Here is a 288,358-nt window from a genome sequence, read left to right as displayed (position 1 = left end):
TTATTTTCAGTTTATATAAACACAAACTTTAAAAAAGTTTATGTAAATAAAAGCTTTCAGTTTATATTGTATTCTTGGCTCTGCTTACTTCTCTCTGTATCAGTTCATGTAGATATTTTCCTACTTCTCTTTATTCATCACATTCATTATTTCTTATATCACAATAATTTTCCATTACATTGATGTGTCACAGTTTATTTAGATATTCCTCTGTCAGTAGCCATTTACTTTGTTTTTGATTATTCGTGATCACAGAAAGTGCTCCTATAAATATTTTGGATTATTTAAACTCTCCATTTGGTCTTCCAGTTTGGATATTTTTTGGAAGGTATTGGTTCATTTCTTTTGTTTTTTTTTTTCAGTTTTAAGTAGAATATGGACCTTATTTTATTGTGATTCAACCTGAAGATTTTGGTTTTTTGCTTTTGCTATTCTTTTTAAATGCCTAGTCTCTTCTTTTTAATCAGGTTAGCAAAAGGCTTTGTTAATTTATAGACTTTCAAGAAACAACTATTAATTTAATTAATCATTTCTGTAGTTTTTCTGTTTCCAATTTGTCTATTTTTCCTTAATATTTCCTCATATGTACCTATTTTAGGCTTGGTTATTTGCTAAATTTCTAATTGTTAAAGTACACATTCAATTCACTAATTCGTTCCTTTCATATTTTATTAATGTAAAAACTTTAGGGAAAACATTTTCTCCCTGAGGACTTTTTAAGCTGAGTCCCCCAAATTTTATTATGCTATTCTGAGGAAAATGGAGACCAATTATAGATTTTTTCACTTACTATTATTATTTATCTGATTTGTTGTATTGGCCAATTTATTACTTGAAGATTTTGGTGCTGTCTTCATTTAGGTCTGTGTTTTTTGTTTGTGCTCTCTTAATTGATTATTTTTATCACATGAGGAACTTAAAGGGCAAATTTGCTTTTTAATGCCCTTTTACATTTCTTTGTAATATCTCTGTGCCTTAACAATATGATAACATTTTATAAAAGTTCCATGTATTTTTGAAAAAATATGCATAGTTTTTAAGCAGTTCCTGTTTAGATGATTCCATGAGTCTTCTGGGGGTGGTATAGTGGATAAAAAGCAGGGATTGAAGTGAGGACAACTCTATCTTTGTGAATTCAGATTTGGTCTTAGTCACTAGCTATATGACCCTGCCCAATTCACTTTACCCTAAGTATCTAATTTTCTCATCTGTAAAATGAAATGGAGACAGAAATGAGAAATAACTCCAGTATCTTTTCCAATAAAACCATAATGGGATCACAAAGAGGCACGCATGATTCAATAACAGTAGCTATAGTTTCTCCAGCAAAGTTCCATTCTATATTTTAACCTTTGTTTAACTTATTCTTAGTCACCCCCTTTCCATAGTTCTTGGAGTTTTGCTTTTACTATTAATGTTTTCTTCCTTTTCCTAGTTTTCAAATACTTTTCTTTTTCCTCACTATTAAGTAGTCAAGGAAAATCTTTTTTCTCCCCTTTAATTTGTTTTGTTTGATCATTTATTTTATTTCAATCATTTTTGTCTAAAAACAAATATTTCTTAACCTCCCCTTTCATTATTTATATTGCTTTATGTTTATTCTAGCCTTATACTGTGATTTATGGTACTTTCCCTTATTTATTACTATTTTCTTTTTGGAACTAAACCTTTTAAGGGACCTATTTTTATCAGTTTCTTCATTATTTTCTTATAGATCTTAATCCCTGTACCCTTCTCTATTGTTTTTCACTCTTTCTTTTTTTCTTTTTTCGTAAGTGAGGCAATTGGGGTTAAGTGACTTGCCCAGGGTCACACAGCTAGTAAGTGTTAAGTGTCTGAGGCCGGATTTGAACTCAGGTACTCCTGACTCCAGGGCCGGTGCTCTATCCACTGTGCCACCTAGCTGCCCCATTTTTCACTCTTAAAGATTACAATTTCTACATGTAATACAGAAACATTGTCCATAGTATGAATTTTCTTATGTTTCTAACTGTGCAGTTCTTCATGATAATTTTTCCCATTTGTCATGAAATATCCTTTCTGAGTCCATGCCCTACCACTCTTCTGGATGCTGGTAACTGGCAGGAGTTCTGATTCCCTTTTTCCCAACTCAGAATGATTCTCAGCCCCAGATCTCTGAAGAATATTTATATTTTAATCTCCCTCTCTCCCATTATACAATACCTCTTCCCTCAAGGGAGCATTCTTCAGTGGAAACACTTCCCACCACAGACAAACCATCTCCCCTTGCTTACTTTTAGAAAGCAATCAGCAGGAAAGGTGTGTCTTACTGGGGATGGGCAGGTCTCAGAAGTGTAGTGAAGGCCTTCAGCTCTGGTATTTGCATTAGGAATGCTTGAAAGTCCTCTATTTCATTAAATATCCATCCATTCCTACCCCCCTCAATAAATCCTTTTCAGTTTTGCTGGGTTGTTTATTCTAGGTTGTAATTCCAGCTCCCTTACCCTATGGGGTATCATATTCTAAGCGCTCTGATCCATTACTGTGAAAGTTGCTAAATCTAGTGTTATCTTTCATGTGGCTCCATGATAGATATTTGAATTGTTTCTTTCTGGCTTCTTGCAATATTTTCTCTTTGACCTAGGAACTCTGGAATTTGGCTACAATATAACTGGGAGATTTTATTTTGGAAAGCCTTTTAGGAGGTGATCAGTTGATTCTTTCAATTTCTATTTTACCTTATGGTTCTAGGATATTGGGACAGTTCTCCTTGATAATGTCTAGAAATACGATATCTAAGTTCCTTTTTTATCATGACTTTCAGGTAGTCTTACAATTCTTAAATTATCTCTCCTGGATGTATTTTACAGATCACTTGTTTTTCCCATGAGATCTTTCACACTTTTTCCTACCTCATTTTATTCTTTTTTGATATCTCACAGAGTCATTATCTTCCACTTGTCAAATTCTAATTTATAAGGAAATATTTTCTTTAGTGAGCTTTCATTCCACTTTTCCATTTAGCTAATTTTATTTTTTAAGGAATTCTTTTCTTCAGTGGCTTTTTGTACTTTCTATTCCATTTGGCCAATTCTACTTTTTAATGAATTGTTTTCTTCAGTGATGTTTTTATATATTCCCTCTTTTCGTGCTTCCTTCGGCAAACTGTTGACTCTTATGATTAATTTACATTATTCTCATTTCTTTTCCCACTTTTCCTCTACCTCTCATATGTGTTTTAAAATATTTTTGAGGTCTCCCAGGAATTATCTTTGATACTGAAATCAATTTACATTTCTCTTCAAGGCTTTGGATATAGCTGTTTTGACTTTGTTTTCTCTGAGTGTGTTTTGTTCTTTCCTGTCACCTTAGTAACTTTATATGGTCAGAATTATTTTGCTTACTTATTTTTTCTGGCCTTTATCTTGACTTTGCTCTTTATGTTAAAGTTGGGCTCTACTCCTGGAATAGAGCTATCACTGTCCCAAGATTTAGTTTTTTTCACGATGCTTCATGTAGTTCTGGGGGCCTATAAGAATCCTACAGACCCAACTAAAATGTTTTAAAAAGCAACTTTAGGAAAGGTCCAGGATATAAGATAACCCACATAAATTCATCAGCATTTTATATATATTACAAACAAAATCCAGCAGGAGGAGATAGAAAATTCTATTTAAAATAACTGTAGATAATATAAAATACTTAAAAGTTTACCTGGCAAGATAAAACCAGGAACTATATGAACACAATTACAAAATATTTCATGCAAATAAATTCAGATCTAAACAACTGGAGATCTTCACGTGCAAAAATGTTTATAGTAGCTCTTTTTGTGATGGCAAAGAATTGGAAACTGAAGGGATGCCCATCAATTGGGGAATGACTGAACAAGTTGTGGCATATGATTGTAATGGAATACTATTTTTATAAGAAACATTAAGCAAAATGTTTTAGAAAAATCTGGGAAGACTTACATGAATTCATACAAAGTGAAATGAGAATTAGACTAATATACATAGTAACAACAATATTGCATGCTAATGTACTATCTCTCCCAGTCTATTGGCCACTTCCTTACTGCCTAAAAATATGAATGTCCCCCCATTTCCAAAAAACAAAACAAAACAAAACAAAAAACCCTTCCTTGATCTTTCCATACCTACTAATTGTTGCTTTTCTACTCTTTATGGCTAAGTTCCTTGAGAAGGCTATCTACTTCATCTTACTTTCTTTTTAACTCTCTACATTCTAGCTTATAATTCAAACAAAACCACTCTCTCCAAAGTTATAAATCATCTTTAATTGACTAATCCAAAAGCCTATTCTCAATCCTCATCCTTGGCCTTATTTCAGTCTTTTGTTAAGGGCTAAAATTCTAGCTAAACTGTCTAAAATATCTAATGAGTGGTCGCCAATAAATTATAAGCTTTAGCAAGAGTTAGACTTTTAAGCATTTATTAAGGAGAATAAGAATTTGGTAAAGAGAGAGAGAAAGGCCTAGATTTCTATCTATTAAAGGGAGAGCACATTTCTAGCTCCCTTCTCCACCAGAGTCCAGAGGAAAGAGAGCGAGACTGAGCGCCAGTCTCTTCCTTCCTCCTCCCACTAGCCCGCGTCACTTCCTGACTCCTGGTCTTGCCCTCAAAGACCTTCCCTTCATGGGCAGAACTCCTCTACAGTAAGTATCCAGCAGGTGGCGTTCTCCAATCGTTACAGTCCCCCCTGTTGTTCCTCAAGAAACAAAATGTTTCCTTGATGGAACAGTAAAAACAATATAACTATTGCTAACTAATAATATGTGAACAACAATATAGAAAAGGAAGAGAGGAAAGTTTTGTCCAGAGGGGCGATTTTTTTTTGTCCTCATGAACCGACGCTTTGACATTAGTCTTGCAAAGGGAGGGCCTCTGCAGAGAATACATGTTACAGATGGTGTATATTATAACAGAAAGAGAAAAAAAACCAACAAAAAGAACAAATCAAAACTGTTCATTTAAAGTCTCTGAAAGTCTTTTCTCAGATGTCCTCTAGGTGTAGTCGTGGAATGGAAGTCTTTTCAGGGGTTGATGTGTGGATGCTGGTAATCAGCCAGGAAAATTTCCTACAAAATTGAGCTTAACACAACTTTAAAATAGCTTTGTCAATAATCAAATCAAACAATGAAAGTTCTCAAAAACATGTCTAAGGGAATTCAGACTCTTAGTTGTTACACATGAAACATAATAAAACAAAAATTGAACCATTCTTTAAAATTATAATATTACTATAGTCCCCCCCTTATGGAGGGTAATTGAGAAGACATTGCTGCGATATTAATTATTAAAAATAATTTTTATCTTTGTTTTATCACTTTTTGCATCATCTGCCTAATTATCCTCATGCCATTATGAGAAATTAAAAAAATCTAATATAATTGGTAATAGGTGTCAAGGCCAAATTCAACACTGTATTTATCATGACACCTGAGATAATTATGGGGGTTACCATAAAAGAACAGAGAAATGATGGGATATGAGCATTCCCACACTTGAGCAATATGTACTGTCCATGCAGTATGCCAGGCTTAAAATAGGTGGATGGAATATATGTCCATGCCACCGAACATATTGGAAGAAAACTGAGTCAGACTTAATCAGATGCATGGGATTGAGATGTCCATGGCATCAGGCATATAGGAGGGAGCATAGAAGCTAGGTGTAGAAGTGAGATGGGTGGGATCAATACTTCCAGCCATCTGTACAATATTGTGGGGAAAAATAAAATAAAATATTAAACCAAGAGAATCCAACCTCAAACATTTGTCAAAAGCCGTTCTCCTCGGCCATACCTTGACTTCAATGCATGTCTCCCCTCATGTGACAGTTCAGTGTCTGCTCTTGCATGTATTCCTCTTGTGATTGGATGGCATCTTGGCCAACTGGCATCTGATAACTCAGAATAAAGGCAATTAATGTCTTAAATGATAAGTTCCCATAATCCAAGTCTCATATGGATTTAAAAATTGAGGATAATAAATGATTGCAAAAAATGTGAATACATCTTGACTCAGAACACAATATATAATTATGCAACAATTTCAAATAATACCCCCTTTTTACTTAGTATACAATTACTTTTGTGAAAAATCAGAACATACTTAAATACAAGTTAAAGCACAACAGAATCTCAAAGAAAACTTTTTTTTAAAAAAGAAAACTTTTACAAATGTTCCCCTCTTTTTTTTTTTTTTTTGGAATATACTTATCAAAAATAATACTTCTAGAATCAATTTACACTTGCCATGGCAAACAATTTGCCAGGGAAATGCTTTAAAGAGTTTGATCAAATAATCAGTTGAGAAAAAAAAATAACAAAAACAAACAACTCAGAATATGGGAGCACAATACTCCTAGAATTAACATTGTATAATAAAATCAAACCCATCTTGCAATGTTTCAAAATTAGATAGACAAATGAATAGAAGAAAATACACATGGAACAATAAAATACAGTGAAATTCAAACTAAGGAAATCTAAATGAATATGAACTTAATATTAATAAGAGTATTACAAAATATAAACTTGATCACATGACTATAAAAAGCTTTTACAAATATTCTCCTTGTTTTAGAAACTAAGTATAAGACACAATCTCAAAAGCATTAAAATCTCTATGAAAATAAACCTATACCATTAATTTCAAAATGCATATGTAATAGCATAGAAATCCTATGCAACCTCTGAACTGATACTATTACTCTGAGTGAATTCAGAACACTTTTGATTCCGATATCTAAAATCCCCAATACTCATATCAATACCTTGCTGCTTACTTCTACATTTCTGTAAAATATGTACCCTTCCATGGCAAAAGAAGCGGAGTCTTGAACTATGGTGATGATTGTCATTCTTATTCAGCTTAAGTTTTTCTTCTTTAACCCCTCTATATTGTCTGTCAGCCTTTTCACCATACAAATGCTTTATAAGATTACTAATTAAAGACAAAAGCAGGTTAGCAAAATTAAGAACAAAACGAGCATATCTGGAATTTAAAGGGTTTTCTAAAGTTGTCTCAGAAGCACAGCCAGGCTGGGGAAGGGCTGAGCCTGAAGCTGCAAATGTAGTTAGAGAAAGTTGCGCATGAGCATTAGATCTCTGGACTTCCCAGGCCGGGGAAGCAATGGGCTTGGCCATGGGAGGAGTAGAGGGTGGAGTCTGGAGAGGGGGGGGAGGGACCAGCGCAATTTGAATCAGACTTGATTTTGAACTCAGGCCTGGATTCCTCTTCCCCCACTTTGCCTCCAGGTGCTAGGGGATTAAAAGCTTCTAGAGGGTGGGTCATTGCCTCCAGGCATGCAAAATTAGAGCAACAATTACTGTTAGAACTGGGAAAAGCTGCGGGAATCTCTTCAGGTTTCTCTGAAAAAGCATGGTTGGGAGAGGGAGAGATATTTCCTTGTGTGAGTAAGTTGCTGGCTCTTTTAACAAAAATAAAAAGAAAAATAGAAAATCCACAAAAACAAAGCATTAACATGATCTTATCTCCCATTTGTCTGGTTAAACAGACTAAAATCAAAAATAGGGTAATTAGGGGAGTTTAAAAGGTCCATTCGAAAAAATTTAAAGGGAAAACACAGCCAGTGCGACAGTACTTAGCAGTTAAAGGGAGAGGGAGGGGAAATTTCTTACCCAACCAGAAGATCAGAAGACTGAGGGTTAGCTTTCCTCTTCGTGGTCAGCCATCTGTTAAGGGCTAAAATTCTAGCTAAACTGTCTAAAATATCTAATGAGTGGTCGCCAATAAATTATAAGCTTTAGCAAGAGTTAGACTTTTAAGCATTTATTAAGGAGAATAAGAATTTGGTAAAGAGAGAGAGAAAGGCCTAGATTTCTATCTATTAAAGGGAGAGCACATTTCTAGCTCCCTTCTCCACCAGAGTCCAGAGGAAAGAGAGCGAGACTGAGCACCAGTCTCTTCCTTCCTCCTCCCACTAGCCCGCGTCACTTCCTGACTCCTGGTCTTGCCCTCAAAGACCTTCCCTTCATGGGCAGAACTCCTCTACAGTAAGTATCCAGCAGGTGGCGTTCTCCAATCGTTACACTTTGACACTATATAGTATAGACCCCTGTTCTCCTTGATATTCTCTTCTCTCTATGTTTTAAGGACACTACCCTATCCTGATTTTTTTCTCATCTGACTATTCCTTCAAAATCTCCATCACTGGATGTTCATCCTTGTCAGCGCCATTCACTTTTGCTGGACATTGGTTTTGTTTTGTTGCTAGTGGGATGGGTCCTGTGTCAGACATTGGTTTGGCTCCTTTTCTTACTTTGTCCCTCCCATGTCCTTTTTCTCTTAAGATCACTAAACCCATTACCTGGCCCTGTGCCTATCTTGCTTAACTTTCTCTATAACCATTGAAAATTAATCTTATGGGGGAACACAGTTTCTTCTCTCCCTGGTGATTCCTGCATTTCCATTTCAAAATTTCTACTCAGTTCTGACATTCTCAACAGGAATGGTAGGAAGTCTGTTTCATTTAAGATTCTTCCCACCTCCTCTCCAAATCTCCCTGAAGATTATATTAAGTTTTGCTAGGCATTTTATTCTTTGTTTTAGAATTTCATGTTCCAAGCTTCCCTCATCTTTAAAGTTATAGCTGCAAAGTTTTATATTCCCCTGATTGATTTGTTAGTCCTTGAACTCTCTTTTTGGTTGCTTACAATATATTTTTTCTCCTTTGAGGAGTAAGCTCTAGGTTTTGGCTATCACATCCCTAAAATTTTCATGTGGAGTTTCTTCTAGGATGTGACCAGTACACAGTTTTGGTTTTTTGTTGTTGTTGTTGATTCTTTGTTTGATTTTTGTTTGTTTTGCAATGCAATGAGGGTTAAGTGACTTGCCCAGGGTTACCCAGCTAATAAGTGTCAAGTGTCCGAGGCTGCATTTGAACTCAGGTCCTCCTGAATCCAAGGTGGATGCTTTATCAACTGTGCCACCCAGCTGCCCCCAGTAGACAGTTTTAATTTTCATTTTGCCCTACCGTTTTAACTTGTCTTTGAAATTTTCATTCACTACATTTTAGAATATGGTAGCTATGCTTTTTGATTATGATTTTTAAGCAGTTCAATAATTCTCATATTATCTTTGCTTGACGTGTTTAATGGTTTAGTTGTTTTTAATAGAATATACCTTATGTTTTCTTATGTTTTTTCCATTTTAAAAATTTTAATATTTCTCATATCATGGGATCATTGCTTTCTCTTTGACCCATTAGTGATTTGGATTCAGTATTCAACAAAAACTTCTAGAAAAACTTGAAAGAAGTCTAGCAGAAGTTAGCCTTATAGCAACATTTCAAACTTTATACCAAGATAAACTCTAAATGGATACATGACTTAAATATAAAAGAAAACATTTTTTTAAACAAATTAGAGAGGCTAGAAAGAAAACATTTTAGTGACTATGGATAAATGAAGAGATTATAAGCATCTAGGAGAATCATGGAAGATAAAATAGATATATTTTAAATTGTTTGCATATATTTTTAAAGTTTCTATGTAAACAAAGCAAATACAGTTAAAATTTGAAGGAAAGCAGTTTACTGAGTGGGGGTTAGGGGGACTTTTAACAAGTAATTTTTGAATGACTTAAGAAATCTGTTCAATAAAATAACCAATCATGATAAGAGATGATCATTAAAGTTTGCTATCCATCTCTTGATAGAGAATTTATGGTCTTAAGATTCAGAAGAAAGGCATACATTTTTGGGGATGATATTTGGGAGAATTTATTTTGCTTAACTGCATACTTATTACCCCAGTTTTATTTCTCATCTTTTCAGTAGGAGAAAGGTGATGGGAAAAAAACAAATAGGGGTAGGTTTGCCAAAATGAAAGAAAAGAATTATAAAATAAAGAGATCGAGTTTTAAAATGCTCAGGGTGGTGGGAATGATAGCTAGAAGGAATCACTGATAAGTGGGGCAGTTTTGAAAGCCACACAGAATATGTTTTATATTAGTATAATATATATAAACATATATTATAAATTTTATATATGTACATATATATGTTTGAAAGCTAGGTGTCACAGAGATTTGGAGATTCAACTAAAATCCTCTTTTTCTGTTTCTCATTTTTATCTCATGTTTGTTAAATCTGATTTTTTAAAATCAAGTATAAAAAACAATTGACATTGGAGTATGGAAATGTGGAGAGGAATTATAAAAGGTACTGGGAAAAACAACCACTTTCCCTGATTTTCTTCACATACCATTTTTTTTCTGGTCTTTACTTTTTCAAACAAGCATATTTTATTATTTTCCAGTTATATGTAGAGATAGTTTTCAACATTTGTTTATATAAGATTTCCAATTTCAAATTTTTCTCCCTCCCTCCCTCCCCTAGACAGCAGGTAATCTGATATGGGATATATATATATATATATATATATATACATATACACACACACACACATATATACATATATATACATATATGTGTATGTATATATATGTATATAATACTAAACATATTTCTGCATTAGTCATGTTATAAGAGAAGAATCAGAGTAAAAAGGAACAACCTCAAAAAAGAAAAGCAACAGCACCAAAGCCAAAAGAAATAATATGGTCCAATCAGCATATATCTTCCACAGTTCTTTTTTTTTCTGCATTTGGAGAGCCTTTTCCATCATGAGTCCTTTGTAACTTTCTCGTACCATTGGATTGGTGAGAAGAATCTAGTCTATCACAGTTGATCAACACATAATGTTGATGATACTGTGTATAATGTTCTTCTGGTTCTGCTCATCTCACTCATCATCAGTTTATGCAAGTCCTTCCAAGTTTCTCTGAACTCCTCCTGCTCATCATTTCTTACAGCATAATAGAATTCCATTACATTCATATACCACAACTTGTTCAGCCATTCCCCAACTGATGGGCATCCCCTCAATTTCCAATTCCTTTCCACCACAAAAAAGAGCAGTTATAAATAGTTTTGTACATGTGGGTCCTTTTCCCTTTTTATGATCTCTTTGGGAAAAAGACCCAATAGTGTTATTGCTGGGTCAAAGGGTATGCAAAACTTTATAGCCCTTTGGGCATAATTCCAAATTGTTCTCCAGAATAGTTGGATCAGTTCACAGCTCCACCAATAATGCATTAGTGTTCTTCTCCAACATTTATTATTTTCCTTTTTGTCATATTAGCCCATTGGATAGGTGCCAGGTGGTACCTCAGAGTTGTTTTAATTTGCATTTCTCTAATCAATAGTGATTTAGAGCATTTTTTCATATGGCAATAGATAGCTTTGATTTTTTTATCAGGAAACTTTTCATATCCTTTGACCATTTCTCAATTGGGGAGTGACTTGGATTCTTATAAATTTGATTTAGTTCTCCATATATTTTAGAAATGAGACCTTTATCAGAAGTACTGGCCATAAAATTGTTTCCCAGCTTTCTGCATCCTTTCTAATTTTGGATGCATTGCTTCTGTTTGTACAAAAACTTTTTAATTTAATGTAATCAAAATCATTCATTTTGCATTTCATAATATTGTCTATCTTTTGTTTGGTCATAAACTGTTCATCTTTCCAAAGATCTGAAAGGTAGACTATTCTTTCTTCTCCTAATTTACCTAGAGTATCAACTCCTATGTCTAAATCATGTACCCATTTTGACCTTATTTTAGTATAAGGCTCACACACTTTTTTTAATTCCCCAAAATGATTCTAATCTTTCTGATATTGGTGGAGGACATTTTGGTTTCTGTTTGAAAAATAATAGTGTTCTGTAATCTGGTAAAAAAAATAACCCTAATGTGGTTTAATTTTTATATGTCCAGAAAATCAAAAGATCTGCGTAATCTATATCTACCCCTCCTCAATGCTGATTAACTATCATCCCACCACAGTCTTATGGTGAAAATTCGGGAACAGATTTTTAGTACAGGAGTAAAAATTATAAGGAAACACTTTTCTACAATCTTCTGGCTGTCACCCCTGTAGTTTTCCTCCTGAGCTTGATTTATAATTACAAATTTAAAGCTGGAAGGGTCTTTTGAAGTCAACTTGTTCAGCCCTCTACTTTTATAGATTAGGATACTGAAATCAAGAAATGTTAAGTGATTTTCCTAAAGCCACACAAGTAGTAATTGGAAGGTCCTCTGACTCCAAATTCAGCATTCTTCTTTTTTGCCACATTTCCACTGAGATTTGGAAAAGGTCCATTCAAAAAATTATAATTGTATCTATTTGAGGACAGACTTCATACAGTACAGACTTAGTAGAGAAGCTCTTGACCTTTTACTATCATCATCATCATCATCATCTTATTCTCATATTGTTCAGGTGAATTCATTTAGGGGTGTTCTTGAGACAAATAACTAGCTTCCTTTTCTTTTCTTTTATTTTTTTGTGGGGCAATGGGGGTTAAGTGACTTGCCCAGGGTCACACAGTGTCTGAGGTCAGATTTGAGCTCAGGTACTCCTGAATCCAGGGCTGGTACCTAGCTGGGGGTACCTAGCTTCCCCCAAATAACTATCTTTCTATACAGACTATTGAAAGTAGGATAAAATTACTTTTTGTAATTGGATAAAAGGATTGAGATGTAAAAAGAACAAACTAGCTACCTCTAAGAATTCCTCCCTATAAAATGCTCCTGATAGAGACTATTTATTATATCTCCATTTCTTAGTTTATAGTACTCCATTAATGTAGTCTTAACAATAAGTCATATTCATATATCATCATATATCTATAAAACATTTTACATATATTTTCTCATTTATAATTCATGACAACCATGGGAGTTAGGTAGGGCAAATATTATCTCAATTTTACCAATGTGGGAACTATAATTCAGCTACATTATCCCAAATCCCACAGGTAGTGGTAGAACCGAGATTCAAACTCAGGTCTTCTGACCCCATGTCCAGAGTTCTTTCCACTGCACCACACTGCCTCATTTGAAGGTTTGCTCTGTTAAATAACCTCTAGCTTCTTTACCTGTGTATAATTTGTCTCTCCAACTAGACTAGGAACTTATCAAGGGACCTCATCATATTTTTTTATTCTATGTCCATGGTTTATGCAATACCTTACTCCAGTAAGCATACAATCTCTGGTATTGATGGGATGACTTTGAAGGGAGGAAGATTTAGGGATTCATCAGGGTGGATTATGAGATTAGGCAGAGCAGTGATAATACGTATACAGTAAGAGGTAAATAGAAGAGTCTGGAGGTGTAACTAAAACAAGGTCAGTATGTACTATGTCCAGTAGAGACAAACCTTTTGTTACTTTACAAAAACATAAATGGGAAAAAGGTGGCATTCTTTCTGTTTCACCCTTTCTACACATGTTCTTATTGAATCAGCATTCTCCAGGAAGTCATGTCTGGAGGCTGTGTGTACCCAACAAATCAGAATGTCTTCTTTCTTCACTAAAAATATCAAATAGATCTCAAAACCAGATGGATTTCCATGCTAAGCTACAACAGGCATGTAAGGCTAATAGTGCAGCAGTAAGTAGGCCAGAAAGCCAAACATCTATTTTATAGTTCTTTAAGGTTTTAAACTCAAGCCAGTGCAAAAAAATGAATGTAAAAATGCATACCTGCCCATGCTTATTTACAGACATATACATTTCATCTTTTCTTTTTAGAGCTGTGATTCTCAAACTATAATTGCCAAATTCTATCCTCTGCACATGTATGCAGCCCTCACTATGACCAAAAGTAATTATCTTGGTGTATGTGGTCCTAGAATTGGGATCAGAAGTGTCTAAAACCACTATGGAAAAGCTGAAACCACCAGACAGGAAGGAATGAGGGCAACAACCCCAAAAACAACACAGTGGGTTGCTGAGTATAAACATCAACAGATCACAAATAGAAACATATCATGAATCAGAAACTTCTACCAAAGTCTACCCCAGCTCTGCTAGAACTGATAAAAACATGTGACATCTTCAGTAACAATGAAAGAACCATCAGCTTAGAAATTCTATTATTTGTTGCAGTGTGTGAGTGCTAAGGAATAAGAGGGCGTTGGAGCTGGATTTTTATATTAGAAATAAAGTCTTATTTTGTATAGACATCAATATGAAATGTTAACAATGAAAAAATCTACAATCCTTTTCTTGTAAGCTGCCTAACATGAACATATTGTCCAATGATACCTTAAAGAACTTTTTAACTTTATACACACAGAGCATATATGCATATATATGCTTATACATGTATATGTGTATGTCTATATTTTTACTTATAGAATATAGGTTCCTTGAGGGGCAGTGATGATCTCAGTTCTATCTTTGTATCTTCAGCACCAGCACCGAGCATTCCCATTATGTTCCCAGAACATAATAGGTGCTAAATAAATGCGCTTGTTGATTGAACTTTATAGTGTCCCCTAAGGTAAATAGAACTGGTGGCATCAGCCTTTTAGAAATATGAATGAAATAAGGAAACCAAAGTTAAATGACTTGAGCAAAGGCAGTCAATCACTAAGCACTTAATATGTACTTACTGTGTGCCAGGCAGTGTCTTAGGTGCTGGGGCTACAAAGATAAAAACGGAAATAATCTGTACTTTTAAGGAGCTGAAGTCAAGAAATAGAATATATCCCTCCTGATTCCTAGTCTAGTACTTTTCTACTAGGCTTCCTTATTTCTGAATGAATTAGTGCTTAAAGATAAGTAGATAAAATAGAAAAGATGAAAATCCATGCTTGCCCAAACTGTTGTCACAGGATCCTATGAAGGACATGTCCTATTGTTGACACATTTGTTTCTTGTTTATGAGAAATAAATCTGGGCCCTACTGGGGAGTAATTGGCAGATTGTAGAAGCACTGGTACTTGGGCTGAAAACATATCATGTTTTCATGAAATAATATCAAAGTCAATGTTTCTCCTTTGAAAGGAGAAAAATGGTGCCCCTTTGTACTTTGTAAGACTCCTTTGATGGACCTGTGGATACAGATATCCACATAAGCTACTGTAGCATACAATATGGACATAAGCTACTGTAAGATCACATCCCAAGAAGTAAATGGAGACACAAACATTGCCCATTTGTAATATTTTTTATCAGTCTGTGATCATATCTCCACTTGATTTTGTTATGTGTTAACTAGGAAACTTAGCAGGGGCATTAACATCAGTCTTTAACCAACTTTCACTCAGAATGGCTTTTTTCCTCTTCTAAAATGTAGATTCTAGATGTTACACACTTCCTCTTTATTAGTACAGATCTGTCAAAACATGCCCTCGTATAGAAATTGTACTTGCCACTGTATCTTTTCCCCAAATACAGACATCTTAAAAGATCAAAGCTGCAAATGATTTGTAGTCTTTTGTGTGACAGATAAACTTGAACTAAAATAGGTGAGATTGCAATACTGTGATTTTATGGAGTATTGAGGTATTTAGTCATTTGGGGGATAACATATTAAGGCTGGAAGATAACTGATTGAAAGCTATAAGGAATCATTATTAATCTATCCCAAAATTACAAAGAACTTAATTTTCTGATGATGGATCTTGGTAGAACTAGAGTAAAAATATGTTTGTATAGGAGCATCCTCAATGAATATACAATTGGGCACACACACACACACACACATATATATATATACACACACACACACATTATATACATTATATGTATATTATATGTACATATATATTGTGTATATATATATTGTGTGTGTGTATACACACACACACACACATACACACACAGAAAGAAAGAGAGAGAATGCTTGAAGTTTGCAGAATAAATGTTTTATATTCAAACCAAAATAGTATTGTGATTGTAAGCTCTAGTTTCAGTTGAAGGGAGAAAAGTTTGCTAAAATTCAAAACTGCCCCCAAACTTAGCAAAGAAACATGATGTGGCAGATAGCACATTTTACTTGGAATCAGAAAAACCTGTTTTAATTCTCCCACAAATACTGGTAGCTGTTCCTTCAGGCAATTATTTAACATCTATGACCATTTCTCTTTAACTTTAAAATAGTGTACCAACCTCATAAGGTTTTTGTAAGAATTAACTAAGATCATGTATGTTAAAGCATATAATAGCTGTTAAAACATTATATAAATGTGAGCTATTACTACCAATTTTATACTCTCAACTTAGCCCAATTCAAGCTTTAGCTCTTCCATGAAACCTTTCTTGGTTATCTGAGTTATCTTTTCCTCTTATGAGCTCTGGTTGTGGCTTATTCATCCCATCCTTATATACTTAATTCCTGAATTATAATAAAATGCAAATAATTTTTTTCTATTTTATTTCTTACTAGATTATAAGAAAAACTAATTATCTACCATATAATATAAAAATATAATAATTAACATATTAACTTACATAATGTAAATATATTGAAAAACAAATGCTATATTATATATGCATATATAAGTATACATGCATATATAAGTATACATACATACATAATCACATATAATCTTTATTACAGATTCTGAGATTTGGAAGGGGCCTCAGAAATCATTTAGTCCAACTCATAGTTGCCCAAGATTCACTTCTGAAATATCACTAGTAAATAGTCATCCTGCATATGGTTGAAGACCCCTAATGTAGGGAAATATACTATATCCTGAAGAAGCACATTTCACATTAAGACAGTCCTAATTATTAGTATGTCTTTTCTTACATTAAACCTAAATCTTCATGCTCCAAAGAGGCACAGTGGATAAAGGACCAGCCCTGGATTCAGGAGGACTTGAGTTCAAATTTGACCTCAGACACTTGACACTCACTAGCTGTGAGACCCTGGGCAAGTCACTTAACCCTCATTGTCCCACAAATAAAACAAACAAAAACAAAAGCAAAAGCAAAACACAAAACAAAAAAAGTCAGCTTGAAAAGCCTAAATCTTCCAAGTTATAATTTCTACCCATTTCTTTCTCCAATTCCTCCAGTCTGTAATAAAGGCTATTCACCTTGCAAGGCCAAGTTTTTTACACGTGTAATTGATCTCACCCCTTCCTGCCCTTTCTGTCACAGTGCATCTTCATTCTCATGAATTTTTAGCATCTTTCTTTTAACTAGTCTTTTCTCTATTTCCTTCAGAATGTGCAAGTCTTCTCATCTGTAGAAAAATCTTACCATTGCCTCAAGCTACCCAACATCTTCTCTCCTTTCTTCTGCCATTTTCTCTTATCTCACATATAAGTCCTTATGTAATCTAGCTTCTGACCTCATTACTCAACTAAATCTACTGTTTACAAAATTAGTAGTGATCTCCTAGTGGTCAAATCTAATGGTATTTTTTCAGTCCTTGTTCTAGTCAACCTATATGTTTCATTTGATACTGTTTGATACTGACCACCATCTCTTCACCTCTCCTGGTTTTCATGAAACTATTCTCTCTTGGTTTACCTTTGGACTTATTGGCCACTCCACTCTCCTTAGGTGAATTATCATTACTCTCATGCCTTCTATCTGTGGCTGTTCTCTAAGGGTCTGCTTTAGTCCCCATTTTCTTCCTCTACTACATTAATTTGTAATGAGTAAATTTCCCAGTTAAGAAGTAATAATTCAAGGGGGAAACCAACTAATGGTTGAGAACAAATCCTGCTAGATACTGTTTTTGTATCACTGGGAGCTAAGAATTATTTTTATATTTTTAAACACAATAAAACATTGTTTTAAATTATAAAAATATTTCTTACCTTACTGGCAAAAATAGGGTTGAGGTAAGGCTCTGACCCTTCTAATAAACTGTTATTTTAAGGTACTATGCCAAGTTAAGCAAAATTTTAATCTGTTTCTCACAGCAATTTTAATGTTTCACAAAAAATAATATTAAAAATGAATTTCGGGGGCATCTAGGTGGCACAGTGAATAAACCACTGGCCCTGGATTCAGGAGGACCTGAGTTCAAATCCAGTCTCAGACACTTGACACTTACTCACTATGTGACCCTGGGCAAGTCACTTAACCCTCATTGCCCCACCCAAAAAAAATTAATATCTGTGATATGTACTATGCTTAAATTATATGGGTATTCGAAATGCGTTAATAGTATTTGATACTAAACAACTCAGTAAAATTGTATAGTACTCATTTATTAATACTAATTAGCTCCACAATTTAATATTCAGAAAGTTGACAGAGTCCTAAGGTATCCAACTAGTACCTGAATAAGAATTCTATCTGTACCCTAGCAGAAAAGTGAACATTGGATCATTTTTGCTTTAAGAACTCCCTTGAAGATCCCAACATCATACTAATACTAAAACTTCAAGAGGTAGTCCATTTCCCTTATTGAATTGCTCTAATTACTAGGAAGGGATACCTTACATAAACTCTAAACTACTTTCTTTGCTATTTCTATCCTTTTTTCGACCATAGACCATATTAGAGTAGAATCATTTCTCATACATTCTTGGGTTTGAAGTTACTATTTTATTTCTAGCATGCTAAAGGTTCCCTTAAAAAATTTATTATTTTGAATAATATTTTATTTTCCCCAATTTTATGTTAAAATTAATATATTTTTTAAAATTTTGAGTTCCAAATTTCTCCTCTTCTCACCTCCCTGAAAAAGTAATTTGATATATATTATACATGTACAATTACGCAAAACATTTGCATATTAGTCATATGAAAGAAAAGAAACCAAAAAATGAAAAAAAAAACCCTGAAAAATAGTATACTTCAATGTGCATTCAGAGTTTATCAGTCCTTTCTCTGGAGGCAGACAGCATTTTTCATTATGAATCCTTTAGAATAGTTGGATCCTTGTTTTGTTGAGAATAGCTTAGTCATTTGCAGTTAATCCTTATACAATATTGCTCTTACTGTGTACAATGATCTCCTGGTTCTGCTTACTTCACTTTGCATCAGTTCATGGAAGTCATTCCAGGAAATCATCCCGTTCATCATTTCTTATAGCACAAATATATTCTATTGCAATAATGTAACTACTTATTCAGCTATTCCCCAAATGATGTCCATCCCTTCAATTTCTTATCCTTTGCTAGCATAAAAATAGCTACAATAAATATTTTTGCACATGTAAGTTCTTTTCTCTTTTAAAAAAAAATCTCTTTGGGATACAGACTTAGTAGTGGTATTGATAACGCAAAGGGTATGCACAGTTTTAGAGCCCTTTGGTCATAGTTCCAAATTACTCTCCAGAATGGTTGAATCAGTTCACAATTCCATCAACAATGCATTAGTGCCCCAGTTTTCCAACATTTCCTCCAACATTTATCATTTTCCTTTTCTGTTATATTAGCCAATATAATAGATGTGAGGTGGTAACTCAGAATTTATTTAATTTGCATTTTTCTAATGAATAGTGATTTGGAACATTTTTTCATATGATGATAGTTTTAATTTCTTCATCTGGAAACCGTTCATATACTTTGAACATTTATCAATTGAATAACAACATATTCTTATAAATTTGTCTCAGTTCTCTATATATTTCAGAAATGCCTTTATTAGAGACACTTGCTGTAAAAATTCCCCAGCAACATTTTGCTTTCCTTTTAATCTTAATTGCATTGGTTTCATTTGTGCAAAAACTTTTAACTTTAATATAATCAAAATTATTGATTTTATATCCCATGATATTTTCTATCTCTTCTTTGCTCATAGATTCTTCCATAATTTAGAGATCTGATTGGTAAACTATTCCATACTATTCTAATGTATTTAGGGTATCACACTTTGTCTAAATCATGTACCCATTTTAACTTAATCTTGACATATGGTATAAGCTGTTGAGCTATAACTAGTTTCTGCCATAATGTTTTGCAATTTTCTCAGCATTTTTTGTCAGTTCTCTCAAAAATTTGGGTCTTTGGGTTTATCAAACACTAGAATATTATGATCATCTACTACTTTGTATTGTGTACTTAATCTCTTCCACTGAACCACCACTCTATGTCTTAATCAATACCAGACTGTGCTGATGATTGCTGTTTTATGATACAATTCAGATCTGATATAGCTAGGCCACCTTCCTTCACATTTATTTTTCATTAATTCCTTTGACATTCTTGACCTTTTCTTTTTCCAGATGAATTTTGATATTTTTTCTAGCTTTATAGATTATCAACAGCTACTCAAAAAAGAATTTCTATTTTTCTGTCTCTTAGTACTTTGGGGGTTTTTGGGGGGGTCGTATATAGAAATGTTGATTATTTATGTGGGTTTCTTTTATATGATGCAACTTTTCTAGGGTTGTTAATTACTTAAATAATTTTAATTGATTCTGTAGGATCTGTAAGTATACCATAACATCATCTGCAAAGTGTGATAGTTTCATTTCCTCACTACATATTTTAATTCATTCAATTTCTTTTCTTATTGCTATAGCTAACATTTCTAGTACAATATTGAAGAACAAGGGTGACAATGGGCATTGTTGCTTTATCCCTGATCTTATTGGAAAGGCTTTTAGCTTATCCCCATTATAGATAATATTTTATGATGATTTTTGATAGATGCTGCTTATCATTTTAAGGTAAGCTCCAATAAGTCTACTCTCTAGTATTTATTTTATTTTTAAATAGGAATGAGTATTGTATTTCGTCAAAAGCATTTTCTGCATCTGAGATAATCATAGTTTCTGATGGTTTTGTTATTGATGTGGATAGCTTTCTTAATATTGAATGAGCCCTGAATTATTGGTATAACTACCACCTAGTCATAGTGCATGATTCTTATGATATATTGCTGAAATCTCCTTGCTAGTATTTTTAAATTTTTCATCAATATTCATTAGCAAAATTGGTCTATAGTTTTCTTTTTCTTTTTTTACTATTCCCAGTTTCACTATCAGTGTCATAAAAGGCATAAAGGAATTTTGGTAGGGCTCCTTCTTTGCCTGTTTTTCCAAATAGTGTGCGTGTGCGTGTGTGTGTGTGTGTGTGTGTGTATGCATATATATATGTATATATATATGTATATATATGTATATATATGTATATATATGTATATATATGTATATATATGTATATATATGTATATATATGTATATATATGTATATATATGTATATATATATGTATATATATGTATATATATGTATATATATATATATATAGTATTGGAATTAATTATTTTTAAATAGTTGCTAAAATTCACTTATGAATTTATCTGTCCCTGTGGACTTTTTCTTAGGGAGATAATTGATGGCTTGTTCAATTTCTTTTTCTAAGGTAAGTTTTTTTAAGTGTTTTATTTCCCTTTCTGTTAATCTGGTCAATTTATATCTTGGTAAATATTCATCCACTCCATTAAGATATTCAGATTTGTTGGCATATAATTGACCTAAATAGTGCCTTATATATTTTTCTAATTTCTTCTTCATTGGCAGTGAGTTTACCCCCTTTCATTTGTGAAACTGCTAGAGGGGTTTTCTATTTAAAAAAACAACAACAAAAAACTACATTAGCCAATGGTGAAACCAGCTCCTTGCTATATTTATTATTTCAATCATTTTCTCACTTTTCCTTTTATCATTATATCATCTGATTTTCAGGCTTTCCAGTTTGGTGTTTAGTTGAGGATTTTAATTTGTTCTTTTTCTAGTTTCTTTTTTGTTGTTGTTGTTTTTTGCATGGCTGATATATTAATCTGTTCTTTATTTTACTGAAGTAAATACTTTGAGATATATTTTCCCCTAAGTGTTTTTTTGGCCAAATCCCACAGATTTTTGTATCTTATCTCTTAATTGTCATTCTCTTTAATGAAATTATTGATTGTTTCTATGATTTGTTAATTTGACCCAGTCAGTTTTTAGGATTAGGTTATTTAGTTTCTAAATAATTTTAATCTATCTTTCCTTGGCCTTTTTTAATGTAATTTTTATTGCATTATGATATTAAAACTATTACATTAATATTTCTACTACTCTGCATTTGCAGGTGAAACATTTATGCCATAATAGTTAACTTTTGTTTAGGTTCCATGTACCGCTAAGAACAAAAAGTTATATTTCTTTCTATTCCCATTCAATTTTCTCCAGAGGTCTATCATATCTAATTTTTCTAAAATTCTATTTACCTCGCTATCTTTACTGTTTACTTCATGGTTAGATTTATCTAGTTCTGAGAGGAAAAAGTTGAGGTCCCCAACTAGTAAAGCTTTACTACCTATTTTGTCCTGTATCTTTAAATTCTTTTGAAATTTGGACACTATACCATCATTTAGCCCATATACGTTTAGTATTAGAATTACTTCATTATATATGGTACTTTTAGCAAGGTGTAGTTTCCTTCCTTATCTCTCTTTTAAATTTTTTTAATTTTTAAGTAATAAACATTTTTATTTATAATTTTGAGTTCCAATTTTTATCCCTCCTGCTTTCCCTCCACTTACCTCTCCCTGAGGTGGTAAGCAATCAGATATGGGTTATACATGTAAGATTATATAAATTATTACTATATTAGTAATTTTTATATGAAATTTTAAATAAAACAAAAAAATTAAAGAAAGTAAAAAATAGCATGCTTAAGTTTGTGTTCCATCAATATCAACTCTTTCTTTGGAGGTGGATAGTATGTTTCATTAATAGTCCTTTAGGATTGTCTTGGATCATTTTATTGTTGAGAATAGTGGAATCATTCTCAGTTCTTCATCAAACTATATTGTTGTCTCAGTGCACAAGGTTCTTTTGGTTCTTCTCACTTCATTATAAATTAGTTCATAAAAATCTACCCAGACCTTTCTGAAATCATCCTGCTTGTCATTTCTTATAGCACAATAATATTCCATCACATGCCACAGCTTGTTTAGCCATTTCCCAATTGATGGACATTACTTTGATTTCCAATTCTCAGCCACCACAAAAAAAGAGCTGCTATCAATATTTTTGTACAAATAGGTCTTTTTCTCTTTTGGGGGGATATCTTTGGGATATAAGCCTAGCAGTGGTATTGCTGGATCAAAGTGTATGCACAGTTCTATAGCCCTTTGAGCATACTTCCAAATTGCTCTCCAGAATGGTTTGCTCTTTTCACAACTCCACCAACAGTGGATTAGTGTTCCCGCTTTCCCACATCCAATATTTTCCATTTTTATTATATTTGCCACTCTGATATATGTGAGGTTATACCTCACAGTTGTTTGAACTTGTATTTCTCTGATCAATAATGATCTAGAGCATTTTTCATATGATCATAGATAACTTTGATTTTTTTGAAACTGTTAATATCTTTGACCATTTTTCAATTGGGGAATGACTAGCATTTGTATAAATTTGACTCAGTTCTCTACATAATTGAGAAATGAGGTCTTTATCAGAAATATTGTTTCAAAATTTCTTTCCAAGTTTTCTGCTTTCCTTGTAATCTTGGTTATATTAATTTTGTTTATGCAAAAGCTTTTTAATTTTATATAATCAAAATAGTCTATTTAAATTTTTTTTTATTCTCTCTATTTTCTTTGGTCCTAAAATCTTCCTCTGCCCGTAAACCTGAGAGATAAACAATTCCATGCATTCTTAATTTGCTTATGGTATCATCCTTTATGTGTAAATTATGTACCCATTTTGACCTTATTTTATTTTATTTACTTACTTTTGGGGGGTAGGGTAATGAGGGTTAAGTGACTTGTCCAGGGTCACACAGCTAGTAAGTGTCAAGTGTCTGAGGCCAGATTTGAACTCAGGTCCTCCTGAATCCAGGGCCGGTGGTTTATTCACTGTGCCACCTAGCTGCCCCTGACCATATTTTTAGTATATGATATGGGAAGTTGGTCTATACATACTTTCTACCATAGTTTTTTTCTAGTTTTCCTAGCAGTTTTTGTCAAATCATGAGTTTTTGTTCCAAAAGCTTGGATCTTTGGGTTTAACATATACTAGATTACTTTAGTCATTTACTATAGCATAATTTGTACCTATTCTATTCCACTAATCCACATCTCTATTTCTTAGCTAATACCAGTTTTGATGATTACTGTTCATAATAAAGTTTGAGATATGGTACTGCTAGACCACCTTCTTTTGTTTTTTTTTTTTTTCCATTAATTCCCATAATATCCTTGAGCTTGTGTTTTCCAGAGTAATTTTATTGTTTTTCCTGGATCTATAATATATTTTTGATAGTTTGATTGGTATAGAACTAAATAAATGAACTTAGGTAGGGTTGTCATTTTTATTATATTGGCTTGGACTACCCATGAGCAATTAATATTTTTTCCAATTATTTAGATCTGACTTTATTTGTCTGAAAAGTGTTTTGTAGTTTTGGTCATATAGTTCCTGTGTTTGAGTTGGCAGGTAGTCTGAAGAATTTTCTATTGACAACAGTTATTTAAAATGGAATTTCTCTATCTGTTCTTGCTGGGTATTGTTGATCATATATCAGGCTGGTAGGCTGCTTCCCTGCTCCTGGAATGTGATTCAGAGGCAGTTTTATGTCAATTTGGAGGGGAAGTTTGGGAGAGCTCCAGAGGTTTGCTTCCTCACTCAACCTTCTTGGCCAGTCCCCAACCCAGTGTCTGCAGATCTCTATTTCTGTCTTCCTAAGCTGCCTTAGGCTAGGAAAAAGCACTCATTGTGACTCTTTCTTGACTTTTCCATTTAGAATTCTGCTTGATTTTTTCTGTGATCATTTCATTGGAGGCCATTTAAAGGAGTTGCAACCTTTTACTTCACAAACTTGAAAACACTTTTCATCATTTTCTTTGATATAATTAATTGTTTCTCTGATTTTTAGGATTTCCTTGTCACCATTTTTATGGTTCTTCTATCAGTAACTATTCTTGTTTTGTTATGATTTACAAAGTATATTATTTACTGTTTCTACTTTTTTACATTTGTTTCTGGAATGCTAATTCATAGTCAAATTTTATGCCCCAGACTCACCTCTCCACAATTGTATACACCTGACTTTTGTCTTCATTCCTGTCTCATCTAAATTTAGAAAGAAGTCTCCCACTGATTTCTCTGTTGTCTCTCTGTTGTTGTTGCTATCCTTGGCCGCTGCATTAATTTACCTCTCCTTCATTTCCATTGTCTGAGCTATTAAAGAAGGAAATAATCTCATTGGTTCTGATTTCCTTTCTAGGAATGTTTTGACAACCTTTTTATTTTTGAAAGTCTATCTTTTTTCATTTATGGTTAAGTTCAAATTTGCAGGATAAGTCACCATGGGCTGCATCCTAAGCTCCTCTACTCTTCAAAACATTTTCCATTGTCTGACATTTGCTGTTAGGTAGAGAATAGTGTTATTATTCAAATTTCCCTTTCTTGGCATTTTAAAGTATTTTTACTGCTCATTTGTAGAATTTTTTGTTTCTGATTGAAATGTTAAATTTAACCACTATATGTCCTGGAGTTAGCAGCCTTTAAAAAAAAACTGATCTATGCCTTTTTCAATCACACATTTTCTTGTTTATTCTTGCATTACTATGTTCAGATTTTTTGATTTCTGGTCTCATTATTTTAATTTACTCAGGAACAATGTGCTGTGTCTCCATAGTTTCTTCAAATTCCACAGGTTTCACTGTTTCATCATATTAAGTATTCCTTTGTTTTGCAGCATTTATTCATAAAGGCTGAAAGTAATTCACCATAACCATGTATGATATATACCAATGTTGAAAGAATGATTCACCATTGGGAAAGCCATCAAAATAATGAATCATTAAAAAAATCACACCATCCAAAACTATATAATGTCAATCAAAGCAGAAAAAACATTTGACAAAGTACAACACTAATATATGCTAAAAACTGAACAAAATACAGGCAAGGAGGGACTTTTAAAATATTATATAAATTATCTAAAACCAAAAGCAAACATTATACTGAATTTGGATATTAGAACTTTTACAAATGAAAAGTATGCAAGCTAGAATACTCATTTCTCCTACTTTTATTGACTATAATTTTAAAAATTATAATTATCAAAACAAGAAAAGAGAAAGAGATTAGACAAATGTAGGCAAAGAGCAGGAGAAAAAACTTGTTTGATGAGAACATGATGATTTATTTAGTAAATTATAGGCAATCAGCAAAGAAACTAATCAAAACAATTTAGAGTGTCACAAATTAATCCACAAAAATAAACCACATTTCTAGCTAATAACAAACTTTAAAAGGCTTAAATGGAAAGGCAAAGTATCAAAATGCTTTGGAAATAAATATCAACTCAAATAGCTGTAGGAATATATAGTGCTCATGGCTAGACTATTCCAGTATAAGAAAAAGGACAGGGCAGCTAGGTGGTGTAGTGGATAGAGCACCTATTCTGGATTCAAGAGTACTTGAGTTCAAATCCCACCTCAGACACTTGACACGTATTAGCTGTGTGACCCTGGGCAAGTCACTTAACCCTCATTGCCTAACCAAAAAAAAAAGAAAGAAAAAAGAAAAGAAAAATGACAAACTTCCAAAATTAATTAATAGTTTTAATGCTGTATTGATCAAACTATCAATTGGATACTTTACAGAATTAGATTAAAAATGTCATTTCGAGAAACAAAAGATCTACAGTAAATCTATTTGACATTGGTTAAAAGATAAAGAAGTAGTTTAATGGAATAGTGAGAATTAAAAATAATTGAAGTTAATTACCCCATGATCAATAAACTCTAAAACATAAAATACTTAGGAAAAAATCAGCCCATTTGATAAAAACTACAGGCAAAATTAATATTTACATATATATTCTTGTTGAAATTAATAACAAAATTAGTATATAATCTTAATGTTAAAGAAATTAAATATTAGACCAATATTAATATTAAAAATTATAGCCAAAATAGAAGTAGATCATGTGTCTTTCACAGCACAGGGTAGAATATGTATTCTTCACTAAACAAAGGATAGGAACATCTACAAAACATAAAATAGATAATTCTCACTACCTGAAATTGAAACATTTTTGCACACATACATCCCAAATATAGAGCAGCATGGAAAAACTTACCTGAACTGATACAAAGTAAAAGAGGCAGAGCCAAGAAAACTATACACAATGGTTATAGCACTGAAAATGGAAAGAACCACTATAAATTAATGGGAAAATGTCCATTGACATGTTACAAGGAACAAGCATGGTTCTAAAGAAGAAATATGAGATATCATTTTCCCCTATTCTATCGTAAAGGTGGTTGGTCCACAGGCATGAAACATTGCTTATATGTTCAGATTTGGGGAGGGCGTATTAATCAGTTATGCTGTTGTTTCTCTTTTTTCTTCTTTTTTTTTTAGCATAAAATCCTTTGTTACATAGGATGACCATCTGGGAGTGAGGGGGTGAAGGGATGCTGGGGTTGGGGAGGGATAAGGTAATGTAAAAACAAATATTATCAATAAAATTAATTTTAAATAAGACATGATTAGATTATCAAATGGATTATCTTTAAAGGTAATTACTAAATGGATAATTCTTTTTTTTTCATTTTTTATTTTTTAAAAATTATTTATTTATTTATTTTGGTGAGGCAATTGGGGTTAAGTGACTTGCCCAGGGTCACACAGCTAGTAAGTGTTAAGTCTCTGAGGCTGGATTTGAACTCAGGTACTCCTGACTCCAGGGCTGGTGCTCTAGCCACTGTGCCACCTAGCTGCCCCTAAATGGAAAATTCTAATATAAAATTAAAAGGCTTTCAAAGAAATTAAATTAATGAAGCACCAAAATTTAGTGGAGAAAATGGGATAGACTTAGGGACAGAAAACCTGGGTTCAAATCCTGCCTTTAGAACTTATATAACTGTGCGACCCTGAACAAGTAATTTAAACTCCCTTTACCTCAGTTTCAAATTTTATAAAATTGTTTGGTCTTGATGGTTTCTAAAGGTATCTTTTCAATTCTACATTTGCGATTTTGTGCATACTGTACTAACAGGAAGACCTAGCTTTAAAATCCAATGGGATACTTACTAGCTATGTGACTGTGCATAAGCATTTAGTTTCCTTGATTATAACTTTCCTTACCTGTAGAATGAGGATAATGATATTAAACTGTTTAGCATCTACTTAGTAGTATGAATGTAAAGCTTAAATTTGATAATATAAGTAAAGTATTTTACAAAGCTCCAAATGTGATATAAATGCCATGTATTATTATTGTCCATATAACTAGAAATTTAAGAAAAGATTCAGGCTAGAAAATATTTACATTAAATATCTTAATAGAATTCTGACAAAATTTTACACAGTATCACCAATAATATATAATAGGGGCTGGTAAACTGTATCCTATAGGTCACATATAGCCTGTGTTTTTATGTGGCCTATGAGCTGAGTAGTTTTTACATTTTTAAATGAAGATTTATTGCAACATTTTATATAACATATAAGATTTAGGGCCTGATCTATATGTAAACTCTATAAGATTAAGGGTAATTTCCCAGCTGACAAGTGGTCAAATAATACACAATAGAGAAAATTAAAACTGTCAACAACCAGCTGAAAATTTGTTAAAAATCTCTAATAAGAGAAATACAAATTAAAATAAATCTGAAGCATAAAGTATACTCATTAAATTAGCATGGATGCTAAAAGATGGGAAAACTCATTGTTGGAAGTGTTGTAGAATAGACATACTGATTCATTGCTGCTAGAACTGAGAAGTGGTTAACCATTCTCGGTAATAGTTTGCCATTGTTGAAGAGAAGTTACTAACTTGTTCATTTCCTTTGACACTAGGATCTGTGGGGACCAATTTTTAATTGGGGAGTATTAGCTAAGTGGCTTGCTGCAATATTGGGGCAAGGAAGGAGACCAGCAGTCTCCCTCAAAACAGAACAAGATTTATTTTTTAAATGTATTTCCAGTGGCATCTAGGTGGCGCAGTGGACAGATCACCAGCCCTGGAACCAGGAGCACCCAAGCCCAAATCCAGCCTCAGACACCCAACACCCACCAGCCACCCAACCCCGGGTGAGCCACCCAACCCCAATTGCCTCACCAAAAAAAAAAAAAAGAAAAGAGAACAAACAAAAAGAAAAAACACAAACAGGATCAGTAGGATCAAGGGAAATGAAATAAAATGGGGAAAGGGAAATTATACAACCTGAAAAATACCACCGCCTAGGAATCAGCTGAGAATACACAGCAGAGCTGCTGTCACCTTCCAGCTTCCAGCCAGAATGCAGGAAAAAAACCCCAAAAAACCAAAACTTCCTATCTCCCAGCACACTCCACACAGCCCCCCAGCCAATTGGATGGCCTTCCTGACAGTCACATGACTGTCCTCACTAGGCTTCCAATCATTATAATTTTGCCAGGCCCAAGTAGGTGTCATTGAGTGGTGATGATGTGAGGTACCAGCACCATGGCAATGGTTACAGCCAGTGGGTGGAGCACCATGCAGTTTGTGGAGCCCCAGGCCAGTGCGCCCTGAGGTATAAAAACCTCAAATAACAATTAATTCTTTACAGATCCCAGTTCTTAGTTTATATTCCTAGTGGGGATATTGACAGCAAGAAAAGACTCTCAAAGACATTATTTTTTGTAACCAAAAAATCTGGAAAAAATATTCATCCCAAGATTGAATAGAATATGAATAAACTGTGATATATGAATGCAAATGGAATAATACACTGGATTATGAATATAAAGAATTCAGAGAAACAAGGGAAGATTTGTATGATGTATTACAGAATGAACACAGCCAAAAAAAATTCACAATGAATAACTATTTAGATAAAGACAACACTAAAATACAAATAAACAAATAAAATACAATAGAAAACATTGGTACCATAATATCTGCCAACAATTGTTAAATTATAAAAGGGAAAAGGGGTGTGTGTGTGTATGTATATGTTTATATACAGACATATATGTATATATGTATCACATGTGATTAGGTAGTTTTGTGTAACCATTTTGGAAGTAATGTACCTCATATCAGGAATTTGGGGGATTTTTGTAAGTAAGTATCTGTTGTGTTGAAGCAAGACATATCAATAAAAAAGACCTTTCATTAATTTTGGTGGGAATCATTTCATCATGTTTTATTCTTTGAGAGTTTACCTTTTCAAAGAAATGTTGGTAATGCTCAGATGAGAGATAGAATCAGCAAGGGAGGATGGAATGTCAGTCTTGAAAAACTCAAGAATGGAAAAATTAAATTGAATAAATACAAAGGCAGGTGGTAATCCTTGGACCTCACATGATTTTGATCAATTGCATCTGGCTTCCATTTTCAAATATTAATATTTCTTGACAGATATACTGTGCTATGTCTCCAGAAATATTTCAATCTTGGCTTGTGCCAACCCACCACTCACTGCAACCTCCTACTGTTAATGCCCTGGCAGTCAGTCTTTCACATTAACAGGATTTCTTTCCATCACAGTTCTGTTTCTCTACTGAAGTAGATATTCCACAGTCCAGTGGGAAGACCTCCAACATAAGTGATGTTTAAAACTTACAAGCTCAAAACCTACCTGCTACATAAACTGGAATTACATCTGTCTGGTTCACTTTAAAAAAATGTGTCTCAACTGAAACTGCTTTCCATTCAACTAATAATTGAAAATAATATGTTAAACAAAAATATAAACAAAGAATAATAATTATATTGGATGAAATTAGGATGGAATATTTAAATCATAACTGAAAATATAGTATTTGATGGCCCTAAAGACATAGTTTAAAAATAACTAAAGTAATTAGTTCTCTGTTCTTTAATATGGCATTTTTTGAGATATGTTTAAGAAACTGGGGTAACATAATTAAGTGCCACTTGCCAATATTTTCCAGCTCTGTGTAAACTTAACTGCACATATAAAACATATTTTCTCCTGCTGTTGACTTTTTATTGTCCTATGCCTGTAGTAAACTCAGGGCTGCTATGCTGGAGGGTGTAATTTTGTGCAGGAAACCACAATAAGGTCTGGGAATAATTGCAACAAAGACCAAGATTAAAAGATAGAAGTTTGCAAAATCTTTTGACATTCCTATCAAAATACATTCTCCAGGAACAGTTCCAATTACCCTCATGATTATGAAATCGATGTTAGAGGAAGTCACATAGGTTTCATTTTGTCACATAGCAAAGTTACATAGCCTCAGTTAAAGTGTGGAGTCTCTACTTTCTTTCTGTTCCAAGTTTAGGTAAAAAAAAAAAAACCACCAAAAAGCAAAAACCATTTGTTATTGAGTTTTTAAATGTTTCTGGGCCAAACTTCTTAGTTTTATGAGGATGTAGCCATATCTATATAAGGCAGTGATTCTCAAAGATTTTATTTGGTCCCACATGGCCCTCCTAGCTACAAAAGGAACTCCCACTCTGTCTTTCTTTCCTACAGAGTGGGAAATTAGTCAATAAACATTTATTAAGCGCCTACTATGTACCAGGTACTGCACTGAGCACTGGGAAAGTGAAACTGAGCTGTAAATCTTTGGAGACACAAAATGCAAGACAATCATGGGATGATTCTGGGAGATCTTCAGGGTGTGCCATATTTACCCATGTCAAAAGTATAATACTGTGAGAAGACACCTTTATGTATTTGAAGTTATTAATATATTATGTGTTTCTCAACCCTGACACTATTAGCCCCAACTCAGCCACTAATAGGGCTAAACAGAAAGCTCACAAAATAGTGAGTCCTACCCCTGAGGAGGCATATAGACTATTTAGACCTTTGGTTGTCAGTTTTACAGAAAATATCTGGGAGAAAAATCTTCTTTGAGTATGATGGAACATACTAGTTTGACAGAAAAGTATTTCATGTCATTCAGGGAGAAAGAGGATCTTATTTTATGTTAAAGGCACTAACACTCATCCCCCTTCCAATTTTATTGTTTCCTAAAATATTTGTGACATACAGGATAACAGGGTTAGATTTAAATAGTATTTATGCTTCTGTATAGTATTGTTGAAATAGGGCACATGTAGAACAAAGGGAAGAGGATGACTTTAAGCCTTTTGGTTGAGATGAGTTTTCACCTGAACACTAATATACCATGGTGTTGATGGGCAAAGGATATGGAATGAGTGATGTCTTTTTCCCTGTAGCTCCTATTTCCACATATGAGTCTATGATGATCTGTCTACCCCAGCCACACATGGACTTGATTCACATCTGATAATCCAATTTTCCCATTGTTCTTTTGTGCAGGGTAATACTGAGATGAAGCAGAGGAACAATACAAAGTAACCCCATTCAGTTGGGTGAAATCCAAGGCTGTTTTTTTCCACAGACACATAAAACTAAGTAGTGAGTAGCCAAGCCTCCAGCACACTGCAGCCTGGGTGTGCTGCTGTCTGCTTCTGTTATAACATCTCATCTGCAAACCAGGTGCATTGAGCATTGTAGAGTTGCCAGTAATTAATGGACTTACACTGAGGAATGAGAGTCAGGGGAGTAGTGCCCCATATTATAGACCTGTAAGCTAGTGTTAGAAAAAATGTTACTCAAACTAAAAAGAACTCTTAAAAATACGAGCTTGTTCTCCCCAGTGAGCCTGGACTTGGTCAATGCTATCAGTCCCTGACGCTCATTACAATTCACTCACTGTCCTTTTCTTCTTACCCCCATAAAAGAAAGGAGAAAGAAAAGAGAACTTCAGAGGATGGAGGCAAATGAGCTCTATAAAACATGTGGAATGAAGGCAGGGCTAGCTGTTAAGCCTCATGTGCCTTATGGCTGATGGATTGCAATCATAATCCACAAAATTGCCTTGCTGTTCCTAATAGAGAAAATTAAAGAAGTGTCACATCTCCACTGTCAAAATTTATGCTTCTTTTGGACAGGCTTGGCCTACAATTTGTGCTGTAATCTGGCTTTTATGTTTTTTTCATACTTGAAAGTCTTTTTCTGGATACAAACTCACAGAAGACAAAAAAGTTGGGAAATCCAAATAAATGAGGTTAGACAATTTACCACCAATAAGCCTGAGTTCTTAGAGTTTAGTATCATTTCCCCCAAACCTGCACCTTTTGCTGACTTCCCTGCTTCTACACTTCGCAACCATCCTGTCTCCCATTTTTGTGGCCTCAGGATATATAGCTTTTCCTCTTTTATGAAACCTCATATCCAACCACTTGGCAAGTCTTGTTTCTTCAATCTCCCCAATACCTTGCAGCTGTCCCCTCTTCTTCATTCCCATTGTCCCCATTCTAGCCTAGAACCTGTACCTTTGCCATCATCTCCTATAAGATCTTTCTGCCTCTGATGTCTTGCTCCTCTCAAATGTATCCTTCCTTTGGCATAGATCTGGTACTGTTTCTCCTTTGTTTAAACCCTTTTAATGACTCCCTGGTGTCTGGCACAAAATAAAATTGTGAAGATCCACTAGCATGTATTTAAAAGTGTATTTTGGACACCATTATAGGAAAAATCAAATTAAAAGAAGTAGACACTGAACTGGAAGCAAAAAAAAACCCCAAAAACCTAGGTTGCAGTCTTAGCTCTGTTATTGACTCATTGCATAACCTTGACTAAATCATTCTATGTTTCTAGGTCTGAGTTTCTTCAACTGTAAATTGAGGGAATTGGACCAGATGATAACCAAGGCTCCTTCTTACTCTAACATTCCATGTATATTCTATAAGATGCATAGTAATTCACCTTTATGTAATTATTTTCAGCTGTAGAAAGTTCTTTTATTAATTAACCAACCTCTAAGAATTGCACCTCTCCCATCATTTTCCACACAAGTCCATTGGATTTTGTTGTACCATTTTGCATAGCCTGGTGATGTGTGGTAAAAATTATTTGTGGTAAAGATTAATATAGAAAATTTTAGCTGAATCATTTGGGAGGGGCCACACTTGGCCTACCCTGTCACTGCGCATGCTACTAAGCAGCTTTTGAAGGAACGCCAGACCTCCCCTTTTGTGGGAGGAAAACTCCACTGGAAGGCAAGGCAACTTCTGGTGGGCAGGGCATTCAAAAGGTCACTCTCCTTCTGCCTAGAGCAGCAGTCTCTGGTGGCTCCTGGTGGCAGTTCGGAAGCACATGCTTCGTACTCAGTCTTGGGTGTGCTGGTTCTCGACCTGGCAGGCAGTTTGGGATTTGGTGAGTTTGATAAAGGAAAATCCTAAATTCCTTTGAACTAGCTTAATCTCTTGGATCATATAGACTAAGTTTAGAGCTAAGACTATTCATCTATTTCTACTTCCTTATTTCCCTAATTGGTTTCACCTTTGTGGTATAATTAATTCCCAAGCAATAAAACCAGATCCTTTATGAACTAAAGCTCAGAGGCTCCTTTTCTTATTGGCCTGGGAGGTATATATAAAAGGGAAAGTTAAAGGGGGAGATTAATGCTCCGTATATCCAATTTTGGCCCTCACAGATGGAATGCATTTATAGCAGAACTGATTGTCATCAATAATGTTTGACAAATGATCCATTGATCCTATTGTGGATGGGAAGAATCCACAATGTCCTACCATGCCTTTCCCTTGCCTTCCCCTAACTCAAGGTCACCTAGGCAATATTGCATTGCAGGATAAGAAGATTGAAATGGCTGTTCAAAACATAGCAATGACTAGAGTTACCAATTTACAAGCTTTCCAATGTCACCAGGATTTTACATTTGCCGTGCCATTTTACCTTCCAGATCCCTGACCACTTCATCTTACCTCCTGTGGGACTCTATGGATCAATGAGTATTTTCATTCCTTCCTACCACCCTGACATACTAAAAACCCTTAGGACCTCAAAGATGTTCAATCTGCCCTGCAACTAAATTCTTTCATAAATGTTCTCTTCCTCAATTAAAATGTAAGCTTTTTGAGAGCACTAACACCTTTTTGTTGTTGGTCATTCTAGTGCTTAGCATACTATAAGCACTTAATAGGCACTTTTTCATTCATTCCAAAATCCATGGATCATTAGAAACTATCAGATGAATAATGATAAAAATACATTTCGGGGAATAATAGCCACCTAAACGGGGTTCTTTATGGATTTCAACTTTGGACTATAAAGTAGGCAAAATACATAACCTCAAAGGATTTCAAAGTTTAATGAGTTAATACTAAATGGAACAGCTGGTAAAAAGATAGCAATGGAAACAGTACCTGGACCTCCAATTTTCTTGCTATAGGCAACGGACGTTTGGAATGTCTAACAACAGCTCTCTAAAAAACAAAACAGGGCACACTTTAAAATTTAATCTTTAGGGGCAGCTAGGTGGTACAATGGATAAAGCACTGGCCCTGGATTCAGGAGGACCTGAGTTCAAATTCAGTCTCAGACACTTGACACTTACTAGCTGTGTGACCCTAGGCAAGTCACTTAACCCTCATTGCCCTGCAAAAATAATAATAATAATAATTTTTTTTTTAGTGAGGCAGTCTAGATAGACAGACAGACTGACTGATAGATAGGCATGTGTATACACATATACACACATACATATACACATAAAGAAATTTAAGCTCTTGTTGCATGTAGAATATTGCTTGAATACTATAAAGCAAGACTTGTCACATTGATACGGGTGGTCAGAGGGAAGGAATGCTACAAAGTTCCTGAAAGGAAATTGTGTCATTGATGCGGACCTTTCCAGAAACACAGGAGAGAAAACCAAGATGTAATCTCCTGGGAAGCTAGGTGGCACAGTAGATAGAGCACTGGCCCTGGAGTCAGGAGTACTGGAGTTGAAATCCGGCCTCAGACACTTAACACTTAACTAGCTGTGAGATCCTGGGCAAGACACTTAATCCCAATTGCCTCACTTAAAAAAAAAAAAAAAAAAGATGTAATCTCCTGATGCCATAGATCAGTTTGGTGTGTCTGCCTTAAAACTAACCACATTAATGGAATAAACTGACTTGCTTCCTAAGAAGGCAAATGATATCTCCATCAAAGAAAATGGAATTTATAGGTATTTTGCATTTGTCTGAAACCCGAGGTTAACTGAAAACCTTCAACCATGTTCTGTGCCTATAACATACACACAAACAGAATTAAAACTAATTGTAAACCTTCAAGTATTGTATATGTTTATTTTATATAGCTAGAGAAAACTATATATATATTTGTTTTACAAATAGCAGCTATAATATTTAAACTTTAGTTACGCATATATTTCCAACATACACTGGATTACCAAAACAACTATTACATTTATGGCTACATTTTCCTCACCTTCATTTTAAGAATATCATGAGAAATGTTTTCTTTACATGATCTTGTCAGTAAATGAATGATTTGAAAACTTATCTAAAGGACCAGATGGCTGTAGACCAAGGTACATATACACCCTTGACAACTTGAGATATGTTACCATAATTTTTGCTGCAACTTTCTTGCTGCCCTCCCAAGAACAGCCCCATAGGGAGCAGAGACCATGCCTCCTCCTTTGAGGAAGGTAATCCATTCAGCCTGGAGTTGGGCTTGATTGAGCCATTAGTGAATGAAAACTTACCTGAAGAACTACAGCAATCTGGCCCCAAACTATTTACACTGGGCAGCTTGGAATATCTTGTTATCTGCTCTGCTACCAGTCTCCATACCTGGTCTGATTTCCACCTCTTGCTCTGGAAACAGTTTTCAAGTAAGTACTGACTTTGCTTCTGCTATATGGTCTTACTCACCACTACTGTTTCTCTTAACACCAAAACTCTCTTCCCTGACCACCACTCTTATATATATATATATTTTTTTCTTGTTCTCCTTATAGTGGGAATGGAAAGTCCTTGAAGGCAGGCCCTTTTCAGCTTTTTTTGTACTTCCAGTTTCTTCACACAACTTAATAAGACTTGCTTAATCAATTAATTAATTGGTTCCATTCCATTGGAGTTCGAGTAGCTTTTAAAAACAGACATTCAATCATCTTTATTGTTGTGGAGTAGTGATATAATTGAGTACTTGTGTGGAAGGAGACCTAAAATATAATTTTATTTGCTGCTAATTGCTATGTCAGTATGCATGAGCCATTTTGCCTTAATAGAAGAGAATAAAAATGTTAAAGACTAATGACAGCCATGGGCCATATAATCACATTGAGACATTTTGGAGTATAAATTATGAGAAAGCAGGGGCAAGACCATACAAGTGAATGTGATGAACCACTCTTGGATTGAGGTAGTGGGAGTTTCTCTTCTCTTCTCCCAAACCAAATAATTGAGCAGAAAAGTCTATTTTACTATTCTAGTGACATGAAAGCTGAAAATAGGATTGATGAGTAAAGTTGGTTTGCGGAAATTCAAAAATCAACTAGTGAGTAATGAAAACTACTATTTGATCCATAATGTTCTGGGCAATATAAGTATATAACAACAACAACAACAACAATAAAAAGCAGCATGCCAGATTAAATAAAAAGACAGCCTTAGAATCAGAATGGGAGTTCAAGTTTTATCTCTGACAAATCCTATGTGACCTTGAGGAAATCATATAACTTTTTGTGCTTCTGGGAAACTTTCTAACACTCTAAGCTGCTTTACATGATTATCTCAGTTTGTAGAGGGAGTTTATTCAACAGATAGCTCTCTATAACAATGTAATCACAGGCTTGGACCGAAACAAACAAACAAAAATCAAGCAAGTGATTATGCTCTCACAGAGCTCCTAATCTAGTTAACAAGAGAAGAAACACATGAAGCCATAATAAATAAGATAATATCTATCACTGTTCAGTTGTATAGCATAGATTAAAGCAGCACCTTAATCATTCACCAGAAAGGGAGATCCACAAGAACTGGAATAACCAGGGAGGAGGCAGAAGAGATAGAAATTTAACAAGGCCTTCAATTATTTTAAGTGTTTGACCTGTGGGATCATATTCAAGACACATTCTAGATGCTATTTGGGGATACAAAAATATATATAATTCACCATTCCTATCATGGCACTTTAAAACCCTCTGAGGACATAGGACATAGACATATCCATAAAAGGACAAACAACAAAAAATGACAATGATGCAAAATATGTCCCTAACTAGTAGCCAGATAAGAAATAGAGACAACCCATGCTCTCAGTTCAAAGAACAGAGAGATCCCTATAGATAAGTGAAATATAAAGGAAGGGGAAAATTTGGAACCATGTTCTAGATGTGGAAAATATGAGTTAAGGGGTTGAAGAATCTTCCAGAAGTGCATAGACTTCATACTTAGAAGCAATGAAATAACAATAGCTCGCACATATATCATATTTCTCATAAAGTAGATGTTAGTCTCTTTCCTTCTCAAATGTGAGTCAACTGAGGCTCAAAGAATGGAAGCAATTTGCACATGGCCACACAGAAAATGGCAAAACCATGTTTCAAACTCAGGTTCCCAGATGCTAACATCTAGTACTCTTTCCACTGTATATGGATTCATAAATTCAAGTTTGCTTTCAAGGTTTGGCTATATTTCCAAAGGACAATAATTAACTATTAAAATTGCTATATGATTATTTTTAATATATATTTTTAAATTTTGAGTTCCAAATTTTCTCCCTACATCTTACTCTTCCCTCATCCCTCTGAGAAGGCTAGAAATCTGATATCAATTAATTATACATGTGACATCATGCAAAATTTATTTTCATATGTGCCATATAAAAATTAAGTGAAAATATTGAACTTCAATTTCACTCAGAGTTCATAAGTTCTCTCTGGAGGTGGATAGCATTTTTTTTTTCATTATGAGTCCTTTGGAATTGGCTTGGATCATTGAATTGATCAGAATATTCAGGTCTTTCACTGTTGATCATCAGCACATCATTGTTGTTACTATGCACAATAACCCCCCAGTTCTTCTCACTTCATTTTATGCCATTTAGTACATATGGGAAAGGCCATTTTCACTTATCATTTCTTTTTCTTTCTTTTTTGGGGGGGATGGGAGGGTGGGGTAATAAGGGTTAACTGACTTGCCCAGGGTCACATAGCTAGTAAGTGTCAAGTGTCTGAGGCTGGATTTGAACTGAGATCCTCCTGAATCCAGGGCCAGTGCTTTATCCATTGAGCCACCTAGCTGCCCCCCTCATCATTTTTTTTGTTTGTTTTGTTTTCTTTTGTTTTGTTTTTAATTAAGTATTTTATTTTTTCCCATTACATGTAAAGATAGTTCTCAACTTTTGTTTATACAAGCTTTCCAATTTCAGATTTTTCTCCCTCTCTCCCCTCTCTCCCCTCTCTCCCCCCTCCCCTAGACAGCAGGTAATCTATCTATCTATCTATCTATCTATCTATCTATCTATCTATCTATCTATCTATCTATCTATCTATCCACATACACACACATATATACACATATATAAACACATATATATATACACATAATAACATTAAACATATTTCTGCATTAGTCATGTTATAAGAGAAAAATTTGAGCAATGATGAAAAACCTCAAAATAAAAAAAACAACAGCACCAAAACCAAAAGAAATGGTTCATTCAGCATCTATACTCCGCAGTTCTTTTTTTTCCCTGGATTTGGAGATCCTCTGCCATCATGAGTTCCCTGGAACTCTTCTGTACCATTGCATTGGTGAGATGAATATAGTCCATCACAGTAGATCAACACTCAATGTTGATGATACTGTGTACAATGTTCTTCTGGTTCTGCTCATCTCACTCATCATCAGCCCACCCAAGACCCTCCAGGTTTCTCTGAACTCTTCCTGCTCATCGTTTCTTACAGCACAATAGTATTCCATTGTATTCATATACCACAACTTGTCCAGCCATTCCCCAATTGATGGACATCCCCTCAACTTCCAATTCCTTGCCACCATATAAAGAGCAGCTATAACTATTTTTGTACTTGTGGGTCCCTTTCCCCTTTCCATGATCTCTTTGGAAAAAAGACCCCAAAGTGGTATTGCTGGGTCAAAGGGCATGCACAGCTTTATAGCCCTTTGAGCATAATTCCAAATTGCTCTCCAGAATGGTTGGGTCAGTTCACAGCTCCACCAACAACGTATTAGTGTTCCAATTTTTCCGCAGCTTCTCCAACAATTATTATTTTCCTTTTTTGTAGTTTTAGCCAATCTGATAGGTGTCAGGTGGTACCTCAGAGTTGCTTTAATTTGCATCTCTCTGATCATTAGAGATTTAGAGCATTTTTTTCATACGGGAATAGATAGCTTTGGTTTCTTCATCAGAAAACTGCCTGTTTATTTCCTTTGATCATTTCTCAACTGGGGAATGACTTGGATTCTTATAAATTTGATTTAGTTCTCTATATATTTCGGGAATTAGGCCTTTATCAGAAGTACTGGCCATAAAAATTGTTTCCCAGCTTTCTGCCTCCCTTCTCATTTTGGATGCATTGCTTCTGTTTGTACAAAAATTTTCTAATTTCATGTAATCAAAATCATCCATTTTGCATTTTATCATATTCTCTATCTCTTGTTTGGTCATAAACTGTTCTCCTTTCTAAAGTTCTGAGAGGTAAACGATTCCTTCCTCTCCTAATTTACCTATAGTTTCACCTTTTTTGTCTAAATCGTGTACCCATTTTGACCTTATTTTAGTATAAAGTGTAAGATGTTCGTCTATGCCTAGTTTCTCCCATACTATCTTCCAGTTTTCCCAGCAATTTTTCTCAAATACTGAGTTCCAATCCCAGAAGCTGGAGTCTTTGGATTTAAAATTACTAAATCATTACTAAAGTTATTTGCTACTGTGTCTCCTGTGCCTAACCTATTCCATTGATCCACCACTCTATTTCTTAGCCAGTACCAAATAGTCTTGATGACTGCCACTTTATAGTAAAGCTCCAGGTTTGGTACTGCTAAACCACCTTCCTGTGCATTTTTTTTTCATTATTTTCCTGGATATTCTTGATTTTTTGTTTTTCCAGATGAATTTTGTCATTATTTTTTCTAGCTCTATAAAATAATTTTTAGGTAGTCTGATTGGTATGGCACTGAATAAGTAAATTAATTTAGGAAGTATTGTCATTTTTCTATATTAGCTCTGCCTATCCATGAGCAATTGATATCTTTCCAATTATTTAGATCTGATTTGATTTCTGTGAAGAGTGTTTGGTAATTGTGTTCATAGAGTTCCTGGATTTGTCTTGGCAAATAGACTCCGAAGTATTTTATATTATCTACCATTACTTTATTTATTCATTTATTTATTTATTCATCCATCCATCCATTTATTTATTTGTTTATTTATTTATTTAAATTAGGCAATTGGGGTCAAGTGACTTGCCCAGGGTCACACAGCTAGTAAATGTTAAGTGTCTGAGGCCAGATTCAAATTCAGGTACTCCTGACTCCAGGGCTGGTGCTCTATCCACTGCGCCACCTAGCTGCCCCCTCTACCATTACTTTAAATGGAATTTCTCTTTCTATCTCTTGCTGCTGGACTTTGTTGGTCATGTATAGAAATGCTGATGATTTATGTGGATTTACTTTATATTCTGCTACATTGCTAAAGTTGTTAATTGCTTCAAGTAATTTTTGAGTTGATTCTCTAGGATTCTTTAAGTATACCATCATATCATCCACAAAGAGTGATAGTTTTGTTTCCTCCTTGCCTATTCTAATTCCTTTAATTCCTTTTTCTTCTCTGATTGCTAACACTAAAATTTCTAGTACAATATTAAATAATAGAGGTGATAATGGACATCCCTGTTTCACCCCTGATCTTATTGGGAAGGCCTCTAATTTATCTCCATTGCATATAATACTTGCTGATGCATTTAGGTAGATACTGCTTATTACTTTAAGGAAAGCTCCACCTTTTCCTAAGCTCTCTAGTATTTTTATTAGGAATGGGTGCTGTATTTTGTCAAAAGCTTTCTCTGCATCTATTGAGATAATCAAATGATTTTTGTTAGTTTTCTTCTTGATGTGGTTGATTATGTTAATAGTTTTCCTAATGTTGAACCAGCCCTGCATTCCTGGTATAATTCCCACCTGGGCATAGTGTATTATCCTGGTGCTCACTTGCTGTAATCTCCTTGCTAATATCTTATTTAAAATTTTAGCATCAATATTCATTAGGGAAATTGCTCTATAACATTCTTTCTCTGTTTTTGCTATGCTAGTTTTGGTATCACCACCAAATTTGTGTCATAAAACAAATATGGTAGAACTCTTTCTTCACCTATTTTTCCAAATAATTTGTATAATATTGGAATTGATTGTTCTTTAAATGTTTGGTAAAATTCACCTGTAAACCCATCTGGCCCTGGGAAATTTTTCTCAGGGACTTCATTAATGGCATGTTCAATTTCTTTTTCTAATATGGGTTTATTTAAGGATTTTATTTCTTCTTCAGTTAACCTGGGCAGTTTGTATTTTTGTAAATATTCATCCATTTCATTTAGATTGTCAAATTTATTGGCATACAGTTGGGCAAAATAATTCCTAATTATTGATTTAATTTCTACTTCATTGATGGTGACATCAACCTTTTCATTTTTGATACAGGTAATTTGGTTTTCTTTCTTTATTTTTTAATCAAATTAACCAATATTTTATCTATTTTATTGGTTTTTTCATAAAACCAGCTCTTAGTTTTATTGATTAATTCTATAGTTTTCTTGCTTTCAATCTTATTAATTTCTCCTTTCATTTTCAGGACCTCTAGTTTCATATCTAATTGGGGATTTCTAATTTGTTCCTTTTTCTAGCTTTTTAAGCTGCACACCCAATTCAATAATCTCCTCTTTCTCTTTAGTATTCATGTAAGCATTTAGAGCTATAAATTTTCCCCTAACCAATGCTTTGGTTGCATCCCATAGATTTTAGTAGGTTGTCTCATTATTGTCATTCTCTTGGATATAGTTATTGATTGTTTCTATGATTTGTTGTTTGTCCCATTCATTCTTTAGAATGAAATTATTTAGTTTCCAATTGATTTTCATTCTACTTTTCCATGGCTCTTTCTTACATGTAATTTTTATTGCATCATGATCTGAGAAGGATGCTTTTACTATTTCTGCCTTTCTACATTTGACTATTATGCTTTTGTGCCCTAATACATGGTCAATTTTTGAAAATGTGCCATGTCCTGCTGAGAAAAAGGTATATTCCTTTCTATCCCCATTCAATTTTCTCCAGACATGTATCATGCCAAAATTTTCTAGGAATCTAGTCACCTCTTTCACTTCTTTCTTATTTATTTTTTCACTAGATTTATCTAATTCTGAGAGGGGGAGATTCATTTCCCCCACTAGTATAGTATTACTGTCTAATTCCTCTTGTAACTCATTTAACTTGTCCTCTAATAATTTGGATGCTATACCACTTGTCGCATACATATTTAATATTGATTTTACTTCATTATCGATAGTACCTTTTAGCAAGATGTAATTTCCTTCCTTATCTCTTTTAATGAGATCTATTTTTGCCTGTGCTTTGTCTGAGATAAGGATTGCTACCCCTGCTTTTTTGAGTGTAGCTGAAACATAATATATTTTGCTCCAGCCTTTTACCTTTACTCTGTGGGTATCTCTCTGTTTCAAAGCTGTTTCTTATAAACAGCATATTGCAGGATTCTGGTTTTTAATCCACTCTGCAATTCGCTTCCGTTTTACAGCAGATTTCATCCCATTCACATTCACAGTTATTATTACTGTCTATTCCCCTCCATTCTATTTATCCCCTTTCTACTTTTCCCCCCTTCTTTCACCTTATTCCTCTTCACCGATGTTTTGCTTCTTACCCCTGCCTCCCCCAATCTGCCCTCCCTTTTCTTTACCCTTTTCTCCCTTGCTTTTGTCCTCCCTTCTATCAGTCTCCCCTTTCCCTTCTCCTTTTGCTTCCCTAAAGATTGAGCTAAGTTTCTTTATTGCAATAAACGTATATGTTATTCCCTCTTTGAATCAAATCTAAGAAGAGTAGGGTTGAAACATTGCTCACCCCTCTTTTCTTTCCCTCTGTTGTAATAGGTTTTTTTTTTCACCTCTTCACATGATGTAATTCACCCCATTCCACCTCCCCTTTCCTCTCCTCCCCATAGACTCCCTTTTTAACCCCTTACTTTTCTTTGTATCATCATGTCAAAGACAATTTATATTTTATACCCTTTGTGTAAAGTCCTTCTCTCTGCCCAAATACATTTACAGTTCTTAAGAGTTATGAGTATTATCTTCCCGTGTAGGGATGTAAAGAGTTTAACCTAACTGAGTAACTTTTTCCCCTCTATTTACCTTTTTAAACTTCTCTTGTGTCTTCTATGTTAAGATCGAATTTTCTATTCAGTTCTGGTCTTTTCATCAGGAAAACATTGAAAGTTCCCAGTGTCATTGGATGGCCATATTTTCCCCTGAAAGAGAACACTCAGTTTTGCTGGGTAATAGATTGTTGACTGCAATCCAAGCTCCTTTGCCTTCCAGAATATCATATACCAAGCCTTGCGGTCTGTTAATGTTGAAGCTGCCAGGTCCTGAGCAATCCTTTCTGTGGTTCCATGATATTTAAATTGCTTTTTTCTGGCTGCTTGGAGTATTCTCTCCTTCACCTGATAATTCTGGAATTTGGCTACAATATTCCTTGGAGTTTTCCTTTTTGGGGTCTCTTTCAGGAGGTGATCGGTGGATTCTTTCAATCATGATCTTATCCTCTGATTCTATAATATAAGGGCAGTTCTCCTTAATAATTTCCTGGAATATGGTGTCTAGATTCTTTTTTTGGTCATGGCTTTCAGGCAGTCCAATGATTCTCAAATTGTCTCTCCTGGATCTCTTTCCAGATCATTTGTCTTTCCAATGAGGTATTTCACATTTTCTTCTATTTTTGCATTCTTTTGATTCTGCCTGAATGATTCCTGGTGTCTCATGGATTCCTTATCTTCCAACTGTCCAATTTTAATTTTTAAGGCATTGTTTTCTGCAGTCAATCTTTGTGTTTCCTTTTCCAAGCTGCTGATTGTTTTTTCATAATTTTCTTGCTTTGTTTTCATTTCTCTCCCCATTTTATCCTCTACCTCTCTCAATTGATTTTTAAAATCCTTTTTGAGCTCTTCCAGGAAGACTTTTTGTTCTTGAGACCAATTCACCTTGCCTCGTGAGGCTTCACATGTAGGCAATTTGAGGGTATTGTCCTCATCTGAATTTGTGTTTGCTTCTTCCCTGTTGATACAGAAACTCTCAATGGAGAGGGCTCTTTTTTGCTTCTTACTCATTATTGCAGCTTATTTATTTATTTTTTAAGTTGAGGTCTACTCTGGGGGCACCAGGGTCCCTGTTTTGGGCTTCTTGTGCAGGGGTATAGGTGCTGTGTCACAGGCTTTTTACACTGAGGACTTTAATTGTGTGCAGTTCCCCCTCTGCACTTCCTCTCTGAGCACGCTAAGGATCAGTGGGCCTAGTTGCACCTATCCTGTTTGTGGCCCTCCAGCTGGCAACTTGCCCCCTCGGCTGATGCAGGTAGGTTTTTCCACTGTCCTGCTGGGCCACCAGATTTTTGAGCCAGGATCCAGGGGCCTCAGTTGTTCAGCTGTGGCCCGCAGCTTCCTGTTGACTTGTCCTGTCCCCCTCAGTGCTGGGGTGCTGCCCTGTGCTGCACCTCCCTTTTGCCCAAGTCAGCCCAAACTTTTCCTGAAGTCTTTTAAATTATCTCAGGTTGGAAGACTGTGTCTCTCTGTCTCTTTGCAGGTTCTGTAGTTTCAGAATCCGTCCAGAGGCTTGATTTAATGTTCTTTTCAAGGGAACAGAAGGAGAGCTCAGCCATCTTGGCTCCGCCCATCATTTCTTATAGAACAATACTACTTCATCACAATCAAATACGCAAGTTCTTCAATCATTCCCCAACTGAAAAGTAGCTCCTCAATATCTAAATTTTGCTACCATAAAAATAATTTCTATAAATATTTTATCACAAATAAATCCTTTACCTTTTATCTTTGTGGTATAAACCTAGTTGTGGTATTTCTGGACTAAAGGATAGCACTGTTTTATAGCCCTTTGGGCTTAGTTCAAAATTGTTTTCCAGAATGATTAGATCAAGTCACAACTCTGCCAACAGTTTGTTAGTGTATACATTTTTCCTCATCCTCCCCAGCATTTTTCATTTCAGATAAGTGTGCGGTGATAGCTCTGATTTACTTTAATTTGCTTTTCTCTAATAAATAGTAATTTTGAGTATTTTTCATATGAATATAGGTAGTTTTGATTTCTTCTTCTGAAAAAAACAAACCACTACCTGTTTGTATCATGTAGCTATTTGTCAATTGGGGAATGAGTCTTATTTTTAAAAATTTGATTCAGTTCCCAATATATTTAAGAAATGAGGCCTTTGTCAGGGAAACTTGCCATGAAATCTTTTGATATTTTCTTCATTGTCTGTGGTGGCTTTTAGCAAGATGCGGTTTCCTTTCTCATCCCTTTTATTAGGTCTACTTTTGCTTTTATTTTGTCTGACACGATTGCAGTCCCTGCCTTTTTTTTTAACTTTGGCTCAAGCATAATAGATTCTTCTCTAGCCCTTTATTGTAACTCTTGATATGTCTTTTTCCCCAAGTATTTCATGTAAATACCATATTATTGGATTCTGGTTTCTAATCCATTTTGTTAACTGCTTCAGTTTTATGGGTGAACTCAACTCATTAACATTTACAGTTACCATTACCAACTCTATATTTCCCAAACCTGTTTTCTTCTGTTTACCCCCCCCATTCTGTCCTTCCTCAAAAGTTTGTTTTATTTCTGCCCACTGCCTCCCATAATGTACCCTACCTTTTATCATCACCCAATTCTCCATATCTCTTATCCCCTTCCCATTCTCCTTCTCTATTGGATAAGATATATTTCTATATTGAACTGAATGTGTACATATATTATTTCCTCATTGATCCAATTTCAATGAAAGTGAGGTTTGAGTAATGCCCACTACTCCGACCCCATTTTTTTCTTAAGTATAAAAAGCTTTTTCCCTGTATTCCTTTTTACAGGAGAAAATTTTCTCTATTCTACCTCTCCCCTCCCCTTTCTCCCAGTGCATCCCTCTTTCATACCCCTTCATTATATTTTTGAGATCAGTCCAATATAATTGACTCATACTCATGCCCTCTTTCTAATTTCTCTAATAATGATAAAGTTCTTATGACTTATATGTCTTCTTTTCAGATAGGAATATAAACAATTTAACTTTATTAAGTACCTTGTGATTTCTACTTTATGTTTATCTTTTTATGTTTCTCTTGAGTATGGGTTTGAATATGACATTTTCAGGTCAGTTCTTGTCTTTTCATCAGGAATACTTGAAAGTCCTATATTTCATTAAATATTGATTTTCCCATGAAGGATTACGCTCATTTTTTTGTTTTTGTTTTGTTTTGGCAGGGTACTGAGGGTTAAGTGACTTGCCCAGGGTCACACAGCTAGTTAAGTGTCAAGTATCTGAGGCTGGATTTGAACTCAGGTCCTCCTGAGTCCAAGGCCAGTGTTTTATCCACTGCGCCACCTAGCTGCCCCCTGATTACACTCAATTTTGCTGGGTAGAATGTTCTTGATTATAATACTACTTCCTTTGTCTTCTAGAATATTATATTCCAAGCTTTCTTGTTCTTTAATGTAAAGGTTTTCATTCTTGTGTGATCCTTAGTATCGCTCCATGATATTTGAATTGTTTTTTTCTGGCTGTTTGCTACATTTTCTCCTTGACCTGCAAGCTCTAGAATTTGGCAAGAATATTCCTGGAAATTTTCATTTTGAAATCTATTTCAGTAGAATATTGGTAGATTCCATTTCTATTTCACCCTTTGGATCTAATATATTCAGGGTAGTTTTATTGGATAATTTCTTGAAATATAATGCCTAGGCTCTTTTTTTTATCATGGTCTTTTGGTAGTCATTTTTAAATTCTCTCTCCTTCATTTATTTCCCCAGTCAGCTGCTTTTCCAGTATGCTATGTCACATTTTCTTCATTTTCTTTTCATTCCCCTTTGTTTTATTATGTTTTTTTGGGGGGAGGTGTTTAGGGCTAAAATTCTAGCTAAACTGTCTAAAATATCTAATGAGTGGTCGCCAATAAATTATAAGCTTTAGCAAGAGTTAGACTTTTAAGCATTTATTAAGGAGAATAAGAATTTGGTAAAGAGAGAGAAAGGCCTAGATTCCTATCTATTAAAGGGAGAGCACATTTCTAGCTCCGCTCTCCACCAGAGTCCAGAGGAAAGAGCGAGAGACTGATCGCCAGTCTCTTCCTTCCTCCTCCCGCTAGCCTGCGTCACTTCCTGACGCCAAAGAAAAGACTCCTGGTCTTGCCCTCAAAGACCTTCACTTCATGGACGGAACTCTTCTACAGTAAGTCTCCAGCAGGTGGTGTCATTCCAATCATTACAGTTGGCAATGAGGATTAAGTGACTTGCCCAGGGTCACTCAGCTAGTAAGTGTCAAGTGTCTGAGGTCGGATTTGAACTCAAGTCCTCCTGAATCCAGGGCCAGTGTTTTATCCACTGTGCCACCTAGCTGCCCCTGTTTTATTGTTTCTTGATGTCTCACAGAGTCATTAGCTTTCACTTTCTGAATTCTAAATTTTAAAGGAATTGTTTTCAGTGAGATTTTGTACCACTTTCTCCATTTGGCCTATTTTGCTTTTTTTAGGAGTTATTTTCTTCACTGGATTTTTGTACCTCTTATTTAAACTTTAGGCCAATTTTTTTAAAGGTATTACTTTCTGAATGTTTTTGTTCCTCTTTTACCCAGCTATTAATTCTCTTTTCATAGTTTTCTTGCATAACTCTCATTTCTTTTCCCAATTTTTTTCCTCTGCTACTCTTATCCTTTCCCTTAACGCTTCCAGGATTTTTTTGTTGGACTTGTTTTCTTTGTGACTTTGGTTGTAGCTCTTTTTACATTGTCTTTTTCTGAATTTGTGTTTTTGTTTTTCCTACCACCATGGTAACTTTTTATAGTATAAGTATTTTTGTTGTTGTTGTTGTTTCCTCATTTTAAAGTTTATATCTTAACTTTTAACTTTGTTTTAAACTAATGCTCTGCTGACCTAGGGGTGGGGATGGATTATTCTAATAATTAATATTTTAATATACTATTGTTTTAAGAGTTAGTTATGGGTTCTGCAAGTTTTCAATGTTTTCAAGGTGGGTGAGGTGTGGTAACTCCTATCTTGGTATGTGCTCTAATCCTTACAGAGGAAGGGCCCATGTTCCCTTTGCATCAGCGAGTTCTAGCACTCCCCGTGGCCCTGGAACTGTGACAAGGTGCTCTTATCTCTTGCAGCCTTGAGAACTAGTGCCTTTCTCTTTGCCTTGGAACTGTGACCAGGGACCCTGCAGGACCCTGTGACTGACCACAAGTGCTCTTCTCCATCCTGGAACTGCAGCTCAGAAATGCATATGGGTAATAGAGTTGCCAATCGGTGCCAGCTCCATCCAATGCCAGCAAATGATCCCCTGTAACCTCTTTCTGTTTAGTTGTTCAATGCCTTACTAACTCAGTTGCTGCTGCTACCTCCAAGGTCTACGACTGGTGCTCCTGCTGTTCAGTAAATTCAGTTCTTTCTGACCCCATTTGGGGTTTTCTTGGAAGGGATACTGGAGTGGATTTGTCATTTCCTTCTCCAGCTTATTTTATAGATGAGGAACTAAGTCAAATAGGCTTAAATATTTTGCCGAGTGTCATACAGGTATTAAATGTCTGAGATTGGATTTGAACTCATGAAGATGAGTCTTCCTTATTTCAAACCCAGTTCTCTATCCAATGTGCCACCCAGGTGCCCCAGGCTGTTCTCCTTCCTAGTGATACAACCTTTCCTATTTACCTTGTCTTAGTATGGAAAAAATGTTTCACTGACTATTTGTGGGCTCTATTACTGCAAAATTTGATTTGAGGAGTAATTTTTAAATTGTTTGGAAGGGATATTGAGAGAACTCAACTGGACTGTTGCCTGTACTCTTCCATCTTAGCTCCCAATGACTTATTTTTGTCTTTGTATTCTCCAGCAGTATCTTGTTACATAGTAGGTTACTTATAACACTTGCTGATAAGTTGATTGATTACTGATTTGTGTGATATGCTTTAAAGCATGAACATTAGTGCACAAGATTTTTTATCTTAATTTGTTCACAGTCAACACAAGTGCTAACTGGAGCAGGACTTTCCCCAGCTGTGGAGATTTGCTGCCTAAAGAATTAAAATCTACTTATGGGGACAAATGGATATGGTCAGTAGAAATATTGTGGCATATCTTAGTTTATGCCCTAAACTTGACACCTTTGTTCAGATACAGTTTTTAAAACTCCTCAAGAAGTAAAATTTAAGACCTCTATGTGAGCAAAGGCTGGTATTAATGTCCCTGCCTGCTATTTATCCAAAGAAAGAACTAGGTCATAAAACCAAGAAACATTTTGTGGGAAACTTGTACTTACAAAAAAACAATTTGCTTTGTTTGGTGGCTCATTTTTTGGTTTTCTCTAATAAATTTTTATGTTTTTCCAGCAAGAGTACCAACACCATTGTTCAGCAATGGTACATTATATTATGTTATAGCATTAATCAAAGGGATTAAATTGTATCCAAAATATGTAGAGAAAAAGTGGCAACCCTATTTCTCATAGATAGTACCATTGGAACATAAGTCTTATAAGGTAAGACTTGATGGGCAAAACTTACTCCATTAACTTTTGTGATACTGAGTAGAGTGGGTTATTTCAAGTTACCTCAGTTATAAAGCTGAAGATCTAGTTAGCCAGCATGGCTGAAACTTACAAACTCTTTCCAGCCATATAAAATATAGTGATTAGAAGATATTTGGGAATTGTTACAAATTATTAGAGTTGTATTTAAAGGGTTGAACCACCCTAGTAGACTTGAATGAAAAACAGATCATTTTCCAGAATTGTTTACGGGGACTTAAGGCACTTGTGTGGTCAGAGAACTCCAGGCAGCCCCATTAAGGCTGTGGGAATGAGCTCCTGTGAAGTTAACATCACTCATAGCACAAGGTTCTCTTTGGACCAAGTGGGGTAGTGCCCAGCAACAGCTGTGCATTCATTAAAAAGTAGACTGTGGAGGAATTACATCATAGAAACCTGAAAGCCTCAGAGCTTATCTGTTCTAAACCAGACCTGAACAAGTATGTTCTCTAAATTCTTCATCCAGTCTTTGCCTAAAAATGTCTTGCCAGGGGTAAGCCATTCTCTTCTGGAGTAATCCCATTCCTCCTTTAGAAAACTATAGTTGTCAGTTTTCTCTTAAATTAACTCAGAAAGCATTCATTAAGTACTTACTATGTACCAAGACCTGCAATAAGAGTGCCAGAGAACTTTTAGAGATTAAGTTTTAGGTGAATTGTCTCCTCCATGGGTGAAGTTTTTTTTTTCCACAAAGAAGTCTTCTAAATCAATAAAATGAGAGGTTTAGTATCCTCCTGTCCACAAAAAACAAAAAGTTCAGTTGCATCCAGTAAATGCCAGGTAAAAGAGGGCAATTAAATGGAAATTTTACTTTCTATTAGCAATGTCCTGAGAACCCATCGAGGTTTGCATATATTATTGCCTAGGCATTATTTACTAAGTATCCCAGATTTCATCACAAGCCATGGTTAACAGTTACTGGGTCTTGAAATTTACTTTACACACTGAATATCACCTTTTTCCATGTGCCTAGTCCAGTATAATTAATAACAGATTTATTTAGTAGACTGAAATAAGCAATCAATAATCAATGGCATTCCAGAATGAGAAAACTTCAGGAAAGAACAAAAGCACTTCCAAATCTTTCCACCTCATCCATGGAAAAAAAGTTTAGAATAAGATAATTATTTTCACTGTGTTATGTTTTAAATATCAGAATTTTCTTCTAGCTCCAACTGCCATAAATCTATATTGAGGGTAACTAACAACCCTCAAACCCATCAGTGAGTTAGGAGAATGTCCATCTGCCATCCAACTCTCACCTGTGGCTCTCAAGAAGCTGTATAATGTGCAGCAGCTACACCTTGATAAAAACATCTCAGTAAATCGGCTAAATCAGGTTGAGGGTAGCTGACCAACCTCAAGCCTGTCAATGAGAGAAGGGATATCTATTCCAAGCATAAGAAGATTTTACTGGCAGTAGGGTGAATGAGAACAATTTGTTCCAATGGCTACGAAGGTGGCTGAAGAAAGAAGTTGCCATGGAACACTTAGAGCTTGGTCCAACAATGTAAGATGCCAAGGTCATCCACTGCATTCTGGGCCACTGCCGCTCATCTTGACTTTTGTCCTGACTCTAGACTTTGATGACTCTTGAAGAGAGAGCGAGGCTGATGACTCTGTGCAATTCTGCTTCACTTAAATCCAATTCACCCAAGAGTCAAGGTATTATCCATCATGTCATTGGTCCTCTTTGAAAACAAAGGACAATCAACAACAATATCATCTGTTAATCATTTAAATAAAAATAAAAGAAGTTTGCTACAGATGATGTATCAAGATATTGTCTTCAACAGAATGAATTAAATGATTAAAAAGTTTTAATTTACAAATAAATTCTTTTAAATATCTCTTCTTTAAAATAATAAATGAAATAAATACATATTCATACTTAGATTTCTTTGACATTATTAAACCATTTAGGGTAAAATACATTTCCGGTAATTTATAGAAAAAACAAGAGATCCTTCCTGGGCTTAGAGAAATCTGCAGCATGGCTAAGGTTGACTTACTGAATTAAACATAAGGAAGATATTAAATGGATTAACATTTGAAAAAAGGATATAAGGATTGTAATTCTGGAAAAATTATTATTCAGCCACATCAGAAATGAAACTATCCAATTTTTAATTATGTTGTGTACCTCAGGTCCTCTATGCATACAGAGTAAGCCCTATTAATCCTTTGAACAGAAGTGCCTTTGGAAAAAGACACTTGAAGTGTCCTTAAACTCATATAGATGGGTTAAGGCCCTCTTCTCTGCCCTCTGACAAGCCTTGGTTGACTTGGCAAGGCAGAAGAATAGCTACACTGTCTGATATGGAAAGTAAATGCCTTCCTGGGCATTCAGGAGGTGAGAAATTAAGAATTAGCAGCAGCACAAACCTTAGTCTAGTCATTTAAATATTTGAAGTAATTGTAAATCAAATAGTCCCTGCTTCCAGGAGGCTGCCAGTTAGTGAATATTAATTGGCATTCTACAGTCAGTGCTCTACATCAACATGTTCCTGAAAGAGTGAATTGGATGGAGTTAGAATGACATACAGGAATAATATTTCTTTTGTGCTCAAATAATAAATTCCAAAGTCAGATCATAAACAATCTGTATTTGACCTTTGGAAAGTTATGTAATTTTAAAGGCCTCTCTATTTCTTGTCCTGTAAAAGGAGGATAATTGCATTCAATGACTTACCTCTAAAGGTTTTTCTAACTCTGATTTCATTACTCTAAGTGACATTCTACAGCATTAAAAGTCTTCAGATGGCAAGGCATGATCTTTCTTTCTCTTTAAAAAAGCCTGATTTTATTGTAAATATTCCAAAGGGGAGCAAATGTAAATAAAAACAAATGGGAAACTTTAAATGATCTTAGACTCTGTGTAGCATGGTGTGGTTCATTGAATGAAAAATAAAAGGTGGAGGGGAAATTTCTGAAGGAAACTTCTTTGGGATCAGAAAAGCCAAAAAAAGTTCATTTTTTCTCCTGTAGGGAATGTCATTTGATATGCTTATGCTTTGAATTTGTAAAAATTCTCATTTTGGTGCCAGAGCAAATTCCATCGTTTTCATACTTTCTATTTGTTTTCTGGAAATGACCAAGTTTTCTTATTTTCTCTACCTTAATTGTAACTGCAGTGTACAAAGACATTTCCTTCTTAACTCAAACATATTAACTATCAGGGAAAAACCCAGCTGGTACAAATTCAAATAGCAAATACATATTTATAATAATAGGTTTCCCACAAATATATATATATAAATACACACACACACACACACACACACACACACATATATATTTGCAGTTTGTGGCAGAAAATATACAACTTGCTCCCCAGGCAAAAAACATGTGAGAAAAAACAACAACAATGATTTCAAGGACTGATTATTAAATCTGTCTTTAATCATGGCTAAAGAAATCCATTTCTGCTTTGGACCCAAAGAATTCCATTAAAAGAAATGAAGAAACATTTGAAAAATGTAAGTTCAAATGAACAATTTTCTGAATGATTATTTGGGCATTAAGAGTAACAAAGAACAGGTGATACAGCAGAATGAGAAATGGGTAGGGGGTTGATGTATAGTAAAAATGCTGATCCCTCAAAGATTCAGAAATCAACATTAAAGAATCTTAATGTTTATGCATTTACATTTAAAATAAATACTTATATTTTAGTACATATAATGAAAAACATGAGAAATAAGACAGCTTATGAATTTGACAAAGTAAAATGTATATTACTCTAAAATAGGTACTTGACTTCAGAAAAGCATTTTTTGCGCAATTTCCAGTTGAGCAAAATAGGGTTGAGTAACAGCAAGGTTGTAATTGGGGAAATTACATCAGATCCAAATACTTGAAGACATGATAGTTTTCTTTAAGTGTTTCAAGGGCTGTTGTATGGAAAAAAGATTAAACTTGAATTGCTAGTACCCAAAAGATGGTACTTATGCAATAGGTAGAAGTTACACAATAGCATATTTCATCTGGATATGAGGAAAATTTTTCCAACAATTAAGAGATGAGTAATAGTAGAATGGGTCTACCTTGAGAGGTAGTAAGTTTCCCATTATTGGATGGCTTCATATAGAGGTTATATGACCTCTTGTCAGGGATAATAGAGAAGACATCCTCATTCGAGATTTCTGTTCAGAATGACTGATATCTCTTCCAAACTGAGACTCCATCAATTTTATTGACAGAATAAATTTGGTAGGTCTAATCTTCATTTAAAAGTATTTAAGAAACAAGAACATTAAAGTCATATTTGACTCAAATGGGAAGAGCTGCAAAACAAATTAACATGTTTTCAAAAGAGTAAAAAAAAAAAAAAGGAAAATTTTGGTGATAGGACACACAACTTGTACCCTTTCAGACATGAAGCTATATCAATGCTAAAAGCATGATTTAGGTCAACATATAATATTACAGGTCGCAAGCCCACATCCCCTAGTTTTTTTCTTTTCTTTTTTCTTTTCTTTTCTTTTTACTTTTCTATTCTTGTCCTTCCTTCCTTCCTTCCTTCCTTCCTTCCTTCCTTCCTTCCTTCCTTCCTTCCTTCCTTCCTTCCTTCGTTCCTGCCTTCCTTCCTCTTTCTTTCTTTCATGAAACCAAACCATACCAAACCAAAGGACACATTGACTCAAAGCAAAGGCATTTAATTAAGCAAAATACAAGGTAAATAGCAAGGAAACCTCCATATCTGCATCTGTACACCCAAGTATAAAATGTTCTTTTGATTCAGATGCACCACTGGGAAGGGAAATGTTTTGGGGGAGGGAACACACATAGGGAATGGATAATTCACTTGTATGCACAACATATTGTAATGTCTCTCTGCTTCCAGAGCTGCTAGGTGGCCCTTCCCCATACAGCTAATGATGTCATCTGATTATCTCCTTTCTTTGCATTGCTTCTAGTTGCAGTGGGTTACCCAGTAAACAGCTACTACTATTTTCCAACAGGAAAGGGATTGTTGTAAATACCTTGCATAATAATCTAACCTTCTTCCAAATATTACCTAAAGCATCAGCCTAACATTTTTGTTTTAAAATTCTGACCTACCTGAAATGTACGCTGGAACCTTGATATAACAATATTCAATACAACGTGGAATTCAGTAAAAAGCTAGTTCACATAACTTGAATTACATTTAAGGGTCACTAAATTATGCAAAAGAAATCATTTTAACAGTTCCCCCCAAAAATGGTCACAGGATATGAACCCTGAGGAGAGTGATAATAATGCCTTTAAAATAAAAATATTATGGAGAAAAAATATTATTTATCATGGCTAAATAATGCAGACAGAACTAGCCATATGAATCTGAGAAAAGGATTCTTTGACAGAAGAAAAACTTCTTGAAATTTAAATGAACTGGGCTGGATCTGGTTTGATTATTTAGGAAAAACAAAAAAATTTGGAGGAGATTCAAAATTTTAAAAAGACTTAGGATAAACACTCTACCTACTACAATCCCTTTCTTCCTTTAGAAACAGATCAGATACTATCCTATGCATGAAACCTTTCCTTATTCCTTCCTCCTCTCCACTTCTGCTGGTTTTCTCCTTCCCACTGCCTTTTATTTAACTATTTGTTATTTATTTTCATTTCTTCACTTTATGTTGATGCTATACACATATAAACCTCTGTGTGTGTATGTGTGTATATATATATATGTGTGTGTGTGTGTGTGTATGTATATATTTATAAACACTCATTATATTCACCCAATATGAGGTAAACCCTTTGTAAATGGGGATTTTTTTTCATTCTGTCTTTTGATTTCTTCATCCAGCACAGTGCCAGGACACATAGTAGGTGCTTAATGATTGATTGATTGATTGATTGATTGATTAAATGATTGATAGGTCATCACGGTCATTCACTGATGAAAAGAATTCAATTACCTTTCCAGATTTAGCACAGGTATGAGTTTCAAGCTCAGGGAGAAGCCAGAGTTTAAGATGATTGATCAAATTCATAGGAATTGCCAAGTCAGAGTGTTGACTTGTTTTTAAGCTGTTTAGTTTTGCCCCCACCTTCATCTACTCTTTTTTACTCCTGTTCCCATAAAGAGCATCTTCAAGCCAATTTAAAAGGAGGCACAGCCCAGGCATTAAGAAAGACAAATGATCCTGGCCTTCAGAAAATGTCATAAGAAGGAGAAAACAAAAACATGAGTCATATAGTTTGGGGAAAGAAAATAGACAATTGGGAATTGTTTTCTCTTGATCCAAATATGAGGAAAGCATCCTTCAAGTCTTCAGCACAAAAGATAACTGATGGTGAATGAGGAATCACAGATTTGATGAGGATGGCCCTCCTGTGGATTAGACATTGATATCATGATTCCATGCATTTTTCTTTGGGAGGACAAGGGTGTGATTCTCATTTCACAATGCAGCAGGGATCTGTATTCCATGAATATGGCTGAAATAATAGAAAGATGCCCTCTTAAAGCTTCTCATGCCAACATCTTTCCTCTGCAGGAAAAAAAATTCTAGTTCAACTTTTAAAATTAGTAAAATTAAGATGTTTTTCACTATTATTCCCCTCAAAAAGTCACAGATTATTTCCCCTTTTTATTATCATTCAATCCTATCTAGGTGAAAAGAAATCTGTCATATACTTCATGGTCAATTTAAAAAAAACATAAGATTTCCATGTATTGCAGGAAGATTGCCATCTGCCCCCTATTTAATTAGGGCTCTCCTGGTTATGTTAAATGTATTCTGGCTCAAATTAAAAAAACAAAAAACTCTTCATTTAGATGAAGCAAAACTATATTAAAAGAAATTGTTAACAACAAGGAGAAGCTGACAGTATTGAAACAAAGACAACCCCAAAGTGCAAAAAAAGGGACTAACTTGTGCCTGGATGTTTGGATTAGAATAAAGCAATAACCCTCTCCTTTCACTTCTAATTACTCATCCCAGGCAAAATGCAAATGAAACTTGAAACCAATCATTTTAGGGTGTCCAAGAGTTTGGTTATTTTTTTTTCCTCTTTTCTTTTTTTTTTTTTTTGAGCAACTTCATGCTTTTGGGATCTGGCAAAGGCCAGAAGGGGAAATGCCAAAATACTATGGGGAAGGCTATTCTTGTGGTAATTGGGGCCTGGCTGGAAGAGGCCAGAATTGCTATAAATTTCATGTTTAAAACTAGAAAAAAAGAAAAGAAAAGAAGCTCCTTCTTATAGTTTCTGGTTCTGTCTCACAGTACGAATTTCTGATAACTAGAATAAAGTTCAGATAAGTATGCAAAGGGGAGAGGCTGAACTACAATGTAACACTCAGGAATTGTCACACTATTGGACTTTGCATCCAGGTATTTGGGTGCTCTCCTGTGCCAATCCTTTTGTAGCAGAAACTTCGTAAATTGAGATACTTTTCTTTAAAAAAAAGCCTCTGCCTCAGTTTCTCCATCTGAAAATCATGGAGCCAGTTCATCATCTCCAGGTTATTAGTTTTGGGGGATATAGGAATCCATAAAATACATATGTGTATTTTTTCATATATTATAATCATGCTTCCAATCAACTCTACCAGGAAATTATTTAATAAGCAAGATCATTTATCAGGAATCATAGAAAGATAAAAACAAAGGTTCTGGAAGGAGAGTTATGAGGTCAATTGACTAGAGATTAGGAAACAGTTTGGAAATGTTCAGGTTTATAAATTACCTCTTTTGAGTCTCACAATAACCCTTTCTTATTATCAACATTTTACACATAAGGCAATTGAATCTTAAAGGGAGGTGAAATAACTCAACAATTGTCATAAAAAGTTATTCCTTCCACATCTCAGGGGTTAGGTGTTTTGGCACATCTGTGATCTGGAAAATCTGCATAAAATTTTTTGCCCTCTCTTTGTATCACAGAAGAAGTCTGAATTATTATGGTATTAAAAGATAACATATATTGATATTAAACAATACTATACATATATTTTATGCATTTCTGAGTATCTACATTTTTTTCTATAATGGGCTGGCCTTTGCATGTCATCTGCAGCTTCCACAAAACTCCCCCAAATTTCCCATTTTATTTCATATGGCAACCCACAATATAGAGAAACTATGATGGGGAAAGTCACGATGTGGAAGGGGTAACTATAATTTCAATATCCCCTTCAGAAGCTACTCCTTCCCAGCTAGCTCTAACCCCTGCAACCTTAGATTTCATGCCCCAGAATTGGATTACCCCATCTTTATAGGTACTGTATGCATCTATTCTTCTAAATGATAACTCAGAAGCCACCAGCAGTATGCTTACCTTTCATAGTTGCCAGTAGACACAATTAGCTCATAGCAAAGGCATTTGCTAAGATGACATAGCTAATTCAGTAGCTGCACAACATTCCTGGGTCCCATGTTTCATAAATACAGTGTCACTGGGAGGAGAAAGAGCTAATTGGGAGTATACTGGTAGTTAGTTAAAAGTATAGGGCACAGCAGAGCCAAGATGGCAGAGAGAAGCCAGTAAGCTACATGAGCTCTCCCAAATTTCCCTTAAGAACAACATTAAATTAAGCCTCTAAACAGATTCTGAAACTATACAACCTACAAAAAGAAAGAGGATCACAATCTTCCAATCAGAGATAATTTAAAAGACTTCAGGAAAGGTCAGTCTCACTCAGGAGGGGGGGTGGGGGGAGCACAGTGCACCTCAGTGCAGCACAACTTGGAGGGGGTCGGGCAAGTCACCAGGAAGTAACTGAGACCCCTTGAACCTGGCTCAGGCTAGTGGTGCAGCAGGCCAGTGTTGAGATCCACCAGAACCAGCCAAGAGGGCAGGCTGCCAGCTAGGGGACAACCCACAGAACAAGTATAACCAGGCCTGATCATCCCAGTGTGTGCCCAAGAGCAAAACCAGGAAGGTGAGAAATCTGCAAGCCATCGAGGCCTCAGAGCAAAAAGCCAGTGACACATCCCCTATACCCCAGCACAAGAAGCTTGAAACAGTGACACTGGTGCTTGAGGAGTGGACCTCAACTTTAAAAAAAATAATAACAATAAGCTGCAATACGAGCAAGAAACAAAAAAGAGCTCACAACATTGAGAGCTTCTGTGTTGACAGGGAAGAGACAAACACAAACTCAGATGTGGAAAATAATCTCAAATTGCCTACATGTGAAGCCTCAAGAGGGAATATTAATTGGTTTCAAGACCAGAAAACCTTCTTGGAAGAGATCAAAAAGGATTTTAAAAATCAATTGAGGGGGCAGCTGGGTGGCACATTGGATAGAGCACTGGCCCTGGAGTCAGGAGTACCTGAGTTCAAATCCAGCCTCATACATTTAACACTTATTAGCTGTGTGACCCTGGGCAAGTCACTTAACCCCAATTGCCTCACTTAAAAGAAATCAATTGACAGCCTCAGACACTTGACACTTACGAACTGTGTGACCCTGGGCAAGTCACTTAACGCCAATTGCCTCACCAAAAAAAAACAAAAAACAAAAAAAAAAACCACACACACACAACAAGAACAAAAATCAATTGAGAGAGGTAGAAGAAAAAATGGGGAGAGAAATGAAAGCAACAGAAGAAAATTATGAAAAAAGAATAAGCAGCTTGGAATAGGAAGCACAAAGATTGACTGAAGAAAACAATTCTTTAAAAAATTCATTTGGTGAAATAGAAAAGGAGGTGCATAATCTGACTGAAGAAAACAATGCCTCAAAAACTTTAATTGGACAGTTGGAAGGTAAGGACTCCATGAGACACCAGGATTCAGTCAAACAAAATCAAAAGAATGAAAAAATAGAAGAAAATGTGAAATACCTCATTGGAAAGTCAACTGACCTGGAAAACAGATCCAGGGGAGACAATTTGAGAATCATTGGATTGCCTGAAAGCCATAATCAGAACAAGAGTCTAGACACCATATTCCAGGAAATTATTAGGGAGAACTACCCTGTTATTATAGAATCAGAAGATAAAATCATCATTGAAAGAATCCACTGATCACCTCCTGAAAGAGACCCAAAAAGGAAAACTCCAAGGAATATTGTAGCCAAATTCCAGAATTATCAGGTGAAGGAGAAAATACTCTAAGCAGTCAGAAAGAAGCAATTTAAATATCATGGAGCCACGGCCAGGATTGCTCAGAACCTGGCAGCTTCAACATTAACAGACCGCAAGGCATGGAATATGATATTCTGGAAGGCAAGGAGCTTGGATTTCAGCCAAGAAACTATTACCCAGGAAAACTTTTCGCTCTTTCATGGGAAAACATGGACATTCAATGAAATTGGGGACTTTCAAGGTTTCCTGATGAAAAGACCAGAATGGATTAGAAAATTTGATCTCAACATACAAGACTCAAGAGAAGTTTAAAAAGGGGAAAAAAAGTTATTCAATAAGGTTAAACTGTTTGCATCCCTAAATGGGAAGTAATACATATAACTCTTGAGAATTGTGTGTGTGTGTGTGTGTATGTGTGTGTGTGTGTGTATATTTATATATGTATGGGTTTATATGTATGCATGTATGTGTGTATTTAGGCAGAGAAAAGAATTATACAGAGAGGGTATAATTATAAATTGTCTTTGAAGTGATGATACAAAGAAAATTAAGGGGTTAAAAAGTAGTCTATGGGGAAAAGAGGAAAGGGGAGGTAGAATGGGGTGAATTACATAATATGACGAGGTGCAAAAAACCTATTATAATAGAGGGAAGGAAGGGAGGGGAGAACATTGTTTCAACCTTACTCTCACTAGATTTGATTTAAAGAGGGAGTAACATAAATGTTCATTTCAATAAAGAAACTTAGCATATTCTTTAGGGAAATAAAAGGGAAAAGGGAAAGGGGGGCTAATAGAAGGGAGGGCAGAAGCAGGGGAGAAAAGGGTAAAGTAAAGGGAGGGGGGCTGATAAAAGGGAGGGGGGCTGATAAAAGGGAGGGCACATTGGGGGGAGGCAGGGGTAAGAAGCAAAATGTTGGTAAGGAGGAATAGGATGAAAGAAGGTGGGAAAGTACAAAGGGGGTAAATAGAATGGAGGGAAATAGACAGCTAGTAATAATAACTGTGAATGTGAATGGAATGAATTCTGACATAAAAGGGAAGCAAATAACAGAGTGGATTAAAAACAAGAATCCTACAATATGTTGTTTACAAGAAACACATTTGAAGCAGAGAGATACACACAGAGTAAAGGTAAAAGTTTGGAGCAGAATATATTATAATTCAGGTGAAGTTAAAAAAAAAAGCAGGGTAACAATCCTTGTCTCAGACAAAACAAAAGCAAAAATAGATCTAATTAAAAGAAACAAGGAAGGAAACTACATCTTACTAAAAAGTACTATAGAAAATATAGAAATATCAATACTAAACATGTATGCGCCAAGTCGTATAGCAACCAAATTCTTAGAGGAGAAGTTAAATGAGCTACAAGAGGAAACAGACAACAAAACTATACTAGTGGGGGATCTGAATCTTCCCCTCTCAGAATTAGATAAATCTAGCCACAAAATAAATAAGAAAGAAGTTAAAGATGTGAATAGAATGTTAGAAAAGTTAGATATGATAGATGTTTGGAGAAAACTGAATGGTGATAGAAAGGAATATACCTTTTTCTCAGCAGTACATAGCACATATTCAAAAACTGACCATGTATTAGGGCACAGAAATATCATAGTCAAATGTAGAAGGGCAGAAATAGTAAATGCATCCTTCTCAGATCATGATGCAATAAAAATAAAGAACCATGGAAAGGTAAACTGAAACATAATTGGAAACTAAATATTTTCATTCTAAAGAATGAGTGGGTCAAAAAACAAATCATAGAAATACTCAATAACTTCATCCAAGATAATGACAATAATGAGACAACATACCAAAATCTATGGGATGCAGCCAAAGCAGTGCTTCAGGGAAATTTTATATCTCTAGCTTCTTCCATCAAAAAAAATAAGAAAGATGAGATCAATGAACTGGGCATGCAGCTTAAAAAGCTAGAAAAAGAACAAATTAAATACTAAATTAGAAACTCTGAAAATTAAAAGAGAAATTAATAAAATTAAAAGCCAGAAAACTATAGAATTAATCAATAAAACTAAGAGCTGGTTTTATAAGAAAACCAATAAAATAGATGAACCATTGATTAATTTGATTTTAAAAAAGAGAGAAGAAAACCAAATTACCAGTATCAAAACTGAAAGGGGTGATTTCACCACCAATGAAGTGGAAAGTAAAGCAATAATTAGGAACTATTTTGCCCAACTGTATGCCAATAAATTTGACAATATAAATGAAATGGATAAATATTTACAAAAATACAAACTGCCCAGGTTAACTGAAGAAGAAATAAAATCCTTAAATAAGCCCATATCAGAAAAAGAAATTGAACAAGCCATTAATGAACTCCCTAAGAAAAAAATCTCTAGGGCCAGAAGGGTTTTCAAGTGAATTATATGAAACATTTAAGGAACAATTAATTCAACTATTATACAAATTATTTGGAAAAATAGGTGAAGAAGGATTTCTACCTACCAAATTCCTTTTATGACACAAATATGGTGGGGATACCAAAACCAGGCAGAGCAAAAACAGAGAAAGAAAATTATAGACCAATTTCCCTAATTAATATTGATGCAAAAATCTTAAATAAGATATTAGTAAGGAGATTACAACAAGTGATCGATCACCAGGATCATACACTATGACCAGGTGTGATTTATACCAGGAATGTAGGGCTGGTTCAATGTTAGGAAAACTATTATCATAATCAACCACATCAAGAAGAAAACTAAGCAAAATCATATGATTATCTCAATAGATGCAGAGAAAGCTTTTGACAAAATACAGCACCCATTCTTAGTAAAAACACTAGAGAGCTTAGGAATAGGTGGAGCTTTCCTTAAAGTAATAAGCAGAATCTACCTAAAACCATCAGCAAACATTATATGTAATGGAGATAAGTTAGAGGCCTTCCCAATAAGATCAGGGGTGAAACAGGGATGTCCATTATCACCTCTATTATTTAATATTGTACTAGATATTTTAGTGTTAGCAATCAGAGAAGAAAAAGAAATTAAAGGAATTAGAATAGGCAAGGAGGAAACAAAACTATCACTCTTTGCAGATGATATGATGGCATACTTAGAGAATCCTAGAGAATCAGCTCAAAAATTACTTGAAACAATGAACAACTTTAGCAAAGTAGCAGGATATAAAATAAATCCACATAAATCATCAGCATTTCTGTACATGACCAACAAAGTCCAGCAACAAGAGATAGAAAAAGAAATTCCATTTAAAGCAATGGTAGACAACATAAAATACTTGGGAGTCTACTTGAAAAGACAATCCCAGCAACTCTATGAACACAATTACAAAAAGCTTTTCAAACAAATCAAATCAGATCTAAATAACTGGGAAAATATAAATTGTTCATGGATAGTAAAAATGACAATTCTACCTAAATTAGTTTACTTATTTAGAGCCATACCAATCAGACTACCTAAAAAGTATTTTATAGAGATAGAAAAAATAACAACAAAATTCACCTGGAAAAATGAAAGGTCAATAATATCAAGGGAAATAATGAAAAAAATGCACAGGGAGGTGGGCTAGCTGTACCAAATCTGAAGCTTTACTATAAAGCAGCAGTCATCAAAACTATCTGGTACTGGGTAAGAAATAGAGTGGAGGATCAATGGAATAGTTTAGGCATAGTAGATACAATAGTAAATGACTTTAATAATGCACAGTTTGATAAGCCCAAAGACTCCAGCTTCTGGGATAGGAAGTCAGTATTTGACAAAAACTGTTGAAAAATGGGAAGAGAGTATGGCAGAAACTAGGCATAGACCAACATCTTACACCCTATACTAAAATAAGGTGAAAATGGGTACATGATTTAGACATAAAAGGTGATATCATAGGTAAATTAGGAGAGGAAGGAGTAGTTTACCTCTCAGATATTTGGAAAGGAGAACAGTTTATAACCAAAAAAGAGATAGAGAATAGTATGAAATGCAAAATGGATGATTCTGATTACATTAAAAAGGTTTTGTACAAACAGAAGCAATGCATCCAAAATTAGCAGGTAGGCAGAAAACTTGGAAATAATTTTTATAACCAGTACTTCTGATAAAGGACTCATTTCTAAAATATATAGGGAACTAAATCAAATTTATAAGAATCCAAGTCATTCCCCCATTGAGAATTGGTCAAAGGATATGAACAGGCAGTTTTCTGATGAAGAAATGAAAGCTATCTATTGCCATATGAAAAAATGCTCTAAATCACTACTGATTAGAGAGATACAAATTAAAATCACTCTGAGCTACCACCTGACACTTATCAGATTGGCTAATATGACAAAAAAGGAAAATAATAAATGTTGGAGAATCTGTGGAAAAATTGGAACACTAATGCATTGTTGGTGGAACTGTGAACTGATCCAACCATTCTGGAGAGCAATTTGGAATTGTGCCCAAAGGGCTATAAAGCTTTGTATACCCTTTGACCCAGCAATAACACTATTAGGACTTTTTCCCAAAGAGATTATAAAAAAGAGAAAAGGGCACACATGTACAAAATATTTATAGCTGTTCTTTTGGTGGTGGCAATGAATTGGAGATTGAGGGGATGCCCATCATTTGGGAAATGTCTGAACAAATTGTGGTATATGAATGTAATGGAATTCTACTGTTCTGTAAGAAATGATGAGCAGGCAGATTTCAGAGAAATCTGGAAGGACTTACATGAACTGATGCTGAGTGAGATGAGCAGAACCAGGAGAACATTGTACACAGTATCAACAACATTTTGTGTTGATCAACTGTGATAGACTTGACTCTTCTCAGCAATACAATGGTACAAGATAGTTCCAAAGGACTCATGATGGAAAATCCTCTCCAAATCCAGGAAAAAAAAGAACTATTGAATCTGGATGCAGATCAAATAATACTATTTCTATTGTTTTTGTTGTTGTTTTTCTTTTTTGAGGTGTTCCCTCTCTGCTCTGACTCTTCTCTCATTACATGACTAATGCAGAAAAAAACAAAACAGTATAGGGCACACAAGTGGCAAAGACAACCATGGATTAGGGGAAGCCTTTGGTGCTAAAACCTACTTGCCTTAAGGTTAACTAGAAAAGTTAGTGATTATGTCACCCCTGTGGGCAAGAATCCCTATGTGCAAATTATAATGGCCAAGGGAAAATTGACCCTATCTTTTCCTTTCAAAAATTCTAAGAAGGTTGCTCATCTGGGCACCCTGGGCCTGATCTTCTCTGCAGTTACACTCCTGCCTTACAACATTAGTTCTCTCCTGAATTCACAATTGGTTCTCTTCTCTTCTGCCAGCAATCACATTCTTTGAAGCTGCTTTGTCCCCAAACATATTCCATCTCTCAGTTATGTCAACACGACAAAAAGAAGAATAATTCCCCCTACATATTGGATTTGGAAGGTTGAAATCATGGACTTTTAGTAGTGTGAGTCACTTCCTTCTTTCTTTTTCACTTCTAACTTCATGGATTTGTAGTAATTTTGAATATTAAAAAACATATCACTGGGCCTAACAGACAAGGGTTTGTTTGTTTTCTAAGATGCAAAAAGTAAAAGTGTTTAACTTCAAATAATTCAGGTTACAATGTTTATTGGCAGGAATTCAATTGTATTTTCTACAATGTGCAAGAGAATTATTTCTCTGGACTTGATTGCAATGATATAACTTGCTTTTACTCAGACTCTTAATCATGAAAACAAATAATAGCAGAAAAAACAGTTTAATTCATATGGATATCAAAAATTCATATGTTGTGATGCCTTCTCCGTGATTCATTTTACTGTTGAGATAGATGTCTCAACAGCAAAGGTCGTGTTAAATTGACCAGAGGATTTCAGTTAAAGTCCAGTTAAATGCACATGGCTGGATTATGACCTCTCTTGACCACTCACCATCAGTATCCTTTCCTTTGAGAAGTGAGATGCACAGCTGCTTTGCGGATAGCAAGTTGTGCTGCCCCATAGACAGAATTGGTGACCTTTCACAGACACTCATTTCTATTACAACAAGGGAAACAAAGAAAGTTAAAAAAAAATGCAGCACACGCAAAGCCTATTAAGTTGTCACCAGCTACCAGATCAGAGCCAGCATTTTCTCAAAGTAAACTCATTTCCTGGAAGGCTTATTGTAATGTTAGAAACAGAGGCTATAATGGATACAGATTCTTGGAGTCTGTTCACACTTGTCTACCCCCAATAAATATTTTTCTGAGAACCCTGAACTAGGAATGAAATTCGGTGTTATAACCTTCCTGACTCAAAGTTTAGAAAAGATAGTAACTCTCCCACTAAAATCACCTTTGCAGGCAATTGCAGAAGCCATGGAAAGGTAGACCTTAATCTTTATCTTTAGGAAGTAGAAAGGCCATTCTGATTTTCCCGCATTTTAGATGTTCTAGCATTTGGAAGAGGCAGATATAGATTACACCACTTGAAAATGTTACTTTTTTTAAGTGAAAAGAGATCATTAGAAATTCTGCCATTGCTGAATTTGGGGTAAATTACAACAAAACAATATCCCATCAACTACATTCCTGTGTCATTTCTTGTCTTCATGTCTTGAGGAAATTTACTCCTTTGTGCAGTAACATCTTGCATATATTGGAAAAGGGTATCTTCTGAGAGAAATGTCAAGGCAGCTTTTCAAGAGTATTAGCGGTGTTATTTCATAATTCAAACTCATGAATGTAGCTAAACACATTTTTTGTTGTTTAGTGGCAAGATGCAGTATATTAGGGTGGATAGGGGAATGATCTGGATTGAGAAAGAAACAGATTCAAGTTTGATCTCTGAATCATACCTGCTGAGATACTTTGGGCAAATCTCAATGTTTCCTGAAAACTATGAATGTAAGTCACAAACGATGTGTATAAGTGAAAGGAATTTTTCTATGGGGGAATTCTTCACATTAATGAAATCATAGGTCTAGACAAAAAATATTGCCTCCAGATATATTTTATACTTGTTTGTCATTCCCCAAGAGAAAACAGTGGTCATAAGATGATCTCATTGTATACATATATATATACACATACACACATATATATGTATAAATATACAGACATATATATATATATATATATACTATGTATATATTGTATATGTATATATATTTTTTTCTATTTGCTTGAGAAATTCTTCACTCCAGGAAAGACATAAAATTATTATTTATAAGGTTTATTTAATCTTTATTTCAACATTATATAAGAATGTTTTTAATCAGGGGTAGCTAGGTGGCTAAAGCACCAGTCCTGGATTCAGGAGGACCTGAGGTCAAATCTGCCCTCAGATACTTGTCACTTACTAACTGTGTGACCCTGGGCAAGTCACTTAACCCTCATTTCTCTGTGGAAAGAAAGAGAGAGAGAAAGAAAGAAAAGAAAGAATAGTTTTAATCTATGAGTTTATAGCAATCATGTTTTAAATAAATATATTTATAGGTGCTATTCAACAGGTCACATGGCATAGTGCAAAGTTTCTTAAACTGTGGGTTACGGAGCCCATATGGGGTCGAATAACTGAATGTGGGGTCATGAAAAATTTTGCAACAGTAAAAGGTCATGTATACCTATTTTATATACCTATATACCTGGGGTCACAAAAACTTCTCTAGCGAAAAGGGGTCATGAGTGGGAAAAGTTTAAGAAGCCCTAGCATAGTAGATAGAAAGACAGCTTTTGGGCCAGGACAGTCTAAGCTCAAATCCTGCTCAGTCATACTGTCTCTGTTCCCATGGTCAAGACCTTCAACCTCTCAGTGCTCTAGGCCACTCTCTAAGATGTGTAACATTGCAGAGAAAGTAATGACCTGCTTTGGTAGGGTAGTTTCCTCACCAGGGAGTTCTTGATAGTAGAGAAATCATTGGTGTGAGGGACACTATCCTTCTCCTCATACTCATGGGTACTTAGTGACTACTAAATAGTTCCTCCTATATTCTTATCTCTTAAGAGTTAGGTCAAACCCTTGCCTGGCTGACAGTTGGGCCAACTCTCAATCTAGGGCCCGTGGAAGATGCCAGCCCCTGAGATGCAGCCTCCCCAGTGAGAAGCAATACCCTCTCTGGGCCTCTTTCTCTCCCTTGTCCAGGAGCTGGACATGGCCATGTCAGGGAAAGCAAAATAGTGACAGGAGAGGGAGACACACTGGCAGCAGAGATACTGGGATTCCAGGTGAAAAAGAGGAAAATCCCCAGGTCCAAGAACCCCCAGCTGCCCAGTAGCCTTGGCACACCAAAGTCAGCCTCCTGTACCTTGGACCCTTTCTTTGACTTCCAAATCAAGACGCTGGGCCAGAGTGAAAACCTGGTTGGGGCTGGCAGCAGCTGAAGGTGAATCCTTGTGCTCAGGGCCCCGGGCCCACTCCTCCCCCCCCCTCCCCTGCAAGAAGCCAGTGGGAGAAGAGAAGCAACTTCTGGCCACTCAGGCAGTCAGCTGCTACCACCTGGAGATGTGTGTAGGAGAAGAGGAGAGGCTCAAGAGAAGGTAAAAAGGAAAATATTTCTATATCTAAGAATCCACAATGGGAAGAAAGGATAGGTACTAAGCCAGGACAGAGCTGTACAAGATAGAGATCCTGTGGTTTCTTTTCTTTTGTTTGTTTTTGTTTTTTCGTGGGGCAATGAGGGTAAAGTGACTTGCCCTGGGTCACACAGCTAGTAAGTATCAAGTGTCTAAGGTTGGATTTGAACTCAGCTCCTCCTGAATCTAGAGCCTGTGCTTTATCCACTGTTCCACCTAGCTGCCCGATCCTGTGGTTTCCTAAGTTAGGGATTTGACTAAGCAGCCCAGGCCCTGGCCATGGGAGCCTGTTGTGTGGCACAAGTGGTGTTACCAACAGGTGCCCAGAAAATAGGCTGCAGGTATTCCTCCTCCTCTCCATGTTGCCTTGTCCTGCTCCATGCAGGAGGATTTGGAGAGTTCTGCAGATACAGGTAGGATATGACTGTTCATTAATAATTTGACTTTAATAAGTTATTAAGAGTATATATATTTTTGTCTATGTTGTTTCTATTATGTAGATTATTATAAATGTATGTAAACCATGTGAAAGGGAAATGTTACAAAAAAGTGCAAATCCCCAAACAAAAAAAAAGAAAAGAAAGAGTTAGGTCAAGTATTCTAGGTACCTTTAGGCTCAAAATATCTTTCAATCTTTTTTAGGATTTACTTGGCTTGTATAGGTTCCAAGTTAGCAATGAAATTGCATGATCACGATGAAATCATTAGATCATATATAATTGCTATGAAATGGCAGGCTCCCATTGATAATTTAAGAATTATTCTAAGGATTGCCACTCACAAAATCAGAATCACAGAACTTAGGAATTGAAAGGGAGTTCAGTAGTCATCTAGGCGAACTCACATCCAGAGGTATTCCCACTACAACATAAATGGCAAATGATCATCTAGCCTCTGCTTGAAGACTTCCAAGGAGAAGGAAACCAGCACCTCTCTGGGCAGACCATTCTACTTCTATACAACTCTAATGATTGCTTTTTCTTTCTGATGTCAAGCCCAGATTGGTCTCTTTGCAACTTTCCTCCACTGCCCTCGAGGACCAAGCTGACTCGAGGCTTCTAGGATAGAATCAGCATTCCCTATAGAGGAAAGAGCTGCTTCGAGTGTCCTTCGGGTGGCTTTAATTCTTTAACCCTATTTCTAAGCCAAGTACCCATCCATAATTCTTTCTTTTTTTCCTCTCTTTTCCCTCTCCCATCAATTCTATAGAAACTGATGGGCATAGACATTTTCAGAGTTTAAAGGAGACTACACAGATTTTTGGGGGGGGGGTAGCGGGGAGGGGAGTCATTTGAAATCCTTTTTGCCCCATTTCAATCTTTTTTGTTTTTTGTTTTTTTTTAGTGAGGCAATTGGGGTTAAGTGACTTGCCCAGGGTCACACAGCTAGTAAGTGTTAAGTGTCTGAGGCCGGCTTTGAACTCAGGTACTCCTGACTCCAGGTCCAGTGCTCTATCCACTGGGCCACCTAGCTGCCCCCCACTTCAATCTTAATGATCATGCTTATGACCTAAAGCTGCCCTATGAAATCCCATCCAATTCTTTAACAATGGCTGCTCTGCATTTTAACAATATTTTTTCTTCCAAAGTACTCTGGGCAGCTTCAGAATTACTAAACCAGGGCTAGAAACAACTGGCAAATGCTAAGTATTCGCAAATTCTAAACAATAGAATGAGGTGACCTCTGACACAAGAGAAGTGCTGCACATCATGTCTTTGACTGGCTCTTGCTATGTGGTAATTATTTGGGCAACATCTGGTGGCCCGTCACATTTTTTAACATCCTATCTCATTGCGTGACTTTTCGTTCTGTGACATTTAGTTCCCATTTGGGACTTGGAGTTGGAAACCTAAAATTAAGTTCCATTTCAAACATAATAATAGGGGATTGTGTTGGATAATGATGTTTGAGTTTCCCAGTAAAGCAATTTCAACATAACACATTGGAAGAAAAATAATAGTGAAAAGCAATTGATGATTTTTTTTTTATATATTCATAGGCAGGTGCCAAAAAACATTTAGAGAGGCCACTTCTCTGGCTTCTCTTAGACCTGAGAGATTTTTCTTCTACTCTTTAGCTTTCTGGTCTTTAGGTCTTCTCCTGAAACCTCACACAGTTTCATCTATATATTTTTCTTTTTCCTTTCTAGCTACCCTTTTCTCGCTCTGGTGAGTACATTCTCATAATTTTTTTTCCTTGAAAATAACTTCAGAGAATGTTATTGTATTCAAGTTTCCCACAGGAGGCATAATAAGTTTTTGATTGGTATTTGCTTGGAATGAAAGTGGAACTGAGCTGAGAAATCACATTTTACCTCTGTTATTAAAATGTCCAACCTTGAGCACAGAAAGGAATTGTGAAAATTCTTTTTCCCTTCTTTGCGGAGGTGGAAATTGTGGGTATAGAATATTCCATACAGTCAGTTGATGCATTGCTAAATGATGCTTTTGCTAAATTGCCTTTTCTCTTAATATTGTTGTTAAAAGGGATGGTTTGCTGGGTAGGGAAGGTGAGGGAGGTATATACATTTAGAAATAAATGTTATGACAAAATAAATGTTATCAATACAAATGAGATTTAAAAAAAAATGAACAGATGCTGGGGGCAACTAGGTGGCACAGTGGATAAAGCACCGGCCCTGAATTCAGGAGGACCTGAGTTCAAATATGTCCTCACTTGACACTAGCTGTATGACCCTGGGCAAGTCAGTTAACCCTCATTGCCCCCACCCCCCCAAAAAAAGAATGGATGCTTATTCACTACAGCCCACAGAAGTCAAGATTCACCCACAGCCAGTCTGATCTTGGCACCAAGTTTAGTGATCACGTGCTACTAGTTCATGGGTTGGAGACACTGGGGATAGCCATATGCTTCCACTGCTGCCTATCTCAGAGCCAATCATAAAAGTGGGTCCCACAGGCATCAGTTCATTCTATGGGATGCTGATGTGAGTCTTCATATATTTTCAATGGATTTATTGGATATATATGCCTTTTTTTTTTTTTGCAGGGAAATGAGAGTTAAGTGACTTGCCCAGGGTCACACAGCTAGTAAGTGTCAAGTGTCTGAGGCTGGATTTGAATTCATGTCCTCCTGAACCCAGGGCAGGTGCTTTATCCACTGAGCCACCTAGCTGCCCCCTCTTCCCCCTCCCCCCATGTTAAGAAATCTTTCCATAATGTTCCTCAAACCTTGCTTTCAGTTTTGGCAACAGAAATCAGAGAGATGGCCATACCTTCTTACTCAATTAATAAATGAACCATTCAAGGGACAGTAAGAGGTGTGTAATTTAAAATTCTAAATGTAGGTTCTAATCTGTACCCCCAGTTTTGGGGGAAAACTGGCTAAAATCACTGATAAATGAGTTTAGGTTTTTTAAGGGTTTATTAAAAGATATAAGATAGTAAAGAGAGAGAAAGACTGAGAACAGATTTCTTATAGCATGGAAATTTTAGCCTTCCTAATCTTCCCACTTGAGGTCCTGCCACCAAGTCCTTGACTCCAACCAAAAGAGCAAGAACTCCTCCATCAGTGTCAACTTCCTCCTTCATGTTCTCCTCCGAGAAATGGGAGGTTCTTCCAGCTTATTGGCTAGTGTCATTCAAAGCCATGGGTTCACTGGACCCGAAGGTGGTCTCCATGTAAAGTTCAAAGTTTTTAACTTCTGGGAAAAATACCCTCTTAAGGGCCAGCCAGATGTGCTTACAATCTAGTTAACCTGAAGTAGGCTAATCAGCAGTCAATCACTCTCATTTAATTCAATCAGTTTAGATTAATCTCCAGGTGGGCCTTGGAGTATCTGCTAAATCCCCTTATCTACCACATTCCATTATCTTGACACAGAGGTATGCTGAGAAAGAAAATAAAAACTTGAATTATGTCCTGTTGTCAGAAATACTTGTCATTTCGTTATTATAAATGAAGGCCTCAGGAAGATGCGTTTATTCTTTTGGGCCACTACAGTACTTTTGCCTCACTATCCTAATAAGCTAGCAAACATTTCTTAATGTCCTCCCTATGTTTCAGGTACCATTCATTGTGGGTGCTAGACATACAAAAACATAAATAAAACAGTCTTTGCCATTGTCAAGTACTTTACTCACTATATAGAACATGCTATTTATGCTTAAGAGCTTTTATAAAAGATATATGAGGTGGGGCAGCTAGGTGGTGCAGTGGATAAAGTACCAGCCCTGGATTCAGGAGGACCTGAGTTCAAATCCAAGCGAAGACATTGACACTTACTAACTGTGTGACCCTGGGCAAGTCACTTGACCCTCATTGCCCTGCAAAAAAAAAAAAGATATGTGAAGAAATACAGCAAAAGAATTCATTAATTCACCTCCTTAATAGATGCAAAATTCTTTTTATTTTTAAAAAATTTTTAATTTAATTTTTTTTAAAGTGAGGCAATTGAGGTTGTGACTTGCCCAGGGTCACACAGCTAGTAAGTGTTAAGTGTCTGAGGCTGGATTTGAACTCGGGTACTCCTGACTCCAGGGCCAGTTCTCTATCCACTGCACCATCTAGCTGCCCCCAGTGATTTATATTTTTTATTATCAGTTTCCTTTAGGGTTCGTAGAGACACCCTTTAGTTTTTTTTGTTTTGTTTTGTTTTGGTTGGGTTTTTTTAGTGAGGCAATTGGGGTTAAGTGACTTGCCCAGGGTCACACAGCTAGTCAGTGTTAAGTGTCTGAGGCCAGATTTGAACTCAGGTACTCCTGACTCCAGGGCTGGTGCTCTAGCCACTGTGCCACCTAGCTGCCCCCCCAAAATTCTTAATAAGGACTGAGAATAGTCAAGCTAAAGGAAAATAAACTATATTTCCTCCAGAATTTGTGAAAATATATTTTAAAAGTTGAGATGATTTCCCCTCCTCCCCCCAGAATGATGAATATGACAATTTGGCTAAAGTATTCATAAATTTTCTCCTGGCTTTTAAAGCTTCCAACACGATCTCTAAAAAACACATAATCATGTATTCTATTTTAATGTAATACTCTAGATCATGGCAATGCCTACACACTGAGGACAGATAACCCTGACCAATTCTCAAACACAAGCACAGCATAAAGCTGCCCTTATAAGACACCATGTTTTTCACAAGATAAGGAAGGAGTTAGGGCTTTCTTTGCCAGTAGGCTTCCTTTTGCTTTCCTTCTACCTACAAGTCACTGTCTCTTTTTCCTGACCTCCTCCCTAGGTGTTAAAAGGCCAGAAACACATTGGACACTAGCCATACTATCTCTCATTCCTGAAAAGGTTTGAAATTAGGTGCTCACATTTCTGCTTGCTCAGTGGGCTCGGGATAAGGGCAGTAAAAGCAAGTCTAATGATTTTGGTTTCATATGGAAGATGGAACCTCATTCCTTCTTGCCCTACAGGCTTGAGATTCATTAAATAACCGACAAAAAAGAAGAGTGAGCACATTTCATCTAGAATTTGTGAAAATCTTTCAATAGGCTAAAATCCCTACTGGGATTAACTGTGCTCTATGGATCACCACAGTCTCTGAGCAGAGTTCTAAATGATTCAAAGGACAATGAAAAAACTCATGGGAGGGTGAAGGCACGTTGTGCATTTCCAGTGATGATGTGCTGTCCAAAAGTCATGTAAAGGATATCATTGCATCCTGGCTCTGTTGCTTGCTCACTGCCCGTGTTACTTTGGGCAATTCAATTATTCTCTCTCTAGGCTTGGGTTCTTCTGAAAAGAAGAATTTATATAAGATGGTTCTTATAGCCCCAACTCTCGGTTCTATGATACTCCATGTATGATTAGAAAAGGAAGTGAGCTTTTTTGTTTATTTTATTTTGTTTCTTTATTGGTAAGAACAAGGAGTAACAGATAAATATCCAGAATGGTGCATTGGTGCCCCAAAAATGCAAAAATAGACTTGGAGGAAGGCATCTAGTACTTTATTTAGATAGAGCTTTTATGGATTATCTGTGGAACAACACAGGATAAAGACAAAGTAGGGGAGGACTGCCTCCTTCCTCAGTAGAGAAAGTACCCACATCAGTGAAATCAGAAATTCACTGGTGTGGAAATTTAAGTATTTAGTTTTCTTAAAGTCAAAATGTTAAAATGCTATGTCTTCATTGCTTATGTAAATCATTATTTATTTTCTGTGATAAAATGTTCATATCAAAATAATCCATGAGACCTTAACAATAAGGGTAAGTTCAAGCCTGTTGTGTTAGAGAGTTACTAAATTATGAATGATTTCTTAGATCAATCATTATAGTCCATTTGACAGGATATTATTTAGTGTTATTAAATCAATATTCATTATTGTTATTGGTCTATAATTTTCCTTCTATGTTTTATCCTCACCTAGTTTAAGTATGAAGACTGTTTGTCTTGTAAATGATTTTTGGTAGGTTGCTTTACTTCTAAATTTTTGAAAATAATTTGTATATTATAGATACTAATTGTTCACTAAACATTTGATAGTATTCTATGAATCCATCAAAACCAAGAGTTTTTCTCCCCTTTGGTAGCTCCTTTATAGCTAGTTCTATTTCCTTTTCTGAGATTGGATTATTTAAGATCTCTAACTGCTTTTCAGTGAGTTTAGGCACAATATATTTTTGAAGGTATTTCTCTATTTCTTTTGTGTTCTCAATTATTTTACTCTATAACTGTCTATAATAAGCTCTGGTAATCCCTTTTATTTATTCTGGTTTTGTCTTGATTCCAACTTACTCATTTGATATTTTTTTTCTGCCCTCTTCTTTTGGATCAGATAGTTCAAACACATCAATTTTGTTAGCCTTTTCAAAGAAAGAGATCTTAAGTTTTTAAAATCTTATATATTTTTATTTCCAATATATCTATTTCTTCTTAATTTTAATATCTTCTTTTCTGTACATATTTTAGGGTTTTTATTTGTTGCTTTATAATTTTAAATAATATTCACTTCATTAATCCTCATTTTCTATTTTGTTAATGAAGGATTGTCAAGATAGGATTTTCCCTTGAAGACTGCTTTAGCTGAATTTTAGTTATGTTGTTTAAACATGTTTATTATAAAGTGCCCCTCTTTATTTAAGATTTCATTGTTAAGGTTCCATTTGGGTCTTTCTTTTGTTTGTGCTTTACAAGGTAATTACTATTTTTATTGTGTTGTCGTTTGCAAAAGATATTTTTAAGATTTCTTCTTAGTACTTACATTTCTTTGCAATATGTCTCTGCCCCAGTAGTATTTTTATAAAATTGACATATAATACTAAGAAATGTGTTTATTATTTAGCATTCCTATATAGATGACATAAATCTTTAACTCTATTTTCTTCTGCAATTTGTTCAATTCTGTATTTTGTCTTTTGTTTCTCTTTAGTTGGACTTCTTCAAAATAGAGAGAAGGTCATTGAAACCACCTGTCACTGTTTATGTTGTCTTGTAGTTCAGTTAATTTTTTCCTTTATAAATTTAGCTGCTAAAGTATTTGGAGTATTCGTGTTAATTGGTTAGTTGTTTATATTTCAACACAATGTATTTTCCTTATTTACCTCAGTTTATGTTGTGAATGTTTTTACTTTGTTTGATAGGATAATTTAAACTCTGGCTTTTTTGGGGGAGGTCCCCTCATTTTTATTCTGTGTATATATTTTTAAATGTTTCTTATAAGCAACAAATTGTGGGGGGTTACTTCTCTTATCCAATCTTTCACTCATTTTCATTTTATCGGATTGTTTATTCATATCTAACGTTATGGAAACTAGGTTTATATTTTCCTCCATTTATCTCCAATTTTTAAAAATCCAAATTAGGAATTTTTTTCTTTCTCATTTTCTGTAAAAGTAGTATTTTGTTTCTTCAGTTATTTTAGTTTAATCTCTTTTAAGGCAACTGTATTTTCAGTAGCTTTCTTCTCACCCTCAGTTACTTCCTCCTTCCATTTACTATCCCTTTCCCTAGTATTGCTTAATTTATTAGCACCTTTTTCACTTTATCTAATTATCTAATTCTTTCCCTTTCCCCCTTTCAGATAAGTAATCAAATAAAAATTTCATTCCCCTCTTCCCTTTAAACTTATTTTGTTCAGTAGCTTTTTTTTTTTTTTTGGTGAGGCAATTAGGGTTAAGTGACTTGCCCAGGGTCAAACAGCCAGTAAGTGTTAAGTGTCTGTGCTTGGATTTGAATTCAGGTCCTCCTGACCCCAGGGCCAGTGCTCTATCCACTGTGTCACTTGGCTGCCCCTGTTCAGTGGCTTTTAAAAATGTTCTTTTTTATCTTTTACGTAAAAAGGATTTTATTCCCACTTCTTCATTATTTATTCTCCCTTTATTTTTTTACCTAATACTGTTATTCTTTGATTCATGGCCCTTGTACATATTTTGTATTCCACATGAAATTAAAGAGTCTATTTTAAGTTTGCTCTTTTAAACAGTTTCTATGTTATGGTCTAGTAGGTCTTGCTCTCTAAGCCCCTTTTTCTATTATACTCATCCTTAAAAATATTAATTTCTACAGGTGATGGAGTGAATACTTGTTTCCCCATCAGAGAAATTTTATGTCCTTGATTGTGAAATTCATTATTAACCTTTTCCTTCCCCATTGTCATTTCCCTCCCCACTCCCCCCACTATTTGTGATGAAATTTCCTCTGTGGGTCCATGTTCTCTCACTATTCTAGATGCCACTTGCCCCGGAAGTACTTCTTTTTCCTGAGGTAGGGGAAGTGGTAGTTCTCTAAGTACTAAGTAGTTGCAGATTGTATTCATTGTAAAGTCTCCAGGTCCCTTTATAGAATATCTTCTTTCCCCCATCAGAGCATTAATTACTGTTAGCCCCCTGTCTTCATTGAAACAAGATTTCCTCCTTTATTTTACCCATTTCAATCCCTCCCTTTCCTGCCTCACCCTTTTTGTTATTGCCTCTATTCCTTCTGAGAGACAACAGGAACATTTTTCTTTCATTGTTAACCTTTGACTTCATTAGTGTACATCATACATTTCCATCTATCTTTTCCTCCTCATATATCTTCTTTTATATACCCTCTTATTCTGGAATTCAGTACCACAAATTATACTGATCTACCTATAATTGGGGAGGGAGCAGAAATAAGATGGTAGAATAACACTGGAACTCACCTGAACTCTCCCAAATGTGCCTCCAAACCACTATAAAATAATGCCTCAAAATGAATTCTAGCGCAGCAGAACCAACAAAAAGTTGAGGGTGAAACAATTTTCTAGCACAAGAACACCTAGAAGGGTAGCAGGGGGTCTGTCTCACTTGGATGAAGGGGGAGCACAGTCCACTGCAGGCAGCATTTGGGCCAGCCAGCTATAGTCTGTGTCCCAGCAAGGTAGGTAGAGGCCCCAAGTTCCTGCACAGGTTAATGGCAAGGCCCCACAGCTCTGGCACAGGAGGCCAATGGCCAGGAAATCTGCCCCCCCTCCTCCCTGCCACCAGTGCAAAAAGCTTGGGAGAGTGCCCTCTCCACCCCAGGAGCAGGGTCCAAATATAAAAGTCATGAAATAGGCTGGAAAAAATGAGCACAATCATATTATAAGTTATAAGGGACTTCAGAGACTAGTCCAAAATATGGATTTTTTAGAAACCTTAAATATTTCTGACAAGTACTTGTCTAATTTCTATTTACATTCTCCTAGTGATGGGAACTTGCTACCTTCTAAGAAAGTTCATTTTCTTTTTGAACAACTCTAATTATTAGGAAGTTTTTCTTTAAATTTTGTTAAAAAAATATTTTTCCCTACAACTCCCACGTCCTGATTCTAGTTTTATCCTCCAGGGCCAAACAGAATTCAGTCTAATTACTCTTTCAAATAGAGACCTGTCAGCTAATGGAAGAGAACAATCAGGTGATGATGGCCAACTTATTGAACATGGGGCAGTTTGAATTCAATGAGTTTTCAACAGGTATAACAATGAGTTGAGCCCAAGAAAATATTATTAATAGAGAAAAACATAATGTCTCACATGAGGTAAAAATAATTAAAAGATTGGAGATAGTAGCTAGTTAACAGTTTGTCTAAAAAAATAGTAACTGGATATAAAAGATAGTAACTGGAATGCTGTGTTTATTTCCACTTGCCACATTTTAGGAAGGATTTGGTAATCTGGAGAGTGTGCAGAAACAGATGGCAAGAATGGTAAGAAGTCTTGAAACCATGCCATCAGAGGGGTGATTGGAAGGAATCAGAGATGTTTAGTCTGCAGAAGAGAAGACTTAGAATGATTGTGATAGCAATGTTCAAGTATTTGAAGGGCTGTCATGTGCAATAGAGATTAGCCATATCCTTTGTGTCCACAGACATCATCACAGGGGACAGTGGATGGGAGATGCAGAGAAGCAGATTCAGGTTCAATGTCAGGATTTCTGAATTTTAGAGCTCTCCAGTAGTGCATTGTCTCAGGATGCCATTGGTTCCCTTTAACTAGTGAAATCAGAACAACCACTGGATGAGGAGGCTATAGAGGAGATTCTCATGTAGGGATGGGTTGGATTGGATGGCCTTTGTCTTCCCTTTAATGCTAGAATTCTGTGATTCTGAGGTTATAGAAAGAGTAAAAGCAAATGGTATTCATTGTAGAAGTAAAGAAGCATAAATAGGGGACAGCTAGGTGACACAGTGGATAAACCACCAGCCCTGGATTCAGGAGGACCTGAGTTCAAATCCAGCCTCAGACATTTGACACTTGTTATGTGACCCTGGGCAATCATTTGACCCTCATTGCCCCACCAAAAAAAAAACCCAGAAAAACAAAAACAAAAAACCTAAGAAGCATAAATAATCTTGGAACTGAAACTGAGTTATATGGGATGAATTTAGTTTAACAGTCCTCCAAAGTATTTAAAAATCCTTGAGTCAGGGTGAGTTAATATAGCACTCCACAAGTCCCTGACCCACTGCCTCCTGCAAGATATCCTTGATAGATCTAAAATGCTACTTCCTGATCCTGCACAATGGTAATTTTCCTTTCCTTGACTATAAACCATTCATTAGTGAATAGACTGAAAATCTCAGGTGACCTGTGCTCACATTATAGATTTAAGTCTTTTAAAATGAAAAGTTTTAATAATCTAAGTGTCCCTTTGTATATTTGGATCACATTTTGAATGGGTAATTTCTTTAACTATAAACCTGTAAGACAATTAAGGGCAGGGGTTGTGTCTTTTATATCATAAAAGTATATTTTTATTTTCCAGTTACATTCAAAGATAGTTTTCAAAATTTGTTTTCATAAGATTTTTAGTTCCAAATTTTTCTCCCTCCCTCCATCCCTTCCCTCCCCCCTCCCCAAGACAGAAAGCAATGTGATATAGGTTATATGTATACAATCAATTGTCATTGTTTTTAAAAAATGGTTTTCTTTTTTACTTTTTCCGAATCTTTTATTCCTGAGTTCAAATTTTCAGTTAAATTCAACAGATATTTATTATGTGTTTCCTACTAAAAGAAGACAGCCTGGTACTGTGGAAAGGATATTAGAATTGCAGTCATTTGAGATATGGGTGGGAATCCCTCCGCTGGCACTTAATAGAAATGTGATCAAGAAAAAGGAATTTATCTTATCTCAATCTCAGTTTTCTGATCTATAAAATGGGATTAATAATACTTGCTATACTTACCTCCCAAGTGTTTTGTCAAAATTGAACAAAATAATGGACAGAGTACAAAGTACTATGCAAAACTTAATGTACTGCAGAAACAAAAACAAAAACAAAACCCAAACAAACAAAAAACTTAATGTACTGCAGAGGTAGCAGCTTATGGGTACATAAATATTGCATATAGTGATAGATTCAGTTGATGTTTGTTAGTGATTTAATTGAATTCCTTTTTTTTTCTTTTTAAAATTCTTTTTATAAGAGATAATTCTCTTGATAGGAGAAGGGGAAAGATCCCTTTATAAATAAAATTAATGTAAAACCAAAAGATATCAATAAAATTTTTTGCATCCTATAACACAGTCATCAGGGCAGCTAGGTGGTACAGTGGCTAAAGCACCGGCCCTGGATTCAGGAGAACCTGAGTTCAAATCCAGCCTCAGACACTTGACACTTACTAGTTGTGTGACCCTGGGCAAGTCACTTAACCCTCATTGCCCGGCAAAAAAGAAAAGAAAAGGAAAAAAAAAGATAGTTATCTATCATCAAGGTACTCTACCAGGTGTTGGGTATGCAAGCTATTCCTATCACCTTAAGGTGACCTTCAGGTTGAGCTTTTCCAGGTTTTTTTAATTGAATGGCTTTGATTCATGACATCCTCTAGTTGTTCCTCCCATCTGAACTTAAATATGATTAACTCAAAATTATCTTTCAAAGAGCATGTTATTATCTGTTACTTTTGCCCCCTTTCCTGAGACTTACAGAGTTTTTCAGCTGTGGGTGTTTCTCTCACCTCCAGGGTGGGTTCTTTCCCAATTGAAGAAAGAAGAGTTAATGAGAGCAGAGGGATTTTCTACTTTTCCTTATCAGATAAAGAAGTTCCTTCAGGTCACAGGCCCTTCTAGCATTTGTCCAATGGCCAGTATTCCTGGAATGCCAGAAGAACCCATGTTTCTTAATGTTTAATGAAGAAGGTAGCTACTAAAGAGTCATCTGCCACTAACTGCTATGTAACAATTTTTAAATCATCTAAGAAAAGGGGGGATTTTGATGAAGTGAAAAATAAAGTCTGCAATTACCAAGCAACAAGAAATCTTTACAATCCAGCTTTCCTCATGTCCTCCACATTCAGTGTGCCAAAGGTCTTTGCAATCACAATTGAAAGTACAAACCACTGAGAAGTTGTAGTATTCCCATTTTCCCTATACTTTGAGTGAATTGGTAGGGAAAAAAACCAACACTGAACATAAAACAAAAACTGCAGATCATTTAAAATGCATCTAAACCAAGTAAGAATAAATCTATAATCCCAGGCTGTATAGGGAGTAGGAAAACCAGAAAACCACAGGACCAATCAGAACATCTACTGCCCAAAAATTTGTAAAAATGAATTGGCTATTGAAGAATGTACACTAATTTCCTTCAGAATTTGCTGTGCAGTAGGAAACAGTCTACAATTCTGCTTTCAAAGTTTTGCGTGAAGAATCTTTCAAAAGGAATAGGAGGGGGCAGCTAGATGGCGCAGTGGATAGAGTACCAGCCCTGGAGTCAGGAGTACCTGAGTTCAAATCCGACCTCAGACACTTAACACTTACTAGCTGTGTGACCCTGGGCAAGTCACTTAACCCCCATTGCCTCATTTAAAAAGAAAAAAAAAAGAAAATAAAAGGAATAGGAGTTGGGGGCAGCTAGATGGCGCAGAGGATAGAGCATGGGCCCTGTAGTCAGGAGTACCTGAGTTCAAATCCGGCCTCAGACACTTAACACTTACTAGCTGAGTGACCCCAGGGAAGTCACAACCCCAATTGCCTCACCAAAAATAAAGAAATAAAAGAAATAGGAGTCACATTAGATGCAAGAGAATGAAGAACAATGATGCAATTAAAAGTCCTTCAACTGGTGCTGCCAGCTGTAATTCATTAAATCTGTTTGCCACCAAATTGGAAATACAATGAAGGAAAAGGATCTACTGTGTTCACTGCTTGAAGAGCAAGGGCTTGGCAGGGTGTGGCTGTTTTGAAATGGTAAACCACTGACAAAGCCAAGAGACATTAGTTCATGTTTGAAGGCTGAGTGAGAAAGACCCTAGAGAGTGGGAACTTGGTCCTTCAGGTTTGTTTGTCCAGCTCTTCCCCAGTGGTATATGAATAAAATTGGGCATTTTTTGTGACTTAATCACCTAAGATGGCTGCACTGGCTCAGTCATGTGTACCGCATGCACGATGGGTGCATTCCTAAAGACCTACTCTCTGGTGAGTTAGCCCCAGGCCATTGACCTGCTGGACACCCCCAGCTTTGCTACAGAGATGTATACAAGCAAGACTTGAGGGCTCTGGGAATAGACACCAGCAGCTGGGAGGAGATGGCCAAGGACTGCACCTGATGGAGTTCAGTACTCAGGAGCAGCTTGCTCGAAGCTGAGATGGGCCTCCAAGCTATGGAGGAAGAAAAACAAATGAGACACAGGAACCGACGGGCAACAGAGAGTGGTTTTCCGATGTCCTTGTTGCGGCAGGAGCTGTGGCTGCCATATTGGACTGCACAGCCACACTGTCGTCTGTGACTCTTCAAGTTGCTGATCCATGGTCATCAGCAACTGGTGGAAGCCTACTACTACTACTACTAATCACTTAAGAGTACAAGTACAATCAGTGCAGCAATCAACAAATATTTAATGAGCAGCAATATATAGATGCCTAACAATACACTGTATGTTTTAAGGAATAAAAGAATGAATTCCATCTTGGAACAACCAATTTAACCTTTTTTAATAATTGAAATATTCATATTACATATACTGTCTGTACATATATGCATATACACAACATCAAAATGGGAAAAGTCACAGACATTTCAAGTTTTACCAAATTAAATATATGCATATGTGGTATATGTCTATATCTATCTATCTATCTATCTATCTATCTATCTATCTATCTATCTATCTATCTATCTATCCATCCATCCAAAAATAGAACATCTTGAGAATTAAAAGGGTACAGGAGATTTAACTTCATAAATTAAATGATTAGCAATTAAAATGCCAACAATTCTCTTTGAATGTAAGGCAAATCGGGGCAGCTAGGTGGTGCAGTGGATAAAGCACCGGCCCTGGAGTCAGAAGGACCTGAGTTCAAATTCCGCCTCACATACTTGACACTTACTACCTGTGTGACCCTGGGCAAGTCACTTAACCCCAACTGCCTCACAGAAAAAAGAAAGAAAGGCAAATCCACATCTTCCCACCAGCTCAGTTACAGTTGAGAAGGGAAAAAGGAATCAGTGGAACAGGAAAATGAACACATGATTAAGCAGACCACTGGCAAAAAGGGAGAGGATGAATTTTAGTACTCAATGGGCAAAGGTAAAGGGAAGCTTTCTTCATAATCCAAGAATGGAAAGAAAAAATGTTTAGAGATCCAGAGATGCAGGTATATATTTGTTTGAGAGAATATATGAACGATTAACTTTTTTACCTCCTTGTTTTAGTTCCACTAGCACTTAAGAGTTCCTCCAAAAGTGAAATTTCTTCTTAACTTCATCTGGTCCACAGAAGTTATACGGATCTCTAATTTCATATGCTCTCCAGAAGCTAGGGAGCTTCCTGGAATTGTTATTAACAATCTCAGATATGTCAGCAATAATTTCCAGACTCTATAAACTCTGCTCACCCTGTGAAATTGCTTTAACTTATTTAGAAAGGGAAATTTTCAATAGGGCCAACTCTGGTTCATATCTGCAAAATTCCTACTCTTCTACTTCATTGTGGCATGGAGGAAAACCTGGGTTCTCTGAAGTTGTCCTAATGGAACATAGATTGTGGCTGGACCTACAAAGTTAGAAAGGTTTCCATGCTGTGATAGCAGACAGCTTATCAACTTAGCTCTAGGCTAAAGGTTGATATATATATTTCAATTTAACATTAAAAGACAACTAAATCATTAAAAATTTATTTTTATTGAAGGAGAAATCACACTAAACAAAATGGCAGGTCCTTGAAGTAAATCTTGAATTGATTCATATTAGTATGGGGGTGATGGGAGATGCTACAAAACAGATTCTCATTTAAACAAGGGGAACCTCCTTCTTTCCTGGTGTATAAAGTCTCTCATCTATAGGAACATTAGTAATGTCACCTGAGGTGTTAATATATCAGAGAGACAAGGCTTTGTTTAGCAGAGAGGTGATGGATTGACTAGAGGCTCAGAATGAGATATAGACATTTTGTTTTGCTTGATTATTTATTTGTTATAAAAGAGGCCTTTGGGGAAGGGAGTTGATAGGTAATGATAGTGATGGGAAAAAAGAGAATCAAGCATTTTAAAACACATGGAAGAGAACAGAAGGAATTTCATGAAAGGACATAGATAATTTAGGCATTTTGTTACTAGTTTGTTAAACTTAATCAGTATAGTTTAATATACAATTCTCTTTGTATAATGAAATTTTCATATTGACATGATTTTTTTTAAAGAAAAATGTAAAGGTCATTACTGCCTTGTTAAATTATACATATATGTATTAATATAATCTATATTATGTGTGTTCTTTAAAAGACTGTATATAATAGAAATTTAATTTCTTCTACAATTAATTATCTGTCTTATTCTTTGTGAACTGAGTGCTTGTCTGATTTGATCCGGTATTCCTAACTTGTGGTCTGTGGCCCTTTTAAAAAATATTTTGCTAACTGCGTTCAGTTTCCCTTGTCATTTTATGTATTTTCTTTTATGCATCTAACAACATTCTTCTGATAAAGGGGTTCATAGACTTGGCCAGACTGCCAAAGGGTTCCAAGACACACAAAAATCGTCAAGAACATATGACTTACATTTACAATATCATTTTTAAGGACAAGACCTATCTTCATATTGTAGTTTTCTGTTGTTATTTGTTAGGAAGTTTCCCATCATAACAAGTTGGAGGGGTTTTAATGTTTAGGCTGCTCTTCAGGCATTGACTTTTTTGGTAAGGGTACACAAGTGCTTTTGTGCTGGAAAATATCCATCTAGGGAAATGGGCTGAGGTAACATGGTACTCAGACTTTACATTTAAGACCATCTCAGTGTTTCCATATTGATTTCTCTGGTCTAGAGACTTCCAGACCCACATACTGGTATTTGATCACCTCTGTAGATACTGGTTGAAGTGCAATTTTAATTGTTTCAAGGAAACAGGAATTACCCACTGAGTTGTCTAGTGTTTTCACTGCAATAAATATTTAATAAAACTTTCCTCAGAAGAAGTTGTATTAGGATTGGGGTCTTGTAACCAGAAATGGTAGTATTTCCCCAATTCCAGGACCTCACAAAAAACTGGTTCTAATTTAAGCCCCATTATAAGCCCTCTCTCAGCATTTGCATTGTCAGCAGCTTAAATTGACCACAGAATGATAACTAAATAATTTGAAAAATCATTAGATGATTTTGGCATTTAAGATGTGTAAAAGGTAATTAAAACCACAATGTAGCAGGCTTAAGACCTTAATGTAGCTGGCTGCTCTACAGCTGGGGTCACTGGTTATGTTGTACAAATGCATATGTTCAATTACGATCCTAATGAAGAACATAGAATGTTTTGCTTCTTCATTTTCATTGCTCATCTCTAGAGGCTGTGTGAGTCTGGACTTTAATGTGAATATAAGCTCTTTATGTTTTTGGTCACATCTTGGTGATTATAATCTACTTCATATGCCTTCATGATAGGTACATTGCATTTGCCATCATGTGAGGAAGTGCTGCCCTCAGATGAGGAAAATACCAGGATGTATCTCACATTAGTAACCAAAGAATGATCAAATATGTGATTTACTACCCTACTTGTCACAAAACATTCCTATAAAAAGTGTCTCCAAAAGGTATAATTATTCATTTAATTTATCTCATAATCTATATTTATAGACATAATTTTAAAGGAAATGTTTCTTTTTTCTTCTCTTACCTCATGCACACATCTGTGATACAGTAATAATTATTGTCAGGTGATTTTCTTAAAAGCTGCTACTTACTGGTGGGATTTGCCAGGACCTACCCTCCTTAGAAATGATAAAATAATTTGTGCCCCATATGTTTCAGACATTCTTGAGCATGGTATCTTCAGCAGTGCGTTTAGGAACACAAAAGGTCCATGATGATATGTTCACGTGATAGAAAATTTTTATTATTAGGAAGTTTTTATAGCTAGGAAGACCACATCATTAGATAACCAAAACACTTAATTCTTCTCACTTGTTTGTTATAGTATAAAGAATGCAAGATTTGGAGTCAAGTGAGAGCTGAGTCAGAGTCTCACCTCTGACGTCTATTAGTTGTACATCCCTGGACAAGTCATTCAGCCTCCAGGGGCCTCTTTCCTCCTCTGTAAAACAGGAATACTAATCCAATAGTACCTACTTCACAGGATGGTTTACAAAAATGAAAATCATCTTAGATGCTTTGTAAACTCTAGCCAGTATTATTAAGTAGAAGCAGTTCAATGATGAATATACTATACTTAATTATTTTAAAGTACCCAGCTTTGGGGGCAAGTATTCACACTTTCCTTTCTCTAATTACAGGAAATATTTCCTAGGGTGGGCTAGTTGGAAACTATCAGTCTGAAAAAATATATGCACACATACATGCATATACTTTAAAGAATAGAAAATGTTTAAAGCAGAACATATTTTGTCACTTAGAACCTACTACAATTCTAGGTAAAGAATAGGACAAAGCAACTAGAATTTGATAAAACTGAGAACTGAGAACTGGGATGGCATTTTGGATGGAGGATCAGTCTGCAATCCGGAAGATCTGGGTTGAAATCCTGTCTCTGACTCACTGTGTGGCCATGGGTAAGTCACTTAACTATGTTATCTTCCCAGGCAAACCTTTAAGATCATAAATTGGTGACCTACATTCTACAGAGTAAATTTCCATACTAATAAACAATAAACAACTGAATCCTAAACAAGATTAGTCATTATCTGGGGAAAACCTGCTTTAATGAAAGATTCTTCATTGTACCAAGTTTTGATAAATAAATGGGTTATGAAAGCCCAGGAAATTTGCTTTCTCTTTAGTGGATTGCTTTGCACCTCTGAAGTCTTCACAGTAGATTTGACTTTCATATTCCTTCTTTGTTCCCTTTCTACAAAGTTCAAAGGGAAGTATCATTTTTGTCCCTTTTCTGAATGTTTGAAAACTTTGAATCCAAATTAGTGAGGCAGTATTACCATCCTCTTTAACTAGAATGGAATACCTTTCGTCATCATATGGGTCTATGAGACCTGTGCCAATCTCCATTCCCCAGACTGAGCACTTTCTGTGCCTCTGTCTATGACAGAATCATGGAGGTTCTCTCACACAATGCCTCAAAAGCTGTTCCCAGCCCATTGTTGGGGGCCCCTTTTAGACCTAGCCTTCTAAACTCACTTCCTAAAGCCTTTACCGCTTTCATAAAGCAAGTTTGTTTTCAGTTCGTTCCTCTTTATCCATTATATAAACTAGGTGGACCTGGATACTTAACAGGAAGAATGTAAAGCATTTGGTTGTTATTAGAGGAAGGATCGCTGACTCACACATGCAAAACATTAAAGAAATCTTACAAACGTTCGAGGGATTTGTTGTTGTTGTTGTTGTTTGAGGCTGCGCAGCCCTTAACCACATCCTGCAGTGCACATGGCCATCAGACTTTTCTCCCCCTTTTATTATTCTGTATAATTTTAGTCTAATAAAACAAACAAGAACGATTTTTATATTTTCTATTCCCAGCATTTTATTGTTTTTATTTAAAGGTAACATACTGTACATGGTTCAGCTTTGGGGGGAGGTAGGAAGGAGGAGCAATTCTTTTATCTTTATGAGGCATCCCCTCAGTTACCAACAATCATGCTTATGGTTGAAGCACTGTCCCATCCCAGGTCCACATTTTCCACAAAGGTAGAGCTCCCCAAACTTCCAGGAAGTTGTTAACCTGAAGTGCTCAAGATTGGACACTCCTTATCTTCAGTAGCAGTCCAGCCACAATGGGAGCCAGGGTACTGTCTGACATAGAGTCACCATTTTTAAATCAGGAGATTTTTTTTCTTACTTCTCAGGAAATAGTTCCTGTCTTTATCTCTGTTCACTTGGTGGGGGTGGGGGGAGGGTGAAGAAAGAAGAATATTTGGATATTTTCTATTCTTGGCCTCTGCAAGCACTGATACATTTTGCTAGAAGCTATTTTAGTGTTTTGAATCCTATAATTATGAATGTTTATGTGTAGGCTCTTCAGTAATCTAAACGATTACATGAAATGAGAACCCAGTTTATGCCCTAGATGCTGTTGAATTGGTCATCCAATACTGTATTTGTCTAAGCAAATGGGGTGCATTGTGGTTCTGGGTGGTCCATGTTGACTTGCCATACCCAATTATTATTTTAAAATATGTAACCAAGAATATCTGACCCTGATAGAGGTGAATTGCATTTTTTGCTTGCAGTTCTGTTACCTAGTTAACTTTTAACATCAGGATTCCAACCATAGGTATTCAAGAATAAGCATTTTTTTCAAAATCTCATTTGTCAACAAGCAAGTTGAAACCTAATTATGATGAAATGCAACTTTATCTATAAGCCAAAATGCTATGTGCCTCCAATGCATTTCTTTTTTGAAACATCCAACTTTACTTAAAAAGGAGGAAAGTCTGACCACTCAGTATTTTTTAATGGGAAAGCTTCTTTATACAGCTAATATTTAAGTAACAGATTAACACTGGAAGTGCTGGTTAAGCATTGACTCAAATAAGTTATAAGAAGATCACAAAACATCAGCCTTTCTAGAGGTTAAAGTTTAGTAAAAAGCCACATTTACTGAGTTTCTCCTTTGTACCAAAATACAGTTTCCAAACAATAAAAATAAACAGACTTTTTCACAACAAGAAATATGGAGATAAAACTGCAGCATCAATATAATCTCAGTTATCACTTAAAGTATTTAGAACAAATAATATTATACTACATTTTTTCTCACTACAGACACTGCAAAGAAGGCTTATGTATTTATTTAGTGGAATACAATGTGAAGACTGGTACACTCTGATGTACTGTTCTCTATTTACCTGCTCTAACAAAATGAATTTCCATATGGTTATATTAAGGAGCTTTCCAGAGCTCTTTACATTTACAGAAAAGAAGATTTAAAAAAAAAGACTAGATCATACAGTTTGAACAGATTTCAGTATATGATTACACATATACTAGTATAGATTTTTTTCAATCTAATTCATGGGAAGAGTTATATTTTAAAACAGATGTCTCAAAAGCTCCTTTAGGGGAGATTGATGCTGATGGAGTCACAAATGGTTCTTATACATCCAGACAGACTTTTCATTGTTAATTGCTGTGACATGTGTCAATGAGTCACTAGTAAATATGTGGGCTGAGCAATTTTATGTTTTTTTTTCACAATTAGATCTAACTTTTTTCTTTGAATACATAGATGGGGATCTCCAAGCTGATGCAATAGGAGTCAAGAATGCTTTACCAATAACAGAATCTGGCCATTTGTGCTCATTTCAACATAGTTCTATTATATTGGGAACAATGTATTCAAGGGCTGGCAGATACCTCACACTGACCATATACCCCCAGCCTTTCTCAGATTCACTCTTTATTGGGGCTTATTACATAAGTGCAATGTCAGCCAAAGGAAAGCAGGTTAGAGACAAAGTTTACTCCCCCAGCTTGGTCTGACAGCCACATTCATTTCCCATTCTCCAAGGGTTTGCCAAATATTAAAACTATTACTTCATGAACATGAATGTGATATGCTGAAAGATAAACCAGAAGGCAGCTGCTGAGGAAAATATTTCAAACCCCAAAAGATATTTAACATCCTATTAAATAAATAACTTAGAAAGAAATAGAAAGGATGAAGGCAGAATGCACAAGCATACCATACTATTCGTTTTGTTAGAACAGTTTTGCACTAATGTGTTTATATTTCTTAATCCTATCCATTCTTCCACGTTGCCACACCAAAAACTCCTTTGGTTGTGCATTATGACCCAAGTGCTTCCAGTAAATGCTTGCGTGTCTAACTGCTCATTGGATCATCAGGCTTGAATGAGCATTGAAAGTCTTTGATATGAGTTAGTATTCCATAAATAACTTTTCCCGAAGATCATTCATCTGATTCACCTCCAAGTTCTATCACAGAAATAAGAAACAAAACAAAATACAGCCATATTGTTCACTCTGGGAAGAACACCCATCCCATGCAATCCAGTCTATATCTTCATTATAAGATATGACACAGAACTAATGTAAATGATTTCTTTTGCCAGCAGTGAGTACAAAACTTTCAAGGGCTACTTCTCTTCCCAACAAGCAGAGGTCTGTAACGTCTTTGCTTTTCAAGACTACTCTTCTTGAGGATTATCAGATATTCTCCATGAGAACTTCTGATTCCACTTGTATCAAGAAATGCTTCATCTATGAATGGACTACCATAGGAAGAAAGTGAGCAGAGGTGTTTTTCCTTCGTGTTTTCTGTCCTCTTCTTGGAGCGCCTTTCCCGTTCAATGCCACATACATCTGTCTGCCATTGTGCTGCCAGTTAAAGGATGCATAGGTATTGTATCCATTTTCCTCTATCCTTTCCTTCAGTTTGCAATCGTTGTTGAATTCTCTCTGCAGAAGAAAAGCAAAAAGTCATCTTAAATAGTATCTAAAGCTCTCCATCATAAAATCAATACCATCAAGACAATTCTGGTTTGGAAGCTTTTTTGGTCTTGCCATTTCTATGCCAGTTGTACATATAAGAAATGTTAACCAAAAATGTACAGTAAACCTCAAAAAATGCAACTCCTAAACTTTATAAATTATAAGACCCATTTTCATATATTTATATAACCACGAACTGAGACTCTCCCTTTTATCTAGTATGTCTAGAATGCAAAGTGCTTTAAGTATTTAGATTGTCCAGAAGTACCACTAACCTCTGTGTGTGTGTGTGTGTGTGTGTGTGTGTGTGTGTGTGTGTGTATGGGGGGGAGGACGTCAAAAACAAAGAATGCCATTTTCATCCTTCTCTCATTGTAGGAGCCATGTGCCCCAAGGGGAGAAGGAGCCAACAGAGAAAAAAATGTGGATTAGGAAAATATTTAAAACCGTATTTACAAGGTCACAGTAAATTTCCAAAATATAGATAAATAGAAAGTAAATAGACAAAAAATCCTTATGAGAAAGGAGAAGTAAATAGTGTTATGGCACTTTATGTATTGAATTTCATCATTTAAATAAAAATCTTTGCACTCTTCCTAATCGATTCTGTATAGCACTGAGCATAAGGTGTATTCTAACCCTTCATGCTCAATCCTTCTGTAGTTCCCAATTCTCCCCATCCTCACAGTTGAGTATGTCACCTCATACTCAATCCCTCAAATCTCTCTTTCTCCTTGTCACATATTATCCCCACTACATTCTTCATGTGACTCTGATGAAGAGGTTACCCTTCTCCTTGTGAAAGTCAACACAGGCACACACACACACACACACACACACACACACACACACACACACACCATTCCCCTCCTTTCTTCTTTGGCAGATTGCCTTCATAAACATCCTCCTCACCCCGACTGCTAATCTTTAATTTCCTCCCTATCTGCTGGTTCCTTCCCTGGTGCCTACAAACATGCCTATTTCTACCCCATCCTCAAAAAATCCTCATTATATCCTATTATCCCCTTAGCTATCAGTTCTATCTCTCTCTTCCTTTTCACAGATAAATGTCCCAAAAAACCTCTATACATTCCACCCTTCCACATTCTTTTCTCCCATTTTCTTCTAAACCTTTTGCAATCTGGATTCTGATCTCATTATCCAACTAAATTGATCTCTCCAAATTACTAATGATCCCTTAATTTAATGTCATTTAATCAATTCTCATCATTTTTCCCTCTCTGTAGCATTTGAAATTCTTTCATCATCTTTCTTGAGTATTGTTTTCTCTTTGCTCTGGGTTTTCACGACATTTTTCTCCTGTGGTTCTCCTTACACCTTTCTAAATGATCCTTCTCAGTCTCCTTTGTTGGATATTTATCTATCTCACATCCTCTTACTATGAATAGGTCTCCAGTCTCTGTCTTAGGTCCTTTGTTTTACTTTCTCTCTCATTTGGTGATCTCTACAGCAGCTTCTCTGTATGCAGATGACTTAAAGATGTATATGTCTAGTTTCAGTCTCTCCTATCTCACATCAACAACTGTCTTTTGGATATTTTAAACTGGACAGTGCATAGGCAATTCAAACTCAATATGTCTAAAACCAGAAATCATTATCTTTCCTGCCAAACCTAAGCCTATTTTGAACTTAAGTATTACTGAAATACAATTCTTCTAGTCATTCAGGTACACAACTTCATTGTCATACCTGATACTGTTACTTCAATCTATTGTTATTTCATTCTTTATGACATCTCTTGCACATATCCCTTCTCTTCCTCTGCTGCTGCTACCACCCTGAGGCAGGCTATTATTACCTCAATGTCATATTATTATAATGTGGTAAAAAAATATAAAAGTTTTTTTTAACAGTCGGTTAGGATAATTGAAAGACGCCAGTTTTTCTTTAAGGACCACCCTTTCTGGGAGGAGACCAATGGCATGAGCTACGCACGCCAGTGCGCCTGCTGCACATGTCAGACTGCCTGCTATGCACTCGACTTCCGGGGTGCGAGCTGAAAAGGCAAGGAGAGAACGGAAGTGTTTTTTTTTTTTTTCTAGAGTATGATTGGCAAATTATGTACTGAAACCCATTTGAAATGGCCTGATGTTCTACCATTGGCATTATTCTATCTACGAAGTAGACCAAGGGGAGAACTTCATATATCTCCTTATGAAATGCTTTTTGGTCACCCTCCTATCCAAGCTAAAACTTTTTCCCCAGTTTATACATCACTGGTGGGAGGTGATACTTCTGTTGCCTCCTATATACAGGAATTACAGACCAGGCTATGTGAACTCCATGAGGCAGGAGCTGTGGTCCAGGCAGGACCATTAGACTTTTCATTGCATAACTTCAACCCAGGAGATAAAATATATGTAAAGAATTTTCAGAGAACCAGTGGAACTCAACCTGCCTGGGAAGGACCTTTTCAGGTATTATTGACAACTCCTACTGCCATTAAAATTGGTGAAAAAGACTCATGGATTCATTGCTCTCATGTAAAGCCTGCACCATTCATAGGTAAAGAGATTTCAGATAAACCTGAAGTAGACGCTAAAGAGCTAAAACCCCTAACGATAGCAACTGTTAAAGAGCAAAGAGAGTTCAGAGGAAACAGGCAGTTCCCATTTGATAATCCCACTGATCAGTTAAATGCTTTGGGACTCAGTCTTCGTAAAGTATCAGGAGACGGAAATTGCCTTTTTAGGGCTTTAGCAGACCAGCTAGAAGGTCACTGTAGAAATCATCTCAGACATAGACAAGAAGCTGCTTCTTATATGATTAACCATAGACAAGAGTTTGAGTCTTTTATAGTAAATGACTCCCCTTTTGAAGAATATGTTGATGAATTAAAGAAATTTGGAAAGTGGGGAGGAAATGATACAATTGTAGCATTTGCTAAGCAGCATCAGCTGAATGTTGTGGTTCATCAATTAAATCAGCCTTTATTGAAAATCAGTGGCACAGACAAAACTGATGCTAGAGAACTCCACATTTTCTACCATAAAGAAAATTATGACAGCATTAGAAAGATCAATGACAATTCAGAAACCCCTGCCACTTTGGCTTGCAGAGAATTGGGGAACCAGTTAAAACAATGTGGCATACCCCAAACTCTAGCAGCTTAAATACCTTAAAATTTAACAAGCATTTCCTTCCACAGGCAAAAGCACTGAAGCACATGGCCTAGTTTTCTGGCCCACCTCAATTTCTCCCACCCTTTCCTTACCCTATACCTATTTTTTTTTAATCCTTTTTGTTTTTTGTTTTGTTTTGACTTTTGAAAGGCACTTAAAAGACCTGGAATTCACCAGACCTTTAAGTTCTTTAAGAGCACAAAAGGGTGCTTAGCGAATCTTTTGCTTTTTATTTTTGGTTTTTGGTTTTGCTTTGTTTTTTTTTTTACTTTTGTTTCTTTTGCTTTTCTTTAAAAACCCGATTTTGTAAACTAAGTGACTTTTCAAAGGCATTTTAAGTATATGCTATTGAATATTGAATCTTGCTAATTGAAGTCTTATTTCTTTTTGATGAATTAATCACCACTTTAAGTATCTGCTACTGTTATACTAGAGAATTCATGTATAAGATGATGTGGTCTACTTGCTAAAAGAAGATTATGTAATAATGTCTAAAAGAAGATTATGTAACAATGTCTAATATAATCAGCTATTTACATTCGTTTATTATTTATATGTCATTATACTCTGGGTATGGTTTGGAATTATTGTATATATCACTAATATGTTCTCAGTTATGCAGCATAGCACACATTTTTACCATCATACTGTCTTTGGTGAAATTAATGAGATTTCGGGAAGTATGGAAACTTATCATTTCAGAGACTAACTTGCTGTGAACTCTGATGCAGGCCCTGGAGAGAATATATGTGCAGCAAAAGGAGAGACAGGTATACGTAAGTCCATGGTTTGCTTATGATGGTGACTATGTAGAGCACAATTACTAGGCACAGTCCAGTATTCATCCTCTCTCCCTCCTAATTTAACCTAATTTAACTGAACTTATTTATCTTTTTATCTCACTCAGTTGAACTCACCTGTGGCCTAGCACAATCACTGGCTGTCTCGGGAACCATGAGATATGGTATGATAACCTTTCCATAACATTTTCAGGTGTCATGAACACATACTAAATTTGGCTTTGATCCAGACACATGGTGGTAAAAAGTGTTACACATTGCATAACTACCTCAACCCTCTATTACAAGTCTAACCATATAAAGGAGGGAATGTAATGGAATTTATTAATTTGATCATTGACAATGCTATGCTAAGGTTTAGTAAAAAAAAATACAGCAATTCAAACAGTTAAAGAAGATAATCCAGCTTTCCAGACCAGAGTCCAGAGTCCAGAATCCAGTTTTCCAGACCAGAATCCAGTTTCCTCCTGATGACATCTTACCACTTCAAGAAGACAGAGAAATCAGAGACTCTATATGAACTGTTTTGTTTTATTAGCTTTTACTATCTCCTTTCTGTGATAATATACATCATCTGTAACATGTACCCTCTGCAGAGGCTCTCCCTTTGCAAGACTAATGTCAAAGCGTCGGTTCATGAGAAAAAAAAAATCGCCCCTCTGGACAAAACTTTCCTCTCTTCCTTTTCTATATTGTTGTTCACATATTATTAGTTAGCAATAGTTATTATATTCTTTTTACTGTTCCATCAAGGAAACATTCCGTTTCTTGAGAAAGCAAAGGGGGGAAATGTGGTAAAAAAAATATGAAAGTTTTTTTTAACAGTCGGTTAGGATAATTGAAAGACGCCAGTTTTTCTTTAAGGACCACCCTTTCTGGGAGGAGACCAATGGCATGAGCTACACACGCCAGTGCGCCTGCTGCGCATGTCAGACTGCCTGCTATGCACTCGACTTCCGGGGTGCGAGCTGAAAAGGCAAGGAGAGAACGGAAGTGGGGGGTTTTTTTTCTGCTCCGCTGGTCTCCTGGCTGCGCTGCACAGACAGACTCGGACTGGAGTTTGACTTGGCCCGGCTCTCGGTTAACAGCACGCGCTTGACTCGGTCTCTCTCCCCAAAAGTGGCCTTTGGTTTTGGTGAGTTTTATACAGAATATAGACTAAGCCTAGACTTAAGACGATTTGTATTGTATTTCTATTTTCCTATCCTTCTAATCAACATCACCTTGTGACTACCATACAATAAAGGCTCTATCTAGAAAACCAGAAGCTTCTTCCATTTACTAGTCTGAGAGAAAAATTAAGGGAAAAGTTAAGTAGGGGAGATTTATGATCTAATATCCAATTTTAATCTCACAATAATAACCTTTTAATCAATCTCACTACCTTAAGTGTCTCCAGTCCACCCTCCACTCAGTCACCAAAATGATTTTCCTAAAGGGAAAAACTGAATATTTCACTCCATTACTTAATAAATTCCAGGGATGCCCTATTACTACTAGAGTCTAAAGGCCTCTGTTGGACATTTAAAATACTTTTCAAATGAACCTTTCCTATCCTTCCAGTTTTCTTAAACACTATTTTCTTCTATATCTCTCTTGCCCAGCCATATCGGCTCACTTGCCACATCAATATTCCATTGCCTGCCTCACTGTTTTTGTCCTAGCTATCTCTCTTGTGCCTGTAATATTCTTCCTCCTTATCTCTGGTTCTTAGACTTGCTAGTGATTAAATAAGAATATAACAAGAAAAAGCATTTGATAGCACTTTAAGATTTGCAATGCACTTTACATATTTTATTTCACATCACTTCCTGGAGAAGTGTGCACTATTTTTTATTTTCATTTTACAGCTTAGGACACAGAAGGTGATAAAGTTTAAATGACTGCCAGAGACACACAGCAAGTTAAATGCATTTGAACTTCCTGACTCAAAGTTCAGCACTCTATCTACACTACTGGTCCCATCTAGTTGCCTATACATAGGCAGCTTATTTGAATGTGTTGAGAGTTCACATACTTAAAGGTTGACCCTTTAGCCGAGAAGTTGCTTAACTTGTTTTGTGTAGTGGGCCCCATTTGGCAAAGTGAAACCTTTAGACCTGTTTACAGAATAATGTTTTTAAACCTATAAAATAAAATACATAGGCTTACAAAGGAATTATTTTGACATATTTAAAAAATATCAAATTCATGGACCCCTTGAAATCTCTCCATGGATCAGTGGAACCAAGTTAATAACCCCTGCTTTAGCTTACAGGGAACATGAAAAGCTAGCAGGCTACCTAGGGTAGGTGAGAAATCAGATGATCTGCTTACTCCCTGGTTTCCTCCTCTTCCATTCCCAATTTACACTAACTAATCTGCATATATGGTCAGTTTAGAATGTTTTAATTTCTACTGCATTCTCTATCTAGCTACCAGGAGTGTCACAATGCTGATACAATTCAGCTCCCACAATTCAGACCTCTGACTATTTAAATATTTCTTTCTATATGTGAGAGCATTTTTTAAAAGAATCATCAAGATAGAATAAAAAATAGGTTTGGGGACTGGTTGAATTGCTAGATGAAATGAGTACTTAATCATTCAATGTCACTTGGAAGGTTATCTCTAGTAAGTGTATTAAGGATCAGTCTGTACATTTTGTATCATTTAACATTTTCATCAACAAATTTTGAAATAAATGATGTACTTATCAAATTTGTGGAAGATAACAGAAAAGGAAGGATGGGTACAATGTCAGAGAGAAGCCAGGATCAAAATCTAAAATATCTCAGAAAGCAAGAATGTTGGATCAAAAATAAGATGAAACTGAAAGAGATTGCAGTAGTTCTTAAAGTGTTGTCTGGAGACCTTGGGGAAAAGCAGTACAGAAACTTGTCCTTTAACTTTACCCAGAAAAGGGTTGTGAGCTACATTTCCATATCTTTTCTCTGGAACTAAGCTTAATCATAAAATTACACAAGATTTCAAGGTTTATTTCATGCTTTTAGTTTTCCTATTTGTATTGTTGTTATTATAACAATTGGAATGATGCCACCTGCTGGAGAGCTACTGTAGGAAAGCTCCGCCATGAGGAGAAGGTGTCTGAGGGCAAGCCATGCAGTCAGGTCCTTGGCTTCAGGAAGTGACATTTGCTCGTGGGTGCTATCTATCCAGGCTACCAGCCAATTAGCTTGGAGATGTGTGTGCATATGGATGGGATGTTGCCAGTTTCACAGGAGGCTTGTGGGATGAAGGAGGTGTGGCTCACTCTCTTTCGTGAGGACTCTCCTGGAGAGTAGAGCTAAAATGCGCTCTCCCTTTGATAGATAGATGAATCTAGGCCTTTTTCTCTCTCTTCACCAAATTATTATTCTCATTAATAAATGCTTTAAAGTCTAACTCTTGCTATAGCTTATAATTTATTGGTGACCACTCATTAGATATTTTAAACAGACTAGCTAGAATTTTAGCCCCTTACAGAATTATGTATATTTTCATTTAATTTTTTAATTCACTCGAAACCAAAAGAAAATAAATATCTATCCTTTGCATGAAAAGATGACACTTTTCATCCAATCCATGGCAGTGGAACTAGGTAATTTGAGTTGGGGGATGGTGGCATTTTCACCTGTTTGGGGGATATAAATCAGCCACTTTATCTCATCTGGTCTCTTTGGTATCTAATAGTATATATTTACATAATGGCTGTCTAGAGTTCATAGAATTATCAATAGAAAATTGAAAGAAACTTTAGAAGTCAATTTGTTTAAACTCATTTTATAGATGAGGAAACAAGATTAATTAGCTTTCTCATAGTCATAAAGGTAGTAAGTGGAAGAGCTGATATTTGAAACCAGGAGATCTGATACAAATCCAGCACTTCTTCCTATTGCATGATGTTTGCCTGGATAAGGATTTTTTGAGGGTAGGGGGAATAGTGGCAAAGAGTAGTGATGAGGCTTATGAACCTAAATGGGGATAGCACCACATATACTAAACAGCAAAGTTGAATGTGTATAGCTTATATGAGATGAGACTAGAAAAAAAAAAGGCTAAAGAATATTAAACACAGACCTAATGCCAGATTGGATAATAATGAGGGGTGAGGTATATTTCTATGCTACAGGTCTTTTAACAATTCTCAATTTCTTATTTAAACAAAATTATTTCATTTATTCTTTATAATTACCTAGTAAACACATGCTTTGTTATTTGATAGTCTAAGCTAATATAACAATTTAACTGGAAATCACAAGTCATTATTAATCGATTAGGTAATCTAAATTTATTTGTGGAAGTGTGAGAAAAGCTGTGAAGGGGAAGAAAGAATTATTGTAGGTAGTAAAATATTTCTTTCACCCAAATAGTATTTACATTTATCACTATCACAAATCTAAAGAATTCCTGACTTCACATTATTTACACTTACTTCTTAGGCATATGAATCCACTAGATAACACAGTACCCTATATTTATTCAGCTACAAGAATTCATCCTTACTCTGAACAACAAATTGAATTAATATTATTTTTTAAAGAATTCCTATTATCTTCTGCAAAATATAAAATTACCCTCAATCTAAATCACACACATATATGTGTGTATATTTATACATATACACAATATATATGTATGTATAAACATGTGTGTGTATGTGCCAAGAAACCCCCAAATAGGGTAATAAAGCATTGGACACAACTGAAACAACTAAACAACAACTATATGTGTGTATATACACACAGGCGTATATATTAAATAGATTTATATATCTATATAATATGTATATATATATATATATATTCATATTTTAAGCATTCAGGTTTCATTCCACAGAATCTCTATTTTTATTTCAAATCATAGGCCTAGTTCTATAGGCAGAATATACTCCAGTTCATATAAGCCCAAATTTAGATAATCCTTGTACCTATTCCTATATTTAGAAACTAGAGTTACAATTGGCTTCCCATTTTCAATGTATCCAAATCCAACTAGTATTCCCTGCTTTAGCTTTAGGGCTAGTACAATGGAATGTGCTGCCACCCAATTTTCCCCAATCTGAAACTCTGGTTATCCATTATTCTACTGGCAATTATTAACATTTGGTTGGTAATTTAGCTTTTTTCTTTTCTTCAACAGTAATCGAACATTTAAATTTCTTTTATCTGCACAATAAAGACCAAATTACTCTCTCTGGTTTATAATACTAATAATACTAATAATAATATGTATAACCTCAGTTGATCATCACCACAACCAGGGGAGATAAGATATTAAAATTACAATTATCTCTATTTTATAGATGAGGAAACTGAGACTCAGACAAGTGGCATATCAAACCTATCTCTCATTGCTTCCCTATATGGGTCTCTCCCTGAAGATTCTCCCCCATTTACTGTATTCATTCCTTCCCTAGATAGTTATTTTTCCTCCCCTCTCCATTCTCTTTCTCTTAACTGCCTAAATATTCTTTCTAAAGTTTATCCATTGCCTAGATTATTTCCTTCTTTTCTGGAAGCCTTCTTCATTATTACAATTTATAATGAATTACAATTGTACCTTCACTTACAATTAAAACTTATTTTGTCTCCTCACTCAGAACCTAAACTCCCTGTACATTTTGGAAAAAACAGGTTATTGTGGGAAAAGCACTGAATTGGAAGATATGGCTCCAAATTCCACACCTAATACTTAATAGCTATGTGACCACAAGTAATTCATTTAACCACTCTGAGCCTTAGTTCCCTTCTCTGTAAAATGAAAATCACAATAAATGACCTACTTTTCAAAATTGTTGTCAAGAGCAGATGAAATAATGCATGTAGAGTGCTTTGCAAATAATATGATTCCATATATAGATTTTTAAAATTGATATTATTATTTATCCTCTAGATGGATTGGCATATAGTAGGTGGTCAATATATACTTGTCAGGTTGGTATATGTAATATTATACACACATATAGCATACACCCTATATGTATGAAAGCTGTCATTGAACAAATTCATATATTCATGATATCTATGTGTGTGTATATATGTATGTATATACATACATATGTATACATATATATAAATACACTCACAAATTCCAAAGTCATTATTAGAGGATAGTTAAAAATTATATAGTTTATGATTCTGCATCACACTTCATTTGTAATGAATCTTTATTAAGCAATTTAAATAAGACTAATTTAGCGTCCCTATTCCAAGGTGGAAAATGTATACAATTGAAAATCCAATACATGATCATTCACAGAGAGGCACTAATGATTGTTTTTGAGGGCCTATGCCAATGAATGGCATAATTTATTAGAATAAAAATGGTCTCAATTAATGAATATGCTAAAATTAAAAAAGGTTTTATGAGATATTCAAAGAACACAAAAAATCCACAGGTTAGATTCCATTGTTAGCCATGACACTCATATGCATGCAATCTGTGTTTTAAATCAACTAAAACAAAATGGCTTTGTTTGTAATGATTTCCTTCCAATGTGAGTATAACTCTTATGCCAACCTGACCAAAAGTTTCTGTGAGCGGTCTCACCAGTTACCGTGCCATAATATTTGCTTATGATCAGTAGCAGGCAAGCAAATAAACAATTGGAGGTTTGCCTGGTCAGAAGAGCTGGTTAGCCAGAGTTTTAAGTTTGGGATAATTGTTGCCCGTGTAGGTCTATTTTCAAGCAGCATAATGATAACAGAACTGGGGGGGGTAGGATGGGGTTAAAATCCTGAAATGATGGTAATGACTTACTAAAGTCATTTTTTTAAAACAAAAAGCATACTTACTGAACCATAGAGTTTTCCTTTCTTATTCATGGCTAAATAATAGTTGCTGTTAATGGCTTTGACTGCTACAACTCCTATTTCCACTGACGTTATCTCCAGGATACCTAAAATTTCAGGAAAAAAAGAAATGGGAAAGGGTCAATACTCAGAGTTTCCAGCATCCAAACAAAAAAGAAGAACTCCTTGAAGACCTCGGCATCATATTTTTTTGTTTATCAAGGAGAGAGTATGTATGATTTCTGCCTCTGAGAACTGAGAATATTAAGAAAAAAAACTTCAAAATACAGAAAAAATCAAGCAAAAAACAAATTCCCAGCAAGTTCTAGTAGCATTCCTTTCCATTCTCCTATGGGAACTGATGGAGAAACATTGTTTTAATTAAAATGCTTCCTTGCTAACTCTGCATTTTCAACTCCATAAATATTAAAACAACTCTACTCATCTTAGTCTAGATTTCACTCAAATTTATCAGAACACCCATCTGAACTACAGCATTAAATTAAATCTGTAACATATGTCAATAATATATAAGACTTACCTCAATCTCCAAAAACAGTGGTAAACTATTTCTTCCTTGTAGGACATTTTAGATAAACTAAATCTCTTAGCTATATTTAGCTGATAAATTCTTTTTTGGCAAGGGTGTTGACATTCTGGGATATAGAAATACTAGCCCCTATATCTGCATTAGCTTTGTCTTTCCAATGTCAAGAAGGGCATACTATGTGAGGGAGGGGGGAAGTCAACATTTTCATCCAAAAGAAAAATGACTTTTTGGGGAATGGTGAACTCATGGTATTAGGAGATAGTAGAATTTGTTATCTATATTTTACATGGATAGAATTGACTGATCCAGTTTTATGGTTGATTATTTGAAATCTGTGAAAGAATTGGGAAACTTTAGTGCAACTATCTTTGAAAATGTGTCATCACCTCCATCCACTTACATTCTTAGACTAATATACATTGGGGACCTCAATACTTAGTGTTATGACCATCTAGAAGATAGCTGAAGTCTATCGTGGCACTTGGAAATTTAAATTTCCAGATCTGGAGGCAGTACTTTCTCAAATGAGCTCCGGGATTCTCTCTCAGAATTGTGACTGCGCATTTGGGATAGGAATATTTTGAGCAAATGCAAAAATGGAATATACTCTAAAAGTTCTACAATTATAGCCCAAAGGTAATTATAAAAGAAAGTGCTCTTTTTTTCTAAATCAAGAGGTGGGACAATGGCTCTCTTAAATGAAATATGAAACCACTTGCTACACCACAGATTTTGTCCTTCCTACCTAGAAGGGTATTTACTCTTGTGACATCTGGTAAAATAATTTTTCTCCCACTTTTCAGTTGCCACCTGTAGCCATAGAGTGACTGGATACATTGCTTTTAGGTTGACATAAGTCAGCCTTGGCTACAAAAATATACAGGGTCAACAGCCACAGATTTACTACATACAGCAAGCAACCAGAAGCACTTCTAGTCAGCCACAAATATAAGCCAATTTTATTTATTTATATTGTTGTGAAAACAGAAAAGCATGGGCTTTATTGACTAGTCTTGAAACCTGCAGAATCAATAACATCACAGGTATAGTTATAGTAATACCTAGCATGTACACAGGCACATAAAGACTTACAGAATACTTTACACCTGTTATCTCATTTGATTCTCACAACAACTCTATGAGGTAAGTGCTATTATTAACCCCATTTCTATTATGGGAGAACTGAAGCATTGAGAGGTTAAGAGACTTGCTCAGGATCATAGAGGCCATCATCAATAAGTATTTGAGGTAGGATTTGAACTTGCGTCTTCCTGACTCACAAGTCCAGAAATATATCCACTGTAATGCCAGGTGCCCATTAAATGGGGACATAAATTAATTGACTTTATTTAAATTTCAAAATGTCAGTGTTGCACCGTCTCTCCACTACACAACTACTGTGATGCCTCACTGTACTGTGGAAGTGATGCTGGGTTCTTGAAAGCTATGCAAGTAAAACAGAAACTATGACAGGTCTTACCAGGTTGAAAAAGCTTTGGGCATGGGTCTAGCCAAATCTAGAGAAGATATCACAGGTTTGGTCAAGCGACCATGGAATTTGTAGCTGTAGAAGCTAACAAGACCATCTACCAAGATGCAGAGGCATGGAAAACTCATACTAATGAAATCAGACTTTCTTTAAATATTGAAATTACAAATAAGGCCTTGTAATTACAAAATCGCACTTATAGAATATCAACATTAGAAGGGATCAGAGAGCATAGGCAGTTCAATCCATATTGGTGTTAATTATTGTCATTCCTGTATTATCATTCTGATAGTGGAAATGCCAATTTGGTTATTTTGAGAATTTTAAGAGTTTGGTAAATCAGGGCATAGCTAAGGGAATTCAACAAGGGTTTTGTCTCAGAACATGAAAATCAAAAGGCAAAGACAGTACCAATCTAGAAATACTCTCTCCATCCCCCCCACCCCACAGCTACACCCCAGATGAGCTCCTCCTCTTCTCTCCCATGTAGAAGTCTCATCCTGGCTTGTGCTTTCTCTCTGGTAGCTATAGCACTGCCTCTGCTCCCAAATCACAGGTCCCAGAATGTCAAAGACCAGTGGGATCCTGGACAACTTTTTCCAGTCACTTGACACCAGGTGCTACAATTACTGGTTATAACTCTCCTATGTTTCCTTTGTTCAATCAGACCCCAAAGTAGAGAATGCAAGTGATACCTACAGATATTAATTATAATGAGTTTGCCACTGATCAGAAGAAAAGATGTTTGAAAGTAATTATTCAATTAGTTTACTATCATAAAAGTATAATTGATGGCAAGGCCTGCCTCAGCCTCTCAGGGAACTTTGAGGTAATCTCATCCAAATATTGTACATAAGTCTACAAAACTCAAAAATGTTCTAAATAAATCAGAAATGCACAAGCAACAAATATGTGTTCAAGGGTGCTGTACTTCAATAGATATATTCCTAAAGTTGTGCCTCTGGAGTCTGGTTATTTATAGGGTCTCTTTATAGAATCCTTTTAGAAAGCAAAGGAGGCAAATTTTTACCCCCTTAATTTTCTGTTTTTCAAATTTTTAAACGTGGCATGTGTGTGTATTTTCATAGCATAGATTTACACGGTGGTTGCTTTGTTAACTGGTCCCCTTTTTCTTCCTATGCTCTCTCTTTTTAATCTCATCAGTTCTTCACCTCTTCAGGGTTCAACTATTATCTATGTAGATAATTCACAAACACACACATATATGTATATACATACAATATACACATACACACATATGTATAAGCATAATTACGTTAATGCAGGTACACATACACATATGTTTGTCTTTTTACACATATATGCACATATATATACATATACAGACACAGCTATATTCTCTCTACCGAACTGAACTTTCATCTCATCCATTTGACATTTCCAACTGGTCTTCCAAAGGTATGTTAACTTAATATGTCCAAAGTAGACCTTATTTTTACCCCCATATACTCTCCTCTTCCTAACTTTTCCTAAAGTTTCAGAAATATATTGAGGGAATCCTCTCCTTCCTCTTATCGTCTGGGTTTGCAAGCTTGAATTCATCCTTGACTCTTCCCTCTTCAACACACCACATATGCAAACAGTTGCCTCTACAATAAACTTGACGTCTGTTCTCTTCTCTCTAATTATACTACAGTTACCTTAGGTGAAGCCTTGCTATCATTTTGCTTGGACTATTGCAACAACCTTTCCGTTGGCTGCCTGCCGCAAATCTACATCTGCTAAATTGATATTTTGAAAGCAATAGTGTGACCATATTACTCCCTCTACTCAAGAAATTCTATTGGCTCTCTTCTACTTCTAAGATAAAATGCAAATTTCTCTGTCTGACTTTTAAAGCCATTCACAATCTGGCTCCAGACTACCTTTCCAGATTTATTGCATGTAACTTCCTCTCATAAACTCAATGTTCTAGTCAAACTGTCCTGCTTGCTGTTCTCTATACGCAACATTCACAATGTTGGGTGTGGAATCAGGAAGGCTCATCTTTGTGAGTTCAAATCTGTTCTCAGACAGTTGATAGCTATGTGATCCTGAGAAAGTCACTTAATTCAGTTTGCCTCTGTTTCCTCGTCTGTAAAATGAGCTGGAGAAGGAAATGTCAAACCCCTCCAGTATATTTGCCAAGAAAACCCCCAATGGGGTCATAAAGACTTGGACACACCAAAAAACTACTGAACAACAACATGCACATTAACTCTTCCATCTCCATATTGCTGAAATACATTCTCTTTTTATTTCTGACTCATAAAATTCCAATTTCCTTCCAAGCCCAACCCCAGTATTACTTTTGACAGGAAGTCTGTCCTGATCAAAATTTTGCATTTACTTTAATGTGTTTGTATTATTTATCTGCAACAGAATGTGATTTCTTTGAGAGAACGTAATGTTTGACTTTATCTTTTTTATTACCAACTCCTAGTTCAATGCCTGGTACATAGCTGTTGTTCAGCATTGGTTTTCTTGATGAGGAACAATGATATCACAGGGGGTGTTTTGACTTGTGGGTAAATTGGATTTGTGAAGCAGAGCTGCACAAAGTCATCAGCCTCACTCTCTCTTCCTGAGTCATCAAAGTCCAGTGGCAGGACAAAAGTCAAGATGACTGGCCATGGCCTGGGATCCTGTGGATGACTTTGTTGTCTTTGATGCCTGACCAAACTCTAAGTCCTCCACAATGCCTTTTTCAGATCCTTCATGACCAATGGAACAAATTGTTCCCATCTGCCCATTCTACCAGGGAATGTCTTCACATGCATAGAGTAGGCATCTCTTAACTCATGGACAGGATTGGTTACCCTCAACTTGATTTAACCCATTTGCCAAGATAGTTTTAACAAGATGTAGCTCCTGCACATACTAAATAGCTTCTTGGGAACCACAGGAGAGAGTTAGGTAGCAGGTAGACACCAAAGGTGCCTGAGCAGTCCTAAGAAGGGTTCAACAAGCCCTCACACCAGAGGTGCGAGTCCTCATTGAACACTCCATACACCCTCTAGTATATAGTAGGCACTTAAATGCTTGTTGCATTGAATTAAATTAATTATTCTATTACGGAGTTTAGGGCAAATGTCCATTTCCTTGTACCCTTAATGAAAATCAGCAAACTTAAGTCTGGGAAGATCTTCAGAGAAAGCTACTTTATATAAGGTTCATATCAGCTTTCTGTTGTGTTTCAGATGATAATTCACATATATATTCTTGTGAATCAGATTATAAACTCACTACACAGAACAAGATGAGAAAGGGGACCTCTCAGCACTTATAAAATGCATTCTTCATCATCTAGGCTACTTAAGGTATGCAACATAAATAGCTCCCATATCAGTGATGTTTTGACTTTCACTGGTATGTTTTTATATTGGTATATAGATGAATTATCTGTTCAGGAATTACAGAATAATATATTTCAAAGAAATGTTAAAGCCACACAGTGAGAATCTGATTCATTAGGAGTTTAGAAGTTATCAGCTTTCTATATCATAGGATTCTAGATTTAGAGTTGGAAAGAAGCTTAGAGATCATTGAGTTCGATCTCCTTATTTTAGAGATGAGGAAACTGAGGCATAGACATACATATAAAGTGACTTGCCCAGGATCACATAGCTTGCAGCTGTCTTAGGTAGGATTCAAATTCATGTTTTTCAGACTCCAAGTCCAGTACTCTATACATTATACCACTCCCTGCCCTACTGTTAACAATTTCTTTCTGCTCTATTCCCCACTCCATGATAGAATTACCTCTTAGACTGAGACAAAATACGAGCCCAAGTTGAAAACTTAATCTTTCTTGTTCACACATTTAATGAGTTAAAAGAGGTGATTTTTGAGAGTAATATTTTTATAAATGAAGATTTCTGTAATGAAACAAATACACTAAAAACATTTTTCCAAACTCTGATAAATCATTATATATTTACAAATAAGTAAATTCAGTAGATCCAGTTATTTAAAATTCTATACTAACCTACTAAAGGCAGCATGGAATAGTGGATAGAGTATTAGAATTGGAGTTAAGAATGACTCATTTCAAATGTTGCTTTTCATATTTATTAGGTATGTGACCATGACAAGTCACTTAATCTCTCTGAGGTTCAGGTTATTCCGAAAATTTATGTGTATATATACACATACATACAGACTCATATATGTATACATATATACGCACATATATTAATATACAATATATGCATACATATATAAATGGCAATTGTCAAAATAATTCCTTTCCTTCAATCCTATTCCTCATAGGATTGAAATAGGAATGTAATATTTGAATTGAAGTGATTTTATCATTTGACAAGTTCACAAGGGAAAGTTCTATGTGCCATGATGTAATTTATAAGCCTATTATATAAAAATCTGCTTTTCGTCAAATGAAGCATATGTTTAGATCAATTATATAGAGCTTTATTTAGATAATTTCTGCTCATATCCCTTTTCAGTCACTGTTACCCTAAGCAAGTAGAGGGATCTGGTGTTTCTACATGTGGTATTTATAACCCCTTCCCTGAAGGCTACTGATCTTTTTTTTTTTTTACCCTGAATCTAGAGTATTGGAATATGGTTAACACAAGACTTGTCAGAACTTCTTAATTTGATTTTTGTTTTTTTGTTTTGTTTTGTTGGGGTTTGCTTTGGGGGGGTGGCAGGGCAATGAGGGTTAAGTGACTTGCCCAGGGTCACACAGATAGTAAGTGTCAAGTGTCTGATGCCCGATTTGAACTCAGGTCCTTCTGAATCCAGAGCCAGTTCTCTATCTACTGCACCACCTAGTGGCCCAAAGGTTTGTTTTGGGGTTGATTTTTTTTTTTTTCTGTTTCATCTTGTTTGTGTTTTTGTTTTTTTTTGTGAGGCAATGAGGGTTAAGTGACTTGCCCAGGGTCACACAGCTAGTAAGTGTTAAGTGTCTGAGGCCAGATTTGAACTCAGGTCCTCCTGAATCCAGGGCCAGCTCTTAATCCACTGCACAACCTACCTGCCCCTTGTCCGAACTTCTCGAATGACCTATGGTCATGTTTAAGTCTGATAATGCTACTACAGCTTTTCTTCCATTACAAAACACTTAGAGATACTAAATTTTGAATAGTTAGAATCCCTTATTCTAGGAGATACTAATTGTAGCTAGAATCACCTTCCTGTCAGGGAGGATAACAACATGATGGAAAGTAGAAAGGTTTTGTGTGTAAAGTATTTTAAATCATGAAAATCTAAGACTGTCTCATGTAATTCTTGTTTATGATAGGTTGGGGCAGGGGAGGAGATCTAGTGAAGAGAAAGAAATAGTATATTTTTGACAATATGAAAACATCTGGTGGAGAATAGATGAGAAGATGAAGTTATTGTAATGAAAAATTATCTGCAAAAATTGAATGCTATAATCACTTAGAAAACTAGAATAAGGACTCATAAAGTACCATTATAATAAATTAAATTTTATTTTGTGGTGTTCATCAAGGCTAAAACTCAGCAATAACTCATTCACTAGCTGTTATTTTCTGATATTTTTCCAATAATTTTCATGTGAAATATGAAAGCATTTATTTCATAATAACAAAACCCAGATAATTTAGAATCATTCGCTTGTGTCCTTTCCCTTCAGCATTCTGATAAAACATATTATGGTGTTATCTATCTTGATAGTTTTAGGAGGCATGGAAAAATATTTCAGTTTGAATAATGCAACTCATAAATTGTATGCTTTTTGTTTTGGTGTGTATAAAGGTTGTCAGAATCCCAAACCAATCTATTATATCTAAAGTTAATAAAACCAAGGGAACTCCTTAGGGTTGTTATCACATTTTCGCTGTATACCACAGGAATTATGTGTGACCATCCCAAATAAGAGGATGGGGCTAACTAGCTCCAAATGTGGTTTGAAATTATCATCAGTCTCATCTCCTTATGAGTGGTCCTGCATACCATAAAAAATGACAACTTTTAATTATCTTAAGTAAATATTGAAGAGTCATGCATGTCTTACCAATGCCTGATCAGCCAAATCAAATAGAAAAATGGAACTTCTCTTCTTTGAAAATACTAATCATCAAGATTAATTTGGTGCTTCAACACTCACAAGGAATGGAAGGGAAAAGGAAGAAATCCCGAAGGCATGAAACACTAAAAAAAATATTTTTCTTTTTATGCAAAGGAGATGAATAGATGAACACTATGGAAGGTGACTTTTATTGTGCATACTTAGATAAATATTTTTCACTACTTTGAATTTTCTTTGACATGAATATGTAGCTATATAACTGCACAAACACTGCTTTTTCATTGTGAGATTGTCCATGGAAATAAGAGAACATTGAATAGAGTTTTGGGGAGTCATGCATGGGACTATGATATCGAACATGGCAGTATCCTGAAATAGAAAACCCAGTTGAACTTGGACCTAATTTAAAGCAATTAACTACCACAAAATATAGGAGGTAATTAAGTAGGAATATCAGTGACAATGACTAACTCTTTCCTAATTTTAAACATTTGTTAACTATCTTTGGACAAGTACAAACAACTGTTAAATTATAAAATGATTCTGCAGAAATCTCATTTATCTGGAATTGGGGAATGAGGTCTTTCAAGAATGATACTATTCCAGATAATTAAAGCTTGCCTCTTGAAAGAGTAAAACATTTTTGGTGGAAATACTTCCAAAATGTGTTACCCATATCCTTGCTACTTTGATACAAAATACATGATACAGAATTTAATTTGCTTTTAATATGTAAGGGTCATTATTATAAATATATTTATGATATCAGGTCTAGAGATATGACTAGGGCTATTTGCCCCTAAATTGAGTGGGCTGTAAAATCAGATCACTAAGCTTATTAGAAATAATATCTAAAACAAGAACAAGTATATTCTTTTTTTTTTGTGGGGCAGTGAGGATTAAGTGACTTGCCCAGGGTCACACAGATAGTAAGTGTCAAGTGTCTGAGGCCAGATTTGAACTCAGGTCCTCCTGAATCCAGGGCCAGTACTTTATCCACTGCACCACCTAGCTGCCCCTAGAACAAGTATATTCTTAATGTTTTCCTGAAAAATCCCTAACAAAGTAAATTTCACAATACAAATTTTTGGTATATATAATTTTGATTATGAATTGAAATTATTTAGATAACTAAAAATACTATGAATGAGATAAGTAGGGTTTTAAATTAAGCATATTCTGCCACCTCTCGGCTAGATGACCTCTAGAGTCCTTTTCACTTCTAAATCAATCATCCTCTAATCCTTCCCAACTTTTTATCGATGACCTTATGATCCTATGAATTAAGAAGGCCAACATGGGTTTTCAGATGAGAACTAGGTATGATGCCAAGCTTCTGACTCCAGTAAAGAAGCAGAAGGATGTTTAAATATGTACCATTCACTTAACATTAAAAGGCAAAATGCATGAGAGAGTCACTAACAGGCTCGTAATTTCTAGCTAACTTACTGAACCAAAGTCAATTAATCAGCAAGTATTTATTAAGGATATGAAATGTCACAGGCACTATGCCAGGCTCATAGGATACAAGTATTAAGAATGAAACAATCCCTACATGTTATGTAAAATGTTATTAAATTCTAACGTAATACTTTTTGCTGAGTAACTTTTCTGGGACAAACAAACAACGGAACTCCCACCAGCCAATGAGCTAACACCGTCTGTTGAGTTGAAGTGGGATAACCACAAACAGGACAAACCAAAGAAATACCATTTGACCAAATTTAAAATGATATCCGGCATACTTACGGTCAAGAGGAAAAACTAGGGCAGCAAGACTTCCTGTTATTTGTGGTATTAAAAAAAGAAATCTTAAAAAAAAAGATATTAGGCAGAAAAAGTGTCAGGGAGAGGGGTTATACAAAACAGTAGATCCCAAAAAATAGAAGCTCTCATATTAAATTAGCACTCTACACATACACACCATGGAAACAAATTGTGGGCTCTAAATCACAACTATAACATCTTGGTTGTGGGTTATCTTGGGATCCATAAGCAAGTACTTATTACGTGCCTATTATGTGCCAGACACCATGCTGTGTGCTGGTTATACAAAGACAGAAATTCAATGGTTCCTGCCCTCAAGGAACTTACATACTATTTTAGAAAACAACATGTACTCATATAAACATGTTTCATATTTTTTGGGGGGAAGGATAGAGATACCTGTAGAAGCTAGAGAGATCACATAGGTGATAGTGGTTGAATAAAGTTTTGAAGGAGACAAAGGATTCTAAGGGCCAAAGATGAGGAGGAAGTGCATTGCAGGGGTGGAGACAGTCTAGAATACTGTTTATAAAGAATAGCAAGAAGGGCTGTTTGGCTAAACCAGAGTGCACAAGGGAAAGTAATGTGTCATAAACGTGAAAAGGTAGTTGGAATAAAGTTGTGAAAGGCTTTAAATGTCAACCAAAATAATATAGAGCTGATTCTATAGGTAACAGGGGGCCATTGAAGCTCATTGAGCAAGAGAGCATTGGGGTCTGACTCCTTCTGTTGTAATATCACTTTAACTGCTGTATAGAGGAATATGTGGAGAGTGGAGGTTTGAGGAAGGGAGAACAATTAATAAGCTACTAAAATAGGCTTTGCAGTAGTTGAACGCAGCATTATAGACTTAGAACAGGGAGGCACCTCAGAGACCATTTAGTGTAAACTTATTTAGCAGATAAGGAAACTGAGGCTCAGGAAGTTAAGTGACTCATACTAAGTTGCACAGCTGGTGAGCATCAGAAGTATAATTGGCAAGTCTAAACTGGGGTAGAAGCTGTATAAGTGCAGAAAAGGGTACAGACTCAAAATATGTTATGGAGGTGGAATCCAGAGCCATCTGGGTCCAGTGGCAAGATATATATCAAGATGACTGGAGATGGCCCCAGATGTTTGAGGCAATTGGGGTTAAGTGACTTGCTCAGGGTCACACAGCTAGTAAGTGTCACATGCCTAAGGCTGTATTTGAACTCAGGTCCTCCTGATTCCACTGCACCACCTAAGGACCTCTCCTTCACTGTAAAATGAGGAGAACAAGAGCACCTATCTCCCAGGGTTGTTGTGGGGATCAAATGAGATAATATTTATAATGGACTTTGTGAACATCAAAGAACTGTATTAATGCTATTAATATTATCATGATTATTATTGATATAATTCATTCTAACTTTCTCCATAGCAGCTAATATTACTTCCAAATACAACATTGTTTTTTTGGGGGGAGGGGCAGGGCAATGAGGGTTAAGTGACTTGCCCAGGGTCACACAGCTAGTAAGTGTCAAATGTCTGAGGCCGGATTTGAACTCAGGTCCTCCTGAATCCAGGGCCGGTGCTTTATCCATTGTACCACCTAGCTGCCCCCAAATACAACTTTTAAAACTACAGCCCCCTTCTTATATGTTCAGGGCAGGAAAAGGGGTCTGTGACTCATACTTTCATGATATCTTCAAAAGCCTTTTACCAGACTGAAGAAAAATTAGAGAGTGATCCCCAAAAGCATCATGGAAAGAAGTATTCCCCAGGTCCTTACCAGGTATCCAAGTTATGTCCCTTTTCCTAGTCACATGCTTTGAGTCATATTCAGATTAGTTGTCCTGCATTCACTTATAGGAAGGGAAATGTTCCATGCCCAGATGTCTAAGGGCATTCCCCTGGTGGCTAGATGACTTCTCATTTCCCGCCAGGAGGAAGGGAGAGTCCAATTTATTGTCTATGTAAAATTTCCAAATACCAGCATCACAAAGCTATGGGAACATCAATGCAAGCTATGTTATTGTTGGAAAAATCTACAGAGAAGGCAAAACAACATTAGGAAAGAGTTATGAACTAGTAAAACCAAGCAACATCCCAAATGAAAGCTGCTACAACAGGGTTTTGGACAAGCGTGCTTGGCATGGTGCTTTTCTGGCTGAGTCACTATATTCTGCATAGTGCAGTGTGTCACTGGAGAAAGTCATTATTCAATCAGATCCTAAGCTTAGCTTACTCTGTGAAGTGTCAGATACCATCTCCATCAGTTCTTCAAAAACTAGTAGTTATTGAATAGAAAAGAAGATCTATTACCTTTTTATTAATGGGGTCCTCAGAACATAATGGTCATTTTTCATGACTTGCCTAAGTTGTAGAACTTTAGAGGTAATAGGAACCATAGAAATCATCCAGTTTAATCCCCTTATTTTACTAATGAAGTCCCAGGAGTGAAATGATTTGCCCATTCTCACACATTGAAGTGAAATTGTCAGGAGTTAATTTTGACATCTTCTTATTGTCAGGACAGTGCTCCTTTCCAAGAGTGTTCCTGTGTAGGTTGGGGGATTGTGCTGGCACTGAAGCAGAGTTTTACATTCTATGGGACATCTCTGAAATGTCTTCTATGCACAGAGCAGGCACTTGCTCTGTTAAGCTAGTACATTCCATCTTACTGATAAGGAACAGGGTCATCCTGAAGAAGTAGAATCAATTCAAGGCACTGTTCAAATAAGCCAGTGCAGATGTTTCCCCTAAAGATAGAGCAATGAAATATCTACCAAATATTACTAAATATTTCAAAGAATTTCCTTTTAATACTCTGTCCAAATGGGAGCTGTCATCCCAGTGTGGAAACTCTGTCTACCAGTGCACATTAGAAACTCATCTATAAGTTATACATTGAAAGCCAGTCTGTGTGACAGGTAGTCTTTCATAATCAAATGTTGGCTCTCTACCTACTGAGCCTCACAGCCTCTCTTTCCCTCATAGGGTTAAAGAAAATAAAGAGTATCTCCTTCAAATAGTTTCACTGCCTTTCTTCAAGTCTCAGATGAAATCCTACCTCCTGTGCAGGAGCACTTTCCTAGTCCCCAAAGCTGTAAGTGCTTTCTCTTGAGATTACCTCCCATCTATATGCCATCTATGTACTTAGTTATCTGCAAGATGTCTCCCCAATAGAGTGAAAGCTCCTTGAGAGAAGGAACAGTGTTTACCTTTCTTTGTATCCCAAAGACTCAACAGGGTGACTAACATAACAGAATAAATGGGTTTTGATTGCCTGTTTCTGGTATTTGGAATGTTGGGAATAAGGAAGGGAAGGACGGAGAGAGGGAAGGAGTGAAGGAAGGAGGGAGGGATGGAGAGAGGGGGGAAGAGAGAGAGAGAGGGAGAGAGAGAGAGAGAGAGAGAGAGAGAGAGAGAGAGAGAGAGAGCGCACATCTTTGAGAATGTATCATAAATGCTTGTAGAATGAGACATTCACTTGACCTATTGGAATTGTGATTGTGGTGAATCAATTCAGTGTAAATTATAGAAGGTAATTTTAAGTGTTTGATGATGAGTGAGCCAGAGTAAAAAAGGAAACAATGTTATATTCTTTCACACAGGGTATCAATATTGGGTCTATCAACTTCCTGGTGCAAGAACACCAACAATTACATGAATGTTCACAGACAATCTGAAAACTGATTCTACACATTTGTTCCCAGATAGCTTCTCCACCAATGTCATATCACAAGAATGAAGAATGACAGTCAAGTACTATCCTGGTATCCATGAAACCTTAGAAAGCCCAAAGAAAGGCTCCTCTCAACCTCTCAACATACTGGGTATATCAGCTTTAGATTTTTATGGCAGCATGTGGGTAAGAAATGGGTACAGAATGAAAAGGCATAGAGGAGGTGATATCTACAAAAGAGAAAGGAGTCTCCATAGCAAAAAGATTCACCCAAATAAAATTCTAAAAGGAAAGAAAGTACAGGGTCAATCTATGTGCTAATCTACTAAGCTTTAGAATTAACATGGAGGGGAAAAAACTGTCCTTTCTTCCCCCCCCCCCTCCTTAAAATCCCACTACATTGGGAAGCAGGAGGACTGGGTTCTTGTTATTAGGCACATCTTTGCCAATTTCCATTATGGTTTCCTCACCTATGTCTCTAAATCTCTTTCCAAACTAATATAACTAATGTCTTTCCAAACTAATATAACTAATGTTGACATTTGATCTCAACCTGACATAATATTCCAAATCTAGTCAAGGGCCTGAGTCAGTTGTGGAGGATTTCAGAGGACCCTTTAAACTCTAACATTGTATGACTGTGAGATATATATGATGAGTTAGAAAGAAATATTCTGGGGGCAGCTGGGTGGTGCAGTGGATAAAGCACCGGCCTTGGATTCAGGAGGAACTGAGTTCAAATCCAGCCTCAGACACTTGACACTAGCTGTGTGACCCTGAGCAAGTCACTTAACCCTCACTGCCCCAAGAAAGAAAGAAAGAAAGAAAGAAAGAAAGAAAGAAAGAAAGAAAGAAAGAAAGAAAGAAAGAAAGAAAGAAAGAAGAAAGAAAGAAAGAAGAAAGAAAAAGAGAAAGAAAGAAAAAATGTTTCTCTGAGCTATCTGGGTAAAAGGAGGGAGAAGGGAAAGAATGGGACCAGGGTGGAATGAAAGAGTAATCAATACAAAATTAATACAAAATACATTTTGTGCTTTTCCTAAAAAATTTTTCACTATTTAATACTTTAACCATGACCACCACCAGCAGCCAAGAATGAAAGATTACTGAGTAGAAAAGTATGTTAATGTCTATTTACCACAACTACAGGAAGCCTAGTTCTTCAGTCCAGAGTGAGAACCCATTCATTGCCACTCAACTGCTAGTAGCTAATACTATTGGTCATCAAAATATTTAGAGGAAACAGAAAGACCCTTGGGAGCTGATTGAAGCCTATAAGATGTAGAAATCTCAAACCATTCATCTGTGTTAATTAAAAGGGTAACTATGCTAACTGACGGTGCCCTGTTTAGTAGTAGTAATTCTCCATACATAAATATGCATTAATGAGATTTGATATTTCAATCCAAATGATGAATATGTGGTCTAAAGCTATTTTAAACAACTTATGCTCTTAATAGTGCTGTATGTTATTTCACCTCATTGGGTCTCAGTCTCATTCATCTGTACTAAGGCATAGGACAAGATGCCTTCTAGGCTTCCTTCCAGCACTTGATACTCTATAGAAAAGAAGTCTGGACAATGATCAGAGCAAAATGCTAATGAAACAAAGGTCAGAAAATTAATCTTATTTTGGGCCAGTAAGCTTTGTTTTGTGTTATGACTGTTGAATGCATTCCAAAACCCTGTTGCTGTTGTTGTTCTTGTTTAGTCGATTAGTTGTATCTGACTCTTCATGACACAATTTGGGGTTTCCTTTACAGAGATACTGGAGTGGTTTGCCATTTCCTTCTCCAGATCCTGAGGCAAACAGGGTTAACTGACTTGCCCAGAGTCACACAGCTAGTAAGCGACTGAGGTTGAATTTGAACTTAGGTCCCTCTGACTCCAGGGTTGGAACTCTATCCACTGTACCTCCTAGTTGCCCATAACCCTAATCAGTTTTAAAAATGTGTGCCAGTGGTCAAAAAACAACTGGTTAAGCAGTATGGGAGAGTGGGAAAAGCCCTCAATTTGTAATCAGGAAAGCTAGTTTCAAATTCCATTTCTACCATATTACTTAATAACTGTGTGACTTTGCCTGAGTCAAATGAAAAGTTATACCACATAATTTCTAAAGTCTATTCCAACTCTGAAGCTATGATCCTATGATAAGTCCAAGTATATTCCCACCACTGGGAAACGTAGCACCAAGGTCATGCTATACTCATAGTAGATCACTTTCATATGCTAAGGAAAAAACATTTATGGATGTGAGTTTTAGCTCGTACTGTGTTGTGGCATGTCTTGATTCATCATTCTGCCAGAAACAAAAGCTGAAGGTTTTTTTTTGTTTTTTATTTCCTTCAGAGTTCTTTTTCCTTTGGTTATATTTTCAGAACACTTCAGGGATCATGATTTAAGGTAATATTCCATATAAGGTATTGGAAAGCCCAAATTTGAAAGTTACAATGGAAGAAAACAGAAAAGAAAATTCAATTATTTGAACTGGCTTGGTTTTCTTTCTCAAATGTGTGTGTGGGGGGAGAACCAGCATATTAGAAATGGGTCAACAAATGGGGGTTATTTCACATATAAGGTTTATTTAAATCAGCACAACTTTTTTCCCCATCTGGACACTATATAATAGTCTTATGGAAACAGTCTTTCTTAAAAGCTTGACTGAATTTCGTAGGTTTGGCTGTCCTGGAATGCATATTTGGAGGAATAAACCCATTTTCATTTGAATTCTTTGTTGAAATCTGTGTGTTAAAAACTTTTTAAATGAGGTGTTTAGGAGCATGATTTAGTATGAATGAGTTAATTCTAAGTGCCTCTGAATCAATTTGCCTCTCCTTAATACATACTATGTCAGCCTCCAGAAATCTTCATGATCCTTTGAATGAAACATTCAGTTAATGATACCTAATGGAGATATAGGGAAGCTCCTATTCAGCAACCCCCTCAGCTAGTCCATGCCAGCACTTCTCTATAACTTATAAGTCTTAGACAGTTGCCTGCATCTCTCAGAAATGAATGTGTCACTTTCCCACCCAAAGGGAAGGATTTGAACTCCGATCTTCCTAGCTGTGTACCCATGGTGCTTCTGCCAACTGATGCCAGTATGAAAATTATAACCCATCAAAGTTGAGAAAGTCATAGTGATTCATCCTGAGGGGAAAAAATTGCCAAATTATTCCAAAAAGCAAATATGGCATTCAGGCAATTTGGTTAGTTTCACAGTGAGCTAGATTAAGTAATTGCTTTCTAGAATTAACCTGCTTAGTGTAGAGGGAGTAGCAGGACCCATATTTGAGAGCTGTGCCACTTTAACCCTGTTCTTCATGCTAATGCTTCCTATTACTGCCACTCCCAGAAGGCCAGGGACAAGAGCTGGATTACTTGGGATATAGGAAGCACTAACAGGTGACAACAGTTATTCTAGTCTTAACTTTAGTCACAAACAACTGTTATGTCAAGGTGGCTCATGCTTGGGACACATTCAAAGAAAGCTGGAAATTTTATTTTCAAGTTAAAGATTTTAGTTATTAGAAAGACTCCAAATAAACAAATCATATATTTAGAGCCATAATATAGTAGTCTGCATGCCTGAGAAATGACTGTAATATCATTATTATTTGTTAGTTAAATTAGGAATCCAGAAGCCACAAGATGGCATCAATTTGTACATATGTCATTGAAGTAAAAATATGTCTTCACTTCTGACTTCTTGGATGACAGACATGTTGAAGGCTTCTGTTTCCCTTTTTTTCCAATTAGACATTTGTTAAGTGCCTAATCTGAGCAATGAACTGAGAAAAAACAAAAGGACCGGCAATATTTATGATTGCTCCCTTTCTCGGGGAGATATTTCCATTATAAGTATAACTAAATTACAAGGACTTTAGATCTCAAGGGATTGCATAGGAGAATATTATTAAAGAGTAGCACCTCCATAATCCAGCAACTTTAATTTCCCTAGAACACTATCCAGAAGCAGGAAGTAAGCAAAAGTAGACTTCCAGGTATTCAAGATAGATGACACAAAGTCTATTCAATCAATAGATCCTTATTAAAACTCGAAAGTATTTTTGCAATAGCTTACTGCCCCCTCCTTTTTCTAGACCATAAGGTCCCTGAGGGATGGGATTGTCTCTTCTAAAGTCTGTATCTTTCGGTATATCTAACTGTGTTCTACACGTGGTTGGCACTTAAAGTGTATTTGTGGGTTTGTTTTTAAATAATCTGATTTGATTCTGTTCTGATGGTCAGACTTCTAGTCAATATAGCTACCTGAACAGGAGGAGGCAGGCAACCCTGTTCCATATACCTACTTTATGGTAAAACAGACATTTTCATCAGCTCAAATCATGATTTTTAAAAATCTTGTGAGAAACTATGGTAAATTTTTCCAACTGAGAACTATATAAAAAGTTAGTCAAAAACCAAAGACAAGATAAAAGTATCCTAAGACCCAACTCCAGTACAGGCTAGGAAACAAACCTAGCCTTCCAGTTGAACAAACCTGAGACACATACGGTCTGAAAGTTCAGAGTTAAGAGACAATGGGGAAAAGTGAAGGACCCTCTGAGTAAGACCAAGGAAGGTCAGAAAGCTCCAGGTTGTTCATAAAGGCCCAGGCTCAGACCAGGCCACTCCACGAACCTAGGGCTCCAAAGTCCCTAGAAGTCTGTCCTGAGATGCCAGAGGAGGCTCTGAAGATCTAGGACTAAGATCAAAGACCCAAGAGGCCCTAATACTAGGTGCTTGAGTTTAGAAACCCAGGAAATGAAGGGTGAGATATGGTAGATCACCCCATCCAAAAGCAAAGCAAAGCAGAAAGCCTGACCCTGGCAATTATGCCCTAATCCAGGAACCAAAGCAGGAGAGATGATTTAATCAAAGAAAACACCAAAATTGTAAATCCTAAAATCTCCCAAGAGAAGGAATAAATAATTCTATAACTTTAAGCAATGACTCAAAAAGTAAAAAAAATGATTTTTCCACAAGATATATGTATAAGAAATGAACCAAGAAATATAAAATGAAATAAAAGTTCTAGAAGAAAGAACTGGAAAGAGATTGAATAGATTAGAAAAGAAAATAATAAACCTTAGCCAAGTAATAAGACTAACTGAACATTAAAACAGACCAAATAAAAATCAATGCTTAATTAATCAGCAATAAATATTAGAACAAGAATAAAAATATTGGAAAAAGAAAAAGAAAATATAAGGTATATATATATGTATGCATGCATTCATGCATGTATGTATGTATGTATCTATCATCTATCAAATAACCTGGAAAATATGACAAGGAAAGGTAATTTATGAATCAGTGGACTCACTGAAAAACACAATTATGTAAAAGAAACCTGGATACTCTACTTCAAAAAAAACGAATACATGAATACTACTCAGATATTACACACACAAACAACAGAGCTTAGTGTAGAAACATATCAAAGGTAAAGGGAGAGGGGTAAGATGCAGAGAAGTAGAATTAGCATTCTTTCTAAAATGAGTTATCTGGTCCATCAAAGTTTTTATGTACAGATTGTGAAAAGGGCAATCAACTATTAACCCTAATTAAGTTCATATTCTTTAGGGTCAAGGGGAAAGAAATACAGGGCACTTCTACTGTAATTTAGTGCTCCATTCTGTAAGGAGGAAAACATCATAGAATAATTTTTCCCTTTCCCTCACAGCATAGCCACTGTACTGGCAACTTTTTTCTAAAACTTTTCAAAGTAGGAGATCAAAAGATTTAGGGTTAGAGACCCTTGAGAGATCACCTGGACCAACCCCTTTGCTTTACAGATGAGGAAATTAAAGCCCCAAGAGCTACTGTAATTTTCCTAACATTGCACAACTCTAAGGACAAAGGGCTAAGATTTAAGCTCAGATCATAGAATCATAGTCTCATAGATTTAATCCATTTTAGGGATAAGGAAACTGAGGCCCAGAGATAAGAAGTTATTTGCCCAAGGTATAAGTGACAAAAGCACAATTTGAATCCAGATATTCTGACTCCAAATCCAGTGCCCTTTCAATTACACTGTGCTGATGCATATGGATGCTTAGCACATAGTAGGTGCTTAATAAATGCTTGTTCCTTTCTATATTTCTTTCCCCTTTCTATTTAAAAATATAATCTATTAAATCACTCAAAGATTTATTTAGTACCTACTATGTGAAGCCACTGCATGCCACACATAGTGGTCACAGAAAGATTAAAAACTAGTATCCAGGGGCAGCTAGGTGGTGCAGTGGATAGAGCACTGGCCCTGTAGTGAGGAAGACCTGAATTCAAATCTGGCCTGAGATACTTGACACTTACTAGCTGTGTGACCCTGGGCAAATGATGTAACCCCAACTACCGCACCCCCCCCAAAACAAACAAACAAAAAACAAACAAAAAAACTAGTGTCCATTCACTTTAACCCCAAATCCTATAGTTTTACTCTCTTAGCACCATGCCTGGGACATAGCAGTTGCTTAGCAAATGTCTATTGATTGATTTATTGAACTTCACTTGGTTAGAAAAAGAACAAAAGCCAAGGAGATGTCACCTTTCTTATTATATCAAAACCTTGTTCTAGGACAGGAGAGTAATAAGACATTCTCAAACTCCCAGAGATACGGCAACCCTTAACCACAATCCTTAACCACACATCAAAGAAACTTCTTGACAGCACTGTTCAAGGATGTTAAGCAAGTAGCAGGACACATTCTAAGAGTTCAAATGTAAATGATAGCTTTGTTTCTATAACACATCTTCAGCATTTTCATATTTAGTGCTTTACTGCTTCCTAACATGACCAGAGGTGCTATCTTCCACCCTGTAGTACAAATACTTTCCCCCTCACTTCTCTTCCTTCCCACCTTTCCCATCCCTCAGGCCTCCTTCTCATACTGACCCCCAACCCAACCCAACCCAACCCAACTCTGATGAACAGCAATAGACACAACTATCTCAGTTATTCACTGCTTCAATCCTCAAACAGGATGATGGATTCTTCTTTCTCAAACAGAAACTTTAAAGATTACAGAAGAGGACAATCAGTTCACACCCTTCTACTCTCATTATTTTCAACTCTTCTTTTTATTGTTTTTCCCCAACCTGCCTCCTGACAAAGACAGCAGCTCATAATTACACTTTGTGCACTGGACTGCATGATCCAATTATGGAGTAGGGGCCAAATGTCCAGTTTAGTTACACAGAATTTATTTCCACAGGGTAGCTGGCGAAGATGTTTTCCACACTGCCTTCTGTACTAAAAATTAAAAGTATGCCCCCCCATACACATTCAGAGAGTTATTTTCTTTCACACCTTCATTCACACCATCAATATTCTGGGTTGCACATAGAGGGTGGGAAAGACTGTTGATTGGAATTGGATCATTTTTCAGCTGTCATTTTTTAGCTCACTGCTGTAAATTAATCCTTGAGGGGGAGTCAAAGGCTGTCGTTACTTTAAATGTGATACAAAATACTGACAGGCTGACTGTTTGCAAGGGGATTGCTGGGACAAAAGAACAAAGATTCTTGGAAATGAGGGCAACAGTCAAAATTTTATATGTTTATAGGGAATAGACTGTACATCCAATTGTTCTCGTTGAGATAGACATTCCCCCAAGCACATGAGCTCTACAAGTCTCCTTTTTCCTTGTCTGTAACCTGACAACTTTATCCAGCTTTGCCTGAAGGTTCACTAAATGTCCTAAGAAAGGAAAGGAAAAATGGTCTAAGAAAATATAGAAGCAAAAATATTTGACTGGACTCCAACCCTCAACTAAGAACCCCTGTACTGTTATATATTTGACTACATACTGAAATTCCAATTGGAAGAGATGATGTCACTCACTGAAGAGTATTACTTTTCCTGTGAGCAAATTCTGTGCCTCCGTTATTGACTATTTTCAACCTTCAGCATAATTCTTTTTTCACTATACAAATGAGATTTTGAGGAAGACCCCTAGCACTCTAGGAAAAATCCCTAGGGCAAACTTATGGTCTAGAATCCCACAGGATGGGCAGGTATGAATGGATTACAAGTTGCACCATAGAGGATAAATCACATTGATGAGACTACAGATCTATTGAAGTATTGGGTGGTACAAGGAAAAGTGTGAGCTCCAGAGACAGAACCTGGATATTAGATTTATAATCTGGGGGGAGGGGTTAACTTGGACAAATTACTTAAGCTCCCTAAACTTGGTTACCTCATATAGAGAATGAGGTCCGATTAGTGGGTGTCTGACATTCCTTCTTGTCCTGGATCTGGTATTCTGTGAATGAAGTTCTGATTTAAACAGATTCCCTCCATCTCCTTCCCTTCAGCTGACCTCTTTCCATTTAAACCTATTTCATTGAACATCCCATCATTACCACCACCAAGAAAAACTACTTATTAACCACCTGAAGTAGGCCTGATCATTTACGAAAGGAAACATCCAAACAGTGAGCACAGGCATTGCATCATCAACAGTCACAAACATTTGCTCTAACTTTAGGGCCATGTCATCTTCCCAAATAGTCCTGGCATTCTGCTCCACAGTCTCTGACAAAAAACAGCTGTTTCAGGGGACACAATTATGTCATGGTAGAACATCCAACCCTTAATATTGATTGGATGATTGTCAGAAAATTGTTCCAGTTCATCTGTACACTCTGCTGTCTTTGAACAAATAGTCTGTTTTTGCTCCAAATTCCTCCCCTTGACAATGGCAGCAGAGCTTCCTTCCCACTGGGATTTAAAATCTCCAGAGTCTTGGTGTCCCCAATTGCTTGCCAAGACCTAGCTGGAGTTGGAAAAGCCATCTTAATTCATTCTTTTTTAAGCTTCCCATTACATCACATGAAATCATAATTGGATTTCCACCCATGTTGATTTGCATGTATATATATATATATAAATATATATATATATATATGTACATTTGCGTATTTATCAGATTTAATTATTTCCCTATTTTGCCTTTTGACCAAAGCCTATAAATCAGAACTTTGCTTCAGAAGCTTTTTAATGCTTATGGGACAACTACTTTCTTGACAAGAAAGTGGTTAACAGGGACATCATAAAGCATGTTCAAGGTGACAGTGGCAGCTGATCCTTCTTCCTTTCCCAACATATGGATTATGTTACAACCACAAAAAGCCCTCAGTTTTTATCTCTAGGAGCTGTGAAGGTAAAAGCTTATGGAGTTTCATTGTCTAATTAAACTTGACTTAAAATTCTCCTATGTTAGCCTTACACAGATAGGAAGTTGGCTTCTGCTAGCTGTTCCACCTTTCACCTAACTACACATCTGGGAAATATTCAGTTCAAGATCAGACCCAAGTATTTTGGCATTAACTACCTTAAAACATTAAGATATCACCAACAATTTCACTCTGACTAGGAAAATTAAAAGCATATTTGAGATGTAAACATTATTTTACCACTAATATTACTGGAAATGATTAAGGGCTGTTAGTTTTATTGTAATTGAAACAACAAAAAAGAAAGCAAATATTGTTAGCTAAAACAAGTTTATGTTAGTCTCATTGGGCATATCATTTTCCTAAAAGACAGAAACAATTTATATACATTTTATGTGCATGCTAATAATAGATGATTCATTATTTACCACTGAGATCTATAATATTACTATGGGTTGAAGAAACATATCCCTCAAATATATGAATAACATTTCCCTTATCACTAAAAGAATATATCAAATCAGAGTTTAGGAACTTTTAGTAATAATAATCCTCATGGGATTTGAGCTTGGATTATCTAAGTACCGCACCATAAAGTCCAACTTTGATAAGCCAACTATCTCAAAATAAACAAAAATTCTGTTTTCTGCCACAGAGACAAAACATAATCTTGGCCAGCTGCCTTGCATACTCTTGGCCATTAGCAGCAAGACTATGTGAATAATTCAGCACAACCTGTCACAACTTTTGGAGACTCATGGTAGTTCAGCAATGTCATCTCCATGCATAAAATATACTACATTTTCATGGGGGGGGCGGCTAAGGGAAAGTGACACATTTAGAAGGAGTATTTTATAGGTTCCCATGCAAAATTTTTAATGGATACTCAGAATTTAAACTTCTGTTACCACTCGTGGCATCTCCAAATGAGGGGATCAATATTTCAGACCAGAAACAATTATAGCATGGTATGTTTGCTTCTAAACTCTTTCTGCTTGTGGAGTCACATCTTCAGAGTACGTTTTATTAGCAATAAAACCAACAATCCATGTCACCTTGCCTTTTGCCTGAAACATTTCCTTTCTGGTTGATAGTCTCCTTAAAAAGTGGTCAACCACTGATGCAAATAATTGGCTGGATGATTTTGGCTCTGGTCAACTAATTGTAACTCTAAGTGGGGGCAGTTGAAAAGGAAAAGGAAACTACAAAAGTCTTTCTTGTTTTGCCTTTTAATTGGAGGGTCAGAACAGTTTCTCTCATGAGGTTTCCATGTGTGAATCAGTGTCTCCTAAAAACACATTGACATTTAAAGCATTTTTAATAGGTCACTTTGCAGGCATGTGAGCAAGTTGTACTGAGGGTGTTGTGGGTGCAATTAGTGTTCTTTCCACAAAAAGCCCTTGTCAGTTTCTTAGAAGGATTATGATCCAATGCTTTAGTTTTCATCACCCTACTTAACATATCCTGGAGTATATCTTCCAGGGTTTTGATTCCATTGTTGCATACAAGAAACATGTGGGCATGGGGTCAAAGATGGAAATCACTCACCAGGCAATTTAAGCAAAGCACAAAACAACTAAGAGACCAGCAATCATATTAGCAGTGAGTAAAAAGGAATGTGGAACAGTGCTATGAACCCTGTAGTCCCCCAATAATTATTAATAAAATTGGATGATTCATATTTAGGTTGACTTTGTTCTTGATAAGGAGATACTTTTGCTCTATCTGATCTAAAATTGTGTTGTTGACTGCAAACAACAGAAATAGGACAGAGACCTCACTTGGAGAGGGCTGGTGATCAATCCAACATATGGGGCCTATTTTCAATCCTTTAAAGTAACTCAGTTTTCAGTTAAAACAACAAACAAACAAAACCCCTCATAGATAGTATTTAAGAACATATTACCAATAGAGAACTACTCAGGGGGATGCTATATGTCTCTTTCATATGTGGTTAGTATCAGAGGCAGGAAGTAAAATCTGGAGTTTGCCTTCTGTTCCTGTCCTAAACACTTGCCTTTAAACTACCTATTTTATTAACCTTATATGTCTATTCTTTTTAATTTGTCTTTGGATTCCCAGAACCCAGAACAAAACCTAACACATAATGGGTTCTTAATAAATGCTGAATTGATTTGAATATGCTGTTGAATTTGCAACAGATTTTTGCCCAAATTTAGAGAGTAGAATCCTGTGCATTATGGCACATGTGTACTGCTGCCCTCTAGTGGGTGCAACTAACTTCCCTACTTGACCCACAACATTTAAGTCTAAAACCTTTAGTTTTAGAGTTTCCTTCAGTACAAGTGGTTGAAATTTGTGTGTGTGTGTGTGTGTGTGTGTGTGTGTGTTTGTGTATGAAGAAATTATGGATTAGGAAGGTAAATGGAGTTGTCCAGTAACACAGGTATTACTATTTTGTCAAACCTCTCAACCTCAGTGACCTAGTATTGACCATTCTCCCCACCACCACCACCAATATGAAAGTATAGTAAAAATAAAAGTAGAACTAGGCACTTTAGCCACCATAACATTCCCAACATTTCCCAGCTTCAAATCCAAAGCAAATACTGTCCCATCAGGAGTCAATTTCCAGACTCAGTCACCCAAGCTTCAAGCAAGAAAAACCATGAAGTTCCACTGGTTAATAAAACTTCTACTTCCATAGAAAATGCAGGCGCAGGGGAGTATAACCATAAAACCAGTCAATTCACCACAATCTTTGTATCTTGAAGCTGCATAAGCTGTCATGAGGCAGGGTAAAAAGTACTGGTCACCAAAGGCTGCCCTAGGCCAGGACTTTCTTATGGAAAGATCATTTCAGATTTCATATGGAAAAAAATACACATACATATACATATATACACAGATACACACATATATATGCATACATGCACATACACATCCATATATATAATATATATACATATATAAATTATGATGAAGGAAAATTACAAAAAAAAATCTTTAAACTTCTTATCATCTTTTAAATAATTTTAAAATAACAAATAGGTGTCTGCAAAACACATGCATTTTATGTGCATGCTAATAAGAGAGATGATTCATCATTTACTCTTAAGTTCTACTATTACTGAAAGCAGATGCAACATTTCCCACAAACACAGAAATGGTATTTCTTTTATCACCAAAAGAGAAAGTAACAAATCAGAATTTCAAAACTGTTAGTAATGCTCATGTCACTTTAGCTTGGATGATTTGGGTGCCAGAATAATTATCCCACTCTATTCCTCTACAGCTATCAAAAAATAACCATGTCTTTCTTCTACTCTCTATATGTTCTAATCTTGCCATAGTTTTCATCCTTGTAGTCTAATGTGTCAAATTTCACATGGATTGAAATCAACCCCAGAGAATTAGTTAAATCCCACTATATTCTATTCAAAATAATTTGTCCAAATAGCTCCTAGGCTTCTTACTCCAGGAAAGTCTTATCTCTGATAGAAACTCCAAATGACCACCACTTTTCTTTGAAAAAAAATGTGATGGTATTTCACAAATAACGTATGATGGTGAAAAAAAGATGGTTTGATAATGTGGACAGAGCAAGAGATAGCCACTAGATAACCCTTATGCTCCATTAGCATCCTCTCAATGTCAGGACCATTTTAGGCAGGCCTCCCATCCATTGAGTATACTCTGAGGTTAATTGATGGAAGGACCCTGGCAAGAGTCACATAGTGTAGGCAGCTATGGATGGGTTGAGAGCTACAGAGCTGTTGGGAATATCTAGATTAATAGTATTACATATCTGTGGGAGTATTGGTCTTGGAATATCTTTACAGCATCAGGGCTCCTAGATTCTCTCACATCTTTATGATAACTTGGTTTCTTTCCTAACCTCTTCTATTTTACAACTATGAGCCTATAGATGATGCCATGCCCTCTACTCTGACACTCAAATCTACCAAAAAAATATGGCACCATAATGCCTGGTATTTTTACAGCACTTTAAGAATGGCAAAGAGATTTACAAATATGATGTGATTTGATCCTCATAAACACCCTGGGAGGTAGGTATATTATTATCCACATTTTATAGATGAAAACACAGAGATAAACAGAGTTGAAAGGACATGCCAAGGGTCATATAGCTAGTGTCTGAAGCCATATTTGAACTCAGGGCTTTCCAGATCACAACTGCTAATTATAAGTATCCCTCAAGGTTCTGTCATGGGCCCTCTTACTTCTCTTCTCACTTTATATTACCTCACCTCTTCAAGGCAATTTCATAAGCTCCCATGGATATAATTATCATTTACGCTGATGATTCTGAAATCTCTCATGCCCCAACGTCTCTGATGATTGCTTATCTCCAAATATCTCTTAGGCATTTCAAACTGGATGTCCAGTATATATCTTATTTTTAATTTGTGAAATAAAACAGGCATTTCCATAACATCTTAAAATAAAAAGATGATTGCACATGAAACTGTAAATCTATTATGCACAAATTGCTATTCCTTTCAAATATCTGAAAAAATTATTATGTAAATTTCTTTTCTCCCCCTCCATCTTAGAGATGGCTACCATTAGACACAAATAAGTATATACATATAAAATTATTCTATACATACTTCTATTTATCAGTTCTTTCTCTGGATGAAGATAGTGTATTTATATGTCCTTTATGCTTAATTTGTGTTTTTAAAATGGTCAAAATAACTTATTTGCTCAAAGCCATTTTTTTTCTTTCTTTTTCTTTTTCTTTCTTTCTTTTGTTTTGCAGGCAATGAGGGTTAAGTGACTTGCCCAGGGTCACACAGCTAGTAAGTGCTAAGTGTCTGAGGCTGAATTTGAACTCATGTCCTGAATCCAGGGCCAGTGCTTTATCCACTGTGCTACCTCACTGCCCCCAAAGTCATTCTTATAATAATATTGCTGTTACTATCTATATACAATGTTTTCTTGGTTCTGGTCATTTTGTTCCTCATTATTTCATGCAAGTCTCCATGTTTTTCTAAAATCATTGAGCTTATCATTTCTTATAGCAGATGTATTAATCTCAATATGTACAAAACTTAACTAATTATCTCTCTCCCCTTAAACCCTGACCCCCTTATACCTTCTCTATTACTATAGAAAGCAATACTATCTTCCTAGTACCTCAATCTTGCAACCTATGAGTTATCCTCAACTCCTCACTACTAAACATTCCATATCCAATCTGTTGCCAACACATATGGATTTCACTTCTGCAGTATTTCTCAAATATGTGCCCTTCTCTCTTGTGATAATAGCTGCTAGTGCAGGCCCTCATCACTTCATGCCTAAACTATTACAATAGCCTACTGATGGGTCGGCCTGCCTCAAATTCCTCCCCATTCCAATACATCCTCTAATCAGCCTCCAAAAAGCTTTTTCTTAAAGCTTAAGTCTGATTATATCACCACTACCCTACTCAATGAACACCAGTAGCTCCCTATCACCTCCAGGATCAAATACAAAATATACTGTTTTCCAGTCAAAGACGTTCATAAATTAACTATCTTATACCTTTCCAGTTTTCTTATAACTTAATCCCTACCATGTACTTTTCAATCCAGTGATACTGGCCTCCTGATTGTTCCACAACGAGTTCATCTCCCAGTTCAACATACTTTTCTCTGGTTATCCTCTATGCCTGGAATTCTCCCCCTCCTCCACTCTTTCCTGACTTCCTTTAAATTCCAGCTAAAATTCCATATTTTGCAGGAAGTCTTTCCCAATCTCTCTTTATTCTATTTTCTTCCCTCTTTTGATTATTTTCTATTTGTCCTATATATAGCTTGCTGTCTCCCTCAGGGAATGATAAGCTACTTGAGGGAAGAGACTGTTTTTTTTTCTCTTTTTGTATCCCCAGTGCTTGACAGAGTGCCTAGCACACAGTACTTGCTTAAAACTGTTGATTGATTGACTCCAAGTCCAGTGCTCTTATCCACTGTACCACCTTTCTGCAATCATATTCCCATCTTTTCTTCAAAGATCTATTGAAATCTGTCAACAACATATGGTCTTCCTGTATTCAGGGAATTCAAAGCTCAAATTCAGAGATGCTTACACATTTCATATCTTAAGATGCACACAATTAAATAGGGATTATGATTTTCTCTTAATGCCATGTAAACCTAGTGCCCAAATTCTATGTAATCTGCTTTAGCTCATATAAAACTTTTAGAGGTAGGAGGATGTGAGATTCAAATAAAATAAATTAGACTTAATATTCACAATGAGCCATTCATTCTTCATTAAAATCTAGGATTCTCACGTTGAGGATTGGAGTAGCTAGTTAGTAACAGGGCTAGAACCACAACCCATATCTTCTATCTTACAGATTGTGTACTATGAAAGTATGATGATGGAAAATATCCATCATTTGAGATTGTCTAAGTCAACATTGATATTCTTGGAAGGACAGGAGTGAAAAAAGATTCAAAGATTCAAAGAAACAATTTCTTGAAGTCTGAGTTTCCCCAAACCACATAATCTAGCATGAATTAACCCATCTTACAACTGTCTCCTTTTAGTGCCACACTTATTCTTGTTTTTTTGTTGTTCATTTCTGTTCATTTCTAACTTTATTATTGTCATGGATAAGACCTGTGAAGTAATTTGGATTTAGTCTCAGAATTTTTCCCCATGTTAAAGAAAGGTTATTGCATTATAATTAACACTGATAAAAAGCAATACTCCTAAGTAACATGTTTCATTTCTACAGTATATGTAATACAATAATCATTTATTAAGCTTCTATTAAGTGCAGGGCACTAAGCTAGAAGCTAGGGATACAAAGAAAATGATAAGCTAGTGCCTTCCTTAAGAAAGATTATATTCTACTAAAGGATATTCAATCTCAATCTCTCTCTCTCTCTCTCTCTCTCTCTTATCTCTCTCTCTCCATATATGTATATATACATGTATGTATGTATATGTATGCATATGTATTAATAGCATATCTTAAAAATTAAGATATACCTAGATCTATATATAATATTTGTAATCAATATGTAATATATATATATATACCTAATCTATATATAATCTAATCTATATAATAAGATATATCTACTAATTTCTAATGAGATGTCTGTAAAACACTCTATAGCCTTTAATATTTTATAAAGATGGCAGCCATTATTCGTCTCATGAATACTAATAGAAATCTAACACAAATGAGGAAATATTAATGTAAAACAAACCACAATGTCAATAAAAATAAACCTTCTTAATTATACAAAACCATGACAATTCCTTTTATTTTTGAAGACAGTCATCCCATTTCTCTCATTTTTGTAGAAAGCTGAATGATTGGGGATGATTATGGGGCAAAATGTTGCATATGTGACAAGATATAGCTGTTTTATTGATAAATTTTGCTTAACTTTTCTTTGTTATAAGGGAGGGTAAAATGTGGGTAGAGGTGGAGAGTGGTAAATGGCTGAAACATAAACAGCAAGAACCATCAATAAAACTTTTTAAAAGGTTATCTCATTATCTGATTAGGAAACACTGCTTAGCCAAGACATCAGTACAGATCTAAAAAGAACCAAGGAGCAACCTAATAGTTCTGACCCCTTACCATACTTGACATCAATAGTAAATAAATGTGAAAAATTAACAGTACAAGGAGTCACAAGAGAAATAAAATGAACCCTTCTGTGACAATGTAAAGAGTAACAAACTTTTACAAACTTATAAAAACTGGAATCTTTATCTGTGCATCATTAATGGAATCACAGATGCCTGCTTCCCATCACCCCTGATTACTGAGGCAGTTGTGTGTAAACAAAAGTTCTCTTTTATTTATAACTTTTGGCCCCATTTGTAACCAGCAACAAACTCATTTCTCGGGGGACGAACCAAATGTTTTAAAAAACAGATTAGGCCATCCGTACTAGACTCAGACCAAGAGCAAAGAGAAGGTGAAGACCTTCCATAGGGGCACTGGTAGAAGATAGAAAAGAAATGTCCTAACCTATAAGAACCTTAGAGAAAAGTTTTGGTTCTAATGTGGGAGTATGCCTCTTTTTCTTAAGAAGTTATCTATTCCTATTCTAAGTTGCCTCATTCATGACTTTTAATATTTCTAAATTAATATTTCTTAATACTAATTAATTATAAATTAATATTTCTTAATAAGTCCTAAAACACATGGATTCTTTTAACTTATTTTAAAATTAAATTTACTTTGAACTTGCTGAAAATTAGAGGGGGAGAGAATAATTCTTAAGGAGATAAAAATTGCCCATAGGAAAATGTTATTCCACTCTTTGTATGAAAGGCGATAGCGTCATTTTACTTTCATCCTTGTGTCTTCTTTTCTTCTTCCTATTAGAGCACTAGTGATAGATGACTAGTCTCAACTACATAGATAATATCACATGTTCTGAATCAGAGGTCATCAAATGTTTTAACCCCTTCCTTTCCTATTTTCACTACCAGTCTTCCTCCAAGAGAAGGGAAATATGACAGGAGGGAATTCTAAAAAGTACCATCTTTCATTTCAACTCTTTTAGAAATGATTGTCTTAAACCAATCCATGGCTTAACTAGACCAAGGCCTAAATGTTAATGAAAAATATGGTAGGAGAAAAGGTAATGTTGAGAAAGAGAACAATATTGGCTAAGACAAGACGACAGTACTAATTGATATTAGAAACCTATTTGTAAGCACAAGTGGGTGGATAAATATACTTCAGCTCCTTCAGAACCTTCCTTCTTGATCACTACCTTGGGAGATTGACTCTTTCTTATTCCCTGTACCACACACTAAGGCCCACAGCTGCCACGACAGTGATGTTGCCCTCTTCCTCTTAGGGTGTCTCCTCCATTTTGAATTCAGGTACCTAGGGCCTTCTTTTCTGAAACTCAAATTTGTTCTTCTGAATGGGCCTGATATTAAATTTATACCAAAGTATCTTTGTATTTTAAACTCTCCATAGCTATAATAACATGACTTATTCCATTCTAAAAAAAAAATCAGAAACCTGTGTGCATGGCAGCAGGGTAGTATTTGGGAAAGCAAAGGTAGAAAAATAAGCTCCTGGAATTTCTTTTTAAGTGTAACTCAATCTAGAGATGCAGTTCATTACAAAAGAAGAAATCTATAATAAATGGCATATTAGAAGAATGAAAGGGAGGAAAATAGAAAATTCAATCCAGTGAAAAAGATCAACAACTGGTCTATAACTTAGAGCCATCCTCAACACTTTACTATTTCTCACCATCTGCCTTATGAAATCAGTTGCCAAGTCTTGTCAATTCACTCTTCTCAACATCTGTCACATGTATCTCTTTTCTTTCTCTACTTTCTCTATTAATACCACAAACACCCTCGGGACTTTGTCATCTTTCCCCTGGACCATAGAAATTTGTTTCCCTTCATCCAGACTCTTTCCTCTCCAATCCACTGCTATACAGCTGCCAAAATGATATTCTTACAATGCAGATCTGAATTTGCCACTCCTCCAATCAAGAAGCATCACTGATTCCCCATTGTCCTGAGGACAACATGAAAATTCTTTTGGCTCCAGCCTATCTTTGTGGTATAATTATACCTTACCCTTCTTTACTTCACTCCATGCTACTGCTAAACTGGCCTACTCTGTTTCCTTTACATAAAACCTTACTCTCCCAATACTGTGCCTTGGCAAAAGCTGTTGCCCATACTTGGAATTCTTTTCCTTCTGACCTTGAACTTTGGTATACTTAGTTCTATGCAGTCCTCCACTCAAGTATCACCTCCTACAAGAAGCCCTTTCTGATTTTCCCAATGGACAGTGCCCTACTCCCAAAGCACTTTGTGTGTATCTTGTATATATTGTCTATTTAACTATGAGTGAATTGTATCACCCAGATAGAAGATAACCTCCTTGAGGGTAAGAGATTATTGCCCTTTTGTGTTTGTATCGCCAATGCCTACTGTATTTTCTGCCACAAAAAAAACACTTAATAAATGTTGATCAACTGAAGAAGAAAGTAGGAAGAAACCACATCAACAAAGAGTTTGTTTCTGCTGTTTCTTAGAATCTTAAAAGGATCAGATTCAGAGTCAAAAGATGTGGGTTTAGATCCTAATTCTGACACTTTCCATCTATATGAACTTGAGGAAGTTATTTAGTATCTCCTGTATCTGTTTCCTCATTTGTAAAACAAGGGAGGTGGGCTATATGACCTCTAAGATCCCTTTTAACTCTATATCTATAATCCTACAATCATTTGCCAAAAATGAGGGCAATGGGAAGAAATTTCACAAAAATCTAGGGATTCTTGGTCAATTTCTGGGGTACATGAGCCTCTCTCCCTGCCTTTTAGTGAAACTGCTCTATCTTCTGTTAAAGATGGGGAAGCAGATACCATTCAGGTTGACAAAAGCATCTGTCCAGCATGTTTAGTTTCTTAAGGCTTTGATGTGCTTAAAAGATCAGCAAGGCTTTCCCCTCGCCTTCCCTCATAGCAACACAAGTTCAAAGAGACATTTATTATGAAGGGGCCGAATTGTAACAAAAGCCTCCTCCAAAGCTTTGAACTGCAACATTAAGCTTCACTATAACATTGTTTATCAGAAATACTTAAATGGTTGAGTTAAAGTATCCTATTAATTGTCATTAGTAATTTTGTAATTAGTAAGTTCCATTTCATGTACCATGGACAAAAGAAAGGGACTATTTTATTGTTGTGGCTGGGAAGGAAAAGAGGAACAAAGATAACACTGAGGTTTAAGGTATAAACTGGAGATCTATGTATGCTGAGACTATCTAGCCACCTAATTAAACATCCATTTTTTTTAAGTGAGGCAATTGGGGTTAAGTGACTTGCCCAGGGTCACACAGCTAGTAAGTGTTAAGTGTCTGAGGCTGGATTTGAACTCAGGTACTCCTGACTCCAGGGCCAGTGCTCTATCCACTGCACCACTTAGCTGCCCCTAGCCACCTAATTAAAAATGAAGTAAAAGACATTAGGAATTTTGATTGGGGTGTCATATGTAAATGATAGCCCCTGGAAAAGGGAATTGATGACTTCTTCCTTTTCCTCTTAATCTCATATCTGCAAGTTCCAAAGTTTCTTTTGTGTTTTTTTTTCTTGTTAGTTAAGAGAGGACACCAAGAAAATTTCTAAAACACTTGAAAATTTCTGCAAGAAAAAGTACACATTTAAGGATGAATGGTATATTTTATTAACCAAAATAAATATCATTTTTTAATTTTACATTTCTGGATAAATGTGTACCATGATTTTTAAATATTTGAAAGGGGATAATAGTTTCTTTTTAAAGCCTAGGTAAAGGCTTCCATATACATAGCAGGAAAAACAAAACCAAAATGAAACGTGTTTGAAGCATAAATCCTTCAATTATATGGCTTAGAAAAATGTTTTTAATGATTTCTTTTAAATATATTTTTGCATCATATATGTAAAGTGAGGGCAGGTGTAATCAAAAACATTTTCTAGTTCCTGACATATTTCAAACTATCTTTTAATATTAAATCATTCTTGCTGAATTATAGCAAAAACATGAATTTTCAAGTTGTCACTGTATGAGTTATACTGGTTTAACTTCCTGCCAATATTCAGTATAAGAAAATATGAACCCAAAGAATCAAAGTTTAGACTTGATGACTTGTTTCCTCCCCCCTTCTGAATTCATTACAAACAAATGTCTTATCACAAAGATTTCCTCCATGCATTTGGTCACTTTTTTAAAGCATCCTGCCTTTAGGATGCTCCTCACTTTCTTCTTCAGGTTGCAAAAGACTTCTAACCCTCTAACTAGTTCTCTTATCACTTGAAATAAACTACTAGCACTTCAGAGATATCTTGATTCTTTTTATGTTCCTATCAACACCCCTCTCTTGTCTCTAAAGACTTAAATCATGAACTTCACACAGATCTTCCAAGGCACAGTCTTGTTAAGTTTTCCTGTGTTTAATATCTCCTTTTACTGTATAGTTAGTGAAGTAGAAAAGATTGTATAACAGACTATAGGGCTTGAAGCTCAGAAAGTAGGAGGGAAAAAAAATAAAAAACCCTAACAAAGCTTAAATACTGTTCAGTAATTTTCTTCTCTTTACCCTGATCCTAGCCCAACATTGTTGTTTTTTTCCAGAACCCCTAGAGCCACTGACCTCTTGAAGTTGTGGGAAAAAGAGGTGAGAAATAAGGAAACAGATACAGGTAGAAAAGGAATGTAAGAGGATGAAAGGGACCTGCTTCTAAGACTTGGAAAAGTTAGATAAAACTGTTTAAAGAATTAGAATTATACTCCTGCATGCCTCTTCTTTCTCCCTTCCTTAAACATTGCTTGAGAGAAAGATCTGGATTATGAGTCATAAATTCTTGAATCTTGTGTCTATGGATGTCCCCGAACTATGACTTTCATTCTTTGTAACTCTGCTTTTCCATCTATAAAAGAAATGCATTACAAGACAAACATCAAAAGAATATATTATGATAGAGTTCATAAAAACAGCTCATCCAATGAAAACATAGGATTTCAAGAGTTGGAAGGGCTTTTAAAGGATCTGGTCCAACTTCTTTGTTTTAGAGATGAGCAAAGCACTTACCAAAAGATTAGGTGTATGGTCCAAGGTCACATAGTTTATAAAGTGGTAAAACTGAAACTTGAACCTGTGTCTTCTGACTCCATATCCAGTTCTGTCTTCACTACATCATGTAGCATGTTAAGCAGTTAAGACAATAGATATTCATACCTGACATATAGTAAATAAACAAGAAATGTCTCCTGATGTCCTGAAATTTCTGTTGACTGCTTGCCAAAGTTTGCTCCTGACTATTCTGCCAGTGTGTATTAAATGCTTGCTAACTTGAAGTTTCTCCCTTAATAATAAATAATAATAAAGTTGGATTGAAGGCCTAAATTGTATTCCAGTTGTTTAGATATCCTCTCTTTCTACCCATCACAGTTTCTAGAGGCACCAATAACAGTACATTCCTAGAAACAGGAAAAAGAGAAGAAAGAAGTGGACATTGAAGCAGGCATCAAGCTTAGAAAAAAGGGGAGAAGGGGAGAAAAGCATTCTTTCAAGGCAAAGAACTACCCCCTAAGTCTCCCATAAATTTAAAAGCAAGGGGCATATATTGTCTGTGGGGAAAATGGAAAGAAATAAAGATGGCGAGGAGACATACACACATGTATGTGTATATTGTACACACATATGTATGTATGTATGTGTGTATATATGTATGTGAAGATTATAATCATAACTGTGCATTGTATGTTTCTTTTGGAAGTAGCTATTCTATTTGAAAGTAGTCCACAGGTGTTGCAAACAAAATGTCCTCTCATTCTACCTGGAAAAATAGTCATGATATAAACAGTCTATATGATAAGTGGAAGAACAATAAATGAGCTAACTTCATTTTCAGTTTCTCATCCATAAAAGATCAGCAATGAGAGATGCTTTGCAAAAGCTCAGTGCATGGAACACAGTGCCAAAGAATGAATAATAGCAGGCTCCTATGGGGAGGAATATGCACAAGAAAGACAGGAAACTTGGTTTCTAACCCCAGTATTTGCCACTATGTGACCTTGGGCAAATTGCTTCTGTTTTCTGGGCTTCAGTTTCCTCCCCTGTAAAATTATGGGGTTGGAGGAGAAGACCTCTTAAGTCCAAGTTGGAAATCCCTAGCCCAATACTTCTATCACTAGCCAAACTCTGAGATCCTCTCTAGCTCTAAAATGCCATTATTCTAATTCTTGTTCCACTATAAAGGCCAAGTAATAATGTTTCATTTATGCTAATAACTATCCATGTGACCTATCTCAGTTTCCTGATTTCTAAAATGGGATAATTGTATTTTCAATTCCTCACAGAATTGTTATGAGGAAAATACTTTGTAAGGCTTCAAATGCTATATAAACTTAAGTTGCTATCATATAATTTTAACAAATCAGTGTGGTGTGGTGGTTAGAATGCCTTGGGGTAAGGTTCAGGTTCTTCCTTTGATATACACCAGAAGTCTCTGAGACGAAGTTAAAGAGGCAATGGTGATTGCCTTTGGTGCAAGGATTTTCTGTGTTTATTAGGAAGAAGAAAGTCTCACAAATGAAGCCAGAGTTCCTAACCAAAAAGAGGGTGGGCAATGTCACTTGAAAATGATGAACTTGCAATATTATACAGAACATTGCCACCAACTAAGTAACTGGTCAGAAAGTGACTTTCAACAGTGAGAAAAAAAAGTAAGAATTCTCAACATACATTGATTCACTCCTTTGACAAACATCCTCTGAGCATTCATTGCACAAGACAGTTCCTAGTAGACAATGTAGTATAAATGATATTGCTCCCTCTTTTCAAGAAGCACACCATTCATGAGGGGAAATTAACTAAGACAAAGGATTGAAAATTACTAAGAATAATGATTAAGGTAGATTTATAAGGTTTACATAGCACTTGAAACTGTACCTCATTTGATCCTTATAATTGTGAGGTAGGTGCCATTATCATATTCTTTTTACAGATGAAGAGACTTCTAAGGCTAACAAGTCAAGTGACTTCATCAGGGTTTATCAAAAATGGCAAGTGCCCAAGATAGGATTTGAAACCAGGTTTTCCTGATTGAAAGAACAGTAATATATCCATTCAAAATAGTTTCAATGGGAGGCAATATCCTCTTTTTAGGGCAGCCAATTCTCCTATCACTAATACAAGCAAAATTCCAGAGCAAGAGCTTTTAACTCTTTTTGTGACAGTCTAGTGAATCTCATGGATCCCTTCTCAGAATAATATTCCTAAATACATAAAATCAAATACATAGGGCTATAAAGGAAACTAACAATATTGAAATACAATTATCAAAATATTAAAAATGCAAGTTCCTAGAGCCCAGATTAAGAAACCCTGTTTTAGAGTTTACTTTTATATCTGGGATGTCTAAGTATCTATTTCCAGGTCCAAGAATAAATTTTTTTCAAAAAACAAAAGAACAAAAAAACCCTCCAAACCATAGATATTATTATGGAATAGAAGGACCTAAGAGTTTAAATATTCTTTAGAGATCATCTAAATGATGATGCCTAAATCCCTGCTGGAAACTCATTTACTTCAAGCCTTTATAAATTTTAAATAAGTGACAATATGTGAGTAAAGATATAGCTTCTTTTTAGAACTCTAGGCCCACAAACATGCTCTATGCAGTGGATCAGACATTGAGGCAGATGCAAACCAGCACCCAGAAACCAAGAAGCAAAACAATGGAGATGGTAAAATTTGGAAAAAGTAGTCATGGCCTCCATAGGAAATGAAGATAATGGCTACATAAAACTAAAGATAACACACCCAAGACACCAGAATCAAGGAGAACTTGATGTCAAATCAAATTCCTGCTCTGGCTAGAAGATTTTAATTTACCAATCCAGACTTGGATCAAAAGAAGGAAACAGTATATGGCCACACCTGGACAGAGGAAACATGTAGGTAAAAAATAAGATCAAAATTGTTTCTATAAAATCTAGGAAAATGACATTTGTAACACTTGTGCTCCTACCTATGACATAATAGAAGAATATGTGAATGCAGAAAACAAGAGAAAAATAATTTAACTCAATTTCCTAATTGTCAATTTATAAAAGATTCGAGATACAGACTGAGGTATAAATTTGAGACAATGTCCAAGCTTTATGGGTTACCATATCTAAAGAATTCATCAGAAAGTGGCCAGCCTACTATACCTAAGCTTCTTCATATTTATCCTGGGAAACATATACATACACACATATAAAAACACACACATATGCATACATGCATACATATACATAATATATATGTGTGTGTATGCATATATTGATACACACAGTTAATGGATAAAGATATATATATATAATATTTATTAGGTATTTATTATATGTTAGGGACTTAATAAATGCTAGAGATACAAATACAAGCAAAAATACTTCCTACATTCAATTCTTTCTAATAAGGGAAGACATGCATAAAAGGAAGCTAGAAAAGGAGTAGATGATAACAGCAAAGAGACAGAGTGATAGTAAGTAAAAGAATGTGTAATGGAGTCAAGTGTGAAGTAAATATAGGTAGGGTGCCTCATGAAATGACTTTGGATAGAGACTCACCAATTAGGTGAAAAAACTACAGGAGAGTGACATCTCCAGCAAAAGAAGGCTGCTGCTGACAAGAAAGTAAAGAAATCCATAGTAAGGAATGAAGTCAGGAGTAAAGTGAACTCAGCCTGGGTACTTCATTAAATGGTGGTTCTTGCCAGGGATTCACCAACAGCAAAGAAAGGGTTAGAGTGTAGAGGAATCTCAAGGGTAAAGGAAAATGGACATAATCTGTCACCAGGACCATAATCAAACCCTTTCCACCATGGCAGACCCTTCCATAGCTTACACTCCACAAAGACTAAGACTATAACCTTTGAAGACCCAGGACCAACTTCACACCACAAAACAGCAGCAGAGTAGTACATAAAGAAAATGAAAGGCACATGGCAGGTATGATCAGGCTGTAACATACGGCAAATGAAGAGAAATAGCTCAAAAGACATCACTGGAGAAGTTATAACTGGATAAAGAAGAGTGGCCATGTAGCAAGAGTGAGGCATAATTGATGGACAACCTGTATACTCCATTGGCATTTCCAAAATGTCAAGGGATCCGAAGAAAGATCCTCAAACCACTGGTGGTGAATTCAAGGAAGGATATGAATGAGGGTCATACAGAATGGGCAGGGAAGGATTCAGTGTGACTTATATCACTTCAGGGGTTCCCACATTGATGGCATCCAACATCCATCAAAATAATACTGAATTTCTTTTTGTTGTTGTTTTTGTAACTTGAGCAAACTCATTTCTTCATCTCTAATTTTAATGCTTTTTTCCCCCTCCCAATATTACTTGCTGGTGACTAGTACCTCCTACTTCAGGTAATGACAGATAATGTGATCTTTTTTTTTTCAAATGAGTCCCTTGGAATGACGGAAAGACCTATAAATAGATGCAGAGTGAAGAAAACAGAAGGAAAAACAACATATACAATGAATACAACAATGTAAATGGAAATAACAACCAAACCTGAATGCTAAGCAACTGCAATGTCCATTCTAGGTCTCAGAGAAGCTGAGGAAATGCACTCCTCTCCCTTCTTTGTAGAGGTAGGGGACTATGGGTGTAGAACACTGTATATACTGTAGGGATCAATTGATATACTCGGTAGTTGCATGTGTTTTGGGTTTTTTTTAACTGCTTTTCTACCCCCTACCTTTTTTTTTTTGGGTGAGGCATGTGGGGTTAAGTGACTTGCCCAGGGTAACACAGCTACCAAGTGTCAAGTGTCAGAGGCCGAATTTGAACTCAGGTCCTCCTGAATCCGGGGCCGGTGCTTCATCCACTATGCCATCTAACTGCCCCACTCCCTACCTTTTTTTTTTAATCCATTATAAGGGATAGCTTCATGGGTTGGGAAAGCGGGATGAATATATTTGGAAGTATAAGTTACATAAAAAGAAAAATTAGACAAAAATGTAAAAAACACTCATCATTTCTTTTTAAAGCTGATCATCTTAGTGATGTTTGATAATCATCAAATTCCATCTTCCTTTGGTTATAATTTCATGGTTTGTGCCTTGGTTCAAATATTTTCAGGGTTAATAAGGGAAAAGAAGTTTGTTTAGTCTTGAATGCTTCCATATGAAAAATAAATGTGGAAAAGTTGGATGAAAGCCTTAGTAATGTCCTTGATATAGGATTCATATTTATATTGAAAATAATTTCTTTCTAATTCATCAAAATTAATTTCCTTTTACTTTGGAAATTTTTATGTTTATGGAAAAACAACCAATGCTACAAAGTGAAATTGGCAGCATCAGGCCAGTACACTATATTAAAAGGAATTTTTTATTCTCATTCAAAAAGGGAGCTGAGCAAAATTTTTTCATAGGAAGGTTCTCAAATGGATTTCCAATGTGTCAGTGTCAATATTCCCTCAATAAGTAAAGATCAAAACCCATCCATGCCTACCCATCCTAGGTGACTCTTGTCTTAGTTCTCCCACAAGTGCACCACAAGGAGGCCCAACCAATACAATGGAAGCTGTCAATTTCTCTTAACATTATAAACATACCAGTGGACTTCCTGGACTATCCATAGCTTATTCCTCACTTTTGCTTTATTATTTAGTCCTTCATCTTTTCCAATTATATAAGTCTTTATTGAAACATTTTACTCTAATTTTCCTTTATAATTCCTTTCTTCTTTTTTAAAATTAAAAAACAGTATTTTTAATTCCAAGTTTTCTCCCACTCCATACCTCCTCCACCCATTGAGAAGGCAAGAAATATGATACCCATATCATTCCCTGTTGTTAACTCATTACAGCCTTTTCACATTCACAATGTATCTCTCCACTGTCCTCCAACAGCACTCAACAGCACTTTAAAGGCTCTCCTCCAGCAAGTATCTTCTATTCATGTGTCAAAATTATATATTTCAATCAGAAATAATCTTGTTTGATATCTTCTTGACCAAGAACATCAGTTGAGGGATAAAATAGAGATGTATGATTGCTAAAGGTATCTGATTATCATGAAAGAAATCTGATAGGGTTCAAGTTAAAGAAAATTTCCCATAGATGGGGAAGTCTTTCAGTTTTTTCTTGTTTTTTAATGTCATTAAGTTGGTTACACTAAACATAAGAACCTTACAGTCTACTGAATGAAATATGGAAGCACTCAAGAGTTTTTTAAGAATATCCTACACTTTCTCAAATGTACTATTTATCTCATGGTTGCAAAAGCTCCCTGAAATGATGCAGATCGCAACTCATCCATGCCTACCCATACTGTCCATATTCTTCAATATGTTCACTGGTCCAGCTAATTTGAGAGGGCTTTGATCACTTTCTCCTTATATCAAGAGCACTTTTAAAGCACTTTGGCTGTTCACCTGTCATCTCTCACCACATGACCAGCCCATTTTCCCTTCCTATTTTACAATCCTGCGTAGTATCTTTTACTCTTATAATAAAATTCTGTTTCATTTTTAAAGCCCTTTATAATTTTCCCCCTTCATATCTTTTCATTCCTCTTAGCAAAGTGCCTAGAACATAGCAGAGGTTTCTTAAGCATCTAGGTGCTTAAAACTACTTCTTGACTTCTATTCTTTTTGGAGGTCGTCCTTGGTAATTACAGCCTGCTCATATGTCCCATGTGTCTCCATTATCCTTTGTGTAGTGTTAATTATTTTTTAATATTTCAAGGATAGCTACATTCCATATCTTGATTCCATATTCCAGTACCAGTAGAAACTTGGTATCTAAAAATGGGTCTTTGTTCTCATGGGCAGCTTGGAGTCAGTAAAGCAGCTTTACGATTTCCTTGAAGCAATCCAGCTCGCTCTCCTCTTTCTTTTCAACTGTGGGCCCAATTTATCATCTATATGTAACCTGTCCCAGATACATACGTTGTTTAAAAAAATCTCTACAGAGTAGCTATCCAAAGCCATGTTGAAAGTAGGGGAACAGGGGCAGCTAGGTGGCACAGTGAATAAAGCATCAGCCCTGGATTCAGGAGGACCTGAGTTCAAATCCAGCCTCAGAAACTTGACACTTACTAGCTGTGTGACCTTGGGCAAGTCACTTAACCCTCATTGCCCTGCAAAAAAATGGTTGTTGAAATTAGGGCAACAGAAATTTTTCATTCAATTGATTTTTTTCTTCTTTGAATAGTCAGGTCAAACTCCTCTGCACAATTACATAACTTTTCCAGGAGATTCTGCAATGTTTTGGAGTTTGATACAACCAAAACAACATCATCTGCAAACAAGAGAATCTGGATGACCTCAACACCCACAAGGAATAGCTCTTCAATCTGGCTTATGCCTAACTTAATTAGCACAGGGTCATAGAACAGTTATTTCTATTGTTATATATTCCAAGGAATCTTGAATGACTTTGATGTATGGATCAGGGACACCTTGCTGTAAGAGAGCTGGCATAAGAGATAGTATTTTGTTGCACTAAAATAGCTACGTTTTGGGTAATAAACCCACAATAAGCACAAAAAGATTTTACATATTCTCCATATACTTTATTTAATTCTGAAATGGCATACATGTGGTCTAATGTTGAATATAGGTCGCAAAAATCTGATTGTTACCATCTAAAACCCTCATCAAATATGCCCGTGACTCATTGTATTGACTCATATTTTATATAAATGGGAGAGAAGACATATAGTTTAGTAGTTACTGATATTCTCTCAGTCAGCAGCATATACATTATAATTAATTCTACTACCTAAAGATACACTTTCTTTCCATACAACTTCTGATTTTTCTTTCCCAATTTATAATCTGGGGTAATGGAAAAGAGCCCCTGATACTAGTTAGAATCCCAAAATTTAAACATTTTAATTTATTTCAGAGATAAACCTTTGAATTTTCCACACAGTCATTTTAACAATATATTATTTGCCTTAAAACTGTCTTAAATAAATATGCTTATTGGAATATAATCTAGCATGGTTAAAGATGACAAACTCATCCAGAGGGTCCACCTACCTGCCGTGCATTTTGACCCAGTGACAATGGATGTTTTTTAGATATAAGGCTCCTGCATTTAAGACAAAAGGAGCCTGTTGCTGGATCCGCTTAGAGACATTTTAAACTTCCTTAACTGTCATGATTTAAGAAGTGGACTAATAGTGAGATATTAGAATGGTCCCTAATGTAATGCCACAGTGACTTTTATTCCATATCCTTAGCAGAGTTAACACTAATAAAGTATGATAATGAGAAAGCATATGGCTTGATATTACTTGAAATGATAACAAAATTAGTACTCATGGAAAAACTAATTTACTGGGAGTCAAGAGACCTTGAGTCTAGTCCTGAACCTTATATAAGTTCAGGGAATCGAAACAAGCTATTTATTTAAATTTTCTGGGCCTCATTTTCTTCTTTGGAGAGGGCAAGATAAAATGAAGAAGTTGAGCTAGGGTCCCCTTATCTAAGGTCCCCTTCTATCACTAACATTCTATTATCATTAGCTATGTTCTGACATATTAGTCTAAGTTCACATCAATTAAACAAACATTTATTGGATGCTTACTACAAACAGCCAACCAACAAGCATTTATTAAAATCTTATGAGCCAGTCAGGGTGCTAGGTATTGGGACACAAAGACACAACGGAGGCCTTCAATGAGATAACACTTGATTGAAGAGATACAACACCAATACTGAGAAGTAAATACAATATCATTTCAGGAAAAAGTGAACAGTAAGCTGAGATGATGGGAAAAGTTTTGTATATGAAGAAGCCCAAGATAAATATTGAGAGGCAAAGGTGAGATAGGAATGCATTCCAGGAATAGCCTACATGAAGGAACAGAACTAAAAAAGAAATCTAATGTTTGGAAAACATGTAGCAGTGTAATTTGACTAGAAATGATGGTGTAGTTCCAGAAATAGTTCAATGGTCCAGTTTTGTTCTTGTTCAGTAGTCTTAGAAAACATATAAAAGAGTTAGGTGGGAGGTGGTGCAGTGGATAAAGCACTGGCCCTGTATTCAGGAGGGCCTGAGTTCAAATCCACCCTCAGACTCTTGACACTTAGCTGTGTGACTCTGGGCAGGTCACTTAACCCCCACTGCCCTACCTAAAAAAATTAATTGAGTTCAAAATTTGATTGCAGTCCATTCTATTTTTTTATTCATGATTCAGTTCAACACCCCTAAACATTGATGTACTTTTGGGGGGTATAATAAAAGCAATATCCTGACCTTTTCCCCTACGCCAGGTTAGGCTAGTTTTTCCTTAAAAGGTATCAAGGCCATTTTCAAGATTTTGTGGGCTCAGTGGATCACAGGGTCAAATTATAAACATCATTTCCTGGTCACCTGTACAAAACAGCAATGAGGAGCTCCAGGGATCTTATCTAATAATAACTGATATAAAAAGATTGGGCAGCTCAGGCAAGAGACCTAACCTCAGCTACATCAACAGGAGGTGTCCTCCAAATAATACCCTGGTTGAATATATTCATCCTATGATGGCAAAGTAAACCTCTACAAATGCGTCATTGTGTTCCAATACAGAACATAAACTACGAAAGACTTGTCCAAGTGAAGCCCAGCTTAGCACAAGCAGGTAATATAGGTTTACCAGTTGGTTTGGGGAATGTGAATGGACAAAATAGGTCCATGGGAAGAATTCAGGGTCCTGTGCCCCTGTACAAGAATAGATCATAGGGGTGTTGTGCTCCTGATACCCAGATGGAGTCAGGAAAAGTTCACTATACCTCTAAATTAGGCTAACTAAAGAGCTAGGTTTGAATCCAAATTTTGCCAGCTAATCAACTGTATACAGGTGACTCACAAATCTATATATCTACCTCTAATCTCTCTGCTGAGCTTCAGTTCTACATCACTAACTGCCTACTAGACATCTAGAACTGGCTGTTCCAGAGGTATTTTAAACTCAACACATCCAAAATAGAATTTATTATCCAATCCCCCCCCCCACCTCAATAACAACAGCAATGATGGCAGCAGCAGCAGCAAAAACAACTTCACTTCATCCCAACTTTCCTTTTATTCTCAGACACTACTATCCTTCCAATTCCTCAGGCTAACAACCTAGATGTCACCTTTGCCTCTTGCCTTGCCCTCCCCCACATATCCAACCCTTTACCAAATATTGTTCACCTTTTATCTTCACAACATCTTTCATATTAATCCCTCTCCACTCACACAACTACTACCCTAGTTGAAGCCTTATCACTTGTTACTTAGACTATTGTAATAGCTTCCTAATTCCACCCCAAATGTTCACATGGACTATTTATGCCCTACCTGTAATAGAGCCTTCTGAGTTCATATTGGTCTGATAAGCCACAGTCAGACACACTGTGACTTAACTCTAAAATAGTAATGTTAACATTATATAAAAGTGACTGACTCATACCTGTGTGACCATAGACAGGTTATTTAACCTCCCTAGGCAGTGATTTCCTAATCTGCAAAATAGAGGATTGGAGTATTAGATCTTTAAGGTCCCTCCCATCTTCTAAACCTGAGATGCTATAACTTTGATCAGCTTCCCAAGCAACAGATCTCATTTGTGTACTTCTATAGATTGTTTAGCACAATAATCAGGTTATAATGTTTATATATGACTTGCATAAGATTGGGGGCAAGAGAGTTTTCATGATAGACAGATGAGAACCGATTTTCTCAAATTACTCTAACTTGATAACTAAATGTAAGACTGCAACATTCTTGAATGAATTCAAAATAGGGGAAGTGGCAGAACTTTACCTTCCTCCACCTCCCCAAACAAATAAGCTAATCAAGAGCAGCTTTTGTAAGAGCAAAGATCCATATGGACCATGAAGGTCTTTTCTTTGTACTTTAGAAGCAGACACTTATGGGGAAATGTGGTGCACTCTATAACATAAACTGCTTCTCTTCTCTTAAAATACTCTAATTAGAAATGGCAAAAAATGCCCTGAGGACATGATGTTTTCTGTCAATTTCTCCTATAATGTATTAACTTGATCTCCTACCCAATAAAGATGAAAAAAGTCAGAGATTTGCTCCCCTTTTCTTTTCATCAATAAGGACCTGGGCTGAGATGTCACTCTCTTGATAAAATGCAGGTCACTTTCTCTGTCTTATGCCTTTTGATTCCACCTCACTTATTTTTGTATACAAGTAATTTTCTATAGATTAAAAATAAACAAAACAATCTTAGAGGATGCAAGAATTACTTAAAGTAAAAGTCAGGTGAGATGAAGACAAATGTTCTCTTTTTTGAAATAAACAGATAAATGCTTCAACATTACCCTCTCCTTCAGGGAGCTGGAGGTGAGAAAGCCCTCAGTCACTGGACTTCTTTTATTTCTTTACGAAGAGACAATTCCTTTTCAAATCATGATGTAAAGTAAAACTTTTGTAAATTGGCTTTTATGAACACTTTTTTTTCTTTTGCTGCTGCCTGTTCTATTCATATTAAATGCTTTGGTCTACTTTACCTGGGTCCAAAGATATGCAAACTTTTTTTGTTATTGTTGAAATTATTATTATTGTTTTAAAAGCTTTAAAGGCAGTCTAGCTTAGTAGGCAGAGTGCTAGACTTGTAATCTTAAATATTTGAGTTTAAATCCCACCTTTCACAATTACTGTTTGATGTTAGGCAAATCCCTACTTCTCTACGTCTCAGGAAACTCTCAGGCTGATTTATTAAATCACAGATGCTTTGTGAATTTATTATTTGCATAAATGGAAAGAGTCAGGGAATGCTGGCTTTGGAGTTATTACCTGTATAATCTTTAATAAGTTATTTAACCTCTGTGGGAATTAGTTCTTGCATTTGATATCCCTTCCGGTGTTAAGTCAAGAGATGATCTCCTATGGTCTTTTCAAGCACTCAATTTATTCTCCTATTAATTTCCACACTGGGAAATCCAAACCAAGTAAAATAATAGACTTTTTTAGCTAGCTATAATTTAAAATATATATAAATTATATATTATATATAAATATATAAATTTTAAAATATACATGATATATAAATATATAATAAATTAATCACTTGAAAGAAAAAGAATATAATTCTATGTTTAAGCAAAAGTTGAAATTGCAGATCTAATGAAAATTTAGCACTCTTAATTCAGGGTGAATCAGATTGTATTCCACGGTGTTTTGTAGATGGGATGAATTAATTCCTGTCCATCATCATCATCATCAACATCATCATCCCAAACCTTATTATACAATCAGATTATGCTTTGATGATTAGAACCAATGCCATGGCTGGTGCTCACTAACAGAAAGCAGTACAAGATGTAAGCATATCCACATCATTCTAAACATATTACCAAACATGGTGCTAATAACCCATTTATCACTCTCAGTTGTATTTCCCCCAAAATATATTCTGGGTACCTTAAGAGAAAGTCTTTTAAATGTATTATCTATCCTATTGTATTAGGGGAGTTATGTGCTTGGCGATCTTCTAACTCAGAACCTCTTTTGAGAGAACAGAGAGAATACTAGACTGAGACAGAATGCTCTGTTTAAGGCTTGACTCAATAACTTAAAAGTAACTGAAATCTTCTGAGCTTCACTTTCCCCCTCTGTAAGTCAGTCAATGAATAAAAATTTATTAAGTGCCTACTCTCTAGCAGGCACTATGCTAAATTCTGGGTATCTAAATACCAAAAAAAAAAAGGAAGGAAGGAAGGAAGGAAGGAAGGAAGGAAGGAAGGAAGGAAGGAAGGAAGGAAAAGAAAGAAAGGCAATAACTGCCTTCAAGGAACTACAGTGTAATGGAATATACTGTTTGTTGTTCAGTGATTTCCAACTCTTTGTAACCCCATTTGGGGTTTTCTTGGCATAGATACTGGAGTAGTTTGCCATTTTATTCTCCAGCTTATTTTACAGATGAGGAAACTGAGGTAAACAGGGTTAAGTGACTTGCTCAGAGTCATACAGCTAGTAAGCATCTGAGGCCAGATTTGAACTCACAAGGATAAGTCTTCCTGACTCCAGCCCTGGCACCCTAACCACTGTACCACTTAGCTTCCCAATGGTAGAAGAAAACACACAAAGTTAGAGAAGTCCTAGACAAGGACAGCCAGGTGAGAATGAGGAGATGCTCCTAGTTGAGCTCCTTCCTTAAAAGGAGGTTTTGGAGTTCATGGTCCCACCCTTCCATCAGAGGGGCAGAGAATAGCAATGAGATAGAGGCTGATAGGATCTTACAGGCATGATGAGGTTTTCCCAACAATGAGCTTCCTAGGTAGGGCATAGTGAAGAATTCAGAGAAGTCCTACAGAAGTGAAAAAGGGATATAAAATAGGGACAATAATACTTATCTTACCTACATCGAAGTATTGGTCTGAGGAAAGTATCCTATAGCTACAGTGGCTCCCTATTACCTCTATGATGAAATATAAACTTATGTAGTTGACATTTAAAGGCCTTCACAATCTGGCTCCATTCCACCTTTTCAAACAGCCTATGTCAGCTTCTCCCCTTCATGTGCTCTATGATCAAATTGAGTTGGCTATCTTGCTATTCCCTTACGAGACACTATCTCCCATCTCCATTACCATTCCACAGATTGCCATGAATAGAATGCACTGCTTCTTTACCTCTTTGTCTTTGAATCCCTACCATTCTTTAGCTCTCAGCCTAAATGCTACCTGATCCATCTTGCTGTTAATGCTCCCCTTCCCCTCACTCATGACTTTGTATTTACTCTGTATATATTTTATGTATTTATATGCATACATACTGTTCCTTCCTTCCCCATAAAATGTAAGCCATTTGAGGACTGAAACAGTTTCATTTTTGTCACTGCACCCCCAATGTTGGCATTGAGTTTAACAAATGCTTGCTGATTGTTTGACTATAAAACCACAAGGTACTAATAAATGTGAGCTATTATCATTTTAGTAAGAACTTGGGAAGTATTTGGGAGGGGGGTACAGTACAAGATGTTTAAGACATTTTATCATTAACTTTTGTCAGTGGACCTGTCTTCCTTATATCACCATTAAAGGCCTGATTTTGAATGAACTTTCTTCTGAGGTCAACAAAGAAAGATATCATTGTTTAGGCTTTCTCATATGTAGAGATCATGTTAAGGAAAAAAAAATGTGAACACTGAAGAATAAAAGCTAAAGGCTATCAAGATTACCTTTAAGCAATTTTATGCATTCACATATCTTTTTTTTTATTATGCTTACATCTATTTTGTCCAGACCTGAGACTTCATTGGCATCAGTAACCCCCAGTATTGAAATCTCCTCTGCCAAAACAAATGGACAACTCACTCTTCTATAACATGTTGTTTTAGAGAATTTTCTGGAGTAATGATAAGTTAAATGACTCACCCAGGGTCACATGTCATAAGATTATAGACCAACACTTGGAAGGGACCTCAGAGTCCATCTGTTTCAACCCCTTCATTTTACAGATAAAATCTCTGAGGCCTAGGGAAATTAAGTAACTTGCCCAAGTTTATACAGATAGAATTAGAGGAAAGATTTAAATCCAAGTCCTCTGAATTCTGAAACAGTGTTCTTTCCACCGCACCATATGATCTCCCATAGACACACAGAATTCTCATAACTTTTTATATGGATACATTTACAATGATATAAACTCATAATTCAGAAACTATTTTGAGTGTCAGCATAGTAGAGCAGGGAGAATACTGACCATGGATTTAGAAAACTTGGGTTTTAGACCTGGTTTTGACAACCCATGTAAACCAAAACTCTCTGAGCCATAGTTTCTCCCCCCTATAAAATAAGGGAGTTTTGAGTCAAGGCTGACTGCCATGTCCTTCCCACCATGTCACACAATTTTTTCTATTATCCTTTTCATTTTATTGGAACATACACATTTACTATAAAATTAATAATTTGAGAAAATTCACATCCCCTTCCCATATTTATTTTTCAGACCATTGACCGCAAGAGTAAAAAAAAAATATATGAAGAGCAAAGATGGAGTTGTGTGGTATTGTCATTTAAGAAAATGGGAAAGGGTACCTACCCTTTTATTTTAAGCATCTAATTATTTTCCACTTGTTTAAAATGCAAATTTGTACAAGATTCTGAGGCTAATAGACTGATGAACATTTCAAATAAATTCTCATTTAGCAATTGAAACAAAGAAGTTATAGCTGGGCTTCATGTCAACCCAGCATAACTGTTTTCTGCACTTGCCTGAATATTGCTCAGTATCACTCTGTGGATATAGTCATGTGATTTAATATTATATTAAGTGGCATCCTGCACAGTGAATACGTTATTTTTCATAATAAACTTTTCCTCTTAAAGTACCACTCATTTTTACTTTCGTTTTTCCTCTTGTCTAAAATCCCCAAAGATTCTACATGTAGAATCAAACCACCCCAAACTGATTATCTGTCATGGGCCAGCCTACTTTCTGGAAAATAATTCTTGTTTTAAGGTAAGTTAACAACTTATTTTCAATCTAACCACATCTAATGAACTTTAAAGCCCTCAAATCTTGTACCCTTCACAACCACAACAATAAAGCATTAAGGGGAATCTATCTAAGCTTTCCATCCTGCTCATTAGGGATCCAAATGGTCTTAAGTCTTATATATAACTAGGAAGACATCTGTAAGTGGTGTCGCATTTGGTTCCAGTAACAAGCCTTGCAAGTGATTTTTTTTGCATTAGAAACATTATAAAGCAGCTGGGGTTTTAATACCAAGCCTGTGATGGATAAAACCCAGGGCTACTGGCTCAGCTACTGCTGCCCTTAGTCACACCATCCCCTCTCCACAACACATGTAACGTATTAACAATCCAATAATTAGTACACATTCCTGTCTACTACTTAAAACTTCACTCCCAGATGCTGCTTTGGTCTGATCTCATTTTTATTACCTTTGATGATTCACTGAACTTTGTAATACTGGTCTCCATTGCTATTCATTAGATCCAACACTGGCTACACCAGCCCTTGAATGAATCTAGTCTTCAGCAGGCAATCCTCTGCCCTTATTTCATGTGACCAGCTTCTGTAATTTATCAGAAGCCTCTGTTGCAATATATGTAGCTGTGGAAAAAAAAATCAGCTCTAATAAAATGGATCTTGCAAAGAAATAGTTTGTTTCATTCAAATCTAGAGTAGGGGACAAAGGATGAGAAGCAAATGATAAGAGATTTTAAAATAAATCAGGGAGCAGGTAGGTGGCACAGTAGATAGAGCACTGGCCCTGGAGTCAGGAGGACCTGATTTCAAATCCAGCCTCAGACACTTGACAACTTACTAGCTGTGTGACCCTGGGCAAGTCACTTAACCCCAACTGCCTCACCAAAAAAAATTTTTTTTAAAAATAAATCAGTAATTTTAGGGCCACTCAGGATGCTTTTTTCTGACTCTTCTATTCTATGAATATACATAAAGGTAACCTGTGAGGTAGTATGAGTGATAGAGCCTGAATTTAAACTCTGGTTATTGGACGACTAAACCAATACTCTTTTCCTGTATCAAATGGCTCATGAGAAATGCCATGTTTTGTTTTGTTTTGTTTTTTCTCTACTGAATCAAATGCTTTTATATAGTCAACAATAAACACAGTGGGATCTAGATAAAATAAGTTGTTGCATTCAACTTATTTGGCTAAATAGAAAAAAGTAAGAAATTATCCTTTCTGACCATTTTTGAAATAATAAATAAATTATTTATATAGGACCTTAAGATTTGTGAAGGGGTTTATCTATAGGATGTCATTTCATCCTGCCTTGTGAGGTAGTTGCTATTATGATCTTTGTTTTATAGATGGGGAAATGGAAACTCAGAAGGGTTAAGCAACTTGCCTGAAGTCATACAGCTAGAAGTGTCTGAGGTAGGATTTCTGGAATGTCCAGAAAGAATCTGGCTTGAGGCAAGTAGAGATGGAAAATAAGTAGAGAGCTCAAGCCTTTAAAAAATGGTCACGTTCTATTTTACTTCTTCAATCCACAGGAAATACCCTCATTCACCAAGAAAGCAGAGAGAACAGCAAGCTCTGTTAAATTAGTAAGCTCAAACAACAGTATGTCCAGGAAGGTATTATAGAACACAAAGTAAAGCGTCTTACCTAGTTTCTTCAAGAGTTCCATTGTTCAGTTATTTCAGTCTGTACAACTTCTTCATGACCCCATTTTGGGGTTTTCTTGGCAAAGATACTGGAGTGATTTGCCATTTCCTTCTCCACCTCATTTTTCAGATGAGGAAAGTGAGGCAAACAGAGTTAAGTGACTTGCCTAGGGTCACACACCTAGTAAATGTCTAAGGCCAGATTTGAATTCACATCTTCCTGACCCATGGTCCAACATTCTATCCACTGCATCACCTGGCTGACCTTCTTCAAGAATAGCTACTTTTTAAACACTCATGTGAAAATCAAATATCATGAAGGAGGGGGATTTATAGATTTTACTACATAAAACTATCTTGGAAAGAAGGCTACATAAATTTCAGACATGTGGGTAACATAAGGTAGCTGTCTTGTTTTTCATACTAGAATGACAAGACTTATCACCCTATTTTAAAAATACACTAACAACTCATAAGGAGTTCTAATCTACTATTTTCTAAGGTGGAAAATTTACCATATGTATTTTGGTGTTAGGGGATCATTCATGAGAACTACCCATTTAGCAGTGTGTACCTACAGACGGTATTGTAGTACAGATAACTCTGTGTAATCTTGCAAAAATTGCTTTAGCTGTGAGGGTCTCAATTTCCTTATCTTTAACATGAGGGGAGTTGGCCTATATGCTATGAGATCCTTTCCAGTTCTAACAGTCTATGATTCCAAACCTTGTGCCAAGGAACTATTGAATAAAATCTAAGACTTTAATTGCCTCCCTAAACTTTTACCAGCCCCACCCTTTTGCAGTCAATAAGTTATCCAGTAAGGACAGAAAGCATATCTGTTGCCAACTGTATTTTAATGAATGAATCACCAAAATCAATTACAAATATAGGTGACATTAATACTTGAATTCTAAATTGGTTAATTTCTGTTAAAGGGGCAGGCTTCCCATGGGGACATATCCAAAGTAGAGATAAGTTCTCCTAATAGCAACAAAGCCTGGATCGGTTTCAGTACTTCAAAAAGCAAACTCAATTTTTTAGTTAGGGAACAGGATTAAACATGCATTTGACTTAAATGTAAGTCTAAAATAAGTAATTTCATTAGCTAAACTACCCAACACATTATTACACAACACACTAAATGTTATAAACATGATTTCTGGCAAATACTGCCTTTAATTCAGAAACTCAGTTGGACAACCCTCGGCAACATTTGGATAATGACAATCTCATCTTGTCTCTTTTGGACAGTAACAAGTTGTAAACAAAATGAACCATTTACTGGCACTGACAAGCTATGCAACTGGTGTCTACTCCTTTCTTAACTTCTCACTCATGTTTATCAAGGCTATATTTATAGGTAAAAGAAATGTCCCATGTCTTACTTAAGCATGAAGATGATCTCAAAAACTGTATTTTAAAATTATTTTTCACTCACTCACTTTCATTCTCAAATAAAATATTCCTCCCAGAAATTTTTCAATTCCTTCATCTGATATAGATAGATAGATCAATAGACAGATAGATATACATATACCACATATACATATATTTAATTTGGTAAAGGAACTTGAAAAGAATGTGACACGTTTCCCATTTTGAGTTTTTGTAAGAAGGAAGTCACCATGAAAAGGTGTCCAGGATGGTTTTAATGTTAAGGAAGGGCATGTGAACCTTCTCAAACAGATTTTGAATTACTGTGTTCCTACTCAGAAAAAGCAAGAATGAGGTGAGAAAGAAGAGAATTGCCACACTTAAAGACTAACTGAGTGACCTTGCAACCCCTTGACTCCAACTTATTCTGCTCTTAAAATAGAAGACCACTTCCTCCTTCCATCCCCCCAGACCATAAGGAAACTGTCCCTTGTATGAACAGGAGAGAAATATATTTGTTTGGAAGGATGTTATAAAGAATATATTGAAGTTTTATTTTCATTTTACTAATACTATCAATGATAACAGCTAACATTTATGTAGTACTTGAATGTTTTACATACATTAATTTATTCAACCAACCAAATAAGTGCTTATTCTATGTTGAGAACTGTGCTGAGGGATGCAAAGATAAAAGTGAAATAGTACCTGCCCTCAAAGAGCTTACATTCTATCAGAGGAAACCATGTGTGCATAAATACATACAAAATGTAAAACAAATAACTATAAAGTAAATTGAGTATAGGGAAGGTATTAACAACTAGTGAGAGCAAGAAAGGATTGCATAAACTTCACAATGGACTTATGAGAGAAGTACTACAGATATTATTGCTTTCATTTGACTGAGATGAGAAAGATGAAAAATAAAGCCAAGAGAGAAATTTTCAATTTTGAAGATTATTCTTAGACTATAAAGTTTTAGACTATTACTTTTACCACATTGCAAGGATTATGTATGACACATGTGTTACTTCTTCATATAGCCTCCTTTTCCTCTTACCTAATACTCTACCCTCAAATCCATGTTTAGAAAGTTGGGCTTGTCTAATGTAGAGAATTTCATTAGAGTAGGGGCTCTTAACCTGGGGTCTTTGAACTTGAAATGGAAAAAAAACACATTTTCAATAACCCTTGGTTTCCTTTGCAATCCTATACATCTTATTTTATGTACAAAAAAAACAGTCAGAGAGGACTCCATAGGTTTCACCAGAGGTCCCAAAGGATTTATGACATGCAGAAAAATTTAAGAATTCCTCCTTAGAGAAAGGACCAAATTATTGGTGACTTTCTAGAAGAATGGGGATTTTCCATATGGGACTGAATTTTTTAGGCTAAAGCATTTCTTCCATCCTTGTCTATATTCCAAAAGAGCAAGGTGAGGTCTGCTGAGAAGCTGGGGTGGGGGACTTCAATCTGCAAAACTTCCTTCTAATGACAAGAGCCATGTTCATGTGAAAAGAGAATTTCTAACCCCACACTCATAGGTTGAGTAGTACACAAAATAGTGGAAACATTTTGGAATCAAAAAGACCTGGGTTCAAGTATTTCCTTTGTCACACACACTCAGAATGTGTGATCATAATCACCTAACTTCTTCACCCTTTTAAGGAACTATCTAAGACTAGCTGTAGTTCGGCAATGATAGAAGTTGAAAACGCAAGAATCAGGTCTGGATGAAATAATAATAATGACAATGATGATGATGGAAATAGTAATAAAAATAATAAGAAGAAATATAAATTTAAAAACAGAATAGTCATGAGATAGGAGCTTTAAGACCCCAAATCCTAGGTAGCTACTGAATCTCTTGCTCTCTTAATTAGGGCTTCCTTTTGGATTGTTTATATTGTATTCGGAGAGTGTCAACTGACAGTGGATTGTGCTGGAAACTTTCAGGCATAATTAACCTCAGTAGCCTCTTAGTGCAGTTTCACCTATAATCCACAGTCCATACCACAAAAAAATCTAACAGCACTCTCAGAAAGGGATTGCAACATTTCATGAAGAAGTTGGTGATTAAAGCCAGACATATAGACAGTAAGAAACCATGTGGTGTGCATTATCTGCACACATCCGTTTAATGGCAAATGCTCTGCCCCCTGACAGTTCTAAAAGCTAATACAATGCAAAACATCTCAAATTGTTATCTCTCTCTTCAAAGCCAAGAAGAGAACCAGTTATGTAAATAATAATGCTGGGTTACAAGAAAGAGAACATTAGAACATATTATTGCTATAGCAAAGAATCTGCTTTTTTGGCATATTCACACTTTTTTTTTACAATTCAAAGCACGGTGTACACAGATGTGGACACTCACACTACGTGATATTAGCATTACCTATTTCCTTCACAAAACTTTACCTTCTTCATAATGATTTCCTGTGCATTAAATTTAATTTTCCAATAAGACTATAAAACCTTTGAGACCATGGTCTTTGTGCTATTTTTCTTGTTGCATGCTCCCCAGGGCCTAGATTAGTGATGTACATTTGGTAGGTACTTACTAAAATTATGTTAATAGAATTTTTTATAAATAGAATTTTTTATTTAGAGTACAGGTTATTTGAGAAAAGTTAAAGTTTCTGTTCCCACAGCTAAATGTTACTTGCTTCTTTCTATACCTTTGTATAATGTATTGAAGAAAAAACTCATAACACTCAAGCAAAATGGCATAGGTATGGACATGTGGGAGATGCAAAATACAACTTAGAAATTATGCTACCACATGCAGAAAATCATATTTATCCTATGATGCAGAATTTATGATATTCCAGGACTACAAGGTGACCAAAATCCTCTGCCTTTTGCTAAAATAATCTTTTGTGTTTTAAATACAATGTTGTATTGAGCAGAGAATGATGACATCCTTATCAAGTCAAGTCAACAAGCATTTACTAAATACCTATTATGTATCAGGTGCAGTGCTAAGTACTGGAGTTATCACTCTAAAATGATCAATTAAAACCAGATCTATTCAATTGTTTTTTAAATTACTCTGGAATTGGAGTTGAAGTTTACCATCTCCTACAACATATAAACTAAAGCCTGTCATCTACATAGATACTTTCTACTTTTCCCTATGAGGGAGAGTTATTCTATGTAAGGCAACCTACTCATTGAATAATTATTGAATTTAATTGATCCCTAAACACCACTTCTGCTTCTTCTTTTGCTAACACAATTTTCTCTATTTATACCCTCTAAGTCCTTCAAGTAAAAAGTTTGACTTCATGGTATAGTGGTAATAGTGCTGCATTTCAAGTGAAGTCATCTGGGCCCAAATCAGTCTCTGCCACTTATTGCCTATTTACTCTTAAGCAAATCAATTCATATTTTTAGGCTTCAGTTTCCTTATATGTAAAATAAGAAGGTTTGAATAGAGGGCCTCTGAGGTACTTTCCCCTTTGAAATTTATGATACTTGGATTCCCTATGTCTCCAGCCCCTTACTGATGCCCACTGGTCTGAGCTTCCTATGCCATTTGCTCTCTTCACCAATAGGCATTGGAATCAACTTGCATGTTTGTCATATATTCATATCACTAATCTAATCATATCACTCTTCAAGTTTCTGGTAGATGCTTGGTAATAACTCTACATACTGGTTTGTACACAGCAATAAAGGGCTGCAACTAAAACAAATGTCTAGAGTTTGAGAGCACTGGCCTACGACCCAAACTTTATATTTAGCTACTACTGCTTTATATTTAGCTACTTGCTGCTACTGTTATTTATGTTTTGTCTGGACAAGGCTGCAAACTCTTTACAGATAGAAATGATTACTTATACCTTGTGTCCTCAGTGAAAAGCACCATGTCTTACAGAAAACCGGGACTCATAAATAAATATCTTCTTCCTCATCATGGATGGTTGTAAGCCTATTCCATCATCTCAGTATGGAGAACATGCTAGTTACCAAAGGGAATGTGATTTATTTGGTTGAGAGATTGATCAAAGAAGTTGTATAATGAATTTAATGAACTTATGGGGTAATTAATTATTTGGAATCAGGAATGCAATTCCTATAGGGAAAAAAGACATGTCCCTTGTTAACAGGACAAAGACAAAGCCTAATTTGTTTCTAGTAACTGAACTAACCCCTAGATGATCTGGTTGGCTAGTACTCAGGAGAATGAATTCTTATTGGAGGAGCCACCCCTTTGTGATGACATATAAAAGTAAGTTGACAGACCTAATCTTCCCTTTTCTTCTTTTCCCTTATAACTTCTTAAATATAGCAAAAAGATGGGGAATGAGAAGGGGATCCTTCTCCCCAACTAACAGAAGGCCAAGCAACTTAAAGAAATAGGAAAGATCATGCTGTCAGTTTGGTCAAGTGTCTTGAGCAGGTTCTGGCCTTGTAAACTAATCGAACTGATCAGGGACCCCTTATGATTATCCTTTTTTTAAAAACATAGTTAATGACATAAATATCTAGAAAATGATTTGGTTTAATAGCTTAAAACTAAGAAGTAGCTTTCCTTGCTAGTTCATCTTACTACTCCTATTGTCCTAGTGTGCGTGTTCCCCAAAGTCTTCCCAGCTCTGCTCCTTCCTTTCTCTACATACTCTCCTTTATCAATCTTATCTGCTCCCATATTTTCAATCGACCCAATCTATATGACTTCATCAATGTTATAACCAGACCCAATCTTTCCCCCAGTATCTAGTTTAACATTTCTGCACATGTTCATCTTATTGTCCCAAAGACATCTTATGTTAAAAATTAAAGTCACCTTACTGATTAAACCTGTTCTTCTTCCTTATCCTCTACCCAATTTTCTGTCAGTTGATGGCTTCCTTGTCACCCAGACTCAAAATTTTGGAGGCATATTTGACTCTTCCTTTTCCTCCCAAATAATTTCACTGCCATGTTCTTTGGATTCCATCTCTTCCTCTCCACTCATGAAATGGCCAATCCCAATTATGTCTCTGGATGATTTTAATAAACTCAAAACTGGTTTCCTTTCCTCCAGCTCTCCATTTTATTTTTCACATAACTACCAAAATAATCTTCCTAATGTAAAGATCTGACAATGTCACTCCCCTACTTCCTGTGGTTCCTTATTATTTATAAGACAAAATAAAGACTTATGAGTTGCCACAGTTTGGGTCTAACCTACCAACTTCAGCATTTTTCCATACTATCCCCCTTTAAGCCCTCTACATTTCCAGAAAACAAGATTTATAGCTGTTTCTTTATCTTGTGTTACTCTGTAATTATTCTCAAAGGATATTCCGCATGCCAGGGACACACTCCCTTTTCATCTCCACCTATTGAAATCCTCAAGTACTACTTCTTATCCCTAATCTCCTCAGCTGAATTCTCTGCCTCCACAAATGTTCTTTTATTCTGTATGGACCCCTTCTTTCCACCTTATTATGTTCTTCTTTGTATTATTTTATTGTTATTTTTTTGCTGGGCAATTGGGGTTAAGTGACATGCCCAGGGTCACACAGCTAGTACGTGTTAAGTGTCTGAGGCCGGATTTAAACTCTAGCTGCCCCGGTATTATTCTTATTTATGTAATCATCACCATGTTGTATCCTCATCCAACAATACAGCAGTCTATTAGCTTCTTGAGGACAGACATGATGTTATTTTTAAAATCTTTATTTTTAAAAAAAGTACATAACATAAGACTTTGCTTTTAGTAGGTGTCTAATATATATTTTTTGATTTAAGTTAAAATAATTGTGTTGCCTACTGAATAACTCTAGACAAATTCCCTAAAACCCCTAAGACCAGTTTCTAACTTTAAAAAGGAAGCATATCAGGGGCAGCTAGGTGGCGCAGTGGATAGAACACCGGCCCTGGAGTCAGGAGTACCTGAGTTCAAATCTGGCCTCAGACACTTAACACTTACTAGCTGTGTGACCCTGGGCAAGTCACTTAACCCCAGTTGCCTCACAAAAAAACCAAAACAACAACAACAACAAAAAAAAAGAACAAAAAAAAAGAACACAAATTTAGGGGGCAGCTAGGTGGCACAGTGGATAGATAGCTGGCCCTGGAGTCAGGAGTACCTGGGTTCCAATCCGGCCTCAGACACTTAATACTTACTAGCTGTGTGACCCTGGGCAAGTCACTTAACCCCAATTGCCTCACTTAAAAAAAAAAAAAAGGAAGCATATCCACACAACTCACCAAACCAACACAGAGAATTTACTAAAGTGTATCAGTGTCAAGAATATGTTATCAATAATCAGAATCTTCAAATTTTGCTCTAAGATATTTCTCCACTACTTTTTAGATGCAACTCTGTAATATGATTAATGTCCTAGTGTTGAAATCATGTTTCTTGGAGGGATGACAATTGGGAAGTTTGCTAGTTCAGCTTAAAGCAGTTCTGCTGACCCACAGAAGCACTCCTGGGTCCTCTTAGTATGTAATTTATTGCTTTCATAGTTCAACATTTTTAAAGGAGCTGAAGTATGAACAACAAAGGCCTTTCATGGACTCACAAGAGACATCTTTTTTTAAACATTAAGGTATTTGAAGGCTATTCAAGGGTTCAACCACTCAATTCTTTCCTTTACAAAGACAATGTCATAGATTTCAGAGTCTAATACCCTCTCATAGCTACTTGGTACTTAGGAAAGACCCACTGTATCAATTAGGAGAGTGATATTCAATGCATCACTATGACCAACTAATGAAAAGTAAGGATTAGTCTCCAGATGACTGATTATCAAAAAGTGATTAGGGGGGCAGCTAGATGGCACAGTGGATAGAGCACCGGCCCTGGATTAAGGAGTACCTGAGTTCAAATCCGGCCTCAGACACTTAACACTTACTAGCTGTGTGACCCTGGGCAAGTCACTTAACCCCATTTGCCTCACAAAAAACAAAAAACAACAAACAAACAAAAAATGATCAGGAAGAAATCATTTAATCTTAAAATACCTCCCCAGATAACAGTTTTGTTTGGAAGTTTAGCCATGAATGAAAGAGATCTGTCTTTTTTTGACATGGTTAAGACATTGAAACTTTAGGCTTCCATAGATCCTTCATGTTTTACAAGCTTATTTTTTACATTGTACTCAACAAATCTATATCTGAGCTTTTTGAAAATCTGATTAAGTAATTTCATTGATTCAGCTCATATGTTCACCATTCATGCAGTCCCATGTTGCATGAACCATTAGCTATGTTATCTTCTATCTCCTGGCTGATTTGCCTTGTGACATACTTGAGACAGAGTACCTCTTAATTTCATGAAGTCATTGCTTACTACTCCTATTAGCTGTGTTCATTCAACTCAACAAATATTTATTATTAAGTAGATACTAGCTGTGTGACTGTGATTAAATCACTTAACGCTGGTTTCCTCAGTATCCTTATCTATAAAATGAGCTGAAGGAAATGACAAACAGTATCTTTGCCAAGAAAACCCCAAATGGGGCCAAGAAGAGTTGTACATGACAGAAAGGACTGAACAACAATGATGGGAATGTGTTGTGCTAGGTACTTGGGATACACAGAGGAAGTCAAATATAGCCCCTGCCCTCAGAGTACTTAGAGTGTTGGAAATAGAGTCAGGAGACTTGGTTAAATGTCTGCTTTGGACAATCAGTAGCTTCAGTGTCCTCATGTGTGAAATGAGGTTGCTAATACTTACATTATTTTCCTCACAGAGAGTTTTTTTGTTTTGTTTTGTTTTGCAGGGCAATGAGGGTTAAGTGACTTACCCAGAGTCACACAGCTAGTAAGTGTCAATTGTCTGAGGCCGGATTTGAACTCAGGTCTTCCTGAATCCAGGGGCAGTGCTTTATCTACTGTGCCGCCCAGCTGTCCCCCTCATAGGGAGTTTGTGAGGAAAGTGCTTTGCAAGTCAAAAAATTATATATATATATATATATATATATATATATATATATATATATATATATATATATATATATATATATATATATCTCATTACTATTATCTATATTCAAACAATAAATTGAATAATGAAAATAGTCACATAATAAAATTAGAATAGAAAGATATGTCTGGCAAAAGACTGCACTGCTGTCCTGGAGACTAGCTTATTTAAGTTTGGAGAAGGGTTATGCATGATGAAAAGTCTGACCACCAGGTGGTGATTTTCTTCAGTTATAACAAATGCTGAATAGTAATCATCATACTTAATATTTACATAGCATTGTAAGGGTTACAAAGTGCTTTAAATGTATTATCTCATTTATCAGTCAGCAAGTCAATAAGCATTTATTAAGCTCCTAACCAGTGCCCCTCATAGTTCTAATTGCTAACATGCACACAAGTAAGTATGTGCAAGTGTAATCTGCACAAGAATCTCAGAAAACACAGCAACAGATGTTAATTAAAACAACAACAACAAAAACTCCAGAGGCTGTGCATGACTGGATGTGACTGGGTCTTATACAGGACAAATTTAAGGACAGTTTGGGAGTGTTTAAGGGGATAGCTTGAGAATAAATTTTATTTAAAAATAAAATAACAACAACAAAAACACTAGAGGCTGTGCATGACTGGATATGATTGGCTTTTGTATAGGATGACTTTAAAAAGATGGTTTGGTAGTAAAAGTAGAAGGTGGGACAGAGTAATAGAGGAAGGGGAATGGTCTCCATCTGAAGGGAAAGGGAAGTGTAGGACAACTTGTTGCCTCCCCAGCACCTGCATCAAGAGGGAATGAGAGAACTGGTGACCACAGCACTGCTGCTGATAGTATAGAAATGGGATCATGCATTGTATCGAGCTGGGAGATAAACCTACCCAAAATCTAATCCTTTCTTCCCCACTAGATTTCGTTCTGAGAGGAAGGTACTAATGAATGGTTCCTCTTCAGTATCTCAAATAGGAAGCTCTTCCGGTTTCCTGCACTCCAATGTGTCTCTGGCTTTCACTTTACTGATTAGCTTTTACTCTTTCCAGTCTCCCCCACTCCCACCCCCAACCTAATACATTCAAATACATCCTCTTTGGTGCAGAACATTAATTTTGGCCACCAGCCTGAACTATGTGATCATTTCAGGAGCACTAGAAGCATGTGTATTTAGGGATGGGGGGGGTGGAGGTGGAGATAGAGTTAGTTTAGAATAAAAATAATATTCATTCCATGCTGAGTCCAGGGGACAATCCCTGAGGCTATAGTGAAAGTTTTACATTTTAAGCCACTACAAAGTAATAAAGTTGGAGAGCTGAATAACAAACAAACACCACAGTGTATTACACTTGAACCTCCATAGGAACCCAGTATTTTGAGCAACAACAGAGAAGACAGTAGAGGGATTCTGTGGCCTATCCTTTCCTTGAGGTCCCATAGCCCTTCCACTAGATGTCTATGTCCTCCAGGGCCTTTCTTCTTTTCTCATTTTATACTATTTTATTCAGTGATCTCAATTCAATTGCCACTGCTACACTGATGATTATCAAATCTGTTTATTCAGAATCAATCTTTCTGTTGATCTCCAGTATCACATCCACAACTTTTTGGGTTTTGTTTGCTTGTTTGTTTGTTTTGTGGAGCAATGAGGGTTATGTAACTTGTCCAGGGTCACACAGCTAGTAAGTGTCAAGTGTCTGAGGCCGGATTTGAACTCAGGTCCTCCTGAATCCAGGGCCAGTGCTTTATCCACTGCTTCACCTAGCTTCCCCCAACATCCACAACTTTCTAGTGAACATCTCAAAATAGATGTTCCTTGGACATTTAAACACATATCCAAAACTGAACTCATTATTTTTCCCCTTTCCAAATCCTCCCCTTTTCCTAGCTTCCCTATTCCTCCTGAAGGTGCCATAAACTTTCTAATCATCTAGGCTTGCAACCTAGGTATCATCCTCGTTTCTCACTTTCTTTAACTCACAATATTCAATCTGTTGCCAAGGTCTTCTTTCATAGGCAATATCTCTTACCCATTTACCCTTCCCTTCTCTGACACTGCTTCCACTTTGGAGCAGGACCTCCTCATTTCACCTTTGGCACCCCTGGACTACTGCAATAGCCTATTACAATTTTCTTCCCATTCCAGTCTATTCTCCATTCATCTATGAAAAGTGATCTTCCTAAGGAACAGGTTTGATCATGTCACCTCCTACTCTATAAACTCCAGTGACTCACTATCACTTCTAGAATCAAATATAAAGTCCAATGTCAGGCATTCAAAGCCCTTTGTCATCTCTTCTCCTTTACCCCCACCTCCACACTTTTCCAGGTTTCTTACACTTTACAGCCCCACATACTCTGTGATCCAGCAACAGGGTGCTCCTTTCTGTTCCTTGAACAAGACACTCCATCTCCCATTTCTGAGGATTTTCACTGCTTATCCCTCTTGTCTAGAATACTTTCCTTTCTCATCTCTGCCACCTAGATTCCTTTAATTCCTAGCTGAAATCCTGTTTTTACAGGAAGCCTTTCCCAATCTCCCTTAATTCTACTGCCTTCCTTCTGTGGGTCATTTCTAAATCGTTCTGATTATAGTTTTTGCATAATTACTTGTGTGTTGTCCTGCTCATTAGGCCATGCACTACTTTAGAGCAAGGACTGTCTTTTGCCTTTTTTTATATCCCCAGTACTTGGCACATAGGAGGTTCTTAATAGATTTTTATTGAATGACTAAATGACTGAGCCACTTAAATTTCATCTACATGAAGCACACTTTAGTTCCATTACCTAAGGTATGTGCATGGTCAGCCCTACATTTCAGGGTAATCACTTTGACAGCTGAGTGGAGGTTGGATTTGGATATGGAGAAACTTGAGGCTAGATGACCAATTAGAGGATTAATGGAATAGTCCAGAAGGTAGTGGATGAGAACTTATATTGGGGAGGTGTTTGTGTGAGTAGATAGAAAGGAATGTATACAAGAAAGGTGAAGGTAAAAATTACCAAGATTTGACAACAGATTGAATATATATGGTAAGTGTGAGTGAGGAGTCATACTTGGGTTGTAAAACTCAGTGCCTGGAAGAATTGTGTGCTCTCAACAAAAATAGAGAAGTTTTTGAAGAGGGTAGTTTGTGAGTAAAGCTAATGAGTTCTGTTTTATCATGTTAAGTTTTGGATGCCTCTGAGAAATCTAACTCAAGATATCTAAAAGACAGTTGGTATTATGGGAAAGGATTCCAGGAAAGAGACTAAAGCTGGATGCAATGCATAGATCTGATCATCATGTACAGAATGATGATAATTGATTTCTTAAGAGCTGATATCACTATATGAGTGAGTTAGTATAAAGAGAGAAGTGGGCCTAGGACAGGCACCATGACATACACAGTTTGTAAAAATAACTGGATAAAAATTGAACAAAGAAGACTGAGAAAGAGCAAATAGAAAAAAACGAAAAACAAGAAAGAATGTCACCAAAAAATAATCCACTATAATGGAGAGAGTGAGCAGTAGGAGAGAGTGATCAACAGCATTAGAGGTTGAATAGAGATTATGAAGGATGAGAACTGAGAGAGGTCTTAAGATACAGCAATGAAGAGATCACTGTTTACTCTGGATACAGTAGACTCTGTTGAATGATGAAACTGGAAGACCCATTAGGAAGGGTTTAGTGTGTCAACCAGACAGAACTGGCCTCGAACCTGTGAATGGTGGGGACTGACCAGAGCAGGTCAGAGACAGGTGAGTCAGGAATTAAAGTTTTATTTTCAGAGTGAGGAAAAAGGCTTGCAAGCAAGGAGGAGCTATAGACATTCCTGCCATTCACATGCTGATTTCATCTGGTTGACAAGAGTTTAGTGAGAAGAGAATAAGTAGAAGTACCTTTTGGAAGTGGCTTTTTTAAAGGAGTTAGCTGGGATTGGAATAAGAGATATATGTATAATCGCTAATAGGGATAACTAGATCAAGCAAGGTTTTTGGTGTTATGTTGTTGTTTGGAAGGTCATCATCTAAAGTATGGAAAGTTTGCAGCTTTACTTTGAAGGGAGGGCCTACAATGATACCTTGATCTGCGAAGTACTACATTTGAAGTAGATTTATTAAAAGCCTATCAATTCAATAGAGTACTATTGAGCCTTAATAAAAGGTACAATTTCAGAGAAATCTGGGAATATTTGGACGCATTGATGAAGACTGATATGATAACAACAGTATAAAGACAAATAAGGCGGGGCATAATCAAGATGGCAGAATTAAGAAGCATTTTTACCTAGTTCACTGAGTGTACCTCCTTTATAGCAACCTAGAAAACATCCCAGACAGAATTCTGACCAGTTACAGTGAAGCATTTTTCCAGCCCAGGGCAGCTTGGGAAGACACTACACTGGGGTAGAGTCTAGCCAGGAGTGCAACATGGCAGCAGCTGCTGCTGGAGAGCAAGAATGAAACAGGAGCTGAGACTGAGCCACCAGGGCAAGAAGTATGGGGCAGAAAGAAATTTTACATTCAGTTGGTGATGAAAGGGAGAGAGAAAACAACTTCTTTTTAGATTGAATAAAAGTAAAATAAAATACAAGGAAAAATTTTTAAATGAAGTGCATAGAAAAGGTTTGAACAAAGCATCTAAGAGATAACAGCAAATTGCTTACTATTATACTTAGGCAAGGCTTAACTGTAGTTATAATAGGCCCACAGGTTTCATTCTAGGTGAATATCTAGGAACAGTGAGAATGTTCAGCAAAATAATCTCAAAAAGATTATGGAATGATTTTCCTCAAGACTAGTTTTTTTCTCTTTAAAAGGACTTATCTTCACCCACCTGACATCAAGCAGCCTTTTAAAATGATAAGAATTATGGATTGAGAGCTTTAAGAGACTCTATAGGTAAGGCCCAACCACCTTATTTCATAGAAGAGGAAACTCAATTTCCAGTCTTCTTTTTAGATGGGCATTCTCTTCTATCTCATGATGGTGTGTGCATTAATTTGATTTTATTTAAGTTGTTTATCATAAAAGTTATATCTGTTTGAGCTAATTCACCAAAATTAGTTACCAATGCTTTGCGTATTTTATATTTTGAGTGAAATTTTAGTTCAAAAAACAACATATATTTTAATTAGGTGTATTTGTAAACTTTTATTAAAAATTGATTTCACTGGTGTAGAACCTCTCCTTGCAACTTATAATCTTAGAGAGTTCTCTGGAAAATGGAGAATTTAAGTAATTTGCCCAGGGTCATATAGGTGCTATGTGTCAGAAGTGAAATGAACCCAAGTATTTTTCACCAAAGTTGAGTGCACTACCTCTGCTCCATGCTGATCTCTTAGCCAATTTATACTCCTTTCTTCAGGGAATATGAATCTTTTGTTACACTTTCCCTTCTTGGTACCTTCATATAGGCTATTCACAATGCCTGAAATACTTTCTCTCCTCATTTCTGTCTCTTATATCTCTACCTTTCTACACTGTTCAAATCTTATTAGGAGGACAGGTTCTACTTTCTCAGTGCTTTACATAGTCCTTGAAACTTAGTAGGCACTTAATAAATGCTTGGCAATTGGTCTACTAAGAGACAATATCATTCTTTACCACACTGTGCACTACCTTTCCAAGCATCTATGTTCTTGGACTCTAATGCTGCCATTATTACAATGTCTCTTAAAGATTTTATGCCAACAATCATTAAAAAAATACAATTTCATTTTGATTCAAAATACTATTAGCACAGAAAATCCTAAACCTTCTAAAACATTTTCTTGAGCATAACTATTTTACAAATTCTTGTAGCCTAATACAGAATGGTCATCTTCCATTTCCTCTGTCCTTTTCAACAGCAGGAGTAAATACATTTGGGCTTACGTCTATAAAAGAAAACAAGTAAATACTATTTTCTCATGTATAAATAAAAAATGTTCAATCTCAGCTAAAAACAATACACAGTTTATACTGTATTGCAAATGTTATCCAGGGAAATCCACTCTATTTCCATGTGGTTAAAGTAAAGCAATTAGGATCCCAGGAGATGAGATCTGACCTTTCCTAATGAAGTTAAATCACACTTGCAATGAAGGAATGAAGCATTCATATCTTACCAGATGAACAAAATAATGAGCAATTTTGACAAACGAATTTATAGGTTTGGAAACAATTTCAACAAAGCCTGGATGCTTTGAATTTTATGTGAGAACCCGGGGCCAAAGGAGTTCCTCAGAGTTTGGGGTTTCACAACAAATGCTTTACACACATCCCTAGTAGTTTAGAAAAAGACATTTAGTGAAAACTAAAAATGCAGTATGAAGGATTTGGTCACTTTAAACTTGGCTGGTCTACTGCAAATTTAAAAGGGACATGAAAATGAACTGCCTGGTGACCATGATATTAGTCTAGTCACAAATATGTGAACCAGCATATTAGTGCTCTCCTTTCAATATAAAAATATATTCTAAACTGCCCAGTGATTTGACCTAAGCTACTAACAAATTTATTTCTAAGTGATTTAATACACACTACTTTTATATCCACAACTCTGAGGGTGGTAAATACAATATCTAAATCCCTATTTCCATTGCATTTTGCCTATTTTCAGATTGAAATAATATAATTTAAAAGGTATATATGATTTTACATTGTGATTCTATAAATCTTTCAAAGATGGCATATCTATCTGAGTTCTTTTTCCCCAAAAGAAAAACATTAGAAGGTATTTGGAGTTTCATAAGAAATTAAGGGGCTTTGAAAATTTGTAGATAAATAGAAAGAAAAGAAGAGGAAAATAAAAAAAGTAAAAGAAGGGGAGGGGAGAGGAGCTGAGGAGTGAGGAGGGGGGAAAGGGAAGGGAAGGGAAGGGAAGGGAAGGGAAGGGAAGGGAAGGGAAGGGAAGGGAAGGGAAGGGAAGGGAAGGGAAGGGAAGGGAAGGGAAGGGAAGGGAAGGGAAGGGAAGGGAAGGGAAGGGAAGGGAAGGGAAGGGAAGGGAAGGGAAGGGAAGGGAAGGGAAGGGAAGGGAAGGGAAGGGAAGGGAAGGGAAGGGAAGGGAAGGGAAGGGAAGGGAAGGGAAGGGAAGGGAAGGGAAGGGAAGGGAAGGGAAGGGAAGGGAAGGGAAGGGAAGGGAAGGGAAGGGAAGGGAAGGGAAGGGAAGGGAAGGGAAGAGAAGGGAAGGGAACGGAAGGGTCAAGATCTTTCCATTTTTGTGGAACCTGATACAGCTTTTGTGCCACTTGAAGAGTCAACTACACACAATCCTGAGGCAACAAAGTAGCACTTTAATGTAGAATTATTTAAAAACCTGGATCTGTCACCAATCCCATATCCCAAGTGCCTAAATAAGGTCTTTTATCCGTGGTGAATTCAGCCAACACTCATCCTGCATATCCAAAGGATTCACACAGAAATCCTGTACTATAATCTCCAGGGATTTTATTTATTAAATGGAAACTTATGGTTCTTGAACAGGTAAGCTCGATATCAGTTCAACCTTGAATATAGAAATAAAAATGGAATTTAAGCTATAGGAGTGATTTAAGGTAGATATGAGAATGGGGTTCCTGATAGGATAGCTTCCAAACATGTTATTATAGAAATAAATATACCATATCACTCCTTTTTTTCTTCAAGAAATTACACAGTGCCTTAAAATTTATAAAACATTTTATAAATATCTGATTTTTATTCTGGGAGGTAGGCATTGTCGTTTTCTTCATTTTACAGATAAGGAAAATGAGACAGACAGTGGTTAAGTAAATTACTGAAGTTCATACAGCTAATAAGTATGTGAGGCTGGATTTGAAGTCATGTCTTCCTGGCCTCAGGGCTAACACTACACCCACTTTGCAAATAGGATAAATGTTCCTTTATCTGAGACATCTAAATTTGTTTAACCATAATCTTGGATGATGATGAATGAAATGACATCTTAAGGTTCCGTTTTGAATCCTCCCTCTGATTCTATGAAATTAGGTGACAGGTTTTTGCTAGGTTATCTCAAATGACTCTGTTTTGGGTTATATTTGGGACACTCTTTCACCTTTACTAAATCATGTCTCCTTTTGATCTCCTTGTCATCGAGTTCTAAAGGTCATCTCAACTTATCTGTCAAGATGTTGCTTTTTGTCACCTTTGTCTTTTTGTCCTAAATCCTGATTTTCTTCACTACTCCAGAATTATCAAAATACCATACAAAAGAAGGAAACTCAAAACCTTTCATCCTGCATTCTCCCTCCTCTTGTTCTATCAATTTCCTTCTCTACTCTGAATTATGATGAACATGTATAGGATGTTTGCAGAGAAGATTGTTTTCCCTTTCTCTGTCTTAACTCTAGGGTTTACCCTCATGATTCTGAGCTATGTGTAATACATGTTTCAAATAAATTCCTGCTTGTTACATGGCAAGTTTTCACCTCATTCCCAGATTTACTTATAAAATGCATTTTGCCTGGACCCACATTATAAGCTACTTTGTAATCTTCAAGTCATATGCAAAGGTGAGCTCTCATTAGAATAACATTGATTCCAAGAAGCTTCAGAACAGAGCAGCAGTCCGGATCATTTGGGCCTCATATTAGACACACAATTAAAGCCACTAGAAAGAGCAGGAGAGACAATCGAGCCCTGCATGAGCCAGCTGGGTTCACTAAAGGAGCTGATTAAAATGTGAATGTTTATATAGTGATGGATTTCATGAACATACTTCTGGGTACATAGGTTAGGACAAAGAGATTTTCTCTTTTCAATATTGGGTCATATTCTTGATTTGGAATAACCAGATACATAAATAGAAGTTCCTCAAGTTGAAATGGTCATGGTCAAAATGAGATAATCATTGTATAATGTTTAGCATAGTGCCTGGAATATAGTAAGTGATATATAAACATTAGTTATTATTGGTGGTGGTGTTTTTCAAAGGGGAAGATAAAAATGGAACTAGCACCTGATGCGGTTGAGAAGGTTGTTCACATGCTGTTTCAAGGGAATCTAGTCCTTTTGTTTAACTGGGTAATCCATTTGAAAAATTCAATAGTTTACCTCAATATCACTTATTTTTGGTTATTTCTGTACTTACCTTAGCTGGAGGACAAGAAAACCTGGGTTTAAGTCCCACTGTCTCTGACATAATAGCTATATAACCCAGGGCACATCACTTGACCTCTCAGGGCTCTAAGCAACTCTTTAAGACTATAATTTGAGGAGAAGACCTCAAATTGGTAAAGGGAATTTCCCCACCTGGGAGTTCCCTATAGGAATGAAATCACAGGTTAAATCATTATCTCTTTTCTTACTATGTTAACTCCCTATCACCAACACCAATCTCTTAATGGAAACCAATTAGAATCATGAGGGCAAAGGGTTATACATACATATGGTCAACCCAAACAATAACCAGGTTTATCTTTTATGCTTTGTTAAGAATGTTTGGGGGAGGGTGGGGTTCTTTTGTATATTTTTCCAATGCAAAAACCTTCAGTCTACATTTTTTTACATATGTGACATCTGAAATAGCTCAGACATGGATGCATTAAGGAAGTCATTGCTTATTAGTTTCATGCTTAATTGTCAGAGCCAGAAAAAGGAGTAAGTAAAGAAGGCAGGACTTGCATGGGCTGACACTCTTTGAGGGACAAGGCTATGGCAGGAATGGCTTTCATTATATTTAAGTGAATTAGCCTGTTTCCTTTAAACAGGAGAGATTAACAAGCCACCAAGGACCTGCTGTGGGATTCTGACACTTTTAGTGGCTTGTGACACATGATTTGTGAAGATCAACTCTCCTTCAAAAGCAGCAAACACATATACTATGAGAACGAGGGATGCCAAAATCTGACATATGATGAGGAGGGTTAAAATTTATTGGCAAAGACAATTAATAAAAAGGCAAAATGGGTCATTTTCTAAAATGTTTCTTATTCAGTCATCCTACAATTTTTGAAATGGTTTTGATGAGTAGGAAAAGTATAATCAAGCTAGTCCTATAGTGACCAGTCTTTAATAATTTTATTTCTGGTATGATGAATACATCACTGGACTTGGAGGCAGATAGAATTAGGCTCAATTCCTACCTCTGACTTTTGCTCTGTGTGACCCTGGGCAAGTGACTTAACCTCAATTTCCTCTTTTATAAAAGAGAATAATAACAGCTACACCCACAAGGTTATTGTAAAAATCAAATGAGACAGTGTTTGTAAAGTGCTTTGTAGTCTCTAAAGGCAGAATATAAATGAGCTAAATTAAACCTTAAAGAACTCAAATAAGTTTAATTCCTTCTAACAAATCACAGAAAAAGTGATCAGATCTACAAAGTGAACTTGTATTTAAAAGTGCTCCTTAAGGGAAAGGCTGTGATGTCTCTGAATGACTTAGAATTAGGCAAACATATCTAAAATTGTGTACTTTTTAATATGAAGTGTTAGTTTAAAAATGAAAACAAAGTAGTTGCCCATTGGCTGAACAAGTTGATGTTATTTGAATATAATGGAATGACATTGTGCTTTAAGAAAGAGTGAAGGATTCAGAGAAATATGGGAAAACTTAAAAGAACTGATGCAGAATGAAGTAAGTAGAACTAGCAAAACATAAACAATGATTCCAATAATGTAATGAAAGGAAGACTAAATCAAAGCTTTTAATGACTAATTTTGCATTGGGGAAGGGATGATAAAGCATCTCCCCTTTTCAAATAGTGGGGTCCTTAAAGGAACTATAGAGTTTTCTCTTTCTTTGTATCTTCAATGCTTAACATAGTACTTGACATACAGTAAGCACTTAATAAATGATTTTTCATTAATTGATTGATTTTTTTCTGGCAAAGTTTCCTGTGGAAGAAATATATTACAGCCTAGTTGGAAGAATCACCCAAACAAGAGAAAGAAAAGGACTACAATTTTTGAATTTGCATATGTACAAAGATCCCCTAAGGTGGAAAAAATTCCTGTGGCCAAAGTCATAGTCAGGCAACTGCAAAACCCAAACTTTAAAAAAAGAAAGAAAAAAGTACCTCAAAAGACAAGAACCTCATGAGCATGAGGATTACAACTCCCAGAAGGAAAAATCTATTGAAATACTACAATGCCCATTGTGGCATAAGGGTATTAACTATAATTAATTCCTTCCATACTAAGTTTTCAAATTTGTCTCTGGAAGTTTTTCCACAGAAACTCATGCACTAACTTAAATGGAAAAATAAGATTCTTTTGACAGAAAATCATTTTATAACTAATTTGCTGACATGTATTTATTCCATAAAGTGAGAAATGCCCATATGCTGTGTTAGTAGGCATGTAAACAACTTACATCTGTGTCTTTCTGATATGCAGACTCATAAAATCTTAGAAAATATGTAGCCCAATTCCTTCACTTTCCATATGAGAAAACTAAAACTCAGAGAAGTTAATAATTGACTCATAGTCACAAAGTGAGTGGCAGAACCAAGATTTGGCTCTAGGACACCTGACCACTGGTCAAATCTTTCTTCACACTGCCTCTTTTGAAAAAAAAAGTTGTTTGAAAAGCAACATAACTTCTTTGAAATGCTACTGTACTATAAGAAATGATGAGCTGATTGATTTTAGAGAAACATGGAAAGACTTGCATGAAATAATGAAGAAAAAAAATGAGAAAAACCAAGAGAACATTTTATGTAGTAATAGCAATATTGTTCTAAGAGCAACTTTAAATGTCTAAGTTATTTTGAGTAGTATAAATACTCAAATCAACTACAAAGGACCTATGAAAGAAGATGCTATCCACAACCAGAGAAAGAACTAAGTGGAAGTATGTATAGAATGGTGTTAGACACAAACACACACACACACACACACACACACATTTTCTCTAGAGAGGGGTGGGGAGAAAGGGAGAAAAAAATAAAAGTACACATTAGACAGCAAAAAAAAAAAAACCTTAAGAAGGAAGCACAGAAAAGCAGGGTAGCTTTGAAAATAATGTATAGTATTTATTACATTTTTTAAAAAAGTAAACTGTGAAATGCAAATTCATGGTTTTATATTGAATCTCCATTTTATGTTGTGCTGAGCACATGGACTTTTTGGTATTTAAGTTCAAAATGATAAAAACAATTAAAAAGATCAATTCTAAAACACTTTGAGGGAGATAGATTGATCTCTTCTAGTTCCCTAAACAGAAAACACAGAACTCTCTGAAATACTGGACTTGGAAAATTAGGATCAGTTGCCCTCCTCCTTTTTTGCCATTTCCTTTAATTTCTGCCTCCTGTTTGAGCCCTGCCCAACAAGATACATTTTAGTATCTGAAGGGAAGTCATGTAAAAGAGGAATTCAACTTGTTTTTGCTAGTAGCAATGGGTAGACATTTTTCAAGGGGCAGACTTTGGCTCACAATAAGGAAAACCTTTCTAATAATCAAAAGTACAGTTAATTGCTAAGGTTGTTAGTAGGTTTCCATTCACAAAAGAACTTTAAGTAGTCTCAGGATTACTGTGCTGGGGATTCTCAGTTAGTTATGCGCTGACATAAATGGTCTCTGATATCTCTTCTGACCTATCTCTGAGAGTCTGAGAGGCTGCAAAAGAGCACATGTAGATCCATGTAAAGAAAATCTAACATTCTGCACTGACTCAAAGCAGAACAGACTGTCTCAAATGGTAACAAACTCTTAAGACATCTTCATGACAAACTGGACTATCATTTGGTGGAGAGTAAATTCTTGAGAGGAAATGTCACATAGTGTATGAGTTACACTAGATCTAAGATGCTAATGTCCTTTGCAACTCTCAGCTAGATGTCTTGACATGCCTAGCAATTTATGCCAAGGCCCAGTGAAATGAAGCCAAATGCATACATATACTTAGGGTTTCATTGCATAGTCATCTGATTTGGGACAGTATTTCCTAACCTTGTTTTATTTATTTCTTCTTATTGTTAATATTTTGATAACTGTATTTCAATAGAATTACTTTCCTTTGTAATCTCATGTATTTTATGTTTACACATTTAAAAGATTATTCTGATAAGTAGTCAATAGGCTTACCCAGATGGCCAAAGAAGTCCATAACACAGAAAAAAAGATAAAGAACCCTTAACCAAGAGATATGTGGAAATACTTATATAAATCTAAGGTTCATAGAGGATGTTACTGATGCATGTTTCACTCACTTTTAATATAGACTGTGAGCAAACTAATTAACAATTCATTTATTCCAAGCACTAATTTTTCATCCTGATCTCAGACTGAGATAATTCATCTACTATGGGGCCACCCCTTAAATTCTTCTTAATTGTTAAATGAAGGAAAAGACATTAAAAAGCAAAACTCTTTAAGATAAGTATGGTACTACACTGTATGAGAGGCTTTACTTTATAACCAATTCCACCAAAGGAAATAATCCACAATGAGTTTCCCTTAGTAAATAATATAAAGATGGGGAAATTTTTCTAGCACTTTAACAGTTAAAATCAGGGAATGCCTCAGCACAAAAAGAAGGGTGAAAAGGCATTTTGCCAAGTGCCTCAGGAGACATAACCCAGAAGGATATAACAAATTATTACAAACCCCATAAAGTCATTTTAGATTTTGAAAAACCCAACCCTATTCCTTTATGTTGATCAGCACAATGGCAGTCATAGAGTAATAAGCTGCAGATTGTGGTTAATGTCAATTGTTATATTCTGCCAAATTCAGCTGCGCATATTCACTTAATCTTGTTAAATGGCTGTGAGGTCTTGAATACAAAGAAAAATATTATAAAAGTTAAAAATGTGTAGGGCCTCATAGAAGTAGCAGAGGATACACTACATGTTGCTATTCTTCATGAACAATACCAAACCCTTATTTTGCAAAAGATTTCTCAGATCTGTAGGGGATGCAGGGTTTGGCCTACTGCATCATATGGCTATGGAAGAAGGCAACAGTATCACCAGAAGAGACACCCTTATTTTCATACACACTAATACCCAAGATGGATCCCAGCTCCTTCTGTCATAGCCATGGCAGCCCCAACCTGAAGGGAAGGGGAAAGTTTATCTCAGTATTAAAAACATACACTGAAAGAAGAAATCACTTTCCACAAAGCATGAACGAGTGTCCATCTACTGTGGAGAGTTATGTATAACAAGGTACTTTCAAAGGAAGGGTATAAGACCTTGTTAATACTTCTTGTTACCAGCTTTGGAAGCCTTAATTGTGAACTCAAGTGACCACTTGGAGGGATGAGTTCTTGCCAATGCTCACGGGAGGCAGGGAGCTCATGTACAAATTCCTGTGGTTTAAAGAAAAGGAAAAAAAAAACACACAAAAAATAAAAAAACAAAGGAGGGAGGGGCCCTGACTCACTAAAAGTTTGTTTACACAATAGTCACTGGGTGAAGCATCTGAGGCTTTTCCTGGTAAACATGGGGGTGAGAGATAAAGATATTATGGGGGAGAAAGAAAACTCAAGCAGGTATCTTTTTCTTCTCATAAAACCCATTCACCATCTAGTTAAAAAAAATGATTTCAGATTCATCTGTAAACCTCTCCCACTAAGCAGGGGGTAAACATTAGCATATGTTTTAACTTAATCTTAGAATAGGCTTCCTCTTAGTAAAAAGTAGGGACACTTTGAGAGTTTGCCTGAGTGCAGCACTACAGCCTTTGAAATCATTCAGACTGACTCAGTCTCCAATCAACTCCTACTCTCCTACTTCTGCCTCCTAGATTTCTGAATAACTTCCTTCAGAAGTTTATTCAGGTTCACATCCTCTCAGGCTCAGGACCCTCTCATCGCTTCATTTGCTCTGCCACCTCTTGTCTTCTTTGGGGATTCCACTTTATCAATAGGGCCTTCTTCTCTAGTAACCTTATTTTCAGATACAGCAAGGGAATGGTATCCATCCAAAGTGAAGCCAATACTATCTCTCCCTAAACTTAAAAATAATATAGTCCAACCTCAAAACAACAACCCTGGCTAGGTCTGCGTTAGATTTACCGATATCAGTAAACATAAGCAAGAATCTGTAAATCTATTCTAGGGCTAGCTGGACACCATGTCAATTTTGACAGAAGGAATCTTCAGCAGATGGTGCCCATCTCAATACTGTACCATCTTCGCTTTCTCTTCTCTATTCTCCTCTGTATTCCCAGTTCATGACTCTACCTCCAAATATGAGTCCTATATGCCTTTAGATAAAGGGCTCCCACTTTGGGGTCCTTGAACTTGTTATATTTTTAGGAAATATTTTAAATACATTCCACTGTAATTGGTTTCTTTTGTAATCCAAAGTATTTTATTTTTCATGTTTAAGCACATGTTTTCTCAACAAAAGTTTCCTACCAAGGGAGACCATGACACAAAAAAGGGAAGAAAAAAGTCAAGAACCACTGCTTAGATCCTCCATGCCCTTCTATCACCCAGTTAGCAAGAGCAATGTGTAGGAGGTGATTATCCCTATAATATGCTTAGTAATGACCTACTGCTTTCATTGTAGGGCTGCTCTATTGTCCCAGGTAGCCCAACATCAGTCTGAATCAAGCAAGGGCAAAAGGCTATTTCCTCTGCTTTCTGTATCACATAGACATTATCCAGTTTATTAAACATCTGCTCTACCACAGACTAATCTAATGGTTACTTTTGAGGTCAACTAATAATTTATATACAAATATTTTAAATTGGCAGCATTACCAGAAAACAGGTGAGAAAATGTGTCTATCTTCCTTTTTTGAGTAAGTAAGATCCCATGGGTTTTGGAATGCTGCATAGAGAGTTAAACTCTACTGATGTACTGGTTGGCTTTGCTGGTTTTTTTTTTTTTTTTACCTTTCTTCTTTATTGTTAAAATATTTTGTTTCAAAGGATGATTTGTGGGGTAAAATGAGATGCATACACATGGAAATTAGGGTTATACAAAACCAGAATATGTCAAAATTTTAAAATTACAAGTAATATATCAAGAATACAAACACATGTTTCTGTTGAATAGTTAAAACTTACTACAAACTTAATGATTGACACATATGTACAACAATAGCTTCATGAATTACAAGATTATGCAGTTTGGGGTTATTCATGAACAATTCATAAAGGCTCAATTAACCAAAGCCCTTTAAATCAAAAGCAATAATAGTACCTGGATTTATCTTATTTCATTCTTTCTTTTGAGGCATAATGAAAAACAAAATATATCGTGCCAATATAAGGTCATCTTATTGACTACTTTTGTACAGATAGAGGAACTTAGCCTTGTTTATGTTATGGGCTAAGAGAAAGCTATCCGAATTTAAAATAAAGTATTACTAATTCAGAATTCACTTATTTGGAATTTATTACATGTGACCTGATCAAACACTTTCTTAGTTACCTCTCTGTAAACAAACTCTTTCTTTATAGTTGATGCAAATCAATGTTTCCTCAAGATTCAATAACAACTTAATAAGCATTTAGGAAGCACTCATTTTGTGCCAGTCATTGAGCTAAGTGATAGGACTACAAACACAAAAAGACAGTGACAATCCTTAACATTAAGGAACCTATGTACTAGTAGATGAAAACAGCACATAAAGGGAAGGTGAAAAGAGTGGGTTCAGAGCTAGGAGAGGGAGATGGGGACAGAATGGGGGAATGTTTCAAATGAAATATTTTCAACATTTTAAACCATCTAGAGAAACATACATTTACATAAAAGCAATCGATATATAGCACAATGTAAAAACTCCTTAAGGGCCAGGATGTTTTTTTTTTTCTTTCTAACATTGAGAAGAGCCATAAGCATTTGAGAAATGTTTGCTGGGCTGAATTCCTAGGTTCATATGATTTAGAGCTAGGTTGCAAGGACCATATGAATTTGGTCCACTCCTCATTTTATAGACAAGAAAGTTGAGGGGATTAAGTAACTGTCAATATCACAAAGGTTGTGGGAAAACTAGGATTCAAAAACTGAAAAAAGTAGGATTTAAATTCTTCTCTTTGGTATCACAGAGGGAAAGCTCTGTAAAATACTTAGCTCAAATCTGTCATTGTACAGATGAGGAAACTGAGGTCCAAGAGGTTCAGGGACCCGCTAGAGGTCACACAGTAAGTGGGACAGTGAGGATTAAAACCCAAGCTCCTTCACTCTAATCCAAAGGTTCTTTTTGCTGCACTGCTTTGGTTAGACTAGTTTTCATTACTGGGTATACTTTAATTTTTTTTTTTTTGGTGAGACAATGGGGGTTAAGTGACTTGCCCAAGGTCACACAGGTAGTAAGTGTCAAGTGTCTGAGGCTGGATTTGAACTCAGGTACTCCTGAATCCAGGGCCGATGCTCTATCCACTGTGCCACCTAGCTTCCCCACTGTGGTCTATATTTTTAAAATAATTACCCTCCTAGAAAGTTCAGAATTTTAGAGTTGGGCAGGATCTTAGAGGTCATCCAATTCCTTCATTTTACAAAGGATAAAACTGAGGTGTAAGATCACAGTTAGCCATACAATTAGGCAAGGCCTCATTTGTTCCAGGTTCTGCAATACAACATTGCTTGATTATCAGGGGTGGTGGTTGTTGTTGTTGTTGTTATTGTTGTTGAGTTGTGTCCAACTCTTTGTGACCCCAGTTGGAATTTTCTTGGCAAAGATACTTCCCATTTCTGTCTCCAACTCATTTTACAGATGAGGAAACTGAGGCAAAAAGGGTTAAGTGCCTTGCTGCCACATTCTTAGGGGGTAATCACTGATAAATATATTTAGAAACAAAGACATAGTTCTTAGACAAGTCATATTTATCTAACAACCCAGTAAGAATTTGAAAAAGGAATTAATCTCTCTTGATCTCCATTTTTTTATAATTAAATCAAAGGTTCTGAATCTTTTGGGGGAATCATTAAACACTTTAGCTTTCAGATGAATACTCCACAGAATATTTTTAAATATGTAAGACTACAAAGGAAACCAATTATAGTGAAATATTATCAAGGTATTTAGTTAAAAATTCATAGGTCTTAGGTAAAGAACCCCTGATAAAAAATAAAAATAATCTTATCTAGAACAATAAATTGGAGAAATATAGAAATCAGTGAATTTCAGAAAGCACAAGGCTACAAAATCTATGAAAATACCATTCAGAAGTGTGTATACTAATAACATGAGGATGATAATGATAATTCAAAGCTATAAATACAGGGTGTCCCAAAAGTTTTTGTGCAACTTTGGGCTTTAATAATCAAGCATATTTATTCCTATTGAATTAAAATGAGGCTTTTCGGGCCTATGTCTATTCAACTTTATAATAGGGGAATTGAAACAAATGACTTCTAAAGGCTCTATCTCCTCTAAATCCATGACTCCATGATCTTCTGGTCATAAAATAAGTGTCTGAGGTGGGATCTGTAACTATACCTTCTAACTCCAAATCTAGTATTCTACAATCATACTAACTGCTTATATCTATATGATGCATAAAGTTTGCAAAGTACTACATATATATATGTGTGTGTCTGTATATGTATATGTGTATATGCATGCACATGCACATATACATATACATTTGTGCATGTGTATTAGGTCACTTAAACCTCACAACATTCTTATAAAGGAAATACAAGTATTAACATTACCATTTTCCAGAGGAGAACACTGAGGTTCAGAGAAGTGATGCCCAGCATCACATAGTAAGCCATTATCAGAGGCAGGATTTAAATACAGTTTTTCCAGACACCAAACCCAGAACTTTTCCACCATCCCATGATAGCCAAGAAGGTAAGACATCTCTCTACATATTTTATTTATTTACTTTACAGTTAATTTCTTCCTCCCTATCACTTAACCACCACCACTACCAATGACTATAAATCTGATTATAAGTGACAAATTTTTTTCAGACACAGCCACTCATGAAAACTAAATCAGGTAGAGATTATAAACTGTTAGGGTATGGAATACACACACCAAATGAATCACATGTCATTCAAATTATTGAAGAAGGTATTTTTAAAAGTTTAAATAATTCACAATACATATAGGAAACATCTTTTTAAAAAATAAATTGATTTCAGTTGTCCTCCAGAATGAGTGATATGATAATGTGTATGTAAATAAAACAAATGCTCTATACAAGGTAGACAGGATTTTTTTCCTATAAATATCACATAACAAGGTCATGACAATAATTCTTAATTAAAATTGATTCCTTTCCCTGGCATGGGAAAATGGAAGAAATGGACAGAAAGGTTCCCAAGGGTATAGCTGACATTGCCTAGATCCACTTTCTAAAGTTAACGTTCCATCCTGTTTCTTAATACAGAGAGATAACATATCCTATTAAAGTCAATGCCAAGGAATAGTCCCAAACCTTGGTTTACTGGAACTATTGTATTAATTATTTCATTATCTAAGTGAACAGCTGGCTGAGGCTAAGAAATCCTTGTTCAAAACTGATGATGAGTGAGATGAGCAGAACCAGAAGAACATTGTACACAGTATCATCAATCAACATTGTGTGTTGATCTACTGTGATAGACTAGATTCTTCTCACCAATGCGATGGTACAGAAGAGTTCTAGGGGACTCATGATGGAAGGGGATTTCCAAATCCAGGAAAAAAAAAGAACTGTGGAGTATAGATGTTGATTGAACCATACTATTTCTTTTGTTTTGGGTGCTGTTGTTTTTCTATTTTGAGGTTTTTCCTCATCGCTCTGAATCTTCTCTTATAACATGACTAATGCAGAAATATGTTTAATGTGATATATATATATAGATATATAGATATATGTTACCTGCTGTCTAGGGGAGAGGGGATGGAGGGAGAAAAATCTGAAATTGGAAAGCTTGTATAAACAAATGTTGAGAACTATTTTTACATGTAACTGGAAAAAAATAAAATACTTTTATCAGAAAATAAAAGAAATCCTTGTTCAAAATTTTAATCCAAATGAAACTTTACTCATCATAAAGGAGTGGTGACTGACTGTTAAAATTGACTTATTTCTTAAGGTTACATCTTCCTATGTTCATTCCTTTTTGGCTATTTCTTTATTATTATTATTGTTGTTGTTGTTGTTGTTTATACAATGCAGTTATCACCCTTGATCCAAGTGAGCCCTTACCACAACCAGGACACTAGTTGACCAAAAGCCAAAGACCCACATACTATCTACTCACATTGGGCAGGAAGGGAAAAAAACTGGAGATTCACCAACTGTGCCCCAGCTTCCCTTTTCCATTCAGTTTCACATAACAAACTAGCATTTGTATAAAGCACTAAGATTCCAAGCTCTCCAATCCACAAACTGATTTTTTTTTCTTGCAAGGTAATGAGGGTGAAGTGACTTGCCCAGGATCATACAACTAGTAAGTGTCAAGTGTTTGAGACCAGATTTGAACTCAGGTCCTCCTGAATCCAGGGCTGGTGCTTTATCCACTGTGCTACCTAATGGCCCCCAAACTTACATATTTTAAAGGGAGAACACAAACCTAACCAAAAGCACCCTGCTCAAAGGTTATTTCATGCTCCCCACTCTTTCTAGGGGTGATGCTCCCTCATTGGAGGTTTTCAAGTGGATGATTGGTCCACTTGTCAGCAGTGTTGTAGGAGAAATTCTCCGACAGACACCAGTGGAGTCTGTGTTGCCTGAGATACCTTCCACATTTGAGATTCGGTGATTCTGAAAATCATCCAAAAGTTGTTTCTTTAGATGACAAACACTGTGCCCTCCAACATTTTTAGAGGATGACTTAATCCTTTCACCATCCTTTCTTCAGTTTGATTTCCTTTTCCAGACATGATAGGTGAGGTAGCTTTCAATATTCATGCTTTTCTTTCTTTTAGAGGTAAAAGAATGATGAAGAAAAATAAATTTTAAAAAGTCCCTAGCTAGCAGTTTTTCTGAGGTAGATCTGCAGATTATATTTCAAGCCCCCTTCTATTAACTTTTTAAAAATATATCATTCATTTCTCTCCAGCATCAAATTTTACGTGGGATACTCTTTCTCAGAGAAAAGCTTTTTGGTTAAACCAATATTCATTAATTTCAATGTGGGGGCTTAATCACTGCTACCTGACACTAAAATGGACACCTCACTGCCTGTAAAATAGAAGGTACACAACATGAGAGCTGCCCCAGCAACAGAGTTTGGCCTGAGAGATGCTCTGACAGAAACTATCCTCAGGATAAAGTGCTTGATATTTCAGCTGTAATAGGATCCCTATTATTTTACTTCCAGAGGCAATGAGAGGATGGTTTCACCATTTCTCTCTAGCCAGGAAATCCAGTCCATACTGTTCAGACATTTTTATGCATAGATTCCAAAGGGAATTTTTTTAAGTTATTCATTTTTTTGAAGATACATTTACTAAGCAATTCAGTATCAATGTAAAGTCCTACACCAAATAAAACTGATCATACAAACATAAGATCATGGAGGCGTGGCTAAACAATTCCAAAATGAAGATAATACCTGTCTTACAGAGTTTTTGAAGAAAAGCACATAGGAATATTAAAATTTTTTTTTACAGATGTAATTTTCTATTACCAATGTTAAAAATTATCTGAGTATTTTAGTGCATTTCAGGTTCAGCAGGAATCATCAGTGCACGTGGCAGCAACAGCATGCAGATGAATTTAGGCTACACTGAAGAGCACATAAAGGATTTTCCAAAAGTCTCAGAATAATCTTAAACTTAGTTAGAGTTTAAAGTTATTAACCTATTAGAGTTAAAGTTATTAGAGCTTAAAGTAGCCATGAGACTTTTGGGTTACTTTGTATAATATTCAATAAATAGATCTATGGTGATCTTTTTAGATCATACTTGGAATTGCATATTCAGTCCTTAATGATGCATTTTAGGTTTGACAAAGATGGCTCAGAGGAGGCCCTGACCAGGATGGTTAAAGGAAGGAAGGAAACAAACATTTCTCTAATGTCCCAGGCATTATGTTAAGTGATTTAAAAATATCACCTCATTTACATTCACAACAACCCTGATAGAGAAATGTTATTATGGCTCCTGTTTTACAGTTGAAGAAACTGAGCCAGACCCTTTGCTCAGGGTCATACAGATAGTAAATAACTGAGGCACGATTTGAACTCTGGTATTTCTGCTTCTAGGCCCAGTGCTCTGTCCACTACACCACCTAGTTGCTTCTAGAGACAGGAAACCTCCATCTAATATGAGGATGGTTGGAAGAATTGGGTATGTTTGATCTGGAAAAGTGAGAATCTATTAGGGATACCATTGATGTTTGTAAAGGGATTAAGGAAGAGTAATTCAAATAGCTCTGCTTGACTCTGGAGGACAAAATAAACATTAGCTAGTAAAAGTAAAAAAAAAAAAGTGGCATATTTAGGCTAAAAGGAAAATTTCCTAGTAATCAGAGCTATCTCCAAGTGTAATGGCTAAGAGGTAGTGGGCTCCCTTTTGCCAAAGGCTCGGCCACCTGCTGATGAGGAATATGGCAGAGGAGACTCCAACAATACACTAAATAACACCTTAGGGGGCAGCTAGGTGGCACAGTAGATAAAGCACCGGCCCTGGATTCAGGAGGACCTGAGTTCAAATCGGCCTCAGACACTTGACACTTACTAGCTGTGTGACCCTGGGCAAGTCACTTAACCCTCATTGCCCTGCAAAAAACAAACAAAAATAAAACAAAAATAAATAACACCTTAGTTCTCTTCTAACTCTTAACTGCTATAATTCTATCTGTAGTACTTTTTTTTTTTGGCGGGGGTAAGGCAATTGGGGTTAAGTGACTTGCCTAGGGTCACACCACTAGTAAGAGTTAAGTGTCTGAGGCCAGATTTTAACTCAGGTCCTCCTGACTCCAGGGCCAGTGCTCTATCCACTGTGCCACCTAGCTGCCCTATATCTATAGTACTTTTATAACTTGATTTAAAACATTCATTACCTTCATGAATTTGCATATTAACTTATACTCCCACACTTCAATCCAACCAAAGCAATAGCTTTCAGTAAGGGATAAGGTATCAGCAATAGGTCATGAGACTGGGATAAAGTGGCAGTTTCCTGTTAATCAACATCTCAGTCCAAAGTAGGAACCCCCGCCCCATGACAATCCAATCTGGTTTGTGCTAAACAATCTTCTCAGTTCTGTACTGATCCCTTAAAGAGAAACAACCCACAGGGGCATTCATAGCTGGCACATAAGGCTTGAAATGTGGAAGATGATGTTTTGACCACAAACTTTCATGGGAGCCTAGACAGATTCTAGCAAGAAGGAAGGTTATTTTACATAACCTAACTAGGCAAGAAGGATGGAGAAGACCCTAAGGATGTCCTTCCGGCATTCACTTCTTTTGATGAGCAGAAATAATTATAGTGTCCCTTTAAGCTTTCTGTTTTCTTTTACCTAGCAGGAAGAAAAACAGGCAGATAAGCAGCCAGATGTGCCTCTCAGATCCAAGAAAATATGGACCTTTTCCATTTCTCTGGCAGGTAAAGATGTACTGAGGGTCTATGTGTTTTCTCTCCCTTTCAAAAGCTGGGTAGGTGGTCTCATCTGAGGTATGACTAATTAAGACTGCAATAAGTAGCCACACATTTCTCTCTCTGTTTTTCTCTTCTTTTTAGGAATGCCAGTATGTATGTATCTGCTGCTAAGAAATCTGAAGGAGAAAGGGTTTCCTTTTGTTTTAAAATTACAATTTTTTTCAACTATCAAACATTTCTTTTTCTTCTTCCCACCAACTCTCCCAATAAATAAAAGAATAAAGAGAAAAAGAAAGCCCTTATTATATAAATAACTATAGTCTAGCCAAAAAAAATTCAAAAATTCTCCATGTCCAAAAATTTGTGGCTCATCTACCATTCCACTAGCTTTGAGGTTTATCAGTTTCATTGGTGACATATCTTTTGAGAACCACTTCAGGATGAGATACTAGCTAAGTTCTTTTTCTTGGGATATCTTGGTTGAAAATAATGTTCTCTTTTTCTGATGAAGTGTTTCTTTCCCCACCTCCCCCTACTTCTACTACTTGCCCCCAAATCCATGCTTCTCTTCTCTGATCCAAGAAATCAAGGAGAACATTCATGAATAAAGCAGCCTCTGGGTTCTGCTTAGGAAAGGAATGTAATATGCTACTTGGAGTGCCCTGGGCTGAGGTAGTCTGTTTTTCTTCTTCTGTCCTCTCTCCACTTTGCAGTTTTAATTTATGAACCCCTCTGCCATATGATGATACTTTGTTTCTCCTGTGGTAAAGTCCTCATGGAGTTTGTCCACATCTTTCAACCTTGCCTCTTGTTTAAAATGCTGAACATTCTCTGGTGTCTGTATAATAATTAGAGAATTCATGATGACACTGCCTTATGAAACACTTTCCTTATAATAACCCTGGGCAAATATTATTATCCCCATTTTATAGATGAGGAAACCAAAAGCCAGGGACATCAAGGGATTGGCCCAATGTCACACAGTTAGTAAGCACCAGAGCCAAGGCTGAAGTTTTTTTTATAACATCAAGACAACCAGATGTGTCTATTGTTGAGCTCAGCCTTGGACTTCACCACAGGGACCTTGTTCATACCAGCCCTAGAAGCTGAGGGGTTTACAATAGGAAAACAAATATTTGTTTCTCTTTCCTTCACCAAAGAAATCTGCTAGCCCTGGGATAAGTAACCATTGCTACAATCCATTACAGACATACTCCTTGGAGTCATTTGTAAATGATCCTCTAACCAGGGATTCTTAACCTGGAGTCAATGAATAAGTTATAATAATAATTATGTAATACTTACATAATTAATTAAATAAAATAAATTTAATTATGTAATTAATTAGATGCATATATGTATATGCATCTGTAGTTCAATATAATTTTGTGTCCTATATATTTTATTTTATTTCCTTAAAAACCTTCTGAGAAGGACTTGATAGGCCTCATTAGACTGTCAAAGTGGTCCATGATAACAATGAATTGAATTTTTATGAGGGCTGTATGACTTGTAAAGTGATGGATAAATGGGAGTTTTTATTGTCCAGGTATTTCTCTATGCAGAATCACAGAATTGTTAGCATGACATCACTAAATGAATGTTCATTGAAATGATGATGATACACAAGAACCATCTGAAGTCAATGCTCAGTAAGCAGAGTTGCTCATTGTTTGAGAAAGTAGATCCCTTGAAGATATTCTGATTTTATTTCCAATCTGACTTTGACACCAGCAAGGTTTTGTGGGATCAATTTTAATTGGGGAGTGCTAGCTAAGCGGCTCACCATAATATTGGGGCAAGGAAGGAGACCGGCAGCCTCCCACAAAACAGAACAAGATTTATTTTAACAAGAACGAACTTAAAAAAAAAAACAAACACAAACAGGATCAGTAGGATCAAGGGAAAGGAAATAAAATGGGGAAAGGGAAATTATAATACCTGAAAAAATACCACTGCCCAGGAATCAGCTGAAAATACGCAGCAGAATGCCTGTCGCTTTCCAGCTTCCACCTAGAAGGCCCAGTTCTCCTCCCCCAAACCTAGAAACACCCCACACAGCCCCAGCCAATGGGATGTCCACTCTGACAGTCACATGACTGCCCTCACTAGGCTTCCAATCATTATAATTTTGCCAGGCCCATGTAGGTGTCCATGAGTGGTGATGACGTGAGGTGCCAGAGCCCTGGCAATGGCTACAACCAGTGGGTGGAGCACCATGCGGTTTGTGGAGCTCCAGGCCAGTGCGTGCCAAGGCATAAAAACCTCAAATAACAATTAATTCTTTACAGTTTCCAGTCCTCCCAACTCCCTGGATAGTGAGGCATGGGACTGATGAGGCCATAGCATAGACAGTGCATCAGACAGAACTAGATATGACTGAGGAGAGGACAGAAAATGATCACAACACATTTTTGAAGTCCTTAGAATCATAAAACCTAGATGAGACCTGAAGAAGTCATCTTATTATTCAAACATAAGGGAATCTAATTTTTTATTTTTTCATTATTCTAAGATTTGGAGACTTTTTCAAACTTTTTTTGGTCTGGATTTGTGGTTTCAGTGTGACATAATTCTGGTGGAAGGCTGTGGTGCTGATAAGCAATTTGTCTGTAACTTAGAGATTGAGAGAGTTGTTCCACTGCATAGCTAAGGTATGAGATGGCTCAGTAGATAGAGCACTTGGCTGGGAGTCCAGAAGACCTGAGTTTATATCTGGTCTCAGACATTTATTAGCTGTGTGACCCTAGGCAAGTCATTAACTTTGTTTGCCTCAGGTCACTGGAAAAGGAAATGGCAAACAATTCCAGTGTCTTTGCCAAGAAAACCCTATGGACAGTATTGGTGTGCTGTGGTCCATGGGGTCAGGAAGAATCAGAAATAACTGAATGACTAAAAAAGCAGCAGCAATAGAGAAGGTCCTTGCCCAAGGTCACACAAATAATAAGTGTTAGGGGCAAGTCTTGAACTCAAGCTTTCTTGACTTTATGGCCAGTCCTCTAACCACTGCCTCTATTCTACCTCCATCAAATAGAAGGAAATGTAGTAACCACTAGTAGATCCTAGGAGACTTAAAAGGATTTCCTTCATGATCAAGTTAATTATTATAAGGAATAGCTCCAGTTGTATAAATATTCCCTCTTTATCACACCAACAGGCTATTTCAGAAAATGTTTCAGACTTTCACTTCTACATGAAAAACAGCTGTAGGCTACTACCTTGGGCTAATCTCTTCAGATTACCAAAACTAAGTAAAGCAAAGAGAAAGCTGAGTTGCTAAACTGAAGGCAGTTGGATTGATGATACAGTAGGTTGTATGTTTCCTCTTGATTCAATGATGAACTGACACCCAAGAGCTCTTGGACATAATGTCTTTGGAATGAAAATCGAAGCCAATTTTCTAATTGCTTCTTTTCATGAGTGTTTTCTCTTCCCCTTTTGCACCCCCCTCCAAGTACAAGTGCTGAATTGACCAAATCTGAACTCTTACAAAGTTCATGTACTTTGGGTATTTCAATCGCCCCAAGCGAATAGTTTTATTTTCAAAAATGCCACTGCTATTTTTCTTTTTTGTTTCCCCAGAAAGAAAAGAGACTTGGATGAAAATGCTGTTTTAATGCAACATTCCAACTGAGATCTTAAGGTCTGAAATATCAGGAAATTCCAAAATTAAAGCACTCACCATAATAACTCAACTTTGTTTGACATATAGTTTGTAGTACATTTCGTTTCTGCTTTTTTGTAAGGTAGCACACCTTACTATATATTACACATTAGTACTGAAAACTTCTAATATATTCAAGAGTATATTCATACTGTCTCAGCATCAAGCACACACGTTTATACCTTGTTCAAACTGGTCCAACACCTGGCATAACCCACTTCTCCATTTATCTATTGTATTCTCATTATCAATGCCAAAATCATGCCACGTATACTGATGATAGTACTGTCTCATCCCAAACCATCCTAGATTTCAGTGACCAAAACTTCCTCAGAAATCCTGGTACATTTCTCAAGCTTTACTATTATTACCACCACCACCACCACTACCACCACTACCACTACTACCACCACTACTTCCTCCTCCTCCTCCTCCTCCTCCTTCCCCCTCCTCCTCCTACTACTATTGATAAACATTTATTTAGCTCTTAAATCTTCACAAAACAATTTGCATGTTATCTCATTTAATTTTCACAACAACCCTAGAAGGTAAGATATTATCCCAATTTTTCAGATGAGGAAACTGAAGTTAAAGGTTAAATGACTTATCCAAAGATGCTAGTACTATATGAGACAAGAATCAAACACAAGTCTTTGTTAACTATAAGTCTAGCACTCTATCTGTAGTTATCAAAATATTAAAAATTATGAATTCACACACTACCAGTACCCCTCCCTGGAATCTATCCAGTATGTAGATTCCAAGTTAAGAACTCCTGAATTAAACTAAACCTTTTGGGGACTCAGTTTCTTCATCTTTAATATAAAGGCATTGGACTAACTGGTTTCTGAGGTCCCTTCTACCTATCATAGATTTCTATGATCCTCTGAACATTTGATCACATAACATGTAAGTCTAAGGTGGGATTCAGATCATATTCTATGTCTGGACTTCTCTAATAATAATTGATATTTTACTTAATGTTGCAAAATTTGCCAAGCACTTCATGTACATTACTTCATTTAAGTCTCCAAACAATTCCAAGAGGTAGGCACTGTAGGGAATGCAGTGGCATAAAAAAGGAAACTGAGGCTAAGAATGTTTACACAGTTAGCTAGTAAAGTGTTAGAGCTAGTGTTTATATTCATGGTTTTCTCTTGATTCCAAACCCAGCACCATTTCTACTGTACAAAACTGCTCATAGACTAATTCACAGTGAGACAACTGATTTCACTCCCCATTTCTCCCACTAAACCTACACATGCACAGGACTCAAACATACCAATGACATCCAGAGAAATGTGACATAAAATACTAAACAAAAACAAACTTGCAATTTACAACTTATAAGAGCTAAAAATCAGTTTTGAAGATGCAACTTACCATATGAGATATGCTGCCCAACTATATCTCAAATGGTAAGAGGAATTTATTTGAATCTTTATGTTTTATTTATATTTGTTATCAGAAATGCAGTTGGGAGGCAGCTAGGTGGCACAGTGGATAGAGCACCGGCCCTGGAGTCTGGAGTACCTGGGTTCAAATCCGGCATCAGACACTTAACACTTACTAGCTGTGTGACCCTGGGCAAGTCACTTGACCCCAATTGCCTCACTAAAAAAAAAAAAAAAAAAAAACAACAACAACAAAAAAAGAAATGCAGTTGGCAAAATGGCAGTATTAGAGTATGATGGTAAATGAAGTAGGTAGCATAAGTTCTTAAAGGGAATGACAATGGAGTCTCTGAGGGAGTTTACAAGGAGCAAGGAAGGACGTAGAACAATGCCTTGCACATTGCCATCACTTAAATATTTCTTAGAGGCAGAGCCAAGATGGTGGAGAGGAGTCAGCAAGGTGCCTGAGCTCTCCCTCTGTTCCCTCGAAAAGAACATTAAATCAAACCTCTGGATGGATTCTGAAACTACAGAACCTGCAAAGAGACAGAGAGACACAGTCTGCCAACCAGAGATAATTTAGAAGACTTCAGGAAAAGTCAGTCTGACACGGGCAAAAGGGAGGCGCAGAGCAGGGTGGCAGCACCACCCCAAGAGGGTCAGGAAAGTCAGCAGGAAGCTGTGGGCCACAGCTGAGCAATTGAGGCCCCTGGATCCTGGCTCAAAAATCTGATGGCGTAGGGGAAACCCACCTGCAACAGCCAAGAGGGCAGGTTGCCAGCTGGAGGGCCACGCACAGGTCAGGCGCGACCAGGCCTACTCATTCTAGCGTGCTGTGACAGGAAGCCCAGGGTGGAGAAAAATCCACAAGCCATAGAGGCCTCAGAGTGGAAAGCTGGTGACACAGCCCCTATACCCCAGCACAAGAAGCTTGAAACAAGGACCCTGGTACCCCCAGAGAAGACCTCAACTTAAAAATAAATAAATAAATAAGCTACAGTATGAGTAAGAAACAAAAAAAGAGCTCTCACCATTGAGAGCTATGATCAGAACAAGAGTCTAGAAACCATATTCCAGGAAATTATTAAGGAGAACTGCCCTGATATTATAGAATCATAAAATAAAATCATCATTGAAAGAATCCACTGATCACCTCCTGAAAGAGACCCAAAAAGGAAAACTCCAAGGAATATTGTAGCCAAATTCCAGATTATCAGGTGAAGGAGAAAATACTCCAAGCAGCCAGAAAGAAGCAATTAAATATCATGGAGCCACAGTCAGGATTGCTCAGGACCCTGGCAACTTCAACATTAAAGGACCACAAGGCTTTGGAATATGATATTCTGGAAGGCAAAGGAGTTTGGATTGCAGCCAAGAATCTATCACCCAACAAAACTGATCATGCTCTTTCAGGGGAAAAGATGCACATTCAATGACACTGGGAACTTTCAAGGTTTCCTGATGAAAAGACCAGAACTGAATAGAAAATTCGATCTTAACATACAAGACTCAAGAGAAGTCTAAAAAGGTAAATGGGGGAAAAAAGTTACTCAATTAGGTTAAACTGTATACATCCCTACACAGGAAGATAATACTTATAACTCTTGAGAACTGTATATGTATTTGGGCAGACAGGAGGATTATACACAGAAGGTATGAATTTAAATTGTCTTTGATGTGATGATATAAAGAAATTAAGGGGTTAAAAAGGTAGTCTAGAGGGAGAAGAGGAAAGGGGAGGTAGAATGAGGTGAATTACATCATATGAAGAGGTGAAAAACAACTTATTACAATAGAGGGAAAGAAGGGAGGGGTGAACATTGTTTCAACCCTACTCTCATTAGATTTGATTCAAAGAGGGAATAACATATACATTCATTTGGATAAAGAAACTTAGCTTATTCTTTAGGGAAGTAGAAGGGGAAGGGGAAGGGGAAGGGGGAACTGACAGAAGGGAGGGCAAAAACAAGGGAGAAAAGGGTAAAGAAAAGGGAGGGGGTGATAAAAAGGGAGGGCAGATTGGGGGAGGCAGGGGTAAGAAGCAAAACATTAGTGAGGAGGAATAGGGTGAAACAAGAGGGGAAAAGTACAAAGGGGTAAATAAAATGGAGGGGAATAGACAGTTAGTAATAATAACTGTGAATGTGAATGGGATGAAATCTGCAATAAAACGGAAGCGAATTGCAGAGTGGATTAAAAACCAGAATCCTACAATATGTGTTTACAAGAAACACATTTGAAACAGAGAGATACACACAGAGTAAAGGTAAAAGGCTGGAGCTCTAACTGCTTACATGAATAAAAAAGAGAAAGAGGAGATCAATGAATTGTGCATGCAACTTAAAGAAAAACTAGAAAAAAGAACATATTAGAAATCCCCAATTAGATACTAAACTAGAAATCCTGAAAATTAAAGGAGAAATAAGGGCAGCTAGGTGGTATAGTGGATAAAGCACCGGCCTTGAATTCTGGAGGAATTGAGTTCAAATCCAGCTTGAAGAAATCAAAACTATCTATTCCCATATGAAAAAATGCTCTAAATCACTATTGATTAGAGAGATGCAAATTAAAACAACTCTGAGGTACCACCTGACACATATCAGATTGGCTAAAATTACAAAAAAGGAAAATAATAAATGTTGGAGAAGCTGCGGAAAAATTGGAACACTAATGCATTGTTGGTGGAGCTATGAACTGATCCAACCATTGTGGAGAGCAATTTGGAATTATGTCCAAAGGGCTATAAAGCTGTGCATAGCCTTTGACCCAGCAATACCACTTTTGGGTCTTTTTCCCAAGCTGATCATGGAAAGGGTAAAAGGACCCACATGTTCAAAATTATTTATAGCTGCTCTTTTTTGGTGGCAAGAAATTGGAAATTGAGGGGTTACCTATCAGTTGCGGAATGGCTGAACAAGTTGTGGTATATGAATGTAATGGAATTCTATTGTGCTGTAAGAAATGATGAGTAGGAGGAGTTCAGAGAAACCTGGAAGAACTTGCATGAACTGATGATGAGTGAGATGAGCAGAACCAGAAGAAGATTATACACAGTATCATCAATGTTATGGGTTGATCAACTGTGATAGACTGGATTCTTCTCATCAATCAATGGTACAAGAAATTTCCAGGGGACTCATAATGGAAAAGCTCTCCAAATCCAGAAAAAAAAAGAACTGTGGAATATGGATGCTGATTGAACCATACTATTTCTTTTGTTTTTGGTGCTGTTGTTTTTTCTATTTTGAGGTTTTTCCTTATTGCTCTGATTCTTCTCTTATAGCATGACTGATGCAGAACTATGTTTAATGTTGTTATATATGTGTGTGTGTGTGTATATATATATATATATATATATATATATATATATATAACCTATATTGGATTGCCTGCTGTCTAGAGGCGGGGGGGAGGGATGGGAGGGAGGGAGAAAATTTTGAAATTGGAAATCTTATATAAACAAATGCTGAAAACTAAAAATAATAAATAAATAGAAATATATTTGTTAGAGTGAATAGAATGGAATCTTGCCTGAAAAAGAGAATTCTAGGGTTGACAGGGATTATATGTGGAAGATACTTTCCTGCCCTTTGTTTTTTTCCCTCTCTGAACTTTTTTCCCCTTCTCATCTATAAAATTGAGGGTAATAAAAGTTAAACCACAATCCCAAAAGGGTGATTTTGGAAAAAATAAAGTACCATAAAAACATGAACTATTGTTATTACTAACTAAATATAGTATAACTGTATTGGATAGAGAGCTGGCCTCAAAGCCAGGAAGACCTAAGTTCAAGTCTCAGCATCCACACTTACTGCTTGTATGACCTTGGGCAATTTATTTAACTGCCCAGTGCCTTCAGGAAACACTCTAAGACTATAAATAACAGAGAAGGCACCTGCTTGTAATGGTAGAGGGAGTTTCCTCACATGGGAGTTCCCCATGCCAGGGAAGTCAGAAGTCTCATCTTTATCCCTAGAGAAATCAGGCTAAATTTTCCTGTATAATTAGGTAGAGATTATGAAGAAGCAGGCCACTGATGAAGGCTACTGAATTTCTAGTCAGAGATTTTTAATAAGAATAGAAAGTCATTCAATTCACTTCAACAGATAATTCAAGCACCAATTACAAAATCCCTGTTACATACTAGGTAGAGTCAGTGTGGCAAATTAAACATAGTGCTGGGCTTCGAATCAGGAAGATTAGTTTAAAACCTGCTTCTGAAATTTACTTGTTGGGTGACCCCAGGGAAAGTCACTTAACCTCAGTCACTTCATTATCAAGGATATTTCTACTAAGTCATAGTTAGTTATCGGATTTGTTGGAGGGAGTCATCGTACTGGAAGTGAAAAATTACAGCTCATGCTCATATTCATGTATGTACTAGGTCCTAGGGAAACAAAGATGAAGTAAGGTAGCTCCAGCCCTTGAGGAATTTACAGTCAAGTCCTAGGTACTCCAGATTAAGGGTCTGCAATCTAATTTGTTGTTCAGTCATTTTCAATAGTGCCCAGTTGACTTAATTTGGTGTTCTCTTGGCAGAAATACTGCAATGGTTTGCCATTTCCTTCTCTAGCTCATTTTATAGATGAGGAAATTGAGGCAAACAGAGTTAAATGACCTGCCCAGGATCACAAAGCTATTAAATGTCTAAGGCCAGATTTGAACTCAGGAAGATGTCTTACTGACTTCAGACCAGGAGTTCTATCCACTACCCCACCTAGCTGTCCATACTATGTACTTCAATTTTTGTCATCTGTTCAGTACTCAGATCCACTATTAGGGTCAATTAGGACCAATAGTTTAACTTGAGGGTCCAAAATATGAAGAGGAGAGAAGAGAGGAATTGAAAGGTTAGGCAAAAAGGACAGAGATACAGTTTCATGTTTCCTCATCCATAAAATGAGGGGGTTGACCTAAATGACCTCTAAGGTCATTTCCAGCTCCAAATCAATGATCCCACAGTGGGAGGGAGATAGGAGGGATGGAGGGAGAATTATCATAAGTAACATTTGCCTCAGTTAGTCAAAGATACCAGTGCCCTGAGTTACTTATTCTAATTTTAATGTCAAGGCACTTGAAGACAGGACTATTAGAAAGTGGGTTGATGAGTCCTTAATTTTAAAGCCTCTATAAAAATGTCAAGTCATCTTAGATCATCGAGCCAAATTTTAGAACTGGAAGGAGGACCTTGGAGATCATCCATTCTGACTTTCCACCCAAAGGGAATACATTGGAGCTAGTTTTAGGGATAAACATAATCTCTGCGTTAAATTAATCAAACATGTTAAACATAGGTCCTTGGAGGAAAGTAATATTAGCAAAAGTAACTACATGGTAGCTTGCAGCATTAGTCTTGCATGAAATTCCAATCATCAGAATTAGTATATACCTGGGTACATTAATGGCAACTATTCGAAGCTCAGTTTTGGGAGCTGTTTTCCTTCTTCCATTATGGACAGTTAGAAGATTAGCCCATGTCATCATTCATTTGGGGGAAGCATGTCAGATGTTTGAAAATTCCTCATTAATGATCATATACAAACACATGCACACACAGTGACAGATTAGCTATAGGCAAATGCAGACAGATTTTGGCTAAAGAATTATTAGGTGAACTATAAAATAAGGCAACGCTTTACAGCCAATGCTATGAATCTATCAAACAGTAATTGGATACACGTGTTAGCAGCAGTAGAAAAGCACTGTCCAGTTGTCCACCTTACATGGGAATCTACTTGGTGTGTCTTTTTTGATTTATTGTTCCAATTAGAACACAATGTTCAAAGAAAGAACACAAGGGACCTGATTTAAAAGTGAGGGAGCCTTTAGAGCCATTATTTAGTATATGAAATATACTAAATAATATATATGAAATGTCTTGAAATTTTCTATTTGTATAAAATCTGTACAAATTAAAGACTATTTTAAACTACTTTTCTCCCCTAACACACCAGCATTTTTTCTTCACGAATAATTCAATGATCTATAGTCAATGATGGCTTTGCATGAACCTGACTGATTTCTTTTCAATAATTTATTTATCTTATTTTGTTCTTCTTGTTGTTGTCATCTATTATAAAGCATCCCCATACACATCTCCATACACTGTATTGTTTGGTATCAGTAGGACAGGTAGGCAGCTCTGGTAAAAGGAAATAGTCCTGAGAAACAAATAAGAATGTCCAAATGCAATATGTAAAGTATTTGTAAAATGAGGGAGCATAAATAATGATCTCTTAGGTACTATCTAGCTCTACATTGATATTATCTCTGAGCCTTAAAAAAAACAGTATAATATGAGATCATTGTCCTTTGGGATAAAGCATAGATTTGCCACAAAATGACGAAAAATCCATTTACCTCACTATACTATAATCAGTAAATTTGAATGGTTGCTCAAATATGAAAAAAACAGAACATGTAAGTATGCCCCCCAAAAAAACTGACTGCTCTAGTGAAAATGCTATCTTTTCCTTATCTGGAATAAATGATATCAGCATCTTCTCCTTCCACCCCCCTACTTAATCTTATCATAATATGAAAATATAGAATTCAAATGAAGAAGGTTATTTTAGGATTATGGATTTAGAGCTGAAAGGAAACTTAGAGGTCAAGGCCAACCACTTTAAGACGGAAGAAACTGAGGCCTTGAAAGGATGTATCACATAGTTAATACCTGTAAAAGGTGGGACTTTATTCTCCACATATTTCCTCCAGTTCAAAAAATAAAATTACTTTTACATGAGCTAAAATCATCTTAAACTAATATAGATTTATACTTCCAGTAAAAAAAAAAGAGGAAAAAAATAGATGCTATCATTGGCATGATTTTTATGGGCATTCTGACATAAGGTTTATGTGAGTTGAATTGTATTCAAAAGAAGTTTATAGATTTGAGGAACAGATTTATTTAAAATAAACTAATAAACCTTTTCTAGCAATTTTTTAAAATTCACAAATAGGCATTTATACCTCTTCCTCTGAAGTAAAACATCATATAATTAACAGGAAGTTCAAGAGTACTTCATAAGAAATGTGACTTGTTTTTTTTTTTTAATTTAAACTTGGTAACATTTCAGCTTTCAAAGAGAAATACACCTGATGTTTGATATACTTTATCAATTTCATTGTTCTGTGACCCATCTCTTTAAAAGCACCTGCTTTCAAACCACAGGCACTTTCCCTAAGAAAGCATTTGAGAGCTTTTTTTCAGTTTTGAAATAATAGATACCTCAAAATGGGAGTTTCAGAATTATCTCAAGCTCTTTCTGTATTCTTTATATAAGCACTGTGATCCCTACCAAATGCTTTCTTAGATTTCTTTAGTAGGTGGTGATAAATCAGATTTATGAAGAGGAGGTCTTGCCAATTTTTAATAGATTTATGATAAAGCTATCAATGTGGAGGGTCTATATGGTGGGAATGCAGTAAAGGTAACAGGACAGTGTCATGTAAACATTAAATAATACAGTGCCTTCCACATTCATAAATCCTCAATGCTCATGACTGAACACCACTGGTTATAAATTATGTAACTGAACTCTAGAAACCACTAGGACTTAAATAAGAAACCCATTGAAGTCATCAAGATGTGTAAAGTTTTGTTTTTTTCCCAGAAAATCCAAAAGTCCTTATTAGGGATCACTAATAATTTCCTATTTTCTTTAGGAACAATTACCATCTCCCTCTTTTAAAAAATAAACTTCCAACACTAATTGTCTATCCTAATTTAAAGACCATGGAAGCAAACTTCCATCCTGAAACTTGTTTATGCTTTTTACTTGAGAAAATAAATGTTCTTTTGGAAAAATCATTTTAAAAGAGTTAAAATCCAACCTCTTAATCTCAGCTCAGCTCAGCTCTGCAGGGAAAAGAGAACAACAGACAGCTAGGGACAGCAGACATTTGTATAACAGTCTGATTTCCCAATGGCACTCAGAATCAAATTATTTTAATTACACCTGGGAACAATTAAACATTTGGCTGTCAGCTGCAAACAATTACTATAGACAATGAAATTAGTGGCTTTTCCTTAAGTGTCCATGTATTCCTAATGACCTCAGTTAACATAAGTGAGATTGATCTGTCTATATATTGTTTGTGCATTCAGGACCAATTATATTTCCCAACTATTCTATCATACAGAAGTGAAAAATTTTACCAGAGGACTAGAGAAGCACTGCCCCACTCTAGGTAGCTATGCCTTGAGGGTTAAGGAGAAAACATGCATAGAACATTAAGGTGCCATTTAGCTGCAGTGATATTGAGAGAAATAGAGATTGAGAGAGAGAGAGAGAGAAAGAGCTGGATGAAGGGGGCAGGCAAGGCTAGGCTTGTACTGTCATTCAGGTTTGAAAATTTCTCCACTAATATAGATGAACAACTCATAAGCTTTTTAGAAACTAGTCTAGCCAAGGGGCACTGAGAAGTTATGTGACTAGCCCATAGTAACACAGCTAGTGTGTGTCTAGGACAATCTCTCTGTACATACTGCCAGGTTGCTTCACATTTGAGTTCACAGCAAAAAGAAATTCTGCTCTTGAATTGAGCCAGTTCTTTTGAGAAAGAATATGGAAACCAACAATACTTTTAAGCTAACTATGGACAATCAGTGGCTTTCAGTTGTTGAGATATCTTGAGAGAAAGTTCCAGGAGACCAGTAGGTTCATCATGACTCATTTGAGAGCTCCATTTGCTTTTCCCCAGCACTCTCCCTTTTCTCTAAGTGATTGTCTCAGGAGAAGCCCTCAGCTGTTTTACTCCCTCCTGGAAATAAGCCTCCCAGGCCAGCACTGGGGCAAGAAGGGTGAGCAGCTGTATACAGGCTTTCTCTGAATAAGAGCTAGTGCTGAGTGGTTGTGTTTTCAAGGGCAAAGCTCTAGATGTAAAGGAATGATAAACCAAACCCCTAAACTAGCCTGCACATATCTAGTGACAGACACAGCACAGCTACTCTAAATTATTCAAGCTTTCCCAGACTTCTGACAGAAGAGACATAATTCATCCACATTCTTGTTATTCTATAAGCATGAAGAGACACAAGGCAAAAAAAGCTAAAATCTCCAATCACCAAAATGGTAAGTATTAGCCATAGAAAGCCTTTATTTAGCCCATGTAGTATTTTTAGCCCGATTTCAGGCCCTGGGAACCATCTTTGAAGGTAGAAACTTAAATATGCTTTTGCAATACTTGCGGGTGATTTCCTACTTGCCTTTTGTTTGCTAGTATTTTGTTGGCAAAGAGCCATTCAAACAGTTGTTTAATTACCCAGGATATCACAGACATGTAACCTCAAAGATAAGCTGTGACTGTATTTTAGCAGTCATATCAGGAGGGTCAAAAGTAACAACGAAAATTAAGCTTCAAATAAACAAATCTTAAAGATCAGCTTTGTGTATGGAGAGTAATTAATAACTTGTTTAGGAAAATGTTAGTGAAATGTGGTTTTGGACAAGGAACTGACATACTACTTCAGAGGTTAGATACCCTAATATTTAACAGGCTACCATTTGGTGGGCTGGCTGACTTGCTTGTAGGCATGGCACAAGTTAGTTCTTCACATGTAATTACACAACATTTAGACAATATCTTAATGACACCATGCAGTTCAGCTGAATCAGGCCAGCTGGAAATTGTGGCAACATTCTGATTACCCAGGCACATGCAAAATTAAGACTTGTACAACCTCTGCTTTTCACTTGTGATGTTTTGATACAGATATTCTTGGAAAGACTAAATTGTATGTACTTTGGCATAATTTAACAAAATAATCTCCTTTCAACCTTTTTTTCTCTCCCTTCATTTGCACCACTAGGAATAAAATAGAAGGTATTATCAAAAATACTTAAGTGATAACATACATCCTGTACTTGTTAAGTTTTATCAGTCACAGGTGAACACATGGCTACACTTTGGGTGCTTTCAATGACTTCATTTACTAATACCAGCCCCTTTTTTTCTAAAAGCCAATCAAATTTTATTCTTCTCCTTACATGGAAATGGTTCACAACAAAATAGAGTTGTTTAGAGCTGAATGAGTCATTCCAGTAATAGTTAATACCCACAATCATTCTCTTAGAAAGGCTGATTTGAGGACATGCTCTGAATTTAAAGCTTAAAGCAACTCTGCTAGGATCCCCTCATATCTCATCACAAAGACACTCAAAGTTAGCATGACTGAGTTGGTGATAAGAAAATGTGCCTTAATATAATGAGTTCACTCAAGATACACTCACCCTTTAATTTCTTTATGAGCTAAAAACCCAGAAAAATACTACATCAGACAAGAGGGTAGACGGGGGAGGAGTTCATGCTCAGTTGTCAATAAATGTTTGAACAGCTTTTTCCCCAGAGTCTTAAGTAAACAAAACCACAACTATTTATCTTTCAAGCACAATGGTGTTAAGTCAAAATTCGGTCAAAAACAGACAAGACTATAAACATCATCTCAAGCATTATGGTTACAAATGATGTTCTAGTGCAAGCAGCCTGCTATGATATGACATCACCTAAAAGCATTTTCTATGAAACAGAAGGGTGAAAAAAATCATATGAAAGTGAAAGACTTGGCACTTCTGATGTTATAGTCATAAATCAAAAACCTTCAAAATCGTAAATAATTTGCAGAACATGAAACAACTGCTAGGTTTGGGAAAGGAGAAAGAGAACTTAAAGGACAAGTGGGGCAGTTTGTTAGAAACTGGGGTACTTTATTAGGAAACATTTATTAATCTTTTCATAGAATGTATGTATATATATGCATAATACATATATATGGAAAAAACTTAGAAAAGCATTGTAGACCCAAATTTCTAACGTTTCTACTTAGTATGGCAAACTGTCACTCCCACCCCACTCACCTTCAACCATCACTACCACTGTCTAACCTAGATGTTTAACTTGGAGAAACATAACACTTGGAGTTACCAAAAGAACTGAACAAAAGGCATACGTGAAATTCATTCCCCCTCCTCCCCCCAAAGTGTGACTATTAAAATGATTTGTTATCCATAATTTATTGAAAGTTTTCAATATACCATAGCATATACTTGGGAACCATTCAAATAACAATTAGTAATTTCCAAGTGTAGGCAATTTGAAAGTAGGTGGGAAAGGAAGGGATTTCGGTTATAATGGCATTTTTTTGAAGAAAACCCACATTACTAACCCCCCCCCAAGAAAGGATAAAAACACCTCATCAAACTCCCATTCCCTAATTTGTTCCGAAGAGAAAAGTTCACTCTATGGGGCAAACTTTATTCATGGGAAAAGACTTTTATGCCTTTTACTTTTGAAAATAAGAATGACAATGAAATGTGTGTGAGGTCTCTGAAAAGACAGTCCCAGATGTTTACAATGCATGTTGTAGTATAGCTGTGCAATATGAGAGGTTTCTGAAGAAAAGAGTAGGACAGGACACCACAAAGCGGCCCAATATGCTATTGGACAATACAGACAGAGCATCATGTTACCATGAGAGAAGGCAGGCAGAAGACTAATAGCGGCAGTGGGGCCTTAAAGTTAGCTTCATGGACTGCGATCACTCAAACCAACACGAGGGACACACAAAAATCAAACCAGAAAAAAATGTTTTTCTCTCCTATTGCGGGGGGAGCGGCGGGTGGTGTAGGGCTGGGGTGGGAAGAAACGACAAGAGTGGAATCAAACTTCTCTCTCTCGGTAATAAAATTCCCATACAACCACTATAATTGACATCGGGTAATTATTTTCAGATTGAAGTAGCTCGTCCCAAAACTCTTAGCAACGCTGCAGCTAACAGAAACAAAATTTGTTTTCTAGAGCATTTACAGGGGAGAGAGAAGAGGTCCGTCTGCAACCAGGGTGGTGGTGGAGGATGGATGCATGCAGAGACAGCACACAGAGATAACTGCACGCACAAGAGCTCCTTCCTTTCTAGGGGCTGAGGTTTCCTCAGCAAGCTAGTTGAGGGGGTTGGGGTGGAGGAAAGTGGAGAAAAAGAAGGGTTCGGGTGTCCTCAGCCTGATGTAATATATGCGGGGGGTCTCCAGCGTGAACCTATTTTACTTAATCATTTTACAGCTGAGTTGGGGGACATCGATATTTAGCGGGTCACATCTGGAACAGATTTTTTCCCCAATGGATGTTTGGAGGGGTGAATAATTTGAAAGTGGGGAGAGGGGGAGGACAAGATTGCCTTTCTTTACTTACCTGTATGGGCCAATTCTCATTCTTGGTCCCGCTGACCTTTCCATTCTTCTCAATCTTGAGAAAGTACTTGGTGAAAGAGACCAGCTTTCCTCCAGCGAACATCTCCTTGGAGGTGATTGTAGCTCCGCACATGTCTCCCCGCACTGGAAGGAGAGGAGAAGGAGGAGGAGGGAGAAGAGGAGGAGGAAGAGGAAGAAGAGTGGTGGCCTCCGATGACAGCATGTCCTGGCCCATGTCGTGGCAGGTGCCAGACACAGAAGACACCCAAGAAGAGCAGCAAGAAGCAGCAGCAGCAGCGGCAGGTGGGGAAAGGCTGAGGCACCATGTGTCAGTATCCATTTCCACATTGTACTGAAACTCTCGACGTTAGAAAATGTCTCATCAGAAGAAACATACTGGAAGGGTTAAACCCGGTAAAAGAGCGAGTAGAAAAGCTGCTGTTGGCTGCTGCTGGCTATCTTCTTCAGAGCTCTGATCTGGCCTGAAGTGAACGCACCAACATCCATACTCAGGGGCACAATCACCTCTGAACGGCTGCTGCCTCTCTCTCTCTCTCTCTCTCTCTCTGTCCTCTCTCTCTCTCTCTCTCTCTCTCTCTCTCTCTCTCTCTCTCTCAAATTCTCTGTGGTCTGCCTATGTAGTTTCCCAGGAAGTAGTGTCACTTGGGTGGCAGTGGTAGCTGCTGCTGGTGGCCCGCAATCTTCCTTCCTTCACCCAAGATTTTCCAGTAGCTACTTTGTTCTCTTCTTCTCTTACTCCTATCTTCACCATGTTAGATGGGGGGGGGGGGAAAAGTCTGGAAAGAAGGGGAAAAAAAAAAAACAACAGATGACAGCACAGTGAACAAAAACCAAGAGAATGGGGGTGGGGACTGGGGAGGGGGATGCCTGAGCCCCTCTGGGATTAGCACCTTCTGTTCGTTCTCTCTATCCTGAGCCCCACAACCAGTTAGCCAGCTGTAGACAGAAAGAAGCCGTTGCTTTCCGAGTTGTGGGCTCTAAGTCTGCAGTTTGATGCCGGTGGCTGCTTTCCTCTTTCTCTCTCTCTGGCTCTCTCTTTCTCTTTTTAGTTGTGGAGGTAGTTGTTGATTTGAAGCCTCCCAGAAAGTAGCTTGTTGTTTGGAGTGGTGGTGATTGGTGTTTTGGATTGCCTTTTTTTTTCTTTTGGCCCTCCTCCCCAGACCGCTTGTAAACAGGTTGAAAGGCTATAGCCCAAATGTCAGTGCTTGCAAGCTAGAGGTGGGATCATGCCTCTGGTGGTCAAACCTTATTTGCCAGAATGGGGAGATGGGGGAAGGGGGGTCAAGCAGCGGTGGGACATCTGAAACCCTCTGCAGTAGGGAACGCGAGGACTGGAGAACGCCAGGGGGAGAGAGAGGGAGGAGAGAGGCAGAGGGAAGGGAAAGAAGGGGTGGGGGGTGGGGTGGAGAATAGAGACAGAGAGCGAGATTCAGAGCACCAGGGAGAGAAACAGTGCTTTTGCTGCCGAACTGGAGGCAAGAACTGCGTACCCCCTATCCTTCCTCGCCTCTGAAGAGGCACCAGCCGCAGCCTCCTTTGACTGTTTCTAATTGCTCCTAAAACGTCCTTCTGCAAGCTGGCCACCAGCGTGCGTTGTATACTCATGCTTTCCTAATTTTGCTGTCTTCCAGCCTGAACCAATCCCCTCTAGGGAGCCCCTTTCTGACTTGTTTTCTAGCGTAAAACTTTTTCCCCCTTTCTTTTTCTTTCTTTCTTCCTCCCCCCCCCCCCCTTCCCCGGCAGTGAAGTTCTTAAGAGCCACCTGGAGTTTGTGCTTTGCTGACTTTTTTTCGTTCTCGCTTTGAGAAGGGGGGAGGGTGGCGGGGATATGTTCCGACAACCCTCAAAAGCAGATTTTACGCTGGTCAGGGCGAGCACGGAAAAGAAAGTGGGGGGGGGGGAGGAGAGACAGAGTACATAATTAGTTCCTTTCCTCCTCTTCTGCCAGCTTCCAAGGAGGTCTTGCTTTAATGAATCAATGATTTCCGCTTCCGTTGCTGAAATAAAAAGTTCACACTTTAGCCTCGCTCTGCCTTTTAAGCCAGAGAGATTTATCGGCCCCCTTAAAGTCGCCCCTCTCTTGCGTCAAATGAAATCAGGGACCTAAATGACCAATTTCTAATTGCTAACATGAGTCATTTACTGAATCACGCGTGCACTTCAAAGCAATGGCCCTTTACTGGGATTGCAAAGATTTTACCATAAAATCTGTCTGAAATGCCTTGCTGTCTGTTTTCTATGCAATTTCCTTTGCACTTTGCCATAAAGGGACGGTTTTTTTTTCCATCTTCAAATTTAATGTTTAAGGAACTCTGTTTAACAATAAACAAACTAAAACAAACTGTCATTAAAAGGAGTTGTCCTTCCTTCCCCACCCCGTGTTCCTTTTCTCCCACTCCTATCCCAGTCTTTCAAGGTATGTACTCAATGCCGTACATGCGTGTCAGGTAAAGAAGAGTGCAGTCCCAAACTGAGAAAAACGTTTTTTAGAAATTGACCCCCTGCCTAGAATGAAATGCTATCGTAGTGTTATTCTTAATAAGGAATCCAAGATTGTTCAGGGAGTACTAGGATATCTACTATAAGTCTACGCTTCAGATAAGCTACCTACCTAACCATGAGCAATTTCGTTAAATAAAAGTCAACCTTGTGTCAAAAACTGTTGTTTGACGACAGCTGAACTTAGAGAGGAAAAAATCTGCATGGTTTATGCAATTACACCTTGTACCACTCCACAGTGACCTTTGGAATAGCATTTTCAATACAAACAGCATAAAATTACCTTAAAACATGTAAGTCCAGTCTTAAGATGGAATTTAAATTATATTAACTTCACAAAGGAAATTTGAATGATCTTCAATATATTGTTTACTGACCTTGAAAAATAGCTTTAGTTTAGTTATATGCTTATGTTCCAGAGTGGCATTTAAGAGAGATGGAGTTGAAACCAATGTAATGCTAGAATTGGTATTTTAATTGCATTGTTTATGGTCTTCCAAATACTTTATTCATAAGATTTCAATAGTGTGGTAAACACCAGAGAATATTGTTGGGTTTAATTTAATTAGATTTGATTTTTGTAGTTTATTAATTGGAAAGTGAAGAAAATAAAAAACATGCATCAACCAAATATTGCTCTTTAATTAAAGTGTGGTGACTTAAAATGACCCAGAATGCTAATTTCAGTCTCCCTACATCACTGTTTTATACCTAGATTGACAAATGCCTGAAACAGAGGTGTAGAGTTTCTAAGGGACTTGAGTTTCAGCCCAGGAGCACAGTTGAATCCAAATGTTTGAACCAACAGCTAATCAAAACTACGTGTTTTAAAATGTTCTGTTTGAGGACAACCATAAAATAATGATCCTTGTTGTCAAAAGTTGCCCAAACATGGGAAATTATTATTTGAGAGTTTCTTTGCACTGGGAACCAAGAAGTTGAAAGTTTTGTGATCATTTGCCTGAAAAACTTAATTCTTCTCCCCTTCAGGCCAGATACACTCATCTCCCATCCTCCCCTCCCCATGGGGAACTTGTTCACTTCCAACATACATGTATAGGAGTTCTGTTTTCCCGAAGTACAACTTGAAGTGTCTAAATGGCTAGATGTTTGTGTCCAAACAGCATCTTCAGAAAGCAAATATTAAGTTCAGACTATTCCAGGTGTAGTGCTTAATGGATGGCAACTTGGAGATTAAAAAAAAAAAATCAGATTTATTTTTTTTATAATCCAAACATCAGGTCTGCCACTGATTAGTTGTGTGATCTTGATCAAGTCACCTCTCTGGGCCTCAGTTTCCTCATCTGTAAAAGAATTGTATGAGAGTGAATTGAATGAGATGATCTCCAAGGTCCCTTCCATCTCTATCATTCTGTGAAATGCCCTTAGAGTCTTTTCTCTTCTGTGTGATGACAGGAAGGGCATTTATAAAACAGCCCAAATGAAAAGCTGACATAGCTTTTTAGATTATATCTCCTTCTTTTTTTCTCTTTTCTGTATAGCCTTTCTTTTATAGCACAGCCGAATCCCTAATACCCCACTACTTTGTATTGTTGGGTCACCTCTTAGGTTAGCCTGAGAAAGCCTGAGAAAAGTTCCACAGGAAAGATGCACTATTTAACGGAATTCAATCTTCTCCCAATAGATTTGAATCACTAACATAATGTATGAATGTAGATTATATCTCTGTAATGAGGCCTGAATCATTCTCAGTTACTTCAAAGGACTGAAATTCAACCTCCCTTTTTAGCAGCAATAATCAGACCTTAATGGGTTCCTTATTAATTGTTTCTCTGCTAAGTCTGAAAAAGACAGTACAAGCTCTCAATTAGAATGGTACCTACTAGTTTGCTCTAAAATAGTTGGGTTTTTCCCTCTCTGCCTCCTCCAAACCCTGGAAAGTTTATACACACATCATCCGTGGACCCTGAACAATTCAATCATATTGGATCCAATCATTATCCAAAAGAATAAACATATCTTTTTTGCAAAGCTGTGTTTTGAGAAGTTAGAACGTTTTCAAGGAAGATTTTTGCAGCCAATAAATATTCCTTAATGTGTAAATAATGAAGAGCTGAAAAGCAATCTGGTTTTTCACCAGTAGGTGCTTCTGTAGCTTTTCTGCTTGTTAAGTAGACATTTCAGGATTGTTCATTCCAGGATGATTTTAACCACACAGAACTATCGGTGGGTCAGTGACAAGATGTGTGTGTATTCTATTAACTGTGATGTTATTGGCAGTGTCAGTAAGCAGCTACCAATAATAATAATAACTCAGGTTCAAAGTTAGACAAGCTCTTCTATGTAGACACCCCCAGTCCTCATTTCTAAATCAATGGTACAACCCTAGAGAGAACAGTCCCAAAATACAGCAACTGCCCATTTTGAAGCTGAACCCTTCTCAAATGCAGGAAGAATCACGGTCTACTCATGTTATGATGTAGGGTAAGAGGCATTCCTTTTTATGAATATTATCACTTTATAGGAATGATGTGATGATTGCAGTTATTTGTTGTTCAAGTCCTAAGGTGGAAAATCATAGGACTTAATCATAGGATTAAGACTGAAGGAACTGCAGAGGGCATTGAGTTGAACCCCTTTTTATTGAGGTACTAAATCTTTCTCTTGTTAATACCAACTCAGCTTTTACAAATAAAGTCATTTACAAATGAAGTCATTTGTGCAACTAGTAAATGTCTGATGCCAAATTTGAAACTAGGCCCTCTGGATTGCAAATCTGCCATTCTATCTGCTATAACCTGCTTCAACATATGCATATGAGATTTTACTCCTTTAAACTATTTTAGTGGCTCCCAAGCACCTAGGGATGATACTTTTAGAAGTATAGTATTTTGGAATAGGAGGGAACCTTAGAATTCATTTTATTTCAAAGTGACCACTTTACAGTTGAGGAAACTGAGGCTCTGAGGAGTTTAAATGGATTATCTAAAGTCATACAGGAATTTAGTAGCAGAACTGGGATCTGAAAGAATCAAGGTTCCCTGGTTACTTTAGTTTATTCTCATAAACCTCTGTATTGCTCTCCTTTCCTCTTCCATCACTAATCTCCTTTCTAAGTATTAAGGTAAAAAATTATGATCCAGCAGAAGAAGAGAAATATGTTCTTTGCATTTCTCCTATACCTTCTTCTGTAATCTCCTCTTTTTCTTTCCCCACCCCCATACATACTTTTACATTAAGAATAGGTCTTTGAATTTCTTGAAAGCTAATTATCTTGCCTTCAATGAAAAGTTTAGGCATCTCTACTACAATACATTACCTGAGAGTGTTAACAAAATAGTTCAGTGTTTAATAATTGAACAATGAATGATTTGTACTCACAGTTACTACTATATTCTATGTAAAGAGGAAATAAATTTCTACAAAGTTCCATACCATGAACCAATGACAGAAACAGTATACAAGATATGGATAGTGTTTTCATAGACTTTTGTTTTAGTGGCCACAGGGTTCTCCTTTCGCAGAGGTCTGCCACCTTAGAAAGTCAGACACCGAATTAACAAATTTTATGAGAATATGATGACACATTTGCATAAAGCCCAAGAGTTAATTGAAGACAAGCTATTGTTAGTTTGATTATTGCAAATAGCTATTATCAAATACTTAAGCAAAAATATTTTGCAAAAGTCTGCAAAGCTACCTTAATTTTAGACTTTGCAAAAAAATTTTGCTTAATATTTACCTTGATAATTTTTTTCTAACAATGTTTTTTCCTGTTGTGTTTTTAATTCGGGGGTCTGTGAACTTAAAAACATAATAACTATTTAAATATAATTAGTTTTCTTTGTAATATATATTTAATGCATTTTAAAACATTTTTCACCAGATTTTCAAAAGAAATCCATGACACATTAACATAGGCAAGAACCTATTTTCTATAGTTAAACACCAAAAAAGAAATTCTTCATAAATTATTAGAGAAACTCAAACTGTCAAATACACACACACACACACACACACACACACTATATTGTCTATGTATACATATGTATATGTATACTCTCTTAGGACTTCTATTTGTCCCTTCCCAGTTTAAATAAGACCAGCTGTTGGCAAAGTTAAGTCCATGGTGAGGTGGCAATGGTTTTGAGTCAGAATTCTAATTCCATCTCGGCTATCTGTTCTTAACCTCTCTGAACTTCAGGTTATTTATCTGCAAAACGAAAGTAATCTTTCAAGTAATTTCTGAAGTCCCTTTCTAAAGTCCCACTCTAAAACTATGATTTTAGGTTTCTTTTGTGTATCTCTAGTCTCTGATTTTTGTGCCGTTTCTCCTTGGTCATTGGTAAAAACCTTTTCCTCACTTCAGGTACTCAATACTTCTCACTTCTCTTTTACCCCTCCCCCCAGGGCCAAACCAAAAGGATTTGATAGCAGGGGTTTACACTTATCTGATTGTACAATCAGACTGATTGTACTTGAGTATGAATGAGTTTAATGTGTTATCTGAACCAACATTTGCATTTTAAGCCTTTTATCTCTAATTGTGGAATGAAAGACTTTATCTCCTATTAAAGGAATGTCGGGCTTTGGCCAGCAGGTGGGGAGATATTCTGGGGGATTTGGACCTGGAAATCAAATCTGGGTGGGATTTTTAACTCAAAACTGAATTGCAGCAGTAGATCTTTTCCACAAGCTGCTGAGAAGCCTTTGTCAAGGGAATATTTCAGATTCAGATATTTCAGGATCACAGGTCCCCTGAAGATTGTCCTCCCATAATTTTGCCCCTCTTACCTCTAAGACCCTTCCTTGCCTCTTCTAAATAGAACCTAATCCCTTAGTTAGCCTCTTTGCCTCAAACTCCCCAGATAAACATAAACCGTGTATTTTGGAAATTATTTGAATTCATATTTTTAAAAATATATCTCCCTATTTGAGAGCTGGAAAGGGAATAGTAGAAGCAATCCATATCATTCCCCCAATTTAGAGAAGAGACACTGAAGCTAAGTAGGTTATGGTCACGAGCTGAGGACAGATTCCAACTCAGGTCTTACTGAATGCAAGCACACAGCACTATCCAATGGACCACCTAGCTTGCCCAAGACATGACTGCAGCTGCTTGACAAGTCATTTTCCTTTGAAATTAAAGAGAGAGAGAGAGAGAGAGAGAAGGAGAGGAGAGAGAAAGAGAGAGAGAGAGGAGAGAACGGGAGGAGAGAGAGAGAGAGAGAGAGAGCGCTCTAGTTATGGAGAATTTTTTTCTAGAGTAAAATAGCATTAAGAAAATTGAACAAAAAAATCCCTTTAATGAAATTTTCCTATTGTAGCCTCCCTTACATAAATTAACTAGGGAGTATCCCTATGACTTTTTATCCTGTTGTGGAAAACATGCTTATTTTTGTTAACAAAGGTATAATTGCATTATTGAGAATCTTAGATTATTTGTCTATTGAAAGAAGTAGCTAGTACCCCAGCAGAGGCAATGTGGTATTGTGGAAAGGGGCTGTTACCTGAAGGTAGGAAACTCTGAACTGTGATTACTATTAGCCATGTGACCTTGACTGAATAAAACACTAACCTTTGAGCCTTGGCCTCATCATTTGTAAATGGGAATAATAATGCAAGAAATATCTACATCATGAGGACTTTTGTAAACTTCAATGAAATAAATTGTGTAAACCTTAAAACATGGTGTAAATGTAGTTTCTTCATTGAAACTTTTTGGTTTTTGCATGTATTCTAGCAAAACTGAAAGATCCATATGGAAATTGCATATGGCAAAACAGTGTCAGTTCCATAACTATCACTTTGCTGTACCATTCAGTAGAGAAATTGTTTATGGTGTTTGATGTCAAGGCAAAACCTCTTAACTATTAGAGTTGTCCAAAGGTGGAATGGGCTGCCTCCAGAGCAGTGTGTTCTGGTGACTGGGATTTCTTTTATGGAAGGGTTGCAATAGATGGTCAATAATAATGTTTCTTTGCTCAGATTCTTCACTGCCACAAAAATCTCTGTATTTAAGCCAGAACACTTGGGTTTAAATTCCCCAGTGCTGCTATTACCTATGTGATCTTGACAAATTTCTTAACCTCTCTGTTTTTCAATTTCCTCACTTGTTAAACATGTGCAGACTAAAAAAAAAAATTTCTTCTAGCTCTAAGTCTGATGACCCTATAAAATTAGTCTGAAACCTTTGACATCCAAAAATTAATTTTATTCTAATCCATGAATATAATATTAAATAACTACTGCATACTGCTTTTGAGAAAGATAGGCCAGGTTTAGGGATTGTGAATGGATGTGTATTTCATTGGTATAGGGAACTCCCCGATTGAGAAACTCTTTCTACCAATGCAGTTCAGCACCTTCTCTTCAATTTATAGTAATATCGGGCTGCATAGAACACTGATACTTTGTGGCTTATCCCAGAATCACACAGCCATTATGTTTCAACATATTGAGCTTAGGTATAATTGGCTCTGAGGCTAACTCTTTGTTACCACACCAAACTCTAAGAAAGAAGATAATGAAATAGAAATATTATTCATGATGCATGTTTCTTAGCCAAATACAATAAAAACCTCTTTACCAGCAATGTTAATGTTAATACTTTCAGATTACTAAAGACACAGTGCCTGCTACACCTACCATATTAAAATATTGCATTTTAGCTAACTAGTTACATGTTTCCATTCCAACAGAGAATGAATTCTTTATAAATAAGAGCAATCAAATTGGTAGAGATACCAGGTAACCTGGTCTATGACTATGTAGAAACTACAGGATTTATAATAGTTTTATTATTCATCTGTCATTCCACATACTATCTACCTACCTGTACACAATTAGTTTTTTCTAAATAATGGAAATATACTCATACCTGTGTGACACTGGAAAAATTACTTCACCTCACAGAGACTCAGTTTTATCCTTTGGAAAATAAAGTGACCAGAGGCTACATGCTATCTGATTTTTACCTATCTGTACGTACTTGTCTGTCTGTCTCTCTGTCTGTCTATATATCTATCTATAATCTATCATCTATCATCTTTGTTTAATGCTTTCTTTTGAAAATATATGTTCCTTAAGTGGTCTACTGGACTGTTACAAACTGAGTTTAGATCAATTTAGAAGTACACGTGTGCATTTGTGCTACAAAGACATGGGTTCAAGTCTTGCTTCTGACATGCTGACTGTGTGACCATATGGACTTTAATCAACCAAAGAATTGCTAAATACACATTTTATTGTACTTGTACATATTAAGAACAGGACTATACTTATCTTAATGTAACTGTATTTTTAATGTAATTACATATGTATATATATATATATGTATATATATATATATATATGCATATGTGTGGTTGTTTCATGTGCAATTCACACAAAATTCTAACCTGTATTTCTGGGAAGTTTCCTTATCTGAGAGTTCCATTAGAATGAAAAAAAAAATGGGCGGTGCAGCTAGGTGGTGCATTGGATAGAGCATTGGCCCTGGATTCAGGAGGACCTGAGTTCAAATCCAACCTCAGACACTTAACACTTACTAGCTGTGTGACCCTGGGCAAGTCACTTAACCCCAATTGCTTCACCAAAAAAAAAAAGGAGGACCTGAGTTCAAATCTGACCTCAGACACCTGTGTGACACTGAGCAAGTCACTTAACCCTTATTGCCCCCACCAAAAAAGGAAAAGAAAGAAGAAATGAAAAAAGATCTAGTTTCTGTCTGTATCTAAACATAAAAATATATGTGTGGTACCTATACATGCATGTATAAATGCATGCATATCCATGTACATATACAAACATATCTACATAATACAAACATAAACACATATACACACATAATCTATATACATCCATACATATGTACATACATATATATCCTTGTTAGTTTCTTCGTTTTTCACCCTTTGGAGGTTCATTTATTGATTTGAATTTCCTTTTTTTTTTCTGAGATTGAGTTAAATTCTTTATTTATTGTTTACTTAATCTGGACATTTGCATATGTTTTTAATAATACTCATATATTTTATTTAAGTTGTCAACTTTAGTAGCATACAGTTGGGCAAAATAATTCTAATAATTATTTTATGTTTTCAATTGTTGTAAATACCTTTTTTATACTGGTAATTCTCTATTAAAGAATCACATTATCATTTTTCCTATTTTAAAATTATTCCTAATTTTTATTAGTTCAAAGTGTTTTCTTTTAATTTCAATTAATCTTTCTTTGACTTTCAAAATTTCTATTTTACTCTTTAATGCTTTTTAAAAAGTTTTTGGTTTTCTAGTTTTTGTAATTGCATGCCTAAATTGATCGTCAGTTCATTCTCTTTCCACTGTTGAAGTGTTTAAAATATAAAAATTCCCACATAGGACTATTTTGGCTATATCTCAAACTTTTTCGTATGTTGCTTCATTGTCATCATTTTCTTTGATGAACTTCTCTACTGTTTCTATGATTTGTTCTATAATCCACTGATTATTTAGGATGTGTATTTAGTCTCCAATTGAATTTTAATCCTTTCTTCAATGGCCACTTGTTGAATATAATTTTTTTTTATTGTGGTCGGGATAGGATGTGTTTAATATCCCTGCTTTTCTGCATTGTTTGTGATGTTTGTGTATTTTTTATGCCCCAATGGATGGTCAGTTTTTGTAAGGGTGCCATATATAATCCTTTTTTGTTCCCACTGAGTAAATGTCAGAATATATATATATATATATATATATATATATATATAACTTTTGTAAAATGTTGGTAAAGACTTTAACTTCATTCTTATTTAATTAGATTTCTCTAGGTCTAAAAGGGGTAAATTATTTTCCACAACTACTATAGTTTGCTGTCTGTTTCGTGTTGTGGTTTACTTTACTTTAAGTATTTAACTTCTATGCCAATTGTACATATGTCTTCATTATTGGTATCAATTCATTGTCAGTGGTATCTTAAAGCGTGATGTAATTTCCTTGTTTATCTTTTTAAATTAAGTCTACTTTTGCTGTTGCTTTGTTCTGAGATTATATTTACTATTCCCTTGTTGGTTATGGAGGAATTTCACAGGGATATGTGATGTCAGACCTACCAAAGCTGCTTTTGAGGATCTTGCAAATATTTCAGTCCTGATTCCAAAAGCCTTCAAGGAACTTATTAAGTAAAGGAGGTCCTTAGCAACTGTCCAAATTTTTTTTACCTTTACTGCAGCAGTTTCTTGCCAGTCCTGTATCACTTTTGTAGCATACTTACAGTGTGGTTCAAAGGATTCTTTTTCTGTAGGATCATTGACTTTCAATGGGAAAAATACCTAGAATTCCTCTTGTGTAACCCCCTCATTTTATAAAACTGCAGACACTGAAACCCCAGAGAAGTTAAATAGCTTGCCTATGGTCACACAAGTAGAAAGTAGCTTAGTCAGCAATTAAAATCTGGTGTCTCTAACTTGAAATCCATTTCTCTTTCTTTTTCATTGCACCTGCTGTCTTCCAAAGTCACAGTGAAAATGGCAGGAAATAGAATCTAGGGCCTTATACACAACACACTGTTCTACCACTGAACCACATCCTCAAATACTGGGACCTCTCCTTGAAAACTGCTATAGTTTTCCATCTTGAATCTCTTCTAACTGTACCAGTCCAACATACCATTGCCTGCTGCTTTTTCCACTATGCTGTGAGGAGTTTGTCATTGGCTCACTGAATACAGAGGAGAGAATCTCCCCTGAGCAGGCTTTCCATAATATCTGAAGTACTTTCCACTCTTACCATGTGGTCTCAAAGTTGCATCAATTCTGATTCAATAGCATAGTAGAAGTCTTAAGTAACTAGTTTCCAAGTTCATTGTAAATATTTCTTTGGGCCTCTGGCAATACCCGATGCTACAATAAATGTATCATCATTCTTTCCCTATGCTTTCCCTAGGACTTTCTGTCTCCCCTAAAGAGTCCTCAGGATGGTGTAAAGTCATTGTACTAGGCTAAGATTTGGAAGTGTTGCATTACCTAATATAGGAAGAAGAAAAAGGAAACAATTATTTGGTTTTCAATTAATCACTGACATTCTATAAATACTGTCAACTGTATTAAGAGGCAGAACTTTATGTACCAAAAAGGATTAGATAGAGATAATCCCCTGAAGTATAAGATATTTATTTTTAAGAAAGATAGTACTCTTTCATAGTAAAATGTACAAATATGATAAAATCAATTTACAAGTATGACAACATAAATATTAGCATACAATATATGTTGAGATGAGTATTGGGGAAGGAAGATAAGCATAATTACCTAAAGGGATTAAAGTGGAATTTGTGGAGGAACAAATTTAAGTCCAGGAACAGTGGACAACAGGGGGAAAATGATCAGTGCTTGGTACCTATTCAATGTTTTTATTAATGACTTAGATGAAGGCATTAATAATATACTCACAAATTTGTAGATGACAAAAAGCTGAGACAGATAGCTTATCATACTGGGTAACAGCCAAATAGTCAGAAATATCTTGACGTTGGTAAGCGACAAAATGTGTAGAGAAGGGCAATTAGCACTGATGGAGACCCATGAGTTTAGGGCATGTAAAGATCAACTGAAGGAGCTGGAGATGTTTACCCTAGAGAAGAAAAATTTGAGGACATGATGTCTTTTTTCAAATATTAGAAAGGCTAAGACATTGGAAGCGGTATTAAAATTTGTTCTACTTGGTCCCACAGAGCATAATGAGGAGCAATGGATTATGGTTTGAAAAAGAAGCACATTTAGGCTTGATGTAAGATAATTTTTTTGACAGTTGGAGCCAGGAGTATGCTGGTAAATGTTTAACAATCTGGCTCTCTGGAAAAATAATGTACATGTGACACACTTTTAACTTTAATCTGTATTTATCAACATTTTTTCTATTACTTTCTAAAGTCTAAACCATCAATAAAACAAGAAGTCATGCCCTAATTTGTAGCCTTTGCCACTTTTTGAGGTGCAAAGTTCATACTGAAGATTTTGACAACTGGTTCTCCCAAGCCATTTGGGCTGGCTTCAGCAGACCTCTAAATGTAGAGCTATCCCCCAAGTTGGCTTCAGGAGCTGGATGGGTCCTCACTTACTAGAGAGCTTTAACGCAAAGACTAGCTCCTTATTGGTAGTATTTGTCAATTCTGTATGGATATAGGTTGTATAGCTAGCCCCTGTAATTGCTTCCAACTCTGAAATACTGTGATTTCTCTCTAGAATTGGTTATACTTGGGAAACAGTTTGAATAAAGAAGAGAGACTGCTTATCTAGCAGGATAGGAAGAGCAGGAAGAAAGAGAAAGCAATGATTAACTGTTGTTAGTACATATTAGCAACAATTTATACTTAAGCTTCTAGATTTAAAGTTGGAAGGGATATTAGAATTCGTTCAGTCCAGTCTTCATTTTACAGATGAGTAAACTGATGCCCAGTGATATTAAGTGAATCACCCAAGGTCACACAAGTAGGAAGTACCCAGAGTGTGATCACAACCACTTGTTCTAATTTCTGATACATTTATTTCTTCATGTGATACCTGAAGGATACTTTCATCTTTTCCCCAAAACTCAAAAAATTCTTATTTTCTCAGTTCTCTTTTTTTCTACTGATGCTCCCTTCAATTTTTCTTCCTTCCTCCTCCCATCACCTTGACCTAAAATCTCCCAAATCTAATTGGCCACAAGTCATTATTTGTGAGGGCCTAGTTTGCATATATACATTGTTTCTTTACTGCCATACTGTGCTATCCTTGTCCAGAATCTAGATAAGAGTGAGTTAGCCTTGGGTAGTCCTCAAATTGCCATGTAAGTGACAACAATTATGTTTTCAATAATATTACATACATGCCTTTTAGCATCTAGGGTGAAATGCTGCTTTTGTTGGGAAAACATGAATGTGAAGGAGGCATAGCCCACTCCTGATTTCACTCCACTGACTTCAAAGCAAGAACTGCCTGAGTGAGGATTACAAAATCAAGTCCTTTATGAGTGGCTCATGTTACATTGCATAAACTGCTTGGACTCATTTGTTTGGCCTGAATGTGGCCCAGCTGCAGGTGGGATTTCCACATCTGTGCTTCTGAGAATAGTCCAATATGGATTATAATAGTAAATGGGCTAATTTTCATTTGTTTCTCATTTACCCTCCTCTTACCACTCAAATACAGAGGAGTTCCTTTCCTTTTATTTTTTTAACAAAATGGACTATATATTCTCATAAAATTAATAATCATTAGCTAGAGTGTAAGGTCCTGGAAGGCCGTTCCTGATCACTCCAGTTGCTAGTTCTCTCTCCCTCTCAAATAATCATATACATGCTTATATTTTACATGTTTTGTTTGTTTTTTTTTCTCAGTATAACGTAAGCTTCTTGCAGTCAGGGATTTATTATCCATTCTGTTCCTGCATACATAGGGCCATGCATATAAAAAGTCCTTAATAAACGTATGTTGTATTTGATCACAGGCATGTGCCAACTTTCATTCTCTATTAATATTATTTGAAGATGGTGCAGTTCAGCAAGGGTGAAACTGCACAACTTACACTGATTAAATTCCAAATATGAACACAACACTACTGATGATAGAAAAGTAACAGACTCTAAATAGTATCTTCAGCATGCACATGGGACCAGAACCACACAATGATGTTTGGGTATTTGCCACCTTTCAATTTTTTCACACATGGCATTCCCATGGAGTTATGTTGCAACAAGGACCGAATTAATGCTGTCAAACTGACTCTGTTCCAGTTGCTGTGACCTTGGATGTAGGGCTTGATTATCTTGCCATATTGACAAAATAGTCCAAGAAGGCAGCTGTTTAGTGAGTGGGAAAGGTCTACCATTTTTTTTTCAATAGGAAGTTAAAGAGAAGTCCTTCTTTCTTGATAGATATTCACTTTGCCTTTTCACTTAGTGTCATATTGGGCACCAAACTCCACTCACAACTTCCCAAAGGGCAGTTGGCCTTCTGGATCTCATCATCTAAGCTGCCAATCACCAAGCATCGGTGGTTAATGTGCTGCCCAAAGAAACAGAAGTTAATGGCAATTTTAAGCTCATGAAGATGTTTTGTTGTATCTAAAGCTTTCTTGGGTTTAGCTGGTAGCTGATCTCAATCACTCTCTGGGCTAATCATCAATTTCTAACACTGGGAAACCTCTCTGAACTGAACATGAATAATTGCACTTGATATATAAATACAGTTGTCTGCTGATCTCAATCATCTCTGGGCTAATTCATCAATTTTTAACACTGGGGAAACTCTCCGAACTGAACATGAATAATTGCACTTGATATATAAAATACAGTTGTCTGCTGGTTATTTTCTAGACAACAGCTCCTAGACTTTAACAATAGTTAAGAGAATCCTAACAATATTAGAAACCTTTCTGTATACCAAATTCTAGGTCATTTTATTACCTATAGTGAGTCAAATGATACTGGAGCCCTCTTTAATCTGTTAGTATTATGGAAAATGGGTCAGAGAAAGCCTGATTTCCTCCAGGAACATCAAACCATACCAGGAGTTGTCATAGGATATTGGTGAATTCAGGGCAGCTAAACGTGCTTAAAAAGTGCTAGGAAGTTTGTTTTTGTTTTGTTTTGTTAATACGTGGTGTTAAGTATAAAATTCTTGAAATTTTTCCTTGTACTTTTTCAGATTGCAACAAATCATATGTATCAAGCCCCTATCATTTTATAGTGTCAGTTAGTCATAATATATAGTCATTTGGGGGCAGCTAGGTGGCACAGTGGATAAAGCACCAGCCCTTGATTCAGGAGGACCTGAGTTCAAATTTGGCCTCAGACACTTGACACTTACTGTGTGACACTGGGCAAGTCACTTAACCATCTTTGCCCCAGGAGAGAGAGAGAGAGAGAGAGAGAGAGAGAGAGAGAGCGAGAGAGAGAAGAGAGAGAGAGAGAGAGAGAATCATAGTTATCATAGTTATTCAATCAAAAAGCACTATTATCATCTACTATGTGCCAGACACTCTGAAAAACCACTCCCCATAATATTATTCTCAGCAGTTCTTCTAGAGCACACCTTTAACCCTTTTATTGATTACTTCTCCTCCAGAAAACCAACATCAAAGCCTCATGGCTCCTACCCAGGTTGAAGATTGATATGGGTCCAGGACTAGCCTTTATTATTTTTATTGATTGTATATTGTAATGGTGTTTTCAAAACAAAGGTCATAAATAATCCATAGCCAGGAATATTGAACTTTGGATAGTTGTGGAGTTTTTTTTCTTAAATTTGATAAGCCATGAAGTAACATTTCCCTGTATAATTTAGGTGTTAAACATACATTTATATACTTCAGAGACTTAGCCATATTTGTTTTCATTTTTATAAGGCAACTCTACATATGAGGGTTTTCTATTGTTGTTCATTTGGTTTTGTTTTTAATTTCCTCTTGAGATTTTTGTTGAATTGCTTCTTGGAAGCCAACTCCAAATGTACTAATGAAGAAAAATATTCTGTTTAATCATGATGCATGTTTATTAATGAGTTGTCTGAATTTTTGTTTAAAATCAAAATGGATACTTGGAGCATTATGATATGGTATCTTTCTAATATTAATTAGAATGCATACAATATGTTAAGGATTTTAAAATAGTCTCAGAAGTGTGTTCAACCATTCTATTATCCTTTTAAGTCCAGTGTTTTTCTGTAAAAGTACACAGAGGGATCAGCTGGGTGGATAAAGCACTGGCCCTGGATTAGGAGGACCTGAGTTCAAATCTGGCCTCAGACATTTGACACTTACTAGCTGTATGACTCTGGCCAAGTCACTTACCCCTCATTGCCTCACAAAAAATGTACAGAGAAAAAACCATACATCCAAATGAATCTCTTTTTGCCATGCTACAATTAATCTCTGGTAATTAAATATGAGCTTAGTTTTCATAATGTGACATATATTATATGTGTTTCTTCTTAGATGTAATGAAGGATTTTTTATACAAACCAAAACAACTGAGATCAACATGGGCCCTAATATAATTTCAGAAGTATTTGGTGAATATTAAAAGTACTGTAGATAATTATTCCATCCAATCTATTCCTCTTTTGGTACTGGGACCTCCTAGGGAAGAGGTCCTCCCAATTATAAAGAATTTGAGGCTTCTACACAGAAATAAAAGATGAAAATTACCAAAAAAATTTTTGAAAATAGGATATATCCCTCCTCAATCTAGTATTCTCTCTGCATGCCATCATTGGCTTTCAGGAACATTTTTTTTCCCATTTTATTTTGTTTTTGGAGAGCAGAGTTAAGTGACTTGCCCAGGGTACACATAGCTAGTAAGTGTCTGAGGCTGAACTGAACCCAGGTTCTCCTGATTCTAGGGCCAGTATTCTATCCACCATGCCCCTAGATGTCCCTCAGGATATTTTTTTTTTGGTTTGGTTTTTTGTTTTGTTTTGTTTTGTTTTGGCAGGGCAGTGGGGTTTAAGTGACTTGCTCAGGGTCACACAGCTAGTCAGTGTCAAGTATCTGAGGCCAGATTTGAACTCAGGTACTCCTGAATCCAGGGCTGGTGCCTTATCCACTGCAAACACCTAGCTGCAACCCCCCCCCCAGGATACTTTTAAAGAAGCATTTTCAGTATGTAGCAAAGCAAGAGCCTTAACAATAGACTATTAGTGATATATTGAGATATTCTCAATTAGGATTAGGCTTGGTGGATACATATTCACTATGAATAATGTTAGTCAATTCTCATGGAAACTTCATGGCTCTAATTTATATCAGTATGAATTAATTCTTCCTTCTCTTTTTTCTTCCTTATACACATCAATAAATCAGGTACAAATGTAAATGTCAATGAATTAAGACATAAATATAACCCATCACCAAATCTCTGGACTCACCTACACCCAGCTTCCACTTAAATAATTGTCAGTTATTAATATTCTATATGACTTATTTTCCTACCCAGAAAGTCTTCTCTCTGGGGATATGTGAATCAGGCTCATTTATATTTCTCATCTAAATATCCTCAATTCTAATTCAAGGCACAGAACAGTATAATAACTTTTTTCATATCATGACAATTTATTTTCCAGAATGGTTAGAACATTTATTCCAAACCACAGCTTCACTAACAATGAATTACTTGCATCTATATTCTTGCAACTTTTTAAATAATGGCCAGTTGGCCTCATTTGTCATCTTTGCCAATTTGCTGGGCATGAAGTACATCTCAATATTGTTTCAATTTTAATTTCTTTTATTAGTAATTTGAAACAACTTTTTTAGGGATCAATAATTCTCAATACTTAATTGATTTTTCATATCCTTTGATCCATGTATTTAAGAAGAATGACATAATATGTATATATGTTCATTTATTATATCTTGAATATAAGTTTATTATCAGAAATATATGATTCAAACCAATGTATCTTAAAATTGACCATAATCATATCTGGCAACTTTATAGAGTGACGCTCTCCTTCATAAACTTTCCCTCTTGTTAGATAAAAACAAAATAAATCTACCCACCTATATGATCCCTATGAAGATATTAATGTAATTTGACTTGCATATAATAACTCTTGAGGAGCAGTGTTGCATAATGGTTAGTTGGTTAGCCCTCAAGTCAAGAAGACCAGGTTTTAAGTCCTGCTTTAGCAGAGTATCTGATTACCCAGGCAACTAGTTAATCTCTCTGTGTCCCAAGAAACTGATTTTATAGAGGAGTTGCTTATTTCCAACTGGTAGAAATGTTACCACAAAACGAATTCTATATGCTCCCAAATCATATATCTTGGCTAAAAAATGAAAGAAAGGGGAATTGTTAAATGATTACTGTTACATAGACTAATGAATTGTTTTGTTATTCAGTCATTTTTTTTTTCAGTACTATCTGACTCTTCATGACCAGGTTTGATTTCTTCCCAGAGATACTGGAGTGGTTTGTCATTTCCTCACCTGCTCATTTTACAGATAAGGAAACTGAAGCAAACAGGAGTGCCCTTGCCCAGGTTCATACAGTTAGCAAGTATCTGAGGCTAGATTAAACTCATAAAGATAAATCTTCCTGATTCCAAGCCTGGTACTCTATTCACGTACCACCTAGCTGCCCTTAATGAACTATTAATGATTAACTAAAGCAACTCTTCCATTTTGCAATGAGGGTGAGACTTAATAGATATAAAATGTCTTCTCTAAGACCAAGTAAGGGGTAGTGGTGTGCAGGTATTCTGACTCCATGTCTAACTCCCTTTCCATACACCACACAATGTTTTTTGTTAAGGTAAGTCTGGTCCTTAAGATTCTAATTTGTAGAGTCATTCATCAACTTAAGTTCAAGCAATTTGATGAACAATCAACTAAGGCAATCCCCAAACCCCATGCCCTGAAAATTTAGGTCACATGTTTTACTTCATGAGGAAAACATTTTATATTGTTCTGCGAAGGGGACTTTGTATACTTTTTGGGGACTAAAGAAAAGCTATTTTAACTAGGGTATTGTAAGATGAAGAGGACTAATTTTTACAGAACTTGGCCACTTGTAAGAACCTTCTTCATGACAACCTTTTGAGGGTACTCAGTGTTTATATTTTATAGATGGGAACAAATCCTATTTCTGCTACTTACTATCTGGACCTTGAGCAATTCATTAGCCTTCTGGGCCTCATTTTCCTTACTAAATTAAAATAATGGCTCCTAAGGTTCCTAAAGCCACGTTCTTATGTTACATTTGCTTATAGCAAGTTTGTTGGCCATAATCTTGTCACCCCTCACTCTCCCATGCCCTGAAATCTGGGTCTTAAAGAAGACTTATCCTTTGAATTCTTTAACATTTTTTTTGAACACACAGAACTCTTTTTAAAATACAGATACAAAGAGGATCCCACATCTACATATTGCATAGTTGGCGCCTTGAATCCTGTTCCCTAGTTTTAATCTAGAACAGAGGCCAGCAAACTGAGGATGGAGGGTCATAGTCAGTCCCCTCCCTAGTTTTTAATGGTCAGCAGTTAAGTATTTTTTGCATTTGAAAATATGGGTGTTTTTTAATTGAAAAAGTATTTCTACTTTGCTGGTGTAAGGGCTAAAATTCTAACTAAACTACCTAAAATCTAATGAGCAGTTACCAATAAATTATAAACTTTAGCAAGAATATTTAAATGCATAAGTATTTATTAAAGAGCACTAGGATCAGAGAGAAAGGTAAACATCAACTATTTCTAAGAGACCCTATCATCCAACCCACCATGGCAAGGTCAGGAACCAAAAGAGACAGAACCCCTCCGTCAGTGTCCACTTCCTACTTCGTGCGCTCCTCCCAGAAATGGGAGGCTCCTCGAGTTGATTGGCTGGTAGCCTTGATAGGACAGTAACCATGAGCAAACATCACTTCCTGACGCTAAGGACCTTGACTACATGGCTTCCCCTCAGAGGCCTTCTCCTCATGGCGGTGCTTGCTACAGTAAGTCTCCAGCAGGTGGCATCATTCCAATCGTTACACTGGCTGTACAAAACAGGCATAGGGTTGGATTTGGCCTCTCAGGCCATAGTTTCCTTGCCCTTGATCTAGAACTCCCCCTTAACCATAGGTACCCTAAATATAAATATACTTTTGAGTAAATCATAGAATTTCTTAAGACAAGTTTGAGAGATGTTTTCTTCCCCTCAAAAATACTACTACTAGGATAGTTGAGAAATAAATAGAAAAAACCCTTGTCTACATGTATGTAAACATGTAATTACATAAATGTGTATATACATATATGAATACAGGCACGTATAAAATATACCCATATGTATAATTCATATTTGACTTTGTAAGCATATGTCTTATAGTATAATTATTGTTTATATTTCTGAGGAGGTTTAGAGGCATCATAATGAAAGCAAAGATCATGAGAAAGGAAAAGTCATGAAATTCTGGGTTCAATTTCTGCTTCAGACATTTGCTAACTGTGTGACCCTTGGAAAGTCATTTAAACAGAGTATCATTTTCTTCATTTGTAATATAAGGAGATTTGACTTGGCTTCAAAGGCTCCTTCTATCTTTAATTTAAATCTGATTCAATGATCCTATGTTCTCTGACTCAATTACAGAGCCTAAGCTTGGAAGACTGCTCCCAACTGCATAGGTAGAGGAGACTTTATTATTGTCTAGGTATTTCCTGTCTATGCCCACAATCTGAGATGCCACTTTTCCCTTTTTTTCAGATAATTCCTGAGTGGGACTGTGAAATCTATTAATGTGTTGACAGGACCTTATTTAAACATTTCCAAAGTATCTCATCTCATCATCCCAAATAGCTCATAGTTGCTGAAATTTATTAATATAGAATATGAGTGAGCCATGTCCTATTTCAAACAGAGATCACAATGTTGCCTTTACCACATAGGTACCAAGACTCAACAAAATACTGATCTTTACATTTACAATCTCCCAACCAAGGTTTTCCCAGTCAAGAACATCTGTTTTCTAACATTCTTTTTACAAAACAAACCACCTCTGATTTATATACTGAAAAAGTAGTATTCAGAGTTAAAATCCTAGTTCACACTGGTCAAGTGGGGACAGTGTCTATTCTTATTGCTTAATAATGATATGATAATAATGATCACATCATCATCCTTTTCATCATGTCATTATCATCATTATACCTCAAAGCTCAATTCATTGTCCATGGTAATAGACAGAGGGGGAAGCAGTGAAATAGCAGCCAGCGTGATATACAGTACGGACTTCATTTCCTCCTGAAACCTCTATGGTAGCTCCAAAACCCTAATAGGAGAAACCCTAAAAGGTTGACAAATTAGACTCTAATGATATCAGTGAAAGGTGAGCACTTTAGCCAATGAATGGATGCAACTCCTCCTAAGAGTAAAAAAATAAACCAAGTGGCGAGAGTTGCATGGTGGCCTACCTCAAAACCAACATGATGATTAATTTGCCACAGAGAAGTTGTGGTTTCTTTGTGTTTTAGCACGACAAAAAGGCAAGATACACCAGAACAAATCAGAAATGAAATGTTTCAGGTGGGTGGCATTTTAGAGCATATCAACCATAAATCTGCATGAAACATATTGAATATAGGAGGCTTTCACTTTTTGCTGCTTTGGTTTTTCTTTCCCTCCCTTTTTTTTTCTTTTGAAAAATTCTGTTTTAAGCTGGGATGGTTCTCTGAGAAGGGGAATGAAGAATTATACAGCAGTACTTAGGTTGATATATAGAAATACAAAAGACCTTAATAAAATTTATATTTAAAAAATAACTTTGTACCCTGAATGCAAATGAGATGCAGTAAGAAATTAACATTAAGGAGCTATTAATATCTAATGGGGAAGAACTTGAGATTTTACTTCATGCAAATTTAATAAATTTCATTTAATAAGTAAAACAGAGGACAAAAAGCTGAATAGATATATCAAAATGATGCTGGAAAAAAAGATGGGCATACTTATAATGGAATCCTGAAAGATTCCTTCTGAGTTTTACGTAAAAAATCTACCTTACAGCAGAATAATACAAAACAGAGTAATTTAAAAAACCTGTCATTTGCTAGAAATATCTTAAAACAAATGCATTATTCTCCTAATATTTGACAAAAAGTATAAAAACAATCCTTAATGTAAATTTAGCATCATGTGTGGTAGCCATTATATATTAAGGATCACAGGATAAAAGTTATAATGATAGAAGATATACCCATAGACAAGTATCTAAAATGACCATGATAGGGGCAGCTAGATGGCACAGTGGATAGAGCACCAGCCCTGGAGTCAGGAGTACTTGAGTTCAAATCTGGCCTCAGACACTTACACTTACTAGCTGTGTGACCCTGGGCCAGTCACTTAACCCCAATTGCCTCCACTAAAAATAAAATAAAATAAATAAAATAAAATAAAATAAAATAAAATGACCATGATAGAAGTGACTTTAGAAAGCTGTTTGAGGTAGAGAAAATCTCAACAGAAAGATCAAACAGGATCACATTAGATAGTAAACACAGCAGAACATTTGAATACATATCATCCAATTAAACTCAACAACAAAAAGAACACCTAGAAATAGAGGTATATTAAATTCTAGACTGCTTTCATCAGCAATTCAAAGCAAAAAGTTCAAAATAGACAACAATCTCTATCCTACGAAAGATCTCAAAATGAACTTGAAACTAATAAAGAAAATGAAAAAGAGTCAGATAAGATCATAGACAAAATTTTTGCTACTAATTGACAACAACACTTATCATACAAATTAAGACAGTATTTTTTTTTTTGTGGGGCAATGAGGTTAAGTGATATGCACAGGGTCATACGGCTAGTTAAGTGTCAAGTGTCTGAGGCTGTATTTGAACTCAGTTCCTCCTGAATCCAGGGCCAGTGCTTTATCCACTGCACTGCTTAGCTGCCCCACGCAGCCGTATTTAATACATATTGTCATACAAGTATTCATAATCTCCAAGCTACATGGAACAAAAATATTTCAAAATATTTTTTAAATGGGGTCAGCTAGGTGACACAGTGGATGACGCCTGCCCTGGATTCAGGGAGGACTGAGTTCAAATTCGATTCGCCTCAGACCTTGACATTACCAGCTGTGTGACACTGGGCAAGTCACTTAACCCCTATTGCCCCGCAAAAAATATTATATATAGCATATATATATGTATATATATTTATACAAACATATATGTGTGTGTGTGTGTGTGTATATATATATTATATATATATATTATATATATATATATATATATATATATATAATTTTTCAAAACACCTAGAAGAAGAACATAAAAATCATGCGGGAACAGAATGGGTTATATATCATCTTGTCTTTTGTATCCTATTTATTTGATCTAATGATTTCAGTGAATCTACAGAAGATTAGCCTCTATTTTAATACTTGTCTTCATTTACTCAAAAAAGTATTTTAGCTACCTATGCAATGGATTGCAGAACATTAATTATAAAGAAAAATAGCAGGATAGTGAGCTGTTTCTCAAACATTTCTATGTGAGAACTATGTTAAATAAAAGTGAACACATTGATGATGATATTAATAGTTACAACTGCCCTTTATATTGCAATTTAGGATTTGCAAAACACTTTATTTATGTTATTTTCTTTTCATAATGACCCTGAGGTTAGCATTATAGGTATTATTATTTATTATTGTACATTCAAATGAATTAGGCCTAACGCATCTAGGAACATCTGAAGTGAGATTTGAATCTAGAGTTTTCCTCATCCGAAGACCAGCACTCTTACTTATTACATCATGCTACTTACATAAGAGGATATATGAGAGACTCAGGTGGCAGCGGAGATGTCATTGCTTGCTGCAGTAGAGAATAGGCATTATAATATAAGCAGTCCCCTTAGCTATGGAGTGAACCTTGCAGCTACAACTTGCAAATCATAGAGATTCATCCCCCAAATCTAATTGTAACAATTAGGTCCAGAGTGACAGGGAAAAGGTGAGCTGCTTTCCATCCAGCCAATAGAACTGTTTTCATGGAGAAACTCTATCAAACCTACCCCTTGAGGGATAGGATAGGGTGGTCTAGCTTGCCTTGTTATATATGTGGTCCTGTCTATATCTGAACTATCATGTCAGACTGGCTTATTTCTATAAATTTTTTTTTCCTGTTTAGAATTTTATTTCCACAAATTACATGTAAAAACAAATTTTGGACATCAATTAAAAATTTTTTTTTTCCAACTTCTCTTCCTCCCTCTCTTCCCACCCCCCACCCCCAAGAACTCAAGCAATTCAATATAAGTTATACATGAGTAGTCATGGAAAACATCTCCACATTAGCCAGGCTGTGAGAGAAAACAGACAAAAAACAAAACTTCAGATTAAGTAACATCAAAAAAAAATTATGCTTCAATCTGTTTTGAGATACCCTCAGTTCTTTCTCAGTAGATGGACTGAAATTTTCATAATCTTTCAGAGTTATATTGGATCATTGCATTGATGAAAATAATCACATACATCCCAGCAGATCATCTTACACTATTGTTGTTCTTTAGTATACAGTACATTTCACTCTGCTCAGTTCATGTAGGTCTTTACAGGTTCATCTGATAGCATTCTGTTCATCGTAACCTTTATATAGTACTTTAAACTTGACAAAGAATTTTCTTCACGATAGCCCATCAAAGTAGGTACCATACATTTTGTCATTATAGTCAATAATCATAACTATTTCCCTCCATCCTATCCTCTTCCCATGATATTTACTCTATTTTCTATCTTATTTTAATCCTATTCCTCCTCAGAAGTATTTTGCTTCTGACTCCCCCCTCCCCCACTCTAACCTCCCTTCTCTCACCCTTCCCTCCTTATGCTCTTCCCCTCCTCCTACCCTGCAGGGTTAGATAGACACACACCAATTGGGTGTGTATGTTATTCTCTTCTTGAGCCAAGTCTGATGAGATTAAGGTATTTGAGCTAATTCTGTGTTCTAAATTTTCTTCCTCCTTCCTCCTCAAGCCTCCCTATGAAATCAAGCAATTCAATATGTCATACATGTGCGGTTATGTAGAACACCATCATCTTCCTTGAAAAGTGTTTTTGCTTTTTCTGCTCCCTTCCCCAATATTCCCTTCCTTGCTTCCCCTCTCTCCAACCCCTTATCTCCATCCCCTCCACCTTCCCTCAGGGCAAAATCTATTACTATACCCACTTGAGTATGTATGTTATTCCCTTTTGAGCCAATTCTGAGGATAGTAAGGTTCACCTCACTCCCCCCACTCCTTCCCCCTCTTCCCTTTCCCTCCATAAGCTTTTTCTTTTTTCTTTTATGTGAGCTACTTTTCCCCAGTCCTCACCTTCTCCCTTTCCCTTTCTTCCCATGCATTCCTCTTACTCCTTACTTTATTTTAAAGATATCATCATGGGTTAGCAAGGTGGCACAGTGGACCAAGCCCCAGCCCTAGACACAGGAGGCCCTGAGCCCAAATCTGACCTCAAATACAAGACACCCTACTCTGCCTGCCCCACAAAAAAACAAGAATAAAGAAAAAAATAAATGCTTTATCGATATTATCCCTTCATATTCAGTCAGGCCTGTGTTCTCAGTCTAAGTGTATTCCTTTCAGCTGCCCTAATACTGAGAAAGTTCTTATGAGTTAGAAGTATTATTTTCCTATGTAGAAATGTAAACAATTTAATCTTTTAATATCCCTCATGATTTCTTTTCCCTGTTTACCTTTTTATGCCTTTCTAGGGTCCTGTATTTGAAAGTCAAATTTTCTTTCAGTTTAGGTCTTTTCATTACAAATGCCGGAAAGTCTTCTTTCATTGAAGTCCCATTTTTTTCCCTGAAAGATTATAATCAGTTTTAGCTGGGGCGGTGATATTTGGCTCTAGTCACAGTTCCTTTGCCCCTCTGGAATATCATATTCCATGCCCTCTGCTCCCTTAATGTCGATGTTGCTAAATCTTGTTTATCCTTACGATAGCTCCACAGGATTTGAATTCATTTTTTCTAGGTGCTTGTAATATTTTCTCATTGACCTGGGAGCTCTGGAATTTGGCTAATAATATTCCTGGAGGTTTTTCCTTTTGGGATCTCTTTCAGGAGGTGATTGATGGATTCTTCAATTTCTATTTTACCTTCTGCTTCTAGAATATCAGGGCATTTTTATTTGACAATTTCATTGGAAGACATCATCTGAACTCTTATTTTGGTCACGGTTTTCAGTTTAGGTCAAATGATTTTCAAATGATCTTTCCTGAATCTATTTTCCAGGTCAGCTGTTTTTCCAAGGAGATATTTCATATTGCCCTGTATTTTTTTTTTTTATTAATTTGTATTTGCTTTAACTGTGTCTTGGTTTCATCATAAGTCACTAGCTTCCATTTGTTCCATCCTAATTCTTAGGCAATTATTTTCTCTGAGAGTTTTTGTATTTCCTTTTTGCCTTTGACTTTCCAAGCTGTTGATTTTTTCTCATGACCTCCTGCATCCCTCTTATTTCTCTTTCCTTATTTTCCCCTACCTCTCTAAATAATCCTTCTATGTCTCACTACTTTCTCTTCAAAAGTCCTTTTGAGCACTTCCATGGCCTGAGATCCCAATTCATATTTTTCTTGGAAGCATTGGATGTTGGGTCCCTGAGGTTTCTATGCTCTTCTAAGGGTGTACCTTGATCTTCCTTGTTGCTAGTTGAAACTGTCTATACTTCTCACCTTTTTCTTTGCTTGCTCATCTTGCCATCTTTTACCTTTGACTTTTAACTCCCTCTTACAGTGGGCCCCTACTTCCAAGCTACACTGTCCAAAGCTTCAGAGGGTCCCAGGTCTTTTGGTTTGAGAGAGGGCATGTATTTCTCTTGCCTGGCCTGTTTTCTGCTCTGAAAATTACCTTAGCAAACTTCCTAATTAGCCAGCAAGCAAATCTTTGTGTGCTGTGGTTCTTAGCTCTGATGAGCCTGTGCCCCTCCCCCACTTGATCCTTCCTGCCTCTCAAGATTTCTTCCCTGTTCCCTGCTGGGGTGGGATAGCCAAATTCCTCCTTAGTTCCTGCAGGACACTCCTGTATTTTTCACCCCAGCAGCCACGTGTGCAGCCCTTCACCCAACTGTAGCTTAGTTCCAGAAGACACTGATGCTTCAGCTGAATTGGAGGCTTTGGAGTAAGTTTCTCTGGCCCAGCCTGCCTGGGGACTGTGTCAATGTGACCACAGGGGTTGGACTCTTCTTGCAGCCCAGCATGGCCCCTTCTAAGCTGTCTTTTTGCTGTAAAATAATCTCAGCTCATTTTTTATGGGTTTTTGCTATTCCAAGGGATGTTTTATCACAGTTTTGGGGTACTTGTCTCGTGTTTAATGTCTTTCCTCTGCCATCTTCTATTTCTGTGAATTTTTATCCACTTCTTGCCTGACTGTAACTATATATCCCCAGGAGTTATGGTGAATAGGTCTAGTGGGTTGGAAAAAGGAAGAAACAGACTCATTAGGATTGTTCATCTAACAGCTGTGATCACAGGGTAGGTCACACCCTTGTCAGGATGCACAGAAAACCTATGAAAGTGAAGGCTCTGGCAAATAACTGAAAGATTAAGGAACTCTAATCATAGCACCTGACCAATCATGTTTCCAATGGACTCATGATGAACCATGCCTGCCCCTTCCTGAAAAATAGCTAATAGATTTGAGAATGCAGATTGGGGCTAATTGGCAGGGAGGAACATAGTCAATGCAGAAAATTTTGCTTAACTATACATGTTATACAAAGGAGTTTTTATTTTTCTTATTTTCTCAATGGGGAGTGGGAGAAGGAAGATTTTGTTCATTGAAAAAAGATTTTTTTTTTAATGTGAATGCTCTGGGCTACCCACTTAATGGCTCCTGCATTCTTTCCCACAAAATAACAAACTTCCTTATGTCAGAACCTTTCTTAATACCAAACTAATTTTATCCAAGAGTAATGGGGTTAATTCTGGTGACACATTTTTGTAGTACACTGATAAACTGAAGAAAGTCCAGAGGGCAAACAGATATTAAGGGTCCCAGGAATCTCACACTATTTGACAATTGGTTGAAGGAAATCGAGGATGTTTAGGGCAGGAGGAGAGAAGACCTAAGGGGTTCATGATAGCTGTGTTCAAATATATGAAGTCTGACAAAAAGAAAGTAAATTGGGCTGGTTCTTCTGGACACAGAGCACAGAGATAGAGATTAGTATGGAAACTGCAGAGAGATAGAGTTAGGCTTGATGTAAGAAAAACTTCCTAACAATTAGAGCTATCAAAGCAGAATGACCTTCCTTGGGAGGTAGTGGGTTTCACCCCCTTCATTATGACAATGATTTTGATTCAAAATAAGATTTAGTTTACAAAATTTAAAAAGTTATATTCAATGTGATTTCATAAATGAAGGTATTATTATCTTAAATGACCAGGACACTTTTTTTTTCATGCAAAGTTCTGACAGAAAAGAAATGGGCCTATTCTCTTTTCTGATTATACATTTATTATAAGATGTATGGCTAGGGAATTCCATCCATACTAAGGAAATAATAAGAATAAAAATACAAATAACAGTAGACATTTATATAATGTTTTAAAGGTTACAAAGCTCTTTATATTTATTATCTCATTTAAGCCTCACAGTATTGTAGACATAAAAAAATAATGGATTGATAACAATATCACTCCCACAAATAAGATGCATTATATACAGTTTTTAAAAGGTTATGGAATAATATATAAGCCAATTAAGTTGTTGTAGGTTGGGTGCTTTGATGAAAAATTGTGCTTGATAACTCTATTTGATATTGTTCTTACCTTTTAAGAAATAAATAAGTTAATATAAAAGAGCTATAATTAAATAACATCATGATTTTAAGACTAACACAGTTGATAGACCAGGAGGAAAAAGTACAGCTAAGCTTTCCCTCATAACTAATCTAGTGAAGACATAGAGATAATACTAAACTAAGTTATGATCAGGAAATTGAATTTTAAAAATAACAGTGAGTAAGTTTTCTAACCCAGGTCAGCAAGGGAAAATGGACAGAGGTTTGCAGACATTGAAGACGGCCTAGTGAGGAAGGCACCTTGCAGAGCTGGAGCTTGTGATTACTATGTCAAGAAGATTCTCCAGGATAGTCTTGCCACTCTGCAACAGGAAGAGGAGCCAACTGGCAGCTCTGTCTCTTATATCCTAAAGCTAACTTATAAGATCCAGTTCAGAATGAGGAGAGCATTTCAAATTATGGGGTGACAGATGAGGGCAAATGTAACTTTGGTCATAGAACAATGTCTGGGATTTAGCTTTTAGCCTAGTCTAACACTTTTTAAAAAAAATTAATAAAGTATTTTATTTTTTTTTCCCATTACATGTAAAGATAGTTCTCAACTTTTGTTTATACAAGCTTTCCAATTTCAGATTTTCTCTCCCTCCCTCCCTCCCTCCCCTCCCCCCCTCCCCTAGACAGCAGGTAATCTGATATAGGATATAATATATATATATATATATATATATATATATATAAATATATATATATACATATATATATATATAAACATACACATATATATATACATACATATACATATATATATACATATACATAACATTAAACATATTTCTTCATTGTCATGTTATAAGAGAAAAATCAGAGAAATGACGAAAAACCTCAAATAGAAAAACATCAGCACCCAAAACAAAGAAATAGTATGGTTCATTCAGCATCTACTCCACAGTTCTTTTTTTTTTTTCTTCCTGGATTTGGAGATCCTCTTATATCATGAGTTCCCTGGAACTCTTCTGTTCCATTGCATTGGTGAGAAGAATATAGTCCATCACAGTAGATCAACACTCAATGTTGATGATACTGTGTACAATGTTCTTCTGGTTCTACTCATCACACTCAGCATCAGCCCACCCAAGACCCTCCAGTTTCTCTGAACTCTTCCTGCTCATCGTTTCTTACAGCACAATAGTATTCCATTGTATTCATATATCACAACTTGTCCAGCCATTCCCCATTGATGGGCATCCCCTCAACTTCCAATTCCTTGCCACACAAAAAAGAGCAGCTATAAATATGTTTGTACATGTGGGGTCCCTTTCCCCTTTCCATGATTTCTTTGGGAAAAAAGACCCAAAAAGTGGTATTGCTGGGTCAAAGGGTATGTACAGCTTTATTGCCCTTTGGGCATAATTCCAAATTGCTCTCCAGAATGGTTGGATTAGTTCACAGCTCCAACAACAATGCATTAGTGTTCCAATTTGCCCACACCTTCTCAACATTTAATTATTTTCATTTTTTATAATTTTAGCCAATCTGATAGGTGTCATGTAGTACCTCAGAGTTGTTTTAATTTGCATCTCTCTAATCATTAGAGATTTAGAGCATTTTTTCATATGGGAATGATAGCTTTGGTTTCTTCATCAGAGTGGTCCTTTGACCATTCTCAATTGGGGAATGACTTGGATTCTTATAAATTTGATTTAGTTCCCTATATATTTTAGAAATGAGGCCTTTATCAGAATATTGGCCATAAAAATTGTTTCCCAGCTTTCTGCCTCCCTTCCAATTTTGGGGTTCATTGTTTCTGTTTGTACAAAAATTTTTAAATTTAATATAATCAAAATCATCCATTTTGCATTTTATAATATACTCTATCTCTTGTTTGGTCATAAACTGTTTTCCTTTCCAAAGATCTGATAAGTATACTATTCCTTTCTCTCCTAATTTACCTATGGATATCACCTCTTATGTCTAAAATCATGTATCCATTTTGACCTTATTTTTAGTATAAGGTATAAGATGTTGGCCTATGCATAATTTCTGCCATACTATCTTCCAGTTTTCCCAGCAGATTTTGTCAAATACTGAGTTCCTATTCCCAGAAGGCTGGAGTTTTTGGGTTTATCAAACACTACATTACTAGTGTCATTTACTACTGTATTTCCTGTGCCTAGCCTATTCCATTGATTCTCTACTCTATTTCTTAGCCAGTATCAGATAGTTTTGATGACTGGCCACTTTATAGTAAAGCTCCAGGTTTGGTACCACTAACCCACCTTCCTGTGAAGTTTTTTTTCATTATTTTCCTGGATATTCTTGATTTTTTGTTTTTTCCAGATGAATTTTGTTATTATTTTTTCTAGCTCTACAAAATAATTTTTAGGTAGTCTGATTGGTATGGCACTGAATAAGTAAATTAATTTAGGTAGAATTATCATTTTTATTATATTATTTCTGCCTACCCATGAGCCATTGATATCTTTCCAATTATTTAGATCTGATTTATTTTGTGTGAAGAGTGTTTGGTAGTTGTGTTCATAGAGTTCCTGCGTTTGTCTTGGCAAGTAGACTCCCAAGTATTTATATTATCTTACCGTTACTTAAATGGAATTTCTCTTTCTATCTCTTGCTGCTGGACTTTGTTGGTCATGTATAGAAATGCTGATGATTTATGTGGATTTATTTAGTATCCTGCTACTTTGCTAAAGTTGTTCATTGTTTCAAGTAATTTTTCAGTTGATTCTCTAGGTTCTTTAAGTATCCCATCATATATCTGCAAATAGTGATAGTTTGTTTGCTCGTTGCCTATTCTAATTCCATTAATTCCTTTCTCTTCTCCTGATTGCTAAATCTAACATTTCTAGTACAATATTAAATAATAGAGGTGATATGGACATCCCTGTTTCACCCCTGATCTATTGGGAATGGCCTCTATTATCTCGATTGCTGTAATACTTGCTGATGCCTTTAGGTTAGATACTGTTTATTATTTTAAGGAAAGATCCAACTATTCCTAAACTCTCTAGTGTTTTATTAGGAATGGGTGCTGTATTTTGTCAAAAACTTTCTCTGCATCTATTGAGATAATCATATAATTTTGGTTAGTTTTCTTATTGATGTGGTTGATTATGTTAATAGTTTTCCTAATGTTGAACCATCCCTGCATTCCTGGTATAAATCCCACGTGGTCATGGGTGTATTATCCTGGGTGATCACTTGTTGTAATCTCCTTGCTAATATTTTATTTAAGACTTTAGCATCAATATTCATTAGGGAAATTGGTCTATAATTTTCTTTCTCTGTTTTGCTTTGCCTGGTTTGGTATCACCACCATATTTGTGTCATAAAACGAATTGGTAGAACTCCTTCTTTACCTTTTTTTCCAATAATTTGTATAATATTGGGAATTAATTGTTCTTTAAATGTTTGGTAAAATTCACCGTAAACCCATCTGGCCCTGGGGATTTTTTCTTAGGGAGTTCATTAATGGTTTGTTCAATTTCTTTTTCTAATATGGTTTATTTAAGGATTTTATTTCCTCTTCATTAACCTGGGCAGTTTGTATTTTATAAATATTCATCCATTTCATTTAGATTGTCAAATTATTGGCATACAGTTGGGCAAAATAGTTCCTAATTATCGATTTAATTTCCACTTCATGGGTGATAACATCACCCTTTTCATTTTTGATACTGGTAATTTGGTTTTCCTCTTCCTTTTTTAAATCAAATTAACCTATTTTATGTATTTTATTGCTTTTTTCATAAACCAGCTCTTACTTTTATTGATTAATTCTATAGTTTTTTGCTTTCAATTTTATTAATTTCTCCTTCAATTTCAGGCTCTCTAGTTTAGTATCTATTGGGGATTTCTAATTTGTTCTTTTTGTAGCTTTTTAAGTTGCATGCCCAATTCATTAATCTCCTCTTTCTCTTTTTTATTCATGTAAGCATTTAGAGCTATAAATTTTCCCCTAAGCACTGCTTTGGCTGCATCCCATAGATTTTGGTATGTTGTCTCATTATTGTCATTCTCTTGGATATAATTATTGATTTTTTCTATGATTTTGTTGTTGGCCCATTCATTCTTTAGTATGAAATTATTTAGTATTCCATTGATTTTCATTCTACTTTTCCATGGCTCTTTCTTACATGTAATTTTTATTGCATCATGATCTGAGAAGGATGCATTTACTATTTCTGCCTTTCTACATTTGACTATGATGTTTTTGTGCCCTAATACATGGTCAATTTTTGAAAAATGTGCCATGTCCTGCTGAGAAAAAGGTATTATTCCTTTCTAATTCCCATTCAATTTTCTCCAACATCTATCATGTCTAATTTTTCTAGTAATCTATTCACCTCTTTCACTTCTTTCTTATTTATTTTTCAGCTAGATTTATCTAATTCTGAGAGGGGGAGATTCAGATCCCCCACTAGTATAGTATTACTGTCTAATTTCCTCTTGTAACTATTTAACTTCTCCTCTAAGAATTTGGGTGCTATACCACTTGGCGCATACAGTATTTAATATTGATATTACTTCATTATCTATATTACCTTTTAGCAAGATGTAATTTCCTTCCTTATCTCTTTAATGAGATTCTTTTTGCCTGTGCTTTGTCTGAGATAAGGATTGCTACCCCTGCTTTTTTTACTTTAGCTGAAGCATAATATATTCTGCTCCAGCCTTTTACCTTTATTCTGTGTGTATTTCTCTGCTTCAAGTGTGTTTTCTTGTAAACAGCATATTGTAGGATTCTGTTTTTTAATCCACTCTGCAATTCGCTTCTGTTTTATAGCAGAGTTCATCCCATTCACATTCACAGTTATGATTACTGACTGTCTATTCCCCTCCATTCTATTTAACCCCTTTGTACTTTTCCCCCCTTCTTTCACCCTAATTCCTCCTCACTGACATTTTACTTTTTACCCCTGCCTCCCCCAATCTGCCCTCCTTTTTTATCACCCCCCCTCTCTTTTCTTTACCCTGTTCTCCCTTGCTTTTGTCCTACCTTCTATCAGTCCCCCCCTTTCCCTTCCCCTTTTGTTCCTAAAGAATGAGCTAAGTTTCTTTATCCCAATGAACATATATGTTAATTCCCTCTTTGAATCAAATCTAATGAGAGTAGGGTTGAAAACAATGTTCAACCCCTCCTTTCTTTCCCTCTATTGTAATAGGTTTTTTTTCACCTCTTCATATGATGTAATTTCACCCCATTCCACCTCCCCTTTCTCTCTTCCCCATAGACTACCTTTTAACCCCTTAAATTTTTTTTGTATCATCACATCAAAGACAATTTATATTTATAGCCTCTGTGTAAAGTCCTTCTCTCTGCCCAAATACATTTTACAGTTCTTAAGAGTTATGAGTATTATCTTCCCATTTAGGGATATAAACAGTTAACCTAATTGAGTTAACCTTTTTTCCCCCTCTGTTTACCTTTTTAAACTTCTCTTGAGTTTTGTATGTTAAGATCAAATTTTCCATTCAGTTCTGTCTTTTTATCAGGAAAGATTGAAACCCCCCAATGTCATTAAATGTCCATCTTTTCCCCTGAAAGAGCATGTGCATTTTGCTGGGTAATAGATTCTTGGCTGCAATCCAAGCTCCTTTGCCTTCCAGAATATCATATTCCAAGTCTTGCGGTCCTTTAATGTTGAAGCTGCCAGGTCCTGAGCAATCCTGACTGTGGCTCCATCATATTTAAATTGCTTCTTTCTGGCTGCTTGGAGTATTTTCTCCTTCACCTTGTGATGAAATAATGAGATTTAGCAGATACTCAAAGACCCACCTGGAGATTAATCTAGACTGATTGAATCAAGTGAGAATGATTAACTGCTGATTAGCCTACTTCAAGTTAACTGGATTGTAATCACACCTTGAGAACACCTTCAGAACCAATGGATTTGGATGATGCCAACCAATCAGCTTGAAGCAGTGTGTAAGGACCACCTCTGTTCCAGAACTATAAAAAGCTTCCAGAGTCAGCTTGCTGGACAGTTCCTGATTAAAGCAGGCTCCTGAGGAGGACTTGAGGAAGAACCCAACCAGGCTGGAACTCTAGCTAGATAGGCTTTTTCTTAACTTTCTGAACTCCTTGTGAACACCTGCATGCTTTAATAAATGTTTAATGCCCAAAGACTGGTGCTGAAGCTTCTAATTTAAGGTGACCATAATTTAGATTTTAAACAATCACAACCTGATAATTCTAGAATTGGCTACAATATTCCTTGGAGTTTTCCTTTTGGGTCTCTTTCAGGAGGCGATCGGTGGATTCTTTCAATGATGATTTTATTCTCTGATTCTAAGATATCAGGGCAGTTCTCCTTAATATTTCCTGGAATATGGCATCTAGATTCTTTTCTGGTCATGGCTTTCAGGCAGTCCAGTGATTCTCAAATTGTCTCTCCTGGATCTGTTTTCCAGATCAGTTGTCTTTCCAATGAGGTATTTCACATTTCTTCCATTTTTTCATTCTTTTGATTCTGCTTGACTGATTCCTGGTGTCTCATGGATTCCTTATCTTCCAACTGTCCCACTTTAATTTTTAAGGCATTGTTTTCTTCAGTATGATTATGCACCTTTTTTTTCCATTTGGCCGAAATGAATTTTTAAGGCATTGTTTTCTTCAGTGAAATTATGTAACTTTTTTTTCCCATTTGGCCAGTCAATCTTTGTGCTTCCTTTTCCAAGCTGCTGATTCTTGTTCATAGTTTTTCTTGTTTTGCTTTCATTTCTCTCCCCATTTTTTCTTCTACCTCTCTCAACTGATTTTAAAAATCCTTTTTGAGCTCTTCCAGGAAGGCTTTTTGTTCTTGAGACCAGTTCACCTTCCCTTTTGAGGCTTCACATGTAGGCAATTTTAGGTATTGTCCTCATCTGAGTTTGTGTTGGCTTCTTCCCTATTGATACAGAAGCTCTCGATGGAGAGGGCTCTTTTTGCTTCTTACTCATTATTGCAGCTTATTGTATTTATTTTTTAAGTTGAGGTCTGCTCTGGGGGCACCAGGGTCCCTGTTTTGGGTTTCTTGTGCAGGGGGTATAGGTCTGTGTGCCAGCTTTTTACTCCAAGGCCTTTTAGTGTGTGCAGTTCGCCCCCTGCACTTCCTGTCTGAGCGCTCTTGGCCAGGTGCAATCCGGCCTGTCCTGTTTGTGGCCCTACAGCTTGCAACCTGCCCTCCCGGCCGTGCAGGTAGGTTTTTCACTGTCCTTCTTGATAACCAGATTTTTGAGCCAGTTTCCAGGGGCCTTAGTTGTTCGGCTGTGGCCCACAGCTCATGCTGACTTGCCCCAACCCCCTTGGCACTGGGCTGTTGCCCTGTGCTGGGCCGCCCTTTGTCTGAGTCAGACCAACATTTTCCTGAAGTCTTCTAAATTATCTCTGGTTGGAAGACTGTGTCTCTCTGTCTCTTTGTAGTGTTCTGTAGTTTCAGAATCCGTCCAGAGGCTTGATTTAATGTTCTTTTTGAGGGAACAGAAGGAGAGCTCAGGCAGCTTGCTGCTTCCTCTCTGCCATCTTGGCTCCCCCCCCCCCCCCCCCCCCCCCCCCCCCCCCCCCCCCCCCCACCCCGTCGAACACTTTCTACTAAGAAACTAGCACAGTGAATTCAAACCCTTCAGCTAGCCAAAAGGAACTAAGGCTCACAGCAATCTACTGGACCTCTAACCAGGGCCAAGCTTACAGTGATATCACTTTGATGAGTCTGCAAAGATTGGATCAGGAGGGCAACAATCAAAAATTTGACTTTATAGCAGACCACTTGAGCATTCCCGAGCTTCCCTTGAGATTCCTTGAAGCACACACAACTCAGTAAGCAAAGAAGGCAGCAGCATGGCTGAGACTACAAAACATGACAAAACAAGGCCCAGGCATTCATTCTAGAACTGTAAAAAGTCTGGCTCTAATACAAAAATCCCTATTCAGGATATAAGGAAAAATGAATAACTAAACAAAAAAATATTCCCATTATAAAGAGCTATTATGGTAATAGAGATGACAAAGACCCAAATATAAAACAAAAGAATGACTCCAAAACCTCTGTAAGAAAAGCCTAAAGAAAAAAAAAACATAGCTTGGACAAAAATTAAACTAGAATCCCTGGAAGATGAAGTAAGAATTTAAAGAGTTTAAAACAATTTTTATAAATGAAAAAATGCTAGAAGAATGGGAAAAGATTATCTTCGAAAACCCACAATAATTTCCTTTCTAAGAGGAGACACAAGGAAGATTCTAAGAACTAGATTCCCAAGGGCTATACCAGCAACATGCAAAACTCTTAAGATTTTCCCAGGTTGTAAAGTAAATATGGCCCTAATGAGCAACTGTGCCTGCTTTCCAATGATAAGCCTAAGTAAGAAAAGCGAGACTCATCCCTTATAAGATGATCACTTGGTCATTGATGTTTGGTTACATAACCATGGCCAAAGCAAAATCCAAAATGGCCATCAGTCATGTGTGGCCCCCCTTCTATTAATAATAGAGTGAGCAGGAAAGAAGACAGAGGAGTAACAGAAATTACACAGCTTCTAGACCATCTACGAACATCCATGACCAAAATAGATTCTCTATTTTGCAAATGGTGCCACTGCCCTTTCTGTGACCCAGTTGTACAAACTAAGCATCATTCTTGCTTGACTTGTCTTTAACAAATCTTCATAGTAACAACAGCTATTGTTTCTTTTACTGGTCCTTTCTCTTTTTCTTCCAACATCAAAAAGCCTGTATTACACTGAAAAGCAATAAATTAACTCTCTCCATCTGTACCTCCTCAGATCTCCAATTTTTTTTTAGCATTAATTCGACTGATTTTGCATGATTAGGTGGTGTTAATACTAGGCATTTTTTTTTCATTTTCATTTGCACTTTGCTGTGACTGATCCTGTTTTCATTGTGAACTTAGATGCATAAAATTCCTGACTTCTCCCCACCAAATGCTGATGTAATATCTCTAATAGTCATCAAAATATATTCCTTTTATAATTAAATATTTTACACATTTATTGAGTAATATTCATTCTTAAACTGCACAAAATTAAAAACCAAAGAGCAAGGAAACACTTGTGTGTGGCACAAAATGTAGTATTCATATGTCCAGGAATTAAGTAATGGTGGAGTCACCAACTTGCACTTACAAATATGAAACCATATAAAAATGATTGTCTATCTGATGTAATTCACACATCAAACATAATTCATATGTCACTGTATCTTGAATCCCCAACAGCTATTACCTTCATTTCTCAATCTTGCTTTTTATTTATTTTGTTTGTATCTACATATATGCCATGGGGTAGCTAAGTGGCATAGTGGATAGAAGATGGGGCCTGGAGTCAGGAAAACTCATCTTCATGAGGTTTAAATCTGGCCATAGATAGTTGTGAGCAGTGTGACCCTGGCAAGTGACTTAACCTATTTGCCTTAGTTCCTCATCTGTAAAATGACCTGGAGAAGGAAATGGAATCCACTCCTGTATATTTGTCAAGAAAATCCTATATGAGGTCATGAAGAGTCAGGCATGACAATATAATTAAACAACATATGTACCAAAAGAGGTTGGATGGCATAATGAAATATCTAGCTAATCTCAAGGCTAGAAAGTTCCAAGTTCTAATTCTGCCTCTACAACATAGTGGGTATGTAATCCTGGGCAAGTCAACCTCTCAATGCTTTAGAAACTTGCAAAGTTTCTGTGTTGCAACACAGATACCAATCTATATTGGCAGATACTATCCTCAACAGGAGTTCTCTACACCAATGAAATCACAGGTCTGAAAAAATAAATACTCATTTATAAACTTGTTTGAGAACCCCATTGTTAATATCAAACATTAAATAAAAGAGTGAGATATAAACTTGATACTATTATGCAGGGAATCTGTGATAATCACAGATTCCAGGTTCAAGAGGGATTTCCCTAGAAAAGGAATTTCTTCCAGATACTTCTGTAGGTGGATAAAATTGTGCCAAATACAACAAAACATTGGAATACTGCTGAGACTCCTAAATTATATCCATAACCATTCCAAATTTGCTTAACTATTCATGCAATCAAGTGAATGAAGAATGTCCTGCTATACAGATGAATTTGGATGTACAAGTAAAGAGGGCTCATCCATCAGTATAACAGATTAGACACTGAAAATGTACAATGTAGCCTAGAAATAAATGACAGGAAGAAAGGGAGTTGAATTACCTTTTGCAAATTAAAACATTCCACTAATGACCTCAAACTTTAATGCCCATTTTTTAAAAGCAATTGTCCCAACTTATGATGTTATAGTATTGCTGTAAATCAGGAGTGATAACTTATAATGAACCTTACTCAAGGGGAATGAGGATTCCAGTGGTAGCCATGGAGCAAGCTGTGCAACATTACAAAGATTTGGTTTAAAGAATAAAAGAAATCAATGATTAAAAAAATGGGCTGATCATGTGGTGAGAGCGTTGGGTAAACTATGAACTATCCTTATGTTCTAGTTATTTCTCCTTTACTGTCTGTGATTTTTCTATGATAATGAAATGAAGTAAACTTCTTATGGGATGAAAGGAGACATTAAGGATAAAAGGAGATACTAATATAGTCTATAGATTTATGTCCTTTCACAAAAAATCTTTCTCTGATGGCCCACTGTGATGTGGGAGGTTATCTTAGGTTCTCAAAGATCAAGTCACAAGTACAAATTAACAGGTCTTGGCTAAGTTTGTAGAAACTTAACACCAATATGACTATGGGGAAAAATGACTTTTTGACAATAACACCTCTCAAATGCCTTATACTAAGTCATAGAAGAGTTATAATTTGTGGATGTGAAAGGAAGGATATCTATACTACCCAAACTACAGAACCTTAAAGGACTGGTATGTAGTTTTAGAGCCTGTTTTAGTTTAGGCTGAAACATAATTTAGAAAACAAAAATAAAATATTTCTATAACACAAATTTTATAAGATACTTCATATTTTATCTAACTTTATCTCTACATGCACCTTCTAAGGTAGTTAGTATTATTATCCATATTTTATAGATGTGAAGACTGAGTCTGAGACAGGGTTAAGTCACTTGTCTAGGGTTGCACAGTATTTTCAAATCTTGAAGTATGTTTTTAACTTGGGCCTTCCAAGAACTTCTGTATCCCTACTGCTTAGCAAAGTACATAGTAGGTGATTAGTAAATGTTTACTGATGAATTAATTGATTCCATACTCCAAGGCCAGTACTCTAGCCACACAAAGTCACTTTATTGTCTAAATAAAAGAGGTTGGCAGTGGGAGGATATAAATACCCACAGAATATGGTATCTTTAAAAAAAAGTAAAATTAACTCTAGATTCAAATTATACAATTATATTAAGATTCAAAATGAATTTAAGAAATTCTGAATCTTTTCTGATAGGCTACAATGTTGGGCTGAATCTAATAAGGGTCCACCTATAAATGTAAAGTCTTATTTCCAGGTTTCAAAAATTCAACCTGGCAAGTACCATGTAGAAGAAGTGTGGCTAACAAGTTGTTCATCTGATTAGATGTGGGGTTTTAGTATACTTCAAGCTCAATAGTATCCCAATGATACACTATGGCTTCCTGAAGAGAGGACAAGTGTGCAGAACTAGGAAGGGTGCTGAGAGTTCCCCTGGATACTCCCCTGATCAGACCATATGTGGGAGTATTATGTCCAATTCTTGAAACCATACTTTTAGAAGGACCTAAAAAACACAGGTAATGAAGGGACCAGAGCAGGGCAACTGAGATAGTCATGGACCTTGTGGTCACAAAATTGGAACAGTTCGTATGACTTTATAATCATAGATTTAGAGCTGGAAAGGACCTTAGACACCATCTAGTAAAGTCCAACATCTTCATTTGATAGATGAAGAAACCAAAATTCAGAGAGGCTATATGACTTTTTAAGGTCATACAGTGAGCTAGAAAGGCAGAACTCTTTCCATTGTATCATGCTGCCTCCTTAGTCATTGAAATTGAGGATGTTTAGCCTTAAGAGAAAGTGTGTATTTGATGTTTTTTTTAAACAAATATCTCATCTGAAATTGTAGGTACTATTATTATTTTCATTTTACAGTAGAGAAACTGAGGCAAACAGAGATTATGTGATTTGCTTAGGATCATCCAACTAGCAAATATCTGAGGCAAGATTTGAATGCAGTTCTCTCTGACTTCAGGTGCAGTGCTCTAGCTTTTGAACCACTGTGGTTAGAGACTAGAAGGGTGGAGAGAAGCAGTCTAATAGTTATTATCAATAGTTATTATTAGTATTTGAAGGATTGACATATAGATGAGGGTTCTTCTTGGTTCCAGATGCCAAACTAGGAGTAATGAAGATTCACTATGGTAAAATTCATTTTTATATAAGGGCAAAATTGCCCTAACAATGAAGAGTTATTCAAAAACGTATTGATCTCCTTTAGGAGTGTGTGGTCTCTCCCTCAGTAGTGGCCTTCAAGGAAAAGTTGGTTGACCACATGTTGGGTAGGTTGTAGCATAGGTTATTGTTCAGGAATAGGTTGGACGCTCTGAGAATTCTAATTCTGAGATTCTATAATACCCACCGACATATCCCAGTTTATTCACCAAGCTTAGAAAGGTTGAAACACATTCTAAGTTTCTAAATCTTTATGTTCGATATAGTTAGTTTCAATACCAAGTCAAATAAATGAAGAGATGCGATGGAACCAGTTTTGAATTGGTAAGAGCTGGTTGTTAAATTTTCAGTGTGAGCATTTGCACATCAGAAATAAGGGAATGTTAACCAGTGCTTAATTTATTTCTTCATTTCCTGTCTATATAAGAAAATGGTAGAGAAAATGTTAATAATGCAGATTAAAACTTGAGTCTGTCATGCATAGCTTTTTGAGAGCTTGTTGTTAAGTATTTACTAGCATACCCCTGAAGAAATGTACACTTCTATATGACTTCCTACATTTTGAATATTTTGGTCTTGAAAAATATCTTATTCTCTCTCATAGCATATCATGTATACAGAAGAATAAATAGCACACTAGCAGGGAGCTAAGAGTGGTCCAAGCCAACTCTGGTACTGTTTAGTTATGAAGCAAATTGTTTCAACAGGATACAATTAAGATTATGCTAGACCTATCACATCAAGATATGAAATAGAACACTGTGTGCCTAAAATGATGAAAGAGCATAAAAATATTTTTTATTCTGATGAATTGAATGTGTCTATTTAGAAGGTTAACTGGCCTAATCTTTTAGATTTATGATTAATACCAAAATAATTAACTGTGGGCTCCAAGATTCATAGCACATTTTGGGAACCACAAGATGGCAGAGACTTAGTTCATCTGGGCAGAAAAGATTTTGTGTCCTGAGAATCTCATGGGATAATCATGAGATTTGAAGCCCAAAGGGACTTAGAGGCCCTATCTTCCATTTAGTGCACTCATCCTTCATTTATAGATGAGCAACTGAGATTCATAGAGGTTTTGAGTTAATCAAGTTCACATAAGCTATTAAGGAGCAGATTTGGAATTTCCAAATTTGGTTTACATTTGATGCCTGAGTGAACAAGTTCTCCTGAAGTTCCTTTTCCTGAGACAAATGGATAAAATCTTTGTGCATTATGTTTCTTCCTATGCAATAGAACAAATATAAACATTCTTGCCAAAGTACCTTGCAGGTATTATGTAATAATAACAATAACAGTAGTGAGGCCATATGCAGTTCTTCATATTAAAGATAAAACCACTTCCCAACCATCAGTTGGTCATCTACGTTGAAGTCTTCTCCACCCTACTATTCATATCTCTTTATCTTGTTCTCTTTGAGACCAAAAGCAAACATCTGTGAGTAGTCAGGAAAACTTGGCCCCTCAGTCCCACATATACTATTGTGTAGTTCATTTGATGTGAGGACAATTTAATTGTGGAGTCACAGAAGTTCGTATAGATATCACATCTCAGTTTAATCCCCAATTGCAGAATTTGGCCATTGGTAATCTTGTAGGATGATCTTCAAGTGTCCTTGTTAATTGCCAAATTCTCTAGGAAGTGTCTCTAATGGAGGAAAGGTAGGGTAGTGGAAAGATAGATGGATTCCTAACAATTCTTTCCTGTAAAGCTTTTATTCTTTTTTTTTTTTAAGTGAGGCAATGAGGGTTAAGTGACTTGCCCAGAGTCACACAGCTAGTAAGTGTTAAGTGTCTGAGGCCAGATTTGAATTCAGGTACTCCTGACTCCAGGGCCAGTGCTCTATCCACTGCGCCACCTAGCTGCCCCAAAGCTTTTATTCTTTAAAAAAAAACCTTACTGCACTTCTAGTCCTTGTAGGGGAAAATATGTGTATGTATATATACATGTGTGTGTATATATATGTACACATATATACACACATATATGTATATATGGACACACATATTTTTCCCCTCTGAATCATTGCTTATAGTCTTTACTCCTCTTCAGAAAGCTTTAAGAGATACAATATTTTGTTTATTTTGGTGATTTCTTTGATTAGGTCGTCTCTTCATTTTAGTTCTTAGATTGAGGTTTGTGCCAGGGCCAAGCTCTGCCCTTTCTTACATTTTAGGGTAGCACAGTTGGTCTCTTTGGTTTTGTCCTGGTAGCTCCTGGGTTCCCACTGATATTTGCTTCCTAGATTCAGGCCTCCTCTCTATTTTTGTGGTTCAGAATACTGGATCTTCAGATTTGTAGTGCCTCTTCTGCTTCTCTCAACAGAAAATAGAAGGGACCTCAGCACCCAGGGTACCTGGGTTGTTGGTCAGAGCCTAGGGCTTCTTTTAACCATTCTAGAGTTTTCCGACTTCCCTTGGTCTTTCTGAGGGGACCCTCTACCCTCTACTCTTGCTGATTCTAGACAGGGAAACTTGCAGGCTACATGAATATCTGACCAGTACAGTTGTGAATCTGGACTTCTTTGCCTATATTCATGTTGGGTTTTGCTAACAACCCACTTTTCTGTTGCTTAGGGGCTTTTGGCTGACTTTCCTTTTCTTTTTTTTGCACAGCTATTGGATGGAAGAATTTACTAACTATAGTATCTCGTTGCAATTTTTGATCATTTTTTCACCATTTCAGATTTTGGCTGAAATAGGTATTTGGAAGCCAGGTTCCCTTCAGCTAACCATTTTGACTAGAAGTACATTCATAATTCTAACACTGTAATAGTATTCTATTATATTCCTATTCCATAGTCTATTCTTTTTTTTTTGCAGGGCAATGGGGGTTAAGTGACTTGCCCAGTTTCACACAGCTAGTAAGTGTCTAGTGTCTGAGGCCAAATTTGAACTCAGGTACTCCTGAATCTAGGGCCGGTGTTTTATCCACTGCTCCACCTAGCTGCCCCCTTCCATAGTCTATTCTTAAAATGATATAGATTTACTTTGTTTCCATATTTTTGCTACCACAAAAAGGTAATTCATTTGGGGTGTCATGGGCTCACAGATCAATGATGAGTATAGCAGAATGGCAGACACTTTAAAAACAATTTTGATCATAGTTCCAAGATCCTTTCACTAGTACCCTGCCAATTACCCCAACACCCTTAAAAATGTGTGCTACAAAATCTTAGATTTGGAAGGGATTTGAGAGATTATCTAGTCAAATCCCCTTATTTCAAAGAGAACTCAAACTGAGTTCAAGGGGACTGAATTGATTTACTAATTATTAGATAGAAGGTTAATGCTAGAACCTAGGTTCTAGACTTCAAGTCAATGCTTTTTGAAGATGTTATTCCTTCTTCAAGTGCAACATCTTGGGTCATATTAATGAGGCAATAGTAGTGAACCACTTAGTACAGTAAGTATTACTTTGCATTATAAGATAGGTAACACTGGGGATGCATTTGTCTGTGGGACATTGAGAAACCAAAGCAAAGGAATCTAACAATGGTCATGTCTCTTTCATTGTTTTATTGAGCAGGGTGCTTCTAGCCAAGGACATTGTGGATTACTTAAATTTCACTGGACACTTTAAATATTGGCCACTGCTGGGGAGTACAGTAGGCCATTAGGCACAAAACAGTTGAAGCTGGAAGGACATCTGATATAGTATAACCATAACCATTTTCCATCTTTTCCCTCACTTAATGATTTCCTCCATTTAATCTTGAAAATTGTAAGTCTTGGCCCACAGAACATTATTTTATGTTCTGTGTCCTTTTCCTACCAAATAAATTTGCTTGTAGTCTTAACTATGAAGGAGGTATGTCCTCTGGTAAAACTGAATAACAAATTAGTAATAAAAGAATGGGTCTTCTAGATTAGAAGTATAAACATTAAAGAAGAATCCATGGAAAAATCTAGCCTTACCTAACAGAAAAGGGAACATTCATTTTAGAAAGTAAGAAAGATACAAAAACGGAGCATTCAAATTGTCTATTTGTATAAAAATATCTTTTTAGGAAGGGGAGGAGGTGCCCTCTCAACTGTAAATTTCTGTCATAGGTGGAATGACGAGATACAAATGTAAAAGACATGATGGAACAACTAAAAATTATTTATATAAATTGATAGAGCCAGATACTCTTCATTTAATGATGGAAAATGGAATGGAAAACATTGTGCTTTTCCCAACTTTGGGCCTTCATTCATATTCTTTTTGTTTGGAATGTCCTGCCTTTTACTTTATCATTTCAAAATGCCACCTCTTAGCAAGGTTCAATTGAAGTCCCACATCCCCTGTGAGTCCTTCAGGCCTCATTTATTTCTCTCTCTCCTTGGACATCTTTTAGCACTTGTAGTCTGGGCCTTATAGCCCTTAATTACTTATTACCTTGTTTTTTGCTCTAATAGTTTTGTATGAATCTCCCTCAACTAGAATGAAAGCAATTTGAGGAAAAGGGGCATGTTTTAGCTTAGACACAGCAACTAATAATCTTGAATACATAGTAGGTGCTTAATATTTTGTGGCTAATTAAATGAAATTCCTGAGCTTCCAGAATTGATATAACTAGACATTAGTTTAAAGCTGTTCCAGAAAGCTCTTCTGTATATGCTTTTACAATTCAATAATGTGGTAGAAGTGATTTTTGAAATCAGACATAAGCTATGAAATGAATAATTGCTATAGATAGTTAGAGCCTTAGTCCATCCTGTACAGAATTCTGTCAAAAACTTTTTTAAAAGAATTGTATAATGAAATATTAGGCTTTGGTATCATAAGCTAGCAGAATTTGTAGTACTAACAGATAAATAGATGTGGAAATTATTTACATATTGAAATCTTTCTTATCTGTCCTTAAGAAGAGGACTGCAAATCTTTCTTCAAGATAGACAACATTCTGCCTAGAGTCATAGGCGAAGAGTAAGCTGAACTCATGAGATCTTTCTATGAGGTGAATTACTAGAATTCTCCATAAAAGCTAAACAATGGTAGCTTTTGAAGATTTGAGAGTATAATTTATTTGGTCTTTCAAAGGATGTTTACTAAGTTTCCTTAAGCTTTTTATGTAGTGGTTGGTAGCCACAGGAACAAATAATAAAAGTCATATTGTAGATTTAGTGCTGTTTATGAAATAGAAGGTGAAGAGTGGGGATGATCAATTTCAAGTATGACAAGACACTATTCCTGGGTGGGATAATAAGGAGTTGAAAATCCAATGTATTAGCAAAAATCCAAGGTCAAGTAGCAAGGGAGTAGAATTTGTTGATGACACACTTGACAAAGAGTAAAAGGGAGAAATGCTATTGCAAAATTAAAAAAGGACAACTGATTAACACAATAGTAGATAAAATTCAACTAAGTTGCCAAGAAAAGGAAATTGGAAAAATGTAGATGTTGTGTACATGCTGATAGATTCTTAATGTTTCATTCACTCTTGGGATAAACATATATATATATATATATATATATATATATATATATATATATATATATATATATATATATATATATATATATATATATATATATATATATATATATATATATATATATATATTAGTCAATTTAACAAAAGCATGTATTCCACAACTGGATTAATGTAGTAAATGAGATGATAACTTGTTAATAAAAGCAGGTTTAAAAAATCTGTACCATATTTCCTTGATATACTAAAGTATTTTTTGGTTATATGTTGAATTTATATTTTTCTAGAATTTCATTTCAGCTCAATAAACATGTTATGAGCCCATTGTGTATAAGGAAGTAGACTGGGGTTGGGGTTAGGAGAGGATACAAAGACAAAAACAAAATACTTTCTATACTCCAAGAGCTTGCATTCTACTGTGGAGTAGGGGGCAATTGTGTGTGTATATGAGTATGTGTGTATAAATATACACGCATATATGTATATGTATAGATAGAGGGGAGAAGGAGGAAGAAGGAGAGAGAAGGAGAGGTAAATGATTATTTTAAGAAGGGAGAGGACAATAACAATTGAGTAGGGGTAAGCATTGGGAGAAAGCTGTAAAAGAAGCAACTGAGTTGAGGAAGAAACAGATTCTAAGGGGCAAAATGGAGGTACAAGTTTATTCCAACCGCGGTGGACAGCTTATGTGAAACACTGAGACAAGACATAGGATACAGAATTTAGATAACAGCCAATAGTTCTGTTTTCCTGTAATGTGGTTCAAAAAAATAGTTCAGTATTCCAGTTCTGCTAAAATTTTTTTAGAAAATAATTTGGGACAGCTAGGTGCCACAGTGGATAGAGCACCAGCCCTGGAGTCAGGAGTACCTGAGTTCAAATCCGGCCTCAGACACTTAATACTTACTAGCTGTGTGACCCTGGGCAAGTCACTTAACCCCAATTGCCTCACTAAATTTAAAAAAAAAGAAAAGAAAAGAATTCAAAAAGTTTATACAAAATAGAGAATTAGGTGATTTAGGATAGAACAAAGGAATTACCTGTGGGCAGGACTTTTTCCATACCACCAGGTTTCACAAATGTAGGCACAAAAGAAGAATAAGAAAAAGAGAGAGAAAATTTCAAGCAGGAAAAAAAATCCATGAATGATGACTGCTTCTAATTCCTATGAATTGAAAATCTTAATGAATTTTTTCCAACATAATTTAATTGATGCTTAAGCGAATGAAAGAGTGGGGGAAGCATCAGAAGAGCTATATCTTCAAAATCACATAGAAGAAAGAGATTTATCTAACCCTGCGACTCTGGGATTGGAGGATCCTTCTTGTTTATTCATATTAGAGCAAGACCAACACCTTTGCTTGACAGACAGAGAAATAGAGACAGAGAGATAGAGAGAAACAAAGAGACAGACAGAAGAGAGAGAGAGAGAGAGAGAGAGAGAGAGAGAGAGAGGCTCATGCAGCATCTCATGATTTCAAACCTTTAAAGGCTCAAAACTGTACTAGGACAATCCAAAGTCAGCTTTGGTTTTCAAAATTAACATTTGCAACCAATTAGTTCATAATGAGTATTTGTCTGAATTTTTTTAATGAACATAAGAAAGCTTTTAAAACTGAAGTGCTTTCATGTTGAAGACTTGAGTTACCCTGACTGACTTATTAGTGTGACACTTTTTGATCACCCAAAGAGTTTATAATGTTTTAAGCATGTGGGCGCAGTCTCAAGTAGGATGGCCAACAATCTTTCCCTACTGCAGTCTGCATAAGAATTTTTTTCTTCTTTTTGTCCAGAGGGCAGATTGCAATTGCGTGTTCTGTGTACTTAAACCTCACACAGAACTCCCATGGACATCAATGGAAATTCTGCATATGGACTGAGGGTTGACTGAACACAGGAGAACTATCTATGATGCAACTGAATAAAGGACATTTCTCCCTATTTCATGCCTATATTCAGTTTCTCTACTCTGTTTCTGTCCCACAGCTAAGATGTTTTTTAATAACATTTTGCATTTATATTGTGCTTTAGGATTTTAAAGTGTTACATACATTATCTTATTTCATTCTCACAACTACCCAGTGAGTTGAATGCTATTAATTTCTCCATTTTATAGATAAGGAAACAAAGACGCAGAGAGGTTTAGTGATTTGCCAGGGTATAAACAGCTGGTAAATGTCTAGAGGATTGGAATCCAGGTCTTTCTCAGACCAAGTCCAGTGATAATCCACTCTGCCAGCTTACTCTCAAACATGCACTGATGATGCCTGACTTCTTTTTTCAAAAAAAAAATATTTACAAATTTTTGCAAATTCTCTCACCCATCCACTCATGATTTGTCATTTTCTAAATATACCTCACAATTACATATTCACACTGTTTGTTCATCCTATTTTCCAGATTTTAAATATCCTTCCTTGTTTCTGCTCTCTGCTTACCTGAACCGACTTGATTCCACCTCATCTCAACCATCTCTGAAGCACAGCTAAAACTCCACTCTTAAGTCTAGATCATTTCACCTAGAAGCAATATCTCCTGTACATGAACTCCAGTAGCTCCTACAGTTCACTGTCTGCATAGCTCATTGACAATTTATTTATGGAAAGTCACAACAGTCTGATTTTATTTCCTCTGCAGATAGGGTTATTAGAAAAAGTAGGAGAAACTAGGTAGTATAGCATATAAAGCCTTGCATTTAGAGCCAGGAAGACCTGCCTTTATATTACACATCAGAAACTTATAATCTATATCACTAAGGGCAACACTTTTAGATTCTCTGAGTTTCAGTTTCCTTATTTTTAAAATAGGAATAAAAATACCTGTTATCCTTAAAGGGACTTTGTGAGTATCAGATAATATAATGTGTCTGAAATGCTTTGCAAACCTTATAATATTTATAAAAATGTCTGCTTTTCTTATTATTGAATCAAGGGAATTACATAGGTATAGGTTGCATACCTGGATTTTAGTATGGCATCTTGCAAAGTCTCTCACAACTTCCTTGTAGACAAAATGGAGAAATGTGGGCTGGATAATAGTATAGTTAGGCAAGTTTGTGACTTGATGAATGACCAGACCATGATTGTTCATTAATTGATCTATTTTAAGGCAGGAAGTCTCTAGTGGATGGCATAGGGCTCTATTCCTTAGGCTTAATATGTTTAAAATGTTGTTGATAACTTAGATTAAATGACTATAGATAACACATCAAATTTATGGTTGACAGGAAGCCAAGGACTATAGGATACATTGTTTTATAGAATTAGGAGCCAATTAAGATCTCAAGTTTGGAATGATGGGCTGAATTTAATAAAATGCAAATTAAAAGAATTCAAAGAACCACATTTGTGTTAAAAATTATTCAACCATACAAGCACAGGATGTTGAAGGCATAATTAGAAAATATTAGTTTATGAGAAATGGAACTGGGTATTTTAGTGGACTTTAAATCAATGTATGAAAACAGTATGACCTAGAAGCCATGGTGATTAATATGATCCTAGGGTCAATTTAGAGAGGCATAGGGTCCAGAGCTAGAGATGTGCTATTCCCTCTGTACTCTGCCCTGTCCATTAGCCCATACATAGAGTATTGCGTTGATCTTTGATCACCATATTTTAGGAAGAACACTGAAAATCTGTAATGTGCCTAGAAATTGTTGACCAGGTAATTAGGAGATGGGGAATATTGCCATATAAAGATCTATTAAATATTAAAAGAAATGAAGATGAAAGGAATTTGAGATGTCTAACCAGAAAAAGTGAAGACAATTGAAAGTTTGAAGTTATGTGAAAAGAAACCATATTTGCCTTGCTTGGCTCCAAATGGAAGAACTACAAGCAAAGGGCAGGAGTTATAGAGAAAAAGATCTTGGGTTGGAAGAACAGAAAATTTATAGATTAAAGCCACTCCTCTGTGACTCTAAGTAATTTACTTTTCTCTGAGTTTCACTTTCTTATCTGCAGTACTTTTCTTTTTTTCCTAGAATACTATACATCTATATCTATATATGCACACTATGTATTTTGTATGTGAATTGTTATTCATTCACTCTTTCTTTCAATAAGCATTTATTATATACATACTATAGGCTCTGAGTGACAGTCAAATCTCCTTTGTTAGGCTTATTCCAGAAAGGAATAATTCTAAAAAAATTTACCCCTTTTAATTTTTAACTTTAGATATTTTCTTTCATTAAGGGGGAGTGGGCAAAGGGGACACTGTGGGAAGAGGAAGCCAGGAAAAAAAAACCATCAGATGGTAAAATTTCTTCAACATGGGCTTAACTACTTTGAACTAAGGCCTAAATATTGCCATTTTTGCAGCTCTGAGAATGATGCCTTTCTATTCTTCACATGGGGCTAAGAAGACAGTTGGGAACTCAAATGATAAACTTTGGATAATTTAAAGAGGGAATTGGATGTCAGCAAATCTGCATATCTGTCAGAGCTGCTTGCATCTATAGCACAAAATTTACTTATTTCAACTGGTAGAAAAGTAATCTAAATTAGTCAGGATTATAATATTTTAAGAAATTTTAAGTGATTTTTGTATATTTAATTTGCTTTTAAATGCAGAATCCCCAATGTGAGAAAGTATCTTAAAGCTACTAACTTTCTGAGTTAGTGAATAAAATTTTTTGTTGTTTAGTCATTTTTCAGCTGTGTCCAAGTCTTTGTGACCCCATTTGGAGTTTTATTGCCTAAGAAACTGGAGGTCTTTGCCATTCTTTCTCCAGCTCATTTTACAGATGAGAAAACTGAGGCAGCAAGGATTAAGTGGCTTGACCAGTGTCACTATTGAATGTTTGAAGCCACATTTGAAATTAAGAAAATGGTTATTCCTGACTCCAAGCCCAGTGCTCTATCCATTGTGTCACCTTGCTGCCCCAGTGAATAGATGACTCATGCATAAAGAGCATTTCATTTGCATATAATGAATGCATTGATACTTCCATACTTGTATGGATTGATGGTCTCAGGACATAATGCTCATTCCCTCCCCTCCCCTCCCCTCCCCTCCTCTCCCCTCCCCTTCCCTTCCCTTTCCTTCCCTTCCCAACTTTGGAGACAAATGGTCAATTTAAATGAAATGGCCCCAATTTAGTATTCAGGAAGCAACCAGATAAATCAGAGGTGCTGGAATTGTAAGTATAATGCACAGGGGAGGAAAGATGAATGGGTAGGTAAGTTCCTCCTTCGTTTCCCTTTCCCCTTCTCCACTTCCCTTCACTCTGTCCTTCAATTCAAGATCCAGCATTCTTTACACTGGCATTTGAATTGTGATTTGTCTCTGTAGATGCTTAGTAGGTGCTTGTTAAATTGTTGAATTACATCAAATACTCCTCCTCTGTGTCTCTAGTCCAAAGGCCTTAAAAACAGTTTGTTCTCTTGAATGATTATACAAGTTCTCTTCAACCTTGTTTACAAAGTAAATTGGCCAAGTAGTTTTTCCCCCATGATACAAGTTAACTTAAGTTCAATGCAGTTCGCTTCTAATTATCACACATTTCTATGGGAATCTTAGAATCAAAATTGAAAGGGCCATCATTAAAAAAATGTTTATTACTTTTGTTTTTAGGTGACCGTCATTTCCCCATATTTTCCTCTTTCTTTCCCACCCGGAACACCATTCCTTATAATAAAGAATAAAAAAAAATTAAAAAATAAAGAATAAAAAAAAACATTTTTAGCAAACCTAACCAACCCAAGTCATACAGTATATGTAATGTTCCGCACCTCAGGTCGTCCACCACTGTAAAGAAGGGATGTGAGATCTATTCTGATATCTTTTCTTGGAGGACAAACTTGGCCATTATAAGGACAGTGTCCAATTTCAATATTTTTTTTTTTGGTCAATGAATGGGAGATTAAATTAAATAAAATCCAAAGTCACTTCCAAGAATAACAGTGTAGGAACCCTTTTTTATGATGGCCTGGAAAGACAGCCATCCGGCTTCTGCTTCAATACTTCTAAGGCAGGGAGCTCATTACTTCATTTGATGGCCTGATTCATTAGTGGGCAGTTCTAGTTAGGACATTTTTCCATATGTTGAACTAAATCTACTCTCCTGATACTTTCAACCATTGGTCTTAGTTTTGCCTGCTAGTTACTCAAAATAGAACTAATTTTATTTTTCATTATAGTTATTTAAATAGATGAAGACTTGTATAAAGGGGTGGCTACCAGTGAGTGAGGAACCCCAGTCCTTTCAGAATAGACAACAATCTCTGCCTGATACTTATCCATGAGGATGCTTGGCAAGATACTTCCAGAAATGTCTGATGGAGGGGCCTTGCTCTCCCTAATTCACAGTATTCCCAAGTATTCAGTAACTATATCCTGTCAGGTTACAGCATTATTGTGTGATAACTGAACACTTTGGCTTTTGAGTCATAACTAATTATGCCTACAAAAGAAGGCTCAAAGTGATGGATTCTTTTTCTTTTTATTATATGTCTGGTTAAGAAAAGAACTTCTGTAAGCCTCTGGGTGGGGAAGAAAGGCAGCAGTACTGGTTGCCTACAACTGGATTATCTCCCTACCCAAGCTGCCATTTCTTAATGAACATGTTGCCTGCTGTTTCTTTTTATCTCTACAGTGATATTTATTTTAGGTAAATGAGTATCAAAGATGGATGGAACAGGTTACAATCTTGTGATTTTCAAAAGGTTGGAAGAGATACGTGGGCAAACAACCATAGCCCATGGTGGAGTTTGCCAATAGTTTGAACAACTATAGCAGTTGATGTTTGTGAGAAACTAATTCTGAGGAATGAAGTGCTTGATCCAAACCAGAAGTGAATTAATCCAACAGCCATGACACCATGTCCTACAAGCAAGAGAGTGATGCATCCATCGATTATGCATCTTCCCCCCAGAGAAAATTAATTACATTCTAAGCTTCTAGACGAAATGGTCTATGTATTTTAAATTTTTTTTTGTGGGGCAATGGGGGTTAAGTGACTTGCCCAGGGTCACACGGCTAGTAAGTGTCAAGTGTCTGAGACTGGATTTGAACTCAGGTACTCCTGACTCCAGGGCTGGTGCTCTATCCACTGCGCCACCTAGCTGCCCCCCCGGTCTATGTATTTTTATTTTCAATTCCTAATACAATGTCTCATTGATAGTCATAAAATCACATATCTAGACCTAGAAGACATCTCTGAGGCTAACTAGTGCAACCTATTCATTTTACAGATAAGGAAACTTAGGACCAGGAGAGTTAAATGATTTGTCCAAGATGATACAGAGAACAAACATTAGAGAGAGTATTTGAACCCAATTTCTCAGACTTCAAAGCCAGTTTTCTTTCCAACACTCTCTATGGGTGATTAATAAAAGTTTATTGAGTTGAATTGATGAGTGGTAATACTCCTTGGTGGAGATCATAACATTGCCATCCCCTCAGAGGTTGTTTTTTATGAGTTTCAACAACCAAAAATATTTATCATTTCAGGGTCACCTTTCTAATGACAAGCCACTTCAGACTGAATTAAGGAAGTCACTGGACAATACTCAAACAGTATATCACCAAACTTGTGCTAGAAGCTTTTTCTGTTTGGTGGCTAGGTGGCACAGTGGATAGAGCACCAGCCCTGGAGTCAGGAAGATCTGATTTCAAATCCAGCCTCAGGTACTAACTATTGTGACTCTGGGCAAGTCACTTAGCCCTGTTTGCCTCAGTTGTTCATCTGTAAAATGAACTAGAGAAGAAAGTGGTAGCACTGCAGTATCTCTGCAAAGAAAACTCCAAATGGCATCACAATGAGTGAGACATGATTAAATCAACATAACAAGTACTGAGCAGAGATTTGTTGATATAACCTCTGAGAACCCTTATCTGCATTCTATGATGAAACAAGAGAAGGAATTTAATAAAGGACTGGAATGGACCTGTGGTTTGGTGAAAGGAAATACCTGTGAGGAATACCTTCCATTAACATAGATAGGCACTTGATCTGCAACTTTATCTTAGAAAATTGGCCAGAGGACTGAGAGTTTGTGACTTGCCCAGGGTCACACAGCCAGTGAGTAGCAGAGGTGTAACTTGAATCCAGGTCTTAGCTTTCTATCCACTATGCTATGCTTCCTCTTTCATAGCTGAAGTACAGTAAACTCATAATGTTCAGCTATTTTTTTTTACCTTTAAAGCATATTTTATATTGATGTCTTCACTAAAGCTCTAGATTTTTAGAAGGACTAAATCAGATCATATCACTTAGTATTAATTGGAAATTTTAAGATAATAAACAGTTTTTTTCTAAATTACAATTAAATTTAAAATGAGTTTAGAATCACAGAATTTTAGAATTATAAGGGATATTAGTTACCATCTAAGTCAACTAACAGTCCCCCAAATGAGTTCCCTACTATAACAAACTCTATTTCAGCTTCATAATATTTTGTATGTCCTGACCATTTAACCTTTGTAAAGTAGCCTCTATTGACCCTCACTTAACGCTGTCCTCTAAAAGCTATACTCAGTTAAAAAAAAAGTTTTAGTTAACCTTTCTTCACAACCACAGCCCTTCAGTAACCATGCAATGATTCCTTATTTTTTTAACCAGACATTCAGAGGGCACATTAGCTTAGAACAAAGGTATAAAATTCAATAGAATAACACCTTACTTAACAAAAAAATCCATCTATGGCCATACTCATAGTGGCAAACCCTCTCACAAATTATTTTATTATATTACTAGTGGGAGAAGAGACATTCATAATCCTAGTGTTGAATGTCAGTTGGAACACCTCTATATGTTAAGGCATTGCTTGCTGCTATCACTTGCTGGTATGCTAATATCAGTTGGCCTATTTTCTCTGGTTCATACTCATTTGTTATTTTCCCACCAAATTACAGCAATTTGGCTTCATCCCTTCAGGACTGTTGCCAGAGTTCTTTTTGTGAGGTACCTCATAGCTTTGGGGCTATTTCTTTTTGTGTGTGAATCATATACACAGCTGCATCTAGCCAGCAGGGCAAGAGTGCTCCAAGTCAAAACTATCTTTGGCTTTGTTTCCATCTCAGCATGAACTTTCTGGGGTAGAGTAAGTAAATTCCTTTAAACTCTCATCACACTCATAGGTTTCAGTTTCAAGGTTATTCTATTTGTCCTGGAGCTTCCCTTAGAAGGATGATTTATTTGATAAATATTTAATAGACTTGGAATGAAGTTGATGTGAGGTCAATATCTATCTAGAGGAAATGGAATCCACTAGGAGTAGATATATTTAGGTAGAATAAACCAAATATTAAAACATCTCTAACAATTACTTACTTTTAAATTTTGTTTTAAAATTTTGTGTGCTGTGAGAATCAGAGCGCCACCACCCTGCTGAGAAGGGCATTGTAAGAACCAGGGTAACTCCACCCTGAGGAGAAAGCATGTGACCAGCCTCCAGAAAGTGCCTGGCATCTGTAAGTTACATCTATGCATGGACCACCTGTAAGTCATGCCAATCAATAGATCAGCCAAGTAGCTTGGAGCTGTGTGTGGGGACAGCCCTCTTCCAGTCCTGGAGAGAGCTTCTACTCTATGAGACTGAGATTATTTATTTTTCATTTGGGAACCAGCTGTTGGCGGTTGGCAGGCAAAGTAGGCAGGGTAGGCAGAGTAGACAGATCTCTTTTCTCTCTCCACATGTTCTCTTTACTAACCCCTAATATGCTTTAATAAATACTTAATGCCCAAAGATTGGTGCTATGAGTTACTAATTTAAGGTGACCACACATTAGATCTTTTAGACATTGCAGTTAGATTTTTTTAACCATCACAGTGCTTTGTTCAAACATTGTTTTTTATTTTTGTATATTAAGTGATTTTTTAACATTCTTTAGATAAAGGAGAAAAAATAAAATAAGCAATAAATTTCAAATTAAAGCATTTAAAAACTGCATAAGAAACTTCAAACATGGCAGCTATAGATAAATCTCATTTGAAGAAATATAAAAGTTTTTTGATATCCCAAATATTATTTTTAAATAAAACAATAGTTGTACATTTTATTCTCTTTTGGTACTCATTTAAATTATAACCATTATTAAGCTGCCCACAATTATTATTTTTCTAAATAATCTGTATTTTATTCATGGTCTTCCTGAAAATATTTATTTGGTGGAGTTTATTCCTGTTTTATTTCTTTTTTTAAATGCTCAGGATTAATTTTCTTATTGAATATGTATTATATCTTTGTATAATGAGTACATCTCTTGTCATAGACCCATAATACTCCTTATCTAAATTGGTTTGCTCTTCCCAGACTGCCTTCATATCAGAAGATATGGTTTCCTAGAGAAGGGCTAGTTAAACTCTCTCAGGTTCCTGGGGTAACTGTTGTAATAGAATATATAAACTATACTTAGAACTATCTCCTTCAACCCTTACAGTGTACTTTTATTTACATAAAACTACACATGATGACATCATTAAAATTTAAATATGACAGTTTAGTTAATTAACCCAAAACAATAGTAACCAATATCTCACAGATGCTTGGTATAAGCCAGTATAGGAATATCTAGGAAATGTTGAAATAGTCAGTATGTTACAGTCTACACATCAATGTGGGTCACACTCTCCCATCAGTGAACTTGGTATCTGGGGTGGGGGGTGGAGATGGGAGATGTGGGAACATGCAGAAATCTGACAGGGAATTATGAATAAAGAAAACTCATGCATTCATAACTCTGGACTGCTGGCCTTTATGTTATTGTTCCATTCAAAAACATTTTTCACCAGAAGAAGCTGCTTTTCTATCAATTCCTCTTTTTTTAGTTCTCATGACTCTTCTTCTGGACAAATCTACTCCTACTACTGAAGAGGCAGCTAGGTGGCACAGTGAATAGAATGCTGGGCCTGGAGTCAGGAGAACCTGAATTCAAATCTGACCTCAGGCACTCATTGTGTGACACTGAGAAAGCCATTTAACCCTGTTTATCTCAGTTTTCCCATCTGTAAAAGCCAGCTGCTGAACAAAATGACAAATCACTCCAGCATCTTTGCCAAGAAAACACCAAATGGTTTCACAAAGAATTGGACATGACTGAAACAACTGAACATCTTTTTTAACTGATAAAGCATTAACAAGCTTTTAAAACTAATAATCACCCTGAAAATGGAACTTAGAAAGGTTTATACCATTGTTTTGCCTAGCAGTTTCCTTTATACAAAAGAACTATAACTTTCTCTCTCTAGGCAATGCAGACAAGCCCATTTAGTTCTTTATCTAAGCGAATTCTGCATCATTCAATTAGCCACTAAGGAGCTGATCCAACAGCAAATCAGCTGTAAAATCTGTCTTTTCTCTTTCTCCTTTTCCATATCAAAACAAAGATGTTAGCAGAAAGTACCAGGCACTTTTGGAAGGCTTCATGATTTTCAAACTATGCTTGGTGCTATACAACAATTCAGATGTCTTCCAAAGATCTTGCAATTCAGCCAATCAGAAACTAGCAGCTGAAGCCTTCTTGTCAGCTAACTCATCTCCTGCTGTGTTTTTTTCAACCCCATTCCTTTAGCTCTGGCTTTTCCATCCCATTCTCAGTTCTTCATTCCAGTCCATCTCTTCATCAACAGCCAGAATCTGCATCATTTTCAATGGCTCAAATCAGAGCCTTCTCATACTCAATGGCTTTTTCCTAATGAAATATAAACTTACAAATATCACCTTTTTGCTGTTAGTTATAAAATCAGAAACTCTTATTTAGTTGACTCCTATTTATTGCCCAATGTTATTTGACTTGTCATTTTGTGAGTTTATCTTCTTAAACCCTAAAAGCAATTATATACAAATTAGCTGAAGGATTACAATACTCTAGAGACTTAGAAATTTTTCAGTCTTCAAATACATCCTCTAAATATTATGTTTCTCTGAAAACTGTTTCTTCACATTGTAATCGTATCAGTTTTTTTTTAATAAAATAGGTAGGAACTTTTGCTTTTATATCCACCAGATTGTTCAAATAGTGATGAAATATCATGTTAAATTCTATAAACATGACTTAAATCTTGTTGGCTTTCTCCTTCTTTTGTTCTACAAAGATGGAATCCAGTAGTTTTTAAAAATTAAATAACAGTTCTTTTTTTCTGGCTCTTCTGATCACCAAACTCATCACATATGAAATGGATATTATCATACATTCGTCGCAAGTTCACCTTCAGCAAGTAAACTGTTCATTTTTAACGGGAGATATTTAGAGTGTTTAAGAAGGATTATATGTATTTTTATATGATCCCTTAGAAATGGTGTATCTTTTTTTTGCAGGGCAATGAGAGTTAAGTGACTTGCCCAGGGTCACACAGCTAGTAAGAGTAAGTGTCAAGTGTATGAGGCTGGCTTTGAACTCAGGTCCTTCTGAATCCAGGGCCAGTGCTTTATCCACTGTGCCACCTAGCTGCCCCAGAAATGGTGTATCTTAAAGAGTTTAATCAATCTTCATGATTTCTTGAGACAGGGGCACAGAAAGGAAATCAGTACATTCATTCTAAAATCCAGATTCCAATCATTACCACAATGGTTGGCATTCTTTGTCATGGGACAACCCAAAAGTTTGACAGAAATATTTCTTTACTGGTGCTAATACCTAGTGAAATATCGGTGTCAGAGCACTGGATTTGGAAAAAAGAGAACCTGAGTTCTAGGCTTAGGTTTAACATATTTTACCTAGGCAAGTCACAGATTTTCTCTAAAATGCAATTTCCTCATGTGTGAAATAGATCAGTGGTTCTTAACATAGGAACTATGAACTTTTTAATTTTTTTTTTTGGTGAGGCAATTGGGGTTAAGTGACTTGCCCAGGGTCACACAGCTAGCAAGAGTCAAGTGTCTGAGGCCAGATTTGAACTCAGGTCCTCCTGAATCCAGGGCTGGTGCTCTATCCACTGTGCCACCTAGCTGACCCTGGAACTATGAACTTTAAAAAATGATAACTTTAGGGGCAGCTAGGTGGCACAGTGGATAGAGCACCAGCCCTGGATTCAGGAGAACCTGAGTTCAAATCTGGCCTCAGACACTTGACTCTTGCTAGCTGTGTGACCCTGGGCAAGTCACTTAACCCCAATTGCCTCACTAAAAAGAATAACTATTTCATTATTATTGGATTCCATTATAATTCTATGCATTTTATTCTATGCATTTGAAAATATCCTGAGTAGGGGTTCATAGACTTCACCAGGCTGCTAAAGTGGCCCATGAAACAAAAAGGATTAAGAAACCTTGGTCAAAATATACAATTTCTGAGGTATCATGTCCAACTATAAGTAGTTTCTATAATTGTATCTGTGTAGGGGAACTCGTTCTCCTGAGGCAGATTGCAATCCATCTATGATGTAGAACATAAATCCTGGGGAATTGTCTAAGGAACAAAGAAATTAACTAAATTGCCCAAGGTCAAATAATTAGTAAATGTTAAAGATAGGATGTGAATCCACGTCTTCCTGACTTAAAGCCCAGCACTCTAAAACATTATGCTGCCTCTTTCTAAGATCTTTTTCAGCTCTTAATTTCCCTTGTCTTACAGACCTTGCAAAAAGTAGAGAGATTTGGGGAATATGCAAATAAACTCTGTAGTGAAAGGTAGGATTTTGAAATATATAGATGCAGTGCATTTGATGTTTGATTACTTAGGCTGAATTGAGAAAAAAAATATTCAAATAATATAAGATGAAATTTTCTTTAAAAAATAAACCATCTATATTGTTTGTAACATAAGATAAAATCTACAGAGAAAATAGTAATGGCTCAAATAACTATTTTCTTGAGGGGCTAGATCACATCAGATTTTGAAAGTTTCAAGTTTCTAAGGGTCCTTATGCCTCCATTTTTAGAGTTAAAGATGGATGCCAGATGGACACCATCTGTATCATTAATGGACTAAAGATCCTCTGTAATAGGCTAAGGAGATTGGGGGATCCATAAGATGCATCAGAAATTATATATACAAACAAATATACATATATATGTATATATACATATATGTGTGTGTTTGTGTGTGCATACACACATGTATTATATTTTGTATAAATATTTGTATATATTTGTATTGTATACATATATTTGTATATATTTTCTATACATATATTTGTGTATATTTCTATACACAAATACAGTTAAAATCTAATCAAATAATTATCAGTAGTTCCATGATAAAGAAGAGAAAGACAATTTGAATGTGCTACTAAGATGTGAAATAATGAAAAATATTGCTTTCAAATATTTAAATATCCCAGGATAACAGTCATCCTAACAATATAATCAATGCTATTATTGTCTATCAAATGAACTTGAAACCTAAGTTTCCCCAAGAGACATAGGGATGTTGTAAACCAGAAGTTAACTATATGTGGTTTTATCATTAGACAGTTATGAAAAATTGACAATGGCATTTAAGAGTACCAAGGCAAGGACTTCATGGTGGAATAGAACAGCAGAGTCCCCACTCATCTTTATTTCATAAAATGTTCGAGAGTAGCCCAAATTATTTGTATGTGTTACAAATAGATTAAACTCATATTTGACAAAACATTGTGTCTAAAAAGAATATTCTGATGGTAGTTTTAGTACTATTAAATTATGTAAACATTTCTTAAAGTCTCTATATAGATGCAAATACTTAAGGCAAAAGGAGATTATTTAATTTAAAAATAATTCTATAGGGGGCAGCTAGGTGGTGCAGTGGATAAAGCACTGGCCCTGGATTCAGGAGGACCTGAGTTGAAATCCAGCCTCAGACACTTGACACTAACTAGCTGTGTGACATTGGGCAAGTCACTTAACCCTCATTGCCCAACAAAAACAAACAAAAAAAAATTAAAATAATTCTATAGCCTTTAAAGTTTGCGAAGTTCACTATATATATTCTCTTAATAGAGTTCTACAACATTCCTGTGAAAAACGACTACAGTTTTTATTATTTTCATTTTATAGATGAAAAAACTGAAGTTTAAGAGATTGTCACATGATTTCAAAATTAGGAAGTACTAGATATGATTTCAACTCAGTCTCCTATTTCCAAGTCCCTTATTTAATCTACCTGTTCTTGAAATTTGATGCAACAGAGCAACACTTAATAAAATAGGAAAACATGAAAAGATTTTGCAATGTATCTCTCTCTCTCCATATATGTGTGTGTGTATGAATGATATATTGGCTATGTGACCCAGAGCAAATCTAAACCTTAAAATTCTCAAGGCAACTCTCATAGACTGTACATTCAAAAGAAAGGGCAACCTGCATTTGGAGTTTCCTCATTCAATAGATCCCTTTTATCAATGAAGATAGAAGCCCAAGGCCTATCCCTATATACATCAGTAAATACACACTAGTAATAAATATTTGCTCAATACTCACTGAAGTGGAGTCTCAAGCCCCTTAAACATTCTGTCTGCCCTCCTAGATATGTTTTTGCTAATTTATAAATATCATTCTTAAACTGTGACATCCAAAGTTAAACATGATATTCCGGTTTTACTCTGACCACCATAGAATATGGTATTCCCAGTAGTTCTACTTCTCAATGTATCCTAAGGTCACCTTGTTGTGGTTGTTTTTTGGCTGTCACATCACATTGCTGATTCATATTAAGTAGTTAAATAAAACTATCATATCACTTTGAAATAAACTGCTCTCTAACCATTCCTGCCTTATATTGTAGCTGAATTAAAAAACTTCATGACTGTGAAATTTTCCATTTTTCTCTACTAAGTTGTATCTTTTTTTTTCCAAAAGCTTAGTACCATTTTTTATTTATACTAATATTATTAATCTCATATTGACAGAGATTTTATGGTTCAGTAATTTAACATACACACAGAATTTCATTTTAATCGATTCAGCTCTATTCTGTAACCTTTCTCAAGTCTGAACAAGGGGCATATGATCAACCAACTTGATATTTAGAAGATGGGTTGCATTCCCCCTTCCTTATGATAGTCAATCATAGGAACTTCCTCCAATACAACTATACCTACCCTTATTCCATAGTATTCACTCTGCCCCCATCATCCACTATGCAAACTACCAACTCCCAGCCTTTTGAATATCACTGACATTTTCATGCAGTTATAACCTCATATTTACCAGGCACCTCCCAAAGCAGTCATGCAAGGGACATTCAGAAAATTCTCTATCCCACTTTAGCCTATCTGGCCCCGGTCACCTTGTGACTACGGAGTTGGCCTCCTGCTCTGGGATAGTAACCACAGAGTAAAAACATTGCCTCTCTCTTTTTCATTTTGGTTGGAGAGAATGAATCCTATTGGACACTGGGTATGGATGGGTTGTAAAAGTTCACAGATTTCATTACATTATTTTTCTTTAAAAACACAACCCTTTTTACTCCAGTAGCCATTTTTTATTCCATCCCTCTCCCCAACTAGTGAATCAAGTTGCTAAATGTTGTTGGTTCTAACCCCATATCTCTCCCATATGTTTCTTTCTATTCCCCAGTTCCAGTTCAGGTTCTCATTTTCTCTCATCTGCACCATTGCAATAGTCTCTTAATTGCACTTATATCCTGCCTAAAGTCTCTAAAGTGCATGTCTAACCATGTCGCTACTCTCATCAATAAACTCTAGTGGTTTACTAGTGATTCTAAGATCAAATAGTATGTCCCCTTTATCTCCTAGTTTTTGTTGTTGTTGTTTTTTGTGGGGCACTGAGGGTTAAGTGACCTGCCCAGGGTCATGCAGCTAGTAAGTGTCAAGTGTCTGAGGCCAGATTTGAAATCAGATCCTCCTGAATGCGGGACCCAAGTTTTATCCACTGCACCACCTAGCTGCTTCTATTTCCTATTTTAATGTATATTTTCCTTTGAATTTTATAATGTATACAATTATTACTATAATCATACATGCATATAATTTACAAAAATGTAAACATTTTCATCTTGGGTGTAGTGCTCAATTTTTTTTTTTACTAATGGGATTGATAATAAATTTTGGGGTCTACTGCTCTAGCTTGTCATCCTAACTCTGTCATCCAGTGTGTTTGCTGTCTCTCCCAGCTTTGTGTCATCTTCAAATCTGATAAGTATGCCATGTACATCTTTATCCAAATCACTGATAAAAATGATGAGTAGCATAGGGCCAATCACACAGATTCCAGGAACAATCCAACAGAAGTCATCTCTCAAGTGAAACAGAATAAATAGACCTTCTACTTTTTTTGGCGAAGCAATTGGGGGTTAAGTGACCTGCCCAGGGTCACACAGCTAGTAAGCGTCAAGGGTCTGAGACTGGATTTGAACTTAGGTCCTCCTGACTCCAGGGCCAGTGCTCTATTCACTGAACCACCTAGCTGCCCCTGAAACAGAATAAATATAACCAGAGTTTTAGATCTGGCCCTACCATTTGTCAGTGATGTGACCTTTGGCAAATCAATTCACTCTAATAGTCAGGAGGGCACTACCATCATCCCAGTTATGCAGGTTCATAAACTAAATATTATTCTTGACTTTCACTCATCTCTTACATGCAATTACTTGCCAAATCATGTCATTTTACCTCTCTATTATCTCTCACAAAGGTCCCCTTCTCTTCATTTACACAGTTACCATTCAGAGTCTCATTACCCTCTCCTAGACTATTGCCATAACCTAATTGGCTTCCTTGTCTCAAGTATCTCCTCATTCCAATCCATCCTCCACAGAGCAGCCAAAAAGTTTATCAGCTGATATAATGATTTTCCTAAAGTGTAAGGCTCATTCCTCCCATTCAAAAACTCCAGTGACTCACTATCATGCCTAGAATGAAATATAAAGTCCCCTGGCATTTAAAGCTCTTTAAAGTCACCCCTTCCTACATTTCTTGTCTTCTTACACACCACTCCTCTTCATTTACTTGTCGGTGCAGCCACAGAGACTTATTCACTGTTTTTTATCGTATTTTCTTGCCTTTGCTCTGGCTACACCTTATACCTTGCAATTCTCTTCTTCCTGACCAACATTGCTTTGAATCTCTGGCTTCCTTCAAAACTCAGCTTAAATGCTAACTTTTGTAGGAGTCCTTTCTTCCCTGCCGAGATGCTAGTGAAATACTAACAAGACTTTCTATTGTTTTAATCTTGTATGAACCTATTTATATACTTGTTGTCTCTAACATTAGATTGTAAGGTCCTTGAGGGAAGGGTTTTTTTCTGCTCTTTTTCTTTCTCACTCTATTACTTAGGACAGTACCTATCATATTGTAAGTGCTTAGTAAATGCTAGTATATTGGTTGATTGAATTAACCCTTTTGCATCTTAGTTTTGTCATCTTTTAGAGGTAGACAATTAGAATTTACCCATCCTGTGCTTTTGGATTAAAGGACATCATGCCTATGAAAGGGATTTGCAAGTAATAAATGTCTTACAAAATGTTAGATATTATGAATCAATACCAGAAGAATCCAAACTGCAAATAATAGTTTTGTACAGTTTAAAGTCACCATTTCCTTTTTTAAAGATAATCACCACTACTACTCACCACTACCAAAACAGTGTGAAGTATGGAGGTGATGAGCCCTACACAGTTATGAAAACATCATGGATTTAATTATTGTCATATTTCCTCAATTCACATGTGGCTCCCACTAGTTTTGAAGGGAGCTACATCTGACAAGGAAAATGCATAGTATTTGCTGGAAGAATTGAGCAATTATGTGCAGCGTGGGTAAATTACTGATACTATGGGAACCCTAATTGAATCCATTGCTAGACTCTTCTATGTCTATATGTGCAGCTTTAATGGTGTGTAGGGCTCAGAAAACTATGTCAGCATAGATAGTGTTCTTTTTTTCTTTTTAGAAAACAGTAACAGTGAACCATGAGGTAATCCTGCACTAGTCAGGGCCTAAATAAAGTAAGATGTTGAATCTTGGGCTCCAAATCTTGAGAGGAACATGCAGAAATTGGAGAGGGCTCAGAGGAAAACTGCAAAGATGATTAAAGGGCTAGAAAATGGAATCTAGGAGGAAAGGTTAATGGAATGTTGATTATTTAGCTTGAAAAAAGAAAAAGATTAAGAGTGATTCAATAACTCTTTTCAGGTACAGGTATACCTTAGTATATGACACAGACATTTTCCTGAAAAGTTAAAACTAATAAATTGAGAAAGACTGCTGAAAGTACACCATATTTGGAATCAGTATACCTGGATTTGAGTCTTTCACTGCCACTTTCTGGCTCTGTGACAACTTAAGCTCTCTGAGTCTTAGTTTACTCACCTATAAAATATGGGTATTAATATTTTCCCTACCTACCTTACAGGGCTATTATAACAAAGCAATTAGGATAGTGTATGTCAAGTGCCTAGCATAGAGTAGGTGCTTAATAAATGTTTATGGATTGCTTTATAATAGACTATATACATTTGACTTCATAATATTATTACAAAATGAGCATAAACAATTACATTTTCAAGTTGACTTCCTCTAGAGAATATTTGAATTCTAAGGATGACCAAAGAACTATACCAAGAGGCCAAGGGTGGAGAAAAAGATTTTCCCATTTAGTAAGATCTTTTAAATTCCCAACTCTGGTTTCCTCAAGGTTCCAATGTGTAAGTTTATGCATTCTCTTTTCTCTTCATTCTCTTGACTGAGGTTGAAATGCAGTTAAAAATTAACCATAATCTTCAAAATTTCTGGTTGTAGCCTCTGGAAATCACAACTTTGGATGTGTTCAACATAACAAGGCATGTTTGACTTGAAATAGTTATTTTTCACATAATTACAGATCTGTTGGATTTCTTTCAGTGGTGAGGAGAGATGGAATAGTTTTCTCTCCACAAAGCTGCTTGACAGAATTCATTCCTTTTTTTCAAGGCTTTGCTCAGGTACTACCTCTTTTATGAGGCTTTCTCTAATCAACCAGGCAGTCAACAAACATGCATTAAGCACTTTCTTTGTGCAACACACTGGAAATGCAATACCAAAAGTCAAACAAATCCTGCACAACTTTTTCATTCAACTCCTGAAGATCAAGCTCTATTCAAAATAAGTACAGGCTTTTTGAATATGATCCCCCTTCATGAATCTCCCATCCCAGTGGACTTGAACTTCTATACACTTGTTGTGCTGCAGTGGTATAATGCATAGGGCCCTGGAATTCTGGAGTCAGGAAGATCTGAGTGCAAATCCTGCCTCATGCTGTGACCAGTTATGTGACCCTATACAAGTCACTTAATCTCTGCCTGACTCAGTTTCCTTATCTGTAAATGGGGACAATAGTAGCACCTATCTCCCAGGGTTGTTGTGAGAATAAAATTTGTAAAGCACTTAGTACAGTATCTTTCACACCACCATCACTTATTGATTGGATCATACTTGTGGAACTGTCTTTACTGCTATTTTCTTTCTGTATAATCTTGGGCCTCAGTTTATACACAAACACACATTCACATTTGTATCTATCTATCTGTCTGTCTGTCTATCTATCTATCTATCTATCTATCTATCTATGTGTATATATATGAATGGTTGGTTATCTCTGAGGTTTCTTTCAGCACAAACCTCTCTGGACCTCAATTTACTTATGTATATAAAACAAGAGTCTTGGACTTGGTGAACTATGGGGATACCCTGTATTTTATGTTAAATTCTGATCTTTTTCAAGTAATAGTAATACCATATTGTTTTTGATTGCTTTGGTTTTGCCTTGGTAGTAGTTGTTTAATTTGATGCAAGAGAGTATATAGTTTGGTAAAATTAGAAGGTAAGAGAGAACAAATTATTTTAAAATCCTTTTAAGCAATGCATTCATAAATACATGTCAGGAATAAATAAGGATACAACGAAGATTTGATTGAGCAAAAAGAGAGCTTGTTCTATTGCATGTGGAAAAATGCAAAAAACCTCAAACTTCTCCAAGAAACAAAGACCCATTTAAAAAATACCAGTATGCAAGTCACAGTTTTTGAAAATTTAAAAATAAATATCACACAAAAGCCAATGAAGAGGTGCATGGTAGGCATAATTAAGATCCACTACACAACAAATAAGGAACTTTGAAGAAAACCTAAAAGAAAGAATGTCATAAGAGGAATTAAGTTTGACAAATTAAGTTGATCACATGGTAGGAGCAAGAGATAACCAACAGATAGCCTATGTGTCTCATTATTATCCTACTTCTGGTCAGAATAAAGCAAAGAATAACCATCATACATTGTATGGAAACCCCATTGTGTCCATTGGAGACCATGGATAAAATCTGCACAAGATGGACAGAAATGGCTGGCTCATGAACTGTACTCTTAGAGAGAATAACTACATGATGAAATCACATATCAAATTTAAATATTGAAGTGGCAAGAGGGAAATAAGTAGCAAAGTATTGCAAAGAAGAATATTTGGAGTAGCATGATTGCTTACTGATTGTCTGAGAGTAAGCCCATTGGGAAAAAATGGACCAATAAGCAAAATTTTGAAAGTTCAAGAGGACAAATTCCAAAATTGACCTCTTTGGACCATAATTCCAAAGAGAAAACGCCATTTTAATCTGGAACCCCGAGAGGAAGATATGGCATCATGGACCAGGCTAATACCGGTTAAGGATTATTTCAGAAAGCTTAGGTATAATTCAGTCTGAAACTGTGTATGTTTCTTTGTATTTTTCTTTTCTGTTGCAAATAAAGCTCTGAAAAATGCTTTTATTGTTTGGAATCTATGGAGACAAGAGGTAGAACAGTAAACAAGAAGTTAATGTTAAAATCAGGGGTGTCTTGGAGGCAGTGGGGGAGTAATATGGCCAGATACAGCAGATCTCTGAACTCAGGGAGCCAAGACAACTGATGGTAAGTTCAGGAGGCTTGTGCTTCAAGTTGGGGCCCAATGATTAAGGAATTTTAAAAGTAGTGAAATGTGAAGGGCCAAAATGATTAAGTCCCCTGGACTAGTGAAAACTTGTTTTCAAGAAAAAGTGACTGGAAGTCAGAACTCTAAGTTCCAGGCTGTATCCTTCACAACTCCTTATAAGATTAAAAATTTCATTAGGGCAAGAAAACTATCTTGTCCCATTCCCACATTTTGAAATACTTATCTTCTTACAATCCTATACTCACGTGAAACCTCCTTTATGAAGCTTTCCCTGATGTCCTGAATAAAAATATTCTTCCCCTTTTCAAACTGTTCTATTAGCAAATGAGAGATCTAAACCCAGTGCTCTATCACCTTCTATTATACACTTTATTAATATGGAGTTTTGTTGAATGAATGAATGAAAGAGGAATTTATTAAGTGCTTACTATGTGCTAAGCACTATGCTGAAGACCAAGACTGAGGACACATAAAAAAGGCAGTCCTTGCCCTCAGGAAGCTTACATTCTAACAAGGAAAGACAAGACATATGAAAGAATGTTGGCCAGATGGATATTTTAGACTGGAAAGGCCCGGGGATAGTGATTATTATATGGTAATTAACTGACATGATTATTGTTTCTCAAACTAGAGGTTGAAAGAGTTGGTTGAGGAGTAATTATCTTAAGGAAATTCTTTGTGATATGTGAAGTGCTATATAAATGTGAATTTATTATTTTTATTTTATTGCATATTTGATTATATGTTTGACCTTATAACACTTAAGATGAAAGAAATGATGACTGTTAGTGTTAATGGATAATGTTAACCTGTTTACAACTTATATTTGCTTAACTATCCCTGAAGAGATTATAGAAATTTATTTTAGCTGAATTTAATATTTTAGGTAAAAATGCATGTCTCTCTGTGTATAATGATATTTCTTCTCAAAAAACTATCCTTTATATATGAAAATATTACTGACATGCTTTTCATAGAATGTTAGTTTTGAGTTGTTAGTGTCTCCAGACAGCCATACTCTATCTGCAGGTACCATTAATGATCAGCATCACACATCTGCTGAACAGCTGGATGAAGTTAGGGAACAGTCTGTGAACATGGAACTCATTTTTTCTTCTTGTCAACATTTGGATCAAAACAGTGATTTCATCTTCATTAACACCTAGAGCTTTCTAAATAATTAAGGCAACTACTACAAATTAGTCATTATCATGTTCTAGATAAAACAGTTTATATTTTTAATTGTGAAATTAAACATAAACAAATAGGAAATTCAAGTTATTAAGAACAGGAAAGAGGATTATAGTGGACTGAACTTCATTATTCACAATTAGAAAAGAAATGGGTACAGTAAGTCTAACAAAGTAGTAACAAAATTGTTTTTTGTGTCTCCTTCTGAGCTTCTCACCCCCTGTGCCTTTATATTTATGCATGTATATATGCATCTATGTGTATTTATGTGTGTACATGTCTGTAGATATATATGCATACATACAGATGCATGCACATACATCCATACATATTATAAGAGAAGCAGTGAGATATGAAGAGTCAAGAGACTTGGTCTTAGTTTTAACATTTAATAGCTCTATGATGATAGCTATTCGGATTGTTTCCTCATCTGTAAAATGTACCTAATGACACATTATTTATCTGAGAAGAGATAAGTTGTAAGGAAAGACCAAATATGAGGTACTATTTTTATAGAAGACAAAATAAGAATTTATTAATTTTTGGTGGGAGGAGGATGGATTTGGCTGTCCAAATAAGCTGAAAACTTTATCAAAATGACATATCATATAATAGGTCCCTGGTGATTCTGCTCCTTAATTTGCTCCCCGCCTTTCTGTATAGTATAATCAATAATTGGAAGATTTGTCATTAAAATCATTAAGCCAGATGGTTACCATTACAAATTTGAAATGTTGCCCTTTTGTTACACACTTGGTGTGGTTACATACATATCTCTTACAAGCCAAGACACAAAATTTATTGAGGTAAAGATGCTATTATTTGTCAGTTCTCCCTTCAATATCATAGATTCATTCAATGAGCAATATCCTATGACACAATATGAAACATACAGTTCTTCATTTGAAAGACATAAAAATTCTTATATTCCTAACACATTACTAAAAAATGGCTGTCTCCTGTAAATTAAACCTTTTTGTACTTCTCAACAATTAATAGGTTTCCTTGGTGAGGTATCAAGTTCATTATCTGATCATTTCCCTAAACTATTCTCTAAAAACCTTGCACAACTTTTTCTTTGAGATGCTAGATGGCACTGCTAGTCAAGGCTTTGTCTAGTACAGCTGGCTTTCATATAAGTAATTCTACAAGCTATGAAAGGGCATGTAAGATATGATTTAATCTAAAAAGAAAATTCTTTTTGGTGTGGGGGAGAGTAGGAGGAGTTTCACAATGAACTTAAGGTAAAGTTTCTTTAAGAAGGTGACACAAATTGAGATCCTTTAAAATAATCAAACTTTAACACAGGCAGGACTAAAGGAAGATTTTTCAGGCTAAGAATTTTGACTTGTTAATTAGTGGAATAAGTAAAATAAATTGATCTCAGGGTACATTAGTTTTTATTTGTTTGATTGTTTTTGCTTGTTTGTTTGTTTGTTTGTTTGTTTTAGGAGAGAAGATGGGAGGAAAACCAAGAGGTGCCTAAATACAGTTTGTAAGAATCAATGTCACCATATATAAGATGTGGCAGTTATTTTCCCCTGAGTACAGAGCTTTCCATAAAAGGTGCATGGGGAATGTCTTTCCCTCTTGCTTTCCTCTGAATCCTTTAGCCCTTGAGATAAAACCTCAACTTCCTTTTATTTTATTGGAATTTTGCTGAATCAAAACAGCATCCTGTTTTCAGGTAATTTATGTTGGCTGGCTGCTTAGACCTGAGTAAATGGGTATGGTTTTTGTTAAAAAGCAATAGCTTTACACCCCAAGGGCAATTAAAAACCTACACTCAAAGAAACTTAGGAACCTGCAGTCCTTCCTATGCTGCATAAAGATTTGTGTCTTGAATAAGTTTATACAATGTTATTGTCTGTTTCTTCTCTATGTTTAGTTAGTATCAAATGCCTGTCTTTTGTTTATTGTGCAGTAAGCTCACAAAGAAACTGCAAATTCTCAGCCTTTTGTGGGGACATTTCGATATCCTGCTCTAAAGTTCCGATCATCCAAACGGAACCTTCACCATTCTGACCACTGGCTGGGTCACTGGCTAGGCCTTCAAGACTCACCTGAGTAACTCGAGAATCCCCTTCAATCTCCCTCTTTGATTTGCCTTTCACAGGCCAGTACTTTTTATTTCTTCTCCTCTGTCTGCTATCATGTTAACAAGCAAAGGAGAATCTCAGCAGCTCATTGACAGCATAATAAAATGGGATTAGAATTTCACTGTCTGAAGAATGACTTACTTTAGGGCTTTCCACTCAGACCAGGGCCTGTGTGTGCCTCAGTGATCAAAAAACCCAAACAGAGATGGCTGGCCACTAGAAGTCTTCCCTGAAGTCACCTGACCATGATGGACAAAAATGCCTTCGAGAGACTTGCAAGACCAAATAGCCCAGCATCTTTCATGTCCTGGCCATGACACCAAGACCTGGCCCCTGCCTGGACTGCTTTTGTCCAATTAATAACTGAGTCCTCATTTAGGCTTTCAGATTTTTGTTGGAGGGGATGCAAATGATAAATGCTTTGCAGCTAAAGAATGAATTCCTGCTGTTTCCTATTAGGAATCTATTGAGAATATATTTGTTCACAGGAGAAATGTTCCGAAAATCCTCTGTGCTGCTTTCCTGAGGTGAATGCTGGTCTAACTATCTCATGGCTACTAGAGACTCTAGCACCTTCCCCAGGCATCTTTAATGGACGCAAATCAAACTTTGTAAAGACTAGAAAGACAGAGATACTTGTTGTGTAAAAACACTCTAGCCCAGCATAATGGAATATTGTGACAAAGAACCTCAAGTTAATATCTAATCTAAAATACACGAGGAGGCTTTGATCCTTCTAACTAGGCTGACCAAAAAGGCTAAAGCAAATTGTCTTAATTGTGTTTATATTTTCAAACCGCATTTTCCGTATACAATTAAGTTACTTTAAAAAAATTCTCTAATTGAAGGGACTTGTCTTTAATAATAAGGTCTGGGTTTATTTGATTAAAATGTGATTTGGCTTAGACAGATGTCTAATGTTGTTTTCATTAACCCAATTACATTTCCTTTGCTGTGAGACTGGCCTGTACTAGATCCTACGTGCACGAATTTCCCTGTGGATCATCAGGTGGCCAGTCAACAAATGGATTAATTCCTCCTAGAATAAATATATTGGAGTTTTGTGAGTTCTACTTCTCAGTCCTTCCTTATTCTGCATAATTTAGATACCAGAGAAGTATGTGACATATATGAATAATGTATATGTGTATTGGTTTGCATGTGATGGAAAGCTGAGCAAATAAAATGGCTTTAAAGTGGTCTATATATTATTAATTATTGCAACAGAATGACTCTTAAATTGCCCAGGCCACTTTATCAGGGACATGGGAACTAAAGAATTTCTGCAACATAACAGCACAACAGTTCTATAACAGATTATGTTCTTCAGCTGGCCTCATTCCCCAGCATTCAGATCCAGGCCAGTGCTGCTTTCAAAGGCAAAGGCATGCTAATGAGCAGCAAATAAGCCTTAAAATAATTCTCTTCTGTCCTATGTTCATAGATAGCCACAGGGATCATGTACTATATTCTGAGGATTTCAGCACTTGGCATTTTCAGTAAGACCAGCGTGGCATTCCCAACATGTTATTTTGTATAGTAACAAATGGAGTGCATGTCATATGACCTGGAATTAGGTTTCTGTTTTGGGTTGAAAATCAGATGAGACCTCAGCAATCATCTTGACCAGGGGTTCTTAACCTGAAATCCGTGGGATCCCAAGGAGACTGTGAATAGATTTCAGGAGGTCCATGAACTTGGATGTGAAAAAATATCACACTTATTTTCACTAACCTCTAACTGAAATTGAATATTTCCTTCAGTTATGAATATAGGCACCAAATCATAGCTGTATTATGCTTCACCAGAATACTAAAGGGGTTTATGACAAACACAAATATTAAGCCCCCCCCCCCGATTTAAGCCAATGCCTTTATTTTGCAGATGAGTCAGATTTCCTATTTTTGCAGAGGGGGGATATTAAGGATCTGGAAGCTTTTTGGCTTGTCCAAGGTCATAAATCTAGCTAACTGTAGAGACAGTATTAGAACCCAGATCCCCTGAGTCCCAATCTGAAAGTTTTCTCTGTCCCCAGAGTGAACTTTAAGGAATGTAAAACTTCAGTTAACACATGCAAAGGTGATAGATTGGCCAAGTTGGTGCTAATTGTATGTGGCCTTAGTATTATGAAAAAGCATTTCTGAGTCAAATTTGTTAATTTTGTTTTAATTCTGTGAGCTTTCTCTAGGTTAATTAGTGTCCAAGCAAATCAGATGCTTTATCCCCTTCTTTAATACTTTCATCTCAGGGTGATAGTTGCCTGAGGTTGCAATGTTTTTGATTAACTCTATGTGATAATGAAATCCATGAGAACAACTCCTGCAGGAGTTCTCTTTCTGATGTTATGTATAAAACAGCGGAAGTCTGACAATATTTAACACTCAGCTGTGTGTGTGTGTGTCTGTGTATGTGACTTTCTTTTTGAGACCAGACCTCAAACTCATTATGAAAGTGTGAAGAATTATTTTTATCTGATATCCTTACTATTTTGTAAGGTGTGTCAAGGTGAAGAGTTCAACCATTTCATTTGTGTGAAGAAAGAACCTAAAAGGACCACAAAGTCAGTCTCTGTGCTCAACTCTCCCACTATGGCAAAGGATTGAAAATCACAATGGCAAAAAGAGGTGCAGCACTGCAGAATGAAGGTGGTGACAATAATGAGACCTGAAGGTTTTGCATTGTGGAACAACTTCTACCAGTTTGGCAATCTACCTATAATTTAGCAGATAAATCCTAGAGAGTTGCCTCAAGTTCATGAAGTTAAGTGGCTTTCCCAGTGTCACACAGCTTATATAGTTCAGAGACAGGATAAAAATCCAGGTCTTTCTGACTTCAAGGTCAGCACTCTATCCACCACCCAAATTACCTCTAATAATCATAACATGTTACAAATGCATAGAATTTTATAGTTTACAAAATATCCTATATGCATATCCTATATATCTTTGTGATGCTCATACAAGTAATACAAATAGTTGCTCCAAGTCCTATCAATGAAACAGCTCATGTGGAAGAGAAATGAGATTTCGTCTGCTTAGCCTCAAAGGTACAATTGGGTTAAATTGGTAGAATCTGTGGAGAAGCAGATTTTGGCTTGATAGAAGAGAAAATTGCCTAAAGCAATTAGAATTATTGGGAAGTGTAAAGAGCTATAGGTCAGAAGGCAGTGGGATTCCACTCACTAGAGGTCTTTAAGCAAAGGCTGGATGACCAACCACATGTTAGGAATTTTGGAGGATTTCTTGATCAGGTACCAGTTGCACTAGATGACCTCTAAAGACCCTTCTAATGTTGACACTCTGTGATCCTAGGCACAATTGTTCATGTTCAGCTAAGTCCTGTTGCTCACTGGACTTTCCTTGTGTGCCGTATGTTCTGAGCTAGAGGACATTTACTGCAGGCAAAAAATAACTAAGTGGATAGGGTTGCCAAAGACAGTGGGGGGTTAAGAAAACAATAATAATTCAGTTGTCCAGATGCAGTGTAAGACTCACTAGTGGGAGTTCACATTTTTCATGCAGCTTCTATTATGAGATGGTCATTTTGATTATAGATGATTATCTTGTAAAATTGTTAAGACTGTAGGCAGGGCTAAGACTTTGTTATACAGTAATTCCTATAACTAATGTAATTAAAAGGAAATGTGAAACTGTCCAGAAAAGGAAACTGTAATTTCTCTGCAGCATCACTGGGTGCCACCTTCAAATTTTATATCTGCCAAGATGTGTTTCTGAATCCAAAAGGGAATACAAATCTATGAATGTGTCCATAATATTTGCATTTTATTATTTATGGAATAAAAAGAAGGGACCTTGAAGGTCATCTAGTCCAATACCCCCCATTTTACTGATGAGGAAACAGGGGCCCTGAATGGTAATGACTTGTCCATATAGAAAGTATATGGCAAAGCAAAGATTAAAAGCAAGATCTTCTGACTCAAAATCTAATGCTCTTTTTTTTTTATTTCTTCACAGAAAAATGATTTGTCTGGGCCTTGGTTTCTTTAGGGGCAGTAGGTAGTGCAGTAGATGGAGTGCTGGGTCTGGAGTCAGGAAGATCTGAGTTCAAATGTGGCCTCAGACACTTACTAGCTATGTGATTCTGGGCAAGTCATTTAACCCTGTTTGCCTCAATTTCTTTATCTGTAAAATGAGCTGGAGAAGGAAAAGGTGAATCACTTAGTATCTTTGCCAAGAAAACCTCAAATGGGGGTTACAAAGAATAATACTAAACTGAAACAAATGAACAACATAGTTTCTTTAATATAGTTTCTTTAATATAGTTAATAATACTTTCTTTAAAATAAAGGTTTTTTTCCTAATGATGTGATAAAAGGAGATAAACAAATAGCTTTTAAAAGAATTGAAAACTCTTAAGAGTGAAATGAAAACTTGTGCCAAATCAATGAGAAAAAAAATCAAAACATCTCTGTTCTGGCAAGGATGATAGAAAGAAAAGGAAGAAAGTTGACGTTAGAGTGACAGTGGGAAGAAATTCATGGTAACATAAGGTTGTTGGAGCTGAGGATTGGTTCAACCATTATGGAAATCAATTTGGAATGAATTTTAAAAATGATTAAGATGTCCATTCCCTTTTGACCCAGATATCCAAAGGAGGTCTAGGAAAGAAATAAGGGTTCCATATAGCCTAAATTATTCATAGCAGCACAAAACTGGAAATAAAATGCATGTAAACTGATGAGTGTATGTATAGATAGATAGATGATAGATAGATATAGATAAAGTGACAAATATAAAGAATTCAGAAAAGCATGAGAAGTTTTCTGAACTGATACTAAGTGAAGTAAACAAAACCAAGAAACTAAGAAAGTTTTTGCAGTATTACTTAAGTGAATATATAATCAAGGGAAATGCACCTATATGTAGTGGCTTGGTTTTCATGATCAGAAACCAGAGACAATGCTAACTCTGTATTTTTGCCTTGTGACTGTAACACAAAGTAGAAAGTCAGTTCACAACTTTTTTGTTTTTGTTTGTTTTTGCGGGGCAATGTGGGTTAAGTGACTTGCCCAGGGCCTAGGGTCACATAGCTAGTACGTGTCAAGTATCTGAGGTTGGATTTGAACTCAGGTCTTTCTGAATCCAGGACCTATGCTTTATCCACTGTGGCACCTAGCTGCCCTAAGAAATTACTTGTCCCCCAACTTCTGGAACTGAAATTTTAAATAGGGAAGCATCTCTCTTTTTTTTTCTTTTTGGGAGGGCAGTGAGGGTTAAGTGACTTGTCCAGAGTCACATAGCTGGTAAGTGTCAAGTGTCTGAGGACAGATTTGAACTCAGGTCCTCCTGAATCCAGGGCCAGTGCTTTATCCACTGCACCACCACCTAGCTTGTTTACAACTTTTAAGACTGTTCCTCATTTGAATAATTCATGAAAATCCACATTTTGAAAGATGATCTATTTTCCTGATGCAGTAATTTAAATTCACTAATGTACTTTTCTGTGCTGTTTTCATTTATTTGAGTACCATAAAGCATTTGCTCATTCTTTTTACTATCTCAGAGTTTCTAATGCACTTTGACAGATGCCTACAAAGCATGAGGCTAATTCTTCTAACTTCATTAAAAAATCCATTTCACACAGATTGCATCACGGAAAATGGGGTCTAGGGTACAATGATGCGGATATGTATATCTAATGTACAACCGGAGGGCCCTACCTTTCCTAGAAGAAAACCAATAAGGCAATTTAAAAAAAGAAAGGGAAGAAAGTCAAAACACCTCTTCCATCAGCAACAAAATAATAAAATAATGAACTACAAAGCTGGTAAATTTGATAAACTGGTGTCATTCCAAAGAAAACCATCCTGGCTCATTAAAGGTTAACATCTGAAACCGCTAAACTATCTGTTCCTTATACTACAATTCTACAAAGGTGCTAAATTACAGGGATCAAATTAACTCTTCATGTATTTAGACTAAATTTTATCTGAAACCCCAACATAAATGTTCAAAGTACGATTATTTACTTTGAAAAGGTGTTTGAGAATACTTTAATAATGTACATTTTTTTTTACTATGGCCAGACGTTAATGGCAAACAGAATTGCTGAGAAATCCTATTCTGTGCCCAGCTGGCATGCTCCCACGGGGAACTAGGCCGACTTATCAACACAGGCATACTAGTCACTGGAAAGAAAGCTCCTGATTCTTAGAAATCAATGTATTACTTTGTCAATTTTTTGCTATTGGTATTACTGCTAAGAAAAATCCAATTATAAGATCAATATTTTAAGAACATTTGATACTAATTTAGTGCCAACATTTAAGAAATGTAAATGACATTCAAATACCCAAACCAATTATTTTGTAAATATTTAGCTTTCCAATAAGGTTTTAACCAAATAGCAACCACGTGATGAAAAACAGCTGTTTCTATTTGAAATCATGCCTACTGAATATTTCAAACCACTTTTATTTAATCTCCTGTTTGTTTTGAAAACATTACATTTTACTGAGTTGGGGGGAGGAACTTCTGTTTTGGTATGTGCTATAATTTTAAATGTTATTTCACACTTTTACTTTACAATTTTACTTGAAAGAATGACTCAAAATTTTGTCCTAAATACATACTGAACCAAAATTAAACAGAAAAGGAAGAAAATAAATGCCTTAAAAAAGGAAACAATTTTAATGTAAGGAATAAACTTTACATGGATTGGAAAATTTCTGAAAATAGTGAATAAAAGAGCTGAAAGTACTTGTTTGTGTTTTCCTATTCACCTGCACTTGTTTCCACAGGTTAATTTTAATTTATGACTGCATATAAGATCCAGTAATTTCCTTCTCTGAATATGTAAATCTGAATGTTCTGCCTATGTATATCCAATAATCATTAATATCTAGCTTATCTGAATTTGATTATACCACATGGCATTGTTCTAGTTTTAATTTCCTTACTAGTTCAACCCTGACATTTGTAAAGAAAACACAATCAACAATATTCATATTTTTAAAAGATGTATCAGTAGAGAGGGCTACTATTACCCCTTAGCATCCTAAAAGAAAACCAATTTGTTTTTGGCCATCCACTGTGCTTTGCCTCAGTAGAGAAAAGCAATAGATACTAATGTTGCTTTTGATCTTTTTTTTTCTTTATAGTCTTTGGCAGGTGCACAGTTTAACTTGTTTTTGAAAGTCTTCATGGCAGAAGCTCAGGTATGGACAGTGTCCATGGGGGAAAACTACAACAGTATTTGTTGAATTATGCAAATACAGACAACAGTGAGCAGTCTGCTACATGAAATGGAACATTGGAAGATGAGTCAGTAACCCATACACAGTGTCATTCGAAGGACTGATCGACTTCTCTTTAATTTTCTCTACAGATGGGCAGAAATTTTTTAAAAGTGGGGCATTTCTAAGTTATAACGGCTATTCTTTATTTCGGCTGCCCTGATTTGTTAATAGGAGAAATGCAATTCCGTTTTCACCATATTCTAGACAGTTAAAGATAATCTGTTTATGTGCTTCCTCCCTTTGCACCATTTCCCTCTTTTTCTTTCTGGGGTGCTTATTTTGCTTAAGAGTCCTGTCAAGCTCTCTCTGAACACATTATTACTCCCTGCTCCAGCTTCTGGCTTCTGTGTTTCTAATCAGGGTATCCATTAAACAGTCACTGGGGTTATTGTTTGGTTATGTTTGCAGTTAGTAGCTCTTAGCTTTATCTGCTCAGTGGTGGTTTACAAATTCTTGCTAATGCTAAATTAGAACAGTAATTTCTGCCGGCTTCTACAATTCTTTTCCCTCCCCCACTCCTTCCCCTTGCTGTGAGCCTGGTGTGGGGGAGGGGAAGGACCCTGCCAGGGGATGAAAAGCTTTAACATACTCACCCTGTGGGACTGAGGTTAAAGAAGATCACAGTTGTCTCGCCTGGGGATCTGGATCTCATTAATGTCACCAAGTTGCACTGAATCCTCTGTGGCAGTAAGCTGGACTCTTCCTGCTGTTAACAGGCCTTAAAATGAACCGAAGTTCACCAAACTTTCTGCAGCTAAATAAACCCCCGGGGGTTAATGGAAGAAAAAAAAATGTCTCCACCCGCAGAAGAGTGGGACAAATGGGATCGTGTTAGGACCAAAACTCCATGCAGCTGTTTGATGTCTGCAAGGAGACTTAGGGGCTAAAGAATATCATTTGGGGGCTCCTCCTCTAGCTCATAACCTGCCTTCCCAAATAGACACTAAATAAAGCAGAGTCTGAACTCTCGGATGATTCTTCCAGACTATCCTTTTCCTCGGGAAACTTCTTGCGATCTGAACCACATTAAGCCTTGCGTTTGCAACCGAGTCCGTGTCCATTATATTTCAAGTGCAAAGAACACGTCAGAAAAAGAATGGAAGAGGACTGTTCACTGCTAGACCTTTTAGGTACAATATAAAAATGGACTCGGAAGGATTGTCTTAGGTTCCACTTAAGGCTTTACTTTCATAGTAAATGCATTGCAGCCTGGTTCATGTGCTAGAGTTTTTTTTTTTTTTAACCTGACCTGTGGTTTCATAGGCAGAAGACACGCCCTATGTAAATCTTCAATCAATTTAAGAGACTTGTCTGTGGCTCAGAGAGGATGAGTAGTCTGCCCAGGGTGTCGAAGCCAGGCAGTGTCACAAATGGGACTTAAAATTATATCGTCCTGATAAACCAGTGTGCCATTTTTCTTCTTATGGAAGAAATCTAAGTAAATCTGATATTGACAAAAGGGAAGTCCTCATTGCCCCACAAAAAAAAAAAAAAAAAAAAAAGGAAGCAGGGAAGCACGGACCCTATGGGGATTTATTTATTCTTTTAAAATCAGGTCGTAGATCAGATAGATACCTAACAGCTTTTATGTAAATATTACTCACAAAACAAAACAAAGCAGGTTAGATTTTTTTTTTCACGCTGAAAATGCACCCTCCCCTGGAAATGAATAGCAAAGATTATTTAGTCTAAAAAATTCTTGAACTAAAATACTAAAGATCAACCTCATCCCCACTCATCTACATACATAGTTTAGTTAAATCCAGAATGAAGCCAAGTAAGAAATAGTCCCTCTAATGGGGAATGTATAATTCATAATTCTATTATTGCTGGAAATAGATTACCTCTTCAAAGCTCAAAACAAATGTATGTATGTATATACACACACACACACACACACACACACACACACACACACATATATGAGAGAAATTTTGCAAGGCATTAAAAGCTAGTAACTAAGGTTGTAGAGATCCCCTTTCTATTTAGCTGTGGCATCCCTGTTCGTCTGTTATTACCCAGAGTTCAGGGAAGAAAACTTTGCTTTAGAAGAAATAGTCACTGTCCAGCCTATGGCATTTTCAACTAATGAGGCTCTTTAGACCAATTACTGGCTTAATGCCCATGAATCAGCAAGCAGAATACAAGGACAACCTCTTAGACTAATTGGAAAGGAGGTCAATCTGAATTAGTGAGCACTAGGAGTGGGAGAATGCTTTTGGAGACACATATTTCTATTTCTTGAATGTACACATCACAACTAGAATCAGGTGGACAAATTTTAGCTTTTAAGCTGTTGTCAAGTTTAAGGCCTGACTGAATATTTCTTTCTGTGATAGTCCCTGTCATTTTTGTGCCACACCAGCAGTCACCATTAACCAGGTGGCTTATTTCTACTGTAAGCCCTGTGGAATCTACTAAAACAGAACAGAAATGAAAGGTCTGAAAGAGTGACAGGCTGCAAAGAAATGGTGGCAAGGAACTCAAGTACCTCAGGATCTATTTATTAAACAGTGAAGCACCTGTTTAGAGAAGAGATAACATTGACCTGTATTTAGCATATCTATTATTTGTATGTCAGTGCTGTTTCAAAAGGTTTGATGATGCCTGAAAAGTCTATTTCTTTCCCCCTATATAAGGCAATAAGGCATTCCTTTCTCCAACACTCTTGTTTATTCTTAATTTGTGCAAGGACTTATTATGGAAAGATAAGTCTCAGTCCCATTTTTTTTAAAAGGATCATAAATAAGTGGAAATAAATAAATGGTATTATACTATATCCAAGTTTACTCCTGATATTAAGATTCAAAGGGACGTTATTTTGGAAGAGATTTTTTTTCTGACTTTCCACTTCTGGCTTCCAGTGCTGACTAAGTAGATTAAAATAATAACTCATTTATCGACTACTTAACATTTACAAAGCATTTTACCCATAAGAGACCTGTAAGGTAGCCTGTGTAAGTTTGATTGTCTTCATTTTACAGATGAAAAAAACTGTTAGTTGAAGTGACTTATAGTCACATGGCCAGTTAATGTCAGTTTTAGGACTCAAATTCTTAAATCCAATTTCATTGTTCTTTCTACTATGCCATCCTGCCTCTCAAATAATATTAAAGGAAAGGTAATTATTCTAAGCTTTCTAATAAATCTTTTAAGTGTAGGAGATTTCAAAATACTAGGGAAAATGTTCTTATGTCAGTTCAAAATAATGGATGTATATAGGTGGGCAACACAGCACAATTGGCTAGAGAAGAGACAGAAACTCAAGTGTATATATTCTTATTTATTTATGACTTAGGACATGCCAAAGTTTCTTTCTCTTCTTCTGTAAAATGGAGAAAGTTTCTATGGGGTTAATGATGCTGTGTAAATATATTCTGATAATATATTTACCTATTCATTTATTCAACTTATATGTGTATAAATACAAATATATATAAATTTATGTAGATATTTTCATGTATACACATATGCATATATTGTATATATATGTGTGTAATACATACATAACATTCATTGGCTTTTAGTACCTTTATTTTTGTGTAGGGAATTATCTTTGCATCATAGAGTCAAGTTCATTTTTATTTATGTTTCACTTAATGAAGCTGACATTTCATGAGGAGAGAGTGTGTGTATATGTGTATAGTTAATTTAAATTCTTAAAAAATAGCTTTGTGAGGAAAAGCAGTAAGTTCTCAGAACTCATGACACCATCACTCCAATAAACCTCCAAAGAATGCCATAGGACAATTCCTGAAGTAGCAGAACCCCCAAAATAAGGGGCTCAGATTATTTTCCATGGAAAGATAGTTTAGAATGTCAGCAGGAGGGGCCTGCTGTGCCAGGGCAGGAATGGATCCCAAACCCTCTGGTCATGCTGACACAGATCCAATGTCAGGCAGGCCTTGCCAGAGAAAGAGACCCTGAAGCCTCTGAATCAGCTGCAGTGTAGGTGTCATCTGGACTAAGCTCACCATCTGGTGAGAGGGCTGAGTGGTGCACTGGGGAGAGATTACAGGAGTTGCTGCTGGTGCTTAGCCAGAACCTGGGTGTTGCACCCCTGATGGGAACCAGGAAGTAAGCTTGAGTGGCAGTGGCCTAGGTAGGGGAGGGGAGCAAGCTCATTGGAGCTAACAACTAAAGCACACAAAGTTTTGCTGCCTAATTAATTAGCAAGTTGGCCTGGGGTTATCTATGGACCAGAGAACAGGCCAGGCAAGTGAAGAACCTGCCCCTCCTTAAATCGTACCACCTTAGACCCCCTGAAGCTTTGGACATTACATCCTGGAAGTAGTGCCCAACTTTAAAAAGGAGTTAAAAGTCAAATAAAAGACTGTCAAGATGAGCAGACAGAGAAAGATGAGGACCATAGAAAGTTTCTTT

At 36.2% G+C, this 288,358-nt stretch overlaps 1 protein-coding gene across 1 annotated transcript; it reads right to left on the bottom strand.

Annotated features, from left to right (window-relative positions):
• Positions 1-88,322: 88,322 nt before the first annotated feature.
• Positions 88,323-204,628, bottom strand: FGF10 (fibroblast growth factor 10). Its single transcript, XM_043976073.1, has 3 exons — positions 204,100-204,628; positions 101,939-102,041; positions 88,323-91,186 (listed from the first exon to the last, which is right to left on the bottom strand). Exons 1-3 carry the CDS (start codon positions 204,444-204,446, stop codon positions 90,989-90,991), a joined length of 648 nt encoding a protein of 215 aa, XP_043832008.1. The 5' UTR covers positions 204,447-204,628; the 3' UTR covers positions 88,323-90,988.
• Positions 204,629-288,358: the final 83,730 nt, after the last annotated feature.

This window comes from Dromiciops gliroides, chromosome 1 (genome assembly GCF_019393635.1).
Source record: "Dromiciops gliroides isolate mDroGli1 chromosome 1, mDroGli1.pri, whole genome shotgun sequence".
Classification (NCBI taxonomy): Eukaryota; Metazoa; Chordata; class Mammalia; order Microbiotheria; family Microbiotheriidae; genus Dromiciops; species Dromiciops gliroides.
The sequence above is the reverse complement of the archived record's forward strand: the minus strand, read 5'-3'. Positions and strand labels throughout refer to the sequence as shown.

What these genes read in the sequence shown, in the direction of transcription:
- FGF10 (XM_043976073.1), bottom strand. Translation starts at nt 204,446, where the DNA reads ATGTGGAAATGGATACTGACACATGGTGCCTCAGCCTTTCCCCACCTG. An exon ending in ATGAGAATTGGCCCATACAG is followed by an intron (nt 102,042 to 204,099) that starts GTAAGTAAAGAA and finishes TGAAATTTTAGG; the next exon opens with TATCCTGGAGATAACGTCAG. An exon ending in AAGGAAAACTCTATGGTTCA is followed by an intron (nt 91,187 to 101,938) that starts GTAAGTATGCTT and finishes TTTCTTCTGCAG; the next exon opens with AGAGAATTCAACAACGATTG.